This window comes from Astyanax mexicanus, chromosome 2, assembly GCF_023375975.1.
Source record: "Astyanax mexicanus isolate ESR-SI-001 chromosome 2, AstMex3_surface, whole genome shotgun sequence".
Taxonomy (NCBI): Eukaryota; Metazoa; Chordata; class Actinopteri; order Characiformes; family Acestrorhamphidae; genus Astyanax; species Astyanax mexicanus.
In genome coordinates, this window is record NC_064409.1 from 50,965,409 (window position 1) to 51,168,861 (window position 203,453).

Consider the following 203,453-nt stretch of genomic DNA (forward strand, 5'->3'; position numbering starts at 1 on the left):
CTCTGCAGTCGCTGTTTTAAGTTACTTCAGGCATGAACAGAAGAGCCCATTTCCCCTCGTGTTTAGCTATCTGTCCGCTCCATCACCGTCCGTCCCCCTCCTCAAGGCTTTACGCGCCTCCCACCTCTCAGAGGAGCGCGCGCGCGAGTGCATATGTGCGTGTAGGCTCTGTATGTATGTGTGTGTGCTACCCCGGTACGTGCAGTGCGCGAGCACGTCACCATACACTGATTATTATGAGAGTAGGGGGGCGTGCGTTTAACGTTAGCTAACCTAACCGGGCTCCTTTAGCATCGCAGCATCGTTTGGACCTCAGCGACACCAAGAGTGAGACAGCAGGCTTAGTTCAGAAATGCTATAAACAGTCAACGGTTGCCGCCTCGTGCTTCATCATCCCCTGAAGGTTCATAAACGGGGTTTACAACCGCGAGAGAGAGAGAGAGAGAGAGAGAGAGAGAGAGAGAGAGAGAGAGAGAGACAGAGACCGAGAGCAGAGACCGAGAGCAGAGAGAGTGAGACAGAGAGACACACAAAGAGAAAGAGCAGAGACACGCAGAGAAAGAGACAGAAAGAGCAGACACGCAGAGAGAGAGAGAGAGAGAGACAGAGAGAGTGAGACAGAGGAAGAGCAGAGACATGCAGAAAGAGAGAGACAGTGACACAGAGAGAGTGAGACAGCTAAAAAGCAGAGACATGCAGAGAGAGAGACAGTGACACACAGAGAGAGTGAGACAGGGAAACAGCAGAGACACGCAGAGAGAGAGACACACACTCAGAGAGAGACACAGAGAAAGAGCAGAGAAACACGCAGAAAGAGAGACACTGACAACAGAGTGAGACATGCAGAGAGAGACAGACAGTGACACACAGAGAGAGTGAGACAGGGAAAAAGCAGAGACACTCAGAGAGAGTGAGACAGAGAAAGAGCAGATGCACGCCGAGAGACATATTGAGAAAGGTACACAGATAGACACAGAAAAAGACAGAATGTAAGACAGAGAGAGAGAGAGCAGAGGCACAAAAAGAGATACACACATCGATACAGAGAGAGGCACAGAGAGAGAGAGACACACACAGACAGAGAGAGAGGGAAAGAGAGAGCGAGCGAGAGAGGCGGGGAGAGAGAGGTGTAGTTAGAGCGGGCGCGCGGAGGATTCAGACCCAACCGTCAGTTTAACGGAGAAGGAAAGGCGATATGGAGGCACTGCGTTCAGAGAGGAGCTCCGTGAAAAGCTGAAAGGGGAGGAAGAAAGGAGGAACAGAAATACGAGCTGGTCACTGGAAGTGGGAAGTTTGTCTCTGAGGTGGTCTGTTTTCTGTCAGCTCGAGAAGCTCTGGAGTACAGGCGTCTCGTTTCTTGCTCCTATCGCCGAGCCGTGGAGCCGCTAACGGCCGGTTTCTGACTGGACCCCGCTCCTCGTCGTTAGCTAGCTGGGTTAGTTAGCTACCAGAGAGCGGAGAAACGGACGTGGAGGTGCAGAACCAGGTTTGTTTAGCCTTTTTTCCTTTAGTGTTTGATGAAAGCGAGCCGGACTGGCTGAGCTGGAAGCAGCTGGTCGGTATGACAGCACTGCGGTTGTTTCTGTTAGCTGGTTAAAACGCAGCAGCCTGAACCTGAGGGGCATTTAACGCTAGCTAACCCATCCGGCTGAGCTGTTATTCCCACCAACAGCTAGGCTAGCTACAATGACATGACTAGGTTTGACAAGCGTTTTAGCCCAAAATTACACCAGCAGTACAGAACAGTATGCCATAACAAAATCTAACGTTATACCTGTTAAAATGGTCTCTAATTAGCTTCATATGCAGCGTTTCCCAGTAATAATATCATTGTAACAGATCTGTGAAGACATCCTGACTAGAGATATTACTAAGAACACATTTAATCTGAAATGTAGCTAGCTATTTTTGAGTAGTCACTAACTATAATCTTACCATTCATTTAACCTACATTCAATTTCACTCTCTAATCTAACTAAAAACCTTCCAGCTACATTCTTATTAATAAAAACTCCAATTACACATGACCATATCAAATTTATTTTAGGTACTAGCTAGAAATGAAATTGAAACTCCTGATCTATGTAGCTAGTGAGTCCAGGTTTACAAATCCATACATGAATTCTGGCTAATACAATGATAATACAAAATATCTCTGATGTTGCCTGCTTTTGACTAGAGGAGCTGTACATTTAGGATTTGTGCAGTTTTAGATTTCTAAAATATAATTTTAGCTCTGGAAAGAAATTAAGAGACCACTTCAGTTTCTGAATCAATTTCTTTAATTTTGCTATTTATAGGTACACATTTGAGTATGTTTTATTCTATAAACTACAGACAATGTTTCTCCCGAATTTTAAATAAAAATAATCATTTAGAGCAATTATTTGCATCTTGGCATGTTCTCCTCCACCAGTCTCACACACTGCTTTTGGATAACTTAATGCCACACCTGGTGCAAAAATCCAATCAGTTCAGCTTGCTTTGATGGCTTGTGATCATCCATCTTCCTCTTGATTATATTCCAGAGGATTTCACTTTGGTATAAACAAAGATACTCATCTTTTTTAAGCGGTCTCTTTTTTCCAGAGATGTATATTTACAATATACATTTTAATTAGTACTAATGTTATATACTATTATGACATCTAGCTAGGTAGTATTATATTGTGAGTTTTTGGCTACTGTCAGAATTACACCAAGGATATATCCTTCGGGTAGCTTCTTTGATTTGTCGGGAGTTGTAGCTTTTTAGCTATAATATTAATAGTTTACTAGTTAAATAAATATTCACAGCTCACCTCTAAATTGAGAAATTTTTCTAATAAAAATTACATTATACTGATGATAAATGTAAGGTTTTAATAGGAAAGACATTATGCCGTGTAACTGTTAGGCATTTTTGTCAATGTTAGTAAGCTAGTTAACTAACCTAGTTATCTAACCTAGCTTCTGCTTCTGATGGGATTTTGAACACAGGTGTTCACACTCAACAAGATCTTCTGCTCCTGCCTCTGGAATGACAGTGTGACGCATACTGTGCTGAGAAATGAAACTTAAATACGAGCAATTTCACAATCAGACCATTTTAAAAGACGAACAGCGCTATGCTGTAACTGCCATCATCTGACCTTACTGTATGTCTACAGGAATACATAGCTACGAGCTGCTCTCACTGAGCTGTGACGTGGGTTGCTGTGTGGAAGATGCAGTGAGGGGCAGGAACTGCAGGTCCTCCTAATACAAAACCAGTACATGCCTATTAAAGCCAGTGTGGGCTATTCAGTGCCATATTAAATGAGCAAGAGAAAGAAAGAGGGATCATGAAAGAGGGGGCGAGGATAATAGCAGTGTGGGGACCTGACAGACTGAACCCCCATGGAAGCTGCATTATTATAGGCAGCACAAGTAGCCTATCATGTAGAGCAGAGCATGTTTACATGTATTGACATAGCCTAAAAGACTGTATCTACTGCAGCTCACCAATCAATATTCATAACATTTATTCACAGATGCAAACGAGATGCTGCCTTTTTTGCAGCAGAGCGCCCATATCCGTCCAAGCACAGCAACAGTCCTCACCTCAGTTGACTTTGGAGCCTGACTACTCATGCGCATTGTTTCACGAAGGACCCTGAGCCGTCCACACTCAATATTAATGTGCTCTCTGTGTGCATGGTCACGCAGCTGTGTTATAATTGTGGATGGACAGACACACACACATAATGGCTGCCTCTGCAGAAACACCAGGGATAAGGTCAGCTTCAGTATCCACTGCTGCAGAATAAAGAAAATTCAGGAAATCAGCTGCTTGAAAATATGCCTGCAATGTGAATGTAAAATTCAGTCTCTGATAATCAGCATAACTGCCCGAATTTGTAGAACTGACCTAACGCATACATATTGAATCTTGAAGGAAATGTCAGTTGTGGGAAGCTCACAAGTGGTGAATACTGGCCAACATGCTCATGGCAAGGCAGAGTGAATTATAGGAGTTTCAGATAATGGATGCTAGATGGGGCATTCCATTTTCAAACGTGTTTAGCCATTTAACATTCCTCAAACCACAATGTCGAGTGTGTACCAGGAATACATTACAGAATTAATTTCCACCCACAGTAGACAGTGGGTGGTAATGATGGTGACTAAGTGAGGCTTAGTCAGAAAGGCTAAGGAGACACAGAAGTTGGCACAAACATTTTTCAAGCTGTATCGATATCTTACTCAGAACAGATGATGGTGCTGACATATACACTGAAGCAACAGTGGCTTCCCTTGTGGTTTTTTACTCAATGCATGCAGATGAAGCGGTTATGCAGAGATTTGAATTTAGGTCAGTATTACCTCCTTCACTTGCATTGTCATGGCACAGAAATCCATGCAGGTTCATGTTCAAACCTCTCAGCTCTTTGTGATTGATGGAGTTGTTTGTTGAGCTGACAGTTAAAGTACAGCAGGGCAGCATCAGCAGGGTAAATGCTATGGTTGGAAAAAGCTTGTGAGCAGTTCAGTGGAAGAATACTCAGCTTCAAATTAGCAACATGTCATTAGAGGTTGCTGATTTTACCAATAATTTCTTAGAGGCTGGGTGGTTTTTCTTAAGAAGCAAGGAGTAAATCCTATCCCAGTGTCCTCATCAGCTGTGCTGAGCTGTTCAGGCTTTGACACACTTGTTTTGGATGAGTGTTTATTGCTAAAATGCTGTCAGTGGAGTGAATTAGTGTCCGTCACAGACAGCTATTTCTGCCTCATTTACACAATGGAAGGTGATTGTAAACTGCTTTGGATCAATTATCCACTTTTCTCTGTAATTAAACCTTCAAATAAGTAGTAATGTATAAAATCGGTTTGCATTTTAGGATTTCTGCAGACATTAGAGATGATCACTCGCACCAGTGTGCAGTCATGTCTTTGTCTGAGGTTACAAGTGTGCTCCCACATCAAGGTTTTAGTCATAGTGTCGGGTGTGGTTTAACCCAGTGTAAACTGTGATTTGTTCTCTCTGGGCAAGCTATATAAATGGATTGCATTTATTTAAATGTAAACAATCCCACAATGAGGAGTGTACAAACACAGTTGTACCTTATTGATTATGGAATTCCCCAAATCCATTGTAATGATTGCAGCTTTTTATGTTACACAATTTGCTTTTCTTTATAATATTGCTCTGTATAGTTGATTTTCACATGTGGTTAATAATGAATGGGGTGCAAAACTGCAGCCTATAAGTGTCCTACCTTGGCTTACAGAAGTGTGGGATTTGTGTGGGCAGAATTGCACGAATCCCACGAATTGCAAAACCAAAGTTTGTGTGTTTGTTACTTTGTATACATTTGATCTGGGCTGGGTTTCCCAAATGGTTCTTAGCACGAAGGCCCAATCCCATTTACCCCTTGGCCCTAGCACTTGCCCCTACCCCTTCTTTTCGACTGTAACCCTTTGGAACGAACTTACAAGAGGAAGGGGTGAAACCCTCCCCTTAGGAATTGGGGCAACCCTTCAAGCACCAGACATATCCTAAGCTTACGTTTAGTAACCTAGCTGTTGGTTAACTAGTTAACCTTAGGGCATCTTCAGAAAGGGTGGAAATTAATTATTATTATTGTCCATTGCTTAATTCCTCTGTGATGGGGAGCTGAAATTAGCTTTTATTTTATTTTTCTGTTCCACCTTAAATGCTGCAGCTTTGGGACAGGAAAGATAGCTAACTAGCTAGCTACTGAGACAAACTGTTTGAGATTTTTTATGCTGTTATGAAGAACAAGGAAAATATTTACATTTGTGGGATTCTTTGGTCGCATGTGCTGGCATTTTACCAGTGATTCACATATCGCTTTGTTTGAAGTGTGCCTCTAAAAAAACTCTGTATGAAGGGCTAACAAGCCTCAGTTTAGTGAGCGGACTAAAGAACTTTCCTATATCCTGTCATCATTACCTACATGGGCTGCATCTCCTTGTAATTCATATCGATTGGTTTGTAGAATGTTGCCAATTGTACCAGTTGCCTTTTCAGATGACTCCTTTTACAGGCATGTGCCCCACCCAGCAGGATGCATTTAACAGATTACCCTTGGATTCCTTTTTTTGTTTTTACATAAGAGATGATTTGGTGAGGTGTTTGCGCCCAAACTGCTGTGTAATGCGAAGGAGAGTTGGATTTTGGCACAACTTTGTGTAATTGGTCTAAAAATACAAACTTTCAAGAAAACACACCAGCCAATGATCTATACTGTCCAAACAACTTGGTTGTGAAAGCACCCTTAAACGTTCTGAATTATAACTGTTTTGAAATTCTTACAACCGTTTTATCAGTGGTTTAATGATTATAGGATCGAGGCAGATCCAGGCATGTTATAATAGGTTGGTTAAATTGGGCCACACTTTTTTTCTGATTGTTGATTTTACTTTATGCTGCAACACTTCCATGGAGGTGCCAAGAGCTGCTGTTATCAAAAGTTAACTGGAGCTGTTTTACTGTGAAACATTTTCCATTTCAAAGATTTACAATGTAGCTGTCTTTCATTTACATATGGGCATGACACAATTGCACTTACAGTCTATCTACGCAGTTTGCCATAAGTTTCATCTCAACAGTTTACTGCAGTTTACAGAACTTAAAATATATAAGGCACAGAGGTAGCAAAAATGTGCAAGAAACAGGCAAGAGCAAACCAATGACTGCAGAAAACATGTTAGATTCTCTTCCATTGCATTAAATTAAATTAAAGCCAGAATTGTCTGCCATGTTGTAAAATTTGCAGTCTGTGCAGTAGAGTCCAGAGTAGGGGTGAACAAATCACACAGAACAAATGCATGTCCAATGCATGGCTGCTTCATCAACAGCGTACCGTGTACTCTTCATATGACCACATGCACCAAACTGTGCATGGTAGAACTTAATGGTAGCCAACCTTTAGGTTAAGTTAGTAAATTTGTTTATAAGCATGTATTAAATATTACAATATAGTCACAAATCTATTCTAAATTTAATTATAGTAACCTGAAAATCTATATGCATGGGTTTGGAAATTATGACCATGCTAGAAACTTAATTTTACTGACAAGCATATCTCACACTCTTGTTATCCCAAAATAATTCATTTACAGACTCTGTGTTTATCTGACACATTAGGTATAACCTATAATTACAATATTGCATCAAACTGTTGAGTAATAATTAGGACTGAATTACTGGTAAAACAATGATTCATGTCATTTCAGGTGTGTGTGTGTGTCTGTCTGACTGTCTGAATGTGGGTCTCTGTGTCTGACTGATTTTTCTCTGTTCTCTTTATCACCCCCATGTCTGCCAGTTTAAATACTTGCCTGAGCCGTGTCTCTCTTTCTCTCTCGCTCTACTCTTTGTCTCTTTCACTCTCTCCTTGCTCCTCATACCTTTGTTTATTTTTGTAATAAATATGCGAAGAATACTCCAAATATGTGGAACTTTTTGGAATTTTGTGTTGAATGTGAATGGATTTTGATGCATTCTGCCATCGCAAGCTGTCTGTTTTATTTTTTCATCAGTTCTGGCACCATTAAGTTCTTTTGGCAAGCCCTGGTTGTTTTGTGTCTGCTGATCATGCAGTGCTTTGCAGTGTTTTGGTAAATACGCTGATGGAAATGAGTTTCATTATGAGTATACATCAGGATAAGCCTGATTCATTTAGCTTGAATACATAAAGGGGTGTTTGTTTGATTTAAGATATTGCAGGTTGATTCTGATTAGAATTAATATATTATTGATTAGATAGGTTATATATATGATTAGGTTATATACATGTTCTCTTTCACACACACACACACACACACAAACACATGCATATCCTGGACAGGGGTTGATTAGTACAGCGACACTGAGACAGACAGGGTGGAGTTGCTGTCTCTCTCTCCTGCGCTGCAGTGCTGTCTGGCCTGCCCTTTTTACTCTCCTCCCCTTAACACGTAGGACTGGTCAAAGACCATGAAAGCCCTGCCATCCTGTAATGTCACTTAATTTCTTGAACCTGTTACTTGTTTTGTTGTACTGAACAACTGTTCTGTTTAGCTACAGTGTGAACATGCTAACACAGAACTCTTTATTTAATGGAGTGTGCAACAGTGTTTTGAGTTGCTGGTTATAAGAGTCATGGTAGATTCTGTGAGGTGGCTGTGTTATTGGAGGTGGGTGGGTATGCAGAATAAGAGAAGCAAGTCAAGATTGCTAGTTAAAAATTGGGTGGGTCAGTGGTCGGGATATGTGGGAAATGAAAGAAAAGCAGTATATAATATAAAATACGTAATAACCTCTAATCACCTGTAGAACAGGCCCTCACAGTGCTGAATTTTAGCAGTTGGTTGTCATACAGATGATAGTCATACCACTGCTATTTTGCCAGATATCTTGTAGGCAAAACCTTGGAAACCCTGTTCAAATGATTACAAGATTGTTTAAGTTAGACATGTAAGTACACATGCTCTACAAGAAGCTCACTTTAAAAATTTTGTTTACTACTGTAAAGCACTTCTTTACTTTGTTTCAGCTGTAAATTATGTTTGTATTTCTATCAATGTAATGGTATGCCTATGGTAAGAAGAAGGATTAGGTTTTGGTCATTGCCACCTCAGTCTGGAGAGGTGCTACTGCACTATGTGGCTTTGGTGGAGCATGCAGTCTACCTCGTCAGTCCACAGGCGTTTGTCGCCTCCTGCGTTGGCACTGTATCTCTTTGCATGTATAAAATTCATGCATTTTAACAATTCTATCCAGATGCTACTGTTCACAATCATCACCCATTGGTAATTTCTTACATGATGTACTTCCAGTACACACAGTCCACTGTGGATTGAGGAGTGTTAAGTGCCTGCACAACTTCAGAAATAGATTGGAATGGAATGGGATGTCTCATCTATTTTGCACCAACTGTTAGGCCTTGCTCAAACTCTGATAATTCAAGCTGCTGGCCAGTGTTTAGCCTTAGTTACAAGATAACACCTGCCAACTTTTACAGATGTGGCTGTTACCACGGTGTCCTCTCAGGTAAAACTTTGCGATTCATTTACTTACCAACATCCCATGATTTATCAGTGTAAATTAGGTAATTTTGATCCACAGTGATTTTGTAATATTTGCAAAAGGCCTAATGTAAAATGGACGTCACAATTAGGCAACCAGTATGGAACAGCGAACTCAGCAAAGCAGTTTCCTCAGGTTAGGTGCTCGTCAGACCGATTTTGTCAGTAGTCAAGAGTTCCACCCTGACCAAGCCATCATGCTGGTAAGAGTCATAGCATAGCAAGTGTCTTTCAAGTAAAGAGAACTTTATATAACTCGATTTGTTCCTGTCTTTTTAAGTCTGTTTGTTGGTTGTGCATAGTTAGCATTCATAGGTTCATTTAGATACATGCTTCTCCATTTGTCTTTTTGACATTCTTTTTTTTTTCCGGGGTTTCCCTTTTTGCATTATATGCAGCGTGTGACTTACTGTTCTTTCCGCTGCAGGATTACAGCTCTGAATAGAAGGAGGGTATTGACCTTGAGTAGTGTTTGTGCTGCTTGTGTGTTAGTCAGCTGTAACAGTGGGCCTCTAAGCTGGCTTTAATGTTTTAAAGGTATACCTTTCCAGCAAAGTCAGTTGACACACTAGTTGCTGAATTTGTCTGAAGCTGAGTGTGTCTCTTTTCAGGTCACTTTGTTCTTCCTAAAGATGACGGCGCAATTGAAATGCAAATTAAGTCAGTTAAAAGAGAATAAGATAACCATACTTTCTATAGATCAGAAGCAATTGCATCAAAGCCTGAATGCCTCCTATTTTAGTCTCTTTCTCTCTGTCTACCTTCCTCTCTCTGTAGCCCTCTCTCTCTGTCTGATCTCTCCAAAGATGAGGCCAGTCATACCTGCAGCTGAACGGATCTGCAGAAAGGTGTGACGCAACTGTTATGCAGTTTTGTCTTTTAACACATGCTTCATTAAAGTGGACATCCACCCTTCTCTCTCTCTCTCTCTCTCTCTCTCTCTCTCTCTCCCCTTCCCTATCATTCATAGGTTCACATGTGCTACCTTTTCTCTGACACCAAGCATATCATTAGGAGCTGCTGTAATGAATTGTTGCACTACTTGCGTATAGTGAGGGAAGGAGCTCTTTGAAGATCCGTCTCTCTTCTTTACTGGCCTGCAGATGTGTTGGAACATGGAACACCTGTTTCCTCTTGCTGTTCCTACAGAGCTATGGCCTTGAAAAGAGCAAGAGCTTTACCATGGTTTAGAAATCATGCTTGACTGCTTTTATTATCTGGGTAATATGAACAAAACATCACATTACTGTTTTCATTGGCTACTGATTATTTTTTATTACAAACAGATTTTCAGGCAGTCTGAATAAACCTACCATATTTTTTTGTACTTTATTTTTTGCACTTTATTTAATTTCTGGTCTATTTTCATATATAAGGCGCAATGGATTATAAGGAGTATAAGTAAGGAACATTATTCTTAAAAAACACTTGCTTTCAAAGTCAAACGAGTGCTGGCTATTAATCTACACAAATTTCTCTCCTGAAAACTGTTTGTTTGGGTAAGTAAAGAGCTTCCGTTTATTTACAGTAAGCTTAAATTACCAATTTTTTCCGCTTAGCATGGTTAGCCAGTAATGCTGCTCCAGCAGTGCTAGCCAGGGTTAGCAGCAGGCTACAGGCCGATAATTCTCATCTCTGAACAACAAAAGAGCTAGCGCTTAGCGGCTACTGCTAATGCTACTCCAGCCCCGGTGCTGGAGAAAGTCAGTAAACACTATACACTGCTATTAGAATTTCATTTTTTACAGACAGAAGAAACATTGCAGTAACATTACTGTTGCAGTAAAGTTATGAAGCTGATTCTTTTTTGTCCTTTGGGACTTTATTGGAGAGCTCTCTCCTAGAATTCAATGAAAAGCACCAAAAACTGCTTACAGAACAGTACACCAAAAAGGGCTTACAGTTGTTTTCAGATGGACATGCCGAAAGTCATGGGATTACAATATGTAAATTAATTATTAAGTGTTAAAGCCGATTTATACTTCTGCGTCAAATCTACGCTGTAGCCCACATGTACTCTACGTGTAGCCTGGCATTCTACGCTTGACCCTATGCAGTATGTACTTGATTGTACTGTATGCTGTGATTGGTCTACCGAGCCTTGTGTTCCTGCACGCACAGTCCTGCCTTTACCGTTTAGACAGCAGATAGATGCAGAGTCGTGGACTTATGGGCGCAGACGTATAAACTTGTACCAGGCTACGCTATAGAGTGCTGCTTCCTGTCCCTGTAAAAGTTGTGAGGTGTTGTCTTTCACACTGGCCAGGTCAATTATGGCAAAGCGACATGAATTATCTACGTGAGGCCAGATAGGGGGTACCAGGTGGATAGGACATTCCATTTTCAAAATTGTGGGACCATATAATATTCCTCAAATCAAATTACTACATTTTTTAAACTATAGTGGGACATTATTTTTTAACTGTCATGCTCATTCCCACAGTGTGGTAAAAAAAAGGCAAAAAGAGAAAGCTTTGCATACTTCATTTTAAAAGGAATGAACTGATGGCAGTCATCCCAGCTTTTGCCTGTGCAAATAAACTCACGACTGCAGTGATGAGTTTGAATAGGTGAAGAGATATAGGGGAAAATTTGACTGTAATCTGAAGTGCAGAGGGGGATGGAGAAAGTGCCATTGTGCTGGAGGGTGACAGATGATTTGGTTATACAGAGATATGAGACAGAATGCGGGTATTATTTCATATAGTCTCTGGAAGCATAGCCAAGGTCATGGGCCTTCAATGCATCTAACATTCTGCCCTTGTTTTGTTTGTGTGTAAATGTGTGTATGCAGTCATATTCAGCCAGTCATAGCACTGGGCTGGTAGATTGGATGTTGCACGGCTGCATTAGACCGACAGCTGATTGGAGCCTCAGAGAAAAGCTTGTGGACAAGCTGTCATAAAAGAGAAAAACAGTCACAAAGCGTGATAGTGTGATCCTGTAAGTGGATTTCAAACGAGGATGATGCATGGATAGCTTTAGCCTGTATAGTCTTTGAGTGTGTGTGTGCTAGTGTGAGTGTGTGTGTGTGCCCCAGTGTCTGTATTGGATTGTAAATTGAATGTCTGATCTTCTTAAATGAAACAGAGTTATGGCAGCTGTGTCACTGAGAAAATTGTATGATTGTATGTTGCAAATACATTTTACTGCATTATACATATGAAATAAAACAAAGGAAAGCAATATCCTAGTGCCACATACATGTTTAAATGTTCTGAAGTAATCATCAAATCTACCTTAAAAATAACAATTTCAGAATCATGTTGACGCTCCACTAACCTGTAATATTAAGAATAGTGTCTCATTGTAACTTTAGGAAAGTGGGTAGGACAACGCTAGCCAGGACTGCGTAATGCTGTGAAGTACCATGTAGTATCAGTGATGGTTCTTTATCTTTCAGCTTGTTCAGAAATGCATGTGTGAAGTGTGTCCTTTGGCTGTGGCTTAAAGTGCAATCTCCCAGTACACTTCCAGTTTGTAGGGGAAGCGCAGGAGCAAGTGGTACTAATTCTCAAATAATCCTGCATAAATTGCAGATACCTCACATCAATGACTAAAAAAACCCTAGGGGATTGAACTGTTTTTGATTAACTAACAGAGCTAACATATAGAAGTCAACATGTACTTAACATAACATAACAAGTGTAGTACCAGCCGTACCATGATCTTTGCTTACTCCATCAAGTCCTTAACATAAAAATATGTACTTACGTGTGATCAATCTGAAAATCAATCTGAATGAATACACAAATAGTGATTTTAGTGTTTAAACTTTACCTATTTTAAGGGTTAGCTGAGTGTTCATGTAACTGTGTGCATCATTATCACATACGTTTAATGTAATTATTCATTTTTATAGCAATTACAAACCAAAACTAAGATGATTCTGATGTAATGTCACATTCTTTGTGGAGCATTTGTGTAGAGCAAATAAATGAAAATCAGAATTTAGTCATTGTGTGTGTGAACTCAAACTAGATCTGTAACACAAAATAAATATACTGCACTTAGCCAATATTAAAATATACCACAGTTTATTTTTCTAGGTTTTGGATACATTCTTTTTTGTTATTTTAGCAATGCCTCAGGTTGGCATGGCTAAAATAATGAACAAAAAAAATCACATAGCCCTCCCGCTGTATTGAAAACAGGAGAAAACCACTATAACAGCAAGCTTGGTACCCACAATGAAAATGCTCAATTATTTAGTTTTTTCTGACATTTATAATTCTTATTATATATATATATTTGTTTCGTTATCAATATTAAAATAAAAAAATGCAATTGTAATTGTAATTAAATTGTTTTTTTTTTTTCTTAAAATAGCATATTTACTATATTTGTTTTATGGGACAGCTTGGAGAAGCACTGCGCAACACTGCAATTTTCTGGATTCTGATGCTTTGTGTTGCCATTTGCTTTCCACTGCCATTGCAGTAAAGGACAAGTCAGTAAGATCAGACAGATATGTGTTTCAATATGGTATTAATTTATAACCACAATTGCAGTTTCTGCAGGCTCCTCCCATTTTGTTGCCGCATTTTGCCCATAGGCAAGTCTTTGCGGAATGCTGCCATTTGCCCTAATTGCACGAATGTGTGTGCCTGCGCGTGTGTGTGGGTTAACCCTAATGGCTGTGTCCTTAAGGGCTAAATGGAGTGTGTGTAATCGGGGACACTGATCGCCTTCGAGGCGCTATGCTTTCACCCCTCTTCCTCGCCTCCTGTCTCTTCATTTCTTGATCATTCATCCATAGTGTTTCCTTGCTCTTCCTCTGTTTCATGCCACTACCTCTCAGTCAATGCTCATAGATTTATAGAAAGAAAATGAATGAAGCCCAGTTTTTCAGCAGCATAACATGTGTTGTATGGAGGTAATTGGATTTGTGTGTTTTATTTATCTGGATATTATGAGTCTGTGAATGTTATTGATTAAGAAGCTAGTTTTAACAATTTTATAGACCTTGCTGTCTTCAAAAGGCTGCTGACTGCAGGTTTCTGCCGTCTTGTGTTATTACTATTGAGTGTCCTTGACAAGTAATAGTTTTGGACATGGATGTCTTCAGAAATTGAGCTGAAAAGCAGGAACGGCCACAGCCATCATCTTTTTTTATAACTAGTCGATCAGATATAATCCCTGGGGATTAAAATCCCTCCATGGCAGAATATAATCTTAAAAGATTGGACGGAAAAGGCAAGGCGTGTCTGTTTCTGACCGCTTACTTATCACGGCTGAACTGGACCGAGGGACACAGAGGGCAATGGAGGGCACAGCGAAGTCGGGGAAATGAAATAGCTTTGCCTTAAGCCTAAATCTTACAGTGTGCTCACAGATGCTGTACATGCTTGTCATCTTTTAAGACCAAATATAGGCTAGGTCCTTCATCTCTGCACATATACAGAGAAGGGAAAAACTGAAATACTGCTGTACACTGACATGCCAGAAGTCATGGGACAGCAGTGTGTAAACTGATTAAGTGTGAGACGTCTTAGAAATGCACACGTCTGGGTATGTTGTGAGGTGTTATGTTCTTTGGCAGTGCTCATGGCGGTGTTGAGAGATTGATGAGACATCAAAAATCCATAGTGTCATGTATGTACTAGGGGTGTACTATACCGTATCGTTCACGATAATACCGGTATAATTTTTAAAACGGTACAAAAAAATAAATATCGCGATATTAGCGGTATTCTGCGTTGTTTACGTATGTACGTCATACAGTTACGCGTGTGGCGTACGTTCATTACGTGGGGCGTTTGGACACAGCAACAAGTATGTCAGAAAGCGGCTCTGCTGTGGAGAAGCCCGTTCGGAATAGGAGAGCCAGTTAAGTAGTGTGGCAGTGATTTGGTGACAAAATATCTGATACACACTGTAATATGTAAGGTATGTCCGAAGCGCATAATATCAAAACAGAAACACCCAGTTCAGTACGAGGAAAGCCAAAAAAGTCGCGGAGTGACTGCAGTGGCCAGTGTGAGTAACGCTACTCCAAGCAGACAAGTCTACGCTGATTCAGCACAACATCGCCACAGCTTTGGAAATATACACTCCCTATGACAGAAAGAGCAAACACTGGAAATAAATTACTGAATTATCGCATTTTGTTTAGCTATAGGATATGATTTGTTTAGGATATGATGCCAATTTAAACTGTTGAGAAGAAAGGCTTTACCAAACGCAGCCAAACACAAAGGTACCGAGCGGAGCAAGTAATGAAAAATAGTGGACATATTACTTCAGCGATGTGAAATTCGTAATCCTACCGTTTCTAAAAACTGCAGAGTCATCGCTGTGCGGTTAGATATATTGTTAAACAATAATGTGCGCTTCTGTTTCCTTCACGTTTTAACTTTAGAGTCCTTATTTCAGTCAGAAACTCGCGTTTAAGTTTAATCCACTGTCTGAGTTTCTCCGTGGCTCTGCGGCTATCAACGCTGATAGTCTGAGTGAGTCGACTCCTCACTCAACCCAAAGCGTCTGAAAATCAAACAGATCACATGATAATTCCCTATATCCGTGGAGTTAAATGTTCAAAATTTCTTGCATATATATATATATATATATATATATATATATATTAGGGGTGTCACGATTCTCTAAATCCTCGATTCGATTTCATTTTCGATTTGAGGGTCACGATTCGATTCGATTCTCGATTTTCTTGTTTTTTTTTTCTTGTTATTATTTTATGCCTCATAAAATTTAAATAATATATTTATTATTATTATTATTATTATAAATATTATAAATATTATTATTATTATTTATTAAGATATATATGGTAATGCCATCTAGTGACTTTTTTTGGTAGCAACAGTGTGCACTATTAAAACAAGCAGTTTATCAGAGCTGTGTGTGGATGGCTGGTGAAACTGCTCACTTACATGAAGCTGCAGTTCTTCATCCAACCACTAGTCGGAGCTGCAGCAGCAGCACAAGCCCCGCTCTCTTCACTCAGTCACTACTTCACTTCAGTACAGCCCAGCCACGGGCTACAGGGCTCAGCCAGTCCGTTTTTACTGTTTCTGTAAACAAATAAAGGTTTTAACCCCACTAACCGGATAATACAGCTCACTACAGTTCATCTTTCAGCCCAAGCAGCTAACAGCAGCACGTTAGAACAGCCGACACGGAGTCACTGCTCGGATTACATTATAAACAGGTCAGTTAGCGCGCTGCTAACCTCAGGATGTTTATAACTACGGAGTTTAGTGGACACACCACGGCCGCCAGGTAAGTCTTTTAAAGGCTACTGAAGAATATTAAAGGCTATTAGAGGTTATTGAAAGCATTATTGGGGGGCAGAAATCAGTACAGGCTGGTTAGATAAGTGATGTGGTGAAACTGTGACTAGCGCTGTCACAGTGATGTTTATTAACGTCATTAAAACAGATTTTGTCAGGTATTGTCTTATAAATATTTACACATAACTTATATCTCTCCTGAAAAGCTTTTATTTTAGTCAGAAACACGCTTGTGCTTACTTTATCTGAGAGAAAGATGTTTTTTTAATTCAATGGAAAGCAACAGGTGTAGTCAATTATAAGTTTAAGATTTTTAATCCACCTCACTGTGATCTATAGTCAGTAGGGCTGTCCCTAACGATTATTTTTTAAACGATTATTCTAACGATTATTTTTTTCGATTAGTCGACTAATCTATTTATTGAGAAACATATTTAAATAATTATTATTTTACGTTTTAAAGCAAACGATAAAATACTATATTTATATATAATAACAACAACAGCAACACAAGCCTACTAAACCAAACCCCACACTTATAATCACTTACATGTACAGCACGTTGTTTAGATCTATAACGCTAAAAATGGATAAGCTCCCATACACCACAACCGTGTGTTGTTTTCTGTGACCGCTAGATTTTGTGACCACTGGCAAGTAGTTCTCAGCAGACCGGTGCACTGGCCGATTCGAAACGTGTTCGTTTCTAATGTTTACCCCGACTGGCCAAAACGGTTCAGTTTAGGGCTGAGGGTAAGGTGTAGGTATAGAAAGCTTCCGTTTTGCCAATGAACGCTCATAACCGTGAGCACTGGTCACAAAATTCCGACGGTGACAGAAAACGGTGTAACACCGCAGCGCCGACGGCGCTAGCTAAAATAACTTAAGGCAGCTAGCTTAGCTAAACACCTGAACTTATGAATAATGCTACTGTTTCTGGAAACTGTGAAATGCCATGCACAAATATAAACCAAAACTGTATAATTTCTGCCTGTGGCAGGTTTAAAACCTTTGGTAGACAGCCTTAAGTCTTTTTAAGGACACCCGCGGAGACCCTGATGTAAACGGTAACTTACTGTGTGACCCTGTTGACATAGTGCTCCTGGATGTTTGCGCTTCAAGTGCTCCTTTTGCACATATGGCAGAGGACCACATTGTTGCCCTTTTGCGTGAAATGCTCCCAAACTTTAGATGCCCGCTGGCGTTTTTTTGTAGCTGTTTTCACTACCGCAGTTCTACAGCGGGGGTGTTGTGCCGATTCTGTCCGCGAAGCGGGAGTCAGATTCAGCAGAGAGTCTCTGGCTGCGTCCAGAAACCCCAAAAGTGTCTCCTTTTTCCTACCGATCCTCCTCCTCTCCTCCGTGACCCGGAAACTGATTTCGTGACGCCATCTTGCCGCCTGTCCGAATACCGTAGGAGACGAAAGAAGCCGCTTAAAATTCTCCTGTAGTAGGCTTCCATTGAAGGATACATCAGTGTATCCTACTCCGGAAGACTTTTAAGGATTTTCCAATGACATCACTGCATCCACGCCCACAGAGCACGCGAAAAGCAGTGCGAGGAGCAGGCAACGCCCAAATATACGTCATAAACATATTAATTAACTAGGTTCCTTATCTAATTATACAGCCAGTAAAGCACTAATATATGTTTTTGTTTAGATAAGCTGTATGCTCAGTAAAACTTTATTAATGTTCCCATATTTGTAACATGATATATATATATATGTGTGTGTATATATATATATATATATATATATATATATATATATATATATATATATATATATATATATATATATATATATCTCACTGGCCAGAGATGCGGCCAAAATGCCTGGGAGTAAGCAGGATTTTATTGGAATATCTGAATATTTAGCTGTGTGACAGTAATGTTCCATTGATGCTGTTTCATCTAATATTTTTTCACTTCAACATGTATGGAAAATATAATATGTATTATTATATTTATTATTTATTAAGATTTGTTATTTGTTTTATTACATTCAATGAAATCATATTTTACTATTAAAATAATTTAATATTTACATATGCAACCTACATCAATGGCTAATCAGGCTGCACTTTGAAGCTTGATCTCTAGAATTTGGAATTGTGTTTATTGATCTCTCGTTTTTATTTTTGTATGTGGAGCTTTATTCAGAAGCTGTGATTGGCTGGGCAGTATCCGGCATGTGCTAAAAGTGAGCGTTGTGATTGGCTCAGTTCATCGGTAGTCAACATCCTATCTAAAAGGGATCAGCTGTCCCATTTCCCCAATTACAGCTCCTTCCCTCCATTCCTCCTCCTCCTCTCCTCTCCTCGATTCCTCCACCTTCTTCCGGGGTAGGAGAGGAGGAGTAGGAAAGGAGGAGTAGGAGAGGAGGAGTAACAAAAGTTTCTGGACGCAGCCTCTCTCTCTCTCTCTCTCTCGCACGTGAACTCCTCCGCGTTTGACTTGCAGAACTGTGTTTAGCTGTTCTTAAAAATCATTTTAATTAAATAATAGTTCTATGCTTCTATGTTACCGTGTTAATTAACATATTTACGACGCGCCGACGCACGTTATGCAAATCGATGTATTTTCGTAATCGATGACGTCGATTATGTCGACGCGTCGCCCCAGCCCTAATAGTCAGTGTTCTCAAGTCACACTGACACACGCATTTCAGCGAGTTCACACGCTCTCACCTGCGCGCACCCACCCCTCCGTTAGATACAGATACAAAACCTGCGCGCCCAACCCCCGCCCCCCCTCCCCCGTTGGACAGATAAAAACAGTGATCACACTCCCGCCGACTGCGCTCATGCAGTGCCTATCTCTATTTAAATGAATAGGATGCGCTGTGTTGGTGCCGCGCCATTTGCGTAGCGCGCTGCGCTATTTGCCTAGCGCGCGCGGGAGGGATCGTCGATCCTCTTTTTGACTTCGATACTCGAGACCGTGACCTCATTTCGATTCGATTTCGATAAAATATCGAGATCGTGACACCCCTAATATATATATATATATATATATATATATATATATATATATATATATATATATATATATATATATTTGTCATCTGTATGTTTAGTTTATATTTGTTCTTCTGTTGACTTTGAAGCTTTAGAATATTTTAGTATAATTTGTTGCAGGTAAAATTTTAAATCATGCAAATTTTTTTTTAAGGAGTTTGTGATATTTGTTACATTAGAGTCTTGAAAAGGCAAAAAAAAGTAATATTTAAGTGTGAAATGCATTTATACTAAATAAAGCTTAGACATAATTTTTTTTTCTGCAATACTGTTTTCTTGAAATGAATAAAATATCTTTTTTATATCGTCAAAAACATCGTTATCGCGATATTTCCCTGAAATATCGTGATATTATTTTAGGGCCATATCGCCCACCCCTAGTATGTACCAGGAATATGTCACTGAAGGCATTATCAGATTGGACAGCGCAGTGCGTGGTAATACTTGTGATTGGCGTTGTGGGGCTGGAATTGTCCATGCAAACAGACAAGTGACTGTTGCCGGGCAGAAACTACATCCACATTCAGTACAGGTGATCTCATATCAGTGCAGCATTATTTAGCTTCTGTGGGGCATGGCAAAATTCATGAGATGAAGTAATACTATTTCTTTTTTCTATGACATTTGGCAAGTGAGTGGATGATGGCAATAAATTTTGTGCTTAAACTTGAAAATCACCACTGAATACAAATGAACCCCAATTCAATTTTTCTGTTAAATAGTCCATGCATACTTATGTAGGTGTGTGATGTAATTTAACCACCAGAGAGTTATGATGTGTGTTTAAAGGCCTTCTTGTGTTATTCCTTTTTTTCCCTACTGACCAATGCAATATGCTACACACACAATCGCTCTCTCTCTCTTTCTTTTCCACTCCAGCACACAGAGTTTAGGGACTTTTAAACATAGCTCACTTTATGCGTTTACTTTGTGGCCACGCCAAACCATCTCCTTCTATAAACAGTGTAAGGGATCATCCTCTGCTGTGTGAGAGAGAGAGAGACAGAGACGTGAGGAAGATAGGGCTACAACTAAGGTTTGCAATCTGCTGTTACTCAATCTTGCTGAACAATGTGCTCATTCAACACAGCAAGCGCATTCTTCTTCTTGCATATGCTCCCCAGCAGTGCTTCACCACCACAATGGGGGTGGTTTTTGACTGTCATATGTGCTTGACTCTGAGGATCAGCATTTGCACACTGAGACATTGTGTGAGCCAGGTCTGTCTTGTTCGTATTCAAGTGGTCCTTCTGTCGCACTGTCGTTCCGGCTCTAGGTCAGTATTGTGAAATTAGGCCATGGTTGATCTAACCTGCTCACAGCACTCGTCGTTTCTTTGTTTTTGGAATGGGCTGGGACGGGAAGCTTGATGTAGAACAACATTTGTTTATCTCTCTGGCAGTTTCTGCCTGATGATGTTTATACACTGTAATAACAGGTTTAGCCTGTGCGAACGGCACACAAGCATCAGTGCATGGAAAAGCACTGCACTGCTGCAGTATTCTGTTTTTTTTTGTCTCGTCTGTTCACAGAGCAGGGGTTTACATGGTTGCGGTTCCCAGATCAGCATCTGCAGTAAAGATCTGAATGACTGGAAATGAGCAGAGGTGCCGGAAACCTGATCCTGAATTAACACTCCTGCACTGAGAGGTTTTGGGCACCCAGGCCTCAGCCGTAACTCCAGGGAGGATGAGGCAGCGAAATGGCTCATGTGGGACTGTGATGGATGGTTTGCTTTAAACTCAGCGCTCTGGTTTCATATTCTTGGATATACGACCCCTCAGCATTGTCTCAGAATAGGGTGCTTAATGAGACGGGATACCATAGCACAAAGTATCACATTAGGAAGTCTATACCACAGTATACAGTATGGTTGAAAAATATATTATAATAGTTCTAAAAGGAGTTAGAATAGCACCATTGTGTGAGACACAGAATCAGACTATGTAGCAAAATTTTTAGAAGTAGTTTATAAACTCTGATAGATGATAGTCGCACTGTATTATAAATGTATCATTATGTGCTGGCTCCAACAGTCTTGTTCTTTTGTTCTTATGATAGAAACACTGACCATGTGTAAAAGTGGTCTAATAGCTACAGCAGCCTGTTGCCAGACGGCTCTGAGGGGGGGTTATTGTGAAATCAAATGAGCACTATCCAAAGTCATCAGTGTATATCACCATTTCTATGCATTAGCAGAAGTGAGAGTAGGAGCAGTAGGAGTGGAGTGGAGTAGGAGTGTACTGAATGGCTGTTGTACTTGAGTCACTTTTCCCACTAAGCAAATGCCACTTTTTGTGTTCTTGGAAGGGAGTGAGCCTTATTGAGTCAATTACAGATTTAGTTATTCGTTTTAAAACTTCTATTTTTACTCACTCACTCATTTTTGCTCAGTGGATCATCACAGGCTAAAGTCCTGAAACTAAAACCAAGCAGACCTAATGTATACAAACACATGATCCTTGGTTTGTGCTTAAAGGTTTAAGATTTCTGAAAAAGAGTTGTCAAAATATACAGGGACAGGCACTCAGACTGGGCTGTTTTGAGCAGACAGAGTAAACATGAGTTCTGTAGTGCTTGACTCTTGGTTTATGGACCAAATCATGTTACAGATGTTTCTTTACGACCACAGTGAACTGTATTAGCTTGTCAAATTTAGGTGTAATATGTTACCTTTAAAAACAGCAGCGCCTAGTCACAACCTATCTGACAACTTGAAACAGTAAAAACAAAATCAGCACAACCACCAACCACAATGTAGTACACAGTGGAAGTGGTATCTTTGCTCTTTGTCTTGTTAGAGTTCAAGTTCAAGGCATTTTTCATCATGTGATGTCATGTTGCTTACAAGACTGTAAAATGTAGGAATGCAGTTCAGCAATCTGGTTCTGTTGCATTTTTCTTACTTCCACTGTAGACATTTCTACTATTTTCCCCCGCATGCAGAGTTTCAGACATGTGATGTTACTTCACTTCACTATCTTATGGGAAGTACAGGACAATAAAATTTGCTGTTGCATTGAAGGCATTTCCGAAGTAGCATGGCCTTGGGCATGTGTTCCAGCATTAGGTCTTGGGCTTTTTTCTGTTAAATGCTGGCATACACTATGCTGACCACCAGGAAACTCTGATGTCCGAGGTGAGCAACCACTTCTACTTGCATTGTTTCTGCAGTCATTCTGAAAGTGCAAATAGTTAGAGGCAGCTTTACTGTGGTGTTTAAACAAGAGGTGAGGTTTTATCTTTGACTTTCCTTAGACTGTACCTTCTTCATTTTTCCTTTCAGTTTCAGCCTCCTAACAGCAGCTTTGATCTGAACAAAAAGCTGCATAGGCTTGCCTGAGTGCTCGCATGTCACTTTGGATTTTAGTATGTGGAACAGACTGCCTCTAGGCTTGATGGTACTATGAACGCACTAAACATACACTTAACTCAGCTAGATGTTTTATCTGTTGGCTGTCCTCTTATATCTTTGAAAATGTTTAACTTGTTTGTTCCTTCAAGATAGCATGAAGCATTAAATGTATTGTACATCTCTTTTAATTCACATCATGCTTAGGGCAGACTTCAGATATAAACATGAAATATGCATTGAAATATTCAGAATTAGAAAATCATAAAATAATCTGCTATCTGAAACCTATAAACTTTGCTCCTTTTGTATGTATACTTACAACAAATTTCAAAATGCCTCTGTTTTTAGTGCACATACCGGCACATTCATCATATAGCTGACTAGCTAGTATGGAAATGTCCAAAAGACAAGTTTTAAGTAGCTAAAAGCATAAAAAACCCAAAAAACACAGTTTTCATTGCAAAATTTAGGGTACAGCAGGGTACACTGTATTTATGGATTAAGGATTTACGGATTAAGGATTTATGGGTATATTTTTTCGAGGTTCTTTACTGTAAATTAAGCTGGTGAGTGCTACTTCCACCCCCTTATGCATAAACTAATAAACTACAGTTGCATTGAATTACGGCTTTAAGGGAATTACAAAAATAATCTTAGGTAGAAAAACAAATTGCACTTTTAGTTATAGTTATAAAATGTGTGCCCTACATTTAATTAAAAACTTTTATTTATTTATTTTTTGCTATTGCTAAATGTAAAAACTGTTTTTTAACATAACCAAAAATGTATCTTTTCTCTGTGTTGTTTAAGAGAAGGCTTTCACTTTGGGAAGAGGCATGTGTCATTTTTCTCAGTTCCTTCTCTTTGGTGTAACCACTTCTCTCACCTTAATGTCAGGTGAATTCCTATGTGTGAACTGTATGAATAAGCAGCTGTGGCCCCTGACCACTTCTGTGTTGAAGACGAAACCCGGTTCTAGCATGATATTTATGAGTGTACTTCACGTGACCTGGTAATCCAATGTGATACTGTACAGGTTCAGTACAGAGCTGAATTCCAACAAGGATGTCTCTCCTGTCTAGGGAGGTCAGACGACTGTCTCATCAACTGTATTAAGAGATTCCTCCTTAGGTTTCCCATAACTCCCCCCATGACATCATCACCATCTCCAACATTCTTTTCTCCCGTAGGGCAAATGCCCTCTGACCCCACATGGACCCTCACCATTCATTAAGAGCTCATTTTTTCCTTAGTCATAACTTCACATTTCTCAGTGCTTAGTTCTGCTCTGCTGGATCTAGCATTTGTTTCTAAGCTGTGTGAGCTCAGACCTGTTATTAGAGCCAGATTTTCTCTGCTTTGATCTCCTCAAATGACTTGGTCTTCTGAAACCTCATACAAGCACTTAATGTATGAGGAGCTGTTAGACTAGATAAGTGTTGTTATGGTAAACTCCTCTTCACCAGACTGTAAAACAAGGTTTTTTTTTGCTATACATGGCTGCCCGTTTGGAACAGAAAGGGTTTACATTTAATGGCCTTAGATGTTATTATACTTGCTGACTGGTCTACAGACTAGAGTTCTGTGGTTATAAATGAAGAATCCTGACGCTGAATTTAGAACTGTGCTGTTATTCCCAGATATGCATCAGAGGCATAAAGGACAATGTCTCATTTGGGAACTTTATTTCAATATTGACAGTTAGTTTTATTCTCAAAGGATTTAATAAAAATGAGAATATGAAAATATGAGAATAAATCTATCGTTTTATGTGCTTCTCCTAGTCAAGATCACGATAGCTCCATGAACACATGGCACAAGGTAGTAATACTAATTAAGGCCATCTTAATACCCATTATATATTAAAGGTGTTAGGTAGGTGTGTGACGAGAGACTAATATCACGAGACGAGACAAGACATGATACCGGGTTCACGAGAACGAGACGAGACGAGATTTAAAAATAAAATTTTAAAGAAAATGAAAAAAGAAAAATGGCTTGAAAACTAGAGTTTTATTTGACAAAATCATATAACGCAAATTTAACAGACTGGTTTCTCTCACACATTGATTCTATAAGAATAAGAATAAAAAATACAAATAAAACTTTTCTAGGTTTCTATAGTGCAAACAATAAGTGCAAACCACAACCAGTCATATTAAGACTATGGTTTGTGTTTTTTTCTCCTAAATCTCTTGTAATTTAACTATGCATAACCATAACCAGTCATATTAAGACTATGCTTGAAGTGCAAACAGAGACAGAATTTTTTTTTAAATACAGTACAGAGCTAAGGGATTAGTACAACTGCCTATGAAACAGTCACGTGTACGATTTACTTACAGTATTTACATATGGTTTGTGTCTTGTTAGTCACTCTGTTACTGTTTATTGTTTCCACTGGAAAGCCAAAATGCAGCCAGACATACAACTTAAAAGTAGCAGAAGCGTCTTCTATGCAAATGCCCGAATTTTCCTCTTCTGCTGAGAGCTGCTCTCACTGCTCAGCCACCACACTCGCTGCTATCGCTACTGGGTTGCCAGATCCCTCTCAAAAAGTCCACGCTAAGCTTGACGAGAAATATTGTCACACGCCACGAGATCTCGTCACACCCCTAGTGTTAAGGTATAGCAAAATTATGATATTTACTGCTGCCTAGTTTGTTGCTTAGATTCTTGTCATCTATGACATTGTACAAAGATGTATGGAGCCAGCCTGCAGCCAAAGTAAAAAGCTGGAGTAAATGATTGGATTTCATGAAAGTTTCAGTCTTAAGTGAAAAATCTTTTTTTTTTCAATTTTGGTTTTGTTGACTCAGTTTGGTTTTAACATAATGTAATAATGAAAGAAAAAATAATTTAGTGCTTCTTAAGCGTGGCTGTGCATCACCACATGGTGTTGGCACCAGTGTGTGTACCTCCATAATGCATTTACAATTTTGAGAGGCATTAGAGAACACAGAGACACTCTTCACAGACAGTGGCCATAATGAGGATTTGAACCCACATAAGAAGGTCAAACTGGTGCAATGTTTCTAGTGTTAAGAATCAAAGTCATTGGTGCACACATATCTTGTTAATATTACAGGTTATGAGCCATTGCAGCATTAGCATAAACAAGCTGATGTTTGCTCTTTTAAGATATGTTATTGATAAGATATTGATGTTAACTATTACGATTTATAGAATTTTGGTATCAACTTCGCATAGATGTTTCTAGTTAAATTTTAAGTGTTGAACTTATGCTGCCAGAAACATGTTTTTAACCACTTCAAAATATGATAAATTAATTGGTTCCAAAAAGTTTCTGCCTGTAACTAGATGTATGAGGAGGCTGTGGGTGAAATTGTGTTTGTTATAAAGTATGCAACATTTACAGGTTATAAGAACTGGTATTTGAGCACACATAGGTTCAAATATGTGGTGTTGAAACTCAGCTCTCAGTTGAGGGCTGTGGTATTCTACTCTTGCTATACTGTTGTTACTGTTGGCAGCCAAAGACCTGAAAATATGTAACATATCCACTCTGTCTTCTCCATTGTCTAAGACATAATCTCTGCAATATGAAATAGATCATTACTGGTTTAAATATCTATTACTGCATACCTAATGAATTATAACTCTAGAATAAATTAAAGTATATGAAATGTATTATTATTAAATTAATTTATGTAAAAGATATGAAGATATACATCAGTAATAAGAATTGAGAATCTGTTTACTTGTGTTACGTATTTCAGAGATATGTTATAGAGCGGTCATGTGTTAAAAGGTATGGGATAGCAGTATGTAATTATTTGGTTCTGAGGTTGTGAAGTTTTATCTTTTAAGTGTGGTAAAATGCTTGTCATCATCCTCATGGCAAGGACAGATGATTGGGATATTTTATTTCTGAAGTTGTGAAGGCATTTAACATTCCTCGATCCATAGCGTCTATCTCGTCTGTCTAGAACTGTCCATGTGAACAGACAATCAACGTCAAAGCAGAAGGAACCAAATACATATACTGTAGGTCACTGCAGCATCCATGAAATATGGAATCAGAAGACCTATTAACAAACACCAAAACAGCAGACACTCAACTCGGCTTCTGGGGTTGCTTACTGGGCTGTACTGGGTGGGGTGTTTTCTCCTGGCTTGTTGTGGGTCCACTGGTGTGCCTAAGCACGTCATTGACCAGTTCCCACACATTTTCACTTTGTGGTGACCATTTGCAACCTTTAATGGACTTTCTGTAGACCCACTGTGGTGTTAATGCACCAAGCTATCGGACCCAGATTGTCCAGAACAGAATTGAGCGAATGGTGAGGCCTACATTTTTGCATAAAATAAGCCCAACCAAGCATTTATGGGATGTGGTGGTGAGGTCCATTTGCACCCGAGATCCTGCATCTACAGATACCACAGAGCTGTGGCCAGCTGTCCAGACGACACGGCTCAACAACTCTTTAGTCTAGACGTCTTCCGTTCGCTTGTGGAATTAATGCCACAAGCTGCACTTTGCCAGGCTAGAGGGGGTTCTACATGGTACTAGTTCTTGTCCCATGGCTTTTGGTATGTCAGTGTATTAAATAACGGGATTAGTCCCATTAATTCAAAATTTGTGGTTCTGAAATTGACATTGTCCGAATGTGTTTAGATAATTTGCTCCATAGAAGCATCAGCTGTTTCTATTGCTGATAGAAATATTTAACAGCTCAAGAGATGTCAAACAAGGATTCGAGATTTAAATTTGCAACATAAGATTGTGCATATTACGTTACGTATTAAATTATTTAGACGTTCTAGTTTAAGGATGTTTAGTTTCAGTGTGAATGGTGACATCATTGTTTAAGAGAAAGCTGTAAGCAAATCTCTCTCTGGTGACAGTCACAATCCGCCAAGGTGCTCTTTAGTTCTAGCCACAGTCAGGCTCATCTGTGGGATGAAAATGTTCGCCCCTGAGACTGACTGTCTGATTGCCTACTCTTCCTGTAAGTGCAGATTGATGATCTCACAACGTTCTATATTTATTGATCCACTGGTTCCTAGTGGCAAGGAGATTTGAGCCCATGCCAGATAGCTTCCATTAATTTTTATGTTACATGCTACTAAAAATCTCGATACTTTGAGCTTCTCCCCCCCATTTTGATTGACTTACTGTAAAATGCTCTGTAAATGAAACGTGTCATTTAGTGTTTTTTTCTTTGTTTTATTGTCTTGCTCAGCTGGAATATATGAAGAGAGCGTTCCATTCCTGTTTATTCTAGCGTTTTTTTTTTTTTTCTGTCCACATTGTCTTTGTCTTTCTGTCTCTTTGTCCCTTGCTGCATTTGCTGTGCTGCCCCCATCTGCCTCTCTGTCTCTCCCTCTCTCGCTCTCTGTCTCTCTCCTCCAGACCTCTCTCTCTTTCTCTGTATAGCTGTGATCACATTTCAGGAAACAACAGCCCCCACTCCCCCTCCCCCTTTTCCTCCACCCCCTCTCTCTCTCGCTCTCTGTCCCAGCTGCCAAGCCACATACACAAACCTCCGCTTGCCTCTTGCTGCATCTGCATCTAGTGTTTAGAGGACTGGCTGAATTTGCGAGGGACAGAATGAGGGACAGGAGAAGAGAGGGAGTTGTTTAGAAGACCTTAAGAGCAGTGTCCTGTTTCAGCTTGAAGCTTGTGCATGACCATTTCACAGCAGCATGTGGCCTCCCCTGTAATGATTTTCTGCGATCTGCTTGTGTCCTTAGAAGGAAAGCGCGTTCTTCTGGACGTGTTCTTCAGCATGGCATGAAACAGGAATAAGCATCTCTCAGTGTCAGTGAGCTGCTGAGTGTGTGTGTGATGGTGGGAGCATTGGATGGACTGTCTTTTGGCTCCTGCCATTTGGATCCCAGAAGCCAAGATGTCACTCTTACTCTGGCGAGGATACTAGACCCTGGATCATACTCACTGCTGACAGCCAAACAAGAGCTCTGTGGTATTTGCGCATTTGCGTCTTTCCTGAGCTCTGGAATGTCTAGCTGCTCCGGGTGCAGTTTCTCAAAGCTGATGAAAGCCGAAGCTGAGAACTTTTACTACGTTGGAGCAGAGGAAGCCAGTGGCCTTTTCCATCCACGTTCTGTTTGTCTTCAGCTGATATGTTAAAATACGAGTTTCACAGACAAATCTCCTTTAACGGATAAGTCAGATATTTTGTGTCTTTTTTTTCTTTCAATTCTGGAGCATTTTAAGCATCTGGCTGCAGGTCCTACTCATGCCTGTAGTAACCCTTCAGGTCAAGGGGTAAGTCAGTGCACTTTCAACTTTGCCTAATAGCAGACTAATAGCCTGATGGCTTGATCTTAAGAGTTAAATTGTGGTTCTGTTTTTCGAGGAAAATGAATGACAAACATTTCTGTTCCACTAGGGATCAACGTGAGGCGCTCCAGTCTATTCTGACATCCTAATAAGGCTAAAGCTTTCATTTGAAAAAAAGAAAGTCTGGCACTTCCAAACAAATAGCAGGGATACATTTTTCAGCGTCAAGAAAAGCAGCTGCTGGAGATGGCAGCTTAGAGGGAAGACCCTCTGACACACGGCACACAGAGCGAGCCAGTGGAATGCTGGGACTCAGTGTTTATTGCTGTTGGAGGGGCGAGAACACAATTCAGAGACCATCTGTTGATATTACAGAGAGGAGCGATTCAGTAGCTCACAGAGTGACTCGCTGCATTATTATTAGTGTATTATGTATGTGTTACAAGCAGTGGGTTTACAATGACAGCACATCTATATGTTGCATTACTTACTGATGTGTTAAAAACCAAGATAAATTTGGCCGATTACGAGTAATGAATATGATGTGCACTCATATTGCTTAAGATCTTATCTTAACCATCACTTTCCTTCAAAGTTACAGTAGATTTAATGGTTGTGGGTTTGAGGACATTATTAAATGATCACATTTTTAGTGGATCTTAAAATATTTTCAAATATATCTGTTTTATCAGCCTCAGCCTTTCACATGGAATTGACCAACTGAAAAAAAAATCCACCTCTGCCTTTTGGTCATTTGCAAATTCTTATTCTTGATACTTTAATAAGTAAAAAAAAACTTTTAAGGCAAAAATAACATGCACATTTATTACTCTTAATCTGCTCTTAGTCTTTTCAAGCTTATGCTGTTGTATGTTATATGTGATATATAGCTTGATCCTTATCTAACACATACTGATAATCAGGCAGGGAAGTGAAGGCTAGTATGCACCTCCTCTGGGTCATGTAAAGGGTAAGATACAACCGTCTCTAACACAGCATCAGTAGATAGCTCAGGGTTCTTGAAGAACACTAACTGCTACAGTTGCAATCAAAAATGTTTAGCCCCCAATTTCAGCTGTTTGCAATAAACCAGTCAAACAAGACCAATTTACAAAGCTCAGCATAAGTAACAGAACGTGTGTTTTTTGCTAATTCAACACAAAATATCACTTGACAATGACTGCTGGATTCTCAGAATTATTGCTTAGCACCTGTTTGCTCGTATGACCTTCTGCAAACATTTTGCATAGACAATTACTTATAGTCAATAGACCCCATTTTACTAGTATTTTTGAGTTTGTGTGCTGTAGCTGCCTTCTTTAAATGACTCCAAAGGTTTTCTATTTGGCTTATGCCATGCAACTGTACTTGCTACTCCAGAATCTTCCAGGACTTGGATGGTTGGTTTAAAATACTTTGGTGGACTTTGAAGTATGCTAAAAGTATGCTTGCGATTTTTGTTCTGTTGGAAGGTCCATTGATGCCTCAAAGAAGGCATGATGTTTTCTTTTTGGATTAAATGATACCTAATGAAATCCATCTTGTCCTTCACAGTGGCAGGTTTTCTGTACCAAATAAAGCAAAGCATTCACAGAGCATCACCAAGCCATTGCCATTCACTATCAGCAAAGTGTTTTTTGGGTGAGATATTAGATAAGATAGGGAAAATATTTGTCAATAACTTTAAAACTTTTGATGGTTATGAAAATGGAAATGATAAAAGTCCATACATTAACCAGATTTTAATATTGCAATCTGCTCAATGTTTTAAATAAAAGTGTTTGAGAGGACATTACCAGAATTATGGACATGACATCAGCATGATGGTAACATTCATAACATAACTATGTGGGTGATTTTTGACCAGTTGACTTCAGAGTTTCTTTGATTTTGCTGATGATCATCAGTGTTCCTCATTCCTCACGCGATGAAACATGATGCTGAATACCTCATGATGAGTCAGCCAATTAAACTCTCAGGAGGCAATGAACTCACTAACACATCAGATTAGAATTAGAGTTTGTTTTTAAATATATTTGTGACAATACAACAGAACAGAAATACACTTTAAACAGTTGCTGAATCTGTTGAATCTGCCGTTTTTGATTACCGCAAGAATGTACAAAAATCTTATATGAAGTTATTAGACTATGCACCCCATCTCTGTTTGCCTCTTGAAAATATCAAGTTTAACTGGAACACTGCATTTAGTTATTCCACAATTATATAATTAAGCGAGCCCAGAATGTATATATTTTGTCTGTTTGTTTTGTAGTGTAGAAAGAAATTTTAACCATTTATATTAAAACTGAATAGCTATATCAGTGACGTGACTTCTACATTATGATAAAGCAGAGAGATAAAGTCATGATTGTAAAGTGTATTTATACTTTTATGTCCTTTTTTTCAACATGTTGCATATAAATGCATATATATATATACATATATATATAAATATGTGTATATATATATATATATATACATATATGTGTGTATATATATATATATATATATATATATATATATATATATATACATATATATATATATAGTTCTGTAGACTGAATTTTGTGGCCTTGAACGATTACCCTGATGAACAGGTAACAGATGAAACAATTAAACTTAATATAAAAATATTACAATATTGCTTAGAAATGGCTGTAGAACAGTAATTACAACTGCTGGCTTTGATCGTATCCCAACAAACAAAACTTGTATTCATATAGAGCTCTGTTAAATTCTGTCATTGGTGGATTTGATTCATGTTTCAACTGCAGACTTTGACACACACCAAGAATTTGTTGCTTTCACACGCTCTTGATTGTCTGACCTCTTTTGTAACCAAACAAACCAACAAAAACACCCATCCTGACCAGCTGTCCTGTGTTTGTTGGCTGAGGGTCTTTTCAAAAGTGATCTGAGCCTTGGTTTATGAGCCTTCATGTGTGGTCACTGTCACTGTTCACAGTCTATTTGGTACTGCTTGACTTCTGCATGGTTGGACAAGTGTGTTTATGCATGTACCTGATTGAAGTTCCAGTGCTGCATTAACTGAAAAGATGCTGATTGCTTTGTGGAGTAACATATAAAACTGTAATTTCAGATATTGGCACGCATTAAACCATCTATTGAAGGCTGCCTGATTATTTACTTCCATCTGTTGACTAGCAATGCCAGTTTTGGCTCAATTGAGCAAAATAGCTCGAAAAAGAACCAACCAGAGCCATTTTTATTTTGTTTCCTTAGTGCTTTGTTTTATATAAAGACAAGCACTGTGCACTTGTGTTGGACACGGAGGACATTTAGCCCCTGTCATTAACGCATCTGTACAGTGAACGCACACACACACACAAACACGCACTATTGATACAGTGAGCACACATGCCTGTAGCAGTGAGCAGATATTTTTGGGGCACCAGAGGGGCAGTGAGGATTAAGGGCCTTGCTCAAAGAAAAGGCAGCTCAAGCATATTGCTATGGCAGGAACACCAATATGTACTCAAAGTTATTTGAAGCCTTTCAGGAATTTTTTAAATAGAGGCCATGTGACTTATGACCACTGCTCCCACATGCTGCATAATATATCCTATAATTTCCTGTCAGTCATCATTATTGGTTCAAAGGCGACATGTCTGTAATGTCTTAGAAAACCTTTAAAATTAACTGACCTGTCTTTTCGTGTATGAGTCTCTTAGTATGTATAAAAGAGTTAAAAATGTGCACTTTCTAGTGAATGCATTCAGCTAGTTTAAGTTGCTCCCATTGCTGACGTATGTGCAAACACACACACCCACATACACTTGTCTAGTCACTGTAGAGAAGGCTTGTCAATAGAATAGAATAGACTCTCTTAAGCAGATAGCATTATGTTTGCAACCTGCCTAATGTCAGGCATAGGCCAAAGGTGTATACAGTGGAACTGTGTTCTCTTAGATACTTTTGGGATGTCATTGAATGTGACCAAATCCTTACAGCTACTTGATAGCCTTCCCTGCAGAGTTAGTTTAGCAAAGGCAGAATAAACTATTTTTAGTACCTTTGAATTGTGAAGAAACAACGAGTGAGCAGATGACCCAATATTATTGTACAAATAGTGTTATAAAAAGTAGTGAGGATTGTTTCCTAATTAACATCTCAGTATTAGTCATTACCTGTTCTCACTCGCTGTCTAAGTGCTGACTGTCCAATACTGAGACTCCCCAGTGTGACAGTAGTAGCAGTAAAGGAGATTAACAGTCTCAAGCCTACCATTATTAAACTGCCTATTATAAGTCTTTGGTCTTGACAATGGGAATGCATGACTGGTTGGATCAGCATTTAAAGAAGGAGATGGTGACCTCTTACTGTCCATTTTCTGGGAATGCAATCAGGTTTCCTCTGCCTGTCTGAATAACGCACAACTCTGAACTTTCAGATTCACCCCTGGAATATTGCAGATTTAAAGCATTCTTGTGACAGGAATGGCACCTAGGAAACATTAAAAAACAAGAAACATGAAGGGAATTGGTCTGACAGAGTCAGCGAAATACTGACAATAGACAAAAAGTGACATATGGCTGGAAACAGTGTGACAGAGTGAGAAAGAACCTCTAGGCTAGTTGTAATGCCACTGTCTACCTGATATCCTCATACTTTTTCCCCTCTGTCATCCCATGCTATTTATTGTCTTCCTGTTCTGTCTAGAACTATCTATCCATTTTTATTACCTCTCAAACGAGTCAGTTGGCATGACGCTGCCAATGATATTATTGGCAAAGCAAGGAACAGTATGAAAAAAAAAAACGTGGGAAGTCTTGGATGATGAAGTGAAGGCTAACTCTTTTGGTATGTTTATGCAGCGCTACAGTTTCATTCTTCGTTTGGTCTTTGGTTATGCTATGCAGATAATATAAGCAACACAAGCTTGCCGTTTAACTCCTCTGCTGTGATGTAGAATATAGGACACAGGAAAGGACCTGTGTTCCAGCAGGCACAAAGACAATAGAGGAGCAGGGTGTTTTTGTCTGTGTCTGTCTGGTTTCTTTATACCTGGGAGAGCTGGACCTGAGCCAGTTAACAGGAAAGTCAATCAAGCAGTATGTAGCTAGAAACATAGAAATTGAATAGAAGAAAAAAAAAAACACAGAAGAAGTGTTTTGTCTAGTACCTTTAGTTTTTATACAAAATTCAGATCAGGTCAATAGTGCATGTTCTTATTAGCATGGTTTACATTTTTTATTAACATTACGGCATTGGCTTATGCTCTTATGCAGAGCGACTTAGGCTGAGTTCAAACTGTGCGACTTTAGGTCTAGTCCTCCAATCAGTGAACACACAAGCCCATGCCGATTATGTAGTAGCTTTAATATCTGGACCTGTAAGCAATTGTAAATCACAAAGGACAAAGTATTGTTTCTGAATAGCAGTGCAGAGCACAGAAACACAATAAATTAGTTTAAAAAGCTGATAGATTAATTTATACAGCATTTATTTTTTTCATCCGTACTTTTTTTTGGGTGTTTTTTTTTTTGTGCAAATCAGCTCACAAACAACTTTTATAGCCTGTTTTTTACAGACATCCATTTTGGAGGAAAAACGTGTCTCATGTTTGGCATCACATCAGTTCTTTCAGTTCTTGCCTGTGTTATGTGTTATGACAGAATGTGTTTTTGAGAGCATTCAGACTCTTTACAATTTTAAGAAGTTGTATAGTGTTCTAAGTATTTGGCAACATGTTTTGACTTTTAAAGGCAATATGGACAATATGGATTAGTCGGCCAGTTTGAAAACGGTTTTAATGTCTAATATTATGCTGAGACGTTTGTCTATTTATTTATGCACTTTTTACCTTTTGCCTTTTCTTTGCTTATATAATCTTAGTTATATTTATATATTATCAGTTTATTTATTGAAGAGACAGAAGTTCAAGATTGTTGCAGTGTGGCAAGGGGATTAAGACCGGAGAACTTAGGTGTTTTTTTTTCCTCTACTTTTTTCTTTTTGTTTCTTTTCTTATGTTTTCTCATGTCCTTTTTTATACTACACAAATAACAATAAAAAGTTGTGTAGTGCGAAGAGTACAACGATCTGACTTCAGAGGTCAATGTATTGTTCTATTATTATTATTGTACTGTGCTGTGCTTGCCCTGGACATAGACTCAAACCATATTACTGGGCTGGGCAATTAACCAAAAATGATTTGAAACTGACAGAATCTTTAAATAACTGAAACTTGACTGTATTGATAATTTCCTTTTTTATTCTTTTGATACTGTCCTCACTGTGTGTTCATGATGTCTCCTTAAAAATATACAACTATAATATGGAGGAAAACAGAAACACTGAGCCCAGTGAGCAACTTGAGTTTAACAGAAAATGCTGTATTTGTTGTTTATTAAAATAATGGTTTGTTGATTGAGTTAAAACATTCAATTAATCATGACACTGATTTGTGGTGATATCGCACTTTTTTCCTTAGATATCTTAGTTTTCCCTGGGGAAGTCTGTGTCATAACCATTACACTACTGGTAATGTGTATAAATTGGAGTTTTAGTGCATTTTTTATTTTATGAAATACATTTAATCTAACATCCTGACTTTGGGGTCAGTTTTGACACAGTTTTCCGACACAGTGCAGACAGGGACAGTCTGCTAAGACTGAGTCGGAGTAACAGCAGTGCAGGGTACATCTCAGATGCAGTTTTATCAATGTTTAATTTACTTAGAGTAGAGAGCCAGCCTCAGAGTTGTGGTTGGCGTGTCCTGCATGAGAAATAGGCATTACCATATCTGTGAGTGTGGCATTCTGCCTGACTTCTGCTGCAGCGTCTGAAAGGACTGGAATGTTGGCTGTGCTGTGTGTGTGCACACAAACCGATATTAAAATGGGTTTCACTGTAATTTGTAACAATGTCATTTGCTTATTGTAAACCTGCCAGATGATCTGAAGATTACATACTGTATTGGTGGTTCTTTTCCACGTTCCACTGTTAAGAGCTCAGATTACTGTATAATTTGAACTCTTTGTCAATAATTATGGTGTGTTGTATAATTATTGTGTTTGTATGAATATGTCTATTGTGAGAATAAGCCTGGCCCAGCTGTTGTGCTGTGTGCACTGGTTTTCAGTTTATGAATGGAGATTTTCAGGCTTAACACTAACAGGAAGTATCAGGAAGTAAAGCACAGGCCTGCTAAAAGAGACTTCTGTGAAGACCATGGCAGCTGGTGAACTTGGCACTCGATCGGTTAGATCCAGTGTGTATGTCTGCTGCATTGGCTTAGAGTGCACAGCCCACAGGCCTCAACTTGTGGTGAATGTGTCTGTCTGTTTTGGTTTGCCTTCCTCTATCCCTGTTCATCTCCTTCCCAAGTACGAGTTGCTCCTAATTAGTAGTTCATCTTCTCAGACTGTTTGTTTTGAATGACAGATAGGGTGGTTTGTGATGTCACAAGATGCATGAGCTGAGGCACTGCGGTTTAGGCGGCTGGCCTGACTTGTGTCCGCTTTCATGTGTATTTATGGTCATTTGCAGGCTCTTATTTTAGATGCACTCTAACTCATTTTTTTTTTCTCTTTTTCTCTCCCACTCATGCTCTGCTCTGTCTCTTCCTACCTTTCTCTCTACCTCTATCTCTATCTTCTATCTTTGTCTGCAGCTGGAATGTCTTGAGTCCAACCCGTGAGCTGTGTGTCGGAGATACGGCCAGTGCTGATGGGAGCTGCTGCTCCATCATGAGCTGCCATGACGCTGGAGGGCGTCGCCGTTTTGAGGACACTGAGTTCACCCTGCACATTTACCCAGGCACCCTGTCTGAAGGCACCATCTACTGCCCGGTCTCGGCCCGCAAGGTCACCTCTGCTGCTGAGGTCATCGAGCAGGTGATTGAGCGCTTGCGGCTGGACCGCGCCCGGCTCTACGTCCTCGCGGAGGTGAAGGAGTTTGGTGGGGAGGAATGGATCCTGAATCCGGGAGACTGCCCTGTGCAGCGCATGATGCTGTGGCCACGCATGGCCCTGGAGAACCGCATCAGCGGCGAGGATTATCGTTTCCTCTTGCGCGAGAAGAACCTGGATGGTTCTATCCACTATGGCAGCCTGCAGATGTGGCTGCGGGTGACGGAGGAGAGGAGGCGGCTTGTGGAGCGCGGCCTCCTCCCACAGCCCCCAGCTGGGCAGCTCGCGTCAGACCTCTGCGCCCTGCCGGACTTGAACGAACGAACATTACTCGAAAACCTCCGCGGACGTTTCAGGCAAGAAAAGATTTACACTTATGTGGGTGGGATTCTAATAGTTGTCAACCCCTTCAAGTTCCTGCCAATCTATAACCCCAAGTATGTTAAGATGTATGACAACCATCAGCTGGGAAAGCTGGAGCCACACATTTACGCTGTGGCAGATGTGGCATACCATGCCATGCTCCAGAGAAGGAGGAATCAGTGTATCGTGATATCCGGAGAAAGTGGGTCAGGGAAGACCCAGAGCACCAATTTCCTGATCCATCACCTTACTGCACTCAGCCAGAAGGGCTTCGCCAGTGGGGTGGAGCAGATCATACTTGGGGCTGGACCAGTACTCGAGGTAAGACTGAATAGATAAATGATTGGCTGGTTGTTTGGTTGTTTAGATGGCAGGATAAATACCTTTTGCTATAAAAAAATCTGGCTGTGTGTTAATCTTCTAGAGGCATGAACACAAATGGGTGGACTAAGCCATATCGTTAGTTAGCGCTGTAAAATGCATTGAAACTAGAGCTGCAACGATTCTTTGACACATTCTGCAAAAAATATGATAAAATATGTGTCATTTTGGTCATTTGTAACTGCAAACGCGCTATACAAAGTGCTGAGATGAAGGGCATGACAAAACTAATTGAAAAATAATTGTCAATCAAAATAATCATTAATTGCATTCCTTATTGAAACATATTATATTGGAAACAGGAAAACAGGTGGAGGTACTGTTTTGAAAGTCGGCTCAAGAACACTGATCAGTCAGAATCTTTGTGCTGATTTCACTCCTCATCTTGGGCCTTATTCTTCAGGTTTTACAGATTAGAGCAGTCAGTCAGGTTCTAAAAGAGCCAATTAAAAGACATTTATCAGCTTTGTTGTGATTGTGGTGCTTAGTCATACTATTAAGTGACACTTAAGCACGAATTGGCCATATAAGTACATATCCTAGGCTCCGAACACACTGCTCACTCACAGCTGTCTCAGGGGCAGCTAATGACGGCCTTTGGGCCAATGGAAACACCCTCGGATCCAGCTGCTCTGAGACTGCAGACAGCTACAACCCAGTGTTTTTGGAGAAGAGGAGAAAAACAAACAAACCAAAAGCAGCTCATTTCACAGTACAGCCAGGATCTGTGACAGACAGTCTCTGTTTTGGCATGACATGATTGGCTGTTCACACAGGATCTGTGTTTGTCTCACTGCATGAGAATGGCTAGAATTTCTGTTACTAGTTTGAAGGGTTCTCAACTGTGGGTGTCAGTTTGACAGGTTCACACTCTTACAGACCTTGTTTTGATACACATGTGCTCTTTTTTGCACTCAAATGTCACATATATTACCATGTATGAGTTGTCTTGACAAAGTGCATATCCTTAGCTAAATTAATTGAGACATTCTTTTTGCCAGACAACCTGTAGTGCACTAATCTAAGGATATAAATACTGACAGCTATTACAGCAATGTGTCTATATAGTGTGCAGCGCAATTCCTTTTGTGTGATGTCATTCCATAAGCTCCTAAGCCTTTCTGTGGAAGTTTCTATTTGTGTGTGTGTATCTATCTAAGTATGCATGCATGTGTATGTAGATGATAGCAAATTGTTAAAGACATACCAGAGAGATGCAGTAATTAGAGCTTGAGGTTTGCCACCAGCAGGAGGTATTCAGTAGGCTGGCTGGCCAGTGGTGACAGATCCAGACCTGTAACGCCGTGCTCTTCATCTCTCAGAGCTGGAGAGATGAGTCCAAGCAGTGTGGAGCACAAGAGCTGCAAGACTGGAATTCCACACAGGCTTGGAGTGACAGAGACATTATCAGATGAAGGGTTGTGTGTGGGTATAAACCCAACAGCAATCCAGCTCCATATAAACCAATGTAAATGCATTTTGGGTGTAACATTAGGGACTAGTAGTCCAAACATTGTACATGCATTTAAAAATGCTTAGCAGTAGTTCATTGAGTGTTAGTTTCAAAAAGTTGAAAAAGGAGTATTGGTCTTGCAGTGATTCTGAAACCTTATAATTTATCTGTCTCCATATGCTGTGGAGACAGACGGAAACAGCAAGCTCAGTTGCAACATAAGAACCACATACTCGTGACAATGAGGTCATCTTGTTATCAGAGTGGGCATTCTTTCTAGTTTGTAACAGGAAAATATTTAGTATTATTACGGAACCCATATGTCACAAACCTTTTAAAAGCTGTGTAATGTTATATTTACAGCACTCTGTCATTTATTTTAACTCACAAAGTTCCCGTATTGAGAGATAAAACTCCTTTTAAAAATGTATTATTTATAACCCGTTAACAATTCAAACACTTACATTACATTACATGTTTTATGTCTCTTGTAACTAATTCTGATTTGTAGAACAAAAGCTTTGGAAATGGTTTAATGCTGTTCCTTCATTTTATCACATCATGATTTTACCTTGAAACATTTACCGGTACAGTCATGTTCCAGCAGTAGAAAAACATAAAAGCTGCTCACTGAATTTATCTGATTAAATTTTGAAATTGGAATCAATATTCAGAAATAGGTATTGGCTCTCATGAGTTTATTGATTACATACAGTCTACTTTGGCAACAGTTTTTCAGAAACCTACATCCGAAAAAAAAAAATGTTTTTAAAAATTCTAACTTTAGAGTCAGCACTGATTTAATATAAATTAGACATTGTTTAGTGTGTAATTGATTTGGTCTTTTCACTTATTCAGTTTTTCTGACATTTTTGTGCGAATAATCTTGGTTGCCAAATATTTAGTGCATAATTAATGCTGATTTTTGTAAAAGTGCCTTGTACATCTGTTCATTTTTAAAGAATGTGCGTGTGCGGTGTCTGTGGGGGATGAAAAGAAGAATCATAACAAATACTCCTCCTATGCTTGTAACCAAACATTGCTATCTAAATGAAAACTGAACACTCCTTTAGGAGTTCTTTATTTAGTGAATAAAAAAGTGTGATGCACTAGTTTGTGCAGAAACGTCCATATTGGTGTTACCTTTATGGTGTTATAATGTTTTTATTACATCAAATATCGGTCTAATTTTCCAGTGCCCTGCCTGACACAGATGGACACATTCAAACATCTGCACACACAGACATGCGCTTACACACACACACACACATACGGTAAGAGCGTTTGATGTTGCCCTGACCTGACTCTTGCGCTTCTCAGTGGAGGTTTAAATTCACTGACATTTCACTCCTGAGAGAACAATGTACCCGTGGTTCAGTCAGCCTGATGTTCACTCCCTCCCTCACTCACTCTCTCACTCTCTCTCTCCCCCACTCCAGTAGATCACTTCAGATTACTGTGTCATCATATTTATAGGGACCAGTGATGTCCACATCTTATTAGTCATCTGTTTCTCTCAGGTCTGATTTCTCATTCTCTTTCTCTGTCTTTCTTTATCAGTCTCTTACATGTCTGCCTGTGTCCATTTTCCTTAACTGCTGCTCATTTCTTCTCATTTTTCTGTCACTCATATATTGCTTTAATAATGTGTAGAAGAGTACTCTCTCTCTCTCTCACACACACATACACACATGCACACAGTGCAACACTGTCTCTTTCTGCTACCGTCAACATTACATCATCCACGCTGTATCATCTAACTGGCAATTTAGGGCTGATTTAATTCCAGTAATCATTAGTTTCTATAAAAGTCCTCTAATACAGGGCTTGGTGGCAGTAATAACTCTAATGTGCAATCTGATCTCAGCTTAGCTGCTGGACCAGTCAAATATCTCTTTCTGTGGGGGGGTATTATAGAGCTGAGTGGAATACTGTATTAAGTGCCTTACAGGAATTGCTCGGGAGGTTTATCTGGGCTTGCTGTCTTTGCCAGGTGATTCATTTTAAACTAATACCCCTTTTATTATCTACCGGTTCGGTAGTTTTATGAAGTGACATGTTCTTTTACTCATATAAAAGAGAGCACCAGGCAAATCAAAATGTTTTTATATTTAGATTTTTTAAATCATTGTCCAGGTGCCATATTAAAGCTTGTTGCCAAAAAAAGTGACTTTAGAATTGATCAGCAGTGATGAGGAGTTTTATGAGCAAAAGCTTGGCTTGGACGATCTGCCCTGCTTCCTGTCTTTGTGCTCAGCTGCTTGAAGGTGGATACAGAACGTTCAGCACACAGTGGGCTAAAACGTGGGCCAGCAAATGAAGGATGGGGACAGATTGGATTCCATTTAAACTGCAATATTGTAGTGAATTTAATCAAGAAACAGATGAAAGACAGAATTTGGTTTTTGGTGGGTTTATCACATTCTATTTTTGTGTTTTTAACTTCAGTCCCAAAGACACAATACCCAGCATTGCTTAAGTTTAAAGACTAGACAGATCTAGACTGTCAGTGTAGGGCTACGTAGGTGACACATCACAGCAGGCTTAGTCTTATGTCAACAATTTAATGACTCTCTAATAGTCCTTGATAAGACTGGCTTTGTGGGTCATGGATGAATATGTTCAGATGTGTTTATTTAATTGATTAGAAAGCTTAGTATTTCAACAGTATTAGTCTCTGGTTGCAACAGTGCATTAAATCATTTGATGTGTTGTTGTCTGTAATGATAAAATGACCTAGTTTTATTGTCATCACACATCAAAAGGCAGAAACATAATTTACTCAGTAAGTGCTGGGCTATATTAGTTATTAGTGCCATAAGAAACTGCTCATACCTAACCCATCATTTAATAAAGGTTGTGTTAAATGTGCAGTTTAATGCGTTTATGTTGGACCTTTTGATTTTTAATTTGATGAAGGTGTACAGCACTGCAATGCCTCAAACAAAGGTAGGACATTCCATTTCTGAAGTTGTGAGTGTTTAACATATCCCAGTCCACGGTGTCCCTTGTTTTCAAGGAATATGTCATATAAGGAGTTACCACACAGTATATATAAGGAATATAAGAAACCACCCACAGTGGACAGTGCCAACAGGCACATTTATTGCAGGAGACCCCACCCATATATACTGCAGATCAGTGCAGATCAACCATAATGAAATGACAGGTTTGGAGGACATGAACTGTTTGATTTGTACAGGATTTGTATTGATTTCAAGTTCAGGAAAGAGCCAATTATATATATAAAATTATTTTATTCATTATATGTTGACAGTTGCAGGTTTACTTGAATATATTTCTCTGCTTTCTATTACAATTATAATTTACAGTATTGTTTCTTATCAATTGAAAGCTTTTTGTAATGCTTAAATAATGCTTAAATAGAAGTTCTTAAGCTTTAGGGGTGTAATATCAGGCAAAAAATGACAAAAATCCTGACCTGTTAAGGGGTTAACTCATAAAACTAGCTAGTTCGGTCTACCTCTCTTTTAACTTTTTTTGTCAAGCATCTGAAAGGTGGAACTTCCTAACACACAAAAATGTGAATCTGGATTTCTAAAGTCAGTAACTAATCTTTGCCACACTTCTTGGAACCTGCACTTTAGTAACTTTAAATTTGATGAGGTTATTATTTGTCTCATTGCGAGTGACATAAATCAAATTTGAGGCATGCAGGCTGAGAGATTTTTACAAATCAGATTGTAATTAATTGCATTCTAGCTGTGGTTTGGATCTGATTTGCACAAAACTGTTTTTATATGGTTTCTGGCTGTCCAGACTGTAAAAAAATGGATACAATCTAGATAGACTAAAAATCTAATTTGCACTAGCTGAACATAGACATAAAGACTTCTATGTGCTTAAAACCATAAAAACATCAGTCTCTCTTTCTCATATTGTTCATTATTTTCCCTTTTTCATTTCCACAGTGTTGTTGCAGTTAGACAGATGTCACTCTGTTTATCGAGCCCACAGGGAGTGGGTCGTGAGATCAGATGGCTAGTTTCAGATGTGTGGATGTGGATGTGCACAGTGAACTGAATTGTCAAACTACTGGTTATAGATATATTTTTGACTGTGTGTGTTCTCGTAATGTAAAAGCTTAGGAAATGCTTGTACAGAAGCAGTGCCCTATTTCTACTTTCATTCTGTAAAGCAGGCCATCAGAGGCAGTTCCTTAATGCTCTGAATAGCTCAGCATTTCAGGCACCTCCACTGGCAGAATGAGCTGGAGACTCTGAACCTGCGAGAGGAGAGGGGGTGGGGCGCTGTTAGCCACGGCTGTAGATGAAAAGCCTAGAGTTTGAGACTCGGTGTTAAAAGATGAATTAATAGAGAGTCCATTTATGTCAAGGGCTGACTGCTCTGAAGGTTATAAATTATAACAGTTGACTGTCTTATTTTTGTGTGTGTGTGTGTGTGGGTAGGCAGGCATGCACATGCGTGAGTGAGACATAGGTATAGAGAGAGAAAAGCTGTGGGAGTGGGTCCTGGTTCTTGAGTGTGTGTGTGTTTGTGTGTGTGTGTATGTTGGTGGGTGGGTGCGCACCTCTGCATAAGAGCCTGTCAGTGCGTGTTAGCATCAGCCCCTCCGGTGCTCTAGTAACCTTTAGGAGGTTTCTACAGTGGCTAGTGAATTTCAGTGTTCTTTGAAAGAGCCTTTACATTACAAAGTATATACAACACAGATGATTTACTGGGAAATTTAGACAGCTATACATTACTAACTGGGAACAGTTTGATTTCCAATACCCTAATCTAACCTAATGTATAGTGTGACTAGCAACCTGTAGGTTTTAGCTGTGTAATGATCATATTGTGCTTCATAATTGAATTTGACATCTTTTACTGCCTACAAACAACTGTCTTTTGTCTAAGTATACACTAATCATCCAAGCCTTCTGCTCTGAGTTCTCTCTTCTACATTGTCCTCTATCTGCTCCACTATGACATCTACTCTCTGTATTATACATGCCCACCTCTCCTCCTCTCTGCATATCTTTCTAACATTCTCTTCTATTCAATCTTTCTTTCTTACTCTTAAGGCCAAAGCTTACAAACCAATGGACTGATTAATGTTTTATGGGCAGATACTGATTGGCGATTATCTAGTTCCACATAGAAGATTTTGTTGCTAGGTTTCGGAGCTGTTTATTGCCATCTAACATTTAAACAGCATTATGTCGCCTCTCACAATGCTGCAAACTAGGGGTAAAATAATTTGACCTGCTGCCTGAATCTGTCTGAATCTTCTAGAAATATTGGCCAATATCTCTAATTCTTCTAACGTGTGACAGAAATACTCTGCCACATCTTGCCATCTTCAATCTGATTAAAGCAGCATTATGTAAGTATTTTTTGCTCCTGTGCTCCCTTTACAGCTGGAATAAAGAATATGCACATTTAGCCGCCCCCAAGAAGGACATGCTTGCATGTAATGTATATCTGGACTTTTAAGAGATACATGACCAACATTTAAAAGGAGATGTATCATGTAGACAGTCGCAGTGCACTAATATTACACAAATACACAAAATAGACAGTATTCTCCTTACTTTGTATGAGTGGAGCATCAGCATGCCATTGAAACTGTAATTTATATATATTTTTAAAAGATAAAATCTAGTCTTTGCCTAGCAAAAATGAGCTTAACTGCAGAATCAGTGAACTGATCGCTATGGTAACTAGCACAGCGCAAGCTGAGTTTCTGTGGATACGCTGCTGCTACTGCTGTGCATGGAAATGCCAAACATGATCCTACATAAATTGAACTTGTCCACTCGGACCAAACATTTACAGACAAACATGAATAAACACAAGCAGCCATTAAACACTAAGGTTACGTTCACATTACCAGGCTGAAATTACTTAAATCAGATTTTTTGCTCAACGTGGCTCAGATCAGATTTTTTTTTTATCAGATTTGAGTCACTTTCATATATGGTTCTAAATTGGATACGTTTCCGATCCGTGGACATGGGACATGAATGTGAACGGTCGAATGTGCTACATGCTTCTCTCTTGTACATCTGCTTCATCTTTAGGTGGCTTGTAATGTGAACATAGCCTCTGGAAAGACAAGGAGCCACACAAAGTCACCAGTACATGATGTTCTAAGCAAAGACATAATTGTCTTATCATTAGTAGCCTTATCATCAACACCTGAAGAACTAAGTCTTTGAGTCACCTGAGCTCAGAAAAGTACAGTGTTAATGTTTGTACAGTGTACAGTGCTCCTTCATTCAGCTACTGCCAGCTTTAGACAATGTTCTTATAAAAACCTTTTTTTAAATGTATGTGTTAAAATGTGCCTGCAGACATGTTCCTCCTGTTTAAAGCAAACTCCTTCTCAGTAAACAAATGTGCTGTGTTCAACACCTAAATGTGTGTACAGAAGCTCAAACAAGGACTGCGCTGTTAATCGAAAAGCAAAAAATTCTACATTTAGAATGTCCAATCATGCCTCTCAACACATATTTATGTAGCTTTTTGTAAATTCGATAATACTTTCCCTATTGTGGGTTTGTTTCCTTAAGAAAATACTACTGCATGTACATTCATGTGTCCCCACCCCATACAGTCTGTGACATGGTAGCACCAAGACGGAGAACTTAAAAATTGAGAGATCGCAAGTGTTCAGCACAAGCAGCTTTTACCAGAGAAAAATTAGATTGCCTGAAATTCTTCAGCGTTCCCAGGAACTTCGCCAGACTGACACAATAGAATGTCACACTGATGATCAAAGGACAGTCATGCTGTACTAGTTCATATAGGCTGTCAGCACCTCCAGGTATGCTGTTATTCTGGCACTGTTGAGTAATTTCATTACAGTACACAGAGCAGAAGATGTAGTCCTGCCACTGTCCCAGCCACTAAACTAACATGTTACATCCATTATGTCATTCCTTTTAGAGGAAATATTTACTGTAGGTAAGACTATAATTGAGCATGACAAATAAGTGTCTGCATGTCTGTGTGTGTGTGTGAGAATGATCATTGAAGGCATTTAAGTAAGGTGAGATTTTCTGACACATACGTGCGCTCTAACACATCTGAACCAACTAATCTAAGTTAAATAGGGTAGTGTAAAACTATAGGGGAAACATCAAAATGCAATTTCTGATTGCAGTAGTAATCTGTTTTTTTATTATAAATATTCTTTAAGTACATACACTATTGGAACAACTGCTTATTTGTTATTTCTTCAAAAATTAGAGGTATTAAAAAATATTTATTATATTTTTTCATATTTTATTGAAATGACTCCAGATTGTCCAGAGAAGATTTCTGTTAGATTTTAGATCACTGCTGTGAGTATTTGATTGTATTTAGCGACATTCAGTGTGAGATGTCTCAGTGTGAGACGACTCATTCCAAAAACTAATGCTAATTCACTGCTCCACATCTCAATGCTGGGGAATGTAAAACCCCTCTTAAGCCCATGCCTGGCATTAAGCGATTGTGGTAGTTAATCATCTGCTCAAGAGATTTCTATTCTATTGGCAATACCTCTCTATAGGGACTAGACAAACTAGCTAGTGGGTGCAACCTAAAGTAGGTTGACCAAAGGTGTGGAAAGTATTAACATTCATTACTCATGTAGAAAAATAGATAATATCAACTCCAAGTATTAACCTGAGCGTTTAACTCAAGTAAAAGTGTAAAAGTACTTGTTTTAAAACTACTGAAACTATAAAAGTAATATAAGAGGAAAAAAAGTCTAAAAGCAAAAGTATAAAAGCATACAGGAGCCTATAGTGCACTACGACCTCCCCCAAAAAACATTTTTCAAAAACCCATAATGACTATAATGTTATTTTAAAATGTTTACTGTTACAAAAGTTGGGATGGACTAGGCTCCATGTTTTAGCAGCATGTATGCCCATTGAAAATGAATGTATTTTAGTACAAAAAAACATAAAAAAAACATAGTTGAGACATTATGCTCTGCCACAGATTATCTTCATACTAGTCTACATATGTCTGCTACGTTTTTGCTGGAGTGTGACGTGACGTGCAGGTGAGATGGATCATGTACAAACCAACAGGTTGTTGGAATGGAATATGTTTATAGTTCTCATTCAACCACAAACAAATTTACTCTATTCTGATTAAGCGACTTAGCTGTTTTTTTGTTTTGTTTTGTTTTTTTATTATGACAAGGAACAGACATAAAAAGTCATCTGAAAAATAATTACTCCAGCAAAGTATAGATAGACAAATGTTCTACTTACGTAAGGTAAAAAGGTTTGTACTTCATTACTTTACACCTCTGAATTTAAAGCTTAATTCATTTAAAGGGGTGTCTGCAAATAACTATGTTATAAGTGTAATTGCAAAGAGAGTAGACATTGTGTTTTCACCCAGATACAAGACATTGTCTGCTTTTCCTGGATATACCCTCACTTTCTTATCCTTGTTCTCCCTCTTTTTATATCCTTCTGTTTTATGTGCTTCTGCTCTTTAAATATGTGAAACAGTAAATGTAACTAAGTACTTTCTGTCTCTAACTTTGTGTTTTTATAGGTTGTACAATCATGCAATTTGGCAAAGAAGCGCAGAAAGAAAGAAAGAGTGTGTGAGCTCCCTAGTGTGTTGGCCTTGGAGCGTGTGTGGGCTACATTGAGATCAGGGCAGGCTTTTCACACAGGAGGAGGAGGAATAAGGTTACACTGCTGATGCCTTTATTTTATGGAGCACTCTGTCTTTATAGTCATGTTCAGTTTCAGTCCATCATTTCCCGCATATCACACAGAGTCATCTATAGGAATTGTTTATTTGTCTTGTGCAATCGGCAGCCCAAAACTTTGAAGATGATTCAAACAAAGAAAATCCTGTCTTGCTTAAATCGAAAATGACAGTGGTAGCAAGCTACTCCAGTTACTTCAAAGGAAAAGGATTTCTCCACTGCTTTTTTCGCCCTCATTTTTCCTTGATTAATCAGATATGGTAAACCAGAGGTGGTGAACCAGACACCTCACAGCAGTGATCTAAAATCGAGCAGAAACCTTTTCTAGACATGCTTCTAAAATCTACATTCCAGAATGAAATAAATGGTTAACAATACAGTGTCTGTGGCCTGTTTACATGAGTTTGATCTAAAATAGATTTTTTAAAAATCTGTTCATGGCCATGATGTACTCACAAGGTGTTCTCAGACAAAAAAGCCCTCAATAGACTAGCAAAGGTATGTTTTTATACATATCGATCTATCACGTAGAGGTAGTGGTTTGCCTCACAGAGGAATTTTAAACTGCATTTGCATGATACTATAGGAAATATAGTGGTTTAGGAGTGTTGCTGTGGTAACTGTAGTGTTTTCGTCCCCCTTCCTCCATCCTTCATCCTTCACCCTTCTTTTCTCCATCCTTCCTGCTGCTGCATGTAGAGTGTAATCCATACCATCCTTTTTTTCTTATCTCTTTTTATTATTTATCTCTAACTGTTCTCACTTTTGGATTTGAAATGACTCAAATTTCTGGCAATTCTAATGCCCAATCTCTCCGCCACCCACAATATCAGGCTTTGCTTAATCTAGAATAAAGTTTGTCGTTTTGCCATGAGCATGCTGGTCAGTGTTCAGCCCACTCACACAAGATAACTCCTCACAGGTGTGTCCCCAATGCAACACTTCATGACCAGTACTTTCTGCTATCCCATGATTATCCCATACTGCTTAATAAACACACAAAAGACTGTATTAACTACTACCTCACTGCACTAAATAGAACAACTGTAACCTGCACAAGTGTTAAATAAAAAATAAACTTGGATTATTTTTTTCCTCCTTGTATCAAACTGAACTGTCCTGAACTGTGAGGTCCAAACCATGATGTTGTGTACTATTGTTACCTTAGTCCAAGAAGTCAGAAGGCATATGTAGATTCAGTGGTAGTTTTGGATAGTAAATAATATGGCTGTATGTTGTAGTGATCACAACCCTTGATTATGGGGGTTTATGCCATTTGACACCAAATACTCCTATGCGATTTTTGTTTACATCTCAGTCATTGACTTGAGCAAAGAAAACACATGTAAGGCTACGTTTACATTACAAGCCACATTGCTCAAATACTCAAATAATTTTTTTGCTCAGATCTTGATGGTTCACATTCACAAATGTAAGTGACCTGTATCTGTGTGTAATGTGAACGAATCTGTCCCTGAAACGCCTCACATGCGCACATTGATATCGAATTTAAGTCACTTCAGCCTGGTAATGTGAACGTGGCCTAAATTTCTCTGTAAGTCCATTCCTATTAATAATTAAGGCCATTTAGCTGTGCTCAGGCCCTTATATGCCTCTTACACATAGAGTTGGATGGTGTACAACTTGAAACGGTTGAAGGGAAAGACCCCAAGTGTGAAACCGCATTCTGAGGTGTCATATCAGGGTTTTATCAGGAGAAAAATGGATGTTAACACTTATCTGAACTATAAATTTTTCTCCTGCCTATGATATTTGTCTGCACTTTGTTCGTTACTCTTGGCTGCTCTGCTGCAAACTCACTTAGTGAGACTATCAGGGTTATTTTAAGGCTGATTTCCTCTCACGTTCTGATCTGAACTGTCAAGATGTGCCACGGTTCCTGTTTGTTTGCTTCCTCACATTTGTTTATTGACGAGACCAAACATGTTTGATGTATTGAATTTCTTCAAGTTGTGATCTTGTCTACAGTTCATTTGAACTCATATGAGTGTGCAGCTCTGTAGGTCCGGAACTACCATCCTTCATATCTTAAAGCTTTACGCCATTATCCTCCCCAGTAGTGAGGAGTATAGCGCATTGCACGGTAATGAAGCATAAAATGTGAGGGTGAGAGAAGAAGGGGTGGGGTGGCTAATGAAGAAACAGAGACACAGACACTCTACTTTCTGCAGGCTGTGTGCATGTGGGCAAGCATGGTTTCTTTCTTTCCGCCCTCCTTTTTTTTTGTTTGTCCCTTTTTCTTTCCTTGTTTTTCTCTCTTTTATCTCTCTCTCTGTACTGTAAGCAGCGCCACAAGGGAACCAGAGAGAAAGAGATCCGCTTTCAGCAGCAGAATACAGTAAATTAGATCAGAATTTTAGATGTGCTCATAAATGGCCCTGATTGTATGTCGTCTTCTGCCTCAAACCCCTTGATGGCATCTGCAGCAAACCACATACACACACACACACACACACACACACACATACACATGTGCATGTTGGCAGCACTTAAAGATGCCTTTTAAGGCTGTAATAAGACATAATAACATAAGAGCCCAAAGCTAAGCTTCTCTGCATAGAAGAACAGTTCAGTCAGCACAGCCTGTGTGTCTGAATCCTGTCAGACAGAAAGGTGGCTGTTTAAGACTTGGACTCCCATTCGCTCTCTTTAAAACCTTTCAATGAGACCTCGCTGTCGTTCGTTTTATTGCTTCCTCTAGTAAATGCCGAATTGAAGCTACTTTCCCTGTGGGGTCAAGGCAAAGAGAGGAAGCCATAACTTTGGTGAAAATGAGCCTTTGGAATTCTCTGGTTTAAATCTAAACTCTACTACCATTTTCTTCCTCTCCTTTATTAAGTCACTCCTTTCCTCCTTTTAAAAACTTTATGGCTTTTTAAACATCAAGTTTATGACCGTGTATCGCACTCAGCTGACACCATAACGATCTTAGGCCACTAGGCATTGATTGCACATTTATAATTGGCTTATAAAAGCTCTGAGCGTGTTTCTTTTTGATTTAGCTTGTTTCTCTGATTCTCTAATCTCAGACCTTAGGTCTGGAAGTGATCAGGCTTGTGGGATTCGCTGGGCTGTTGTTTGAAAGAGGAATCATTCAGTTTGGTCTGAAGTGTTTAGGTCCAGTTCTCTATTGGCTGGCCACTAAGTGACAAATATGCTCCAAAAGAAACATTGTTCATTTATGGGAGGAAAGTTTCAGAGAGATTTCTCAATTTCAGTTCTCTCAGTTTAGAGAGGTTTCTCTTTCTCACTCTGATGCTGGGAACAGCTGATTATACATTGTACATTATACATATACTGATAATGTTGCAAATTATTGTTTTTTCCTTTTTTTAAATGAATCCAAGGGAGTAAGGTGTTGCAACGTTCAAAAACAAATAGTGTATATATATTAGGGGTGTCACGATTCTCTAAATCCTTGATTCGATTTCATTTTCGATTTGAGGGTCACGATTCGATTCGATTCTCGATTTTCTTGTTTTTTTTTTCTTGTTATTATTTTATGCCTCATAAAATTTAAATAATATATTTATTATTATTATTATTATTATTATTATTATAAATATTATAAATATTATTATTATTATTTATTAAGATATATATGGTAATGCCATCTAGTGACTTTTTTTGGTAGCAACAGTGTGCACTATTAAAACAAGCAGTTTATCAGAGCTGTGTGTGGATGGCTGGTGAAACTGCTCATTACATGAAGCTGCAGTTCTTCATCCAACCACTAGCAGCAGCAGCACAAGCCCCGCTCTCTTCACTCAGTCACTACTTCAGTACAGCCCAGCCACGGGCTACAGAGCTCAGCCAGTCCGTTTTTACTGTTTCTGTAAACAAATAAAGGTTTTAACCCCACTAACCGGATAATACAGCTCACTACAGTTCATCTTTCAGCCCAAGCAGCTAACAGCAGCAGGTTAGAACAGCCGACACGGAGGCACTGCTCGGATTACATTAGAAACAGGTCAGTTAGCGCGCTGCTAACCTCAGGATGTTTATAACTACGGAGTTTAGTGGACACACCACGGCCGCCAGGTAAGTCTTTTAAAGGCTACTGAAGACTATTAAAGGCTATTAGAGTGTAACCCCTGGCTCCCAGGGGTTACAAGAGGTTATTGAAAGCATTATTGGGGGGCAGAAATCAGTACAGGCTGGTTAGATAAGTGATGTGGGTATTGTCTTATAAATATTTACACATAACTTATATCTCTCCTGAAAAGCTTTTATTTTAGTCAGAAACACGCTTGTGTTTACTTTATCTGAGAGAAAGATGTTTTTTTAATTCAATGGAAAGCAACAGGTGTAGTCAATTATAAGTTTAAGATTTTTAATCCACCTCACTGTGATCTATAGTCAGTGTTCTCAAGTCACACTGACACACGCATTTCAGCGAGTTCACACGCTCTCACCTGCGCGCACCCACCCCTCCGTTAGATACAGATACAAAACCTGCGCGCCCAACCCCCGCCCCCCCTCCCCCGTTGGACAGATAAAAACAGTGATCACACTCCCGCCGACTGCGCTCATGCAGTGGCTATCTCTATTTAAATGAATAGGATGCGCTGTGTTGGTGCCGCGCCATTTGCGTAGCGCGCTGCGCTATTTGCGTAGCGCGCGCGGGAGGGATCGTCGATCCTCTTTTTGACTTCGATACTCGAGATCGTGACCTCATTTCGATTCGATTTCGATAAAATATCGAGATCGTGACACCCCTAATATATATATATATATATATAAAAAAGAAAATTCATTGTTCATATGCCTTCCCCTGACTTCTGGGGGTCTCCCTTTTGGCTTAACTTTGGGAAACCGCTGCATCCCATGGGAGGGAGACAAGGTCAAATTTGAAAACACACACTTGCACATGGACTTGCACTTTGTAGTCTTTGGTTTTAAAATCTAATTTTAATTTTCATGGCCAAACCAGTCTACAGTAACTTGTCAAAAGTAATGGGATATTAACTAGTTTTGTGTCCTATGTTTTTTTGTCAGTCCTGTCACTGCCTATCTGCCTTCCACAAACTCTAGTTTGACTGAGAAAGACTCAGTCCCAAAATGCACCTGTGCTAAACCATCCAGACATGCCAGATCAGGTTCAGGTTCAACGTGCTTTTAATCATTACTCACACCTGGACTCTTAAGTACATATAGCCAATTTGATGAGCCAGTCTTGAACCAGTTTGGCCATTCCCCATCTTCCTCTCTCATAACTCTCATCTATTTTTTTTTTTTTTTGCAAAATTCAGAATGTTCGCTTACTGAAAGTTTTTATTTTTCCCTTTATTGAATCATTCTTATTAACCTCTAGACTACAGCCTCACAGAATTAAATCTAAAACTAGTATATATGTAACATTTATATAAGACTATATACAATAAATCTCCAAAAGTATTTACTTATCCAAATAATTGAATTCAGATGTTCCAATCACTATAAAACAAAGCACCTAGGCATTAAGACATTATTGAATATGCAGACTGCTTCTAAAAACATGATTGAAAGAGTGAGTCGCTATTAGGAGCTCAGTAAATTCCAGCATGATATCAATTTATGAAATTTCCTCACTACTGAATATTCCACAGTCAACTGTCAGTGCTATTAAAACAAAGTGGAATCGATTTTGAATTTAAGCAACTCACTCTGTCAACCTAAAGTGACAGAACGGGTTTGCGAATGCTGGGGCGGATAGTGCTCAGAGGTCACCAGCTTTCTACAGAGTCAATCTCTACCGACCTACAATGCAGTCTTCAGATTAGCTCAGAACTGTATAGAAAAGAGTAAAGAAAGCTTCCTGCAATGAGTTTCCATGGTTATGCAGCTGCATTCAAGACAAATATCATATCACCAAATGCAATGCAGGTGAGTGGATAATTTTGGCAATATAGTGTATGTCTGGAGTGAACAGTAGAATAGATGTGTGCCTGTGCAGATGTTAGGATCAAGGACATAAGTGCTCACCAAACCATCACGAGGCTTTTGTCATGGTGTGGTGGTGTTATATTGCCTGGCACTGTGCTGCAGCACTGGCTGTTGTAATTAGATGCTGATTTGTGCTCTTGCCTGGTGTGAATCTGCTTCACGCATTGCCAGCAGACTCTGCATGCACACAGACATACACACACGCACACACACACATACTCACATGCCCTAATTCACACTCTACCCGTACTCTTCCCAAGCTTTCAGTGCTTCGCTTGCATATCACCTAGAAATCTGTCAGCAGTTCATAAATTCTTCAGTTCATCTAATCATTCCCTCTCCCACAGTTCTCTGCTTGGGTGTAAGTGCATGTGTGAGTGTGTGTGAGGTGTGTTTGAGTGTGTGTGAGTGTGTGTGTGTGGTGCAAAGGGCAGAGCAAAGCTTTTTTACCTCCAGTGTTAAGGCATACATAGGGTATCATGATGTAGCTTCACCTCTAGGTCGATTTCTAATGTAACAAGCACGGCAGATCACATATAATAGGTCAGTATGTCATTCAGTCAGTAAGTGCATGTGTTTTAAATGTATGTATATGTGTATGTCTGTAGATCTGTCTAGCAGACCGCCAACAAAAAGCTATTCCTATCCCATAGTAGCCTCCATGTGTAACTGCCAACACTTCCAGACTTGCGTGTAATAGATGCAATAAAAAGCTTTGAGTTTTAGAGTTCTAGAGTTTAAATGAGCAATGTGCAAAATTAAGTAAGATCCCTGTGGCTCAAGAACAATTTTATTATGGGTGGCTTCTGCTGTGGCTCTAAACTTTGGTTCTGAAGTACCCACTACCCTTTATATAGTGGTGTTTACCCTGTTCTTAACACACTTGCTCCAACTAATGAGCTTAGTCCTTCTCAGTGGATGTGGGTGTGTTAACAAAGAAAAAAAAAGTACAAAATAAGAGGTTTTTGGAACAAGGGATGTGAACCAGTGGGCTAGTGAAACAATTTCAACAAATTTAGAAAGTATATGCAGCTCCGTCACTCTGGAACATGCAGTTCAAGTGCTGCACAGTCCGTGCCATCGGGCATAGTGACCTTAGGCTTATGCACTGCAGCTCCAGAGTGTCCAATTCTGTCATAAAATAAAACATGGACAGTTCAATATCTCTTAAAAGTAAAGCTGACATATCTTTAGTGCCATAGCTTACTGGTTGCAGTAGAATGTGAAGCTCTATCCATTTATCCATCTCTATCCAAGTTTCAGAGATTTCACTGTTGCTAATATTTATGTATTTTTTACTTTTCCTCAGAAAGTTTTTTAAAATGTTGTTCTGCTATATTTAAGTGAGTGACAGCCTTGTCAGGAACAGATTGTCTGCAGGACCTTCCTGTTTATTACCTGGAGTAGCTGAGCTGTCAGGCATCTAGCTATTTAATCATGCTATTATTGATCATATTATGTTGTGCTGTTTTCTTAACATACATTGGGCCCTGTCTTACACACTACATATTGCTACCTTACAGCAGTCAGCTTATGAATATATCAACGCTGATTGTCATGGTGGTCTGGAAATGTGGTGTGTTTAGATACATTTCGGGCATATTGCTATCTTGGCATCGGAAAACACAGGTGTACCACTGACTAATTTGAACTACCATTGGTACTCCTGTAAATGATCTGCTTGCGCACCTTCATAGCGTGAACACAGGTCAATGTCCTCTGCTGAAAATCTTAGCAGCACTGTGCAATGTGCCAAAGTCAGACCGCACCTGGCTCTTCAAGGGAACTACAATCTGATTGGTTTATTGCACTTTACCCCAAAAATACACCTATGATTAATTATAAGAATTAGTACATGCCTTTTGCTCCTTTTGAGCCACACAAGGTGTATTTTTTGCATCCTTACGTTGCCAAAAACACACTGACACTCCCCTAAATCAATCTGTGCAGTGCTCGGTTGATTGCCCGCCTATAGAAAAATATAGAAAATAGGGCCCATTCTGTACAAAGTATTACTGCTAAGCCTGAAGTTACCACAAGCCCGTCAGCTAATATAAGTGTAGTTAGATAGGCATATTATGATAAAATATATTAACTGCACTTTTAATGTTGGGGCATTACACTTCCTCTGGAAAACACAAAATCTACTTTACTTTTGATGAAGGCAGTCTATAAAAAATGTGGACTAGTCTGGCTTTGCCTCTGGTCTTTACAGCACAGACACTGGTTGCAAATCCAGAGTCAAATTCCTGGCTTCATTTTTGGCTTAATTTCTGTAGAATGGAAAGGGAATGGAACCACTGTGTCTATGCTACAAACAGTGATTAGTCCAATTCTTTCAGAAAAGCTTTTCATTAAAATTATGCAGGTTTTGTGTGTGCAGTTGAAGGCCTGTGGCAGCAGTAGGTTCAGCCTAAAGGAGCCAAATTCACTGATTACTTTTGGACAAATAATGTACTTTAGTTGCTCAGTGAAGCGTTTGTGTGTGTGCCTGTGATGCATTGAATTTGACTGTTCTCTCCACAGGGTGTGTGCATGCATTTGTGTGTGTGTATTACTGTACTTGTGCATGCACGCCTGTTTGTGTGTCTGTGTGTGTCTGTGTGTTGGCCTGCTGCCGCAGGTCTCTGAGCTCCTTGAGTTTCAGATTGAGAGCAGCAAGCTCAGCACTTCTGTAACACTCTGCCCTTCCCACATCTTAGACATCACCTTACTCTGTGTGCTAATGCTAACTCACCAGCTAATGCTTACAAACTTCAACCGCACATCCAGCTCCCTCCGGCCCCAGAGCCGCAGTGGCTGTCAGAGCTGCTTTAGTAATTGGCTTTTCATCAGGTGAACTTAAACACGAGTCCGGACGTCATGTAGGCTGCAGCATTTCGTCTGCTGCACTGTGTGCGCATATGCAGTTGTGCGTGTTTCTCGTTTACTTCAGCCCCCGTTGACAGGCGATTTGGAGATGTTGAAAAGCCGTCAAAATCCAAACATTTTACTGTGAAGCCTTCCTGAGTTCAATGTGAACCAGATGTTTGCATGTGTGGGTGAGAAGCACTGCTGGTAACACAGAGTATATGAGAACGCAGAGAGAGGAGAGAAGTCAGCGCGATATTCTCTGGAACAGCCATTTGTTATACTAACTGTGTGTACACATACTACACTCTAGGCTTAGCAGTACTGCGGCTTTGGGAATTCTGAATCTACTCTGAAAATAATAAGTCAGTGCATTGTGATAAACAGTGGCATGCAAAGGTTTGGTCACACATGGTCTTAAATTCTGTTACTGTATATAGTTTAGAGTAGGGCTGCACAATATTGAAATGCACAGACATTGTAATATTTTATTGTTCTGTAGTAACAGGTTTCTTCAGTAGTAACTGGTCCAACATGTCATGATATATAGGGCATTCTGTGTACCAAAAATTGCAGTAAAGTACATGATATGGGCAGTTGCCTCTTGGCGAAAATAAACATGATGCAAAAGGGCACAAATGGTTAATACTTATTAACACCCTCTTGTTGTCTTGCATGTACTGATTCTTTTAGGTTTATCTGCAGATTTTGAATTATTTTAGAGTTTTAAAAGGGACTGTGTGAGCTATGGGAAACATTACAGCTTTGTGTTTTTTCGTCTATTGATTTAATGCTTGCTTTTATAATTTGCTCGTATGTTGAATACATTTTTCCCCACTACCAGTGAAATGTTACCCATGCCACTGGCTAAAACACAAGCCAAAAGCATGACTGACAGCAGCATGGACATCTATTAAAAGTTAATGAATATCCATTAAAATCATTGACATCCATTAAAGGTCAAAAAAGTTTTTCTTCTCCTGTAAAGTTAGTAATCATGTCATTCTGCCACATTTTTTCTCCAAGCTTAAACTATACGTCCAAATATTTGTGGATGTACATTCTAATGAATACAAATGTACACACAGCATGCCTAGTCTATTAAGAAAGGTTTTAGGTATAAATCCCTCAGCACTGAGCAATGAAGCAGTGGAACTGTGCTCCCTTTTTGCCTACTAGATCTCATGGGGTTCCCAAACTATTGCATAGTGCTTCTGTTCTTGTTTTCCCAAAACTTTTAATATGCTGTTTTATCTTTTGTATTGTGCATACTGGATTTTGACAGACATTTCTTCTTTTTTTTTGCGTGCTACTGTTAACTTTTTTTTTTTGTTACGTTTCCTGGACATTTGATATGCCAGTCTTTATTCTTTTCCATGCAAAAGGCTGTTTTTTTATGGTTTAGAAAAACTTGTTCATAAGCCATTTTCCCATGCAGTCTGTAATTCATCTTTACTCAAAAAAAACAGCATTGTTGTTTTCCTTGTTTTACTCTGGTCTCTCATCACCAGAGCTGCTTGGCCCTTTTAAAGCCTTATCTTAGCCTTCCTGTTGTGTCTAACCACATCAGTTATTTTCAGTACCTTAAAACCTTTTACCCAGTGTAGTTTTACCCAACTATTTAAAGCATTTCAGTGAACCTCATATATATGCCACCTAAACTATATTGATGTTAGCTTAATTTAGATGAATATAGTGCATAGAATATAGAATATAGTATATATATAGCTAGAATTGTGGGGAAAAATGTTATAGGGGCCTGCAAAGTGTTAGACAATTTCTTTTGTACATCACAGGGAAGGACAGTAGTTTTGCGAGGGCTGTTTGAGTCTTCTCTGGTTTGTTCTCCTGTTCGTGTAACTGTGGTAATACAGCTGTAATGGATGTAGTTGTACAGGTGCTTTTAACCAGCTCTTAGTTCCGGTGTATGTCTGGCGGTAAACATGTGACTTCCTGAACATTCCTGTGATTTCCCTTCATTCTGGTCACAGGAAGGTGGCTAAGAGCTAAGAACAGGGCTGCTGATTAACCAGTGAAATGAACACATGCAGCAAAATGATCCTGTAACATATTTCTGATTTTCTTAGCACTTTATGATAAGCAGTGCAACTGTTTCTCTTCTATTTGCACCTTTCAAACTGTTTTAGACTGGGCAGGTGTGTTATATAGATGTTTTTTTTTAAACATATACCATTTACAAATTAAAATCCAAGTAACAGGATGTGGTACGGAGGTTCAGAGGTAGCAGAGAATAAAAAAGAACAGAAGGGGAGGAAGAACAGACAGAGAGTATAGGCAGTGCTCTCAATTTATTCCATTTACTTAATTCTTTAGAAAACTTGCTTAGTATACTTTAGCTTTTTTGAAAGTGTGAGTGGCATTTTGCTGAAATTGTAAGAAAGTGCAGTAAGATACAATAGGCGGCTGAGTGTAAAACAACCCACACAATGTTATTTGTGTACTTTGAGGATCCTGTACAAACACAGGTGTTTCTGTGGATGCTTGCATGTATCGGGGCATTCATAAAAACCTCTACACATAATTAACTTTGGGCAAAACAGTACAGGCTGTTCTTTATCAACATTACATCAAGGCATCACCTGTGATTTTTGTTTTTTTGTACATGTTTAAAAGGTAAAGGCCGTAGTTATATATAGAATCATGAGAACTCAAAGAACACTGTGTGTGCTTATGTGGTTCTTTGTATGGCTAAATCTCTCAACAGTGTGTGAGTGGAGATCAGAGTTATATTAGTGTGAGGAGGAGAAGGATTATATGGACAGGGTTTAAGTGTAAAAATAAAAAGGTTTGTCGACGGACTGCATTTTACATTTTGTTGTGTGACGGAATGAAAGTAAAACTCAGCAAGGGAGAGTGGCAATTGTCTCACATGACTGCTACATCACAAACAGAGTGTCAAAATAAAAGTCACTGAAGCAAACTACAAAATAACTGACACTAGTACAACTGAACATATAGGGCCCTATCACACAACCTGTGCAAAGGGTGTCACGGTGCTTGTTGCTACCTTACACCCCATCAACAGTCTATTTTCACTCCATGCACACATGCCATTAAAATAGCATTGGAGTTTTGGAATATATTTACGCCATTGATCGTGGTGGTCTGCAAGTAAGGTGTGATCAGATAAATATCTGGCATGTTTCTATCTTGGCCACGAGTAATACAGGTGCGCCACTGACTGATTAAAACCATGACAGTCAACAGGTCAGTATCCTCTGCTGAGACACACAAAGCTCAGCGGCGTTAAGATATGAACACGCCAAAGTCAGAGCACAGCAGGCTCTTAAAGAGAATGACAACTGGCACACTGACTGCTTCATTTCACATTATTCCCAAAACAAACTCATAAATAATTAAGGAAATAAGTACATGCCTTTTGCGTGTTTTGAGCTGCGCCAGGCGTATTTTTTGCGCCTTCACGATGCCAAGGACACACTGACACGCCCTATATCCATCTGTGCAATCTGCAATTGACCAGTGCACTAAAGGTTGCTAAAAAAGAGCCCAAAGCGCTTGTCAAAATTCACTAATTTAAATGAACAAAAAAAATACTTTCAACCTAAAATAAAAGGTATTTAATCTAATTTGTTACAATTTTCATCAGTTAAGCTGACACAAAAAAATGCTTTGTGTTTTGTGATCCATTACAACTCTATCTAATACATATAGGTATCTTAAAGTAAGAGCGCTGATCTATAATCCAGTTTTCCAGCCCTAAAATGACTCTCATTAGGAGCCAGAAGAAAGCTGATCCCAGATCAGCTGTCTGAGACGTTTGATCTTTGCAAACCCTGATCTTCTGAGCGCCGCACTGCACTGGCCAGCCATTGTATCGGGCGCCCTGCTGCTTAGCCACTTTTTTTTATTACGTAACTCTGCACACCTTCAGAACACACCGCTTGGCAACTGTTTCCCCTGCGCCCACTGCCAAGCATCTCAACTTCAGCTTAGCCATTTGTGTGTCCCTTTTAAGGAAAGAAATGAAGAGGAGAAGAAAAGCCTGCACTCATCTCTGGCCTTTGTAGTGAGCTACTGAAGCAGGAGTGTGTGTCCTGAGCACGCTCCGTCTGCCTCGCTCTCTCTCTCTGTACTTGATCTGGTTACAGTGTAGACAGGAAACACTAAAACTATTGTTGACTTGAGGAATGCGGCGAGAAAGCGTGCTTGGGGCTGCTTAAGGAGTGTTCGGAGACTTTTCGCTGCTTATAGTCTCGTTACAGTCACAAGCCAGCAAGTGTCCATATTGACTCCATAGAAGATGTTTGTTTGAAAACTGGCAAAAATGAATCCTGAAACATTTTAGACAGAGTTGTAATCTGAGATGTGTTGCTAGGGGCAGCTCCCAAGAACGTGAGCGAGAAGGAGGCCTCAGTATTGCATCAGTTCCTTCCTCTTGACCTCCCCTCTGAGTAAACACCAGCTTATGTAAGACAGCAGGCTTCTGAGCCGTCCAGTTCAGTTCTGGGCCTCGCAACTGCTTTGCAACAACGCACAAACATTTCTGATGGAATACACATGGGTAAACAAACATTGTTATAAGCAGAGTGTTGCGGGTGAAATAGTGAAGGGATACTCTTGCAACTTTGCCCTATTCCTTTGTTTTGCAAGTTTTTACACATAGGGGTATAGTGTCCAAAACCTTGTTGGGATAAAAGGGTATGGTAAAGTGTTAAGGCCACTTTATACTTCTGCATCAAACCAACACCGCAGTCTACACCTCACCACATACCCTACGCCAAAGCATACGCCGTAGCTAGACACTCACCTCCCTGGAAATGTAAATACGTGTCACGCAATGCAGACAGCCACAGCTGTGATTGGTCCTCCGGGCCTCATGTTGCCACCCACACATTTCCGCTTTTGCGGTTTGAACTGCAGAGTTACACAGATTCACTGACATGCGCACGTAGAAGTATGAACGCACTCTGCTCCGTAGTGCACTCTCGCTGGATACGTGCCTATGCTAGGCTATGGTGTAGGTTCGACACAGAAGTACAAATTGGCCTCTAGGACTACATGCCTCTTCAAATGGAGGGTTATGGGAAATAACAGCTGCACAAGCAACCAAAGAAACCTTCAAATGTAATGTTTTCTGTGTAAAATTACAGTAACTAATGATTAAGTGTTTAGATGCATTATTCTAAACCCATTAAGCCTATTTTTATTCTAAGCCTATTTGTAAACTAATGGATCACAAAACTATTCTAAATAGCTAGTACTCTGTCTTGGTAGTTAGCTTGCTAAATTTCCTGTTCCACCTTAAATGGTGCCCTAAATAAAGTCCAGCAGTGAGGTTTTGAACTGCTTTTTTGCTGTCACAGCAGGGTCACCTACAGAGCACCGCTATAGCATGGTTTAGCTGGTAGCATGGTTGTTGACGGAATACCCTATTTATTAGAGGGAGTATTTGAACCACTTCCCCATGTACATTAAATGATGATGACACTTGAAAAACAAGGAATAGATGATAGACATACAAATGAGAAATGGGTTCAGACATAAGTGTCTTAATATTTGCAGTTTGCTATTAGAGACTGAACAGCTAATAAATGCTGTCACTCTAGCCGAGATCAAAGACACTCATAAACACACAAACACTTCACAGCTAAGATAAAAGTGAAATCGCCACAGGGCAGAGCTCCTTAAAGAAGCACCTCTTGTGTGTGCATGTGTGTGTGTGTGTGTGTGTGTGTGTGTAAGCACTTCAGTGCTGTAAGTTGCTTTTTAATCCTGGCCGTATCATAGCCCGAAAGTGTGGTGTGGGCACCCAGCCAAACCGGGCTGCAGAAGTAAAGAGCTGTGCTCCACAAACCTGCTGCCTGCTGCTACCTGCCCCACACATGCACCTGTTCAAGCACTACATGACACCAAACCACATCTTACTCACCCCACACTTACTCTGAATGCTTCACACTCTGTTTGTTGGCCTGTAATAACACCCGTGACCATGTGTGGTATTTTAAGATTGGAGCTCTTTGTTAAGTTTTATGGGAAGAAAGCCAAGCTCTTTAATCGAGAGTAACGCACGTTTAGGCTTTAAAGATTTTACTATATACTCTTTTTGTAGTCAGTAGTAAAAGTTTATATATCTGATAATTGTAGATTCAGGATAATTGTAGGCTGCCCACCAGCCATGGACAGTGGTGTGTAAAAGTTTGGGCACCTCGCTCAAGATACACTATATTTACAAAAGAAATGGCACCTTTTTTTGCGTGTTTTCTCACCAGTAGTTTGTTTTCTGACCCGGATCAGTTGATGAGTTTGTTTATTTGTAGCGTTTACCCCCACGTTTTGGTTTGTTTTCGCACAGGCACAAACCTAATACAAGCATGCTGCCTCATCTGACTGATCAGAGCTGTCGCAGACACAGGAGTTGCGCAGACACAAGCAGAGAACACTGCACATACGGCATTCAGTATGTAAACAATTGAACAGCAGCAGCAGAGAAAGCATTTGTATATAAATATAGTAATTACTGTGTGTGTCTAATATATCAGGTAAATTGCACCTGTACAGCTGTTAAGCTCTAATAAAAGTAGTCAGTTTTATTATCGTTGTTTGTTTGGGATTACATCGAGACTACCTCCTATCGCAGAGTTGTTTTGATCCGCTCAGAATGTGATTACTGATTTCCACCTGCTCAAACAAACTGCACCAACAGTGCAAACGAAGCAGAGTACATTTTAACCAGACCAAATAGTGCTGGTGTGAAAACGCCCAAATAGAGTGTATCCTGCACATGTTGGAGTGCTTAGCGAAGCTTTCTCCTAGGCTTTGGATCATCTCTTTGAGGATCTAAATCACTGACAGGCATTTTAGTGAGGCCAGAATATTGAATAATCACTCTCATGAAAGATGACTTATTTTAAGTAAAATTACTGTTATATTTCCACCTTTGACCCATTAAAAATAATAACAAAAAATACCTGAACGGAATACTTGAGCACACATTATGATTAATAATTAGTAGGTGTATATATTCTCATAGTGCCCCCAAAACACCGTTTATCACATTTCCAAAGTTCTAGTGTTAGAATTGTTCTGCATTTACCGTCAAGTGTACAAGACTTTTCTACTATTATAGTACTCTTGTTCCATCCCTATATTCCTAAACCAGTTACTTCATATCTGTTTCCAATCCACTATTCCATCACCACTATCCCTTTTTTCAGCATGTCATTCCTGCGTCTACAAGCACAGTAGGTTTCTGCTGTGTTGGGTTTGTGTGTGTGAGAGAGAGAACTACTTCTAGTCCCCTCTCCCTCCAAACGTCCTTGAGCTCCTCACACTCCGCCAGTGTCTCCTGCCCGCTGGGAGAGAATGACTCGGCCTGCACGGCCTGCTATGCATATTTCTGCTCCTTCGAATAACTTACAGCCCAGTGCTGGAATTAGTCTCAGCCCATCGTTTCTGGACTGCCAGGGTCAATGAGGGACTCACTCTCTGTCTCTCTGACCTATTTTGTGCTGTGCTTGTGGCTCGATTCGTTGTCCTCACATGTTCTAGTAAAATGACTTTGAGAAGTTGTCCTTGGTGGTTTTTGGTTGGATGTTAGGTTTGAAGTTTGCGTTAGGTTTGATTTGAGCAAACATTTAATCTTTATTCAGCTTTAAAAGCTGCCAAAAACTTCTTCATGATTTACAAAGAGATAATCTTGTGTCCGGAGCCAACAGAGCCTTAAATCCATCTTTTTAAATAAGCTGCTAATCTGTGATGTAGAGCTATTGTTGTTGTTATATTAGGCATCTAACGTGATTAGCAATAGTCCCTCTGCTGCTAAATATGAACTACTGTTTTAATTGCTGACTGATCTGGAAAAGCAGCTTCACACAATACGTTCATAAATTAAATTGGAAAAGAGACAGAAAGACCTTGAGAAAAGCCAAAGAAAGTGAGAGACACACAGAGGTCTGACCTCTCATCCAGAAAGCTGTGACATGTTAATTAACCAGTCAGTGTCCATCCTCTCTGCTGCTCTGAGCTGTCACTAAACCCTGCTTGAGCCAGCTTCAGACCAGCGCTTGCTTTGTCTGGCCATGAGGGTGTGAAATTGTGCTTTTCTACATTAGTGTACATGATAACAGCGAGTGACAGCGTGTAAAAATGCCCGCCGGCCTATGGATCAGCTGGCCAGCCTGAGCAGACTACAGACAGCCTTCATCACATGCTAACAGAGGCAGAACAGGCATCTACTGTATCTGCTCTGGAGCTATGGGTAGCCTTTGACTCTGCCATCAGTTCAACCTTTGATATATCCTTAGCTTTAGCCTGTAACAATGTGGGATATGAACTGTATTTCCAATATTTTTCAGAGGCACGGTAGCAACAGAAAAATCATTCCAGCTAAAGGATGCCTAGCTCAGGCTTTTGTATTTGTTGTTTCCAGTGCTGTGCTGCTGAGAATAGTCCACCTTCTAAATTTCTACGGTAGACGTTTTGTGTTGATAAAGATTGTAGAAGGAGGCTGATAACATTTTCAACAGATAGGCTATTTTCCATTACTGTAAACTTAGAAAGTGCGCCCATGTGATATATACACTATAAGACACCCCTTCTAATAAAAGGATTCATCTTCTGTTGTTGCATTTATTGGAGACTCAGGTGTGTAAAGGCACACATACGGGTTGTCTAGTCCGTGTAGAGACGTATCACTACCAGAATAAGACTCTCTAGAGCAGATAAATATAAACCTGTTGGTATTCTGCTTAAAACAGGTGTGGACCAGAGGGTTTTAAAGCCCTGGAATGATGGTGCTCCATCCAGTACTTCTAGGATGAGTTGGGGAGTTGCTGAGGACAAGGAGTGATGCGAATAATAAATAAAATAACATTGTTGTTCCCTTAAATGAGCTGCTGGTGTACCTTCACGATGTGAATGTACAGGTCAGTAATATTTTAAGCAGTGCATGCCGCATATTTTTTGCACCCTCATGATAATAAAAACACAGACACGCTCTTAATTTGACTGCGCGATCCGCAAAGGACCACTGCGCTATAGGTTACTAAATTAGGGCCATAAGAAACAAATTTAAAGTTAAGACTACACTCTGTAACTTTTCTGCAGTAAAGCAATGTGGCCATCACAACACTTTCATCTAGTACCTGGAATTCAGTTAAGCTATTTTTGGGGATATCCTCTCATTCTGAGTAATGTCTGGTCTCCTAAATCCCTGGTGGGCAGTTTAACACACTGAAAGCCATTAAACAATGGTACAGTACAATGTTGTGCAGTGGGGTGGTGTTGACCTTCTACCCTGCTTGCATTGATGGGTCCCAGCAGTCTCCTTCGGAAGGTTCTGGAGAATTCCCTGTTCAGGTCCATTGCATCACACTCAGACGGTTCCTGCTATTAATCAATTTGTGTGAGGTTCTGTGCAGAAGATTTACCTTTACCACATGTTTTCACCCTACGTTGCACTCTTAACCCTCTTGTGGTTCTTTTGAGCACTATATGCAAAGGCAGACAGGTAACTCTTGTACTGTAGTGTATTTATTTTTATTTATTTATTTACTGGATCCCCATTAGCTTGGGCAGATGCCCTGCTATTCTTCCTGGGGTCCTGCCGAAAATAATAACAATGATAACAATAATAATAACAATAACAACTACAACAGTAAAACACAATGCCTATAGGAATAACAATAAATAATTATATCAAAGTTATATCAAATCCACCTACAAAGGCTTAAACAAGAAAAGAACACACCATATATAAAAAGTAGACATTGTCACAGAAAATAAACCTTCCCCAAATACTTCTTTACACATGTTTTGAAGGTGATCTTAGAATTTGTTTCAGTTATAAAAGTCGGAATCTTGTTCCATGCAATGTATGAAAGAGGGCATCAAGATAAGAATATAAGCTTGAACTTTAAATTATTTTAATGCATCCAAGGTTCTTCAGACGTAGACAAAGGTTTCTAGGTTCCTACATGAACTAGGGATTGGTATCGTTTTCAAATATTCCATACCGGTACCAATACCTAGTACTGGGCACTTTTCACAATTCATTTGTTTGAATCGATTTACAGTTTTAATACAATTTTCAAAATGGAGTAATTACGATTTTACATCTTTATATACAGACTTTTTTTCTCTTTAATCTAAAATATAGGAAATCGCTACCCATTTCTGAAGTGTTTATCCGTCTTACCTTGGTTAATCAAAAACAAAACATCGAAACAAAAATAATCGCTCCTTTAAAATTGCTTCTGTGACTCATTTAGTGAGTTATTTTTCAATTTTTTGTCACAAACCCACAAACTCACCTCCCTAGAGGATGCCCAGATACAGGGTTACCTTACTTGCCATTGATTATACTTCGTATGTATAATCAGTTTTAAAATTAAAATCAGGATAATTTTTTTATGCTGGAATTTATTTTCCAGTATTATTGTGAGGCGAGAGTAATAATAGTGTAGTGTGATTTAGGTCTGGCAGACTAGATCATTTTAACTGTGTTATAATATCTCAGAGTATAAAGAGAGAGAGTGGTTGAGAGACAGAGCGAGCGCGAGAGAGAGAGAGAGAGAGAGAGAGAAAGACAGCACAAATTGGCACATTTATGCTTGTTTCATGCAAAGTATCGAAAACAGGCTTCACATTTTTTAGATCTTTCGGTACTCTGTATTAGCGAGACATTTCGTTCGGTGCCTTTTTGGTATGAAATTTTGATACCCAGCCCTAACATAAACTGCCGAACAAATATAGAAGAAGAGATGTGATTGTTATAGCAGGCCTCTGCTGTACAAGGGCCACACAGTTCCACACCATAAAGTGTTAATTGAAAAGGCCTTGCTGAAACTGAGTGGAGTGGCTTATTGGCAGGACAGAAAAAGAATAACCAAGAGAAGTGGATTTGAGAGATTTTCCAAATGCTTCTGACCAGAGCAGACAAGAACTGTGCACACAGAATACCAAGCATCTAAGTAGCATGTGTATGTTTGTCTTGGCTGAGTGGGCTCACTGCTGGCTCTGTCAGTTGTAGTAGGTGTTAATTCTGACATTGTTATTGACTAAATGTAGTTAGATTTGAATAGCATTGCCATAATTCCTTTTTATGTGTAGGCTGATTATTAACAGAGAGTTGGCAAGAACTTGAAGAAAATCTTCAAACTTCATAAGGGACTTCTTTGTTGCCTATTTTTAATGTCTTCTAAAATGAGCTAGAACATGAAAGATCTGTGTGTGTGTATGTGTGTTTGTCTGGTCTTGTCTCTGGTGGTTTCTTTTCTTATGATTATGAATTGTGTATGGAGTGAACATTCCTCTCTAAAAAGGATTTCCTCTCCACAGCCACACTAACCATGCCTATTTAAAAGTTCCCAACTTTCTTTTTGGTGTTCTGTTTCAGTGTTTTCTGTGTTTTTGTAAATACCTATTCACTTTTCTTCCGCAGGCTTTTGGGAATGCCAAAACGGCCCACAACAACAACTCTAGCCGCTTCGGCAAGTTTATCCAAGTCAACTACCAAGAAAGTGGCACAGTAAGAGGGTAAGATAGCATACAGTCTTGTTTGTGCTCTCTTTACTTTCTTCATACCATCCTATACCGTCTGTTAATTAACTTATTCTTTTATTTAACTTATTTAACTTTACCAAATAAAAAAAAGTTTTGGGTAATGATTGTGTTCTAGGGCCTATGTTGAGAAGTATCTACTGGAGAAATCTAGACTGGTTTACCAGGAGCACAATGAGAGGTAAGACTTGAGTATGATTATGTAAAGTAAAACTAAAACCCTGTTTACACCTAATCACACTTACCGTATTTTTCGGACTATAAGGCGCACTTAAAAACTTTTAATTTTCACAAAAATTGACAGTGCGTCTTATAATACGGTGCGCCTTTTGTATGGATTTTACTCGTCAGGTTGTAAGGAGCAGTAAACACACACTCCGTGCAGCGTTATAGAGAGTTTCAGTGCTATACAGAGTCCAGAGCCGTGCAGCTCCGAGGCTGAGCAGCAATAGCATTAGCTAGATGCTAACCGCTAAGCTAGCTAGCTTATTCACTGAGATCAGTATTATCTAAATTTTACTCGTCAGGTTGTAAGGAGCAGTAAACACACACTCCGTGCAGCGTTATACAGAGTTTCAGTGCTATACAGAGTCCAGAGCCGTGCAGCTCCGAGGCTGGAGCAGCAAATAGCATTAGCTAGCTTATTCACTGTTCAGAGATCAGTATTATCTAAATTTTACCCGTCAGGTGTAAGGAGCAGTAAACACACACTCCGTGCAGAGCCGTGCCGCTCCGAGGCTGGAGCAGCAATAGCATTAGCTAGATGCTAACCGCTTAGCTAGCTAGCTTTTTCACTGTTCAGAGATCAGTATTTTCTAAATTTAGCACTTTTAATACTGCTGGAGCAGTATTATTAGAGTTAGATGCTAATCGCTAAGCGTTCACCGTTCAGAGGTGAGTTATCGGCCTGTAAGTCTGTGCTGCTTTGCCTGGCTAGCATTAGCTAGATGCTAAGCGCTAACTCTCTCAGAGGTGAGTTTTATCAGCCTGTAATCTGCTTGTTTACAGTGTTAAAACAAGCTACGGGGGACGAATCGCTAGCTAATATCTCACTGTCTTACCAGAACACGCAGGATTACTCAGTGTAACGCTGTCGTTTAAGTTTGGGTTAACTTTACTAGTTTAGGTGACTAGCTAGCGTGCTAGCGGATAGCTATGCTAACGCTGGTGCAGCAAGCCTTAGTGGACATCTGGAAATCTAAGCTTACTGTAAATAAACTGAAGCACGTTACTCACCCAAATAAACAGTTTTCAGGAGAGGAATCTGTGTAGATTAATATCCAGCACTCGTTTGACTTTGAAAGAGCTAGATTTATATATACTGAGACGCTCCACCGGCAAGCGACCACCCCCGGTGGGGGAAGGGAAACATGGCGCCACCCCTGTTCACTTTGATATAGGCACCCTTTCTAGTGTCACTTAACGCGCCTTATAATGCGATGCGCCCTATGTATGGAAAAATAGCAGAAAATAGGCGTTCTTTGATAGTGCGTCTTATAATACGGTGCGCCTTATAGTCCGAAAAATACGGTAATCTGTCTAAATTTTGTCTGAATTTATCCTGCACACATTTAAAACGGATATGGTAACAATGTTATTGAAAGCAGCCAAGGGATTAATGCCTAGTTCTTCTGACTATTTCCTTCTCCACGTAAAACATGGCCAGTGCAGTCAGTCGTGGGTCAGTAATATAACTATTATGAGATGCTTTATGACCCTGATTTAAGTGGAAAAAGAAACTGCAACCGTAAAAAAGTAAACAGTCACTTCCAGGTCAGAGAGCTGTACTGAAACTCTGAAAAAAGATCATTAACATGGGAGTCAATGAGAGCGATCTGGGATGATTATTAAATGACCTAAAATCCTCCAAAATAAGGCAGTATTGTAGGAAATGCAACTCGACCCTGATTGGTTTAAGATATTTAGAGAGAGGACTGGTTGTCCAGAACAGTACAGTTAAACACTTGTTAGATACATTTTACTTATTCTCGCCCTTTCAGGGAGCGTCTCCCAGTCGCCCTAATAAAGATGCTCCCACTGGTTAAAAACATATTAATCTTGTGTTTAACATAGGCAGCCTTAAATAGTCTTTGCACTGTATTTGGTCTCTTGTTTCTCATATGCTCCCAGGCTCCATGAAACTGAGAGGAGTTATGATCACCCACAGCAGCCAAATCCACATCAATGCATGAATTTGTGTGATACTCCAAATGAGGACATGGCATCTATTAAAATAGAAATTTGATTCCTTGCTATTCCTCATGAAAGGATGATCTGAAATATTTGTTGTGATCTAAGAGCCAGCACACGAGTCTTGTTTACATCAGTGCCAGGGTTTGTTTGTTTGTTTGATGTTAACTGTGCTTAAACTACACATGTCCAGGATTTGGAAGATGGTGACATTTTGATGCAGGCTTAGATGCTGGCTCTCAGAAAGGCTTGTTGTATAGCAGTTAACTTTAAACAGACTTTATATACACAGAGCTAATTTATTTTTGTGTGTGAAGTTCAAAGAGTTTGTGTAGTTTATGTGCTTAGTTGAATATCCTTTCTGCATTATTGTGCAATATTATAATTTAATAATAGTTAGTTTATCCATCCTATTAATGACAGGGTTGTGGGTTTGATACCCAGGTTTGACAAGCTGCCATTGTTGGGCACTTGAGGAAGACCTTTAACCCTCACTGTTTTCTGGGCACTGAAATGATTGCTAAACACCACTCTTGAGCTCATAAAATGGCACTGGCACTGGTGTCACTTTTCTTACCCCTCCCTGAATTATATATTGTGGACTGTGCCTTTTATTTTTGATTATTTTATAATTTTGATTTTTCCAGATCTCCCTCGAAAAAGAGATTTTGATCTCAAGGGACCTCCTGGTTAAATAAAGCTTAAATAAATGTAATATCCCTATACAAACATAGATTGACACTGATGTTCTGTTTGACATTTCTGTGTGCCTGCCTCAGACTTAAAAAAATCTTTAATATTTAGTCACCGTCAATAAAATAAGACCATAAACAGTGCATACATGTTTCAGTTCACTGTGATATGCTTTTGTGTATGTCCTTTTTTGTGTTTGTAACCATTTGTTCCTATCTCTGTCTATCTCAAAAGGAACTACCATGTGTTTTATTACCTTTTGGCTGGAGCAAGTGAGGAGGAGAGAAAAGCCTTCCACCTGCTCAGACCAGAAGAGTACCATTACCTCAATCAGGTGAGCCTCTTTTGCACTCACTGTGGGGAAAAGCTCAAACCTCATTGTAACGTAGCTGAATGTGGATTTTTTTTTTATAGAAATGCCATAGTACAGTCCTCTACTTTCATTACAGTCCCTCCATCCAGAGCTGCACACTTATACAACCCTATATGGGCACCATGTCTGCACCACATTAACACAAGACTGGAAATAGATGAAGTGCCTTTGTTCTTTCATGCACTCTTTTATGGCTTGTTCCTAAAGAAGACAGAAGAAAAATGGCCCATTTTCCCCCTCAGATGTTTGTCCCCATAGCACACACCCCATAATCCCTCTCACACAAAGAACTGGATGACGCTCCCTGTTGCTGGGTGCTGCTGTTGCCATGGCGATAGGCATCGTCGACAGCGGGGGCAGAACCGCCGTCATTGGGGGCAGACAGTTGGTCGCGTGCTGCCGTTTCAAATGGCCGCCCAGCACTGACTGACATCTACATACTTGTGAAGCCCCGCCACCACCACCAGCACCATCACCCCCCCTAAACAGCCAAGCTGTTAAGCTGTTCATAGTGCTCATTCCCTTTTCTACTGTCTCACTGAAGACAGCATTGGTATGGCAGCCTGTCATGTTCTCTCTGCCTGCCTAGGTTGACAACAGTGTGTCCAATCTGAACACAGCCACTGGCTCTTCACTGGTGCGAGTGTAGTTAAGTCTCTCGAAGTACCCGCCTAGATCTCTAGGCAAGAAGCTCCAACCTGTATCTCTGAGTGGCTGCTTTACAGTAGTGTGCTGTAAAGGCATTTGTTTAAAACTATAGGGATGCACAAATGGGGTTGCATTACAGCACATTTTTAAAATAAAAATACACTTCACTCACTTTCAGCATCCTCACATCTTCTTAGTATTGAGACACTGCAACATTTAATCTCTGAGGAAGTACTCACTTAGAGCTTTGTACTTCCAACTAGTTGACATTTCCCCATTGCAGCAACTAGCGGATGTCCTGTTTCAGTAGACAGTTAATCTATGCAACCCTTAATATAGTAATAATACTGATACACTAGGGCTGGGCGATATGGAAAAAAATCTTATTACGATATAGTTTTTCATATCAGCCGATATCGATATGTATCACGATATAAATCAAATCACTTTCTGTTACACTTAAAGGTTTCTATTTTTACTCAGAAGTGACAGAATAAGGGAGTTATGGACAAAATCACTAGCAGGCTCAGAGCCTTGTGGACAGACACTAGGATGTTAACATCTTGCCAGGTGGGTACAGCTTTTAAATTAATTTTAAAAAGGGGACAAATATATAAACTAAAAAATATGTAAGACCCTTTACATTATATGTCTGTTTAATTTAAATTGCAATAACACTTTATTTATTTTTATAAAATTATATTTAATCAAAAGATCATTCCCCTCCCTGAATGCAGGCAACTACATAAAGCAAAATACAAGAGTATATCACAGTGTTCATTTTGACAGGTGATTTTGATACAGTCTTAGTCTTTTCACTAAAATGTATAATAGTTTTAGTTACATTTTAGTCTATCGGATATTATTAGTTTTAGTCAGATTTCAGTCTAGTTTAATTTTGGTCATATAAAAAGTATGTATTACATATGTTTTACTGTTTTTCTATTTTCTATTTGTTGTAATTTTAGATAATTTACTGCTTATGTTTTTTTTTAAATAAGAGCCTTTAGTTTTTTTTTCATTTAAATTAAGCTAACATTTAAATATTTAAAAAAAAAAGTGGCCTATAATGGAGGTGGGAGGAATAAAGTCAAGTTTCTGAAATGATCCACTTCTACTGCAGTACAGATTTATACTAACATTACTGGCTTTCAGTAGACTAGACTTACATTACTTAAGTGTATTTAAAACTCCAGTTCAGTAACAGCAATGTTTAGCTCAGTTCAAATACAGCTAGACAGATTATATAATCTTCTGTATTTAGTAAAATATCCAGCATAACAGACTCTCTATCTGTTAAAAACTATAAAACACAAAGACAGAGGAGAATGCTGCCCTCAGGGTTTTCTAACAGAAACAGTGAGAGTTAGGAAAAAAGATGGAAAGTGCTTCCTTTCTGTGTGTTTATATACTAACCCCTCACTCGTGCTGAAGTTAACCTTAATTTACACGAAACGTGGATTAACACGGCTAACGTGCGTTACCCATTAGTTTATTAGAATGTAAAAAGCAGTGAAAGCATCTTAGCTAATGATGACAGATTGCACAGATCCCTTTTACACCTAAACATCGCTAACTTTAAACTGGAGACAAGCTAATCTAACTAGCAGCAAACAGAGCAGCGTTTACCTGCCTTCAGAAATCTGAACAAGCTCACCTCTCTAAATATCTTGGAGACGCATGCCTCATATTTAAAAGGTGAGTTTTCCAGTGTAGCGCCGCTGAATAGTATAAATGAAGTTTATCCAGTAAATGGGAGAGAAGGAGCCGCTATGTGAGGAGTTCAGAGTGGAGGGGCTCGGGGGGTGGGGCGGAGGGGGATGGTGGAGAGGGGAGGGGAGGGGTTGTACTGGGCTGAGCAGCAGTTCAGCGTGCTGCCTGATCTCGTGCTGCGCCTTTTCACAACGCTACTTAAACGGGAAATAGAAAATTTAGTTTATCGAATTTCTCGCCCCGACTTATCGCGATATATAGTTTCCTCGATAACTATCGATATCGTTTTATCGCCCAGCACTATGATACACTAATATTGATATTGGATTTAGGGGCCAGAAAATACAGGATACAGGAAAAAATTAAAAGACCTCTTCAGTTTCTGAATCAGTTTTTATGCATCTTGACATGTTGTCCTCTTGTAGTCTTACACACTGCTTTTGGAGAACTTTATGCCACTCCTGGTGCAAAAAATTAAGCAGTTCAGCTTGTTTTAAGGGCTTGTGATTACCATCTTTCTCTTGATTATTTTTCAGAGGTTTTCAATTTGGTAAAATCAAAGAAACTCATCATTTTTAAGTGGTCTCTTATTTTTTCAGAGCTGTATATGTTCTTATATTTTCACTTAAAAAAGTAGGATGCTTTGTTTTCCTCTGTGAACATTTATTAGTGAGTGTGTATGTTTGTCATTTCTCCATCATCATCATTATTATCTCATGTCTAACCACATGTATTTTATCACCATCTGTTTGAGAGTACATGTGTGCGTGTGTGTGTGTGTGTGTGCGCGCGCACTTGTGAGAGCGAGAATGTGAATCTCTAAGCCCTAACCCCTTCTAACTTACTTCCAGATGACAAAGAAAGCCCACAGACTACACTGGGAAAATTACTGTGAGAGCGAGCTGGTTAGTATTTTCTGAATGTGTGTGTGTGTCTACCTTCTGTGTGTTAGGTGTGTGAGTGTGAATAAAATCTCCTGCTATTCCGAACATTAAGCTTCCTCATCTCCCCTGCTCATATTTCTGTTTTTATCATTCGCTTTTTTTGTTCAGTCCTGTGTGTATCATGTGCCAGGCAACGGCTGCGCTCGCTGGCCAGCCTCTGTCTGCGCAGCCGTCTGTGCAGTCCTTTTTGGCTCCTGGGGTCTTTTCTGCTCGTCAGCACATATTTACTAATGCAACAGCTGCTTCAGAGTTGTGTGGTTGCTGCCGTGGGGTTTGTGTCATTGTTGCTTTATTGGTTATGCTGTGTATGAATGCATTTGGTTGGCCTTTGGACATTGGTGTCTTAACAAAGCTTTGTACTCTCTTATCGCTTATATTAAAGTGTCTGTGGGGGCTTTGAGGTATAGTACTGTGGAAAAGTTTTCGGCACCTGTAAAAAACCTGTAACATAGAATTGCATGTACAGTTTTGAAAGTGACCCAACAGTCAGTTTTAATTCGAATGATATGGTATGCACCTACGTATTCATTTTTTCTACAGCATACAGTGCAGCTCTTTCTGTTCCATCTTAAATTGTGCAGAAATGACACAATATAGACAATATTCTAACTATATTACAATACTACTATAATATTGTGCACCATTAATATTATATTAATTGTGCAGAAATTAGACAGTATTACAGGACACCAGGTTATTATAGTTGGCCAGAATTTGTCTGCAAAAATGATAAACTAATATCATATCAAATTGCTCAGATATTAGGCTAAATAAAACACAATATTATTATAAAAGTAGTGGTTTAATGTCATAATGTTTGTCATTAAACATTCCTGCAACTTTCCTAATGACAATGTAGTGTCATTTATTGTTATTATCCAAAATCTTTTTTATTATCCAAAATCTGATTTGGTACATCAGTTGAACTGGTGATAAAATTAAAAAAAATGTTCTGGCTGAAGTCCATTGAGAATATATTTTCTTCAAACAATTCTTCTTACTTTTTACTAGGAATGCACAGAATATTTGTCAACTGTACAAAAAATAAATTACACTGCCTGGCCCCCCAAAAATTACCACAAAAAAAGTCACATTCTTTATTATTTGGGGTTGGACCGCCTTCAGCTTTGATTGCAGCACACATTCTCTGCATCGTTGTTTTGATAAGTTTTAGCAATGGCACAAGATTTATTTTTTTCCAGTGTTGCATTCATTTTTCACAAAGATCTTGCAGCGTTGATGATGGTAGAGTCTGACCAACCGCTGCACAAAGCCTTCTCCAGCACAACCCAAAGACTCTCAATGAGGTTAAGATCTGAACTGAAAGATCTGATCTGAAAGATCTGTGGTGAACAATCCATGTGTAAAAATGATGATCTCATGCTCCCTGAATCACTCTTTTACAATTTCAGCCCCATGAATCCTGACATTGTCATCTTGGAATATGGCCGTGTCATCAGGGAAGAAAAAAATAAATTGATGGAATAACCTGGTCTATATTCAGTATATTCATGTATTCAGCTGATCTCATTCTTTCAGCACATACTGTTGGTGAACCTAGACCTGACCAACTGCAGCAACCCCACATCATTTGCTTAGTTAAATCCAGGTGGCGAATTTTTGTTTGGCCAGGCAGTGTATATTGGTATATTGGTCCTTATTTTTCACTCTTCATAGGTTTACCTGCATCTGTTCTTAAATCTTGCTTTTTAACATCTGAATGAATTATCTTTTACGCTTAAATGAATGAGATAAACTGTTTTAAAGAATGTGTTCCGGTGCCCAAAATTTACACAGTACTATAAGTTATATTGTTCTTTCCCAGATTTTAATGCATGCCCTGGTTTTATTGTTTATTAAGACATTTCTTTCTCATGGGTTCACTTCCAAAGCCAGTTCACTGTGTGAGATTATGTTCAGCTCCTGGCATCTTTGTTGAGAAAAAAAAAGAAACATTTAAAAAATGAAAGAACAGAGTGTACCACACAGTGTTTCGCCAGTGGCTCCTGCTCCTTTTGCCAGCAGTGCAGGCTTTGTTTTTCTAATGTTTTTCAATGTATCAGATATTGTCAGTTGGCTGGTAAAAAGCAGCAAGTCAGCATATAACTCCTTTCTCTGGCTCCTTAAAGTGTAAAGTGCTGTTTTAATTGGAACACGATCGTACGTAAACTTACAGAACTGCCCTTTTCCTCTGTGGTGATCTGTCGAGCCATGGGAGAAGGAAATGAGTGGGTCTAGATGAGGTGTAAAGAGGTTCCTGGACCTCCATGCTGTGAACTAAAGGTTTTAGCAGGAGCCCTGGTATGTGATAATGATACGCTGGGCAGTAGGACAAGATGCCTGAGGAGCACATAAGAAAACATGCAATGCATGTGCTGATACACCCACCCACTCTGAACATGTGGCACAGCTGCCGTCACTGCTTTCAACAATGCAGCCCTGGAAATCTGTTTTAATTTTTCTCGTTTTGAGTTTTCTCTGTTTGTCTGTACTGATATACAAGGCCTGGACACAGTGATGTATACAGAAGCGTGACAGGATTTCTGTAAAGAATAACATTTGTGAACAAATAACGTGAATAGAATACACAGATAGTATCAGAAACAATACACAAAATGTGTATTCCAATATGTTGAGAAAGGTTGGAATAAAACCCAGATACCCAGATGTTTCTGTGTTTATACCTGAAATCTGATTTGACTTTTTGTTCTGCAATTCAGTCCATGTTTCTAGTATGGTAGAAGTTTTAGAACCGTACAACAGACATTTTGGTCTCCCATACTGTATTGGTATTAGTGAATGTATTTTTAAAAATGAGACGTAACTGGTATTTATTAATGTTTTTTCCTATTTTGTGCATAGAAAAGTGAGGAATGATGTATTGCAGTTCATTACTAAACAAGATAAAAAGTGCAGTTTAAAAATGTTATTCTGACATATTTTTGTTTGGCCTCTTTAGGACTGTTTTTCTGTAGAAGGAGAAGATCTGAAGCACGACTTTGAGAGACTTCAGCTGGCAATGGAGATGGTGGGCTTCCTGCCAGCCACCCGTAAACAGTAGGCACCATTAAAATAAGTCTCTGTAACTCTGTAAATGCATAAAAGCAAGTGGCATTAATGTGAAGAAATTATATAAAATTTTATGCAAAAGTTTGGGCACTGTCAAATAGATTTTTTTTTGTTTAGATTTAATTACATTTTCTTCAGAGAAAAAAAAACAACTTAGTTCACCTACTTGCACTTTAACAAAATGTGCTATTTGGAACTTCACTATATTTTATACACATTTAAACAGATATTTTGATCATATAGAAGTAGAGTTAAAAATATAAAGAGAAAATTGTGTTTGTTCACATGTACTAAATCGTTTTTATCTCTGCCAGAATCTTGTCTCTGCTCTCTGCCATTCTGCTTCTGGGAAATATACAGTACAAGAAGAAGACATACAGGGATGACTCCATTGATATCTGTAATCCTGAGGTGCTTCCAACCATCTCTGAACTTCTGGAGGTAAAATATGTCAATCTACATCTGTGATCCTTACTTCTAGATGTGTTTATGGTATTGATCAGATTATAATATCAAATTAACTAATATTTTTGTTTTGTACATATTTCTTATTTACTTATAACAGCATGTTTAAAGAGATGCTTTCAAACAAAACCTTTTTATTAACTTAAAGTATAAAGAGTTGCTATATTGCATTGTGATTACGTGGACAGGCAGTATAGCAAGTAATGGAGCTCATAAAAGATAAAAGCCATATCCCAGAAGAGCCACCTCTCTGTTTGCACTAACAAAGTTCCACAGAGGGTCCATTTTTTTTATTTAGCCCTTATGGTTTTGTTTACTCAGCTTTTTGTTGGGGAGTTGAATTTATTGGCAATGACTGCTTTACATGCAACATGTAATTCCGTAATGCATTTGGCTCTAGTTGTGGAGTTTTGAAGCAATCTCAGCTTATTGATGCTGAGATTTTGGTTACAGCCGGTAATTTCACTGAAGGATTCTGTTTAGACAAGGTTTTGCAATGTCATGGCAATAAAATGTATGGATTCATTTAGCATAATGGAGCAGAATGAATATTAATGTGCTTTGGAGACAGTTCTAATGCAGCACATCATTTTTAAATTCACCACAAGCTGAATGGATAATGCATTTTGGCATCTGTTGAGTTTTTTTTTTATTGTACACAGTTCATACCAATGTGGTATTTATGGCCTAGATGTCTGTAGCCTTTCAGATAAATGGAACATTATTGGAACTCAAACAGCATGTTGCGCTCGTCTAGTCGAGCCAGTTTTCTTAGCAGCTATTTTTGATGCAGCTGCCATTCTGAGGTGTTCTGCAGATATTCACTGAAACATTTGCCCACAAATCTTTCTGAATGAAAGACTGATTCCTAGGCAACCGAAAGACTTCTCTCACTCGTCTCTTTTCCTTCTTTTTCACCTCACGAGGAGCCTAAGCATTATTGTGTTTATATTAATTTAACCTTATGTAATATAAATACATTTTCTATTCCTATGTACATTACCATTCCTCAATAAATAGATAGAGATCAAGCCTAACACATCTACAGAGTGAACTAACAATATATCAACCTGCATGAGGGATAAACCAGCATGTTTCTCTTGTTGAGCTTATTGAGTTCCTTCCTGTCTTTTTTTCTACTTTCTGAACAGGTGAAGGAAGAAATGCTATTTGAAGCCCTGACCACGCGGAAGACAGTGACAGTGGGAGAACGACTCATAGTGCCGTACAAACTGGCTGAGGTACAAAATAAGAGATGTCTTGCCTTGTCAGTCCCCTGTAAACTTTTCTGTCATACTCAAACAGAGATGTTCACATGTCCCAAAAAAAGAAAGGTCTGGAGTCCTTAGGCTAGAGTCCAAGTCAAAACAAGGGAAATAGTCAAATTAACAATAGTAATAGTCCTGGCATTAGACAAGGTGCCAATCGGTTCTTATTACTAAACTGGTTCTAGTGTATTTTATATAGCAGAAATGAAGTCAGGAGTCATTATGGATGAGTCTGAGTTCTGTTAATATGCAGTTTAGGTGCAACAGTCATTAACAAGTGCCCATTTCTGTATTTAAAGACCAAATCAATACACAGATTTGCTTCACAAAAATGAAGCAATTGGTTCTGTAGAACTGTTAACAATACATCTGCTTATAGCTGTCAGGTCTACTTTTGCAGAGCTGTGTGTCCTTTTTTGTGATGAAAGGGAAGTTCTCTTATTGTGTCTCTCAGCGTTTCATCTTCATGTTTCCATATTTGTAGTAATATCTAATCTAAAAGAGACCCCAGCAAGAATTGACCATCTTTAGACAAGCTGTAACTGTGCACTGTGCAGCTTGATTTAGGGCGTGTCAGTGTGTCTTTGGTATTATGAGGAAGCAACAAATACGTCTTGTGCAGCTTGAAACATGCAAAAGGCATGTACTAATTCTCTTAATTGATTATGGATGTTTTTTACAGCATAACATAAAATAAATCTTACGCATTTCATCTGCCAATCTTTAAGAACCAGGTGCACTCTGACTTTGGTAAATGGGATCTTATAGGCGCAACGCTTCTGTGCTTCTTGGCAGTAGAAACTGACTTTCACTTTCACGTTGTGAAGGTGCGCGAGCAGGTAATTTCCGGGAACAACATTGTTATTTTATCTTGTATTCTGTTTATTGTTGATGTGAAAGTTGGGTTTGCTCACTGTGGTGCGTTCATATGTGTGTGTATAACAAGCGGGGGTGTACCTGTGCAGCGCACGTTGTGTACTAAGGATGTCTGACAGTTGACAGTTGTCAGTGTTTAAATCAGCCATTGGTGCACCTGTGTGTTTTTTGCTGCCAACATAGCAATTTACCATTCATTATTTATTTATTAGAACACATCCCACTTCCAGACCACCACACCCATCGCCAAAGATACATGCGGAAAATCTGATGTTATTGCAAGACTTGAAAATAGACACTTGTTGGGGTCTAAGATAGCAATGAGCATTGCAACACAGGGCCTTGCACAGGGTGTAAGATAGAGCCCGTAAGACACTTCAATTTTCTGTTCCTAAACAGTTTGGAAAGGCCCATTCTTGAACCGTTAGTTTATACAGTCTGGTCATGAAGTGAAGAAGGAAATAATTTTTAGCTCTTCAGCTTGCAGAAAATAAAACTTCGACCAAAAAAAATTGTTTGGAAACAACTGCAACTGTCTGAAAGTACTTCTCCCTGGACAGTATGTCCGCTCCTGGCCAGCTGTCTGGTCCAGCCTGTTGGAGCTGGTCAGAGTGAGATCGTTTTTTTCGTTGTGCTGCGTGGGTTGTGTGTTCTCCATGCTGCTGTCCTTTCATCAGAAGCACAGTCAGTGCACAGACAAACACACACACAGAGATATGTTTCAGGCTTGTTTCTCTGTTTTGTTTGTTTTTATCTTTTTGACAGAATGTCAAACAACTGTTGAAAATGTCATAACGAATGGACCAGTAGAAATGCTCCAAAATGACTTGGATAAAATCCTCTTACGTTCACTTCCATTTATATATACAAGATTTTTCTCCTTCTTGTTCTCTACTCTACATTTAAAATCATTTTTTTTTGTTCTGAAAGAGACAGTTCATTACTTTGAACTGTAGAACTCACATACATTGTAAATACACTCACACACATACACTGTGAACTCACATTGTGAGTCACGTATGATTCACAGTGTGAACAAGGGCTTGATGTTCTGGCCTTAGTGTGTTCGTTCCACAAGTGCAGTGCGCAAGTGCAGTTGTGTGCAGCTTCTGTGGTTCTGCTCTTAATGAGATCCTTACTCTGCTTAGCACTACACAGCGGCCCATATCATTACAATTAACCAGCCTGGTACACAGACCACAATGTAGGTGTTTATGAAAGCCTTAGGTAAGTCGCTGTTAGGCTTGAACTTACTTCTTAGGTGGTCTTTTTCTCAATGTTGTTTTCTGAATTGTTTTCTGAGCTGTCTGAAAAGTTTACTGCTGCTAGGTGTTTTGCTTCATGCAGCATTATGTTTGAAGGGAATCATTTTTGGCTCTGTGAGTTTATCCAGAGCCCTTAACTTTTGATTGAAGTGTTTTTAAATCTCGATTTAAATGTTAAAAAAGCTTTAAATAATGAATCATAGAGAGGGAGTTTTATGTAATGTTGGTGGGTGGATGTGGTAGATCTCTCTTCCAGAGTTCAGCTGAAAATAAGAGAGAAATCAATAATGCAGGAGGGAGAGAAGACATGTTTTTACTCATGCTTGAGCTTCACTGAGTCATGATTCTAAACATGTGGGAAGCAGAGCATTAAACTGCATGATCCATCCAGTGTCCCAGACCCAGATTAAGCTTAGTCCTTTAAGACCAGTCCATTGTTTAATTGCTTTATTTTTTATTCTTCATTAGGTTAGTATTATTCTGATTTTATACAAAAAAATAAACTAAAAAAAATCTCTCTTTCTGTGATATATTTGGCACTGTACTTTCTTTGTTTGGTCATTTTTATTTTAAAAGTGATCAGTGAGCTTATAATTATTTTATCCTGATTTTATCTTAATATCACTCCTTTTATCTTCTATGATAATGAAGAAGAGAAGTGTGTTTTACTTTGGCATCTTGAGAATTAATAATCGACTTGCTCGACAGGCTGTGTTTTATGGATCGATCAGAAGTCTAAAAAGTGATTTGTGTGTCTGGATGCACTTAAAGCTTCTAGCATCAAATTCACTGGTGACTGGGAGTCTGACATTGTAAGAATAGACATCCTTTACTCAGAACTGCTTTCAGAAAACCTTACATTATGTTAGAGTTAGAGTACTTTCTGGTGCATTTGCTGTACTGGCTAGTATATGGTCATGGTGGTTCTGTGAAGATTCTTGGGATATATCTATCTCTCTATTTCTGTTATTTGCCATTGCCCATGCTTCCTGGAGACGGCTGGGGTCTGTTCCATACTCTGTCTCAGTCTGGAGGTGTGAATTAGATCAAAGAACTGACCTTTCTCTGGAAACCCCAAGATATGTTGCGGTTTTTGACACCTATATTTAAGTTTCCTGTTGTAACACCCACAGAACAAGAAGAAAAGCAAAGAGATAATATTCAAATACCAATCATTTCTCTATGCTGTAGGTCGTCTGTGCTAGCAGTGTTTATTGTACTTCTTTTAATAAATCTAGACATTACTGAATTAGGTTCAGAACCGATTCAATATATCAGGCTTTATTGAATTTTGTTCTTTTATTTATTTACTTTGTTAGTCATCATATACATTCAATAAACAAAGACTGCACATCCTAAAATTGATTGGTAAGATAGGATATTTATTTATTCATGTTTTTAAAAATGTAAACAAATCTTATTTTCATTCTGACATTCTGACATATGTGTCTTTTTCTTCCTCTAGGCTGGGACAGTGAGAGATTCTATGGCTAAATCTCTCTATGGTGCTCTTTTTGACTGGATTGTGTTTCGCACTAACCACGCACTTCTCAACAACAAAGACCTGGAAGACTCTGCCAAGGTAATCCTTAATTAACTTGATTTTAGTTTAGTTAAATAGTAACATAATAATTAATTTTATAATATACTGACCTGGTAATATGTTAAGAGATGACATAGTGAGCACGTGGTAGATGCTCACCATCTTTATCATCACCAACATTACCTCAACTCAAAAAGGCAATTTTTTCCTGTTGATAAATTAGGTTTTTGCCATTAATGCTATCAGAGTTGTTCAGTATTTAAGTGCTTTAATTTTCTTTTGTGAAAATAATTAGATTAAATTGTTTTTGAGCTTTCTAACACCTCTTATTCCATCTATTTCTTTGTTTCACACGCCAGGGAATTTTGAGCTCATCCTAGACAGATGCTAGTGTGTGTGTGTGTGTGTGTTGTGGCAGCTGGCAAGCTATGCCCATAGGGTATCCACTGGATTAGACCATCGCTTTGCTCCTCCCCTGTAAGGGTGGTGTTAGTGGTTGTTTGTCTGTCTGTCTGTGGGGTGGGTATTATGCCTGCTTTTGTTTCTGTATTTACATTACAGAGGTCAGCCTTATGATTTCTTTTGTGTAATTTCCTTTTTTACAAGGAAAGGCGTAGACGTGGTTTGTGTCGTTTGTGGAAAATTAGCATTACATCAGTCTGTCTAATTGTCTTGACTTCTCTTTCAAGTAGTTCACATACTTATATTGAATTAAGGTTGCTATATTTGAAAGAAACTTTATTAAGGTTAAACATTTGTAATATTCATATAGATGTTTTATATGATAGTATCATAAATTATAACAATTGTACCTTTCAGTAAGTGTGTTGTCCAGTGTTCAATCTCAGTAACAAGATAACACCTCACAACTTGTACAGGGATGGATGTTACCAAGCTATCCCCTGAAGTAACACTATATGATTAGTTTATGTACTGCTTTCCTAGATATTTTTTGGCATGTGTGTATAGAAATATTGTATCAGATTTTTTTCAAAAGTGAACTTGGTTGTAAATGCAGGCAGTAGTTTGTTTAGAATTGTTTCATCATTGTTTAGAATAATCTCTGATTGTTTTGTAATTGTATCATGAAGCTGGAAAGCTGTAATAGAAAGGTAATATTAATTATTTGTTGTAAATCAGTTGTTTCTGATTTAATGACATTTATGTTTGGTTTCTCTTTCAGATCCTGTCCATCGGGGTGCTGGATATCTTTGGCTTTGAGGACTACGAAAACAACAGCTTTGAGCAGTTCTGCATCAACTTTGCCAACGAGAGACTGCAGCACTACTTCAACCAGCACATCTTTAAACTAGAGCAGGTGTGTGGCCCCTCTTTCTCTCTGTCTCTTACTCTGTTTGGGGCATCATGCCGTGGGTCTGTAATTAATGGAAAGCAGGGCCAGGAAACCATGTGCTGTCTGTGTCCTGCTGGTATTTCTAACACCATGCTAGGGTTAGCTATATACCCTCTCTCTCTGAGGCAATCTGTCTGCGAGCTTTCCTACTGCAGTGGCCTACGGCGCAAAGTGAACGAGACCAAAATAAATTTAATAGCTGCAGGAGATCAGAAGCAAACAATGACCTGTGGGACTACTGAAGTAAAGTTTGAGGTCATCTCAGACATATCAGTGTCATACCTTAAACTACAACCTGTGGCTACAGTAGCGTTTTCTTTGTTGCTAATCTGCTTTTTCTTTACAATTCTTTTTAATGGTGGTAGCTGCTACACAGCCAAGGTTTTTAAAGATTGGTCACTTGAGGTTACATTCCAACAATATTCTCTTGTCTGTTTCTGATGTCAAGAAATTGTTTCTGGTATGGCCCTACTTATATCAGCTAGATATGCTGTGATCATTTTACATCCTGGAGCAACCAAAGAAATGTTAGTTACTGAAGTAACCCCAAAGTGATCTGAATGAAAACCTGCCATCATGGCAGTTTTGACTGTTTTGGTCCTCATGATTAAAATTTTTTAATATTATCTTCGTTATTCTTATCTGTCCCAAGCACTCCGACACTAAGCTTTGACATGCCACTTATAGCATTGTTAGTTTTTCCCTGTTTTTCTTCCTGTCTTCGTGCTGGTGAGTTTGTAAACAGTGCACTCATTGCACCCACCCCGTGGAACTGTGCTGTTACGTGCAGTTTATTGCGTCAGCTAGATCTGATGGCTTTCATTTTAAATTCTTTGTAATTCCATGAACAGTAGGCCTGTGTCGACCTGCTTTTTTCTGTACTTCATGCTTTATTACTGCAGTAGTTCTTGTAAATGTTTATGTGCACCAAGTACAAACATTGACTTCTCTCATTTAGTGTGAAAAAACTGTTGCTTTGTCCAAATAAATGCTGTGGTGCATCCATTAAGTCCTCAGTTTTCTTTATTAAGCGTATTAAATATGAAGCCACACCTAATACAGTGTGTTTTTCCACGATGAAGTCAGACTGCTATATTTTCCTGGAGGACTACTCATTGATTTATAGTTCAAGTTTTAGGTCACCACCACACTTTAATGATTTCATTTCTAGAGCGTTTAAAAAACCCTTGCCCAGTGTATTGTTTTTAATCATTATTTTTGTATTTTGTCAAAAGATTTCTGCCTTTCTACTATTAATATAATTTTTTTTTATACGATAGTATCATGAATTATTGCAATTCTACTCTAATATTACTACTACTACATGAAATCCTATTATACACGGATGTGCTATTGAAACTAAATAATGCTGCACTGACCTGCAAGGTATGCATGTGGGGTCTTTTGCATTGAATGTGAATGTGATTTCAAAGTTTTTCCATGATAAAGTAAAAATGTTACATTTTTCTCAAGGAACACTCGTTGATTTATAGTTCAAGTTTTAGGTCACCGCACCACACTTTATTGCTTTCATTTCTAGAGATATTGCTATTGCAATAAGTGAGTCACATTATTATTGTGAGTTGCAAGATTCTGGTTGTTAGTGACGAGTAAAATCTGTGATCTAAATGTAAATTGCTGATAAATTGTTCTTTACCAATTTAAAGGTGATTCACATTTACATATCTATTCTTGTTTTTGTTTTTTTTATCAAACATGGCCCTTTATTGGCATCATTTAAAGAACAATTGGAAGTACCTTTATGTGTAGAGTGTAGATGAAAATTGAACAATATCATATCACTGAAAACTTATGGTAATGCAAGGTGTTTTGCTTCTCAGTGTTTCTCAGGTTTTGCCTGTGTGTCTTTTAATGTATTTTAAACACAATATGTATCAGTAGAATCAAAACATGATATTTCTTACACATTATACAGCTGTAACATACACCATGTGATTAGATTACGATGATGTCAGTGACATCATTGCCTGTTTTGGCTGTTTTGCTCTAGCTTTGCTGCATTAGCGTCAGTGGTTAAATGAAGCATAAATGAATGCGGAGACTTTAATCAGATCACACTCATATCACTTTTGCCTTCAGCCCACAGATTTAAGAAGCTATTAACTACCCTATACACACAAATCCTGCATAATAGAGCTGAAGGCACAGAGAGAGCAGTCTATTGTCCTGTGAGCTGCAGCCTGTGGTTAAAAGGAGTTTGTGTGTGGGGGGAGTGACATGTTTGTGTGGTTTCTGTCAAACTGTCAAATTGGATCACTCATTCTTCCAGCAGTGTTGTCATTAAGCCATGATGCTGCATTGCCAGCCACAAATGGCATGATTTCCCCTGTGCTGTGAGCTAAGATCAGTTTCCTCTGCTGCCACCACACCTGCAAAAGGGAAAACAAGACTCACTGAAAGTTTATTCAAGCAGAGGAAACTTGCTTAATCCCTCAAACTTTATGTTTAATATTTTGTTATTGATGCTATTAGTTAAGCATATATCGTTCTTAACCCACAAGTCCCACAAAGTTCTATTTTAGGGCACTTGAAACTGATGTTAATTATGAGAATAATGTAGTCATTATAGGTTAAACGTACCTTTTTTAGAGAATCTGCACTAATAACATTGTGAATGTTTTAGTTCTGACAACCTGAGACATTTAAAAAGTACATTATTTTAGTTTATTGTAGAATGGATACATTGTTAAGGTTTCACAAATCATATATGGAAACTGTTAGATGAAACTTAACTTATAATTATTTGTAAACGTATTTATACTCCACTGTAGAGCATTATCAATAGACATGTAAGATTAAACTAACTATTCTAAACTGATTTTTTTTTTGTGATATAACAAATACAACATGTACACTGATAGTCAAGCCAATAGTAAAAAAAACTAGTTGCTGACAGAAAGAAGAAGATTGCAATGCTATTTAAAAGGAAAATGAAGGTTACCAATAACACTAAATGATAACAATTAGACACATATGGGCAATATTTATGAGCTGCAGATACAGAAATGTGTGTAACACGTGGGTAACTCAACATGCCACATGTCCCAGATTTTGTGGTCAGGGTGAAGTGTTAATAATGCATTTTCAAGAGAAAGGTCTGGCAACGCATTTTTACTGATATAATGTTTGTGTCTGTAAGCTTTTAAGACAGCAGCAGTATGGGGATGAGCATTGTCCTGTTGAAATAGCACATTGAAGTGTGCGGCCAGAAAATGTAGGGCCAGGAACTCCTGCCTGCAGAAACTTGTTAGCATAACATTGGGCTGTTAAAGTGCCTGTAATAAAGACGAGATCTTCATTATCAGATCTGGCATTGTACGAAATTGCACACCATGACACTAAGCTTTTTGGATTTGTGACACATTCCAACAAGCTGTTGATCTTGATACTGACTACTCTGCCTCCACACACAGATTTGTTGGTCCTCTCCATACATAGCAATCAGTTTTAAGGGCATATTAACATTATATTGTTTTTTGCCCCGTTTTAACTCCCTCCCACTGCCTTGCACAGTTTCGTGTTTGCCTTGTCCCCAACACTTCTAATCCATTTTAATAAAATGTCATACTGACCTGAAGTGTTTGTGTTTGGGCAGGATAATGCAAAATATGCAGGGCAGGTGGTTCTCCAGGATCGAGATTGTGAAGCCTGTGCTTTAGGGGATAAAAGTTTTTTGGTACATGATCCTTCTCAAAAGGTGTAGGTGAACCTTGGTGAAAGGCCACAAAAAAATGGGGTATGGGCACTTCTAACTGACACATTCTTACAGGGCAGTTTTCCATCCACCCAAATAATGAATGATGTTAGTTTTGACATTTAATTCAATGGGAAAATGTTGTAGTGGTACAGGGACCACTAATTCTGTGCTAGACTCCTACTGCAAAAATCCCTCTGTGAGTAACATCAAATCGAAACTTTGTCTGTGGTTTGGCTTGACACTCTCCTAACCTCTTCTTTCTGTATTAATATGAATATTAATATGTTTGTGCACTCCTGTATCACACGTCGGTGTCACTAATATATGTGTGATATCTAATATTATTTATAAACCTAATGTCACAGTGGTACTCTTGAAGGATTTGTTCTCAAGGAGCACAACAGAGTGTTTAATACGATTTCAGTGAACATATATGCAGAAGAGTCATTTTTTTTGTTTGTTTCTCCTTCATTCTCTCGATCTCTCTTTCTCTCTGTCTCTCTCTCTCTCTCTCTCTCTCAAACACACACACACACACATAAACACATACTCTCTCTTATCTAAAGCGGTGTGTATCCTTTGAGCAGTCGCCAAAGCAAATACACAGAACTCCCTGCCTCAGGCTGCAGGGCCTTAGTCCAGTGTTTACCCTCCCAGTGCCAATCGCTCCTTAATTTGGTCTTTTTTTCCACGCTCCACTGCAGAGCATTACCAATAGACTGACACGCTGAGAGTTGCTGCGATCACACACACAGAGGGTACCTCCTATTTACTCTGCATCTTTTCAGAAACCTGGAATGCCTCGGAAGAACGTGTTTGTGGTATAAACACTATTATCTAGTAACAGCAGTCATTGTTGCATTGTATGTAAACGGATTAGTTAAAGAGCTGTTTAAAACCTTGTCCAGTTTGATAAGAAATTAGAGTTTAATAGAATATTTAGTGTACCGGATGTTACTGTGATCACGTTTCCTGGTTTCACTTGCCTCGTGGTCTTAAGGTCTGATTGGCAGGGGCTGCAAAGCTGCTAAACTGTGAGGAGAATCACCTGCGGAGTCTCACAGCAGCCTATGTTCTGCTCATCCACTCAGATAACTACAACTGTAGGTCCTGTCTGTCTTAGTTATAGATCGGTCTACAGCCCCCTACACTGTAAACCCAGAAGTCGTTTGAACTCAAATGGTTTAGGTCCATTTTATATAAAATTGGATATTTCTAAACAATGCTCAGCTATTTTGAGTTAGTTAAACAATTGTGGGCACAAACATTTAAACTGAGATCTTTTAAGTTAAACCAACTTATAGTAACTGAGTTTAGTCTGTTGCCATTAACAGCTTCTTTTCCATTGGCTTCTGTCACAATCTGTTTGCATACTGGGTGTGTCCAACAGTTTCTGACACTCACCATCAGTGTGTAGTAATTCCCCCTGGGCTACCTTAGAAATAAACCAAGTTCCCTCTCAAGTTTTCATTCCCCATTACTTTAAAAAATTGTGCAAACCGGCTGCCTTAAAAAAGTTAAGTAAACTCAACTAATCGAGTCTTACAGTATAACAAAAATAAAAAAGTTAAATCAACTTCCCCTTTAGTTGTCATTACCTGATGTTCTAAGTTATGCTAACTTAAGTTTTCATTACCCATTACTTAACTTTTTTAAGGCAACCGGTTTCCCCAATTCTTTTAAGTAAATTCAACTTATCCGGGCTTACAGTGCACCAGTTTGGGTAAGCTGTTTAATGGGATGTTCTGCAACACATCTTAAATGTACAATACAGGGCAGCTCATCAGAACGGGGGTCATATGTCAGTCTTGAATGCACACTAATGAGCAGTGTGTTCAACAATTCTAAGGCAGTAGTGACCCCCCTGTCCTGCATATTTTAATGTTTTCCATCTTCCCAACACTCCTGATCCATCTAATTAACAAGCCTTTCCTGAACTGAAGTGAATAGAGAAGAAAAATGCTAAATATGCAGGTCAGGTGGTACTCAAGCACCAGGGTTGAAAGGCCTGTGCTTTGAGGGATATGTTTTGCTTTTCTTTTGTATTATTATATGAAGTTTAACCGGTAGAAGCCTTTTATTAACAACTTCATTAAGGCCTACTTATTTCCAAATAAATAAACTGTGACACACTCTCTTTGGTGAGACGTTATGCAAGACCTAATTTACCTATTTTATAAGGGGAATTAAAGCTCTTACTCATGAAAATCAACACAGTTGCAAAATCTACAATGTTGGATAATTAAAGTTGCAAATCAAACCATGTGTTGTGTCATGTATTGTGGCTTTGATCAACTACAGATATAACACATTTCAGCTCTATAGAGCTTTATTTTAAAGAGTGTTTTGAGCGCAGATTGACACCTGTGCTTTATTTTGTGTGCACAGGAAGAGTACCGTGCGGAAGGCATCAGTTGGCACATGATTGACTACATTGATAACACAAGCTGCATCAACCTCATCAGCAAGAAGCCCACAGCTCTGCTCCACCTGCTGGATGAGGAGTGCAAGTAAGTCTATAACTTATTCATAAAGCTTAAGGCACGTTTTCACTAAATGGGGACTTTTTGATACCTTTTAATGGAGACTGTGGAAGAGGGTGGAGACTGTGTGAGTGACTTTTCACTCTGGCCAATCAGCTCTCTGCAAGGTTTACACACATTTTAGTCTGTACTCAGCTTGCTTGGAATACTGTGTGGGCAGGTCCAAAAAAACTACCCAGTTCCAGGTGGCAGGTACTAAATTTGCATAATGGAAAAGCAAAAAGTAAAAGTTGATTTAGTTTAATGCAGTGCAGTGAAAAAAACTATTAATCTTGGATTAGGTGCTGTAGTAGAGCCATATAACAGTAACTGTAACACATGGGATATAACATTATTGCACAGCTCATTTATCTCTGTGGTGACATTGTGGTGAAAGCTGAAGCTTTATTTTTCAATTAGCGTTTTCTCCTAGCTGTGCTATTCTGAGCAGACAGAGACAAAGATCACTAGTAGAGGCAAGAACAAAATTGGAGCCAGTCTCAGCACACACACCTAGCTTAGTTTTATTCTTTGTGCATGATCATATCAACATGAACACCTGAAAAATATATCAGATCAGCATTAAAATACACTTAAATCTAAAATAAATGGATGAGTCTGTATTGTATGTTGATAATTCTTTTGTCTTCATAGCTTCCCACAGGCTTCTAACCAGACCTTGCTGGATAAGTTTAAAAGGCAGCATGATGGGAACAGCTACATTGAGTTTCCTGCAGTCATGGAGCCAGCATTCATCATACATCACTACGCTGGCAAGGTCAAATACAGCGTCAAGGTGAGGCTTTGCTGATCCGCAATGCATGCTGGTTTACTGGCAAACTGTATTCATAATCGTAATTACTATAAACAGGTTTGTCTTAGTGGGGCAATGTATGATTTAAACATGTATGATTTGAGCTTGTGATTGTGTGTGTGTGTGGATGTGTGTGTTTGTGTGTATGCGCGTTAGCATGTGTATGTAGGAAACAGATGAAACAGAAACACACACATACACATGCACATACCAGATCCACTGACCTAATTCTGTCTTCTAATCTGATTGGTTGGATTTGCCACTAGCTGCGATTTTATTTGAAGCACATGTTTGGCAGAGGGGGGTCTAATTCATGGGCTACCCCCCTTTCCTACCAACACCTACTTCACGTCTGCATAATGCGCACACATTCTTACACAAACACACACACACACACACATACACCCAAAGACGCTGAGCTCCCCTGCTGGGGCCAATATATCTATGTGCTGGCGCTAATTAATATTCCAGTTTCCTATATTTTATTGTTTGTTTGATTTGTTTGTCATTGCTGGGGAGTTGTATGCCAGATGTGTCATAAGCATTGAGTATTAGCCATGGACACAGATGTTGTATATAAAGCCAAAAGGAGAATGAGGATTAAAGCACAGCTCTTAATCCAGTTCAGCCTTTATCAACGTTGACAAACACATTATGTCCAAATGTTTGTGGACACCCCATCTAATGAATGCATTCAACTGCTTTAAGTTTCACCAATTGCAGACACAGATGTATCAGTGCAAACACACAGCTTGTCTAGTCGCTGTAAAGACGTATTGTCAACACAATAAGACAATAGGACTCATTAGAGCTGATAGACATGAAACTATCAAACAGGCATGAGATAGAGGGATATAAAGTCCCCCAGTGTTGAGCTGTGGAGCAGTGGTTGAACTGTGTACTCTGGAATGATGGTGCTCCATCCAGTAGTTTTAGGATTTCTCGGAATGCAATCAGATCCTCACAGCAATGCTTTAGTATGAAATCTAGTAAAAAGTCTTAATTGGACAGAAGTTACTCCAACAAAAGCAGGACAAACAACAATGAAAGAACAGGTGTCCCAATACTTTGGTTAATATGTATTGTATGTCATTGTATTTGTGTGTTAGTTTTACATCAGTGAATTACCATATCTTTTACACTATAAGTCGCACCTTAAATCCTTTCATTTTCCCAAAAATCGTCAATGCTCCTTATAATTTGGTGCAGCTTATGTATGAGTTCTACCAGTCAGGTTGTAAGGAAGTAAAGTTTCTCCAGCACCGAGGCTGGAGCAGTATTAGCATTAGCTGCTAACTGCACTAAGTGCTAGATCTTTTGCCGACCAGAGGTGAGAATTATCGGCCTGTAGCCTGCAGCTAACCCTGACTAGCATTGCTGGAGCAGCATTAGCATTACCCGCTAGACACTAAATTTTTAGCCGTTCAGAGGTGAGTATTATCGACCTGAAGCCTGCTGCTAACCCCAGCTAGCACTGTTGCAACAGCATTAGCATTACCCGCTAACCACACTAAGCACTCGCTCTTTCAGTCACAGACAGTAGACAGTAGCCTGCATGATTACCGTGTTAAAACAAGCTATGTGGGATGACCTGCTAGCTACGAATGAATCACCCTATCTTCCCAGAACACTCAGGGTTTCTCAGTGTAAAGCTGTCGGGCGGCATTAGCTGGTAACCGTGGCAAGCTCTAGCGGTTAGCTGCTACTGCTACTACATCCAGCCTTAGTGGATATCTGGAAATCTGGTAAATCTGGAAATTACTGTAATTAAGTGGTTTAGACACCAAATAAACAGCAGTTTTTGTTAGGAGACAAATCTGTGTAGATTATTATCCAGCACTTGTTTGACTTAAAAATATATATTTCTTAAGAATTACAGTTTTGTTTACTTAGCTTAGCTTAGCTTTATAGATCCCAACGGCAAGACCTGCTGAATTGGAAGGAAAACATGGCAACACCCCTGTTCCTTACTTGTGTTGCATAAATAGCAACTGGTAATATAATCTGGTTCACTTTATGTATGAAAATAGACCAGAAAATAGATGTTTATTAATAGGGTGCCTTATAAGATGGTGAGCCCTATAGTGCGAAAAAAATACTTTTTTTTACATTTATCCCAGCAGATTTATCCTAGCTTTTATCTGCAGAGAGCAGCAAAATGTGTGCAATTACAGAGGTGCAAAGGGGAGTCCTTTGAGAACTGGTAATCTAATCTCTGTCTTTCTTTTGTTTCCTTTTCTTCCTGTGCAGGACTTCAGGGAGAAGAACACAGACCACATGCGTCCGGACATCGTGGCTCTGCTGAAGAGCAGTAAAAGCGCCTTTATCTGCGGCCTGATGGGTATCGACCCCGTGGCCACCTTCCGCTGGGCTGTGCTCAGAGCCTACTTCAGAGCAGTGGTGGCATTTAGAGGAGCTGGCAAATGGCACAGGGAAAAGAAGAGTGGTGAGTCCATACAGGGACAGACACACTCACAGACACTGTTCATGTTGTTACAGATGCACACTGATCAGTAAAATGGAGCCTGCAGCATGCTTTTTTTTCTCGCATTTCCATGCTCACAACTACAACACATGCTTGCTGATGCTGACTGGCAAAAATAGAAGCTCTAATGCAGTACTAGCTCCCATAGCGTCAGCAAGGAACCAATTCTTCCACGTAACACGTCCTCCCAAATGCTCTTCATCATTACGTGAGCATCACTGCATGACCCTCGACGCGGTTCTGTTGCATTATTCATGGGCACGGAGACTGCAAGAACGTTCTGAACTGTTTAAATATGTAAAGAACAGCAAAGCAAGATAATTATGGATGCGCTGTGTCACCTGCGCTTATGGCTCACAGAGAAAATACGTAGCTTCCATAATAATGCTGTACTTACTGTAGCCTAAAAGTGTCAAATATCTCATTATGTAGGAGGTGCCCAGTATTATGCCCAGTATGTAACTATTAACGACTTTTTTTTCCTCTTTCTTTTTTTTTCCTTTCTCTTGCTAGGTTCTGACTCTGCAGTGCAGTGTACAGTTATTAAAAGTGTGGATAGCTTTAGCTTCCTGCATCACCCTGTGCACCAGAGAAGCCTTGAGATCCTTCAAAGATGCAAAGATGACAAATACAGTAAGTCTGCAGTCATCATTAAATTTCTATATTCATAATTGTTGATCCACCAGTGTGAACTAGAATTAATAGTATCAATGACATTTAATAAAACTGATGCTCCTTTTAGTATCATTTGCAGAAATTCACACAATGGGACAAACATTTACAAAATAATTTATCTCTTTATCTAATATGCTTCTCATTGCGCACCACTGTTGTTTCCTGAGAATGGCTTTAATTATGAAACTATTGTTAATCTGCCAACATGCTATTTGTATTAACTGTTGTTGTGAACTGGGTCAGGGTCTTAAACACACTTAACCTCCCCCTTTTTTTCATTTCCTTTTCTTGCCTGTTGTTTTGTGACAGCTGCAGTACATGGCTGCCAGTACTGTGCAAAAAAAAAGAAACAAAGTTCCACAGTTAGTGGAGAATCTGACATTTATCTCTGGCCACATTGTGTTAGAAAGAAAGAATTTCTGCAGTGTATGTGCTGCTGAATCTAGGCACTTATTTTTCACAGGAAATAGCTTGCATGTCATATGGCAATGGACACAATGCAGATCACCCCCTAAAAACTCTAGGGTCATGCACTGTCTGAAACTATTTCCTCCAGACAGCTGGACTCTGCAGTATGTTTCAGTTTTAGGCCTTAGCTTCATCTGTGTACTTAAATATTGAGTTTATTGTGTTTAAGTAGTTGGTGTCGGTTGGTGGCTACATAAATAAAATTTACTTAATATTGACTTGAGATGCGGTATCAGCTGAATTTGATATCTTAAGTCAAGTAGTTAAGTTGGTACTGACATGCTCTGAATGAAGATGCTCTTAAAACAGATTCGTGCATCACAAGGAGGAATCCACGCAGCCCTCTCTCAGACTTACAGGGCACCAACACCCTCAATGAGAAATCAACCAGGTAAGTCAGTACACAGAGCTCTTTTACTGCTATTGAATGCTTGATAATAACTAGTGCACTCTTATTTACCAATAATTCCCTCTTTTTCCTGCCCTGTTCTTCCCTAATCTCAGAGATGGGTTCTCCGGTTGTAATGGGCGTAGTTCAAGGCCTGGTCGTCTGGCCACCACTGGCTCCGCCCATGAAGAGGACGGTATATTTGTCAATGCCATGAGCAGTAGACTGCTGGAGAGAGCGCAGGGCATTCTGATGTGAGTCACAATTTGACTTTATGTTGTAAGACGTATATTACATATATGTAATTTTAATCATTGTTATCTGACCCTGATTTTTATAGGAGGAACAAGAACTACAAAGCCAAGCCTTCCCTTCCGAAGGTAATGCTTCAGTCTTGAAACACCTCATTATTAAATCTTTTATCACATATTTTTTCATCCACATAAATACAGCTCTGGAAATGGATGGATGATCACAAGCCATCAAACCAAGCTGTACTGCTTGAATTTTTGCACCAGGAGTGGAATAAAGTTATCCAAAAGCAGTGTGTAAGACGGCTGGAGGAGAACATGCTTTGAAAACTGTATGAATATGAACTTGTTTTCTTTGCATTATTTGAGGTCTGAAAGCTCTGCATCTTTTTTGTTATTTCAGCCATTTCTCATTTTCTGCAAATAAATGCTCTAAACGACAATATTTTATTTGGAGTTTGGGAGAAATGTTGTCCGTAGTTTATAGAATAAAACAACAATGTTCATTTTACTCAAACATATACCTATAAATAGCAAAATCAGAGAAACTGATTCAGAAACTAAAGTGGTTTCTTAATTTTTTCCAGAGTTGTAACTATGTTAGACATCAATCTAAATTCCCTACGTGTGAACACAAATTTCTTTATCGGTTGTACTGGACATTACCCACACTTTATCCTACTAGCCTCTATAAATAGAACAGATACATTTCTGGAGAATTTACAGTGAATCAGAGAACATGTCTGACATGGACATCTCCTGCATGTGTGATTTGGATTCTCCAAACATTTTTCCTTCATTAATTTGGAATGTAAACACCATAAGTTTATGCTGTGCTGAATATCAAGTGTCTGAGATATTTCAGATGCACTTCACATGCATTTGTTTGTTGGTTTATTTATTTTCATTCTCTGTGTGTGCAGCATCTGCTCGATGTGAAGTCCCTGAAGCACCTGAGCAGCTTGACACTTCATGACCGCATAACTAAATCCCTCCTCCACCTGCACAAGAAGAAGAAGCCTCCCAGCATCAGTGCACAGTTTCAGGTCAGGCCATACACATTAGCCTAACCCTAATTAGTATAATGCATTAGGATATGGAGAGAAATAGAGTCATCCTAGGTCAGCACTTTGTATTCCTTGCATCAGAGGATCTAAGAGCAAATTCAAGTCCCTGGTCAGTAAAAACACAAAAACAATGTTTAATTTTTTTTGCTTTTATTTTTATAATTTGTGTTGCAGGCCTCTCTTAACAAGCTGATGGAAACCCTGGGCCAGTCAGAGCCCTATTTTGTGAAATGCATTCGCTCAAATGCAGAAAAGGTACTGCATGACTTGGATTTTTAATGCTAATAAAAACACGATTGTTTGATGTCACAGTGAAATTTTGGAAAACACTCTTTCTCTGTCTCTCTCTCTTTTGCTGTCTCTCTCTGTGTCTCTCAGCTTCCTCTACGCTTTAATGATGCACTGGTACTGAGGCAGCTGCGGTACACTGGTATGCTGGAGACAGTGAGAATACGACAGTCAGGATACAGTGTGAAGTATACCTTTCAGGTATGACACAGACGCACACGTTCTAACAAAGGGGCATGATAGAAGTATCCTGTAAGCGAATATATTTCTTTTGGAATTCTGGCTCTCCCAAACACTGGCTGTGCTGAATATTTCTTTGCCTGTCTCTGTAGGACTTTGCTCATCATTTCCACGTGCTGCTGCCAGATGGCACGGGTGCCAGTCAGGCTGGCATTCGGGAGTTCCTGAAGAGAGCTGACCTTGACCCAGATGGATATCAAGTGGGCAAAACCATGGTACTGCCTCTTATTGTTTCTGCTGTTTTAATTTGACTTGTATTCAATTAAACAATATATACAATATCAATTCACAATGTGCTGTTTTTTTAATACATATAAATTCCTGTAGTTCTTGTTCTTGAAATATATTTAAAACTAAAAGTGATATTGTGTATTGGAGTCATTTTTTCTTTTAGAGTAATTTTTAAGCTAATACTTGAAACATCTGAAACTGTCTGATCTTCTCTTTATTTTTATCTCCCAAGGTATTTCTGCGGGAGGTGCAGAGGCAGAGGTTGCAAGACCTACTCCATCAAGAAGTCCTAAGGAGGATTGTGATGCTACAGAGAAAATTCAGAGCCCTGCTGGAGAGGAAGCTCTTCATTAACCAGAGACAAGCTGCACTCGTCATCCAGGTACAGGAAAATTCTGTTCTCTAAACACGTTCTCATTATTTTCCAGAGTATCATCTGATGATTTATATCAGTTTCTGCATTACAGCAGTAAAAGGATCCCTATTTCTTAGGCCATGTGACTGCAAGAATAGGCTAGTATAATCCAAAAAAGACCTGTCAAGACATTTAGTTGGACAGAATAAAAAATAAAAAATAATTAATATACATTTTTCTCAGATAAGATTTTGCTATCTTCACACATTCATAAATGTAACCTGCATCTGTATGTTATTCAATTCAATAACATGTATTTATCTAGCACTTTTTATAACAAATTTTGTCACAAAACAGCTTTACAGAGCTATTTTTACAGAGGGTTTACAGAGCTTTACAGAGGGCACAAGCCTCTTATAAGTAAGCTCCACAATGATAGTGCCAGGAGTGGCAAGGTGGTGGTGGCAACAGTGGCAATAAAAACCCCCTTAACTAAAAGGAAAAATCCTTGGGAGGAACTCAGTAATAGGAACGCATCCTCCTCTGGTCGAACAGGACAGCGCAAACAAATAGCATAAAAAAACAATAGTACAGAGGTATACTAACTAATAACAAATAACTAATAAGCTCACTATATAACTAATAACTAATGTAGAAACAGGTTATGAATTATGATATGGGACAGGCCTGGTTCTGGAACGCTGGAACCACGAACGGGCCAGACCTGTTGTCTGTAGTCTCTCTCTCAAATGGCACACATGCTCACATTGATATATTTATGCACATTGCCTCCACAGAGAAGTTATAAATAAGGAGCCTAGTTAAAAGACAGTGACTTGAAATGTGCAGAGCGCTACAAAGATGTTTTTACATTGATATTAATGATTTATGACTGGTTTGTTTGATTCAGTCAAACAGAAAGAGAAGGAGCCTATTTCTGTTCTGGTCTTCTCATTTTCTGAACCTTCCTGTGTTGTACTGCCAGAAGCAATTTAGGCTCTAAGCTTCAGCAGTGCAGAGATCTGTTGCAAGAGTGTTTTGTTAAGTCTCCTGTGTATTATTTAATTTGAGTTTTACATAAATGTTTCTAGTGTGGAGCTGTCATGTATGTTCTGACCTGTCTTTATTAAACAAAGAGTTTTTTTCACACTTAGAAGATTCAATGTGCTGTTCTATCTGTTTTAATACATTAAAGTACACGTACAGCTCTGGAAAAAACAAAGAGACCAATTAATGATGTTGTTTTTTCTTGATTTTACCAAATTGAAAACCTCGGAGAAGAACATGCCAAGATGCATGAAAACTGTGATTCAAAACCAGGGTTATTCCATCAATTATTGATTTCTGAACTTTCAATGAATATGAACTAGCTTCTTTGCATTATTTGAGGTCTAAAAGCTCATTTCTCATTTTCTGCAATAAATGCTCTTAATGGCAATATTGTCTTTGGAATTTGGAAGACATGTCGTCTGTAGTTTGTAGAATAAAACAATAATGTCCCTTTTTCTCAAACAACTATGTATAAAAACAAAATCAGAGAAACTGATTCAGAAACTGAAGTGGTCTCTTAATTTTTTTCCAGAACTGTATGCACACTTACATCCACAGTTTTACACACTGTCGTTTTCAACAGCACATTATTTTTCATTCTTATGTTTCTGTTCTCCAACACATCAACTATGAGCACTGTTTATAAGAAGAGTTATGAATGAGCTATGAGTTGTAAATGTAAAATAATAAATGTAAAAAATATTCTGTACATATTCATTGCTTTATTTAAAATTGAACAGTGTTACTGTTGAAAATTGCTTTTATTTATAAACACACACCCCAGACAGATATGTGATCCACTTCTGTCAATCTTATATGTCAGTCTCTCTCTCTCTCTCTCTCTCTCTCTGTCTGCTTCTTTGCACAGCACTGGTGGCGTAAGTGTATGCTGTGCCACAGCAGAGATAGAGCTGATGCCTCTGAGCTCCGGCACGGTGCAGCTGTGTGCCTGCAGGCAGCTTGGCGAGGCTACAAGGAGAGAAAACTGTATCTCCTACAGAGGGATGCAGTCCTGCTGCTCCAGAGAGGCTGGAGGCGGTGTATGCAGCGGAGATGGAGGGCTGCAGGCCTTATCCAGGCAACATGGAGAGCACACAGGCAGAGGCAGAGATATCTGCAGCTGTGCAGAGCCATTATAACACTGCAGGCTGCCTGTAGAGGGCACCAGGCTCGACAGAGGTAACAGACTGTTGCGGTATTAGATTGTGGAAATGCTTGTGTGGGTTGTTTAAAAGAGGGAGATGGTATTATTTTTGAAGCATTGAAACTCATCTTATCTTTACTTATCTTAGGTGTAGGTGCTTGAGAGAAGAACAGAAGACCCATAGTGAGAACAATAAGGAGCAGAGTACTACACCAGAAGATTTACAGGACTTCCAGAAACGTACATCTGCCCAAATAACTGACCTACACTTAGAAGAGTTACATCAAAGCTCAGAAACATCTCAGGAAGAGCACAGAATGGAGTTCAGTGAGAGTCTATCATCAGAACATTGCAAAACTCTTGATGACAGTACTCTCAAAAGCCGAGCCAAGCGCGAGAGCAGAAGAAAAAGAGAGCTGGAACAAGCTACATTTAGTCTGGAGCTGTTAAAGGTACGGTCCAATAATGTCCCTCTCTCTGACCAGCCAGTGCCCTTGAAGACAGCTCCACCATATTCCTCTCCTCAGAGCTCATTTGACAGCCACGGCAGCTTTGAGCTCCTTATTGTGGACGACGCAAAGCTGGAGGAACTTGACCATCATCATCCTGATCTAGTTCCCATAGATCAGTCCATTTCAGTGGAGGACAATAAAAGAGAACACAAAACGGTGTCTGAAGTAAAAACGACTCCAGTTAAGAGGCTAGAACCATCCAGTCCGATTCAGCCAGCAGGTCAGAGAACCTCAAAGGCTTTGTTCTACATATCAGACGAGGGCAGTAGTCCTGTCAGTCCCGAGCCACAGACACCATCTAGATCAAAGGCTGCCCGAGACCGAAAGGAGTCAGTTGTGGTCCTTATCAGCATGCAGAAGGAAAGTCCTGTAGACCCAAGCAGCTTGGAAGCCCTGGAGAGGCTCGAGCAAGAGGCAGAGTGCAAGCCAAATATAGCCCAGCAGGAAAGCACTTGCTCAAGCATTCGTTTTGGACAGGCTCCCTTAAATCAGCCAACTGTCCAGCCATCTCAGGCTCCACTGGATCTGCGACTCAATCTTGAGCTCTCATCTGGTGCAGCCACCCTACCGTCAGGAAGTGCAACACGGGAGGCCAGCTCAGAGGCCAGAAAGGAGGAGGGCATGGGCTTAATGCAAGCTCAGAAGAAGGCAGTCATGCACAGTATCAGTATCAGCATGAAGGAGAAAGCCACTAACCTGGCCTTCTCTCCCAAACGCAGCAGGCTGACCTTCTCCAAGTGAGTGAGAGCAAATGTGTCCACTGTTCTGTAGAAATTACACTATCATATATCACATAAAACTCCAAGTACAGCTATTTTGAAAAAGCTGTAGGTACTTAGTATGAAACGGAAAACGCCATTCCTTAGTGAGATATTTTCTAATTGCAATTTGTCTTTCAGGTCAGATAAGGACTTGGCCAATCAGGAGCGCTCCCTGGCCTTGCAGAGAGAGAGAACATCAGGTTTCAGATCACTGAAGAGCAGAGAGGTGAGGAGCATAACTGTTATGCATGTTGATTAATTCCTTCTATTACTTCTTATTGGACTATCCATAATGATGACCAATTCCATACACAAGATTATACTATCACATGTTTTTCCTTTGGAATTTGCTGTTTGGAAAGTGAGAAATCGTGATTTCTGTGTTCAGATCTCTACAATGTGGAGAATGAACCTTAGCCTGACTACCTCACACTTGTTTTTGTTCCATGCTTTAAAATAGTGTGTCTGAATTCTGCGACTTATAAACACATAAGACAAAATCCTATGATTAAAAGCTATATTTATACAATGACATGCCAAAAGGCACGGGACAGGAACTGGTTGTTTTGCCGTAATTCATTAAAGCTAAAGAACACTACACTCATCTGCAGTATAAGCATGTACTACCGCCTGCATTGAATGTGAAAGTGCTTTCTGCCAGAATCACTTGTCTGTTCAAATGTTAAGAAATGTCAAATGGCCACACAACTTTGTAAATGGAATGTTCATGTAGCATTGCCATGAGCACATTGGCAAGTGTTCATCCTCACTCACAGGGTGACACCGCACAACTTTTTTTGGAGTAGCTGCTCCCAAGATATCTTCTGATATAAAACTTCATGATGAATTGTACATACTTCTATCCCATGACTTTTGGCATGTCAGTACAGTGTAAAACCGTTAAGATGTGTAGATATGTGTTCAAATATGGTCAAACCTTATGATCATTAGACGAGAAGCTTCTTTTTCTTGCTCTTGTGTATCTACCTTGAAAATCTGTAATCATTCTCGTAATGTTCTGGTTCGATTTTAATGTGATAAATCACTTTGAATGATCAGGTGGCCAGAGGTGGCCGCCCAAAGAAAGCCCGCATGGCTCGGACTCGGTCTGACTTCCTGACCCGCGCCTGTAGCACAGAGGCAGATTCTGATGACGAGGATGATGATGATTACGAGTACAGGCGTGTGCTCTCACACACACTACCCCTCCCAGAGCCCCCAGGCTCTCCCACCACAGACCAGGCCTTCCACAGCGACTCTGAGATGGTAAACTCAGCCACAGCGGTGACCCCAGCCTCCCTCCTAACCATTCCTCACCCAGTGCTCCTCCTCCAGGGGCTGGCTCTAACAAATGGGTGCTAAGCCTGGATCTGTGGTTAACGCAAAAGGGGTATTTGCCATTGACTCAGCATTCTCTAACACATGCCGGTACCGTGAGTTCTGAAGCCTAGAAATGTTAGTAAAACAAACCTGGCTGGCCAAATTAAACATCTGAATGGTGGAATCATGTTATTATTAGAATCCAATTCTTGTGAAAAATGATCTTCTAGGGGAGATCATTCTAAATTTGGCCACATCTCGGTTGGCTGTGTTTTTTGGAGAATGTTGGTTTTGCCCTCTTGTAGCCTTTTCCAGGTCATTCCCCATGCTCTGGTTCCTTACTCTATAGGGGTTGTTTCTGATCTATTAACACAGGGATATGGCTAACCTACGGTATGCTGACTTTTATAACACCAAGCTTCTTTCAGTGAATTTACACCTCTGGCATTTTTCTGGAGGAAGAAGAGACCCTTCATAGAAGACCTAACCCCTCTATTCTCTTTTTCAGTGCTTTGAGTAATTAGATCTTTCAGAAACTGATAACCTGCATTCAGAATGATAACCTGCATGATGTAGTTATTAATTACTATCTTCTAAAAGTCAGTGAAGGTGGCAAATTTGGGTCTCAGAAGTAGAAATCTTGCCCAGCAGAATGACTACCTGGACATCTCTGCAGCTTTGTTTGAGCTTGCTGGAGATGTCCAGGCTGTTTAAACAAATTACTGGGGAGGATTTGGACTTTTACTGGATCTGAATTTGACACCTCTGGAGGTCAGAATTACTTACCTAACCTTACCTAATAATCTTGCCCTCACTCATTCTTTTACGAACTATCCCTCTCCCCCACTCATTCATTTTTACATGTGAACAATTGTTAATGTTGCAGTTTAATAAGCAAACAGTATCCATACATTTTGTTTCTAGCATTGTGTCATTGCTTCTCAGTCTCTCACTTGCCATTTCTCTTCGTTATTCCTTTCTTCCCTGTTTTTTAGCCCTCTCAAAAGGAACAAAAGCGTCTTCAGAAGACCATGTCCTCTGGAGATCTGGGCAAGGTGGACTCACTGAGGAAATCTTCCTCACACACAGACAGCAGGTGAAAAAGAGAAAGAGAGTGTTTATTCCTCCTCTTTTTAGATTTAGATATCTTCGCCAAACAAAGTTATGAACCGTGTTGTTTTATCTCAGCAGGGTCAGGGGTAAGATGCGTTTCTGGGGAAAGGGCAAGCACAGTGAAAAGAAGATGTCCACCAGGGGACGCTCTGCAGAAGGCAATCTGACAAAGGCAGGCAATGGTGAGAACAGGGAAAGACCTATATTCACTATAAGATATAAGATGCATCAGCTTTGGTTGCGTCTTGGTATTTCTGTCTATTTATCTCTCATTTTCTCTTCACAGACTCACCTCCCAGAAGTCCCGAACGGAGCGGAGGACGGGACCATGGCCGGGACAGTAAGGAGAACCGAGAGCCAGAAGTAAAGATGATGATGATGACAATGAGGAGGAGGCGCAGTCTGAAGATCAGCAGCATTACCCAAGAACCTACACCGTGGCAGAGCGATTCTCTCGTCATTCTCACTTGCACAGCGGACTACCGCAGCATGAATGACTTCCTCATGAAGAAGGTAGCTTCCGGTTTGTCCATGAATTGCATTCTGTATAAATTTAGTAAACATTATTTAGTATAGTTTTGCATTTCCTCGTTTCATGGTCAGAAGTGCATTCAAAACCTTGTTTCCCTATAGTTACTATGATGTCATTTTTGTTTGTAAAGATAAATGATCTCGAGACAGAGGACAGTAAGAAGGACAGTCCTGTGGATGTGGTCTTCAAGAAGGCCCTAAAAGAGTTCCGCCTCAATATCTTCAACTCTTACTCTACTGCTCTAGCGGTGAGCGTCTCACTGTTACATCACAGTTTGCTCTTAGCCATATTCGGCTTTTTGGAATCTGATCTGTAATACCATGCTAAACCTTTCCTCTTGTTTATTTCCTCTCACCTCTATCAGATGGATGATGGTAGAAGTATCAGGTATAAGGACCTGTATGCACTTTTTGAGCACATTCTGGAGAAAAGCATGCGTCTGGAGCAGAGGGACTGGTCTGAGTCGCCTGTTAAAGTCTGGGTCAACACCTTCAAAGTCTTCCTAGATGAATTTATGACTGAGTACAAACCCATGGATAACACCATCGGCAGGGTAAAGTTCACGTATACACTTATTCTGCACTATCCACTGTCTTGCCATTATCTCTGTTTCTGTATGTTCAATACTGTGTCTGTATTACAGGCTCCTAAACCAGAACGAAAAAAGAGAAGGAAAAAGGAAACAGACATTGTGAGTATTTTTGGGTTGCTGCTGTGCTCATAGATTGTGTTGTGAACAGTGTTTTAGGTCAGCTTAATCAGCTTTACCTATATTTTCAATCAGCTTAATTTAATCCATTCTAAGCAAAACTAGCCAAATGATCATAAATCAGAAGCTATACACAGATAACAGTATTTATTTGTTTTTTTCTATGGTTTCTGAATACTGGAGTCTTGCCTAAATCTCTGCTGCCCTCTGCAGGTGGAGGAACACATGGGCCATATTTTTAAGTCCACTCAATACAGCATCCCCACATACTGCGAGTACTGCTCTTCCCTCATTTGGATGATGGACAGGGCATGTGTCTGCAAACGTGAGTTTGTATTTCTTGAATATTTGTTTTACTGAGAGATCTTATTTACGTGAAACACATTTATTATGCTATAGCACCATAGCTGACATGAGCAGCAGTTTCAGTCTGGAATTATGAATGATTTACAAGGTCAAACAATCTGCTTCTAATTTCTCGACATGTATGCAGTTAATATGAGCGGAAGTACATAAATGAAATATAAACAAAAACATAAATAAATAAAAATATATATATTTTTTATCTTTTTACACTTGTCAATAAGAAATTACAAGTTATGCATTGCTGCCTAATAAGTCTGTCACCATAACCATTTTTGTTTGGATGATATACTAAAAATAATTATAATAAAAACTATTCTTGATTTTTTTTACAAATCATTTACATAAAGATAATATGTTACTATATAGCATAACTATATATATGTAACTAAAAGCATACTAATGCAATTATTTTTAACAGATAATTATAAAAAAAAAACAGAACATTTGAATTGGAATATAAATAAGAGATAAATAATAAGTCAACTTACTAATTAAAATGGAGTTGACTTACCAGCTCATTGGTTTTAATAGGTTGCTCTTGCTAAGAAAAACAAAATGACTATATTGAGGTTAGATAAATAAGTAAATTAAATAGATAAGTAAATACTGACTGTATGCAAATTATTTTTATAAAGGTAAACACATCAAATATGAATCATCGGTTTACATATTAAAGCAGTGTTCTACTAGGACTGCATATGTTTTTTACAATACAGTATTGTTATTAATGTCCACCAAGATTTGAGAATTCGGCCTTTGTTGTCCATATTTTACCTTGTAGTATGGGTAAACGCCCTCATTTTACTTAGATTTAGTCTTGTTTCCAGTACCTTGTAAGTCTCTGTAAATGCAAAAAGTAAAAAAGCTTCTTTAGAGCCTCTATCTCTCAGTAAGGAGCTTCCTGAGTGTCTGCTTTCTAGTGTGAGAGCACTGTAATCAGATTAAGTGCTTCCAACCCCGTTTATTTATCTCCTATCATCTTAGAATTACCGGTAACACCCTCCCTTTTTGTACTTTCCATTCTCTCTCACTCTATCTCTCCCTATGTCTTTGTTTCCTTCTCATTTTGGATTGACTGCCAAGGGAGTGGCACCGCTGCATGTATCATGCTGACTAAAGTAGACTATGATTCCTGGGAATGATTTCAGTTTTTACTGATGTTCCTTTGTTTTCCATCCTAGTGTGTCGCTATGCATGTCACAGGAAGTGCTGTTTGAGGATGACCACTAAATGTAGCAAAAAGGTGAGTATGCATTGTGCAGCAGTGTTTAGTGTATATAAAATAGACTACTGCATATTGGAATGTGTTAGATTAGTTGCTAATTAATTGCCTTTAAAAACAGTATGACTTAATATATTTATTTGTGTATGGACCTGCAGTTTGACCCAGAACAGTCTTCAAGGCAGTTTGGTGTGGAGTTGTCTCGGTTAACCAGTGATGAGAGAGCTGTACCTCTGGTGGTGGAGAAACTGATCAACTACATAGAGATGCATGGCCTATACACAGAGGGAATCTACAGGAAATCTGGATCCACCAATAAAATTAAAGAGCTGAAATTGGGGCTAGACACAGGTAAGCCATTCATGTTCTACACAGGAATACAGTTAAAAATGCAGTCGGATGCTTTTTTTTGGGATTCAGCTCTTGTTAATGTAATATACAGCTCTGGAAAAAATAGGAGATCACTAAAAAAACAAATAAAAAAACCCTGGAATGTAATCAAGAGGAAGCTGGATCATAAAAAAACAAGGTTATTCCATCAAATATTGATTTCTGAACTCAATATTCTAAACTTTATGAATATGAACTTGTTTTCTTTGCATTATTTGCTCAGCATATTTTTTATTTTCTTATTTTCTGCCAATAAATGCTCTAAATGACAAAATTGTATTTGGAATTTGGGTAAAATGTTGTCTGTAGTTTATAGAATAAAACAACAATGTTCATTTTACTTAAACATAAACCTATAAATAGCAAAATCAGAGAAACTGACTTAGAAACTAAAGTGGTCTCTTAATTTTAGTTAATTAGTTGTTGCATTTGCTGTGGTTAATAAGTTGCAATGTCACATTAAATCTTTTTAGTATTTCTGTCAGATTTATCTAGTGCTATATCAAACCATGTTAATATTAAGGCAACAGATTAGAAAATTGTGTTTACCTGTGTAAAAAAATTTAGTCACCTTGCTTGTTGTCTTATATTTCAGATGCGAACACAGTGAATCTGGATGACTATAACATTCATGTCATTGCCAGTGTGTTGAAGCAGTGGCTACGGGACCTTCCCAACCCCCTCATGACTTTTGAACTGTATGATGAGTTTCTCAGGGCAACAGGTGTGATAAATATGTTCCTCTGTAATGCAGAACCATATCACACAGCACCACATTTCCTATATATTTATATATTTGTGCTTGTTGCAGGTTTGCAGGACAAGAGAGAAGTGGTGAAGGGTGTGTACACAGTAATCGATCAGCTCAGCAGGACTCACCTTGGCACCCTTGAGAGACTCATATTCCACCTGGTCAGGTAAGAAAAAAGTTATTCTAAAAATTGTAATAATAAGATTATTTTTTATTTAATATATTTGATTTGTGTTGTTTACAGTGTTGGTATACACCCTGTATCTTACACCCTGTTTAAGGCACGTTGCGATGCTCATTGCTAGCTTACACCCATGAAATGTCTAGTTTCACATCTTGCGCCTAAGCCATTTAAATTGCAAAGGTGCTTGCGAATATATTTACACTGATGGTTTGGTAATCTGTAAGTGAGGTGTGTTCAGGAAAGTTTCTGACATATTGCTATCTTGGCAACGAAAAACACAGGTGCGCCATTGACAGATTAAAACCCTAAAACCACATCAAATTAAATAAAATACAGCTTCTATAAATGACCTGCTTGCACATTTTCACAGTGTAAACGAGCTGGTCAGTTTCATCTTCTAAAAAGCACAGAAGCGCTGAGTGACACGCTGATTGGTTTATTTCATGTTATGCTCAAAACACACCCATAATTAATTAAGAGAATTAGCACATGCCTTTTGTGCGTTTTGAGCCACACTTGGTGTATCTTTTGCGCCTAGGACTTTTATTTCAAGAAGTGCTTTTGAGAAACTAAATTTAGGTAGAATAGCAAAGGTAACTGTGGCATATTATTTCATGGCTGTTTGCATTTTTAGGATATCACTGCAGGAGGAGACAAACCGCATGTCTGCTAATGCATTGGCCATTGTGTTTGCACCCTGTATCCTGCGATGTCCTGACAGTACTGACCCTCTGCAAAGTGTACAGGACATTGGCAAGACCACAGCGTAAGATATCCATAATTATGTTTCTGAGCTTTTGTGTTTGTTCTAAAGCCTGTGGAAAACTTTACAGTTTAATATGTTGTTGATTTGATCTTCAGCTGTGTGGAGATGATCATCTGTCAGCAGATGAATAAGTACAAAGCCAGACTGAAGGACATCAACACTTTGGAGTTTGCGGAGAGCAAAGCCAAGAACCGCCTCACACACATCAGAAGGTCTATGGTAAGAGCATGGATTGTAAAATCTCAGAGTAAAGGCCAAGTTATGCTTCTGTGTCAAATCCATGCAGATTCATGTAGCTGAAGACCATACGCTGTACCCTATTTTTTATTCAGTGAGGTTCATTGGCCATATGGATCTCCACTGACATCAGCATTGCAAAAATGTGAATGTTTTTCAAGAGCTATTGACTACAACTCCATTATAATCCACACAGTTTCAGTCAACACAGCGACATAGAAATCCCATTAGCAGCTAGTGTTTTATGATGTAATTACAGAGTGACTCATACACATTATATTTTCTGCAATGCATTATTGACAGTACAGTGTTCTGACACAGAAGCATAAATCGGCCTCAATACTGCTGATCTAAGAATCAGATCCAATCCATCATTGTTATGTCCCAAATCCAGGACTGTGTTTATGAAGATTATGGTTAGATTAGACACAGGGTACTGAATACTCAGTTTCCACATGTTTAAAGAAGGATCCACCGCACTAACCCTGCTTTCCCCTCTCCCACCCCTCTCCTCACCTTCCCCCAGAAACCAGTACTAATTGCAGTTAGGTTTATGAGCATGACCCGAACTGCCACCCCGGTATGTATGCAAGAACGCTGCGATCTCTAGACCCTGTGTAGTCGTTGTAGTTAACGTCAGTGTAGCATTGTTGCTAATCCTGTCTGTCATTCTTCGTCTTGTCACCTGTCTGGTCTGTAGAGGCTGTGAAGATGGAAATGAGTTGAAGATACATGTGGGCTAATGACTGTCTTTTATTCATCAGGCGTATTGTTGGCAAGCAAGCAGATTGGTCTTGTCCCGTGGCTTGTCTATCTGCAGTGGGGTTAAGTACAAAGCTGGATTCATCGATTAGCAGGTTTAAATATGGGTTCAATTTAAGGTAGTCCAAACAGCATAGATACACAAGAACCTTTACAAATGCAAAACCTGCTTCAGGTCATTCTGGTCAAGGCTAACATAACAGAAATAATGAATTGTTGATCCAACTCTTACTCTAACATCTTAGCAAAAGAAAACAGACAGTCCAATTCCTGACCCAGAGTTGAGCCAGTTAGCGCCCTGACTGTTGAATCCAGCTTTGTTGTGCTCCCAGTAGGACTAGTTTGCATGCAGCCCTAATCCAGTTACTAATTATCTTTGTTTTCCTATTTCTGTTCTTGCTTTTGCTTCTCGCCTCAATAATGTGCAGCCAAGCACAGTTAAAAAGGTAAAGATCTGTGTGTGGCTTTGTCTTTGATTAGTGTTATGCCCCCTGCAGGTCAGTCTGAGTACTGTGTGTCTCAACTATATTTGTCATCGGTGCAGTGAATTAAAGTAGGATTGGGCGAGATTATAAAAATGCCAGTTACTACGTTGTTTATAGAGCAATAGAAGCTTCAGTAATGTGATCATGCATGAACTTCAAAATTTAACATATAAAAAAGGAAGCTGAGATGCCATTTACTGCCCAGCATTGCTAAGAGCTAAAATTCAGCTACTTAAATTGTAAAAGTCTAGTACTGATATGTATTGTCTTGTGGAATCTTAGGGCGTTTTCACTCCAGCACTATTTAGTCTGGTTAAAAGGGACTCTGGTTCGTTTGTACCCTTAGTGTGGTTCAATTGCGCAGGTGTAAAAACGAAAACTCTCCAAACTCAACAACTGATCCGACCATAGAAACGAATTACAGGTGTAAGAACGCCCTTATAGTACCGGTATGCAAGTTAAGGGCTATAATCATAATTAGTAAAGGCATTAAATATGAGCTTTAGGATTTTGCACATCTCTTATATCAACTTTTTCTTATTTATCAAAAAAAATAATTTAGTAATTTTGTAGCCTCAACATCGCCCAAACCTACTGCCTGTCCAGTGTTTTTTCTGTTACTTTCATTTGTAAAATTTCATATTCTTATTAAGGGTAAGTGTTATTCCATTTTGATGGAGTTTGTCCTTTTGTCTGCTTTTTCACTCGGAGGAAAACGTCAGCTGATTTGTGTCTATATATAATTAATTGGAAACTGAACTCTTAACTTTTTTTGTTGTTTAACAGGGTAAAGCACGGATTCGTAGAAGCAGTCACCACACCCCCTCTCCACCCATGAGCCCACGGTCACCTGTGGTCGCTGAGCCTGAGGTTCCAGAAGATGAGGGGGTGGAGTCCAGCTTAAGTGACCAGCAGCAGGCAGCAATGCAGCAAGAGGAGACAGTGCTGACTCAGCAAATAGAAAGCCTACAAAAAGAAAAGTCAGTATCTTGCTTAGTTCCTAGTTTCTTTCCCACTGTATCTGCATGTCAGTCAGTGTGCTGTGGGAGTTTTTCTTTGCCGGTAGCTTGTATATTGTGATTATTACTGTTTTATAATCTGTCACTGTCTGTGATTTTGTAGGGAGGAGCTGACGTACGAGATGTTGGCACTAGAGCCACGTGCATCTGATGATGAGATGCTGGAGTCTGAAGCTTCCATAGGAACAGCAGACAGCTCAGAGAATTTAATGGCGGAGCAGGAAGGAGCAACGTCAGAGACCTGGGGTAAAACACATAAAGCCATATTTTTTTATAACCACCATAAACAGATTCTCACACTGAAATAATTTGCAGAGCATCATTTTAACAATTAGGATTTCTTATGTAGTTAGTGAGTTAGCTTAAGCCAAATGTTAACCCTGTTCGATATGAGAAGAAAATCAGTCTTTACTTTGGTCTTGCGTTATTCTACTTAATGAGAAATGCTGCTCTTTAAAATACCCCGGGGTCAAATAAATCAGAACACTAGACAACTTTATGGTAAAATGAGCTTGTAAACATCAGCTCTTTAATGATCTCTGATTAAGTACAATGTGCCTAGCACTTGTGTATGTTCATGCACTAGACACTAGATGCCAGTAAAGTTAAATTTAGGAGGCAGGACTGGCTTGCTTTGAATCCTGGATAATGTTAATGTAGAATAGAATAATGATTAGTATAAAATGTGGAAATGGAAACAAATGTGACATATTCCTTTCCGAGAATATTCTTTATAAAAACACTTTATATAAGTCCGCATATATTTAGATATTAGACATTTTTTTTTGCAGTCAAGATTTTTGAGAACTTTTATTTCAGCTTTTTATCTTAACACTGTGACAGTGTCTTCCTGTCACATAAAAATAGCTACAAAAACAAAAACCTTCTCTGGCTGACCAGGAGTGTGTGTGATTTAAACATAACATTTTTGCCAGTGCAATGTTAAAAATACAATACATTTTGTTGTAAATTGCTACAACTTAGTTGGTAAAAAAAGTTGTGAGACTGAATTATGGAGACTTATGCTAACAGAAAAAAAATAAAAAGAGAAAAAACTGTATTTTCAAAAATATCTGAATATTTGTAAATGGTGTTCACCTTGTCTCCGACCTTCAGACCTACAGACAGAAAGACTTTGGCTAAAATAGAGCCAAAAGTATTAATAAGTAAAACCAACGAAGAAACAATCCTCTGGAAACTTGCCTGAACATGTTTGTGTGTAGAGTGGGAGAACTGCTTAATACACAACAAATAGAATATGATACTTTGATTCTTTAAGCAGTTCACTAAGCAGTGTATGTGAACAGTTCTCCACATAAAAATCTTTTTAGCGGATGACCGTACCTGTAGAGCAAGTTTCCAGTATCATATTAAAGGTCACCTTCCGCGAAAATCCGATTTTTCTTGTTTTTTGTGGAATACAGTAGGTCTCTCCGAGTTGAATGTGTACACCTGCACATTAAACTGTTTTGCAGCCCCCATTGTCTGCAGGAGCTAAGCAAAGAAATCCCCCCTCCCCCCCTCCGAAAAACGGGTGAATTTTGAATTATCTTTCTGCCTACGTAGGCAGAAACTCACAGACCAGCCCACCTTGGCTCGAGAAACTCCCAGAGGTGGAGCTGAAGCGACGCAACATCACCGCTCATCAGTTAGGAGGTGGGAGGCAGTGAGCGGCAGAGCGGTGGAGGGGCGTCGCAGTGCTCCTAGCCAATCAGAGGAGAGATATTTGCATGCTGTTTGCATGTATGAATATTCATGAGCAAAGCTGGAATCCGGTCATTTTGGACACACCCCTAAAACAGTCCATTAAAAAAGAGCTATACAGAGACACCTGAGCACTTTTTTTTTTACAAAAACGGCTCACATGTCATTCATTCATACTAGAGACCACAACTAGACATTTTAAAATGAAAGAAAAAACGACGGAAGGTGACCTTTAACTATTAAAGGTTTGGGGGTGTGAAAGCAGTTTTCTCTTTAATAATACACAATATTTTTTTAATGTGACATATGTTAGAGATCTTTATGTGAGAAAATAAAAACTTTTTGAAGTCTTAAATGAAAATTTCCTTCTTCTTTACAGAGAAAAACTGTTCCACCCTACGCTCTAGGAAGACAGATTCCAAAAGCAGGCGTGCTTTACGGCGCCAACCTGAGTCTCTGGACTCGGTCGACTCTGCTGTGGCCTCTCTCTCCTCCACCTCATCCACTCCTCACTACCGCTTTCGCTCTTCTTCCTCTGGTCCTCTCTTCTCCTCGGCCTCGGGATTGGACCACCCCCACCTCGCTGAGCAGGAGGCATCTGAGCAGCCTGTGCTGAACACTCGATGCGCTTCCAGCTCAGAGAAGACGCGGCCGAGAACCAGGGGGAACCGGAGCTGCCCGCCCAAGCCCCGCGAGTCCGGGGAGGGAGGAGGCCGGCGCAGAGACACTGAGTTTGGGTCAGTGCAGCCTCTGGTGCTGTATGGTAGTAATGAGTTCATGGTGTGAAGAAGAGAAGGCACAATCTAACGGCTGAAGCTGGTATTCTGAGCCTTGTTGGGGTGAACATCTCTCTTCAGTCAAATCAGTCTCATCAGAGCAGAGAAGAACGAGAGAGAGTCACATGTGGAGGAAGAATTCTGGATGAAGAGAATAACATTGAAAGAGAGGCTGGGGAGGCCTGAGGCCTTGAGAGAGAGCAGATGCATGCTAGATAGGAGAGGTGGATCCTGACCTGTCTCTGGTCTGACTCCCAGCAAAACAGGAAAAAGAGCAGAACAGAGTGATCAGAAAGAGCATGAGACATGCTGGAGGTAAGCCTGCCAAAGCAACCGTCCCCCCACAAAATGATCTACGAGATCCACCCTGCTGTAGAGAGGACCTGCTGGATTGGTCCTCTTCTCACTGCTTAACTTTTAGCTGTCCATACTCATGTTTACAAACCTGAGCCAATTAGAAGTCACCCGACTTCAACAGACTGCACAGCGCTTTGCTACCACTTTTTTTTCACAGTACTGAGATGTCAGTGTTTCAGGCATCGTGATGTGCTAATTATGTAAGATAATATTATTGTATTATGAGGGGAAAAGATACATTGTACATAAAAAAATGCAGTGCTGCTGGATGGTTCATGTGAAAGCGTTTATTTGTCTGGAATTTTTTGCTAATTACAATGGTATGTATGTTTTTTTATGTGTCTCTGCGTCAGTATTGTGTCTTGTGAGTGTGTTTGCTACGTTTTGTTTTTCAGTTTGGGACAATTTTAGAAAAAAATAATGTAGAGGACAAAAGGGACAGATGGCAGAGAGGTATGACCCACATGCAGAACAGCCATGATGTAGCTACTTCCATTCATAGCCATATTCATGTCTGTTTGACACCATGCCTTCTTCATTTGGTTCTACTATTTCCATTGTAGTGTTTGTGTGTTCAAATCAGAACTTGAAATATTTGTTCCATCTTAAATCGACTATTTTTAATGTTTTTTTTTAATACTGTTCCTAATATATTGTTTTAGTGTACTATGCTTTTAAAAAAATAAATATACAAATATATATATTCCTTTTTGTTATGAGCCATTTTCATTCAGGCCATCCGCAATCATTGCTTGTCTCTGTACTGCAGACTTCTACTCAAGGTCCTCTTGAAAAAAAAAATACAGCAGTTATTTCCCAGTAATTTAACACACATTCAGTGGAAGTATATACCACAACCTCAGTTATCCAGAGTAACCAAGTATTTATATATAACACACTTTATGGCAGTCAGTTCAGCATATATGTATACTGTAGTGCAATTAATAAAACGTGTTGCCATCATCATCTCCCCAGATAAGAGTGCACATGGAGTTGTTCACTCCGTATTCCTTACTGTTAAACAATTAACTCACATAATCTGACAGTCAGTATGTCGTATAAACGTCCATTATTGTGTAATATGTCAAACTACATGCAGCTACATTCTTCTGTGTCTCCAGTATGGTATGCTAACCTGTAAACCTGCAACTTTCGCTTCCTTTTCAAGCAGCTTTTTAATGGGTAGACAGGTCTGAGCATTTCCCTTCACCAGAAGGCAGTTACTCAGCTATTCAGTTTCTGTGGTTCTTCAATCTTAAAGGTAGGGCTCTCTTTAAATGACTCCACCTGTTCTAACTGTACACATCCAAAAACATTACAGACATCTCGACACAAAATCATGAATGAAAAGATAACGGCATCCATGTGATTCACATGTTTTTATTCCTCATAATTGAATGTACTGATCACTGGAAGGCATGCTTCACTCTATTCTTCACTTCTTTCTTTGACATCTGTAGAATTAAAAACCGTATGTAGGCAGAGTGTAGGTCAAAAAACACTGTTTTAAAGGATATATTATCCTGTTTGTGATGCTAAATGTTGAATGATTCATTTTGTGTTTTGACAGATTAGATACAGTCTGAAGGAACCAGCTTGTGCATTGTTTGTTTTCTGAACTGTTAATATTATTATTGATGTTCTTCCTCTTATTATTATTAATATTATTTGGTGCTCGTTTGAGCACAGATGCCTGTGGTGCAAATGTGTAATATTTCTTTAATTACAGATCTGTTTATGGATGTAAAAAGAATATAATGTACATCCTCTTATTAAAAAATTAACATGAATCATGTGTGCATTGACTGACTCATTTGTTGAACAACAGTTAAAACATTTATTGTATTATGACTGAAATATTTTGATGTGTTAGATTACATGTAACAAGTTGGAGGCAGGATGCAAAAGCAAGTTGGTTTTATTTTCTATTACAACTAAGACAAAGAGACAAACAAAGACTAAAAAACAAAGACTATAAAACAAACAAAAGACAAACAAATAAAGAAGTAAAAATAAACAAACAAGGAAACAATCAAACTACAGAAAACAAACCAGAAACGTACAAACACAGCAGGACTGAGGCTAAAACAAACAGTAATAAGCATTAAAGCAGGGTAACATGACAGGGTCAAACAAAGAGAAATCAAACAAAAGACTGGGTGTACTAGAACAGGGTCAAAATACAGAAGTAAAAGCTCACATAGACACAGAGGGTCAAACATAAAACACAAAGGCTAAGGTGTGAAATTACACCAATCTGTTTGAATGCAGGTTAATAGGTTGGAAAAACAAATACACCAATGCAGTGAAATATCAAATTATCACAATGGAAATCTCCAATATCAACAACACCATATTCTCCCGAAGTCACTGTTGCATTTTTTCCCGTTTTCAGCTTTGTTCAATGGGCTGGATGTATCCTCATTGCTGGCCACTTCAGAACTATGCAGTCAACTGATTCAATTAATCAGGTTGTTAAACAGTTCACACTCAAACAGTCCTGTAGTTTCCAGGTCAAAAAACTCCAGTGGAGCCTCTTTGCCATGCTGGGTAACACATATAAAGAGACATGAGCATATTAGCACCATTTCAATCATGATCCTCTCAGTCTGTGAAGAAGAGTGAGATGTGGAGAGTGAGCTGGAGCTGTGAACTGGCTGTAGATTTATATAGATCTGGTGTTTCCCCAACTCAGCTCCAGTCCTGAGCTTACATGTGGGATAAGCATTCATTATCGACACAGTAAAAAACTAAACTTAAAATTGTTCTTCTTAATGTGATTTTTAAATCAGCTGAACTAGAAATATTGTTTGTCTAACTAAATAATCTATGTCAACAAAATTTACAAACAGCAGCTGAACCCTAGTTGAGGTCAAGTCAACTACTCTGCACATGCTCAGTGTTACTCTTTACTATTAAGCAATTCTGAAGGGTTTTTTACCTGATGTTGGTCACGCTATTTGCATATTGGGCGTGTCCTCCCATCTCTCACTCACCATCCGTGTGTAGTCATTCTCCACAGGCTGATATCTTCTCTTGAGATTTATGTATTTGTTATAAGATAATTAACTATCTGGACTCAGTATTGAAGGCTGTAAGAGCAAGATACTGTGTTTTGTGTTGCTCAGTGTTTCTATATGCTGGCTGGGTCCAGTTGGTCATATTTGCATTACCGCAAGCTTATAAATAAAAGTCATAAATTCTCAGTTGCTAACTTAAATTAATAAAGAAACATTGTGATCCTTATGTAAGTTTCATTTATGTAAAACATGTGATTTAAACACAAGCTAATTGTATTTTTAGTTGATTTTAAAAGATAGTAAGCAGAACTTACAAAACTAATTTCATAGAACCTGAATGAGTCCAACTAATAACACATAGTGATTTTTTTTAAGTTGGTGAGAGTTAATACTAAAGTTTTTATACAAATAAAAAAAATGATTTATCTGAACTAAGGATTTCTAATTGGCTTTAAAACTCAATTAAGTGCAGTAAATTGCCTTAAACATTTTTCTTAACTTTTTCATTTTTACAGTGTAATTATCTAATAATGGACTGTAATATATTTAGTTGTTTTGTCATTTTGTAAATATGAGTTACAAAATCAGTCAGAAAGCAGGAGAATAATAGGTTTGAGCGGATTAATAGAGGCTCAATAGAGATTTGTGGTGTGAAGTTTTTCATAAGTAGGGCTTGTTGAGTCTTGGTTTGCTGTGTGTAATCCTCTATTCTATAATCTTTCACACTGATGTTCTACAGTCTCTTTAGAGGAGCTGCAGCTATATAGAGACAGGAGCTGTGTTTCAGTCCTGCAGCTGAATCATCTGGAACTGCACCCAGGCTGTGTGTGTGTGTGTGTGTGTTTTTCTCTATTGACCACCCACCCTCTCTTTCTCAGCTGTTCGGGCACGATCTGAGCTACTGGATCTGTGTGTCTCTGTGTGGGTCTGTGTGTGTGTATGTGTGTGTGTCTGTGTGTCAGGGCGCAGCTACGTTTCTGCTGGATGCGTCATCTCTGTGAGGAGCATGAGTCACATGAGAGATTTTCTTCATTCCGTGTTTAACAGCGGAAAACGAAAACAACGGAACGATAATCAGCAGGGGAAAGTGCAGAGACAGCAGAGCCGAAGCCTTTAGCTGTTAACCGGTCTAAATCATGTGTTTCCTCCAGTGGATGTGGTCTCCACTGGCTCTGATCCAGAGACTCTTCACCTCTCAGCATCATCACCATCCTCGAGGTGAGATCTACCCCCTCTTATTCCTCATCTCTCTTTTTCAGATCCAGGTCCAGAGAGTATAAATCCGCCGCCTGGATTTTGCTCCAACTGCCCGGATAAGTTATGCTCTAAGCTCTGCTGAGCGCAGTCATCCGGGCAGTTGGAGCAAAATCCTGGGGGCGGATTTATACTTTCTGGATCTGGAACTGCCATTTCTGTAGTGCTGATCCTCTGAGTGATTGCAGTGATTTAACAACCTCATTACTTTCGTTTATTGGCGAACCTGCTGTTATTGATAATTAACTCACTCAGGTGAGTTTTATTAGATACTCAGGTAATGATAAGGTCAGTTTTAGCCCACAGGTGAGCTCAGGACTTTATGTGAGTCTAGTTCACACCTCCTGCTCACACTCTACATCTCACTCTACTCCACAGACTAAGAGGGTCATGATGGAAACGGTGCTAATAAGCCCGTGTCTCTTTACAGGTGTGACCCAGCATGGCGAAGTGGAGCCGCCTGTGTTTTTCGACCTGGAAACTACAGGACTGGGTGAGTGTTAACCGTAAACCTCATTTATTAAATTATTTTTACTGCTGTATTTACCAGTGTTTCACTATATTATTACAGGGCTCTGCTGTGATTTAATTTTTTACATTTAAAATTTAAATTCGTTCTTGGGTTTTTTAGATACTGTAGTTTATAAAAAAAATCTATAAAATTCACCTCTTTTTTACAGGATTACTGCTAAAGTTTTAATTAAACAGTTAATTACTGTAAAAAATGCTTGTTTTTTACATTGTCACTGTGATTTTAATCATGTAAGACATGTATTGCCTGATTTTTATTTACTTTTCTTTTTAATTTAACAGTTAATTACTATAAAATTCTCCTGTTTTTTACATGATTAGTGCTAGAGTTTTAATTGTTCTGTTTTATTACTGAAAAACAATGCTTGTTTTTTACATTGTCACTGTAATTGTAATTTCACAGTACAAAACAGTTCATTACTGTAAACTTGACCTATATATATATATATTTACAGGATTATTACTATGACTTTAATTAAAAAGTTAATTGCTGTAAATTCACCTGTATATATTGCAGGGTTAAAACTGGGCATTATGAAAACAGTTCATTACTGTAAGATTCTGCCTGCATTGTACAGGGTTACTGTGATTTTAATTAAACAGTAGAGTACACAGTAAAATACTGGCAGCTGTGGTCATCAGTATTTTACTGTATATTTACTTAATTTAATTAACTGTTAAATGTAGAGCATCTCACTGTTTTAAAATATTTAAGAGTTAAATATACTGTTTTTATACATTCAGGACATAACTGTAATTTAGGTTGTTTAATTTTTTTTTCTCAACACTGGTGTGCAATGATAAAAACATTTTTACTGTATAATGTAATTCAGTACTGTCACAGTGAAGATAATTGCAATATATTGTGACACTGTAAGCAGGGATATATTTTGTGATTATTTTTATTACATTTTGGGGAAAAAACACACTGTCATATTCATAAAATCTGAGTACAAGATAAGTTTTATTTTTATCCAATCAGAACAGTGGGACCTAAAGACAGAATACAACTGTTTCACTAAATGAGCACCAATATTTACATATAAATTATTAATTAAAATTGATATTGTGTTTTTGAAAATCAATACAGTATTGCAAAAACAATTGCAATATATATATTTTTTTTACATCCCAGTTAAACATGTGTACATTTTTTTACTCAGTAGTTAATGGCAGGCCTAAGACATGTTGAAACACACAGATTAAAATAGTAGCTCAGCCATGTGATTAGAGTATTGTATTACAGAGCTGTGAATGTGGTTACTACATTGAGAGTAGATGAGTGGTGCTGCTTGTCTGCACAGTCAGTGTAACAGCAGTAATATACACTGCCTGGCCAAAAAAAGCCAAAAAAAAGGTCACACACTCTAATATTTGGTTGGAGCGCCTTTAGCTTTGATTGCGTCCCGCATTTACTGTTGCATTGTTTCAATACGCTTCTGCAATGTTACAAGATTTATTTCAATCCAGTGCTGCATTTATTTTTCACCAAGATCTTGCAGCAGCATTGATGGTGGCGTCTGAACCGCTGCACAAAACCTTCTCTATCCAGCACATCCCAAAGATTCTCAGTGGGGTTAAGTTCTGGACTCTCTGGTGAACAATCCATGTATAAAAATGATGATCCCAGGCTAATGATCCCATGAAAATCTATTTTGAGCTAACAAATACGTCAGCTCAGATTCTGTTATTTAGCACTACACAATGGAGCTCTTAGGATCTATCACACATTTTATTATTAAAGATTTTAGATCAGATTAATTTTACGTCTACTATAATTAATTTTAATTATAGTTTTAGTTGATTTTTGTTTTTATTGTCAATGTCTGCACTGATGTTTTAAAAATAGTATGCTCATGAAAATTTGCATTGAAGGCATAAAAAAGCCATGAAAAAATCATGGAAATGTATTGGATAAAAAGTGTATTACCCCTGTACATATATATCTTTTTTCTTGTCTCTACAGACACCTCAGGATGTGATATAGTTCAGCTCTCAGCCATCAGCGGCGACAGGCTTTTCAACGTCTACATGCTCCCTCGCTGCAGAATTGCTGAAGGCGCATCAAGAGTTACAGGTCTGACCAGCAAGGGTCAAAAACTTTTCCTTCATAAGCAGCCAGTAGATACCGTCCCAATAAAGGAGGCCTTACAACTGTTCATCTCTTACCTGAGGACCTTCAACAAACCTCTCCTCGTGGGACACAACAGTAAACGGTTTGACTGCCGCATTCTGCTGCGGATTCTGGAGGAGTTCTACCTGATAGATGAGTTTTTGGAAGTGGTGTCGGGTTTTCTGGACACACTACTTCTGAGTAGAGAGATGTTTACGCTGCCGAAGTACTCTCAGCCCTTTCTGGTGGAGCATTTCCTCCATAGGGGCTATGGAGCTCACAATGCTACTGAGGACGTTAGAGCACTGCAGGATCTGTACAGAGTGTGGAACCCAAACAGACAGCTGGTCAATAAGCACACGTTTATCTATCAGACTCAGGAGTGAGGTGGTTGATTCTTTTAACCCCTTAAAATTTAAGATCACCAGCAGATTTGCTTTTTTATATTTGTAACAACATTCCCTGAGTTTTATACTAGTAAATTAGTAATAACAGCTACACAGTAGTTATATAATAATTAATTTGGTTATTTAATTACAAACTCGACCTTGGTGCTCAGTAATGCACCTTAAGAATATGAACTGAATTATGAGCCCAGTGTACAGATATCGAGTCCATCTCTGTTAATTCTTTTGTTGAAGTCTTACTTGTGCATCTGCTGAATGATTGCTATTGATGTTGCTTCTGCTCCGTTTTACAACATGAACTATATGGACAAAATTATTGGGACACCTGCTCATTTATAGTTTGTCCAAATCAGGGAAATAAAAAAAACTAAATGTTATTCTCCTTTTTTGGAGTAACTGTCTCCACTGTCCAAGGAAAACCTACTATTGAAGCGTTGTTGTGAGGATTTGATTGCATTAAGCTGCAAGGGCATCAGGGAGGTCAGGATGTTAAGGCATCACCACATCACCCTTTACTTATCACATAGCGATATTTCCCTACAGGAACTAGATAAGGTGTGTGTAATAATGTGTGTGTTTGCAATAACACATCAGTGTCAGTAATTAAAATGAATGTCCACAAACATTTGAACTTATAGTGTACAACTCAATACAATTTTTTAGCTTCTTTGTCATGTCAACCAACAGTACCTTTTTTTTACACTTGAAAATATAGGGGGGGCTTACTGTTATACTAATTAATTATTCTAATAATTAATTAATTCATCTAATACTCTAAAAATAACGGACAAAAAATATATATAGCACACTGAGCAATACTACACCTTTTAGCCTGACAGTTCTTGGGCAAGGCTGCATTTGCTCTTCTCTGTAATATCATTACAATTTTGGAAAAGAGTGTCCACCACATGCCAGAAATAGAACTTTTTTATAATACTTTTTTTCAGATCAGGTTTGATCCCATTCGCATTTGAATGATAAACATTTTAGGAGCCGTCTGACTTAATCAGGACTGATTTACTTATATTTGATTTCATTTCAACTGACCTGATTCACACAAGGGTTGTGTTGTTATTAACAGACCTGCAGTGTCCTATGATTTAATCACTGCTGAACTGATCATGTTTATACTGATTATACACTACGCTGTAACCCATGTGCTGAATGTGATGTCTCTTATGAAAAACTGATTAAAGCTAAGGTGTGAACAGTGTTCTGTAGGTGGAGAGACCTACAGTTCAAACACTATTAATACTGCTGATCATTCAACATTCAGCTCTTTTATCTACTTTGAATGGCAGCTATGATTGGACAGAATAATAACAACGAGACACAGATGCAACAATGCTTTTGTGTTAATCATCTTCAATTTTTGTGACAATGGCCAGTGTTAACCTTTATTTTCAGTTCACATTTAATGCAGATGTTAATCTCTGCTTACAGAGGAAATGAGCATTTTTGTTCTTGTGCCCACATCTGATAAAAAGAGGACATGCCAACTTTCTTAAAATCTCTAGTTCCTCGTTCTAAAAAAAACACTCGTATTACAAAAGAAAGATAGAAATGTCACTCTCACAAAAAACTTGCTTAACCTGAATAGTAACTTTACATATTACTTTACATATACACTTTTACATAAACGATTTGCATATTTGGCTGTAAAAATAAATGTATTTAAATGAAAGTTGATGTTAAAAGATAAGAGATAAGGGTCAGCTGCCGGATTTAAATGATAAACAATGAAATGTTGGCTTAAGAGTGTCAGTAAAAATATGTTAAAAATAATCAAAACAATCATAAACACTGAATTTTATTTATAAAAATAAAATTGGCTGACAATTTACCTTTATGACGTGGGTGTGTCAAAAGGTGATTGGCGCAATTAAACGCACAGTGCTCTAAACTAAATACTTCATCAGTGGTGCCTCAGCAGTGAAAAGCAGAAGGCCATTGCCACCACTGTTGGTCCCTTGAGCTAGATTCTTAACTCACACCAGTGCACCACAGCAATGTCTGCTGATGTCCTCACTGTATTACTGTGCATGTCTTCTGAATTTGCTCACTAATGTATGTGTATGATCAGTGCAAGAATGGGGTAAAAGCACAGACTAAATTTCATCAGTGCTCAGCACAAGTGTGGTAAAAATAGTATGGTCTTTTTTAAACACCTGGACTGAAGCAATGTTGAGCCCTGTTACACAGTCCAAGATACCTGCCGATACTATACGACTCACACTTTGTGGCACAAAGGCTATGTTCACATTACCAGGCTGAAGCGACCCCAGATCTGATTTTTTTCTTGGCTGTGTGAACATGCCAAATCTGATTTTTTTTTAAATCAGAATTTTTCAAATCAGAGTTAAATCACTTTAATATGTGGTCTTACATCAGATAAGAATCCAATCCATAGACGTGAATGTAAACGGTCAAATCGGAATTGCATCTTTCTGCTTTTACACATCCGCCATGTGCTTCTCTCTCATACCCACACATCTCTTGGTGCAGCTGTGCAGCTATAGCTGCAAAAATCTTTATAAAGCTACGATTCGTCTCTGAAATATCACGTTTTTCGTTGTTGGTTAAAAAAAGCGATGTTTATACACATCAATGTGCGCATGTGAGTCGTTTCGGGGACAGATTCGTTCACATTACACACAGATACAGGTCATTTAAATTTGTGAACGTGAACTGCCAAATTTAATCTGAGCAAAAAAAAAAAAAACAGATTTGAGCACTGTGAGTTGTAATGTTGTAAAAAAAAAGCCATACTTTCATCACAAATATCAGCACAGTAATACCAGGGTTGTAACTTGAAAAATTATTTTTTTCTGCATTGCTGATAATGTTCAAAGACTAGAAAGTAAGCAACAACTTGAGACTTTTAACAGGTTTACCACACAATGGTACTTTATTACATACTTTATAATGTTACTGTCATTATACTGTTATGGATAGAAGATGGAGTTATTATATAGACAAATACAAGTGTCATGGACAAAAGTGGAAACTTTTTTTATAGAGATAATTCCATTGTTATTAGGATTATTCAGTGAATGGATCAGTATAACAGTGAATCAAGTCCAATGCAGGCATTAGGTTAAAGAAGGGAAACTAAAAACTAAAATCAAACTGCATTCACTGTTGGCCATTTTTGCAGTGTTTTTAAAACACAACCTAAACAATGAAGTTGGATTTGGGTAAATAAATCTCCTCTTCCAGTGGCTCCAATGGAACTCCACAGCAATGTAGCAGACAGCACAGCTTTTTAGAGCATGCTCAACAGATCCACGTAGAAGAGTAAAGTCTCTGGACACTGATGCTTGTAAGGACTTGATTTCTAGTTGTTGTTCAACAGGTCCCATTAGAGAAAGGTTTATATGGGCCATGAAGTGACATTTACTCATCCATTTCCACGTCTTCTGCCAATTTCTGCACCATCTTCTCCTCCAGCTTTTTGGAGTCTCCTGTAGGACAAGACAAGTTATGAATAATAAATGTATGAGATGTAATTTCTGCATAATCTGCTAAATTTCAGTAAAAAAAATGTGTGAGCACAGATATGAGCCACACTAGTAAAATGAAAACACCAAGCTGTTTATTAAAACTAAACAATAGTTAAAGAAATGTAAATTGTTTCCTACACAAGTCTGCAGCATCTGGAAAACTGTCTAACTTCATAAAACTATTGTTTGACGCTGTAAAAGTCATAGTAGGTCTAAGAACCCATTATGACTTCAGAAGTTTGTGAAGGAATGGCCGGAGTAAATTTCTAAAGAACATCTACACTGCTATGCCATAGTAACTAATGTGTCCCATGGAAGCTAAAGAAAATTGACCATTAGAATGTAGATGTGGGGCCTTCTGCCTTAACAGCAGCAGCCAGGGGGACCACAGACATGTTTTCTATTTTAAATGCCAGCACATGCTGCTCTCCATTGAAAACCATGTATTGAAATTCTCCAGCAATGTGGAATAAACTTTCATTTAACATTAAATTCCATTCAAATTAAAGAACATTTAAGCAATCTCCTGAAAAGCCAGTTTTGGAGATGCTTGTTTTTACTGGAGAGCGATGAAATAAAAGGTCAGTAGACAGCACCTACCTGCATGTGGTGCTTTGATGAGGTGGATATTCTTCTTGACTTCGTTGATGGCTTCTGCCTTCTCCAACTCTTTACCCTTCTTGAGTCTTAATAATAAAAGAGGAAGAAAGTAAATAAGATGAAACACTGACTTCAAAAGCCCAACTAAGCATTATTAATTACACATTCATAAATACACATCTAAATATTTAGAATAAAAAAAAAAGTCTTACCTGTTCATGATAAACCGAGCACTTCGTTTCTGTTTGATAGCCTCAACCCTCTTCATTGCTTCCACTAAAAAAATATATAAAATAAGGTTACAATGACATCATAGCTCATCTTTATTTAATGACATGGAGAAGTACATAATATGATTATGGGATAGGTACCTGTCTTGTTCCACAGCTCTCTGTTGTATTTGACTGGTATGCATCTGCGTTTTTCAAACTCCAGTGAGTTATCCTATGACAAAGTATTAATAAGACCATTAGGACAATTGTTCATAAAGCTTTGTTCATAAACCACTGTGTCCAAAGATTATGTCTGTTGGATAAGGTGATGGTGTCATAAATACTTCAATATTAAAGCCACTTACCACCGTCAATTCCTTGCCAGCAGATTTTCTGAAGGCTTTGGTCCACCTGGTCTTTCTTGGATTGCGCTTCTTTTTGAAGTTTCTGTGGCATTTTGATCTGCAAAATCTAAACACCTGTGTGAGAAAAAGAAGCAAAGCGATTCTTAAATGAATTTCTTCAACAAACGAGAACTATACAATAGGTAAAGACTTTATAAACATGACGGTAGCTAGTTAGAATTATTCAGTACTAGCAAATGGGAGTATCAATACAGAAAAATAACATTTAGAGACTGATATTCTGATATTATAGCTACATAATTTATTCGTTTCTAACAATTCCTCTTGGTTAAATAAATGTATTCCCTCTATTAAAAGGCCCTCTCTACAATGAAAAAAAAATCTTTATATATCCATCAGAATGATCTAACCTCTAGGTTATATTTGGAGCTTCCCATTATATCAGGGGTTTATTATTTAGTTAAAAAAATCCATAAAATATCTGTTTTACACTTGGTAGGCTGACTGCTAGTTAACCTGGCTACCTTGTGTAGGTTAGTTATATCAAAATAAATATCAAACTAGGTACACAATGCTACCGCCGGTGTTCTGTCGAGTTGTGCTACCCATACATATGTGCTTCTTACCACCAGTGCGCATGTGCGGACCACATTTTTTATTTTTTAGACGTTTATGGTAATTCTGTTTTACTTGGGTGCCATAAACAACCGGAGCCGCCTGTAAGTATTTACCTGAGTGTTACAAATGTGTAAATTGCAGTTAGCTAATAATAAATACAAGTAAAAAATACAAAAAACGGGTTCTAATCACCTAACCTTTAACTGTTATATTGCCTTAACTGTACTTTGATATAGTGCTTCAGGCTTTTCGAATATCCGACCGAGACTTGTAACTGTTACAGGGAGTATTTTCAAATATGGTGATCTTTCTGGTGTTTTTAAGTTTAAATATAGTTATAGCTAAACACTAGGGTAGCACGGATTGACAGGATAGCACTTCTCGTCACAACACTGGATTCCGCATGTTAACGAGCCCACTAAATGAACATTTTTTTAGAGCTAAACAGTCGAAGATTAGGAAATATCACACGGACACTACACTAAACATATCAGAATACCATACTTAGAATCCCTGTTAGCTAGCTTAGCTTTAATAATCTCCTATTAGCACAAAATTATCTTATTCAGCTAACACGGCTAACGCGGCTAAGCTAGCTGTCCTCCGTCGACAGCGCAGGAATCACAGCCCTAAATCCATTAAACACAGCCTTTAAACACACGTTACCTTACAGTCGTTCCTCACAAACATCATGCCGTGTCCGGGGTAGACCGGGCCCGAGCAGAAAAAGCACTTTTCTATGCGCATTGTCGCTGCTGTTTTTACTCCGTGTGTGAGAGAGGGCTCAGCGTGGCCCCGAAAAGAAACAGCGCACACGCGTTTCCTCAGATCAGCCCCTCTGCTTCTTACCGCCCTCTGCAGAGCAGGAGTTCACGCTGCAGCTCCCACCTGCAGCCCTCACACAGCCCTCACAGCTCTGACCTCGCTGTTGCTGCTGCTGCTGCTGGTGTTTAAACTCAGCAGGAGAAGAGTCTGATACTGCTAGTTTACTCTGAGGACACCGAAGCCTGGACTGGTCTTGCTGGTACAGTTGCTTTATTTATTGTTTTGTTGCTAGAGGGGGTTCTACAGGAATGGAGCTGGTTAAAGTGATGTATAGGTGAGTTTTGAACACTAGATGTCACTGTTGATCCTTCTAGAGATTTTGTTCCCTTAATTCAGGAAAACCCTGTCCATGAGAAGTGCCTGCCTTCTGCTTGGGCCCTGTGAAGAGCTTGTGAGGTAAAGCACCTTTCCCTGTGAACTGTGTGAACCTCCCACAAATTCAGGAATTTAAATATCTCGGGGCCTTCTTTCAATGACAGATTTGGAGTGAGATTGTGAGATTAATGGACGATGAAGTTCTAATATCTGACTGCAGGTAGAGCTACAGCTCCTGTACAGTAAGAGAATCCAGCTGAGGTGGTTCTGGGAGGTGGGCCCCAATCCAGAAGTTGCTAAAAAAAAAAGTTTCTTTCTTGGGGTTACACAGCTTTCTGAAACCGAACAGCAGGGGGCGCCCCACATGTGGTGGCTTCACTTTTGAGAGACGATGCTCTGTCCAGCTTTACACAGTCTATGGTAAAGAGCATGCTCTCTCTTAAGTGTGGGAACCTCCCACAAATGCAGGATTTTAAATACTTCAGGGCCTCCTTTAAAAGTGTTGTGATAAACAGATTTAAAGTGAGATTGTGAGATTAAGGGATGATAAAGTGCTGTGATATCTGACTGGAGGTACAGCTCCTTCACAGTAAGAGAATTCAGCTGAGGTGATTCTGGGAGGTGGGAAAAAATCTAGAAGTTTGTAAAGAAGTTTTTTCTTTGGGAATGCTAGGAGATTCTTCAGAAGGATGACCGAGTCCATATTCAGCATTGTTGCTGAAGAAGCTATGACATATGTTATTCACTTGCCAAGTCATAATTCAAATAAAATACAGCTTAAACACTGCTAGGTTAGTATGCTCTTCTTTTCATGGAATTATGTTTATCTGATTAAAAAAAAAAACTGAGGTATATGTCCAGTTCTGCCACTTTAGTAACTTGAAAGTTTTTTTTTTTTAACATTTGGAAAGTCAGTTACCTTCCCCTGTAAGTAGTAGTGTCCCCAACACTAGGAGGGTGAAGGCTATCACACAAACTGCAGCTAAAAAACATAGCAAACAAGCTCTGATACATCAGCTAACAGATGCCTGTGCTGATCAACATTACACTTGAACAGATGTGGGGAAAGAGTGTCATCTACCCACCCAGAGGGAGCATGGCTAATTGTACTCTCTCAGACTCTGGCTGCTGATGGCAAGCAGCACGATCCAGGATTAAACCAGCGATCCTCGGTTCACAGTGGCTGTGGCCTTAGTCTGCTGGACTCCTACCAAAATCATGAGATTATAATTGATGAAGTCTTAGGTAAACTGATAAATATCACCCATATTAACTGAGCTGGCAGATCCATAAGATTATTTTGCATCAGGCAACAAAGCCTTGCAAAGCATCTAAATGGAAGAATTGTGGACTGCATAGCAAATAAGTATTAAAATTGAATCTAAAACATAAAGAAATATTTTTTATGCAAATTAAGCAATTAAGAATGCTCTCTTATTTTAAATCTAAAATTGTAATAGGATTCAGAAATCTGGAGAGTTTATTCATTGCCTTTAAACTATACATAACAGAAACTACACTAATGTAAAGTGGCTATGAATGTCACCTCATGCCTCAAAGTTTTGGTTCACAGTAGTAAAAAAATACTAGTAAGAATTAAGTAAAAATGTATATTGCAAAATAATTGATGGCATAATTATTCATCTCCTTTAAATCAGTATTTAGCAGGTGCATTTTTAGCTGCAGGCTGTGTAGATAAGTCTCAATCAGCCCTTTTTCATATCCAGCCAAAACTGTCTATTATACTGTGGACTGGGTTTTGACCTGACGACTTCAGAACATCCACCTTGTCTTTCAACCATTTCTGTGTAGCTTTCGCTCTTTCGAGTCATTGTCCTGACGAAAAATACATTTTTAGAAGAACGTTTTCTTATAGTTGAATTTGTACATTTCTTGCAGAATTAAGCAGATTGTCTGGAAGGATTCCTGCAGATTTTCTCTAAACTGATGCTAATCAATATCAGCAGAAATAAAGAAATGAAACAGACAACATCAACTTTTAGATTTATTTTTTTATTAAACTGCATTGTTTTGACCACCTTTGGTTTGTATAAAACTGGTAAAAACAGCCTATCACCTTGTTTTCTTAAAGAGTGCTGTTATCACTTTGGGGAAAAGCAAACATTTTATAAAATTAATACAAACACAGAAATATAAAGCGAATTAATAATACTGTACAGACAAAAAAAAAAAAAAAACGGTGCATTCAAATACATGACAGACATCTGCCTGGAGAAAAAAAATGCCAAGAGAATTATAATATTTGACCACTCACAGTTAAAACACATTCAGAACAAAAATGTGATCCATTTTGCGTTTTTGCTGTGAGCAGTCAAAAAAACGTAACTTCAAAAAGTACAAATAATAATAATAATAATAACACATACAATACTAACCCAACACAATCAAACTCCCCTGTGACACATTCAGCTTTTCTGTTGAGTCTATTCATTCAGCATTATATTCACATTCTGAGAGGTTTCCCTTTAGCATAGCATGCTAAATGCAGCACGGTGTGTGTGTGTGTAAGTCTGTGGATGTAGTGTTGCACTGTTATGGATGTGGTGCAGTAGTCAAAACAAGATGCAACTTTAAGAGTTTAAAACACAGCCTACACATTATACTAGGGTGACAATAACAATCTTTGGTATAGATTATTTGTCTATTAAAAAGGCGTAGAAAACTGATTTTGTTGCACCTCACTCAAAAGGGTCGTCGCCAAACTGCTTGATTAAACTGATTGAATGTCAAACGACACTGTTTACACCTGGTCACTTCATGTAACTAGAATCTGGTATGGATCTTGATTAGATGGTAATCACATTACACCTGGAAGTCAAATGTATTCCTGGTTTGGCTACTTTGTGGGAAAGACTGAATGCATCTCAGACCACCTTCTATAGTGGTTTGAGTGATTAGATTTTGATCTGTTTTTAGTTAGTTTTGGGTGCGTTTACACTTGCAGTTCAATGTGGTTTGGACACATTGACACATAGATAATTATCCTGATTCTTAAGAAGCATCAAGTGATGAGGTGTAAACAGGGTCAAAGTCATTGCTGCAAATGCTGATTTTGTAACTGTTGCACAATCACACTCCATACATAATTCAAAATTGCACAGTCATCTCTCAGTCACACACTGTAATCACAGTTATTTGGACATGTGGAAGGCATATATCACAAACCATCACACCTTATTTACTCAGCAGGTTTGTCTCCAACCCAGTTAAAGAAGTAAACAACTCTTTGGATAATAGCATCATCTGTCACCACTGCTGTTTCACTACAATCTACAAAAAGTTCATAAAAAGGTCATAAAGTAAATCACTGCGCTTACCCAACAGATAAGCGCTAAAGCTAACTTGCCAGACCACTGAGTTAAAGCTGACAGGGCATTCTTGCTGGCACTTACAGTTTACAGAAATATATATATTTATATATATCTTTGGAGGTAACAGTATTTTTTTGGCATCATTCCACATCTCTGTAGCATTCGTTCATTCATTCTTTGGATCAGGAATCTTTTATATATATATATATATATATATATATATATATATATTCATATATTGCAAAAATGACCCTTCCACCATAAGGCCATTGTGTTTTAAAGCTTTCAAGGTTTGATGCTCTGAAAACACCAGCGCATTTAAATATTTGGTTCTCACTTACCACCAAGAAATCAAGAGATAAGAAATAAAGAAATAAGGATAACCAAATCATACTGAAACTGAAGTCCTCCACTGAAGATACATATACAACTTAAGCCTCAAACTGAGCTCAACAACATCACAAATAAGTCTCAGAAAAAATGGAACGAAACAGTATTTGGAAAGGAAAACGGACCACTTGATCCGTGAGCGTAACTCAAAAGCTCTCACATTATAAACTCAGAAAATCATATTCTTTCTAATTATTCACATAACAAAATGCTGTTCAGAGGAGGTAGTACTGAAAAGAGTAAGCAATATGAAAATAGGGAAAGGAAAAATACTGCTAAAAACATGCTAGACTGAGGTATTTAACATTAGTAATCGGCAGTCTGTCCAGAAGGACCTTTCTGCAAGTTTACTGTTTACCCTCTAAGATCCACAAACTTGTTAAAGGCTTGTTAAATTAAACATTTTCTGATGTTTCTATTAATAAATGTTTGTGATAATTCAGCACAGTTGGGAAACCTCTTTTCTGCCTCTGTGTCTAACCATTAGATACTATATTCTTGTGTCCGTTGTCTACTTGTTGTTCTGTGTAAATCTGACCAGTGGACATTGAGAAATCACATAATAATTATGCTGCCTTCACCTTTTTCACCTTGTAGATACTGTTTTTCCTAGATGAGTCATATGGACAGCACCACAAAATTAACTGAAAAGTACAATTTTAGCTGGTTATGTATTCTGCTGCAAAAATCACATCATGTCAAGGTCCAAAATTTTAAGTAGGAACTTCTAAGGTGGATTTGAAGGTATCGTTTCTTCACTATGTTAGTGTAGAATGACTCTAAATGCAGCTTTTCCTTTAAACTCATTCAAACACTTCTTTGGCAAGTGACAGAAGATTCCCAGACTTGTACCTTCCAAATTTAGCCCTGTATGATCTTGTGATTACATGCAGTGTTAGGGCAGATTCTACAGATTTAGGAAATATCTGAATCACACTTTTGTGATGTATTATCACTATATTAATAGAAACACAGAGATGTCTGGCGAGTTTGTGTGGACCCAGAGGGTTAATTAAGCAGCTCCCGTTAAAATAAGTAAAGTTTCTTTAAGAACCTGAGGCACGTTAACCCATTTCATAATAACAATAATGAGTAATAAAGTGTAAAATGTGGCACGTACAAAACATGGCTTATAAATTAAAATGCAAAACACTCCAACTCTGTCAGGAAGCATAAGTACGAGTAAAAAAAGAGATCAAACTGAGGTAGGTAGACACCACTGAGGATTTCACAGTCCCCTCTCGTGCGAGACGTGACAAGACAGAGGGAAAAATAACTTTAGGGAAAGAACATTAAAACATTCTAGAAAGACATTCATCATTTGGTGAGACGTGTTTCCTCTGTACGAGCAGAGGAAATCAAAGCTAGTAGTAGGAAGTACATTCTTGTAAGTAAATCCTGAGGAAGGCTCAGATCCGAAAGCAGTACATCTCTGAACCCTTGTGATCACTTCGCTCTACTTCCTCTAGAGCGGCTCTCAGGGGCTGTCGGCTCAGGGAAGAGGAAAGGGTTGTGTAAAGGTGTGCTTAATCCCTTGAGCCAGCAGTCCCTCATAAGTTAAAGAACAAGTTTGGTAAAGCTATTTGGACTCTCTTCTCTGTCCAACCACTGCTGAAGATGCTGCTTGCTGATCTTTGGTGAAAAGAGCTCCCATCACTGTTCCATTAGGATGAGCGTATCCTGAGAGAGCGACAGGCTGCAGCCTCCATCACAGGCTGATTAGTGTGTTTTAGAAGTGCAGTTAGTAAAAAGTGGGGCTGATCGATGAGGATGAGGTTGAGGTAGGTTCAGGTCGAATCATGAGGACAAATATTCAGGACGCAGCTCGATGTCTTGGCGCTCTGAGATGATCCACCATGTTTCTCTGTAGCAGCGTTTTCAGAGGGACCACACTTGTCCAGGCAGATGAACGGAGGCTGAGAGATGTTAGGGCTGCTGTTAGGACTGCTGGATTCTGCCTCGTCTTGAGAGAAGTTGCCAGAATCTCCTGTCTCTCTGCTGCCCTCGCTGGCCTGAGAGCTCTCGGACTCCCCTAGTGGCCGATAGAAGATCTGCAGGGAGGGAGGCTGAAGGGATGCCACTGCCTGCTCCTCCTCGTACTGCAACACTGTCTTACCCACCTCATAGAAACCGCTTATTTCCACAACCTGCAGTGCAGAGAGATTTGTACATGTTTAGAATCAACTAATGAAAAGTACTAGTTGTTAAATCTGCAGTAGGATTAAAAAATGGATACGTGAGGACAGGGTCTTCCTTCTATTTCAAAAATGTCTCACCGAGTAACGATCTGTTTCCTGACTGTTGTGAATGATCCTAGATAAACCACAAATGGTCCTGAACATTACATTGTTATTTTTCGGGATGCATTTTTCTTTGCTTCCTGCATTTATTCTTTGTTTAAAAATTCTGAACATTTTGGGTGTTTTTACAGAATGCATTTTTCTTTATTTTCTGTATTTTCACTTTGTTAAATAATTCTGAATTTGTGTTTGTTTTTTTTTTGTTTTTCAAAATGTATTTTTCTTTGTTTTTTGAATTTACACTTTGTTTAATGATCCTGGACATTACCTGGTTATTTCTGGTGATGCATTTTTCTGCACTTCTGAAAATGTTCCACTTCCTTGTCTTGTTGTGACTGCTGCTGATGATAGGTCCATCACGGTTTATCATCAAAGTTGTTCCACCCTGAGAAGAAATATTTCGTGAATGCAACGTCAAGTCAAATTGATGCCTGGCTAATTTGACTGATGTTAAAACACACAGATCAAACACACACCTTGCAAATCACAGAATTGTTTAAAAACAGCCAACATTTGTGTCCAGCTTCTGTTTTTAGCCAGGAGGGCTTTAAAATGAGTCTGATTACCCTGTTGTTTGGTCCAGGTATAAAACACAATTACCAATTCTTATTACCTGAAATTGATGCTACCTGACCATGACCTAACTACCTTTTTGAGTACTGAAAACATGAATCATTCCTCATTATCTTACCTTGGTGTCAATGAAATGATTTTCCATCATTGGTACCAGAACCTCAGCATTTTCCGCCTGGTGTGGACTGGCTCGTGGTAAACCATTTTGCATGACCTCACCACTCACCCGTCCAATCATCTTTGAAGTTGAGGATTTCCTACTGAGAGAACCATAAAATTAGTTTATTGAAGTTATATCCTTTTCAGGATAATTGTGTAAAACGATGTGGCTAATGGTAAAAATGGTAAAATAGTTGTACATACCTAGTTTTGGTTTTAGTGATCAGGATGAAGACACAGATAACGATGCAGGCCAGTGCTATACACACACCAATGATAATACCAGACATAGACTTCTCATCAAAGTGATACAGGCCATCTGTAAAAGCTGGGACAGAACATAACCAGAGATGTTTGAGTTGTTGTCACAGCTTTTGTCAGTATATTATAAATGTGAGTAAGGTTTAATAACTTGATTTAGATTTAGATATATGGTATTGTGGAACTTTGAACTAAGGGATCATAATGTGTATTTATGATGCATTATTACCTGTCGTGTCAGTCTGGCTGTAGGTGTGGCGAGGGTTTTTGCCCTGGTGAGTTTTCCCTTTGAGTACAGGAAGCTCCACCATGTTGGAGAAAGGCCCATCACCAGCTTGATTTGAGGCTGAGATCTTCACCATGTAGACGTTACCTGACTCCAGCTTCTCCAGCAGTGCCATGGTGTTGCTCGCTGGAAGGTATAAAACAATGATTTGCTTATTTTGTACAGTAGTGACAGTTTTTACAGATATTGTTCATAGACTAGAACGTAAAGAGCTCTATATCAATGTATGTCCTACATCATAAATGCATCATGAAGACTTATTATTTTTATATTATTTCATGGAAAGCACAGCAGTTTCCAGCTTACATGCATAGCCTTCAGTACTCCAAGACAGAATTTCTCAAACCTGGTCTTGAAGGCCCAGTACATTAGTGCACAGTTTAGGGTTTTCCTGTTTTTAACAAACCTGATCCAACTAATTAGTCCATATTGTGTTAAAGCAGGTGTGTTAAGGCAGGAAAAGCACTAAAATGTGCAGGACAGTGGGTCTTCTAGACCAGGTTTGAAGAACCTTGTACCTTATAATAATCAGCATGCAATATCAACACAAGACTGAACACAAGACTTCAGAGTTCAGTTTTTTCCTGCGTACCTTCTCGCTGTAGAACCTGCCACTCTCCTGCTATCCATGCTCTCTGAGAGGCGTAGAGAATAGTGTAGTGAGTCACGGCCAGGTTGGGCTGCTCTGGCTGCCTCCAGGACACCAGAGCTGTGTCCTCTTCTATCAGAGTTACTCGCACCGCCAGCGGTGGAGAGGATGGAGCTGAAATGTAGAAATAATGATATTTAATTATGAAAAAGCAATATTTCCAATTTCAAATTCAAGCAGGAATGTACAACTGTCTTTAAAACAAGCCACAACTCTAAATATTTAACTAATTATGTAATTCTTCACAAATGCACAGTGTGGAAAAACTAGTTAAAGCACATGTTTTGGTCCTTTTTAATCACCTTCCAAGAGAGTTCTCTGATAAATAGGAGAGCTCCAGGGGCTGGACATCTGATCCATGTGTAAACGCACAGCAAACTCATAACGTGTGTTAGGCCTCAGTCCCTGCACCATTACTGTCTGTTCAGTCCTGCACAGAAACCAAACACAAAAGAAAAATCTTTAGGAAACAATATCACCGTCATATTGGACATACATTATGTTACTGTGTTCATCCAGCACATCTACAACTGTTTAATTAGGTTAACTTACGTTTGAAGGTAGCGTACAGCAGACGCATTGTATGGAGCCACAGGGCCATAGCGGATTGAGTAGCTAACTGGCTTCCCTGAACTGAAGGCAGGACGGCCCCAGCTGAGCCTCACCACTGAAGAGCTGTTAGTCTGACCGTGGACGTGGTCTGGAGCGGGCAGTGTGGCCAACCTCCGGTTGGGAGCAGCTAGAAAAGAAAAATGCATTAGCTTAGTGACTTTAGCTTTTCAGAATATCAGAATAAAACTAAGAATATCGTCGCTGTCCAATGAAAAACAAGTATCTCCATTTTTGTCGATTTTTAGTTTACATAATTTGAACAGACAAACTGTCCCTCACACTGTGTCAAAATTTCTTGATGAATGAACCAATAGAAATATTTCAAAAGACCTGAAATAAACTCTTTGCATCGACTTAGAAAGTTGACCATTGAAAGTTTGGAAGGTTCTTTCTCTCTCCTGTAAAGTTGCTGTTTTGGAGATACTTGTTTTTCATTGGACTAGTTGTGGTTCATATCAATTCGACAATGTTTTTTCATACTGTGATAAATTTTGTTTGTTCTTTCTCTGGTCATGAATATGGTCAAAACTTAAAGAACACTGGCCAACTGCATGCTCGATTACAAATATTGTAAATAGTATGTCTGATAAATCATTGTACTACATATTAAAAAGTATTTGGACAGTAGATCCTAAAATCGGCAGAGAACAGAGAACTGTTTTTTCTCTGAAAATAATGTAATAAAAACAGGGTCTAATACTGTTAAAATGTCAAAAATCAAATATTGTGATTTTACTATATCACTTTCTGGGCTTTCTTGATCTTAGTAAACAGAATTTTAAATATGTTTTTCTTTGTGTTTCTTAAATGAGATACTGTGATTTAAATACTTACAAGGGCAGCCAGGAGTGCTGACAATCTGATGTGCCTGATATCCATCACCATGAGAGCTGAAAGCCAGCAGCTTTACATGGTACTTCCTTCTTGGATCTGGGCAATGACAGAAAAACAAACATTGCAGTTTTATATACATTTTTTGCTCTGGTGTCTTTAACAAAATCGTGTTTACAAAAATGATCCCAAACAGTTCATCACTCTTTTTCTGTCCGGATGTGTGATGAAAAAAGCTTCTAGTTAAATGTCCTGAAATAAAATGGCGCATATTGAGCTGACAGTCATTGTGCTGTTTCTGCACTGGTCAGCTCTGCTCTTTTGTTCATGTCCATTCTTACCACAGGTCATCAGTCAATGTGACAATAATTAGCAGTCAGCAGTGCTCCGGTCAATGCAGTACTAGGACAATCTCACAATACAAAACACAGCCACCAGAGGGTAGAGCTACCCTGCATGTATGTGTATGTAAACAGAACTAAAGATTAGATTTGTATGAGATTCAATCAGGTTAGGATGTTACTGGGTAGATGTTAAGTTAAGTAAATAAGTCTTATTAAATTAAGATCAGAAACCATGGGCAAATGGGCTCCTAAAATCTCATGGCCTCTTATTTTTTTCAAAAGCTCAAAGATATCACAGACAAGCATTTAGATTAGTGCTATTTAAAAAAAAGGGTATTTGGTAGTGTACATCTTTAGAACCTGCCAGAGGGAATCGCAGTAGATTTATTATTTATGCACATCTACAAATTTAAAATGTTAAAAAAGTTTTTAAAAATGTTTTTTACACTAAAATAAATACAAATTGAGATTGTTATCGAGAATCACTCATAAACTAGAAGAATATCTAGATTTATTTTTTTTCCACAAAATCAATCAACCCTATTTTAGACCACAGAAAATATATTGTTAAAATACATCATATTATTTTTATTATAGAACATTTTAACTCAAAACTAGATTTAATTTATTTTTTACATAACCAATATGCTATGCCTGATTTTCCTATAATATTAATCACATATTTCATTGAACCAAGAGAGACTAGCGTTTGCCAATTTATTGATGTGTGAGTAATCTGCTCTTTGGCTGCAGATATAGGCAGGGTCTGGCTCGGTGTGGGGGTTTGGGGGCTTTGCAGAGGTTTTGGGGGGTAGAGGTGAGAGAGGTCGTGGGGCACCGTCACAGGCGCTTTTCAGCTGCTGGGACGGTCGGTCTCCTGGGACACAGAGCTTATGACCTAAGGTCTAAAGGTCGTCCTCAGATAAAACGTCATGTTCACGGACATGCAGAACGAGTTAGGCTAACTGCCTCGCTCTAAAAAAACAACATGCCTTTAGCATGAAACAAACACGATGAAAGCAGCAGAAGGAATGGAAAACACTATGCAGCACTTAACTCCACTGCCCCTGAAAACCTGAAACCACGCATCTCCAACTACTACTGAAGTAGCTGTATGGATTTACAAAAACAAGCAAACAAAGTCTTATTTGAAACAGATGAACTGTTTTGACCAAAAAGCTAAAAAAATAGTTTTCAGTATAAATCTACTTAACAATTTATATGGATTTTTTTGTTCATTTCTTTATACTGAAAGCATGTTGATCCAAGGTCCACTCTGACTCTGAATTAGATCATAAGCCATTTTTTCCAAGTTCTCTGCTTTAATCATCCAGCTCAGGTCAATCCTAAAGGCCTTTGTGTGAGCTGCAGTGTCCAGCTGGAGAGGGAGGGGGAGGTAGGGTCTGACAGGCTTCTGGCTCGCCCGCTGGACCCACAATAGAGACGGCCATGACTAAGCAAGGGACAAGGATGGGAAAAAACGCAGGAGGAGACATCTGGGGTGTGACCTTTGACATTGAGAGGCAGTAGGTGTCACGCACAAAGCCAGGAGCAGACCGGTCAGATGGAGCACACATAAGGCAGAACTAACCAGCGACCAAATATCGATCAGGAATAAAATAGAAAATCATAATCTGATTGTTCAAACTAAAAATCTCCTTAAAAAAGAGCAACCAGAACCAGCAGAATGATGTCAATCATAATCAGACCAAATCTTTATGCACCATTACATAAGTGTATGTGTGACATACAGTTATGACCCAGTGACAAAAAATATGAGATGTATATCAGTTGTATAAAATAAATAAACAAATAAATAATTGTTACTCAAGGTCTTATACATTTTTTAGTTATAATAAATAAGACTTATTCTAAAGCAGCTGTGTCACTCACCAAGTCCTGTAATGGTGTGCTGGTAGTCCTGGTGGCGGAACTGGATATTAGAGCTCTCTGTCTGTCCATCGAGGTAATAGAAAATCTTGTAACCCTGGACAACAGCATCACTGGGTGCAGGGTGCCATCTTACAGTAATGGAGGTGCAGTTGAGGGGCTCCAGCTCCAGATTAGGGGCAGGGGGAACTGTATTGAGTGGAATAGTAAGAGAAAGGGAAAGAGAGGGAGTGAGGAATGTATAGTAAGCAGCCAATTCCTCATACATACTGTAGATCAAGCAATATGTGGAAAGCCTAATTAATATATATGTAATGTAACATAGTAAACACACAACAGTAAAATACATTAGTGACAGAATAATACAAGTAAAAGAATGGCCTGATTAAAATGATCAAATGCCTGATCTTTCTTTTGTTTTATATTAAGGCTTTGAATAATCAAAACACACATAAACACTCAACAGGGGATATGATAGGTCAGGATGCACATTTGGATACTGTAGCCAAGTTATAGGTTATTCACTTCAAATGGTTTCAGATGTTTACTCAATGCACAAAGACATGAACAAACATCTGTTTGTGTTTATATTTTAGCTAGGATTGTGTTTGTCTATAACTTTAGTTAGATAATGATCAGACCATGATTATCAGTTTATTTGTAAACAATAAGAAAATTCAGGTATTTTTATTGTAACTGTTTGAATATCATAGCCTGATGGGTGGGATGCCTAAACTTATATTCATTTTCTCTGTTTTTATGGTTTATTTTACATAATTTAAACATGGATGCTGTCCTTTATATTGTGTAAGGTACCACTTTTGAGGTATGTCCTTAAACCACTGGTACAATATTTCAAACTGAATGTGACAGCCAAGAAATGATTTGCAGATCATGCAGATATTTCTCTGTTCAATCTGTTTCCACTTACTTGCTTATCAATGTAGTCAACCATCCTAGAATAGCCACTTCTTATGCTATTAGCATGGCAATGTGTAATCAATAGAGGGTTGTTCTCAGAATAGTAACTGTATTGGTTCTGTGTCACTGAATGGATGGGTATTAGACTAGATTTTACTTCTTGTGAGGACAGTCTTCATGAAGTGAATCAATAGCAATCGGTTTATGAGCGACAATGCTAAAGGCAAAGGAGCCAATTGTACATAAATAAAGAGTTTCGACAAAACATATCAGTCAGTGAAGCGTCTGAAGCTTCTGAGCATTGATTCAATTGCTTTCAATTATTTAAGCTCTATAGCTTCTTTAGTAACATGGCCAACAAGAGGACTATCTAAAGGTCAGTTCTCTAGACAAAATTAAAAACATTTGTTACAAATATTGAGCATGCAATAGTTAGTTATTCATCAAATAATACTTTTGTGTTCACTGTGATCAGTATTCTGTAGATAGACAAGTTAAAACAACATCTATTAAAGGTCCACAAAATGGCTTATATAGCATAAATACTCCACCCCAAAGTAAAATCCCTTTGCATAACAAGACATGTTCATGACCACATCCCACATAGTCTACAACCACCACCAAAGCCCACAATACACCACTGCAGCTCTGCGTTTCACTGACTAAACACAACAGTGAGTTTTTGGTTGGCCAAACAGCATCTAAAGGCAGATAAATAAATGCAGTTGGGGCCCCTTCACCTTCCCCACTCATCGCCCCTGTCTCGGCCCTATTCTTCTCCATAGCTGTGTTCAGCCTGAGGCCCTTTCCTTTATGACCCGTGACTGAGCCTGCCCTCAGCTCCTAACCTCAGCTCCTGACAGACCAGGGCAGAGGTCACTGAGCAACAAACGCAATGCCTCAACAATGCGGGTCTCCAAGCAGCTGTTAGGATATGAGCTGGCTAGTTTGTTCATTAAAATAATCTCAAACTCAACTAGTTTAATTAATGAAGCTGGTATTTAATAAAATGGTAATTAATATGCGATGGATATGAAATGAACATCCTTTGAAATATGAAACAAAGCAAGAGTTTCAAAAGAAGTTCAAAAAGTTAAGATGTTAAGTTCTAACACTTTGGGCTCTTGGGAACACTGTGGTGTGAATAGATAATTGAGATTATCTTTTTTTAATTATTAAGTTAATTGACATTTCAAGTTGACCTGGTAAACCGAGTCACATTTCCAGTTTAATTACTAGTCTGAAACAGTTCAAGTTTGAATCCAGTTATTATAGAACTCCTGTTTTATTTATCAGTGTTTTAACACCTGACCAGACTGGCCAGATTGGATGAGAACTAGACCCTTAGACTAAGGATCTTATTAGAACTGTCACCATAATTACATAAAATCTCTATCATACAATATTTGGAAGTAACCACAATCATTTTTGCTGACCTTGATATAACCCAGTCTTTTATTTTTTCAACAAAAAAGGTATACTGCAATTCCAATTACTGAATAGTTGTAAAAGTTTCAATCAAAACCTTATTAGTTTTTGTTGTGCTTTATGTTTTATTATGCATTTATCATTGAAATAAAGTAGTTTCCAAATGACCGTAATATTGTTTATCGTAATCATTTGTGAGACAATATATCAATCAAAAAAAGATATATATTTTGACTGATTTATTTTCATTTCTGTGCATACTGTTCTGTAAAAGCTCTAATATTTCTTTCAATTTTAAACTTGTTGCTCTTACCACTGGCGCTGGAAGTTTTGGGAGTGCGGTGTGAGCTCCAGGCAGAGGGTTGGCTCCAGCCTACACGTGTGGAGACGGCAAGGCGCAGCAGGTAGATGGTGTCTGGCTGCAGGCCTTGAAGCAGATGCTGTGTGGAGTTCTCTCCGTTACCTGGCAGTTCCATCGAGGTCACCTCTTCATCACTGGCTGTACGGAAGGACAGGCGATAGGCAGAGACACGCCCGCGGCTGAGCTTGGCAGGAAGGGGCTGCCAGGAGACCAGGATGTCAGTTGGGCTGCGGCTGGTAAGGCTGAGCTCAGGAGTACGGAGAGGCACTAAGAAAATAGAAGAAGAGGTTTTATTATAATTATATACATCTTAGAGAAATCAAATAAAAGGCACAGCAATGTTTACAGGCTAAGTTCGCATGGTCACTAAATCAATAAGTTTTGAGACACTGAGACTAGAACTGTGTTTAATACCCCACTGATCCAATAATGTGTCATCTGATTAAACTGAGTTCTTGCTCTGAACAAGAGCATGTGGTAAATGCCTTAAATACAATAGTAAATGTTGCAGTGCTGGAGCTGAGGAGCTGTTACATGCTTTTTTGACACATGTATGGAAAAGTTTACACTGACACTTTACACTCTGTTGCACTCACCATCCTCCAGTGTGTGTTGAGTAACTTGCTCAGACATGCGGCTGGCTCCCATGGGCATGTAGGCTACTATATAAAACGTGTAGTTGCGTGCTGGCTCCAGATCATCTACAATGTGGCTGGTTGTGTCATTCCCAATCACTGCCTGGTACTCTTCGTTGTTCAAACCTGAGATTAAAAACATTCAATTGAGTTTAATAACCATATAACTATTACTTTAAACATGATATACTTCAGAACATTTTGGTAATTAAACCACAAAAGGTGTGTAAAGTCAAACAAAGCCCCATTTAGAAAACTATTGCAAAAACTACAGATACAGATTCAACTTGTTTTAAGACTGCAACCACATTTTAAGTTAATCACAATCGTGACATTTTAACACTCCCACATGTTGGGCCTTTATCAAGCTATGAGTGTCTCTGGCAGTTTTATTACAAATCACAAATCAGGTGATTTAACGCAGTCAAGAAGTTCATGCTTCAAAAACTTATATATATGAACTGATATTGAAATATGAACTGATATTGTTATGCTTCCCTTCTTTCTTTTTTCCTGTATCTTTTCTAATACAGAACAGAAGTACATTCCACCTAAATGCCCCTCATTCTTGCCTCCTGGGCCTCTCCACAGCAAAACTGATAGAATACCACAGGACACAAGCAGAGTACAACATGACACAGTGATATGGTCAGGTCTTGATAGCCATATCTTGTGAGGACTTGACCTGGTTGACACTGCACTAAAAATGTTGTTTTGGGTGGTAATAATGGGCTGTGTAAGTGCACCAGACACACATAATATTTGGTCTTCAACATGCTTTAAAACTCTTTAAGATACTGTGTTACATGGAAGCTATAACATAAAAAAGCTACAAAGCAACTAAGCATCATTCTGACAAGGTTATAAGGTTTTTTAAGCACAATGACAGATCCTCACTTTCAAATGTATAGCAAAATATAGTGTATACATAACAAGGACCCTAGCTACATCATATGTGTTGCTGTGGGTATATAATCAGGTCCACAACCAGTGTGGTTCATTAAACACAATTTATTGTTACACTGTAATAACAACACAAGGATATACTGAGATTACATAAAAATATATACTCCTGCATGAAGCTGAACGTGTGTCCTGTGCCTTTAAGAGTAACTGGATCTGTTTCTCTGAGAGTGGACAATAGCTGCTCTTCCCCCGTCTCTTGCCCTGACCTTGCTGTTGTATGGCAACAACAGATGGCTAACACTGCACAACACTGGGTTTCACCTCACTAGGATTTGCAAACCATCGCTCTCCGCTGCATTGTGTTGCTTAAAAACAGTCCTAGTGTTTCTTTGTCATTCAGGTCATCCCACGTTCAACCATTTTGGCTGCAGAAGCAAAAAAATAAATAAACAGATTGGGGCTGCACAATATATTGCTTATCAATCATTACTATGATATTGGCTCAATACTGATGGTATTAGTTGAAATAAGACACCACAGTTGGAATAAGTGACTATGTAGGCATTTAACAAATCAGGGTATTAAAATAAATGATTTGGATGAAAATAAAGCAGGCCAATAATATCACCTCTTTGAATAAACACTGGATATTAAATATAATACACTTCATAGTGAAATATTGAGCAAGCTAACTATAATATTAATACTGTTTCCATATTGTGCAGCACTAAGATGATATCCCTGTTGACCAGCATTATCAAGCTAGTTCACCAGTATGTCCAGCTTGACCAGCAATTCCAACTTGCTCAACCAGCATGACCAAGCATGACAAAGCATGGTCAATGCATCATACACTATGCTGGTCAAGAGCTGGTAAGCCAGTTAGTTTACCAGCACAGTGTGTGTTTTCACCTGTATGACCAGTTTTCCACCCACTTGACCATCAAGAACCAGTTTCAAATGTCAATTCAGCCACTAGTAAAAGCTGGTCTTGAGCTGGAGTTTTTTTAACAGAGTACTTGCTTTCCAAATGAAACGTTTGAAACTGAAACTGACTTTTACCATGCATTTAAGGTAAATATTGTTTTTGTGATTTATCATTTCTACTGAAATCAAGCGTTTAAAAACGCTTTTGTTGGAGTAACTGTCTTCACTGTTCCACAAAGGCTTTCTACTACATTTTGGATCATTACTGGGAAGATCTGATTGCATTTATGACCATAGCCACTGACACTTCAGGATGCTGGAGGATCACCACTTTTACCTTATTCCAACTTTCCAAATTGTCCATTGTAAAGTACTGGATGGAGCACAATCATTCCAGAAAACACGGTTCCAGTCCTCCAAAGCTTAGTGCTAAGGGTGGGATTTATATCAGGAGGTTCATGTTTAGCTGCTTTTTTATCAGAAATGGGTTTAACTTAAAGTAGCTGAATACATTAATTTAGAAGTGGTGTCCAAAAATATATGTAAATATAGTATATGAAATACAGTGACACTTACCTTCTGCCTTCATGTAGTGCACTGAGTAAGCAATGACTTTATCAGCGTTGTACTGAGGTCTCTCCCAGGCCAGTAAGATGGCTGAGCTGGAGATGGTCTCAGCGTGGACGTTTCGGGGTGCACTGGGTCGATCTTCAGACATGACCACGATCAGTCTCGCCATGGACAAGACCGAACCCTGAGAGTTCTCAGCCTGGCACTGGTAGATGGCATCATCTTCAGGAATGATCTGGTTGATCACCAGTTTACTAAAAGAGATAAAAAGACTTTATAAAGGGTTTATAGAAGTTTGACTAAAGTTCCTACACAGCAACAAAATTCTATTTATGCTTATGTGTGTATCCTATAAATTGATTGCATCACATTTATTTAAGCTTTAAATAGTCTGTATAAATAAACAATGCCATATTAGTGGTACAGTCGTGGTACTAAAGTGAAATGGGCACTGGTTGTGGGCATTTGCAGTTGAAAGTAGGGCATCTATACCTGTTGTACATCTTAATCCTGCCATTAGAGTGAATGGCTTCCCCATTCTTCAGCCAGGTGATGCGGGGAGTGGGCACGCCCTCTGCCTGGCAGCTAAAGCGAGCCGTACCTGCTCTGGGTCGTGTCTGACTCTCTGGCTTCTCCACCAGAGATGGAGACACTGTTAAAAGACAGATACAGAATCAAGGTGAGGTTGACATACACACTAGTGTCCTGGCTGTTAATAAAGAAACGAAGTACAACTTCAAGAAGTGCAAGAATATAGATATTGATGAATAATCAATCTCTTTACCAAGCACAGTGAGGTTTGCAGCAGCGGTGGTGTAGTTCCTTGTGCGTGGTGTTGTAGCTCTGCATAAGTAAACTCCACTGTGTTGGGCTTTTACATTGGAGATGACTAGATTTCCGTTCCCCAGCACCCTGGCACCGAACACGTCTATAGGCTTGGAGTCGGCTCTGCTCCAGGACACCAGAGGGCGAGGGTTACCTTCTGCTACACACTCCAGAACGACAGTCTGATGTAGGCTGGCACTGATGTTCTGAGGCCCTGCAATGATCTGGGGCTTCATGAGGGGTTTGGCTCCAGGTGCTAAAGACAAAGAGGGTGTTTTTTTTAGCAATACTGAGAGCGTAAAATTGATTTCAAATGTTTTATCTATACTTCACACATTCCATTTAACATTAATCATACCTGCAGATCAAGGCAGAGTCACCAAATGAAACACACACGTATACAGTACATATTACCACACACACTCACCTGGGTTGACAGTAAGCATGGCTTCCCCGCTTCTCAGTCGATTGGCAATGTTAGTGGCCACACATCGGTAAACCCCTGCATCTTCTGCTCTAACCTCATGAATCTGCAACACTCCATTTGGTAACACTGTGATTCTGGAAATTATCAACAACATTCCATTAAAACACATGTCCTTTACATATCTCTATTTGTATACATAAATACTTGATTGTTATAACATACTGGCTGTCAGTAGTTGTAAAGTTTAACTTTAAATCCAAGAGATGTTTGAATGTAACTGTTTGTTTTTAACAAATTAATAGGGATAGAAAATTCCGGGCCAATAACAACAGTAAACAAATCACGGGGTACATTTTTAGGTTCAGGACCTGAATTTTCTATTTCCACAAGAATAAAGTAAATGACTGCAGAACTAAATGTGTGTACCTCTCTGTCTCCAGAGGTAAAGCTCTTTGGTTAAATTCCCACGTGATAATGGCTGGTGGGCTTGCACTGACACTGCAGGCAAACCTCGCGACAGAGCCCTCTCTAACTACCACAGGAGAGGGCTGGGTCAGAAAAGATGAGATACCTGAAAAAAGACAGAGAGAAGTAGTGTGAGAACTGTATTATTATTAAGTTGATATGTGTACATATGGATAATGTAACCCTGAGGTCACATAAAGTTTTAATTTTAGTTATTTTTAAAGCATATGCCAGCAAGAAACTCCAACAGTATGACACAACACTGTTTATTTACACTTAATATAAGAATATGTTCATCAAAGTAGTTCCTAAAGGGCACTGAAGCCAACACAGTGGCTGCTCTGATCAATTGGATCAATTATCCAATGGCAGTGAATGATGGTCATTCATAGATCATCTGCTGATCAATAATGGTCCTATTCCCAAGCAGAGCCAATTCATTCTAAATACTGCCTGAAATTAATTATAGTATTCAGTAGGAGAGTCAATTCTTCTTAAAAGCAGCCTTAGGTAACAAGATCTCATTATCTAAAGCAATATTGTTCAATGATTATGATAAACACAACTCTGGAAGATGGTTGGTTTTGAAGAATCGTGCACAACTAACATGTGGACCACTGTGGATAAAGCTAAATCACAAATGTATCCAAAGCTTAGTCACAGAAACAGATAATTAAATCTGGGATGCATAAAAATTATTATTTTCAGAGACACATGTTTTAAGTGTATGATCACATAAGCCCCTTATAAACACTGCTGGTTATATAAGACTCTAACTTCCGCTAATAACCATGGCTTATCTTTCACATTCATAAAATCTCTCTCTCTGCCTTTCTCTCTTTCTCTCTCTCAGTAAAATGTGTTAAAGGAAATCAATAGATGTTCATCTCCTGGCAAAACACCCCCCATGTAAATCACATTAGAGGAAGGCAGGGAATTAAAAAAGCCTTTATTTACGTGTGCAGCTAAATACAGCTAAGTGACATTCAAATAATCCAATAGCACTCTCCATATGGGGCTCTACACACAGAAATGTACGTTCTGAGCCTTTACCTTGGTCATTAACTTGACCTGTGTTGGGTTCAGTGAGCCAAAAGTGTGCTGCACAACCTCATCTCCTCATGTAACCATCTTGATTAGATTTCTTTGATGTGCAAATTCTTGGAGGGGATCGTTTTTGTTATTCTACAGCCACCAGAGCTCTCAGGATTGTGCTAAGAGAGATTTTATCCTTGCTCAGGATTAGCTGCTCTAGTTACACAGCTGTTGCTGCTAACACTGAAAAGAAGGTAGTAGTTTCGTCTCCAAATCTTCAAAGGTCGGTAGAAAACGGATGTGAGGGCCGAAGCCTAATGTAGAAGTCCTGGTTATGAGATTACATTTAAGGTAGTTTTAGAAGTAGGGGGTTAGTTGACAAGGAAATAATGTAATAACACTTCAGCTATACAGCTATGGATAACAATTTCTGCCATATTGTACATAAATATGTGAACTGTTGTGGGTAGTAGGGATGCTTTGAAATGTTTATATCTCTGGTCCAAATGATATGAACATGGATTTTCATAGTTTTCCATTGACCTTGCCACTTTCTCCACCACTATATTAATTAAATAGCCCAAATCTACTTCTGTGCTTTTTTAAAACATTTTCAACCAAATCATTTTGGTTGCTGAAATTTTAGTGTATCATTCTTATAATCTAATTCTGTAGATGATTTTGCTGAGAATCCAAATCTAAAAATGCTTCCCTTTCTGCAGGTGCAAGGGATATAGAAACCACAATAAAAATCAATGACTCAAAATCTGGACAGAGGCTTATTATAATGAGAGAAAGCCCCCAACCTTAAATCAGGCCTCCTTAAGCAGGCTTCTGTGTGTGTGCCTGTATATGTGTGTGTGTGTGTGTGTGTCTTGCTGGCCAATCCTGTGAGGCTGGCTTGGTCATAAAGGGAGGATCAATGCCTAGGTCAAACAGGACAAAGGTTTCCTGCAAGAGGTCAGGGGTCACCTGAGCCAGTCTGTCCACTCAATTTCAGCCAAAATTGCGAGACCCCCTAATCGAAGTAGCCAGTACTATGGTGATTTTAAGCAAATGTAGGCCTAAACTAGTATTTAAATGTGTAGTGCTTAGATATTTAGATGCAATGTTTTGCTTTTATAACATATTTGCTGGAAAACAGAAAATTTCCTAACTACATAATTAACAATGGCTGACATAATATTACACTGTTACTACACCATAGATTGACCTGCAGCATAGCAGGAAACAGTGGGCTAACATCCTGTGTGTACTAGTCGCACATTTATCTATGTAAAAGTCAGTCAATCTAGTGGGTGAGGAAAGAAATTTTAAAAGCAGTTCAGGAAACTAGCAAATAAAATGTAACCAATCTGTAGGTTGGTTAGTGGACTGACAAATAGCTGTGGTTGACCTTGTGTGAGGAGCAAGACCCAAAATATGAAGAAAGCCAATGGCCAAATATAAGCAGCTACACAAGCCTCTCACTACCACAACACTACTATATCCCCAAACCAAACTATTGAGAACACTGACTGACCCATTAAAGAAAAGACTTTGTGAACAACAACACTAGTGCATCAATCAGGCTGGGTCTAAACAGCAGGCAAGCCAGGTCACAGTTGCAGCCCACTGGCTATCACCCTGAGGTAGGACAAAGCCAGTCCCACAACCCGGCTGACCTCTAGGCCTCTCCCATGGGCCCGTGCACAGAATGAGAATAGAGCTGACCAGTAGGCAAACCCCCTCCCCCAAACACCAGGCTACCATGAGGTTGCCTAGGGTTACACCAAGTTTTTAACCCTTTGGATGCTGTAAAACTGCTGCTGCTTGTGGGCTTGTTTTAGTTTTTAAGTTAATTTTGTGAAAACATATAATTTTAACAGAATATAACAGGCAGCTGTTGGGATTTTGGAAAGGTTGTGTTTGGAAAGCTTGTTTTCTCGTGCTTATTAGTTTGTGATATGTGCATCATCTTGGTCTCCAATTAATGAACTAAACTATGAGGCAGAACTGTACAAACTTTCAAAACTAAAAACACTACACTGAACTAACAGTAGCAACAAAAATAAGCTATTCATAATCTTATGTGATCTGTTTCATGTAAGATTAGTGTCATAAGATAATGACACCTATGTATACTTAATATATATATGCATATATGTATATATGCATATAAGTAATAAACTGCCCTGGATATCATTGTTTATTCTCTATGCAGTCCATGAAGTTTAGGAAAGCACTGTTATGTTATGTTTACGTATCACAGTTTATGTGTAATATTCTCCAAATTAGCCTGAGCTGTCTCTTTGTCAAGGCCATCGCCGGCCAAGCTGAATAGGCACAGCTGTCCTCTGTCCGCAGATCTGTGGCCAAACAAACGTCCCCAGAGCAGCACTCTTTTCTTTCAGGGGATGGTCAGGGCCACAAGGACAAAGAAGGCCAGAGAGAATGGCCTTTTAGAGATTCCTATGTGTAGCCAACCAGAAAACAACAGCATGGGAGGCAGTGGCCTCCACAATGCCACTGCCGAAACCTAACACAACTGCATGCAAATGCATGGAGCTTTAGAGTGTGTATGTGTTGTGTGTGTGTGTGTGTGGTGTGTTTATATAAGTGTGTGTGTGTTTGTGGACAAGGGGCTTTTAGAACCAGACCTGCCTCTCTTCCTCATTCTTTCTCAGGTAACTGAAATCTTTATGATGCTCCAGATAGACTCTGCCTTAAGTGTCCTTTTAAAACAAGCTAGTAAACACTGCAAGAATTTAACAGCCTTTAAAACTGATTACGTAAAACACTACATGTCTTTAAATTAATAAAACTAGTCAGTGCTGAAGCCTGTTTTTGGTAAATCTACACTATTTAGATGAAAAAGCTTGAAAGAGTAGTTTACATATTTTTCTTACACACACAGCATCTTAAATAGTAAGTTTTTTAATGTATACACTACAAATTTACAACCTAATAACAGCCTGCACATTTGTCCTGTGGCAGAAACCAGAGGCCTACACACACAAACAGACACACAGTTCTCTCAATGCTCAGTGAGAGTGTATGATGACTCCATATAAACTGTAGGAAGGAGCCAACTAGTTCCCTTAACCTTTTCCTCCTATACTCACTTGAGATTGTAAGGCGTGCTCTTTGGCTTAGGATTGCTCCATATTTGTTGTGAGCGAGGCACTGATAGAAGCCTTCATCAGACTGCTCTCCTCCTCTCCTTACTGATGAGAGGGACAGTGATCCATTTGGTAAGAAATGGACACGGTCACTCTCTAAGAGTCTGGCTCCATTCTTCTGCCATCTGATGTCCACGGGTGTCTCTCCTTGGGCCAGGCAGTCCATCACTACATGATCACTGTGAGATACCATCTTATCACTGGGTTCAGTCACAAATGACAGCTCACTAAAACATAAAGCAGCTGCACAAAAGAAGACAAGAGAAGAGAAGAAACTGTTAGATATATGGAATCAACAATCAGTCAGATACTTCCCCATTATGAGCCACTAGAGGCACTAGCATGTTGCTCACAAACATCTTGAGATTCTAGTTTAGTGTGAAACACAACACAACAGTTCACCACAGTTCAAAGCTTATTTGGACATGCTAGTGGACATCAGAAACTCAGAGTAACTGTAATAAAGAGTTATTGTCTGAACATAGTCACAGTTTTGACATGCTGAGATAAGCCTATAAAAGATTTAGCCCGTTTAGTCACTGTCAGTTGAAAGGGGGTGACTCCAGTGGGGGCATGCAGGACAATTACTTCCTAAAGCAGCACCAGAAGTCTTCTTCTTCTTCTGTGTGACTTTGATACTGAAAAAAAAACTATAATGTCCTGACTATGATTTAGCTTGTGATTTGTACTGTCAAATTTTACATAACAAAACTTTTAAATGAAAGGTTTGATTACAGAGGCAGAAGCAGAGGCAGTTGTGCCTTCATAACGTTTACTTATGACAAGCTGAATTATCATAAAGTGACACCAGTGGTACAAGTAAAAACTTGAATTAACTACATATTGGTGTAATTTACTCTCTACCTGAATAAACTCTCATTTTGGGTATCAGATATGACATTTGTATTAGTAAAAACATCAGATATTGTATTAGACATCTATAAATTGAGGTTAGGCTAGAAATATTAATGAAATATATAACAAAACTAACAGTTTTTACTAGTTAGAATAACAGTGCAGATATCTAGAATTTCTACTAGATTTCTACTACTAAAAGGTCATCATAAAATACAACTCCAGTTGAGTTTCTTTGATTTAACCAAATAAAAAAAACTCTGGAATATAATCAAGAGGAAGATGGATGACCACAAGCCATGAAACCAAGCTGAACTGCTTGAACTTTTGCACCAGGAGTAGCATAAAGTTATCCAAAAGCAGTGTGTAAGACTGGTGGAGTAGAACACGCCAAGATGCATAAAAACTGTGATAAAAACCAGGGTTATTAAACTAAATATTGATGTCTGAACTCTTAAACTTTATAAATATGAACTTGTTTTCTTTGCATTATTCAAAGTATAAAAGCTCTTTTTTGTTATTTCATCCATTGCAAATAAATATGCTCTAAAAGGACAACCATTTTATTTGAAATTTACTAGAAAACAGTGTCTACTAGTAAACATTACATTACACGGTTCATGAATTAAGAGTTTTACCAGTAAACCCTGAGTTAGGACTTGCATTGCTGGTGTCACTTCAGTCTGAAACAGCTAGCCTCAGTCACTTGTTTACATGCCTTCTGAAACAGTGTGTTTACTGGAGTCATTTGGCACGCGTAGCTACAAAGCAAATTATTCTATTTCCTTGTGAACAGCAGGTTTTTATCACTGAATTATTATTTAAGTTATTTAAGTCTTTCCTTCCTTTCCTTCCCCACCCCATTATATTTAAGTCCGGCCACTGGTAGGGGTTCTCTGGGGGGGTCTCTCTCTGTTCTGAGACCCTCCCTGGAGTAAAAGGTGATTTTTCTCACCTGGGAATAAAATGATGAGAGGAAATACACCGAGGCCCAGCGGCCGCCGGCTCCTCTTACAGCCCCGCGCCGCCGCCATCTATCCTTTTATCAGTCCCCACATCCTCCGTCAGCAGCGGCTCCACAGAGCGAGCGGCGAGTCCTGTCCAGACCGGGTTCACCACACTAATGAAAGACCCTCACTGCCGGACCCTCCACAGCGCCGCCGCCGACGCGCACGCGCCCTCCCCCCGCCGCCAGCGCGCCTTGACGTCACTCAGCTCGAGCCCCCAGAACTCCCACTCACTGACCACGACCCCCAATAACAGCAGCAGCACGAGTGACAGCAGTGTTATATAACACATTACTTTAACCCGTCTGAAGAGAAACTCACTCACTTCTCACAACTTCACAACTCTTATCATCCTTTTTATTTTACTGAGAAATTCTCTCTTTTACCCACCTATCTGCTGTTCTCTACATTTTATTACAACCCCAACCTAGAAATAACGTATAAACACAAGATATTCTATTATTTGTCAGGTGCAACTAAGGGCTAGTAAGGAGGTACAAAAAAAAACAGGTGTTTGCATTCACGATTCTTAATTAGAAGGTTTGGTACAGACATAGTGATTTCTTTTGAGCAATCAAGCAAACATCTCTACCATAGTTTTCCTGCTACTGCAAACTTTAACTTGACAATAACATTCCTGTTAATAGCAATGTTTAACACTTTGCTGTCTTCTTATCCCTGCTGGAATTCAGCTAAAAAACAGCTTTTGCTGGTAACTGGTTGCAGATGGGTTAAGGTGGGCTTTGATGGTCAAGGCAATGGAAAAACTGGTCATCCAGTAAAAACATAGCCTGTACTGGGGAACCAATCTAGTTAACCAGGTCCTGCAGGACCAGCATAATATATGTTGCATTTGATTCTGATTATGCCTGGTCATGCGGGTGATGCAGATGCTACTGGTCAACCAGCTTTACCAGCTCTCAATTTTAATGTACCATCCCATTTTGCACTAACAACAAGTAGTGATGAAGTGTTAATGTACCAGTTTCTCTTATCACTGCCACTGATTAATATCTTAGTAAAAGTTCTTTTGAGATCTCAAACATTTTGTGGTGACCAAATATGTGTATGGTTTTCCTGTCCTTTGTACAAAATTGATAGACTAATCATACTTAAAATCTTAAACTTAATGGGTCTTGTAGATTACTTTCTTCTTTATTAATTACTCACAGTAACAGACATTTTGACCAGTTGTGCTTCAATATAGGCATACCACTTATAAATTTAATTTTATTTAATTATGTTAATTCTTCTTATGAAGCAAAGGTCCACATCCATGTGACTGTACAAGAGTTCTGTTTCTTTTAAATGTGTATTCCAGCACATTAGGTCAATAGTTTAATATTTTTTTTTAAATACTGCAGTTTGGTAAGTAGTTCCAAAATGTATTAAACAATTCTTTAAATAAATAATCCAGTACCAGGATGCATTTGCATTTAGCATACATTAATTCAAGTAACATTGCTGAAAAGGTTACTGGATGTAGACTACTGTTTCCTTAAGAACCTTAAATACGTACATACACATAGACATTTTATGGAATTAATAAATACATAGTTTAGTATGTTTCACATGTGTTCCAATCTGTCCCTTCCATCCCAACAAATTTGCTTCCAAGTCTCAAGAGTAGATAGTTTGGGTTAATGAATTCTGTCTGTGGACAGTTCTAACACTGCTATTTCATGTAGCTGTGATAGCCAGTGATGGATACTAAGATTATGCGGGTAGAGTCACCTCTAAGCAATAATCTTTTTTGCTAAAGTTGTCATTTGTTGTTGTGGACAATAATTACTGTAGGGGATCTTTGGATTATTTTATGAGAAACTGTTTCCTAGGCGTCCATTACAGTCTATGACAGTACTTAAAAGTTAATCAGTTGATGATAGAGTTTTTAAAAGATGGAAATGTATTGTCCCACACTTCTTCTCAGTCTATTTTACTAACAGATAATTCTTTTTCCAAGATGGATTAAATTAGTTTCTTGAGTTTCTTGTGAAGGGTTTCAATATCAATATATAATCAATATTAGACCTTGTGATGGTGAACTGATAATCCAGCTGTAAATCAGATGTATTATTATTTTTATTTCTAAGATGTTTGGTGTAATGTGAAATTTCAATTCTATAAAAAGTTTTCGAAAACATTTATCTCCATTTTTGTCCACAGTTAGTCTTAACAATGTGTTGAAATTTGATGAATAGACCAATAAAATTTGGCAAAATTACTTGGAATAAAATATTTTAATATGTTGACTTCCACTGACAGTCAATATGTTATTTTTCTTCTCTTGTAAAGTTGTATAAAACATTGTGGAGATCTATGGTTTTTGCATGGCAGCAAAAATCAGGGCCTTAAAGACACACTAGTGTATTCTGTTCTGTATTAGGTAAGTTACAGGTCTGATCAATGTTGGACTGTGGTATATAATCCTTTATTTATACTAACATTTCCTACATTTTTCTCATGTTATGTATTATTTTACTCTATTTACTATTATTTTTGTTTTTGTTTAATGAAAGCTCAGAATTAGATTCCCTTTATTGTATTCCTTGTTGCACTAGCTGATGTGGACCAGAGGAGGATACATTCCTCTGCTTCTGTGTTTTTCCATGCAGTAAGTGAGTAAGTCAGTAAGCCCAACCCTATGTTTATTAGGGCCCTATATGGATTTAAAAACTACTAAATAGGTGGACTATCCTAAGGCTAATGAGGGCAAGGCTTGAGTTTTTTTTTTTTTTTTATCAGGCGAGTCCAATAAAATGGTACATAAAACATAATATGTTATGCTACAGCACCTTTTTTCAAAATCATCATTTCTATTGTTAAAATGGCTTTGACAATTTTACGCAGCCAATGGCAGCCCAGCAAAACTAGGCTTGGTTAGTTTCTAAAGCTGGTTTGTGGGATGTGATAACGTATAAAGGTTTCTGTTAATTTATATAACATTAGAAGAGTTTTATATTTATAAAGATATCTAATTAAAAACATGTGACTTAAGCTACAAACCAGTGTTCAGAAATGCAATATATTATATATTTAATATAATTGTATTATTTGGTGTCTAGCTTTAGGATGCTTAACTTGGTATAGAAAATTAAAATTCTTCTTTCAATGCAGATCTTGATTAATACAAAATTCACAGTTATGACAGATAAACTCTGATTCTTAGCTATTTGAATAAAAATGCTTAAAAGCACTTGATTGAGAGTGACCACTGGACCATTAGAACTGAGCAATGGCATATAGGCCATATCGGCTTGCAATAAAATCCACAGAATGTCTGTTTGAGGATCATGAGAATCATAGTAATGTTTATTGGTATGTACATGTTACAATATAATATACAAAATCAAAACAGTAAATAAATATAAGCAATGTATGCAAATAACCTTTATTTCACATTGCATTCATCCTCAAGTCCAACATGAAAGATATAGGCCAAGTGTATTTCAGGTGTACCAGTAATCTCTTCCCCCACTGCTAAACCAGCTGCCTAAAACATTGAACTTTGGGTAATTATGAGGAGATATTGATGGCCACACGTCAGCTGCTCAATAAACACTGATATCGATCCAGTGAGCACGTATTGAATAAGTGACCCCCACCCCCCTGACCATCACCCAACACACATTCTCTCTCTCACACACTCCTCCCCATTCAGGATGTGGACAATGAAAGAACAGCTGTTAAGTCAGCTGAGCTTTATCAGCATCAAACCTGCTCAGACCAAACCGATGTCCAACACAGAAAAACACAGAAAGCTACAGAGAACAGATAAGAGTGCCCTTCCTGATCACTCAATTTTACTTCAGAACTGCAGTTCCTAATGATCTGAACTGTAGAGCTTTTTCACATTGACTGTGTAGTCTATCAGACTGGACTGATACATGAAACATTGATCGTAAAGTTAAAATAAAGAATACACTGGAAATACACCTCAATTGATCACCATTTTAGAGGGCTTTGTGAAATTAAAGTTATGTACACTGCATTGCATGAAGAACTAATGGTAGATGTTTTTTTTTTCAAGAATACACTACTGCAACAAAATGAAAATTAAATTTTATTATTGCATATGATATGATATGGCTCACCTGTAACTGAGATATTAAAAAATACAAGAATTTTATCAGATTTGTAACAGAAGTCAATGACCCAGAATGTCCTGATACTAATAATGCACTCCGAATATCTCCATATATTCAGGAATAAAGTAAAATAAATGATATTGGACAGATATGATCTGTCTCTAGTAGATATATAATGGGAAATGAGAACAGCATGTTTTTTTTTTTGTTGTTGCTGAAAACAGCAAAAAAAAGTAGTACCTTGATGTGATAATTAGGGGTAGGTGATATGGCACAATATTTTAGGGTAAAATATGGTTTGCGATATTCAAAAAGGTTGGCGATATTATTATTTGCTATATGGCACACACCAATTTACCACTGTAATTTATTGTTACAACAAAAACACGTTACTACATCAGTTTTAGTTTTTTTATGTCAAATATTTACAATCCAGCCAATATAAACTTTTAATTAAATTCTTTATATTTAACTACATGTTTTATGTTGTAGACACAGCTAAGAGAGAATGTTATAAGAATGTTAAGCAATGTTTTAAAAGGTTATATATAGAATAAATAATGTAGAAAACGAGCCTGTTACATATTACAGAAATATTGTTCTGAATAGTGTTCTGTGTTCTGAAATCTGTGACATAATTATGCAATTATTTGCATCCCAACATTTGCTGTTAGGCAAACAGGAATATTAAGGAAATGTTTGAATTAGCATTCCTAAAATTATATGTTAAAAGCATTAATAAAACTGAGACATACATCAAACTGATTTTGATTATTACAGTCTATCAAATGTGAAAAACCTTAATACAATTATGTATAAACGTTAATAAGTGTAAAATAATGTTAGATAAACACGTTACAAGAATGTCCAGTACACTTGTCAGACTACACATTCAAGGAATCAAAATTTGTAACAAAAAAAACCTTTTACTTACCAAAATGTGTTAACTGGAGAGATATTTTAGTCATTTCAGAATCATCTACAGCTCATCAATTTTTAGCTCATCTTTTTCCTCCAGAGTCAGTCTTTCCTGATTACTTGAAATCTGTGTACAGAAGGTGTACAGAATCAGGTTAATAGAATCATTCACATATGTACAGTATCTGCATTTAAATTGAATCTACTTCAAACTTAACAGTACTAGTTATAGTTATTATGGCAATATGGTAGACATGGTCTTAGACATGGACAGCTATTGTTTATAACATTCTACTATTATTCACTTCTCTTGTCAGCCATGGTCAAAACCAGGATGCTTTCTGTTGGTCAAGATGTCTTTGATGTTCTTGTATTTTAACCTAACATGATTTTGACATATACACCCTATACACCCTTTATTATGACCCTGTTATTGCAAAATACAATACAAATATAAATTGTCTTTATGCAAAAAAATACAAGATATGACCAGTTTTCTTTTGCTAAATGAATAAACCCACACATTACAGACTATCAATTCATTAATAACACTAATATTTATTACAAATTTATCTATTTATGTATAATGAATGTTATTTTACATAAAACCACGTTAATAACATCACAATAACTAACATTCAAATGGTAACGTCAGTATCCACTAATAATGCACCTTAAGACTGCCAACAAACAAATGGTCGTGTATGCAGTTAAATCAGTTATTGATTAGAGCAGATCATTGATCGGCCTTCCTCCCTCACAGCTGAGGGCCTGATCACCAAACTCAGCACAATCAGAGCTGGGATCTGGTCTGCTCTAAAAGCACAGACGATTTATTACGAGTCGACAATAAAACTCAGTGTCTCTGGTTTTAAATTGCATATCATTTAATTAATGCTGCGGTAGGTTTATAGGCTTTGGTGTTATAATTGTTTTGACAATCAGATGTGAAAGCTTATTAAACTGATCTAAGACATTATTTGGTTATAATACTTCTAATATTATTATTGTGAATCAGTGATGTCATTTTCATCATACTGATATTATAATGCAGTTTAGTTGCTTTTTTAATTCTAGTTTATGTGCCTTGAGAACATGGTTACGTTTCTGATCATGTGTATGTTTCTGGAGCTCATCCTCCACATTTTCTGATACTTTCTAATGAGGAGCATCGGTGAGTGGTGCAACTATCATCAACCACAAGCAAACACACTAACCACTATCCCTATCATCCTTACTGTTGACCAGCACCCGATGGGGGTTCCTAACGACAAAAGGCCAGTGAAGAGGTCAAGATCAATAGGCCAAAAGTCATTAACATATTATGAATATTATTAAGGCCATAGGAAAAACGACCACAGCCAAGTGCATCTTCCCCCATTGGTCAGAGGACTGGCCAGAGCGAATACCTGCCCCCATGACCTCCAGGGGCAGATGAACAGCCGGCAAGGCAGTCGGCCATTGTTAGAAAAGTGACGTACACAGACAAAAAAAAACTCTTCTCACGGTTAAAATATCAACAGAAAAATGAAAATTCACAGCTGTAAACATTTCATTTTAATTATAAGCTTAAAGGTTGTATGACTTTTAGACAACTGAGCACCTTATCAGGTTGCCAGTGTTCTAAGTTCGGTTTGTTTCATGTTTTTTGACAAGGAACATTAATGGTGTACAACAGTTAAATAAAACACCTTAAGAAAAAATATCTCAGTTTTGTGTTTAAATTTAAATTGTGTTTTTTCAACAGAAAACTTGTATTCCCAGAGATCATGTTAAATAGTTAAAAACTGTAAAAAATGACACCCACATAATAGATGATTATAATAACACATATGGTAAATTAGGGGTGATTGAGGTGATTGAGTTTTTGAGCAGTTTTTTTAGATGAATGGAACAAAATAGCAAAATAAATGATCCATTTCTGCAATATTGAAGACCATGACTTTTGATAGTAAACTGATTATTTGAATTAGATGTTTAGATGCAGAAACAGAGTTAACAAATGGGAACAAATTGTTTTTTGCAATAAATTTGCAATAAGAATATAGTATGAATACCAGCATCCAAATATACTTCTTCACATATTTTGCACATATACATATTTATATTTATGACACACCTGTATGTTTTGTTGCAATGGGTTTAGATATGCTTTGTAACATTATATTAAAAATAAATAAACAAATTAACACAAATTACGGCCCAGTATGATATGGTGTATTAATGAAACATTTGGCAACACCATGCCATAGTAAAATTTTTTAGTCTATGACCAGTTTTGTTCCCTGTCTGGGACTCTGCCTCATTGTGAAATTTAGTACATCCTATATTCTGTGTCAAAACTAAACACAAACTAAATGTTCCTGGTAAAAGGGGTATGATTTACTAGTAAAATAAAAATAAAAAAAGGCCCAAATTTACACTTGAAACAACCAGAACCATATTACACAATTCATGTTAAAACATGCTGAAAACCATAGGCGTAGGAACCGGGGGGGATGGGTGGGACATGTCCCACCCAATATTAGAAACAGGTGGATTTGTCCCCCCCAAAAATGATATCAGTTCGCTCAGGTCAGCTGTACTATTAATGAGGAGACAGACCGGACCAATCACGGAGCCGGTTCAGGTATTAAGTCACGCCTCTCAGTAGAAACAGCCAATCAGCTTGCTGGTTTTGCGGCGCGCGGAGCAGAGGCAGTTTGCTGTTGGGGAAGCCCCGCCCCCTCGCTGTGAGATTTAGCAGCGGGATCGGGACGCAGCCGCTTCAGCTGATTTTAAAACAGATATGGATATACGGAGATTTTTCTAAAAGAAAGGTAACGATAGGCTAACCACTTCAACTGTGATGATATGTTTCTGATAGCTGGTTAAAAATACACGTCTCTGAAGCAGCACACAGTTTAAACCCACTGTGATTAATAAACTGCAGCTGTGTTAGTGTGTAAGCTTATCTTTGGAATTAGCTAGATTGGGAGTCAGGGTTAAAGGAAAAAAATAAAATATATATGTAATGTTTCCCTGTACCTGATCAGCTAATCACTTTAATTTTCAAACTGTTTATTCATTTAGGATTACAGGACTTACTGTGAGCTATAATGAACGAAAATTGATTTAACTAACTAGTTATCTAGAAGCTGGATGTAGATGATCGCCAGAATTTCGTACAGTACTTTAAGTTGGTAGTTTAAAGCAGTTACTTAACCCCGATCACTGCCCTAAACTAGTGTTTTCCACCTGATCAGCTAATAAACAGTCATTTACTGAGTTTACCTGTTAAAATCCTTTAGCCCCCTATGGAGCCTAAATTAATCATGTATATCCACCAGAGGAAGCTCTAGAATATGCAGAACAGTTTTAATATGCAGTAGAACAGTGGTTCCCAACCTTTTTCTTCAGGGACCCATATTTTTACCATTGTAAGCTTTGGTGACCCAACATAGGTTGGGTCGCGACCCATAGGTTGGGAACCACTGCAGTAGAATATGTAAGAACTGGGTTGAGAAACACTGCTGTAACGTGACTTCTGTTCATTTGTATTTTACAGTAAGACCACATATCCTGACGTTTATAAAAGTCTCTATGAAACGTAAAGTTACATTTTTTTACATAAAAGGACACCATCTTAAGAAGAGCTCTCAGTAGAAAAAAATAAAAGTGCAGGAGAAAATGTAAATATACAACAGAATTGACATGCCAATACATAATAATAATAATAATAATAATAATAATAATAATAACAATAATAATAATCTGTTATATTATTTTAAATATTAGGTGATAACTCAGACATTGCTTGCATAATTTTTCTAACAACAGTAGCTGTAATGTGGAGTAACATGTTTAGGTTGTAAAATCACCTTATAATAATAATTTACTTTTAATTAAAAGTAATTTCCACAAATGTTGTTCTAGGAAACTATTGGGTGGGCTTGGGTTCATATTGGCAAATGTGTCCCCCCCAATATCAAGCCCGCTCCTACGCCCTTGCTGAAAACAACAGCAACAAACAGAAAAGAGCATTTACTAAAATTATAACAGAATGTCTTTGCAGTTCTGGTGATTTCCACCTCCAGGCAGTGGTGACCGATACTAAAGTTGCTTAGTGGTGGTTAAGTAGTTGCTGTGGTGCCCCTTGTGGTTGGTTTGGTGTATTTTTTTTATCCATCCATCCACACCACACACCATTTTTTATCCACAGCACACACATGCATATGAGGGTGTGGGGGTGGACCAGTGCCCATCTGCTGAGTGGACATGAGTGTGAACCCAGATTTACACACTTACAGTCTCACCAATTTCTGTTCTTATGACCAGATATGTTTGAAAATAAGTTTAAAAATGTATTTTGCTGATTCACAACTATGGTTCAAGAAAGCAAGTTTTGTTTTTTTCTATCACACAAGAAAATAGCCATGTTTAACTAAACGTCCTCATGTTCCAATTTTTTGTCCTTAATTCACCCTATTTTGTCACCTAACATTAGGACAGATCTTTGAACAGATTTTCTGTAGGGGTTATTGACATAAGCTCACAACTTTTAACTGAAAAATGAAAACATTTTATTTATTTTAACTTCAGTCAGATAAAGCATTGAGGGTCAGTTTTTCTCTGACAGGAATTAAACCTAGATTTCCCATTAAAATGAAAATATTGTCTACTGTCCCATTGTGCTATTGAGCACATGTCACACATGTCACACAAGTTTTAGCAAATACATTTTTAGTAGCACAAAATAAAAGAAATAAAATTACAGGTTAGATTTTACTAGCAAATTAAGGACATAGGCCCAAGATTACACTTAATAAAACTAACCATAACCATATTACACAATTCTTTAAACATACTGAAAAACAGTGGCGGACGCTGGTCTTTCAAGGAGGGGAAGCTTAATTTCGGCCTACATCTTAACATATGTAGTTTTATTTATACAAAAATTCTACTCTCCCTGAGATGTTTTTTTTTTTTTGCAAACAAAAGGCATTATTTTCAAGTTTTCACTACAAAAAGGTACCCATTGAACAATTACATACAAAAAGACGCTATGACATGAATAAACATAAAATGATCAGTAAAAAAAACATCACGCAAAATCTTTAAAGTTGGTAAAGGAAAAAATGCAGGTAAATTTAGTTCCTTTTTGACAGTTTTAATTTCCTTGAATAATCCCTTTATTAATTAAAATTATTTAAATTATTTTTAATGATAACACAATATTAGTCGTTTTTATCAAAGAAAATGCCGCTATAAGGATTAGGAAAGTCTCAGGTTCAACTCAGAACAGAATGAAAATGCTCCCATCACCAATTTTTACACTAAAAGATCGCTGATTCGCTCATTTCGCTGTCAATCAAAAAGGGACTCCGCCTCAGACAGATCATCCAATCATTATGCAGAAGCTGAGCGTCCGGGCCAGCCGAGGCCAGCCCACTACTCCATAGACCCCCAGAGACGCTGAGCGTCCGATGGGCGGGACAAAGCCGAGCATTTACCCAATGACTCGTCTCGTTTCGCCGCGCGCTTTGCTCCGTTATTGAAGTCTGTGGACGCTCAGAGTCCGCACTGTTTAAAGCAGCGCTGTGAAGCTACGGGAATGAGTGAGAGGAAAGCCGCGGCGTTACCAGTGATAAGAAGCTGATTCTGAACTAAGTTCAGCGCGGTGTAGCGCATATTTAATCAGTGACATGTACACACAACAGTATATATTTAATCACTTATTTTTTTACATTTTAGGGGAAGCTGAGCTTCCCTTGCAGTCTTAGAGCAATTGCCACTGCTGAAAAACAACAATAACAAATAGAAAAGAGCATTTACTGAAAGTATAACAGACTGTCTGTGCAGCTCTGGTGATTTCCACCTCCAGGCTTTGGTGACCCATGCTAAAGTTGTTTAGTGGTGGTTAAGTAGTTGCTGTGGTGCCCCTTGTGGTTGGTTTAGTTTAAATTTCTATCCATCCATCCACACCCCACACCATTTTTTATCCACAGTACACACATGCAGACATGTTTGGCCATGTGTACATAAGTTTAAAAATTGATTTTGCTGATTCATAACTATGGTTAAAAAAACAGTTTAGTTTTTTTCTTTTACACAATAAAATAACCATGTTTAACTAAACGTCCTTATGTTCCAATTATCCTTAAAAAAAGGACAGATCTTTAATGAAATAAATATTTAAATATGAAAACATTTTAATAATTTTAACTTCAGTCAGATGAAGCATTGAGGGTCAGTTTGTCTCTGACAGGAATTATACATAAATTTCTAGATTTTTATATTGTCTACTGTCCCTTTGTGCTATTGAGCACATACCACTGTGCCAAGTTATATTAATAATCTTATTAGTAGCACAATTTTTTACTAGCAAATTAAGGACATAGGCCCAAGATTACAATTAATAAAGCTTACCATAACCATATTACACAATTCTTTAAACATAACATACTGAAAAACAACAATTACAAATAGAAAAGAGAATTTACTGAAAGTATAATAGAATGTCTGTGCAGCTCCACGTCCAGGCAGTGGTGACTGATATGAAGTTGAGGTTAGGTGGTGATAAGCAGTTGCTGTGGTGCCCCTTGTGGTTGGGTGCGTTTTCTTGATCATCTGCAAAAAGGAACCACAAACATTTGCACCCTATTCACTCCTATAGAAAATAAATGTAATTATCATCACTCTCACAATCAGACTGAATAATCCTGAAATTAATCAGGGTCAGTATCTCAAAAACAGCAGAAAATGATATGCTTTTATTTTATATCTTTATATCTAAGTATTTATATAAACACCCAGATGTAATATATTGTTATTTTGTGATATACAGACTGCACTGTGACAAAAAGCAAAATTAACAAGAATACACTGCAAAAATACACTGGGAAAAAGACAAAATATATTAAAAGCAAAAATATTCTGCCAATGGGGTAAGCAATTTAGCTTATTAAGATTTCTTTAAAATATAGTTAAGTATCATGTAAAAATCAAATGTTTTGGCTTAAATTTGGATTTTTTTTGCTTTATTAGTCATTATTCCTAAAATAAGCACAATCATTTTACACTTACAATTCTTAGTAAGACAAAAATTGTTATTGGATAAATATAAGATTTACAGCCTTGAAATTTCATGTAAAGGTTTTTTTTGCAGTGTAATTGTCTTGAAACGATTTTTAAATTTTTGTCTGTAGTGGCAAATTATATATATATATATATATATATATATATATATATATATATATATATATATATATATATATATATATATATTGTGTTCACCGTCAAAACTGCACAGTAATATTGTATTAGTACATAAAAGAAACAGGAGTAAAATTACATTGTAAGCTTAACCATATTATAAAATGAATGTATAAAACGTTTAAGGAATGAGAGTTACAACTAAAACAAGTGAATTTCCATATAGAATAGCAACAAATTGTGCAGCTCAAGTGATTCCAACTTTGCTGTGGCTGTGGGGCCCCTTGTGGTTGGTTTGGTGTATTTTTTTTATCCATCCACAGCACACACATGCATGTGGGGGTGGACCAGTGTCCATCTGCTGAATGGACATGAGTGGAAACCTAGATTTACACATTTACATTCTCACCCATTTCTGTTCTTATGACCAGACATGTTTGACCATGTGTAAAAATGTTTAATAGCCCCCACAAAAAAAAAAAAAAAACAACAACAAAAAAACCCAAATGCTTAATATTTCAATTTGGTTGCCACAAAGCTTTTCAGCTTTTAGCAAATTTCAGTGGGTCAAAATGTAGTTGGCACAATGGCAAACCTTTCAAATGATCTTTCAAGCTAGAGTTTTTTTTTTAAATTGGCAGGTAAAGAGGTTTAAACAATGGAAGAGATACATAGTGAGAGTTGATGAGACCCTGTTATTTTTTTACATGCACATCTACTGATGACCAACAGAGGGCAGCACGTCTCCAATTTATAGCATTAGCCAGTAAACCACTCAATAAAAAACATACTATGGCCAGCATGTGGCTTTAAAACCAAAGACGGAAAAACAGGACACACGTGTTATTTAAAAATGTTTATTGGCTTTTAAAACCACTTAAAAAAATCTCACCTGTGAGTACTTTCCATTGAAAAAAAGAAAGAAACATCGCTAAAACGCTTCTGCAATATTAAGAAGCTACTGTACATTGAGCAGTACACCAGACGACAGCACAGAGAAGGGTTCAGTCCTACTGTTTCAAAGAGACAGAAAGAATAAACACATTTGTATCTACCAGACCAGTCTGAAATACAGCATTAGACTTACTGTTTGATGAATCTTCTGTGTATCAAAAAAGTAAGGATTAGATCTTTCCTTCCCAACATAAAAAAGTAAATAATCAGTGCCTCGATAAATGCCGGAACATAGAAAAACATATTTACAGTTTTCTTCACAAAGGCATTTTTTTTTTCATAAAAAATAAAAAAGGAAAAAAAAAGCAAAACAAAAGATGCATGTACTGAAAAAGGGAACATATTCATAAACTAAAACATACAGAACAATATTAACTTAGCAAACATCACACATATAGCTTTTATTCCGAAGAACTACATTATTTTTTCTCGTCTATCTGGTCAACACAACCAGCCCTCAGTTTTTTTGCGGAGGGAGTGGTCACAAAGTATACTACAATAGATAGTTTAACATACATGCGCACATACAATCATTGAATAACATAGTGAAGCATGTTCTCTTTTTATTCACTTTTAATAATGTTATCTTAAATTTTGTTTGCTTTTATCTTTCTTATTCTCATGGATGAGAATGAGTAAAATGTGTATCTCATTGAGATTAGTGCACATTGCTACACAAGGCAATAATTCATTGTAATTTTCTGACATGTCATATGTAATTCCCCTTTTGTAATTTACCTTTGAAAAAAAATCAGCTTTTTACCAGCTTCAATTGCTTCCCCTTTGTCCTTTGAATCTCTGACAAAGTCATGGTTTACAAAAAAGGAAACTCTTTAGTGCAATAAAGTGAACTTTCTGAAGTTTGCTGAATCATGAACCATTGAAATTCCAGTGCCTGCCGCTCCAGGGTTCTCTGCGCAACACATTTGACTGTCACAATAAAATGAACATTGTATATATCATTATTCATCTTTTTTCATATAAACCATGCTATTTTTTCCTCTCTCAATGTACACATCACATCTGCAAAGCAGAGACCAATATACTCTTTTAAGGAAAATGGCACATCAGCAAGCTAGAGACCAAACAGACAGCATTACTAGCACAACACATAAAGCCAAAAACATAACACACAGCATATCGTGCTGACTATAGATTCATTATGATTTCTTAACTTTTTTTCCCCTCAAGGGCTTTCAGATCTATCTAAATCACCGTACAGTGTATTTAATAAAATGGATTTTTTAAAATCTTGACTATGTCTTTTTTTTTAAACAAAGGTGGTGTTAATAGAATGACTACAAATAGCCTTAGTTTTAATGAATTCATTAAGTAATGTTGGACAACATGCTTCCCACCCATAATTAACTGTACATCAGATACGTCTTCCATATACATACTATACACAAATATCAGCCCACCAGGAACTCGAGCACCATAAAACCCTGTTCAATTCACCAATAAATTCAACCAGATCAATTTAGTGATGATGGTTACTTGGAGATGGAGACAGCGATAGCAGATCTCAATCACGTATTGTTCTTTACCAGTTCTCTTTGGTATGGATTTTAAGGCTGAAACACATTAAACCCTCAACCACTCCAGGGTGGACTTTTGATCACAAGCCTTAGATGGAATATCTACTCTTAACCATACCATTTCACTACTGTCTACTGCCGTAATCATGTGGAGAAGAGCTATGGGGGAAATGGTGGAGACAACAGTTTGCAAGCATTATTTAAAGGAATGTGTTTGGAAATCAAAAACAATAATTCACAATGACAAACAGCCAAGCTCTGTCTGAAGTGCAGCAAGATGTTTAAAAATCCTCAAATTCCATACATTAAAGCCTTGCTAAAGATGACATAAGGCCTTGGACTTTGGAAATAAGGCAGACCAGACTCCCTCATGTAATATTTCACTTTTTTAAAAAAGTGTAGTTATATCAAAGACCGGACTCCTCTCAGTCATCCTTTTATTTAACAGTACGAGTAATATGTCCTATTATTAAATAAACTAACTGACTATTTATTAGGCAAAACATAGCAATAACCGAAAAGTGTTTCGGCAGATGCCAATGAGTTTTATTCAGCACCTATTAGCACCTAAAATTGCATGTTACTTTGACTGACAATTTAGTTCAAATAAGAAGAAGTGATCATAAATGTCCTTTGTGACAATGAAAGTGAAGCGAATTCCTCAGCAGTCTGACTCATTAGCTTATATGCAAAGACAAAACTCTTAGCCTATGCAATTTATCAAAACTTAATTGTCCATTATTAAAATATTGCATTCCACATCATTAACTGATTTATGGAATCATGGATTTGTGGAATATTCAGGATGTTGAGTTGGACTAATGAAGTAAGTTAAAAATATGTGAATAAAATTGTGGATATGTTAATAATATCCAAATTAGGGCTGCACAATATATTTTTACAGCATCATCATCACAATGTGCACATGCACAGTAGTCACATTGCAGGGCGTGAAATGTCAAATAAATGCTTGAGACAAAAATGTTTACATTCACTAACAAAAGAAGTTCTACTTTTCCATGACTTGGATATAGATCATATCTTTTCAAATTATTTTATTTGTCCAATCTTCAATGCATGAAGTGCATAACTAATATAATGAAATGTTGGATGAAATGGATCACTGACTTCTGCTGAGCTCTTTTCAAAATGAAAGTTGTACTGTTTAATATTGCAATATATATTGCAAAAAGAAAATGTATTGCAATGACAGCTGTTTATCAATATTGTGTAGCCCTTACTACATAAGTCCTACGTTATGTTATAGATCCATAAAGAAAAGAAATGCCTGATTGCTGCCAAATGCTTTAAATCAACTTCAGTGAGAGGAGAGCGAGATGGGCTGTAACAACAGGGGGGGGGATGCAAGCCTGTAAAGATCACTTCAGGTCAGGCTGGCACTTCTCTCTGGACTGACTGATAGATCCAGATTGTTGCTGCAGTGACACAACTTAAATCACATTTTTTAAAATATATAAAAGAGATAAAGAGAGTCATAAAAAACAGAAATGAACAATGAAAAAAACATAAATAGTGACGAACAGCAATAACCATGACAGTAAAGGAATAGAAAAAGAAACCTAACCCAACATTTCTACTGTTGGCTGGTCTTTGTTCTCCAACCAGTCAAATCCAGCAGAGTTCACAGTGTCGCTGCATATCTGCTGAAATATTGGGTCGTTCTTCAGCTCTTCCAGTGTGGTGTCTTCATATTGGTCCTGTTGCTGACTCGGGTCAAACAGAAGATTGGGATCTAAAGTGTTCAGGTCGTTGATGCTACCGGAAAGATCAGAGGTCAAACGGATTTCACTGGAGAAGTCTGACGCGACTGCGCTGAGTTCTGATGCCACCTGCCCAACCAGCTGCGAGCTGGGGTTGAGTCCATCCTCCCCCAATAGATCCTTGACAGTGCTATTGAAGTCCAGCTGCTCCTGCTGCTGTTGCTCCTCATCCTGTTGTGAGGTTTGAGGCAGCAGTTGCTGTTGACTGAGGTTCGGATCATCTTGTAGCTGTTGTTGGTCCTGTAGTTGCAACTGTTGGTCCTGCAGTTGCAACTGTTGGTCTTGTAATTCCAGCTGTTGGTCCTGGAGATGCAACTGTTGGTCCTGCAGTTGCAGCGTTTGCTCCTGGAGTTGCAACTGTGGATCTTGAAGCTGCAGCGTTTGTTCCTGGAGTTGCAACTGTGAATCTTGCAACAGTTGTTGATCTTGCAGTTCCAGCTGTTGATCCTGTAGTTGGAGCTGTTGCTCTTGCTGTTGCAGCGTAGAGCCTGATTGTGCTTGGGCCTCACTGGTGAAAGCAATCTGTTCACCCCCAGTGGTTAGAAGGAAACCAGGCTTCTGGAAGTCGAATGGTGAAGGGCTTGAGCAGACGGGTATCTGTTGTGTTTGATGGGCTGTGCCTCCAGGAAAGGCCTGCGTAGTTTCCAGGATTTGGGTGAGGTTCATCCGCGCTGTGTAATTGGAAGGCAAGTTGTTGACACCCAACCCACGCACTGTGTCGTCCCCGTCTGCATCCATCTTGCTGAGGAGCACACTGGTGATTTTGGCACTGTTGCTCGGCTGGCCCTGGTGGCCAATTGGCAACATCTCAGACTGCATCATGATGCTCAACGGTACTGACTGGCTCCTTTGGGCCATGCTGTTGGCATTTACCACTGACTGGTTGTTGGAGAGAATGCTAAGAACCTCAGCGGTCAAAGGGGAATTGAAAGGTGAAACAACAGATCTTGGCGCAGGATTATTCTGCCCTGTGGTGCCACTAAGATTGCGCTGCCGTACTGCAGGACTGACACTACGGCACCTAAAAGTTCCACCTCCATTCCCAGATGTTGTTTTGTTGTCTAGTGGTGCTGGGACCGCAAAGCTTTCCTGCTTGTTTTCAACTGTTTGCTGGCCTTGCTGAACAGGTGACACAGTTGTCAATCTGCCCAAATGTCCATCCTGGTGTCTTGACTGGGACTGAAATGACTGCCCTGGTATGGCAAAAGCGTGGGGTTTACGGAAGTGGTCCTCAACCAGATCCTGATAGCTAGGAAGGATGCTAATGGCATTCGTGTTTGAAATTGATGGGGAACTTGAGGTGCTGTTATATCGATTGTTGATCCAATCCATTTTAGCCTTGTCTGGATGAGTGGCCATGGGCCTCTGCATGGGTTTAACTGGGCTACTAGATACTACACTGCCATCATGGTAACCAGGTATGTTGGAATTAATAGGAGTAAATGCAAAGGGATTGCGGCACTCAACTGGACTTGGTGGAACACTACTACTACAGTTGGACAATGGAGTGCTTATAGGTGTATGTCGACCACCTAAAATACCATCAACTGGGGTAATAGGAGCCATTCTAGAACACGGACTCTCTCTTGTTATACTGTGCCCACCTGGCAACATTTCCGAGGTCGGGGTTGGAGTTGGGGTTGGTGTCGGAGTTGGTGTGGGTGTAGGAGTGTGGACTGGTGTGGTGCTGCTATGTGCAGAGTGGTAGAACTGCGTACCTGTCTGGTGGGGAGAAAGAATAGTGCTTTGAGGAACTGACTGGCCTTGTAAAGGTATATCTAAAGAACTAAGATATGGCTGCAGACTGCTATTCAGCTTCATTTGCTCCTCCATCTGCACCAGCTCTTCCACTATACTATCTTGAGTCATGTCATCATCATTAAAAGGGAAATAGTCCATGCTCGCTTGAGCTCCATCAAAGTCAACAATATCCTGCTGGAGGGTCAACTGAGTAGATGCTTCAGGTGTCTGGGCTATCAATGGAAGATGGCTAGCTGTTACCTGCTTTTGTTCTGCCTGTAGCTGTAGAGAATAGTCCTGTAAGGAACTCTTTAGCTCACTCACAGCAGATGCCTCCTGAGAAATGGCAGTGGCGACTTGGTGGCTCACAATTTGTTGCAATAAAGCTTGATCAGATGCTGTGCTATTACAAGAGACTATATCAGCAGGGCTAATTCCAGCAGAGGTGTCCCCGTGCTTGGACTGTGAAGAGCTCTGAGGAGTCACAATAGTCTGAGAGGTGTTTTCAATGGGTGTATCTGAAAGGGCTAAAATTTGTGTTGGTAGGCAGTTACTCTGTTTTAGTGTCACTTTGCATGGAGCACTTTCTGGTCTTGCAGGAGTTCCTGGCCTTTGTATCTTCTTTGCAGCGATTATAAGACCAGGTTTAGGATGGTTGCTGGCATCCAAAGGTTGCTGAGATATAAACACCCTCTTAACAGGAATTGCATGGGTCTCAAGAACAGAAGCAGAGCGCTTTCTAGGACTTTTTGGACCAAGACCAGCACTTTTTGGTGACTGGCCAGAGGGGGAAAACGCACCATTGGTTGACAATCCAACATCTGCATTCTGATTCATTACGGTCAAATACAAAGTACTTTCACTGCTGTTATTGCTGCAGGGGGCAGCTGCCCCTATGATTGTACTGGGAGGCGTTGCAGAGTCACTTTTGGCCCTACTGACTCGTTCAGGCACTGGGGATGCCTTTACAAGAAGAGAAGGTTCACTGGAAGCCCTAAATTTAGTGGCCCTCTCGTTCTTTAGCCCAGTGATAGTCCCGGGTGCGGTACTCTGCTTTTCAACACCAGCAGACAAGTTACTGTCATTCGTAGCTTCACAAATCATTTTGACTTCAGTAGTGGAGGAAATCATGGTGGTGGCAGGGTGGCCAACTCTTCCAGCTGTAGCTGACTGAAGAGTGGCTGAGCTGCCATTCTGAGATTGCTGGTTTTGGCTAGGCTCTTCATGGGAAAGAGTGCTACTTACACCAGCTGAGGCAGGTCGTAAGGGTGTTGGTGTGCTGCTGCCACTGCTACTGTTAGGTGTTAATGATATAGCCGTCATCTTGACAACATTCACTGAGCTGACGTGCTGAGTGGGCATCACTGTTTTGATGGGGCTGTTGTGAGTGATGAGAAGTGTCGGGGGTGATCGAAGAGTGATGGCGCTTGTGGCAGAGGGTTTAGGTAGGATCTGGGCGTATCGGTGTCTGGCTAGCCTGTCACCAACAGGACTGGCAGGAACATTCTGAGGAGTTTTAGGGGACTGCTTAACAGGCTGTGTGACCACTTGGAAATTCACTGGTAGGACTTTCCCTTCAGCTGCTGCCACTGGACTTGGGGAGGTCATCAGCTGTCGATTCCTTTGCACCTATAGAGCAAAAAATAAAACAACAACAACCATTATGCAATAACATTAGCTAAAATATAATAGACATTTTGATCAGAAAGAAAATACATACATAGACACAAACAGACATTGCAAATGTTATAAATAATTTAGGGTGCGTTCTTTCATTTAAAACAAATAATTAATCACCTAAATTATTAGTGAACAGTCTTACAAATGTGAAATATATTTTGCTTAAAATAAACATACACATTATTTTGGTTAGTCTACGATTTTTTTTTTTCGTTTGTCTTTTCCCCCTTCTCTTACTTAAAATGGCACAACCTCGCACTGACGTATGAAGTGGCAAGGAGTTTCCGAAGATGACCAAAAGCTTAGAATCATGACTAAAATGTAACACACTAATAGTTAATGAAACAGGAATTTACCGTGATGGGACTTGGCACTGCCGCTACTACAATTCCTATCGTGGGCTGTGGGGACAACAAAGCAGGACTTCCAGATGTGATACCGGAACCAGGGCCTGGTGTGCCTGCTTCAGCTCTACGAGCTTGGGCATCACTGGGCAGTGGAGATGTGAGTTTCTGCTCCTGCTGTTTCTTCTGGATCTTTCGCTGTAGCTGCTGCTTGGCATCAACCGAGGGTGAAGGGAGAGTCTTCACTTGGGGCTGGAAAGCATTGGCCTCACCAGTAGGCACAAATGCAGATGCAGGAGTGGGCGTTTTTACACCTGATAAGATTAGCAAAACATTACATTAATTATTCACGAAATTAACATGGCTCAAAAATGTATACACCTTAACTTAAATAGTAATTACACATTTAAACTATTAAAAACTACAGGGTGTTGGTTCGCAAAAATAAATGACATTAAAATAAATTACATAAATTACAGACAAAGCTTTTTGCTAAATGTAAAACTCCAACCAAGCTTCCATACACCTACTATTTCCATTTTGTGGACTAGAAACCAACAGCAGATCATCATCACCCAGGAAAATGGTTTAGTTATGAAGACTTGAAGACTGAAGCGGATGCTCTAAAATAATGTAATGTAATAGACTGCTGGAGTGCACAGCTAGCAAGCACTTTATGATCAGGGTTCACAACAGTAGTCTAGGTCTGACTGTATTTGCTTTGAATAAGATAACCATAAGCCCTTTTATATGAAATGACCAAAAATGTTAACACAGAGGCCAATAAAAAACAAACACTCAGTGACAGAATAAGGAGAATTCTACTGCTCGCTATTTGGGTGTGTGCCTAGACCATAAAAAAAAGCATATTTTTTACACTATAAGGCATATTTAAAATCCTTTAATTTTCCCAAAAATGTCAGTGAGCCTTATAATCCAGTGCATCTTATGTATGAATATTACCAGTCAGGTTGTAAGGAGCAGTAAAGCCACTCCGCTTAAGTACAGCATTATAAATAATATATATTTTATATTTTGGATGGATTTGCATGACTGTGTTTTAACACCATTGTTGTCCTTGTATTTATAAGCTTCCCAGGGGTCATAGTAAAGTTAAGCGGATGGAGACATACCCCATTCCTTTCTCTTTAGTTTTTTTTTTTTTTGTTGAGAGATTGTAGTGACTGTATGAGACTGTACTACTTGCCTGTTGGGGTCCCAGTCATAACAGTTAGGGCAGCCATGGACTTGGTGCCAATATAATGGCTGTTGAGCAGAAATCGTGCCAACTCCTCCACACTGTCAAACTGACGGCTCAGGACTTTCTGGGCCCATTCACAGACTAGGCCGCAGGCTGCAGAACGCATCTCATCTTCAGCACTGGGAGACTGAGCAGCTGGCTCCAACAGCTCACACTGAAACAATCAATAAAAAAACAGGTCTGCATAAACACAAGGTTACTTTAATAAGAACATAAGCATATGAACAGATGTTTCCTAGCTTGTTAGGCTGTAAACACAGCCTGGAGACAAAAGCCCCTTAAAACAAGCAGGAAGCAAAAATGATTGCTTTGCAGGCATAGCAGAACATCACTTGAGTAAATGCCTAGTAGATATCTGTAGACCTCTGGTAAAAGCTGCCTGCAATGGCCTAATACTAAACATAACTTTTTTAAACTTTATAATAACAGAACATGCCTGGATGTATAAATGGGAGATTCACATCTAGTGTGTTATGCGTGTTATGTTAAGTTGATTTTTATACCTATACAGAGAAAGCAAACTACACAGACAAACCACATTCTGCAACAGGAGGTATAAGGTATAAGTGCTATCAAACTATTCGGTTGTCACTGTTTTTCAGATTGGACTGTATGTTATTCCTGCTGATTGTAGCTAAATTACCTCAAATGTCCATCTTCAATGTGCATAAGATATTTATGTTTCACTAATTAGTTATTAGCACACTTTTAGCAATAAGAATTACTGCATATAGTTTCACAGATGACCTGAACAGAACTAGTGCAGCTTCGTTTTGAATATAGTGTATTGGTGTATTCAAAGGTTTTCAGTACAATAAAAAGAGTGTTTTAGGGTACTAAATAAATAAATAAATTTCGCTCTGTTGGCAAAGAACACTTACCCCATCCCCTGATTTATGCAGGTCCAGGTTGGGCAAAGATGGCATATGCACAAAGGCTTTCTTCCTCAGTCCACTATAACAGTATGTGAGAAGCTGTTAAGTTTTAAAACGTTTTGAAATAATTATGGGTAAACCTAATTTTAAACATTTATAACAAGACCTAATTTGGAAACCAAATGTGATCTACACAAATAATACGTAACATAAATTCTGAACACCTCAAGCAAATGCATTTTAAATAAACCATGTATTTGCAAACAAAAGGATATTTAGATTTTCCTCGCATTCCAAGGCGGCGTGCCTTCATGTTCGGAAAGACATTTTTCATAATCTTTCCAAAATCAGCAGCACTTAGAGGATGGTAGCCAAGATTGTCACAATAGCTCCTGTAACAAATCACAGTATACTTTTAAGCATTTCAGAAAACTTTGATCATGTTATAATAAGTTGCTCCAAATCGATGAACTCTAAGGTTATGTTCACACAGCAGATAAAAGTTTTTTTCAATACACTTAATCTGACATTGAAATCTAATATATATCTGACCCAGCAATGCAACTCTAGATTGAACAGACAGATTAGAATTTGTGTGATTTCACATCAAGATATTTGTAGAGGAGGTGTAAAAGAATGACAGCAGTGAGGGAGGGTTTGAGTGCCAGGATAGGGAGGAAATATATCTTAAACATATGGGATAGTGTCTGTGTTCAAACTAAATTGGTAGGCACATAAAGCAACCATTTAGAAATTTCTGAAGAAATAGCAGAAGTATGAGGCTATAGCATCAAGCTTAAAGAAACTAAGGATGCAAACCAAAGAAGTGTCTGTGACTGAGGATGTATTTGAGCTCACTGTAAAAAGGCCCTATTATTCAGTGATAAACAAACTCCTTGATAGCTCCTGTGTTTCTGGCACAGGTAAAACAAATACTTTATGTATAGCATTACTCTCTTGCTTCTGTTTGTGATTTTAGTAACGTAAAATAACTAATACGGCACATTAAAAAAATAGCATAAACATCAGATTTGGCAAGAACATTTGATTTAGGCCACGATACCTACTGTATGAACATAAAATACATATTTCCAAACATACGCCATGTAAGTTTAGGCAAAGACTACTCAATTTAAAAATATTTATGGCTCAAAATACACTCATCAATAACAGAAATCCTGGTGATAAGGCAGCAAGACTAATTTTAAGTGTATTAGCAGATACGCAATGCTTAAAAGCTGTTTAATCTGGCAAGCAATCACACTCACTTGTACTCATCATACACCTCTTGTTTTGGCAGTGAGGTCTCAGGATGCTCCTCTAAGTGATTTCTGATCCAGTTGAAAGCATACATCTGTTGGGTCCGGCTGGACGATGTGGAATTCTGGTCACTAGAAAGGAAAAAAAGTCAATAAAAAGAATGGTTTTCCAGAATCCAGCAGTGCAGATTATTCTCTTGTTTGTAGGTTGTTTGTATATGTAACATAATGTTTTGCCTTAAATAGAGTTGTAAAATTTTAATACCATGTTGCAGGACTTGTAGACCCCCTCTGATTTTCAGTTCTATTGGACATCATGTTGAGAATTAGGGGTTGGAGTGATGAATAGATATGGGGAAACAAATGACAAAACACAGGATGCTGGGTATTGCAGTGCCAGAAATTTGCGAAAATACTGCTTTTTAGAGGCATGATAGTTTATGTAGACTATAGGATTATGGAAAATGCACAAGAACAACAGGGGAAATGGTAAACACAAAAGCATACATTATAAAACAAGACGTACTTTATTTTCTACCGAAGTTTTATTTTTTTATATGAAGCTGCAATTGCATGTAGAGGATGAATACCAAACATATCAGTAGCAGTCAATGGTGGAGTCAGTGGTATATGTGTAAAATGGCATAAGATGAACTAAATGAGCAAATGAACAACCAAAACTAAAAATGACAACAAAAGAAAACGTAATGAAATGAAAATGTGCCAAATTAAATTACAATAGGATGAACATGAATAGTGAACATACCTTTTGTCATTTCCACTGCTAGGACCAGAAGGCAACTTAAGGTAGAGGTAGAGTTTTTCAATATCTGTAAACTTCTCAACATCTTGCTGCATAAAAAAGAAAGACAGAAAGTGATACATGAATAAAACAGCACAAGCACACAAAATACTGGGTTTTTCTGTTTATAATTTTTTTTTAAACATTGGGACCATAAGCATAAAAAGTCTAAATGGAAAAATTTGAAAAACACCCGAATATTGCAAAAATGGTTATGCTGGTGCAAAAGATAATATTTTGTTTCAATCAAAATGAGAAAAAGGACAACAGAAAATTGTTTCTTAAATAAACAGTAAAATATTAAGCTGCAGATGCCTCTGGTCTGATCATACTTGACATATAGTACATAAGTTTTTTACAAAACTGTTCTAAATGGAAAAAAGCAATTTTCTTCAGAAATGTCATAACTTCATAACAATCTACATATCTTTTTAAAAAGTTTGAATACAAAACCCAGCAAATGGCCTTATAAAAAAGTAAATGAAGAGGTATGGAATTGCTTAAAAACCATTTGTAGCACTTTTATATTTTATATAGTATAGATACACTTTACAACATTAATTAACAATAAGGTACAATGTTGGAAATATTGTTTTATCTTATTTACAAACATGCATATTACCTTATACCATGACATAATCTGAAATACTGATACAAATTTAATCCACATAAATATGGAGTGATTGACACATTTTCAACAACCCTTTTCATAAAGTTACAACAGTATCATCATATTTCAGGCCTTTCTACTAAAACACGCAGCTTTTTGCCCTTGATTCATCATTAGTGTGGCACATAAGACTGTAGACTGACTGTAGTTAGGCATATAAAAATGAGTATAGAAAGCACTTTATACGCCGAACCATTAAGCTTTCTAACATTTTGTATGGGTAGCTTTGAGGAGTCAGAAGGAAGAGCTTTAACTCTTCCAGCCACCATCAGTGAACATGGCACTGAAGTGTCTGCCGGTGACCAACATCAGCAAACCTGAAAATCCTCCTCTACTCGTAGCTGGTTGCCATGTAAACCCTGACAGTAAGCATGCATGTCAATGCTGACAAACTGGCAACACATCTTTTCAGCGTGGGCTCCGCCCCTGCTCGCTTTCAATTGGCTTGTGAGAATGAATTCATTTCACCTCTTCCTATTCTATTTGCCTCTTTGTTGCTAGGGGAAACCACCACTCATGAATGGGGTGAGACTTGTCAGCCAATGAACAGTAAATAAAAAATAAACAATTCAACAGTCTGTCCAAAATCTGTGACCTCTGACAGGATTACTCGCTTCCCCCGTCGCATAATTACAGTTTAACAGCTGATTCAGTTACACGCTTTCATACGAAGACTGAAGAAGGAGGAAACATGCAGAACAGCTCTGAGCTCACCAGGATACCACACGAATCTCTGACAGAGCTTTGATCTGAATCAGACACACAACAAGAAAGCCCACCCCCATTACAGACACTGAACAGGCAATTATCCCTCTATTATAGTGAGGTGCTGTTTGTGTATGTCCTGTTATAAAGGGCTACAGCACATCAAGACATCCACCATTGTATCCACCGACTACACATAAGATGCAACAGGTTACATAGTGAAGCTGCCTACCTGCTTCAGGCCTATTGGGTTTAGAAAAAAAACAGAATGTTCTTATTAAAGCCTTTATAAATTAAACATTCATTAAAGGTCATTAAACCTGGTGTACACAATAACAACATTGCCATAATTTTTATGTAAGTAAATAAAAAAAAAAGTCTTTTTTTATTTTTGTATTCTAAAAAGGGGTCGTACAGTTAAAAAGCTTAACTGACTTTGTTTTATTTTATATATTTATATTTATGTTATATATTTATTTTTGTATTATTTTATACAAAATCTAAGTTTTTGTAAGTTAATATAGTTTACCAAGTAGAAAAAATTCATTTTTTGTTTCGACTGAATGTTTAAAACTGTTATTATATAGCATACTACATAAAACTTTAATATTAATTTTTTTGTAGTATTATATTTTTGAAAGAAATACGTTTAGTGATCCATAGGCGAGTCTTCTCCCACACAGCTTGATTTAGTGTGTGTCAAGTGTGTCTGTGCTATCCTGAAGATGCAAAAAGTACACCTGGCTCAGCTCAAGACATGCAAAAGACATGTACTAAATCTCTTAATCAATAGGTGTTTTTGTAAATAAACCAATCAGTGCACACTTTTCAGATTGGTATTTTAATGGCGCAGCGCTTCTTAGTGAAGAAAACTGACCTGTGTGTTCATGCTTCAAGGGTGCACAAGAAGATCATTTACAGGAACAGCAACTTTATTTTGTATTTTTTTTATTATTGATGTGAAAGTTGTGTTTGTGCAAGTGCATGCATGTGTGCGACCAGTGGATGTGTACGTGGGGGGGAAACCTGCATAGCTAAGATAGGTACAGACATCTGACTGTTGACTGTTGTCCGGTTTTTAATCAGTCAGTGGTGCAATTGTAGTGTATGCTGAAATTTACCTGAACTCACCTCACTTCCAGACCACCATGCCCATCAGTCTGGGTATATTAATTACCTCTGTCGCTATTTTAATGGCACAGGCTCAAGGCATGGAAATAGACTGTTGCGTTGTTTTAACTTCTGTCATTTTTGTATAGTTTTGGTTTTAACTAATATCAGTCCCTGCAACTTCCCATTGGCCTGCATAAAAGCCTCATGGCAGTTTCTACTGCTAATGCTACTGTCATGCTATTGTTGGGTGATAGAGGGGCTATGATAAGCTAATAAAAAAAAATTCTTGAAAGGTTGCTGCCATCCGTTCCTTTTAACTTCCACCCATCACGCACACTGTGGTCACCAATCAGGTAAAGCTTTTTTGGTATTTCTTTACATTGCCATCAAATAAAGTGTAAAATATATTATAAAACAAGTAAAAATACCCAGCACTCTACTATATTAACCTTGTTTTGGGGTTGCTGATAAAAGGTTTTACGGGCAAAAAAGAATCCATGGTTTTGGCATAACACACCTAATACTGTGATCATAAATCATACACCTAATTTATTTTATACCACGTGGCAAAATGTGCTGACATCGTGAGCAGTGGTGAACATTCTATAATATTAAACATCTGTGGCAAGTCTCAGGACTAAACTCGGAATTGTAAGCTATGCCATTTGGGATGTAACGTACTGTATGAATTATGCGGAGTTTATTGCTGTTTGTCTGTGATGATTTAAACACAGATGTCAGCCCCCAAAGAAATTCTCAGTGTAAGCAGTAACAGACAAAGGGGTTTGCACGTTTTCACTTTCAAGTTTGATCCTCAATATGTTGTTATAAATAAATAAGGTCAACTACTACACACTGAAGTTTATGGATGCAATGTTTACTAATCTAAAATAATCATTCAAATTTGTCAACAACAACTTTAATAGTTAGTAATAGCATTGTTATACATGTTATTTCTTGCAGTAACTAGGAGCGATTGAGGAAGCTTGTGTACTCTTAACTGCGCAAGTTCATAAATATCAGAACAGATTACAGTTTTACTTTAAAAATCACTAATACAAACAGACCGTATCAACATAAAAGTCATTAAAACAAATGATGTAACACAAAAGTCTTGTGTCTGTAAAATTATGGGAAACCTGATTGCTGCTAGTTTGCAAACTGTTAAATTACATTTGTAACAGGAAAAAGAAAATGTACATGGAAAGTTTTTAAATAAGGTATGCATCTTTACTGTCTGCATTGTTCTATGTTGTCACTATATAGTGCTATATTGAATCCTGTGCTTTACCCAACATGCAGTGTATGTACTAGAAATCAAATTATAGATGTTGCTTGTACTATGTATTTGTACTTAATCAGTTATTGCTAATCTTCTTAAAAAAGTTCTATAGCCTACTCCTACAGGTTTCCTGATAGCGGTCTTTTACCACTAGCTTTGATAAGATGGTATCTATAAAGGATGCACCAGTTACCTTACGGCAACCCTTTCGTTAGAACTAGACTTGTTTCTGCAATCACTGTCACAGAAGGAACAAAAATCAGAAAACAGAAAAAATGTACATCAACAATCTTTACTGCACCGGTCACCCTGAACTAGGGCTACAAAATATATTATGGGTGCAAAAAAAATACTGTTATTGAAATATATTGCATTGTTTTTATGGTGTCAAATATTCATATTTATATTAAGACACAGGCGCTTTAATCTCCCCATGATTTACCACCCAATTTGACTAGATTCACTGCTTCATTGCTCCACATGGTGGCGTTAGTTAAATGAATAGGGTAAACCTGCAGTGAAGACTGTTGGTTGTCAAATTCTGTGAAACTAACACCAATAAATCCATAATTCCTGGTATTTAATTATTAATCATTTAGACAAACCTCTTCAGTAACAAAGGTGTTGTGAAGTATTGTAGAGAATTAATGGCAATATATCGAGTTTATGAATATGAACTTGTTTTCTTTGCATTATTTGGGGTCTGAAAGCTCTGCATCTTTTTTGTTATTTCATCCATTTCTCATTTTCTGCAAATTAATGCTCTAAATCACATTTTTTAATTTGGAATTTGTAGTTTATAGAATAGAACAATGTTTATTTTACTCAAACATATACCTATAAATATCATAATCAGAGACACTGATTCAGAAACTGAAGTGGTCTTAATTTTTTCCAGAGCTGTATATCTCAAAAACATTGTGCAGACCCACCCCAAAAAGACAAATAAACCAACAAAAAATGACTACTGTGTCTAAGCATAAATAAATGAATAAACTGCCTTATTATAGAAGGTTCAACAATTAGGTAAAACTGTACAAAAACTCCTGGACTACAGTCAATTAAAAGTGTTTATCATTAAGACAAACTTTTGTCCATTTTCTAAAACAACAGTAATTGACTAATAATAATGTTGTAAAAAATGTAAAAAATATAAGCATTTAAATACTACAAACAAAATTATAAAAAAATCACTTAACATAAATAATGCATTTAAGACAGAATACTGCTATAATCACAATATATCACAATATATTATGTGTGATATACTATGACACACCCCTAATGCTAATGTTAAAATTTTGTAATACCCTTGCTTTACAATAAACCATTATGTCGACACTATGTCAAATATAAAATTAAATCCTAGCACTGGTTTGTGGCCAGGGCTCCATAACTATGCTTTTATTGGGTAAAATATTTAGTGGTGGTTGGAATATCTGGGAGAAGCCTAGTAAAAGCCTCTAAACAGAAAGAAACACCACAAATCCATCATTATAATGTTTCTGCGTTCCAACAACAAAAAAAGGGAAAAAATAAAGAAACAAAAATGACGTGTGGTGTGTGAACACTGACTCATTTCAGATGTTTCTGATGAATGTTTGGTTACATTACTGACAAATCACAGGCTTCACGAACGAACATTCATTTCTTCACAGCCCTATTTTTAACCACATTACACTGGAAAACCTGCTTACTCATTTCCCCAACCAATATCAGTTGTGGTGATACACTACAACTGAAGTATTATAATGAGTAACTTTATATAAACAATAAAAGAAGAAGCCTGTTTTTTGATGAAACTAAAACTACATCTGAATCATTAAAACTTTATTAGTAGCACAATAATAATGCAAAAATGTGCCAATCAACTTGTCTTTAACTGCTTTGCATTGACTTCAGTTCCGCCAAATCAGACAGCTCAGTGCAGCTACTGTTGACTAAGTATCTGAAAGAGTGACGCGAATAGAATAGGAAAGATTACATATAGACTATATATGTACACAAACACACATAATGCTCGTGAATAGCGTAGGAAAAATTACATATAGACTAAATATGTACACAAACACACAATGCTAAGGAAACTAAACTAAAAACTAAAAAATCAGAATCTAAAAAACGGTCAATAAACATAAACTACTACAACTACTGGAAAGCCTACACTAAATCCCAGATCTTGGCTATCACCAGTAAACCTCTTGATTTCAGGGCACAAGCTATCATTTACTACAAAAAAGGATCTGGGCCAGATCTGATCACAATAGGTTCCCACTACTCTTGCACTGTTACTGATGCCAGCTCTGGCACTTACGAGCAGTATTGGTATCACAAATACAGAGCACCTATACCAAAATACTGTTATTGGCTATGCATATGTATGTGTGGGTGTGTGCATTAGAGCTCTATTAATTAAAAATATTTAAACATTAATTAATTAAGGGTAAAAGCTGTTGCTAATAATGATAATTGCTGTCTTTGAATGATGGTAAGCTAATAGAGTTAATTTACTGAATGTATTTTACAAGCTCTGCTTTTTAAACATGCAGTTACTCAAACAGTACATGCTTTTCTTTCAAGCTTATTGTATATATTATCTGGGACAAAGTATATTGCATTTTCCAGAAAAAAAATCTATAAACAATGAAATGTTATGGGCACCTATTGTGTAGTTAAATTAGAGCTATTGATATTTGTACTCGATATTGGCAGATAGATCGAAAAGCTGTTATCGGTATCTAAATCAAAAGGAAAAAAGTGATATCGGTGCATCCCTATTTTCCCTGCAATGGTCCATCCAGGACGTCTAAGCCCAGAAAAGTTGATGCCACTTCTGGATATATGGTTAACATGAGTTTTGCACAGTACAGTTTTAAATGGCATTTGTCAATGTAACTGCACCAAACACCGCTGAGAAAGTGGAGAGCAGGGGTGTTCAGTTTACGCTTTAACCCCATTTCATTGCTTTTTTAACCTTGTTACTAGCCATTTTATTGTTTCAAAACTTTTTTTGGAACGTATTGCATGCCTGAAATGCAGGAATCTATATACATTAACACATGAACTGAATCTGAGCAGATGAAACACGAATTATCTTGGGTTTATACTGTTTACAAGTAAATAAAAGTCAACATAAATGTGTTTTATTTATTATCATTTTCCTTAGTGTAAAAGTGTTATATATTATTTGTAAATGTAAGGTATCTTTCAAAGTACCCAGGAGAATCTTATGGATAACTGCAGTACATTTAAGGATTTAAAAAAACCCTTACTGAAAGCATATTGTCCAACATATATCTGCATCTTTACGGTAAACCTCACACCGAAAATCTATTTACATGTAACATAATAATTCAAAGACGAGTTATTGCAATAAGTGTACGTATTATATGCACGTCTCTTTAACATACCTATGCAGACCCAGTGCTTGTTAAAAAATATTAATTTGTTTTAAGCTATTCTGTGCAATAATATTAGGGACTGGTTTAAGAAATTGATTTTTCAATTTAAACCGATCTTAATTTAAATTATCTGATATCGATTTATATAAACCCAAGTAACCTTTAACTAGTTTACATCAGTAATCCCACAGGGAAAGTAAAACAAGATGTGTCTCATTTCAAGCAATATGCCTTTAGTTAGCAATCAAGCTAGCAATGTCACAGAGCTGTTTCATTCCCTTAAATGCAGCAGCAGTTACATTCAGAGTAAAATAAATCAAATGGCAAATGGCAAAAGGTCACAAACAAAAAAAGCTAATTATCGGAATTTAAATACATAATATCTAAAAGTTTGCTAAGCATATGCAACTCCTTAGAATTACAACCTTAGATTAATCCTAGTTTGTTATCAGTTATGATATGTTACATGTTATGACTGTCGAATATAAGTCACATCTGAGTCTGATTATAGTCATTATCATGTGCAACACTAGGGTGTGACTCAATCTTGTTCTATGCAATCTATTTCAAATGGTAATCTACAATAATTTAGTTACTAAACAATATAGAAACTGACGCACTCAGTGTCACTTTGACACTTTGACAGTGTCACAATTTCAAGTCTAGATTGTGCATGTATTGTGCGTTTCCACTCTGACTGTCGATAAAGTTATTCTACTTTTTCACAAATTAACGGATTCAAATGTGTCCTCCTCCTAAAGTAGTTGAACTGTTCCGATTTATGTATCTGTTTTAAAAGTGTTTCGGGTGCACTTGCATTTTTATGTGGCATGGGTCACACAGAAGCTGGAAGACCCACCTACATCTTCTGTTTTTATTTTGAGAGGGTTGAACTTAGGCTTTGACTATTTAAATACAGCCTCAGTAAAACACTCCTTCTAATGTTATTGTGTAGATTGTATAAGGGTGTATGGTCACTGTTTACATTTTACTCTTTTGAAAACTACAATGGCCTATACCAAACCATTTTTGGACCCTGGTGGAAACAGAACGAAACTTTGAATATTGTTACACTTCTAAATGCGGAATAATGAAAATTGCAAGATATGTACTTAAACATATACTAGGAAATGCTAATAATATGTGTATGATGTAATGATATTAATTTAAGTAATGATATTAAGTAGGAATTTTTCATCGAAATCGATCAAAATTATGTCATGGTCTCGAGCCTCGAAGTCAAAAAGAGGATCAACAATCCCTCCCTCTAAGCTACGCAAGCACACGCACGCTACGCAAATGGCGCAGCATACTGTAGTCGATGCCACAGACATTGTGACTGCTCAAAGAGCAGCCCTTTCTCCAGAGAATGTGGACATTCTCATCTTCTTAAAGAAAAACTTGAAAATATAAAAATAACAGTTGTTTTGTCTAGCCTTAAATATGTTAATAGTTTTGGTACCTTAAGGAGCATCTTTCTCTCAGATAAAGTTAATAATATATCTTTGTTAAAGAAAAAAAATTGTCATTCTCAGGGACCGAGTCTTATTTTTTTATGTTTAACTTTTATAGTAGGATAGTGTTCAGTTTTTTAAGGCTCTAATTGTTCTATTATTTTGTACATGACCGTTCCTGTTTTTGTTTTTTTTTGTTACGTTGCACATTGCTGTTTTAATTGTGCACAATGCTGCTACCAAAAAAAGCCACTAGATGGCATTACATTTATATCTAAATTAAATTATTTAAATTTGACCATTAGTGCCTAATGTGGTGTATTATAGATCAATTGTATCACTTTGCATCACTTATATCAAGCCCACCTTCTGAAATAAGATACTGTAAATTTGATGAATCAAACAAATGACTGACCATAGACTAATCTAAACCTGGTATGGGCCTCTCTGCTGTAAAAAAAAAAGGAAAAAAGAAAATCAAGAATCGAATCGAACCAAGACTGACAACTTGCCCCTTCCTCTTGCCTTACAAGAAATGAATTCCAATGTGTGCATTATGTGCAAAATTAAATATAAGTCACTTACCAAAATGCTGTCCACTTTTGATTGTACAGATTTGCTGAAAGAGAGAGAAGAAGGACAAGGTGAATATAAACAGTTTTGTTAGCAAAACAAATATGTTTTTTTTTATTTTAAGCATAGAAAGTAACTCCACCTAGCCACAAACATCAATATTGTCATTTGGTTAAGCATTGGATGTGGGAGTTGAGTGACACAGATACAACGAAAGGCCAACATAAATTTCTCGAAGAAAACTGATGACACTGGATATTGATATTTTGATGTAAGTAACCAACATTTTACATTTTCCAAACCTCTCAAGCCAACATCATGTTGATGCTGAATACCAACCATCCACTCAATTTGTATTTCCAACAAAAAATTCTAAATCTATTAAAAGTTAAAGGTGGATGCTAAGCCATGGACATCAACTGAATTTTATTTATAATCAAAATTCAACATCTGTCCAACACTGGAGGTGGGAGTCAACCCTACACTGGATTTTGACATCAATTCATTTTTAATTTTCAACCAAAATTCACGTTTGGTTCCAAATTTAATGTCTGTCTACTGTCAACACTTTCCGATACTGATGTCCTATGCCTGCTGGGTTATAAAAGATGGCATGACTGAAGGGTTTGGACAGAATCACTGTTGGTTCACACTACAATGTCCTCACCACGTCCTCTTATTTACGACTTAATTACATAGCAGCAGCTCAGCTGAGGCAAGCAGGTGCATTTTTTCTTACAGCTCTTGTTTGACTGGTAAACTGCAGACAGTAAGGCATACAGTGAAGCATTTAATACCCTCAGGCAGTCATGAGGCAGTGCAAACAATGCTTTATTTTGAATAATATAATTTTAGGTTGAATATGGCTTGGAGGGCAGCATAGGACAACATGTCTTTTACAGCTGTGAAGTGACTGAGCATGGTAGCTAGCTACATAAAAAAATAGCTACAGCCATGTAAAGCACAGGAACAACAAATCCGAAACAACAGCATGCATGTAAAATGGCTACTCCAATAATGGCTATACAACTTCAAAACACTGTAGAGAGATTGAGAGTCTGCCCCACACCCTCTTCCTCATGTAACGCAAAGCTTACATGGATTGCCAGGTGGAGGACACTGAACATGAATGAATGCTAGAGGAGTTTAAGAACTTTTGCAAAGGCAAGTGACGAATATTCTAGAAATTGGCCAGCTAATATATACTGTGGAATTTCACTCTTTGATCATTATAAACCACACTGGGTGGATTTTAAACAACACTATCAATCGATAGCTACCGTTCTAGCTTGACCAATGGCTGCATTAGCCAAAGGTAATATTGATAGGCTGAAAAGGCTCACCTGCTTCAAAAATATGCACTCTGGAGTTGGACTTTAGCTACACAATATCCTGATCACATACTGTTCAGTTTAACAGATAATTCAGCTCAGTATTTAGCTACCTGTTAGGGAGAAAATTTGCTACCCAGCTCTGCATTAGTCTTGTAGTCCTTCTGGGCTCTAATTTATCAAAAGCTTTGTCAATATTATTCACGTTACTGAGGATTTAAAAAGATGCCGAGGCTGCAGCATAGCATTTGTCTGCTATTGTGCTCGGCTGGGCTGCACCAACGTTCCTTCTTAAGTTATATATATTACTAGTCACTACTAATTAGTTTCAAATGATCCTTTTTCTAAATCTGTTTGCACCACAAATCTGTATGTTTTGTCTTTTATGTAGTAATAACTAAGTCATTTACGGAGATACCGATTGTCGCTTTTAAATGAGAAAAACAAATGTATAACATGGCATGGTATGACATGGCATGACATGTTGCCATGGAAATAAGGTTGCCAACCAGCAGAGATGTTTTTATTATTGCTTTTTTTTTATCCGATTATCCCACCCACTCGCAATTCCCCCGTTGTCAGGAGGTTAAAGACTACCACATGCCACCTCTGACATGTGAAGCCAGCCACCACCTCTTTTCAAACTGTGGTGGATGTAGCATTACTGTGCTATCAGACTTCAGCTGCTTATAGCAAAAATAATAATCGGGATATGAACTGGTAATCCTCAGATCATAGTGAAACATGTTTTAAGATGTTTTAATTATTTCTGGGAAAAACAATGTAAATGATTATCATGCCCTTAACAGCATGTCACCTGGTGGCAAAAAAAGAAAACAAGCCATGTATTGTTTCCATTGGTTTGGTTACAACTTACTCCTGCTTAGGTGCTTAGGGCTAGGTGTAAATACTTAGGAGCTACTAGCTCCTACATATCATGACTGTCCAATGAAAAACAAGTATCTCCAAAACAGCTACTTTAAAGACAATGTAAAGAGTACATTTCAGGTCATTTTGAAATATTTCTATTGGTCTGTTCATTAAGAAATGTAATGTATTAAACTGTATGTTATGTAGTAAACTAAAAACGAAAATACTTGTTTTTCATTGAACAGTGACTATATATATTAGCTAGTGTGGTGCAACGTGTGTTCTGATTGATAATGCGTGAATCTGAATTAAGTAAACACTTAACCAGATTAGAACTAGCCTACGCTTAAACTTATTCACAACTGGTGCACAGTCCCTGTGGTCTGAAATTAGGACTGGGGAATGGGCAGTGGGCAGATTAGAGAATCAACACAAACAGATTTCTACTCGTTAAAGATCCCAATTTAACCCCTTAACCTGTCTTGTCCCGTATACAGGTGCTTTTCCGATTTGAAACCTCCAACCGAACACTTGAGCTGGACCCCAAGAATCAACCCAATTTCTGCAAATAGACGTAAAAACTAGACAAACATAAAGAAACTAAAGGTTTGGAGGACATGAACTGTTTGATTTGTATTCAGGAAAATATTGATTTTAAAATGAAGTTCAGGAAAGAGACAATTTTATGATTTTATTCATTATATTGACATTAGCGGTTTTACTTATATATTTTATATTTCAATTACAATTATGCTTTAAAGTAACGTTCCTTATCAAACATGAAACATGCCTGAATAGAAATCCTCAAGATTTAGGGGTGTAATGTCAGGCAGACAATTGGCAAAAATCCTGGCCTGTTAAGGGGTTAAACAACATAAGCTACTGGCTGAAGCTCTGCTGTCTGTGCACAGATATGCCAGTGCTTGAATTTGGCAAACCTAGCAGGTTTCCTTCATTTCTGATTACAGTCAGAGTCATTACAGAAAATAAATTACATATTTGTCCTTTAGTGCAGTTTCAGTGTTCATACAGCTCCAGCTAACCATCATTTCATCGAGCTCAGCGAGAGCTGCTGGCTGGCTAGCGCGTTAGCTGACTAACGTTAGCTAGCGTTAGTTACCTCCACCTAGTTTAACCTAGCTGTCTGAACCCCGTATCTGTCCAGGCGGTGGAGGTTAAAGCGCAGTGACCGCTAAATGGCGTGGTTTGGTGCTCCAGTGCAGCGCAGCCCTGTCAAAACAGCAGCAGCTCTGCTGTACAGGCAGCTCGCCCTCATTAGCTACAACCCCTAGCAACCGACAGACACCAGGCGGGCAGGACCCCGCGAACCCGAGACGGACAAGCGCAGTTATCGAGAACTAAACGCTGAAGCCGCTCATATGTCAGCAACACCTTCTCACCTGGCGGGCGGTTAGCTAACCAATTAGCTAGCTTAGCTAAGCAGCTAGATAGGTTAAGCTAGATAGCTGGCTAAGCCACTAGCAGGTGTTCTGACGAGTTGTGCTACCATGTCAAACCTTGCTACCCCAGTGTAGCTACAATATTTAAAGGTAAAAATATATATATTTTAAAAAGCACAATTTGAACAACTAGAATTAGAAGTCTAACTTAAGTAGCCTGAATAATTTCTGTATCAGGGTAATGTATTAGCTAGAGGTGATAAATAATAAAAAAAATACATATCATCACTGTTGTATTATTATTATTATTAGCCATTTACACTTTTGCAACACTCAAGCAAATAATAACAGTGGTCTCACAGTGGTACACAAGGAAAACACAAAATTGTCATGAAAAACACAAAAACGTTTCTGAAAATGTGGGTCAGCGCATGCGCAGTGCCGGTAGGAAGCACAACTCGACAGAACACCAGTTTCGAGCGCTGCCTTCTGCCACTAGCAGGTGTTCTGACGAGTTGTGCTACCATGTCAAACCGTGCTACCCCAGTGTAGCTATCATGTTTAAAGGTAAAAATATATATATATTTATAAAAGCATACTTAGAACAATTACGATTTTAACTAAAGTAGTATATTTCGATAGCCTAAATCATTTCTGTATGAGGGTAAATAAATATTAGCTAGAGGTAATAATAATAATAATATATAATTAAAAAAATACTTATAGTTGTATTATTATTATTAGCTATTTACACTTTTGCAACACTCAAGCAAATAATAACAGTGGTCTCAACGTATTTAACTAATTTATGTACACAAGGAAACCACAAAACTGTCATGAAAAACACATGAAAACGTTTCTGAAAATGTGGGTCAGCGCATGCGCAGTGCAAGTAAAAAGCACAAATCGACGGGTAGCATAACTCGACAGAACACCGGTTTCGAGCGCTGCCTTCTTAGTTACCAGATTGAATTCTTGATCTTGTTGTACTGCAGCGCGGTCGCCTCGGGGCCTTGCAGACCAGGCACCGCGGTGGAGAGAGAGCCCAGGCCGGACACGGGACTCTGCTGCAGCTGCCCAGGTTGTTGTTGATCATCAGCCATCACGGTGAGATTTCTCGCGGGGAGAAGGAGGAGGAGGTGGTGGTGGTGGAGGAGCAGGAGGGGGGAGCGAGCTTTAACATGTAGGCCTCATCTCAGAGAGGAGCAGCAGCAGCTCTCCGGGTGGTGCGCATAGCGGCGGCGGACCGCGACCAGTTACCCTCTCCTTCAGCCGAGCAGCCGGATGGAGCATGAGCCGAGACCGCGCTCCTCCCTACTGCACTAAACCCGCAGCGCGAGCCTGCTGGAACGCGGTGGACAGAAAAGCAACCGTCGTGCTGCAGCGGCAGCCGCCACGGACGCTGCTGCTGCTGCTGCTGCGGCCAAAGCAGTAGCTATGTCCGACTCGTGAACGACTCACTGCGAATCGGTTCTTTACAATGCATCGGTCAGACCGATTCACATGTGCAACTTGTGTAGATAATTGTCATTTTTGTTTTGAAAGACCTTTTTAGACGCATATAGTTCCATAAATTGTTGCAATAACTGTATGTCATTTTAAGACCTTTTCACACCAATGTTTAAATGCTAATAAAAATGTAATAAGAATAATGCATTTACATATTACCTTTATGAAGCAATTATTTAATTAATTACCTTTTTATTTATATGAATTCTTAAACATTGAAATTAAAATGTATATATTTTTTTTATATTCCAAATAAATAAAACATAAAAAAACATTAAAGTTGAACAATGTAAAAATGACTGCACACATGTCCATATTTTGTAGAAGGTGTCAATAAAGTAATGCATGATTCTCACACTGTTTTTTATCAAATGTGAACTTTAAAATAATAATAATAATAATTTTAATAATTGCAACATTATAACCTCACCTCATTATACTTTTATAATAAAAGCCACATTGTAACATTAAAAGACAAAAACTTAAAAATGTTCACCCTATCTCTGCTAAGAATTCCTGAATCATACGGGAGATTCTTTGAAACGGACAGTTCAACAGAATCGGATCGTTAAACTGAACCGAACTTCCCATCACTTCAGAGCAGAGGCAGTGGGCGCATGCGCACTGCGGACAAACCCGTTGAGGACGAGGGACAGATCTGCACGTTGTGTTCGGTACAGTTTGGAATAATGAGGCACCAGAATCATGTATATTTTAAACACATCACAGCTTTTATTTTAGAGGAAACATCTGGATAGGTTGTGTGGGCTTGGTGTGATTCACGAGGGCAAGTAATGCATGGGGCTGTGTGACAAACAGTGTCCAAAAAATAGGTCACTTTAAAATAATGACCATAATCAGCCCATACAGTCCGTATGATTCAGTATGTTCATTTGCACTGATGTTTCAAACCTGGATGCGAGGAGGACACTGCTGTCACCTAATGGTCCAAAGGATAGTGAATTATTTGAGGTGGTCAAATGTAATGAAAAATATAAATTCAGCTAAATACACCATTTAGTATTAACTAGTGAAATACTAATATCACAAAATGTACAGTACAGTTAGTAGAACCTCAGCTAAATGGGTTTGCATAAACGGATTACATCACCCACATGTGTGACCCTGGAGAGCCTTGGTCAGTTTATGGCTCAGGACCAAGCTGGCAGTAACCAACAGCTACTGAATGTGATGCTCGAGCTTCAGAAAGCGATGTCCTTGCCGCATAATTTAATAGGCGCACAGGAGAGATTTATAGAAATACCGAGTGTAAAATCACACACACCTCCAGACGAGGTGGTACTGTCAGGAGTAATGGGTGTTGTTGTTGTGATGCTCGGTAGTACCGCTAGAGGGAGAGCTGAGGCACTGGGCTCATGGCACTCACCCTCATTCAGTCACACAGTCACGCCCCCTTAGGCCAAAGCCCCACTGACAGAACTGTGCCTATAAATTTTCTGGTGAAATTTAATTTTTTTGCGTGGCGTGATTTTATCTGATTATTCTCCTCTCATTAGCACTGAATATATGTAGGAAAAGTTTCATATTTTGGACTGCACAGTATAGTCCATGTGAGCATTTTAACCCCTGGATCTCTAGCCTTAATATTTAGTAACTACTATGAAACTAACAAATCAAAAGTATGTATTAGAGGTTACCTTACATTTGGCAGACGCTTTTGTCCAAAGCAATTTACAATAGTTCTTGGTTCTTGGAAGGGGTGTGCAATATCGCATCATACACAATAATATCACAACATTTTTTAAGAACATGAACAATATCACTCACCAATATCACATCAGGGTACTACTTTTTTCCTGTTTTTAGCACAAGAAAAAACATCACTGTTCTCATTTTGCATTATAGCTCTACAAGAGACAGATTACATCTGTCCAGTAGCACTTATTTTACTTTAATCCTGCATATATGGAGATATATGGATTGCATTGTTAGTATCATGGCATTCTGGATCATTGACTTCTGAAGTCTTGAATTTCATTTTGATGCAGTAGTGTATTCTTGGTTTTTTTTATTATTATACAGTGTTTTGTCATATCATGAAACGATCAGACAATTTAACTGATAATTGTTACACTGACCGTTATAGAATATGCATATTAATATTTAATATTTTCTTTACAGATAAAGTATATTCATATTTTCTTTACAGATAATGCAGTACATTAAGTGCTGTGACAGTTTAAATTAATGTAATAAAATATTTGAAACATTATAAGGACATACATAATAATGTTTGAATTAAACATTAGAAAATGAATGTGAATGTTCTCATTTGTTTATTCATGTTTAATTTTATTCAAGTGATTTGAATATGCCTGTTACTGTTACTGTAAACAACTTTCTAAATGTTGTACAGCCGGTTTCTATTCACACTGTCACATGTACAACACAAGTGAAAATCGCACCTCGCACCACGACATTAATAACTTTTTTTTCGGCCGAAGCGCCCAAAACGCTGCAAGCCTGACATCAAGCGACGTTTAAGGGTTAACTCTACCTAGCACTCAGTGTTATATCTGTATAACTAAGGCTGTTTTTTAAAAAAAAAAAAAAACATTTTGTCCTTTGAGTTTTTAAATGAATGAAAAAACGATGGAATGAAAAATATGACAAAATAATATCATTGCCTTTTTCCAACTTAATGACAAAGTGACATTAAACCCAACTTTCACAAATGAGAATTACTATCTTTTAGTGCAGCAATATATATGTATCAAATGAAAACAGATGAGGTAGATGCAGTAGCTAATTTTTTTAAAAGAGCAATGCATTTTCACTGTTCAGCTCTCATGAGGTTAATAACGTAAAGCATGTCACAAACCGGCGTGTCCGCACGTGTCTGTCAAACAACCTAAAGCAGCGTCATCATGACGCAAAACCACATTATAAAGCTTTTTGCGCGTAGACCACGCCAATACATTTCATCACAGCCTACTTTATATATTTGCATGAATAATTGATGAAATTACTGTAGAAACGATAGGGTACGATAGAAGGTAGGTAGTACGATGGACACTTTTCTATCATCCCCACGATATTTATCGTCATATCGCACAGCACTAATCCTCTATATATATTTTTTCTAATATTGTTCCAGATGTAAGTAGCTCCATCCTTTCTATTTTTTATCGCACTGTGTGATAGAAGTGTCCATCATAACCATACTTAAAAAAAGTATGAGCATATATGTATCTTTGGAGATTTAGGTATACTCAAGTTTGTCATTTTTATCTATAGTACATACTTAATACTCTAGTAAGGTATAAACAAGTTAGTATTAGTTATTATTTGTAGTTAGTACCCATATGGGACACACGTAGTAAGCCATTTAAATTGTTTAAGAGTGACCTTGACCCATCCTTCCTATAGATTTGTTCTAGGTTGTTATGTATGCTTTTGAAGTGCAACATTTCAAATATCGCCCCAGTTCCTAATTAGACTTGGCCACAGTGGCACATGTCATGTGTGTTAATTAGATTTTCTTCATTGTACTGCTACAAAAATAAGGACTCCCTTCAGCTTTACTTTTTAGAGCAGAATGTCAGTATTTTGCTCCATTCACCCATTCTTCTGTTTACACAAGATGCTCCAAACATCCAATCTTCACTCCATGATGCTGCCACCCTCATGTTTTACTGATGGAAGTGTGTTTTGAAAAAAAAAACAGGTTGTGTTTCTTTTTTACCACACATTTTTTAGTTTTGAATTAGAAATGTCTTCTAACGACTACTAATCTGACTTTATTCAGCATTTAACCTCTAATGTTTTTGATAAACATCTTCTCTTTTTAATAGCTTCTGTCTAGCACTGTCATCCATTTTTGATCAATTCAATCGAATACTATATTTAAACCTAATAAAAACAAAGTCAAAAACCAAGAATGGCAGTAAAGTACAAGGGCTTTGTTTATTAAAGATAAAGGCTTCACAACAAGCATTAATATTGAGTTGCACGAGCAAGAAACTCCCTTCCTTTAGAAAACACAGGGCACTTTGCCCCTCCTTGAAACTTTCACACCTGTCACCTTCCCTCCAGACCTACAGCTGCACTGTCTCATTAGTTAATGCTACTCATATTGCCAAATCAACAGACAGACAGTTTTTTAAAAAACAAACCTTGAACTTCTTCCAAACTCTCAGCTCTTATTCTGCTGTGTCTGTGCAAAGAATATAAATCATTTACCTGGAATAGAGCCAAGGTGATAATATCAAGCAATGAAAAACTGTCCTGCTGCTTGTAAGAATGGTAGTAAAGATGATTAAACTTTCTGCATAATACACTTCTTATTGGAATCATTTATTTAAATTACTAAATTGTACCCCCTTTCCCCTCTAATTTGGAAGGTCAATTACCCAACCGACTCATTAGAGCTCCCTTATCACAAGTAATGTCCCCAACACTAAGAGGGTAAAGATTAGCACATGCCTCCTCCGATACATGTAAAATCAACCACTACTCCTTTTACCATGTAGCCAACGCTTTCAGAGGAAAATGCAGCGACCCGCTTCTGAAAAAGCGGCATCTACCCACCCAGAGAGAGCTTGACCAGTTTTGTTCTCTCGTACTCCGGCTGCTGATGGCGAGCAGTATGCACTGAGATTCGAACTGGCGATCCTCAGATCATAGTGACAGCCACTTAATCTGCTGAACCACACTAAGCCCTTTGCATATTATACTTCTTAATATTAAAATTCACACTACCTGTTGTTCATGTATTATGAAACGTATGTGATTATGAAATATATATGTATTAATATTATCTATCATAAAAATTCTAAAACCTTTATGCATTCTAAAAATCTTTCCACACCACCCTCCCATATATTGCTGTCCAATGAAAAACAGGTACCTCAATTTTAATAGGTTTTTAGTTTACTAAATAATTTGAACGCACAAACTGTCCCTTACACTGTGTCAAAATTTCTTCCAAAATAGACCAAAAGAAATGATCCAAAATTACCTGAAGTAAACTATTTTTTACATCGACTTCCACTGAAAGTTAAGAAGGTATCATCTCTCTTCTGTAAAGTTGCTGTTTTGGAGATATATATTTTTCGTTAGGCAGTGACGATATAAGCCAGTGGTATTTGGTGCTCTTGATATCATTCCCTGGTGCTTCATCACTCCAGTCTCAGTGACTGAACTCTGTTGCTCTGTAGATCTATCCATCGCATTAAATGACAGCCTCTCTGTCCAGATTCATTCCTGTGTCAGTCTGTTGTCACATCCCATCTAAATTCGGCACTGTGTCACATCTGAGCAGTCACTGTTACCTTGTTTGTGTTCCAGTGGCCTTTTAGTGTGAACACCTACAGGCGATTTAATATCACCACGGACAGATTTATTTTTACTTATTAAGATTCAGTCACATGACATTGTTCCACAGCATAGCCTGGAAGGTCAAAACTTTACTCTTTGCATGTTTTATGACTGCGATAGGCTGATAATCATGCATAGAATCATCTGGTCTGTGCATGATTACACTGTTTCTTATTATTTCTCATGTTGTATAACATGTACCTATCAGTGTAATACTTACTCACCCCCTGTGTGTTTATTATGCATGAGAAGGAAAGGGTAGATGCAATTGATGTTTCTGACCCATTTTTGTGTGTTATTTCATCATGTTCAAAACCATGGGATTTCAAGACCTTTTAAAGTAATCTAATCCAAAAAGGATTACTGTAACTTAATCCTGGTTGTATTGAACTATAATGGGAGACCAAAAATGGTGTGGGGAAGATAATGGCCCAAAGTGTCCTTACTGACTCAAAGGGACATTTGTACCATCCTCCTTATTTGACCTTAGAACTGCTGTAGGTGTATATAGTTACAGTCAGACTAGAATGTTAACACTAAACCAATTACATTGTACTTTATTTTTTTTTGTACTGTAAATAAAAAAATAGAGGCTTGTAAAAGGCACTAACATATCTTTGTTGTTATACAAAAAGTACCACAATTGTATCTCTTACAGAAGAGGGGGAAACATCTTTTAAACTTTTAGTGGATTTGATTTAAAAATGTTTTAAAGCAATTGTGGCACATTTCTATATTTAAACAAACAGCAATGTACGGAACAACTGCCAGATTTGCATTATGTCAGAAAGTTAGATTTAGATACATTTTGCTACATTTTTCTTTATAATATTGGTCTCACACACTAGAATTCTTAGCTATGATTGGTTTGTATTTATGTTAGTAGTAAAGTCTGATTTATTAGGCCTAACCAATGGTAGAGCTCACTATGCTGTATGTACCTATAGTATTATCTTAGGGTTGTGCCATATCGTATCGTACGTAATAATATCGCCCAAAAATTTGAATATCATGAATGATATTATACCCTGAAATATCGTGCCATATTACCCACCCCTAATTACCTAATTTAGCAAAAGAAAAATTCACACTGTTCTAATTACCCATTATATATCTACTAGAGACAGATTATATCTGTCCAGTATCATTTATTTTACGTTAATCCTGGATATTTGTAGATATTTGGAGTGCATTATTAGTATCATGACATTCTGGATCATTGATTCTGTTACAAATCTGATAAAATTATTTTTTAAATACCTCAGTTAGCCATATCATATTGCATGCAATAATAAAATTCTAAATAATTAAAATAATAATTGTCATATTGCCAAAAGTATCGTTATCGTGAAAATACCATGAAATATTGTAATATTATTTTAGAGCCATATCGCCCACCCCTAGTATATACTACAAAAAATTGAAAAATGAATGGACCATGATTTCCAATAGCTATTTTAAGGTTTAACCATTGTTTTCAAAACAAGCATTTTACAGAATATAAAGAATGACATAGCTGTACAGTGTTATAGAAGAGTCTTTAAACTTGGACTATTCACTGACACGCAATATGTCATGGAAAAGGTAATGGAAAAAGCTAATAAATGCTGCATTGACAATTGGGATATGTGAATGGGGCCTCCTGCATTGAATGTTGATGTGATTTCTGCTGCTTATTTGTTCACATGGACAATTCTAGCCAGACGTTGCAGATCAAGATAATTATGAGGAATGTAAAATACCCACACAATTACAGAAATAAAATATATCCCATTCATTTTGCAACCACTATTAGACCTCATCTGAACTATGATTATCCATGTCTCATACATATTCAAACTCAGTCAGAAGATAACACTTCACAAAATATATAACTGTGGGGCATCCCAAGCCATCCAATAAAATAGAGCTTCATGATTAATTTACATACTGCTATCCCATGACTTTTGGCATATCACAGTTTTTAAAGCAATGCCTGATCCACGTACAGTGGTTCTGTGCTACTAAGTTGCCACACATGTAATGTTTGTGCAGGTGATGACGACGAGGACGATTACAAGAGCAACTTTGCCCTTGCGTGAATCTCCTACTGAGATTCTGGGCCAGTGTGGCTCAGGTCAGAGTTCAGCCAGTCTGGTCCTCACGTGCTCCAATCCTCTTACTCTTTGCCATCCTCACACACAAACACACACACACACACTGCCTGTTGGAGTGACCTGGCACCTCTACTCCCTAACAAAGAGCAATCCTGCTGCAATCCAAGGCTATTAGCTCACGTCAGGAGTGTGTCTTGTCTGTATTTGTGGCAGGATATAGACAGGCTTGGCTGCTGGCCAGTCGGCACTGTGCTTTCATAGAATTTCCATGTGGGCCAGAACTTTCCATCAACAAGCTTTTTTTTATTGTGTCTGGTACAGTGGTTGATTGTGATTGTTAAGTGCATCTTAATGTAAAACAGAATTTGTTGGTCAGAGTAAATTACATGCACTTTATGGATATTAATATTGGGACAGTTTTAAAATGTCCCATTTCATGTATGCATTAAAATTTTCCCTTTACAGCAACTGAAGCTGAAACTTTGTCCTTTATTTTATTTGGTTGGACACTTGGTCGCTTTTCCACTGCAGAGCTGAACAGTTCGGAGCATGGAGGGTAACCTTTCTGGTGGTAAGGTTTTTAGCACAATTAGTTAACATACTTTGCAATGGTGGCATCCTATTCAGTGAGCTATATAATTATAATTACCCGTTTTTCAACAATGTTTTGTAATATCAGACTGCATGGGTAGGTATTTAATACCTTAACATCAGAGTGGCATCGGCTGGAGAAGGGTATCATCACCGGCTGCACAACTTCTGTGTCACTGTTTGCTTTGGCCATGAACATGCTTGTGAAGTCGGCAGAAGTGGAGTGCAGAGGTCCACTGTCCAGATCTGGCACCAGACAACCCCCAATCAGAGCATTTATGGATGATCTCACGGTAACTACAACATCAGTGCCAGGATGCAGGTGGCTTCTTTGAGGACTGGAACGGCTCATGACATGGGCTAGGATGAGCTTTAAGCTGGCAAAGTCCAGATCCTTAGTTTTGAGGAGGGGAAAAGTGGCTGACCGGTTTCGATTTACCCTGGGCGACACCCAGATTCCATCAGTTTCAGAAAAGCCAGTAAAGAGCCTGGGCAAGCTCTTCACTGGGGACCTGAAGGATACCGCTGCACGCCAAAGTACCAGCGATGACCTCAAGGAGTGGCTCTTAGCTGTAGACAAGTCTGGGCTCCCTGGCAAGTTTAAGGCCTGGATCTACCAACATGGGATCCTGCCTCGTCTCCTCTGGCCGCTGCTTGTCTATAAAGTCCCGATTACCACCGTGGAGGGCTTTGAGCAGAAGATCAGCCAGTTTTTGCGCAGGTGGCTGGGCCTGCCACGGAGCTTAAGCAGCATTGCACTTTTTGGGCACAACACCAAGCTGCAACTCCCGTTTAGCAGTCTGTCAGAGGAGTTCAAGGTCACCCGAGCCAGAGAAGTACTGCTCTACAGAGATTCCACCGATACCAAGGTCTCCTCCGCAGGCATAGAGGTCAGAACAGGACAGAAGTGGCATGCTCAAGAGGCAGTGGAGCGTGCGGAGGCAAGGTTGCGACACAGCACCCTAGTAGGCACAGTGGCTACTGGCCATGCCGGGCTAGGTAGCAGTCCCAGACCCAGCTACAGCAAAGCCAGCGGAAAGGAGAAGCGGAAGTTTATCCAGGAGGAGGTACGTGCTGAGGTAGAGGAAGCGCGCATCAGCAGGATGGTGGGCATGTCCAAACAGGGGGCCTGGACCAAGTGGGAGCATATAGCTGACCGTAAGATGACCTGGACAGAACTGTGGAAGGTGGAACCACACCATTTCAAGTTCTTAGTCCAGTCAGTCTATGATGTCCTCCCGAGCCCTGCTAACCTGTTCACCTGGGGCCTGGTGGACTCACCGGTGTGCCAACTTTGCCAGAAAAGGGGATCTTTAGAACACATCCTCAGCTGCTGCTCAAAAGCTTTGGGAGACGGTGGCGACACAACCAGAAACTGCAGTCAGTAGCAGACACCATTTGCACAGGCATCAAGAACAGCAAGTCCCGATGCCCCTCCAAAAGAACCATCAACTTTGTTCGGGCAGGTGAGAAGCCTCAGCCCCCGAAGAAGACCCAGGGGGGCCTGCTTGCAACAGCCAGGGACTGGCAACTACTGGTCGACCTTGGAAGATAGTTGAGGTTCCCAGACATCATTGCAACAACAACACTCCGGCCAGATATGGTCTTGATATCTGGGGCTACCAAGCAGGTGCTATTACTAGAACTAACTGTCCCCTGGGAAGAACGAATGGAGGAGGCAAATGCTAGAAAGAAGGCCAAGTATGCAGACCTGGTGGCTGAGTGTCAAACCAATGGGTGGAAAGCCAGCTGCGAGCCGATAGAAGTGGGCTGCAGGGGCTTCGCAGGCCAGTCTGTACATCGGGTCCTCGGACTCCTAGGGATCTGTGGACTGCATAGGAAAAGAGCCATAAAGAACATCATGGAGGCTGCGGAGAAAGCTTCTCGTTGGCTCTGGTTGAAGAGGGGGGATGCGTGGCGTAGTGCGCTACCTGGACACAAGTCGGGGCCTGATCAACCCCTTCTGGGTCACCCGGGTGAGGGTGTCTGATGTGAGACCCGAAACACCCCATGACCCCGGGCACATCACTGAAGATGTGTCCAGGTTGCACCATGAGGTGTATAGTAGTACCTGTGACAATCTGACTTAATTAGCCCTTCCATTGAAAAACCCTATGTTAACCTTTTGGGAGCAATTGGTTATTTTCTTTACTTTAATTTATTTTAGTTTAAGTTCCTTCATTGCTAAAGAAATAAGTTTAACATAAGTACATTTTAATATAAAAAAGTTTCTAATTAAAAAAAAGAAAGAATAACTGATTTCCCCCAAAATGGAGAAATAGTTTATATATGGGTTTTCATTGAAAGGGCTCAAATAAACCACTACGATTTAGAAGATTTTATTTACCAATTTATAACATGTTTAATATTGAGTTTCAATGAATAAGACCTTTCCCACTACTTTTCCCCATATAGTGCACTTTCATAGGCTTAACATGTTTGAGTCATTTGAGTTTTAAAATAGAGGCCTAACTACAAAAGCATAAATATAACTTATGATGAACAATAACAAACTTTACATAACTTCAATTGAATTTCATTGAATTCTAAATAGTTATTATGAAAAGTAAAAGGTCAAGATGCATGTAGGACATTAGTTTGTCCATTAAGCTCAGATTTTTTTGTGTTGTGTAGTAGTACAGACTGAGAACATTCTAAAACAACATTTTCATTAGGAGACTCTCATGCCTGTCACCTTACATCATGTCCTGTGCTGTCCTGGCAGTGGTGGCCGTGGAGAGGCAGTAGGGGGTTGTCTGGCTGATTTGAGTGAGAAGTCACAGTTTTGGCTCTGTCGGGGGTCTCTAATTGGATTGACTGGAAGCTCGCTGTCCTTAACATCGTGCTACATGATACTGTGTCACACCGGGGGGCTGTGGTCAGATTACTCCTGCCCAAGATTCAGTGGCTAAAATCTGAAAGCTTATGAGATTTTAGTTTAGATTTCAGTGTATACCCTAATAAGATCACTTGAACTTGTACAAACTTATTTGCATATTCTGCTCTTTGAAGCTCTTTTTTTATACCTACATTTTGTTCTATTTTCTTGCAGTCAGTACGTTTTATTATGTTTTACGTAATTGGGTCTTTTTGTCCAATTTCATATTTGACTGTTGTTGTGTAGCATATACATCTGGACTAGAAAATGCTGTTTGTATCTTTCTGTAATAAAATGTTGCTTCACCCATTTGGCTGGCTAGTGCAGGCTTTTACCCTAGCACAGGTACCTGCTCATTTCCATATTCTGGGGTCATTGCTAGCAATTGCTGGGATGAGTGTTTGTACATTTTGGGGGCATGATTCAATTTGTCTGTTTTACCACTCTGTTTTTTCTTATGTAAGTTTTGCTTTTGAAAGACAGCTAATGTCAGTTCATTGGAATAATTCTCTTGTAACAATAATCTGTAGTTTTTGTGAAGAATGTATTACTGGCAGAGAAAAAAAGTTGGGTGGGACTAAATTTGGCCTGTGTGGCCTCAGATAAGCCACGGCTGGGTACCTACTCTTATGTAATGAGTAAAACTGTATCTTTCAGTAAAAGATCCTATCATCGCAGACTGCCTGATTCATTACTACTGTACCATTACTATCGCCAACTGCAATACCACTGCTGACTGTAGAATAAGCATTGTTATCTAGCATCACAACTCCAGCATTA

The 203,453-nt window shown here is 38.5% G+C and overlaps 5 protein-coding genes across 15 annotated transcripts; 2 read left to right on the top strand and 3 right to left on the bottom strand.

The window, feature by feature from the left end:
* Positions 1–313: 313 nt before the first annotated feature.
* myo9ab (myosin IXAb) lies at positions 314–115,903 on the top strand. Of its 9 annotated transcripts, none has more exons than XM_022672360.2 (45): positions 314–1,486; positions 36,587–37,508; positions 67,932–68,026; positions 68,169–68,231; positions 71,168–71,267; positions 74,519–74,572; positions 77,571–77,668; positions 77,995–78,121; positions 79,297–79,386; positions 83,020–83,136; positions 84,281–84,415; positions 90,558–90,679; positions 91,346–91,487; positions 93,756–93,951; positions 94,504–94,623; positions 95,443–95,524; positions 95,638–95,775; positions 95,862–95,901; positions 96,696–96,818; positions 97,014–97,094; positions 97,218–97,328; positions 97,460–97,582; positions 97,831–97,980; positions 99,872–100,182; positions 100,296–101,396; positions 101,559–101,646; positions 102,480–102,686; positions 103,736–103,836; positions 103,929–104,035; positions 104,140–104,366; positions 104,516–104,632; positions 104,750–104,938; positions 105,029–105,076; positions 105,308–105,419; positions 106,642–106,703; positions 106,841–107,033; positions 107,668–107,796; positions 107,884–107,989; positions 108,642–108,773; positions 108,869–108,992; positions 109,537–109,590; positions 110,201–110,218; positions 111,044–111,237; positions 111,380–111,522; positions 113,360–115,903. In XM_022672360.2, exons 2-45 carry the CDS (start codon positions 36,663–36,665, stop codon positions 113,764–113,766), a joined length of 7,323 nt encoding a protein of 2,440 aa, XP_022528081.2. In that variant the 5' UTR covers positions 314–1,486; positions 36,587–36,662; the 3' UTR covers positions 113,767–115,903. The 9 variants fall into 9 exon arrangements, with proteins under 9 accessions (XP_022528081.2, XP_015460042.3, XP_022528076.2 ...); XM_015604556.3 differs by lacking the exon at positions 314–1,486 and adding an exon at positions 28,195–28,932; XM_022672355.2 differs by lacking the exon at positions 314–1,486 and adding an exon at positions 28,195–28,932 and having other exon boundaries at positions 103,932–104,035.
* Positions 115,904–117,915: 2,012 nt separating this feature from the next.
* Positions 117,916–122,069, top strand: trex3 (three prime repair exonuclease 3). Of its 2 annotated transcripts, none has more exons than XM_007244358.4 (3): positions 117,916–118,351; positions 118,818–118,880; positions 120,885–122,069. In XM_007244358.4, the coding sequence occupies exons 1-3, from the start codon at positions 118,270–118,272 to the stop codon at positions 121,415–121,417; spliced, it is 678 nt and encodes a 225-aa protein (XP_007244420.2). In that variant the 5' UTR covers positions 117,916–118,269; the 3' UTR covers positions 121,418–122,069. The 2 variants fall into 2 exon arrangements, with proteins under 2 accessions (XP_007244420.2, XP_022528074.1); XM_022672353.2 differs by having other exon boundaries at positions 118,261–118,351; positions 118,766–118,880.
* Positions 122,070–124,317: 2,248 nt separating this feature from the next.
* On the bottom strand, positions 124,318–127,577 carry rsl24d1 (ribosomal L24 domain containing 1). The gene is made up of 6 exons (XM_007244354.4): positions 127,403–127,577; positions 126,119–126,232; positions 125,913–125,985; positions 125,754–125,817; positions 125,542–125,627; positions 124,318–124,902 (listed from the first exon to the last, which is right to left on the bottom strand). The coding sequence occupies exons 1-6, from the start codon at positions 127,481–127,483 to the stop codon at positions 124,835–124,837; spliced, it is 486 nt and encodes a 161-aa protein (XP_007244416.1). The 5' UTR covers positions 127,484–127,577; the 3' UTR covers positions 124,318–124,834.
* Positions 127,578–129,873: 2,296 nt separating this feature from the next.
* prtgb (protogenin homolog b (Gallus gallus)) lies at positions 129,874–153,149 on the bottom strand. Of its 2 annotated transcripts, none has more exons than XM_007244409.4 (19): positions 152,975–153,149; positions 151,108–151,407; positions 146,930–147,074; positions 146,504–146,637; positions 146,036–146,332; positions 145,744–145,903; positions 145,258–145,505; positions 142,810–142,974; positions 142,166–142,480; positions 139,507–139,692; positions 137,273–137,368; positions 136,379–136,565; positions 136,129–136,256; positions 135,770–135,940; positions 135,121–135,303; positions 134,835–134,958; positions 134,590–134,728; positions 134,167–134,283; positions 129,874–133,745 (listed from the first exon to the last, which is right to left on the bottom strand). In XM_007244409.4, exons 1-19 carry the CDS (start codon positions 153,051–153,053, stop codon positions 133,386–133,388), a joined length of 3,534 nt encoding a protein of 1,177 aa, XP_007244471.4. In that variant the 5' UTR covers positions 153,054–153,149; the 3' UTR covers positions 129,874–133,385. The 2 variants fall into 2 exon arrangements, with proteins under 2 accessions (XP_007244471.4, XP_015460044.3); XM_015604558.3 differs by having other exon boundaries at positions 134,590–134,731.
* Positions 153,150–166,069: 12,920 nt separating this feature from the next.
* LOC103028957 (DNA-binding protein RFX7) lies at positions 166,070–191,696 on the bottom strand. Its single transcript, XM_049474502.1, has 10 exons — positions 191,223–191,696; positions 186,671–186,704; positions 177,425–177,510; positions 176,924–176,962; positions 176,668–176,790; positions 175,672–175,791; positions 175,406–175,487; positions 174,471–174,678; positions 173,276–173,577; positions 166,070–172,868 (listed from the first exon to the last, which is right to left on the bottom strand). Exons 1-10 carry the CDS (start codon positions 191,360–191,362, stop codon positions 169,299–169,301), a joined length of 4,704 nt encoding a protein of 1,567 aa, XP_049330459.1. The 5' UTR covers positions 191,363–191,696; the 3' UTR covers positions 166,070–169,298.
* Between the last annotated feature and the right edge of the window lie 11,757 nt (positions 191,697–203,453).

What these genes read in the sequence shown, in the direction of transcription:
- myo9ab (XM_015604556.3), top strand. Translation starts at nt 28,904, where the DNA reads ATGCCTGTAGTAACCCTTCAGGTCAAGGG. An exon ending in CTGCTGGATGAGGAGTGCAA is followed by an intron (nt 90,680 to 91,345) that starts GTAAGTCTATAA and finishes TTGTCTTCATAG; the next exon opens with CTTCCCACAGGCTTCTAACC. An exon ending in CAGGGCATGTGTCTGCAAAC is followed by an intron (nt 105,420 to 106,641) that starts GTGAGTTTGTAT and finishes TTTCCATCCTAG; the next exon opens with TGTGTCGCTATGCATGTCAC.
- trex3 (XM_007244358.4), top strand. Translation starts at nt 118,270, where the DNA reads ATGTGTTTCCTCCAGTGGATGTGGTCTCCACTGGCTCTGATCCAGAGA. An exon ending in GCATCATCACCATCCTCGAG is followed by an intron (nt 118,352 to 118,817) that starts GTGAGATCTACC and finishes GTCTCTTTACAG; the next exon opens with GTGTGACCCAGCATGGCGAA. An exon ending in CCTGGAAACTACAGGACTGG is followed by an intron (nt 118,881 to 120,884) that starts GTGAGTGTTAAC and finishes TTGTCTCTACAG; the next exon opens with ACACCTCAGGATGTGATATA.
- rsl24d1 (XM_007244354.4), bottom strand. Translation starts at nt 127,483, where the DNA reads ATGCGCATAGAAAAGTGCTTTTTCTGCTCGGGCCCGGTCTACCCCGGA. An exon ending in GCTCGGTTTATCATGAACAG is followed by an intron (nt 125,628 to 125,753) that starts GTAAGACTTTTT and finishes TTTATTATTAAG; the next exon opens with ACTCAAGAAGGGTAAAGAGT. An exon ending in CATCAAAGCACCACATGCAG is followed by an intron (nt 124,903 to 125,541) that starts GTAGGTGCTGTC and finishes CTTGTCCTACAG; the next exon opens with GAGACTCCAAAAAGCTGGAG.
- prtgb (XM_015604558.3), bottom strand. Translation starts at nt 153,053, where the DNA reads ATGGCGGCGGCGCGGGGCTGTAAGAGGAGCCGGCGGCCGCTGGGCCTC. An exon ending in GCACACCATTACAGGACTTG is followed by an intron (nt 137,369 to 139,506) that starts GTGAGTGACACA and finishes GTCATTGCCCAG; the next exon opens with ATCCAAGAAGGAAGTACCAT. An exon ending in GCTGTACGCTACCTTCAAAC is followed by an intron (nt 136,257 to 136,378) that starts GTAAGTTAACCT and finishes GTTTCTGTGCAG; the next exon opens with GACTGAACAGACAGTAATGG.
- LOC103028957 (XM_049474502.1), bottom strand. Translation starts at nt 191,362, where the DNA reads ATGGCTGATGATCAACAACAACCTGGGCAGCTGCAGCAGAGTCCCGTG. An exon ending in TCTACAAGTCCTGCAACATG is followed by an intron (nt 176,791 to 176,923) that starts GTATTAAAATTT and finishes TTTCCTTTCTAG; the next exon opens with TGACCAGAATTCCACATCGT. An exon ending in TATGACTGGGACCCCAACAG is followed by an intron (nt 173,578 to 174,470) that starts GCAAGTAGTACA and finishes TAATCTTATCAG; the next exon opens with GTGTAAAAACGCCCACTCCT.